The sequence below is a fragment of the Mirounga angustirostris genome, unplaced genomic scaffold (assembly GCF_029215605.1).
Source record: "Mirounga angustirostris isolate CCGP_5_RB_7025 unplaced genomic scaffold, mMirAng1.0.hap1 SCAF_5, whole genome shotgun sequence".
NCBI lineage: Eukaryota > Metazoa > Chordata > Mammalia > Carnivora > Phocidae > Mirounga > Mirounga angustirostris.
Genome location: NW_026991713.1, coordinates 134,674,670 through 134,904,770, shown reverse-complemented (window position 1 = coordinate 134,904,770; position 230,101 = coordinate 134,674,670). Strand labels below are relative to the sequence as shown.

Below are 230,101 nucleotides of genomic sequence, written 5' to 3'. Positions count from 1 at the left end.
TCCCCACTCCCCCACCCCACCCCACCCCTGGTGCTAATTTATACCTCAGATCAATTTCTGAGCCACTAAACATTTCACAGACTCACTTTCCCTTGGAAAGATCCTAGAAATAAAGTAAATGAAATAATCACTTCTCTATTGCTCACCAGAGGAAATATGCTTCACCTGGGGAAAATGAGGGACAGGCCATTAACATGTAAAAAAATACCTGAACACACAAAAATCTGTATAGAGGTTCGAAGTAAGAGGGTTCCTAAGCATGGGATCTCTCCACTCCACAAGTGAAGGCTGTCTGTGTGCTTTCCCTCTCCTTTTCTAAATAGCTATTGATGAGATTCAGTCAATCAAGAGAGTCCACCCAACTGTGGATACCACTACACTGAGCCGCCATACTTTCTCCTCTCCTCTTCCTCCCCCCAGGAGAGTTGGAGCAGAGGGGCAAGGACACTCATTAGCATGCAATGTCTGTATCAGGTCATTAAAAGAACCTTAAGAGCAAAGCAGTAGGAGAGCACAGTGGCCCGACCGCTGGGCCCTCGCGACCCCACAGAGAAGCACACTAAGGCCAACACGGGGGATGGACATGTCTTGGAGAAGCCCCGCAGGGACACCTATCCCGTGAGGCTCTGCGTGTTAATAGGGGAAGAGAGTGGGAATGTGTGGGAGACCATCTAGCGAGGCCTTACTCCCATGGGGTCTCCAGCTTCCAAAGACAGAAGAGAGCCTCCAGGGCCATCAGAGTGCATTTCTCCCCCAAGAACTACATTTAGTTTCACTCCCATGACTCTCCCCAATCTGGACAAGGCTGATGTTTTGGTTGGAGCTGCTGCCCCAGGATGGTACACACCCAGATGACATAGTCATCTTGACTCATCCCACTTCTTCACGGCCTTCACAACGTGACAACAATGACGAAAACTCCACCTCTATCTTTGGCTCTGGATGATGCTCACAGGATGGGAAGTGGGGGGGACACGGGAGCACCAAAATTTAGGCAATGCTCTCCCCAGGATTGGAGACCCGTGTCAGGGCTGGGCCTGGCTTATCGTCACTTTGGTGAGGATGGCCTTCTTCATCATTCCTCCCTCTCCCCTTTCTCTCTTGACCTTGCACCTCAATATGGTAGTAACCACCAGTGGGACTCATTGAAAGCTCACCATGCACCAGCTGAAACAGGATATTTTGACAAGTGCTATTGGAAGCAGACAAGTTCACGTGCAATCTATAAACATCTCCCAATTTATAAACATCTCGATGCCCTCTGTGTTGATGAGCCTCACCTGTCTCTGACACGCCCCTATCCATCAGGCTCACCTCATCTCTGGGACACATACTAGAGCACTTTCTTCATCTGGGGCTGGCAGACCACATGCAGACAGAGTTCAGGGTGTCCATAAACTTAAAAGGGAATAAACAACATCCTTGCATTCACTAAGCTTTAACTGCAGCTCACCTTTCTTTCAGTTATAACTATAGAAAACAAACCACAGTGATTTTCACAGGCCTTCTGACTCACGAACAGAGTCAACATTTCTCTACCCTCTCTCAGTTGTTACAGATATCCCCAATGTTGTCTATCTTCACCACTCCTTTGAAATCACAGTCCTTATTAAACCTGCCCCTAGCTCTTGCTATTGATGCATTGTTAAAGAGGCTCATGCATTACTACAGAATAAAAAAGTTGTGTTAACAGCATGGTAGGCAGAAAAATGCCCTCCCAAGGATGTCCACATCCTAATTCCAGAAACCTGGAATACATTTCCTTATATAGTAAAAAGAAGTCTGAAGATGTGAGTTAAGTTAAGGATCTTGAGCTGGGAAGAGTAGCCTGGGACCTTCAGGTGAGTCCAATATAATCACAAAGCTTTTTTATAAGAGGGAGGCAAGTGGTCAGAGCCGGAGTGATGCATCTGCTGGTCTTCCAGTGGGAGAAAGGGGTATGAGCCAAGGAACGCAGGAGTCCTCCGGAAAAAGGTGAGGAAACAGGTTCTTCCCCAAAGCTCCAGAGGAATGCAATCCTGCTGATCCAGTTTGGATCTCTGACCTCTAAAACTTGTAAGATAAGCTTGTGTTATTTCAAGCCACTAGGTTTGTGGTACTTTCTTATAGCATGATAAGAAACCAATGTCACTATATTTCACTACTATTTGTTTCTTTTGCAATCATATGCATTTACTTTATTTTCTGGGTTTTGAATCCTCACTATGATAACGAATGGCCCATGGCTTCACTCTTGCTCTAGAAAGTAAAGAATGGATGAGATTTGGGGAAGGGATGAAAGCCTGAGACGAAGTGGCAGTCAGAAATATAAGAATTTAAGTTGTATAATATTGTGGGTTTCTTTAAAATTCAAAGTGTCATAATATAAACAGCACTCAAATGTTAACTGTTGTTATTGCCTCTCTGAGACCTTCAAGTCCCAGAGTTACAATGAGTCTACCTGCAAAGAGCCTGGAATTGCTAACAGAAAAATAAAATTTTTGAAAGATCGAAATGCTCCTGACTGTGGACCAGCAAAAAAAGGTACATAAGCCGGGTAATGATTATTCTTTACTGGAGGGCACTGGTAGCCCTCAGGGGTTCCTCCAGAACGGGCGGGCCTAGGTTCTGTCCCTGGGACTGTCATGAGCTCACTGCAGAGTGGGTTCTTGAAGGACAAAAGCAGCCCTTCACAGTGGCTTTCAGGTCGAGGGAAGAAAGGCCAGGCCCAAAGGCCAGGGCGGATGCACCAGAGCCAGTGGACCTGAGCCAGGTGGTGAGGGCCTGATGTCAGCAGCGCTCGGGCAGGAAGGGGCTAGAGGATATAAGGGACAGCTCAGCCAAGAACAGCTCTGAACGACCCCGTGGTAACCAGAGCCAGGGTCTGGTTACCTGCTTCTGGATCTAGGATGGGACCCTATGGGAGAATGGGCAAAGACCTAAGAGCGTCAACAGCACTTCAGGTCCCTGGCCCGCTGGTGATTGGGTCCCGCCACCCAACTGTCAGATCTGAAGTCCTTTTGCTGTAAAGACAACAGCCACACCAGGCAATATGGTAAGAGTTGTATAATCTTAACAGTACGCTCCTCCAAGTCATCTTCGACTCCCTCAGTAATTGCCTTAAAATGAAGTCTTCATCTGTTCTTCCTGTTTGGCTTTGATACACTGGAGAAGTGTGAGAATGTGAAGCTTGACTGAAGAACAAAATGGAATTCCAAGCTTCTCCTTCTAAGCCACACCTCGTCTGCATTCACCGATTTAATGGGCGCTGCGTGAGTGCCCTGTGTCAGATCCCCCATGGAGAAGGTGGAGACATGGAAGCACATGCCCTCAGAGAACATCATGTTCCCAGGGAGACCAGGGAATAGGTATGTCTTCACATCTGGTTAGGGGTCTAGGAAAAGAGACCAGAGCCACATGCAAGTCTGGGGCGAACGTTCTGGGGAGATACACCTGTAAGAGATTGGGGAAGGCCAGGCTGGGCTGAGACAGAAGCTGACCCAAAAAGCAGTATTATGGAAACCCAGATTGGGCTGCCTGTACCTCGAAAGGCCAATACTCGAGACCAGTTTTGACTGGAAAGGAATATGAGCCTTATTCAGGAGGCCAGCAATCCGGGAAGAAGATTGTCCAAAGGCCGACTCAGAGGTTTCCGCCTGGTTCAGATTTTTATTTTTTAAAGATTTATTAGAGCGAGCGCATGGAGAGGGAGAAGCAGGCTCCCCAGTGACCAGGGAGCCTGATGTGGGGCTCGATCCCAGGACCCTGGGATCATGACCTGAGCTGAAGGCAGACGCTTAATCAACTGAGCCACCCAGGCACCCTGGGTTCGGATTTTTATTTATTTTATTTAAAGACTTTATTTATTTATTTGCCAGAGAGAGATAGCAAGAGCAGGAACACAAGCAGGGGGAGTGGGAGAGGGAGAAGCAGGCTCCCCGCCAAGCAGGGAGCCCGATGCGGGGCTCGATCCTAGGACCCCGGGATCATGACCTGAGCCGAAGGCAGACGCTTAACGACTAAGCCACCCAGGTGCCCCTGGGTTCGGATTTTTAAAGGCGCTTAGTCAGTTAAGGGAGTAAGGTGGTCTGTGACCTTTCTTGCTTACATGCAGACTCCATGTCAGCTACAGAGTTATCTGTGTCCAGAGGTGTGCGAGAGAAGTTATAGTTCCTTGGGCCCTGGAGGGAGGGGTGGGGGTTAATACAAGAAGTTCTGGTTCCTTGGTACCCAGAGGTGGTATAAAGGGAGATCAGTAAAGTCTTTTTCTTAAAGAAAAACAATTTTGCTAAAAACTGCTGGGCTAATCAAAGCCAAGGTCGCTTCAAACAGATTTGCTGGCCTCTGTGGACTGAGAAGGAAGAACCAGAATTTTCCAAGGCCAGCGATCTGCAAATCTCAAATTAGTTCTGTTACAGATCAATGGCCTTAGATCTGCAAGCAAAGAGTGTGTTACCTTGAAGGAAGTTAACCTTTAAGACCGGCCGAGTGCTATTACAGTTGCAGCTAACCCCGTGGAGTGCTCTAGGTTGGGCATGGTCTTTGGGAGTTATCCCACATGGAAGCAAGGAGGCTGGGCCTTGGTCTTCCTGCATCAGCAATCGCTGACTTTGAGTCACACACCCCCGCAGGGTGGGCAACTTGGGTGAGGTGGTTTCTTGTTTCCCAAGGCAATTTCAAAGGAGCACAGCTGTGAACCATCCTGCCATACCAAGAGTTTCTAGAGCTAGAGACAAAATCAAGATAAACTGTCCCTACCCTTTCCCCCATCTCCTTTTCTTTCTCCCCCTCCCTCCCCTTCCTTCCCTCCCTCTCTCCCTCATTTGAGAGAGCACCCGACACGGGGACTCGATCCCACACCCCTGGATTGTGACCCAAGCAGAAGGCAGACACCCAAATGAGCCACCCAGGCACCCCCACACCCTTCACCTTTAAACCTGGTGAAGTGTATATATTGCTTTGAAAGCTCTCTCAAGCCTTTAGAAAATTCAAATGAGCAGGGTTGCCCACTAGCCTATCCCTCCAGGCAGATGAGAACTCGGGTAACCTGATCTAATGCTTCACCTGAGTGTAATTACCCAGAAGATCTTCTGTTGCCTCATTAACTCTGTGACCATTAACAGAAAAACAAATAGGCAGCTGGGCAAGGCAAATACACTCTAGCTATTTGCAAGGTTGAAGATGGAGCCCTTGTTGCCAACAGGTGGTAGGCACTTGGGCAGCAGGTTGTCTGCTAATCCTACCCAATGAGCATGGTGGACAGACCCTCTGTGTCCTCAAACAGGACTCTGTGAAAGGGGAGCCAGAAGATTAACCTGTTTAAATAGCTAAACCTCTCAGTGGCAGCCACTTAATGCACCCTTTCTTTGTTCTGCAGAGGAGAAGTCTAAAAATATGGAGTCCAAGCATATTTGCCACATCCAGTCATCACGTGCCTGAATGGGGGGATGGGAAGAAAGGATTGTTCTAGGACATACACATTGATGAGGAGAGCTAATCATATGGATGAATGAGCTGTTGTGTGAAAGTGTTAGAAGAGCAGAAGTTAGAAGGGAAGTCAGGGTTCGTCTCCTCCACTCCCTCATTTTATGAGGGGGAGAAAACTCAGGGGAGAGGTGACTTGCCCAAGGTCACACAGCAAGCTCATGCTCACGGGCACGCATTCAAACATAGCTTTCCTGATTTCCATTCAGGGTTTCTACCCACCTCCGTGAAGGAAACAGAGGAAAAGGAGAAAAGTAGGTGATAAAGAAAGCTAAAACTAGGGGAAGGGTGTCAGATTAAACTGGGAAATGAGATAGAAACAGAGGATGAACAATCCTCAGAACAGATGGGGATTCTAAAATACGTGTGGGTAAGAAGAGCCAGGAAAGTTCAGAGACAACATGTGGCACTAGCTCTAGGATTTCAAATGCTCTAGACCTATCGTGATTAAGACCGTGTGCTATTAGAACAGTAATCAACAAATAGATCAACGGGACAGAATAGAGTATAGGAGGGATTTAGTACCTATGGAAGATGCCATTTTAGTCAGTGGCAGAGGATGTGGGGAGGGTGGAGCTCTAGTCCATACCTGCCATGAGCCTATGGGCTCGACATCTGAGGGAGGAATTAAGTTAAATCCCTACCTCACAAGATCAATAAGAAGATGGACAACCTCAATATAAAGGGCAATAGTTTTAAAGTATGACGAGAAAACGTAGGGAATACCTGTAGGAGGATGGAGGCTCTCCTAACTGAGGCACAAAAAAAGTAAACAAAGACTGGTAAATTTGACCACATCAGAATTTAAAATTCTTATTTTATAGTAGCAAGTTAAAATGGGACAAACCAGGAGAAATATCACAAATATCTAGCAAAGGGCTTAAAGCCATAAAAGATAAAGAATTCCAAAAATCAATACAAAAAGACTATAAAAAATAGGGGGAAATGGGCAAAGGATATGTGTCAGCAATTTGGAGAAGTGGAAACAAAAATGTTCAAATCAACATAGGGAAAGTTGATCAACTTTGCTCGTGATTGAGGAAGTGCCAATTAATCCAAAATAAAATCTTGCTTCACACGCAGCAGCCTGGCAAAAATGTTACTACTTGATACTGAGTGTGGAACTTGTACATTTATACCCAAGTGGCAGAAGTAAAACTGAGGGGCCAGTTGGTAAAATCTACTGAAGCTAAATTTCCAAATTTTCACTTTCACATTTAAGCCAATGAATACATGTCCTCTTCTAGAAAAGAGGATCACTTTGACCAAAAATGTTGGCCTGGGGTCCTGGGAGGGAAAGCTGTTTGCATCAGTTCCTTTCTCAGCCCACAGGTGGGGACAGTCCCAGAGCTGGGGAGGGGGAGGAAGCCAACCCAAGGGTTGATATCCCCCTTCTCCATGATATCCAATGCCATTGACGCCTCGGGCTGTCCCAGGCAGGGAAGATGGCTTCAGGTCGTCTCATTTTCCAAACATCAGTGATGAATCTATTTTAGGTTGGCAAGCCAAGCAATTAAATTCCTTAGTGGTGGAGTCACCTAGTGCTCAACGAAAGATTTTACTCTGCCAGGCAAGAGAGACATGTCATTAGTCATGGCAAGATGCCCACTCTTGAGTTCCTTGTGACCTTTCCTTGAGCAGACTCCTCCCTCACCTCATCTCTCTGTGCAGAGCTACCAGAAATGGTGCATTGGGGCCCAGATAGGAAAGTCATTTAAGTGCTGGAAATTGAAAATCTGCCATGGTACTAACAGTGAGTTGATATCCTATAATGTCTGGATCCTGAAGTTTCTGGGGAAATAATATCAGAACCCAGTGGGGAACTATTAAGACTGTGTGAGCAAGGCAGGAGAGGGGGCTGGCATTGGGTAGACTCCAGTGTTCAAGGACCTTGGTCATTTGCATCCTTTGTGAACCTATCCCTACCTTTCTGGATTGTTCCAACCTTACAAATCTGAAGTCCAGGGTCTCCGCTGGCATCCCTGACTCCGACTCTTGCTGTCCTTGCCTTGATGGTCTGATCCCACGCATTCCTGCCCTACTTCATGTCTGTGTCCTAGGAGTACCCTCCTGGCTCCTGATCTACTACCAGTAATGTTATTCAGTTAGCACTAGATACGATGCTAAGCACTTTGCATGAGTTCTTTAATAAACTCTAGATCTCTGACATCAGTAGTAAATGACCATAGACCCTAAGGCCTGCCTCCTCTGGGCAGTTGTGGCTGGTGTACCATCTTACCCAAGAAGTATGCCTCAATCACCAGGGGAGCTTTGTCAAAATATACATACCAGGACTCTCAGACTTTCCTGTAGAGGTGGAGCCTAGGAGATCCCCAGATGGTCAGAAGGATGACTCCTGGTGAAAAGCTACTGATCTGGGCTCTGGAGTGCATCCTGGTTTGACCGATCCCACCGTACCAGAAAGAACTCCTGCCACTGAGCCCCTGTGGCAGCCCCCAGCTGGGTGCCTGATGTACATAGCTCCTGCTTCAGACCTTCTCCCATGGGCTCCATTCCAATCTTCAAAAAGCGATTTAAGGGTTAAGTACTGGTTCAGCTAATCCACATCTCTTCTCTCTTTCTTAGACTATGCTCAAAAACTCCTTTGGCAGGGACCACTGAATCCCTAAGAGAAGTTTTGAGTATGCCACACTCATCACTCAAAAGGTCTTCAAAAGAGAAATGCTAATGGCAACCAGAAATAGGATTGTTCTGCCCCCAGATTTCATGGTAATAAGGAGACAGCATGTGAATCAGCTAACAAAGGACAAGGGGCAGGGAAGGTTGAGCAAAAGGAAGCACAGAATCCATCACCTGGTAACACCACTCAACCCACCAGTCTCTTTAATTAATCATTAAATGGGAAAGTAATTAAAAATAATAATAATAGCTGGGCTATTATGTTGGAAAGAATGTATAGAAGATGAAGAGGTGGTACCCTTGACCTTCTATGCTGAAAGAATATGAAGGATTTTCTTTTAAAGATTTATTTATTAGAGGGAGAGAGAGCGTGCATGCACACAGGGAGAGGGAGAAGCAGGGTCCCTGCTGAGCAGGGAGCCTGATGTGGGGCTTGATCCTAGGACTGGATCATGACCTGAGCTGAAGGCAGACGCTTTACCAACTGAGCCACCCAGGTGCCCCTGAAGGATTTTTCTAAATGAGGAAGTCACCCATTGAGCTCTTGAGGGGCAGCAGAGAAACCACTTCCATTCTTGTCCAAGCCAAATGCAGTCAAGGATTTCAAAGACAGGCCTGAATTCAAATCCCAATTTCACCACTTCCTGCCTATGCGATCTCAGGGAGAGAGACAGCTTCTTCATGTAGAAGTGGGGAGAATCATTGCACCTATGTCACACGGCAAATGTGTTAGTAACCAGAAAACCTAGCATCACGAGAAATTTTGATATGTGTAAAATATTTATCTCCGTGCCCAGCACTGGGTGAGAGTTCAACAGATGGTTGGTGATCACCATAAACAATATAGATGTCCCTCTGGATTTCTGCCTCTGGTCTCTTGAGGAATGCTAGGCAGGGAGCTTCATTACTCGTTCATTACTCAAACCTATTATGAGGGAGTAACAGGTACCACATCTACCCTCCTGCCTTAAGCAACTAGAAGACCAGACAAATGCATAACGCGTGTTTCAGACATCGGATGACAGTACAGGACTGCCAGTTTCATCTGAGATTGTCCTTGATAAGGTTCTAGATGAAGTCTCAACCCTTTCAACCCCAACCCTCCTTCTCCCCACCTCCCCCCTACCTGTCCCCCACCCCCACCGCTGCTCATGCATCTTTTTAGTATTCTGTGTGACAAAATGGAAAGCACTCTGTGCTGTGTACCACAGCACACTGGTTATTTCCAGGAAAAGCACTTGTACAGCTGTTTGAATTGTGGGCTGAACAAGTCACCTTTCCACTGATCATTATTTTTACTTGAAAGAACAACTGACAAACTATGGTTCTGACAAACTATGGTTGGTTATTCCAACATCGGCATATGGCAGGCATTTTCTCATTGAAGGGGAAAACAACTAACAACGTTTGTTGCCAAGGATAAAAATGGAGCTTTCAAGAGAAAATTATATTTTGGGAAAACTTGTATCAGCCACAAGAAACAGATAATGTAACCAGTCCTATATTTATCAATGAAATGAAATTTGTAGTTAAAATGTTCATTTTATGAGCCAATTATTACCCTGATAACAAAGCCAGACAAAGATATCACAAGAAAACAACACTTTTCAGGGACACCTGGATGGCTTGAACATCCAACTTTTGATTTAGGCTCAGGTCATGATCTCAGGGTCATGAGATTGAGCCCTGCACTGGGCTCCATGCTCAGGGCAGAGTCTGCTTCTCTCTTTCCTCCTCTGCCCCAACCCCTGCTCATGTGTTCTCTCTCTTTCTAAAATAAATCTTAAAAAAAAAAAACTTTTCAGAATAATATCCCTTGTGAACATGAATACAAAATCCTCAACAAAATATTAGCTAATCAAATCCAGCAATATGTATAAACAAGTATACATCATGATCAAATGGTATTATACCCCAGAGATAGAGGGGGAAAAAAAAAATTTTAAAACACCGTGGATTCTCATTATTTTTGGTATTTATGTTTGATAAAGTTGCTGTGGACCCTGAATCAACAAATACTGAACCATTGCTCCTGAGGGAAATATGGGGTTAGTTTCCTGCCAGCTTTTGGTCACACCATTCTCAACTGATCCGTATATAACCCTGTTTTGTGTGTGTTTCTGTTTGAGGAAATGTCATTTTATATATAGTGTTGAGTCCCTAACATTGGACTCATGACCAACAGCACTATAGGTCATGCCCGAACGAAACTTTAACACAGATATTTTCTCCTTAAGGCTGATCACAGTAATCTTGCACTTAAGAATGCTAGACAGAACTTTGGCATTATGCTTGGGGACCATTTTAAACAGAAATCACCAACACAAAGCACAAAAAAAAAGCCAAAAGGCCATGAAAAGTACATGTGTTTACAGGGTGAGAGCTGAAACAAGAAGGCAGAGTGTAGCCTTGTCCGACCTCAGCTGGAAACATGCACATCAGGTAACATTTTTGGGCCACTATGCACATGTCTGTGAATGACCACAAAAGCTCCACAAGCATGGATTCTGGGGTTAGATGTAAATTGTAGCGGTTTGGAAAATTCACAAATACAGAATCTGTAAATAGTTGAGTATTCACTGCAATAGTAGAAGAAAAATGTCTGAGTCAAACATTTGAATCTATGATTTAAAGGGCTCACTGAATCCTAGTTTAGATTGATGACACAGAATACACATTTGTAAGCATATCCTAACAAAGTTCCTGAATTATAATCAAGAGGGAAATTTGCAAACTTCCTGGAAAAAAACAAGTTACCCATAAAGAGGGGAATCTGACTTGCCTCTGACTCCTCACCTGCTACACAGTAAGCTGGACCGTTGCTACGGAGATTATAGTCTGCCGACTGGCAGCAATTATATCAACTGGGAGCTTTGTAGAAATGCAGAATCTCAGGCCCCACTCCAGTTCTTCTGCATTAGAATCTGCATCTTAACAAGATCTCCAGTGATGATTAGGCACATTGAGGTGGAAGGCAGTAAGAGCATCTACAGACTTTTGAGAAAGAGGCTGCCACCCTAGTACCCTCTAAGATACTGCTTTCTATCAGGATAAAAGAAAGCTATTTAGTGAGACGCTCAAACTAAGAAAGTATACCACCTCTGGATCCCATCTAAGAAAAATACATGAGAAAACAAGCCAAACGATACGTGAACTAAAGAGAAAGACTTCAAGATGGGGGAAGATGACGAGAAGAGAAAACAGTGGATGTAAAGAACCTTGTGGTATATAAATATTAATGGGTAAGAACAGATTCTCTGAGAATGTATAAATAAGGACATTTGTATCAGAAGAGACCTATTATAAGGGACATTCTGATAACATGAAATGATCTCACAGAACCTAGATGGCAGAGAAAGAGTGGTAAAAGTATTGCAGGGACTCGTTAGCTCCTTGCAAGGGGAAGGGGGAGGAGAGTAAGAATTTTAAACTAAAGGTCTAAAGTGAAGCTTTGAAAGGGTCATACTCTGTACCTCGATGCATGGAGGCCTTGTAAGCTTGCCCCATACCCTATGGATGGATGGCTCTAGAAGGGTAACACCTCTTTTCCCCATCAAGGTGAGGGGTTGAGCACCAGAGGAAAACTGGGGAAGTCCCGTGCCTCTTGGTTATTAGGAGGAGAGAAGGGAGGGAGCATCAAGAATAGTTTCCATTTATTGGATATCTACTATGTGTGGGTCATTTGCATATGCAACCTTATTTAATCTTCACAGAAATCCTGCAAAATAGACATTTTCTCCACTATACAGACAAACCAGAAGCTTAGAGAAGGTAACTTGCCATAGGCAAGCTAGTAAAATAAGAGAACTGGAATTGGAGCTCAGATCTGTTTGCTTCCAAAGTCCTTGCTAATTGGGAGAGAAAGTGAGCTTCAGAGTCTACAACAAACAACTTCCTGATAGTGTCCACCACTGCTCTTCCCTGCCCTCCCCCCCCCCCCCCCCCGCCTTACAGAGAAGTTCATTAGTCCTTACTACCCACTGATTCCTCCCCTTAGATACTACTATAATCTACAGGAGCATGAGCTGAAAGCAAAGCACAAGGAATAAATTAAAGTCAAAGTGAGCCAACAGCCTCTCCACTTAGAGATGTGGATTTTCCCAGTTGACAATTTTAGGAGAAGAAAATCTTCAGGACAAATGAAATCAAAGAATAACTAAATCGATGGAGATGTATTCCATGTTCATGGATAAGAAGACATAATATTGTCAAGGTATCAGTTATTTCCAGCTTGAGCTATAGATTCAATGCAACCCCAATCAAAGTACAAGCAACTTATTTTGTGAATAGTACAAATTGACTCAATTTATATAGGGAGGCAAAAGACCCAGGAGAGCCAATGTGATATTTAAAAAGAACAAAGTGGGAAGACTGATACTACCTGACTTCAAGTAAAGCTACAGTAATCAAGGCAGTGTGGTATTGATGAAAACATAGACACATAAGCCAGTGGAACAACAGATGGATGAATAGCCCAGAAATAGACCCATAAAAATATATCAGCCAATTTTTGACAAAGAATAGAGGCAACATTAAAATTTATAACTTCTGCTCTGCAAAAGACAATGTCAAGAGCATGAAAAGTCAAGACACAGACTGGGAGGAAATATTTGCAAAAAGCATATCTGATAAAAGGACAGTTACCAAAATATACCCTTAAAACTCAACAATAAGAAAACAAATCAATTAAAAAAATGGGCAAAAGACCTGAACAGCCACCTCACAAAAGAAGAAATACAGATGGCAAATAAGCATATGAAAAGATGTTTGACATTCTGTTATTTGGAAACTGCAAATTAAAATAACAGTGAGGTACCATTATACATCTATTAGAGCAAGGGAAATCCAAAATACTGACATCAGCAAATGCTGGCAACCACGTGGAACCACAGGAACTCTCACTCACTGCTGGTGGGAATGCAAAATGGTGCAGCCACTTGGGAAGACAGTTTGGCAGTTTCTTAGAAAACTAAACATTCTTATATAGTCCATCAGTCATGCTCCTTGATATTTACCTAAATGAATTGAAAACTTATGTCCACACAAAATCCTGCCCACAGATATTTATAGCAGCTTTATTCATAATTGCCCAAACTTGGAAGCAGCCATGATGTCCTTCAGAGGGTGAATGTATAAATAACAAGTTATGGTCCATCCAGACAATGGAATGTACTTGATTACTAAAAATAAATGAGCTACCAAGCCTGAAAAGACATGGAGGAATCTTAAATGTATATTACTAAGTGGAAGAAGTCCATCTGAAAAGGCTGCATCTGCATAACTCCAATTATATGACATCCTGGAAAAGGCAAAACTATGAAGACAATGAGAAGATCAAAGGGTGCCATAGAAGAGAGAGGAAGGGATGAATAGGTGGGGCACAGAGGATTTTTGGAACAATGAGATGATTATGTAGGATGTTGTAATGGCAGATACACGTCATTACACATTTGTCCAAACCCACAGAACGTACAACACCAACAGTTACCCTGATATACACTGTGGGCTCTGGGTGATGATAATGAGTCAGTGTAGCTCCATCAGTTGTAACAAATATCCCACTCTTGTTGGGGTGTTGCTAGTAGAGGAGACTGTGCATGTATCAGGGATGGGCATATATGGGAAATCTCTGCACTTTCTGCTCAACTTTGCTGTGAACCTAAAACTGCTCTAAAAAACAAGTGTATTTTTTTAAGTTTTCAGGAGTGGAAAAAAGTGATTTAAAAAAATATTCAATTTCTACCCATTCCAGAAACTTAGCCATGTCAAGTTAAATAAGCAATCAGGTAAAACAACTATGAATCCTATCTTTTCATGTCTTTTTTTTTTTTTTTAACTGGGAGTTTGACGCTAAATGAAAAAGCTTTTGAAAAGAAGTAAACTGAATTCAGGTCACTTCAGAGTCCTTTACCTCTCTCCTAAATAGAGATCAAATATTGCTTAAAAATTGGGCTTAGATTAAAAAAAGAAGCACTTCCTAACAGAGATGAGTGTAAAATTCTAAAATGGGTGAAAGAAGGAGAATGTGCACCCTGTACTCTAGGCACTCACAGGTGTTTGTGAACTAGACATCATACGGACAGTGCTGGAGTTGGGAGGTCCAGGGGATTCTCTTACCTTCTAAACTGCCTTATGGAGTAAAGAAAGAGGAGGTCTGGCTCATTATGGACGCAGGCAGCCTGGTTTATATATGTTTTACATATTATGGTTCTAAGTAAACTTGTGTTTAATAAAATAGTTTCTCTGCTTTGAACAAACCAAACAGGAAAGGGAGATATTGAAAACCACTTACGATCTGATCACCTATCTTTCTGAACCTAAAATACGGATTTCTTTTTTAAGAACAAAGCAAAGGAAGTGCTACTTTACATGGCAGGTAGCCAATTGGTAGAACTTGTTTCCCTTGGAGGTGTTATAGATTAAAAATCACCCCAGTTCATATACCTTGCTCACATATTTACTGTCTACTCTGTGCCAGGATTGCAGTGTCAAAAAAATATGCATGATTCTTACTGCATGGAGTTTATATTTTTAAATAGAGATGAAAGAAAATCATGCATAAAGTCCACAATTAGCAAAGAAAAGAAGGGATATCTTCCCACAAAACATCTAAGTCTAGAGCATGAGCTTCAATCTACTAGAACTTGTAACAACCTAGCTTGCTGTTCGTATTGTCCAGAGCACCCAAAACTTTAGAAGAAAAGAATTCTGGCAGTATTTGAATTGGACAAGATTAAGCTGCTCTGGTTCATCTTGAGTTGACTCAGCTCCTCTTCCTCCTCCCAGATAGGCTTTGTCCCATTACCTCCTGATTTGGCTATTCATACCCCCCCTGCTGGTGATGGCTGATGGGATTTTACTGTCCAAGGCATCTGCATCTCAGTCTGGGTTTCCAAAAGACTGACAGGCTTCAAGCCTCAGAGCAGAAAATCTCTAATGGTTTGATTCCAGACACCAGGATCGTCCAACGGGATCATCCAATTCTGAGCTATGCTCCCAAATTTACACCACATTGTGCACTGCCTTCTCTCAAGTCTCTTATGATGGGAACAACCACCCCAGGTCCTCATGGGTACTGAACACATTAATATTGCTTGTGAACCTCGTGTGGGGTGGGAAGAAGTCATCCCAGGATTCCATCCTTGCTTTAAGTTCTTTTATAAATCCTTCATGCAAAGCCTTGTCCCCCCTCCAGTCTCACTGATTACCACCTCCTCTCCCTATTAAAACTGATGGAAATGCCCGGCAAAGTTCAGGACCTAAATTGAGTTCCTCTGTTCCCCAGTGATCAGATTTGACTCTGATTTGATTTCCAAAGGCAGAGAACACAGATCAGTCATCACGCTGTGCTTAATACAATTGAAGTCCTTGTCTCCGGTCCACGTTCAGATAGGAGGGAAGCTGGGGGCGGGGGGGATGGGGAGGTAGAGAAAACTTTAAGTCTGTCCAGTCATCCCAGAAGGGGGAACAAGGTGTAAAAGGACCTACCTGCCTTTCTGCTTTCACTCGAAACCACAGCCACAGCAGGAGATCAACACCTGCCTTCCCCAGGGACTAAGATGCTGAGCACTCCCAGCTCCCTGTGTGCACCTGTCCCCTCCCTGACAGCTCTCTTCAGTTCCAGCACATCAGCCTGCTCCCCTGGTCAAGGTTGTAGCCACCTGAATAAGTCCTCTCCCTGCTGTTGATACCTTTCCAGTTTGTTGACCCCAGTTTCTCCTGCTTCTCAATTCCTTCCACACCAAGAGTAGCTGGCCCTACAAGATTCTGAACTAGTACCTGTCCTGACCTGCCTCAGTGGGCTTCCTTATACCTCAGGTGCTGTCCCTACCTCCTCCACATTTTGGTCAAACTCCACAGCTCAGATAGGTCCTCACATGGACAGTGCTGAGGCACTGGCTTGCTTTCTTGCTCTTCTTAAAAAAATTTTTAAAGTTTTCTTTACATTTTATTTTTAGTAATCTCTACACCCAATGTGGGGCTTGAACTCACAACCCTGAGATCAAGAGTCACATGCTCCCCTAAGCCAGCCAGGCACCCTACTCTTGCTGCTTTTCTATAATGTGAGAATCTACTGGAGAGGCCCCAGGGAATGGGGAGGATGAACTTGCCCTGGCCAACAGCCAGCGGACACCCAGACTTATAACTGAGCCCAGGCAGGACCTGTAAACCACCAGCCTAAATCACTGACCCACAGAGCTAAATGTATGATTAGGATTTTAAACAAACTGGGGTTTTGGCTGTTACATAACACTATTCGTGCAATCAGTAATTGCTAATATTCCCCAACATTAGGTTCAATGTTTGAATTAAATTTCCTCTATTTATAGGCTCCTTGACATTTTTCTGTTTTTATCATTGACTTCTGTGCATTTCATCTCCTTCAGAGCAAGTAAGCCCCACCCACCCCCGAAATTTTGCTCCTTCCCCACCATCCACCATCATTTAAAAAAGGTGGGTGGGGTGCCTGGGTGGTTCAGTGGGTTGAGTGTGACTCTTGATTTCCACTGAGGTTGAGGGACTGAGCCCCAGGTCTGGGAGTCTGCTTCAGGATTCTCTCTCCCTCTACAGGACCCCCCCCCCACTGTCCCTAAAATGAATAAATAAATCTAGAAAAAACTAAAAAATTTAAAAAAACCCAAAAATTCTAATACAAAGTTTTGAAAGAATAGCTCGAAGGACTATTGGAAGAAATAGCTTAGAAGTAAAAACTACTTACAGAGGATGAAGTATTTGAGTTTCAAAAGTGGGTCTGACCCTGCTGATAGGAACAGGGGATGGAAATGTATAATCTACAGCCCTAAGTAGCTAAAAATCTTAAAACTGAGGAGAATAAAACCAGTTCACATGAAATGATTAGAATGCAACGCCATGCTGATTTGCACGATAAAGACTAGATGTACGACGTGAGTTTGAGGAGGAGAACAGCAGTAGAACAAGGAGGACGGCTGTTTTCTCAGCAGTGACAAGGAAGGAGGACGGGGTTCGGAAAGTGTGGGTAGGAACGGTGAGATCAAAGACATCGAAGCAGGAGTAAGTTTCAGGACCTTGAACATGGAGAGATCAAAGACATCGAATCAGGAGTAAGTTTCAGGACCTTGAACATGGCGTGAAAGACTAGAATCATTCAGGGAGACGGTCCCGCTAATGCACAAAGCGCATGTGGGTGAAGAGTGAGGAGAGACACTGAGTTTGGGGGTCAGATTTTCTCGAGGAGTTTACAGTATACTCAGGAGCCAGCGAGAGCTCTCATGGAGCTATGCCTTTGAGTAACAAAATCCCATCTTGGGAACTTATTCCCAAGCCAATAATTCAAAAGTGGAAAAAAACTATATGCATAAAGATACTTTGTGCTAAGGCAGTCACAGGAGGGAAAAAAGACTTTCAATACAAATTGTCCACCTGACATTCAATACAAAATGTCCAAACGACAAATGACAAAGTCTAGCAAAGTCAGGGAATATCCACAACAATTTTAAAAAGACACATGAAGAGTATAGACACAACAATGTGCTTATAATGTGATATTAAATAGAAACAAACTATATATGCTTTATAATTATAGTACAAGTATTCATATGGGAGTATAATAAAAGGATATTTAAATAAATGAAACAGCTGTATGTGAGACAAATATTTAAACTTTTAAAGGGTTCTATAATTTAGAGGTGATAATAGCCATTTTTTGAATTTAAAACAATGAGTTATACAGAAGAGGTGACATAATGAAGGTGGAAAAATCTGGCCAAACTGGCCTGGACAGCTCTGTGTTCGTGTTTTTGAGTGGTACATAATCCTACTAGCTTGTGATTTGACCTTCCCACCTCTGGCTTTCCTTTTAATTTTTTTTTTTTTTTTTGAGAGAGAGAGAGAGAAACAGCATGAGAGGGGGTAGGGTCAGAGGGAGAAGCAGGCTCCCCGCTGAGCTGGGAGCCCGACGTGGGACTCGATCCTAGGACCCTGGGATCATGACCTGAGCCGAAGGCAGTCGCTTAACCAACTGAGTCACCCAGGCACCCCTGGCTTTCCTTTTAATTACTTGTTGTCTTTAATGACTCCCTTAAACACCCCTAAGCTATGCTGATAGCTCAGGACACCCCAGAACTGTACCCCTGAGCTGCTATTCCTGGTGATGAGTTCAGAGGCACTGGTCCCACCTTTCTTGTTCGTTTATGGGATTTAATTTAGAACCATTCCTTAATTTAGACTGTTAGGATTCTCCTTGCCATTAAATGGACTTTAATTTTGTGTCAACAATACAGACCCATAAATGTAATGGCTAACAATAACAAATTTCCCTAACAATATATATGAAATAACATACACCAGGATCTAGACTATAGCCCTATACTTCTCTCTTAACAAGGCTTTGATTTTTTTTTAAGATTTATTTATTTGAGAGAGCGTGTGCACATGCATGTGAGCAGGGGGAGGGACAGAGGGAGAGGGAGAGAATCTCAGGCAGATTCCCCAAACTCACTAAGCTTCTATCCGTTCACCTAAAATAACTTTGACTACATCTTCTCTTTGTTACTCTCTTTCCTTGTTAATTCATTTGTTCACATGGTAACCAATTATTTTTTGGAGAGACCTACTGTTTATGCAATTGCCCAGGGGCTAGATTCTGGAGATACCACACAATTCCACTGCCCTGATGGAGAAGCAAGTCAAGAAGAAAGTATGATAAATGGGTAGGCTACTATTCCTGCCTGCCCTCATTCCACGCCCACACTCAGCTCCTCTGCACCTTGCTCTGTAGCCCCATAGGTTAACCTGATGGACTCCATCAACAGGCTCCTCGGCCCTGTCTTCCAGTTGGATTTGGCCAAGTTAGGGCACAGACTGTAAAATTCAGCAAGTCATTTAGCTCTCTCAGTTTCATTTGTCCCCACTGCCTTATGAGATGTTGAGATGATCAAGTGAGATCATTTATTTCTTCAGCAATTAGTTTTGAGTGCCTGGTGTGTCATTTCTATGTAGGGCTGGCTTCATAGGCCCTGAGGGTACTATGCTGAGGGTACTATGCTCAGAAGGGCCCCATCTTGGTTTAACGCTCAACTGTCACTATCTTGAAAATCTTAAGAATTTTTTTTTTTTAAAGATTTTATTTATTTGAGACAGAGAGAATGAGAAACAGAGAGCATGAGAGGGAGGAGGGTCAGAGGGAGAAGCAGACTCCCTGCTGAGCAGGGAGCCCGATGCGGGACTCGATCCCGGGACTCCAGGATCATGACCTGAGCCGAAGGCAGTCACTTAACCAACTGAGCCACCCAGGCACCCAATCTTAAGAATTTTTTTAACAGGGAGCCCCATGATTTCATTTTGTAGTTATGTAGCTGGGTCTGCTCCTATATATGCTCTTCTAAGAGCTAGGGAGACAGCAGTGAACAAAACAGACAAAAACTCTGCATGCTTGGAGCTTACATTCTTCATCTGTTAATTCATTTAACAAATATTTATTGATCACATCCTATAGAAGAACAACACTTCAGGAGAAGAGAATTGCATAAGCAAACAGCTTAGGTGGGAAGACGTCTGCATGTTAAAAGAAAGGGAAAAGGGTATGCTGGTATTCTTTTCTTTCTTTTTTTTTTGTTTTTTTTGGTCTTATGGCACTGTCTAGGACCCCCAGTATAATGTTGAATAGAAGTGGTAATAATAGTCACTCTTGTTTAGTTACTGATTTTAAAGGGAATGCTTCTACTATTTCTCAGTTTAGGTTTATGGTTTTTATACCCTTTATTTGGTTAAAGAAAGTCCTTTTTATTCTTAATTTAACCAGAGTTTTTAAAGTCAAAATTTATGGTATTATTAAATGCATTTCCTATAGCTATTGAGATAATCATATCATTTTATTCTTTAATCTGTACGTTTATAGACTTTTTTTAGAGATTCCAAATATATTTTGAAGATCAAGTCTACAGGATTTGCTGACAGATCAGATGTGAGACAGGAGAGAAAGAGAAGTCAAGTATGATGCCAAAAGTTTTGGCCTAAGCAAGTGAGCAAATAAAATTGCTATTAATCCAAACAGGGAAGGCTACAGAGAAAGTCTGATATTTTTTGGCAGGGGCAGGAGGGTTCCAAACCAGAGGCTCAGTTTTGTATTGTGAAATGTGACATGCCTGGAAGACCATAAACTGAGAGGCAAAGCAGGTGGATATACACCGTAGAGTTAGAAGACGGGCTCGGGCCACAGATAGGAACTTACACATTTGGGAATCATCAGCATTTGAGGAAACAGAGGAAGAAAGGAAATGCAAGGAAACATTCCGAAGAATGTACATATCCAAGAGTAAATAGGTTTCAGGGTTCCTTGCAACACACTCTTCCTTCTCTTGTTTAGGAGAATGTACACACACACACACACACACACACAAGGCATCTATCGTATGTTATTTATTATCCAGCACATCCTGTCGTTCTGGGCTTCAGTGACGTTCCTCACCATACATGTGAAGTTTTTTTCTCTAGTAGTTATTTTTCTGGTAGGTTGCCTTCAGGAGTCTACTGATCTGCAGGATGATATGGAAATTCTGCAATCTGGCAAGCAAACCTGAAGCAGACCACACACACACCCCAGTTACGCTATATGTAAACTTAAAAATATGTCTTAAAAAATGCTTTAGCCTCGTAAGTTTTGCCTTTGAGGTTCTCCAAAGCCACCAATCAGCCTAAAGAGAAGAAATGATCTCTTCAGGTAAAATGAAAGGTGCTGGTGTTTATAAAGGGGGTGGTCTAGGACTATGAGCTTCCCTTTATTAAACCACGTGGAGTCTGAGCCAGAGACAAAGTCCTCTCATTCCATTCTTGGAATGAGATCCAGTTCTTGGATCAAACTGAACCTGGAAGTGGCCTTCAAAGATTGCACAGTTACCTAGAAGCCCATTCATTGTCCTGCACCCCCAAGGGACACAGTAAGCCACCCTATACTGAAATGCCGTAAACATCTCCTAGGATTATTGCAAGAATCAAATAAGATGGGCAACGTAAGGAACACTTAAGAGGATTTGCTGACAGATCAGATGTGAGACAGGAGAGAGAGAGAAGTCAAGTATGATGCCAAAAGTTTTGGTGAGTGGAAAGCAATCTTCGCACCTTTCTCTCTGAATCGGGCTCACCGTTCCTATCCTACAAATAAGGAACCCGCGGTCATATAGAAGTTATCAGGAATGAATCTACTTCCTTAACAGTTAGCAGGATTCCTTCAACATATGCACAGTTGCCCTGCCGTCCTGGCTTCAACACCACTTTGCTTTCTCTCCAAAACCTGGCAAATTTATTGGATTCCTGATGAGATTACTCTTTGACTCCTACATCCTTCCTCTGCACATCCCATCCTTGCTTGACTGACATGTGCCCTTTTTGGACTGAATTATTAAATCTGGTAATGGTTTGACTGCTTCTGATTGCCGACACGTGCCAATGGCGCTGTGGCATTTATCAAGTTCTCGTTCACCCAGATGAGGATACTTCCGGCATTGCTTTATGCTCCACAAACTCATTTTCCTTAACTAGCATCAGCTCAGCTCCAACAGTGCTGGCTAATAAGCCCCTAATGAGTTTGCCCTAGAGTATCTAACAAAAAGAAATACACAGAGTTAGTGAGTATTTAGCAAAGTTACAAGCTATTGAACTTTCAGGAAACGATGTCATAGGAGTCCAGAGCACTGTTGCACCCAGTACCCTCCTCCAGAAGGGGGTGGGGTGGCAGGAAGTTGCATTACACCTGGGGGGTCTCATATGCCCCTTCCCTTAACCCTAACCACCTATGTCTGTGTCTAAGATGATTTCTGATAAATCCAGAGCCCAAAAGAAGAAAGGCATCTACATCAATGTGAAATACTTGGGAAATTGAATTACACATCCCAGAGAAACCTCAGGCTGATCTTCTCACTTTATTGTTCAAGTAGCTTTAGAGAGTTTGAGAAAAGAGTCTTGCCTTAGAAGTCAGAAGGTGTAAGTTTTTACCCCCTGTTGGGCAAATCACATAACCCTTCGCCTTGGGTCCAGCTACATCTTCAGTAAAATAAGGATAATAAAACCTTACCTGCTCCCAAGAACGAGGTTTGGTCACATGAATTCTGCCCAATATCTTGTCCAAGATTAGAAGGTAGGGGCCCCAGAGACTACCTGGGTGCTGTCCTAAGTCAAGTACTCATGTCCTTCCTCATTTTCAGACTAGGAGGTCTAAAACTTCCTTCTGCCATGGCTGGAGGAGTTTGGCTGCATCATGGCAGAAAGCACAGTTTTCGTGCACAACCAGCCAAACTCCTCCAGTTCTGAAAGGGAAATGGCTCCGTGATAAAAACCAAAACTCAACCCTCCCCCTAGGTTTGAACAGAAAAATGGTAGCTAGGAGAAGCTGACAGGAAAGAGAATGGATTGAATGTGCAGGTGGGTGTTGGCTCTGCCTTCCTCCATAAGGCCCCTCTGACTCAGATCTTGTCACGCCATCAACGTTGGCCCCCAAAGATATTGTATTCCTCCCAACATCCACTCTGCCTCATTCAACGAGCACTTACTAAGAGCTTCTACCCTCTAAATCCTGGGCTTTGGGATAAAGGTTGGGCACAGTCCCTGCTCTCAGAAAACTCACAACTAGGGAGAAGAGTAAGCTGGGTAGAGATAATCACAGTAAAATGTGCTAAGTGATGTTGGGATAGTACACACCAGGTGATATGGGAAGGCCAAGATTGGAAAGAAGAATCCTGTAGAAAACTTTCATAGAGGAAGTAACTTTTCTACTGTGTCTCAAAGGATGAACCAGAAGGTGCTATGTACTCCCAGAGAACCTGTGCATGTCCCTGGTGTCACACTTACCACCCTCTGTGTGTGTGGTCATTAATTTACTGGTCTCCTTCACAAGACTGTGAGCTCCTTGAAGGTAAGGACTGTCTTGTTCATGGCCCCTGCACTTTGCCCAATTCCTGGGGTGGGGGGGGGGAGGCCCTCCACCAAAGGCTGATGGACGACTAAATGTGTAAAGAACAAATGCATACATTTCTCTCTTGAACGGCATGGCTATTAAAGAGAATGATAGAAAAGCAACTAAAGCAAGACCCAGGGTCCAGGGGGTTTTGATTGTTCCAGTAATTTGGAATCTTGCTTGTGACCATAGATTGAGGGGTAAGAGTTAGAGGTGAAGAACATGCAGGTGCAGAGGTAAAGAATGAAGGGAAGGAGATCCTTGGGGAGGTGAAGGGTTCAGCACATGGGAGAAGTGAACCTTTGGAACAGAAGCTGAATACCACTGACTCAGCATAAGAACAAAGGGGGTAGGAAAAGGGAAACACGTTGATAAATGTAGAAGACTAGTCTAACAGGATGGCATGCAAGGAAATAGGAATGGAGGAGACTCACTCTTGTTCTCCGTGAAGGAGAAGCACTAAAGGTGGTGGTCGGATTAGATATGCCAACTCAAATCTGGTTCTCAGAGTCAGCCCTTATCCTCTGGACAGCTTGAGAAATGTGCCTGTTTGAGGACTCAAGTTGACAGAATGATTTCCATCAAGTCCTTCCCAAGGTGGCATCTGAAAGGGTTTAAGTGTTCAAAACATGACAGTGCTCCCAATCTCGGTGTCTTGAAAAGCTGGTCTTTGCACCTGCAGATCCGAAAATAAGCTTAGCTGGAAAGAAGCTCTCATTTCCCTTATAGATGAAGTCCTTTCAGATTTCTCTGTAGGTTGCCACCAAATGTATTCAGTCTACAGTCAATCGGAACAGTTCTTTGATAATATAACATATTATGTGTGTGTGTGTGTGTGTGTAATGCTCTCTCATGACCTCATGCCAGGTCAATTCTGAACACAGGCCATGTGGCAAAGCCCTCAGACCGGGCACTTGGTGGCAAAAAGGCTTTCCTTCAGTCTCCACTGACCCTTTTTCTGATCCACTTCAGCTTTCGAGAATGACCATCTTTTTCTGCTTGAGTCATTCTGTGTAGGACATAGATGAACTTCTGACAGAGCTGATTATCAAAGGCCCCTGAGGATTAGGGACTCAGCCTAGAGAGAAAGGGGAGCAGAGCCAGGGACTGCAGGGTTCTGGAAGAGGAGCAAACAATTACTAGTCTGCTGCACGATCTGATATTCCCTTCCTCATCTCTGCTGAGTCCCATAGGAGCCCCAAGCAGGGCATCTCATAAAGGCATCTGGAAATATTGAAGCCCTAAGAAGGAATTACAAGTTTCAGGTCACTCCCAAGGTGGGAAAACATTCAGTCTACATGAGCCCAAGTAAAGTATGTTTACTTTTAGGCTGAGAAGGGTACAGGATCTCTTTCCTTGCTCTCCAATCCCACAGATATATATATTTTTTTACCTCTGTTGATAACCAGCCAGAGGTTTTTTTGCAAAATTCTATAAGTTTTGTAAACTTCCCTTCTAGGTTCTTCATCAGTAAGCTCCCCTTCTGCATAAGGGAGCTAGAGTTCCTTTCCTTCTCTCCTTTGATTTAAATGTATTTTGTGTCTACTATGGGCCAGGAACCTTGCCACATTCTCCAGACCACTTCTCTCCACCCCTCTGAAGGTAAATCATCATTCATTCACCGCACACATATTGACCCCTTTGATACGCATGGTACTGTGCTATGTACCAGGAGTGTGTTCATCCTTCATCCCCTTCCAACAACCTCCCCTCAGCCACCGCTGTTCTCTTCATCTGGTAGTCCCTATCTCCAAGCACTTTCTAGACAGTCTGTGATCAGTGGTTCCAACCCCTATAATCATGGCTTCTTTCACTAGTGGACATTTGGTCCTGGGAAGTTTATATTCTGCCCCAAACTGCCAATCTCTGTGTTTTAAACGTCATCACCAAACACTATTTTTAGGGGCGCCTGGGTGGCTCAGTCGGTTAAGCGTCTGCCTTTGGCTCAGGTCATGATCCCAGGGTCCTGTGATCGAGCCCCGCATCAGGCTCCCTGCTCGGCGGGGAGCCTGCTTCTCCCTCTCCCACTCCCCCTGCTTGTGTTCCCTCTCGCGCTGTCTCTCTGTCAAATAAATAAAATCTTTAAAAAAAAAAACACTTTTTAAACTACAGTTTAATGAATGGGAAATATATTTAGCCTTTTATAAAGCTAGTTTACATAAACAGCTCTTACCCCTATTGGAGGTTTTGATGCTATCATCTTAATAATATTAAAATAACATTAATATATAATAATAACAAAATCAAACAATTATTAGACACTTCTATGTGTCTACCTTATCAGGTAGTTACGGGATTAAAAAAATGGGTCTTGGGCGCCTGGGTGGCTCAGTTGGTTAAGCGACTGCCTTCGGCTCAGGTCATGATCCCAGGGTCCTGGGATCGAGTCCCGCATCGGGCTCCCGGCTCAGCAGGAAGCCTGCTTCTCCCTCTCCCACTCCCCCTGCTTGTGTTCCTGCTCTCGCTGTCTCTGTCTCTGTCAAATAAATAAATAAAATCTTTAAAAAAAAAAAAAAAAAAGAAATGGGTCTTGTGGGAGAGATGGAAATTGAGTAGGCAATGTTATATTAAATAAATATTGAGGTGGTGGTATTATTAATCCCATTACAAGAGAGGAACCGAAGACTGATACCATCTTTCCACAGTCACACGGCCAGCCAGGACCAGGGCTAGCACCTGAACTCGTCTCTCTGGCTCCCCACATATGCACCTAACGTCTCTACCACACTACTCTCTGCTTAGGTTTGGGAGGCAATTTGACCCAACTTTGACTCTTGTCCCCTCTCTCATCCATCAGTTCTGCCCCCCCCTCCCAAAAGCATCATCATGCATTGCCCTAAGTGTCAGCATTTGGCTGCCAGAGCTGCCAGAAAAGATTACATATACAATTTTTAGATGCTTAGTGGGACCATATTTTCAATCCAAGTATTTATAGTATGTGTTTACTTGGTGACAATAGGCACAACTTCTTCCTTAGGAATCCTGAAACAAAATAACCCACATGATGCTCATCTTAAAAGATAAGTTATTTGCGGGCACCTGGGTGGCTCAGATGTTTAAGCGTCTGCCTTCGGCTCAGGTCATGATCCCAGGGTCCTGGGATCGAGTCCCGCATCGGGCTCCCTGCTCAGCAGGGAGCCTGCTTCTCCCTCTGCCTCTCTCTGTCTCTTGTGAATAAATAAAATCTTTAAAAAAAAAAAAAAGATAAGTTATTTGCTCTCAACACTGCTGCCCTAGTTAAGACTCTCATTACCTTTCCTGAAATTCGTGTGGCCCTAATGGGTCTCATTGCTTCCTGTGGTTCCGTTCTCTAATATTAATCCTGACAGAGTCATCTTCCTAAAAAACAGCTGTGAGCACACCACAAATCTTCCTCCTCTGCCATTAACTCTACATTACAGAAACTCCTCGGCTGTCACTCAAAAAAATGGCCTCCCCCAAAAGTCCTATCTTTCCAGTCTCATCCATCTATACAACCCAACACTCCTGCCCAAACACACTGTGCTATTTCGTGGACACCCTGAGCTTTTGCTCATATTCTTCTTTCTACCAAGAATCCTTCTCATACCCACAATCTTTGCCCTTCAAAATTCTGCCCAGATGTCAAGGTCTTGAAAAAGCACCCTCCACTATGAAGCTTTTGATACCTTCTTATTCAAATATGATATTTCCTCCTTTGAGCCCCCATATCACTTCGTTTTGAAATTCTCTTATGATCCTTTTCTTATTAGCTTTGTAACCCTCAGAAAGTCAATTAAGCATGAAGCAAGACTAACACCTACCTTACATGGTTATGGAAAGGATTAGATGAGGTTAAAAAGAATTTTGAGTAGTGCCTGGAGTATAGGAAGTACCCAGTCTATGCAGCTTTGTATTCTGCCCCAAGCTGCCAATCTCCACACACACACACACACACACACACACACACACACATACACACACACAACTGTAAGCCCTTGAGGACAAGTGCTGAGCTCTATTAATCTTTGTATCCCTAGTAGAAAATTTCACATGGTATGTCCTCAAAAAACATTGGTTGAACTGAAAATGCTAATGCCCCATACCGAGACAGCAACACTTAATGGCCAGATAGGAAGACACTCTGAGAAGATGCATAACTCACTTACCCTGTTGATACACCTAGCCTTTGTAAATACACTTATGTGTGGGGCGCCTGGGTGGCTCAGTTGTTAAGCGTCTGCCTTCGGCTCAGGTCATGATCCTGGGGTCCTGGGATCGAGCCCCGCATCAGGCTCCCTGCTCTGAGGGAAGCCTGCTTCTCCCTCTCCCACTCCCCCTGCTTGTGTTCCCTCTCTCACTATGTCTCTGTCTGTCAAATAAATAAATAAAATCTTTTAAAAAAAATACACTTATGTGTTTCCTTTGTGAGTAGTTTGTTGGTGACAGAATAGGTATTGTCTTTCCAAACAAAGGCTCTGGCATACATCCAAATGATATAATAATTGCTCAACTTTAATAGCATTTTAAAAATGTGGTGGTACTTCTCATGGACTGAATTACATTATTTCTATTTTCTCCATCTGCGTGCAGGTCATGGAAGACAGTGGAGAGGCCCTACCATAGCTGTTGCGGTATCCTCAGGCCCTAAAATAGAATCTGGCACAAAACTTTTGTTCCCGAAAATGCTTTCTGAATATTGTTGAACCATATTCTTGCTCTATTTCTTAGTGAAGCTACTAAGGAGGGAGAAGCAATAGATCAGTCCTGGCACATGGGGCTCAGCTAAGCCTTGGTAATTTCTCTCCCACTTCGATCATGTTATTACTTCATTATCCTCAGGAGAGTTGGCTCAGGTTTATTTCTGCACAGGCCAGTTAGGGGCAAGGGCTCTTGGATATCTTGAAGATGTCAGGACTGTATTAAGATTTGTAGTTAAGGCTTGACAGAGCATATTTAGAAGCAGTCCTGTTACTTTTGTTTCACAAAGTTCTTCTGCTTTGTTAATCAATGTATCAGAAGCTGATGCAAGAAGAGGATATTAAACAATCCATCAAAAATCTTTGCTTCTTTGCTTGAGGGTAACCCAATCATAATGACTATATATCTTTCTCCTGTCTTCTGACTCCTGAAATTCATGCCCCCAGGTTCTCATTTCTGTCTGAAACTTCAAAGTATTTTTCTAAACCAAGACAATTTCTGCTCTAAGAGGAATTCCAACATCTGCTACTGAGATTTTTTTTTCTCCGCCCACTAGCAAAAGTGGAATTTTTTTTCCCACCCACTAGAAAAGAATTTTAGGGCCAAAAAAATGACTTGCATTTCAGCAATAGTGCTTTGCCCTTGTGCAGAGGATTGAGGGGAGGAAGTCATATTGGAGAACAAGATGCAACTAGTAGGGACAAGAAGATTAAGGAGTAAGTTCATCCCATCTTGTAAATGCTTAGTTGAGAGCTGGGAATAAGAGGGTGGAATCAAGGATCTGTCCCAGCATCTGGCCAAGCAGTGGGGCCAGTAATAGAGCTTGGGAACACTGCAGAGGGAAGATAATGAGCTTAGCTTTGGAAATGTTGACTTGGATGTGCTTCTAGAACATTCAAGTGGAGATACCGAGTGGACAGTTGAATGTGAAGTCTGGGGGCCTGGATGGTGAAATGTCTGGGCTCTAAATACAGATTGAGGATCATCCTAAGGAGGAAGAAGCCACAGCTTCCAGAATTCTTCCAGGAAGAGGACACATGACAAGACAGGCCGGCTCTGAGTAAGAGAATTCTGTGAAAGGAGACTGAGAAACTGCAGGGAAGGTGGAGAACCAATACACATTAGTCCTGAAAGCCAAGAGGTCATTCTTAAGGGGGAAGTGACAAGTGAAAGAGACACTGAGTGAGAGATTTGGAGGAAGTTGGGGAAATTATTTAATATTCCATTTTTTTATCTTGAAAATGGGGCAATAATATCCACCCTGGAGGGTTGTCAGGAGAAGTAAATGCAAACACCCCACAGAAACACCCAGTCACAAGGCAGCCCATCACTCAGCCTGTCTCAAATATTTGTCAAGGGGCTGCAAGTTTTAAGATTTGATTTTATGTACATTTCTTTTCCCTTGTTCTCCACATCAAGTTGACAGAACATATTTACTCACAGAAATGAAGACAAGCAGTGACAGAAATTGCCATCAACTCAGATAATACCAAGTAATTTTTCATTATGCTCTTAGTAATAATGCAACCATATACTGAGTACTTACCCTGTGCCAGGTGCTCTGCTAAGAATTTATACACCTTACTGCATTTTGACCTTTACAGCAACCCCATGAGATAGAAACTATTATTCCCATTTAATGGATGAGGAATTGGAAAAGCAAATTCTTGATTATTATTCCTGATTCTAGAACCTATTCTTCATTCTAGTTCATGAGAGTCTGAGCTGGGATTTGAACCCATTTGTCTGCCTCCAAAGCTCCAGCTCTTTCCCATCCACTACCTGTGACTGTTTTATACACCATTTACTTACAAATTTGCCTTTAAAATTATCTTTCTCTTGGGAAAATTCTGAAAGAACAACTAGTCGAGTTGAAATGAAAAGATTTGCCTGGGATCCACTACAGTCTCAAAGGAGAGAGATGCACAGGGGGACACATTGGGAAAAGGCAGGGCTTACCATGACTAACCCAAGCATGAGCCCTAAACTCCTAAATGGAATTCCTCATCCTGCTAAGGCAGAAGGGCTCCTTTCCTGTCTTTGATTCAAGGCCCGAAGGCTAAGCCAGAAAGAATGGCCTCCTTGACCTTGAGCTGTCTGTGCCCCTCCCAAGTCTCAAACCTTAAAATTGGCCTTTGATGTTTTATTGCTGGAAGGACAAAAAGTTGGAGGACAGAGGAGACCAAAGCAGAGAGTGTGGTTGACCTAATCCATGATAATTTATATTTCTACTGTGAAATTTCAGCCCCGAACAATGAGGCCAGGAGTAGTCTTGACCCTAATTCACATTACCCTTTCTCCTTGGGAAGAATCCTCATTTCTCCCGAGCTGCCCTGTGAGTTGCTGCACAAACCTGAAACGTGCTCAGGGTCAAGGAGAAGATGCCCTGAATTCACAACTTGCCTGGGGGCAATAATAATAATTTGCAGTCAACTATACATATTTGCCATCAGACAGGCTAATGACCCATCATGCACAAGTACTGGGGCCATTCTATTTGTGCTTCTTTAAAGCAATTAAATGTTTTAGACACTACAGTCAAACTGGCAGAGAAATATATTAGTTGATAATTCCTCTTACAAAAACAGCTCCTAGGTGTTATCTCTCCTTTCATTCATAAATCCACTCAATTCAATTTTAATCTTTATTATTTATGTAATCAGATGTTTTGGTTGGGCCTTGGGATTGGTTAGTTCTGGTAAAGGAAGCTAGACAAAATATCTCTGTGTGTGTGTGTGTGTCACTCTCTGTGTCCCCTGGTTTACGGAAGGACCAAGAAGCCTCTGGGAAAGGTATTTGACCCTGGCCACTGTTGAGATTCAGATGTGTCTAATGATCTGGAGGGGTCTTGTGGAGATCAGATTGTAGGAGACGGGGTAGAAAGATCCTGCCACAGCAAGTAGGCCTGGCAACAGACATGGAGTTTCAGACAGGGTTTCATCCCCTTGAGTAAGGGACAGGCAGGACTAGGTAGGGAGAGATAGGTAGGGGGCCATGGAATCAGGCCCACAAAATTCCAAAAATGTGGAAACCATTACCACAAAAATGTAAGGAAACCAGAGATAAGGAAACAAACCAGACCATCCTGTCTTAGGTGTCAGAGGTGGGGTCTTGTTATAACAGCTACTTATGACCAACAAAGAATTTAGAAAAGAAGGAAGCCATTGAAGGTGTTATCACTAGTCCTTACTCAGTGGTGATATCAATAGAGATGTTAAAAGGATATAAGTTCCCTGCTTAGCCTTCAATAAAAGACCAACCCTAAAAGTCCTCAGTGGCAACCCTGTCTGGACCCCTCTCACTCCTGAGAGCTTTCTCTGTATCCTCACTTAATAAAACTCTCTTCACTCACTCTCCTTTGTCGGCAAGATTCATTCTTCGACTCCATGAATTCCACTTCACCCTGAAGCCAATCATGATGAAGCCCTTGGTGCTCTCCCACAACAAAAAGACAGTGTTTGTGCACTGAAAGAGGTTTCACAGTCATGCCTTACAGTACATGACCTCGCTCTCTGACCCCTAGCAGAGTATAAACACAGTAAGAATGCTTCACTTGTGGGGAGAGACTTGGCGGACCATGGAGCTTCTCCTTCTGAGACTTGGGGGGCGATGTCTCACTTTCCCATAAACTCAACATATAGACTTCCAGGCAGAAGGGACTTCCATCCTCAGAGCAGCAAAGCCCCCTGTGAATTATATGGACCAGGGACTTCAGAAACTTATCTGGACCAGCCATGTGGTGAACAACGGTCAGGAATGATTTGTTACCACATGTACCACCCCCAAGGAAGCCCAGAAATATTTAGGGAGGAGGTTTATAAAAGACTGACTTTTTACAGTCAGCTGGGGCTGATGGCCAGTGAGAATTTCATATTATTAATGGGAATAATTCTAAACTCCTGCAGTGAATAAACCTGAGACCTTTGGTATAATAAGGAAAAACAACTTTATTATAAAACTCACATTGTATTTGTTCTTTGCTCTCTGGGTCTTATGATGACATTTGTTGGTGCTCTAGTGCAAGTTTTGTGGCTGGCTAGAGCAGCCGTATTAAACCTGTCCCAGCAGATGCGTCTCAGGTCCGATCACGTGGGAACAGTCCACCCCCACGGTGTCACACTTATCAGGAAGCCAAGGGCTTGCTACTGTTGTGTAATCATGCCCTCCAATTCCTATCCCCAAAGTTGTACTCAGGGGGCCTTAGGCTGCGTTCTCATATATTCCTATTGAGAGTGTAAACTGATATAAACTCTATGGGGGCAAATCTGGCAATTTTTTCCAAAATGATAAAGTATAGATTCTTTGATCCAGTAATTCCACTCCTAGGAAATTATCTTATAGATACACACATATGGAAGCATGTTGTTAATAGCAAAAGATCGACCATCAATAGGGGACTTGTTTAGTCAATTATGGTACATCTTAAATTGGAATATGAAAGAATGAGGAAGTGCTATAGCTCTTTAACATTTGTGGGAAAGAGGAAGGAAAAATTGTATATACACAATATAAAAATTATATATAAATTATACTATATATTTATATACAGCACTATATATATATATATATATACACATATATATATATACACACACAACACACACACATATAATTTACTTGTTTTCTGCATGAAATATCTCTGGAAGGAAGCACAAGAAATGTGTAGGTTTTGGTTTCTTCCAGAGGAAAAGCTCAGTGACTCAGGGACAGGGTGAAAGGGACAGTTTTCACTGTGTGCCCTTGTGTACCTCTTGTATTTTGGGTCACGTGAATGAGTTACATCTATAAACAAATAGTTTACAAATTGCATATTATCCTAGCTTGTGATGCAAACAAGCAACAGCATCACAAGCAACACACCTCTAAGTTTGCCAAGAACCTTCCCAGGACTTCTCGCTGCTTCTCTTCTGATGGGCAGCATCAGAAAAGCCTCTTGTATAGAAAGGAACATTAGATCCTAAGCAAGACCACACCAGCTCTCAGAGTGAACCACAACCTCGTTTCCTGTTGGGAATGAACAATTCCTATTCATCCTTCAACTGCCCTACTAAGCGTGAGCTTCGATGCCTGGGAATCATTGGGTGGCACCCGAGACTGGACAAGGGGCCCCTGGAGATGTCCCTACGGCACCATGGCCCCCCCTCCCGTGGCAGCAGGTGATCTCATTGTCCTGCCACTGTCCATCTACCCATCTTCAGCCCAGCCCAGCTCACCTGGCCAGTTCCGTGGACCTTAACTTCCCTTCTCCTGTAATCCTATTAAGAGTACAAATTGGTACAATCACTATAGAGGATAATTGGCAATATTTTTCTGGTATTATAATATCTTTTAAAATCATAAAAGTACAGCTCCTCTGATCCAGCGGTTCTTAGACACCTAACCTAACACTTAATCTGAGAATTGAAGAATGAATAGGAATTATCCATTCCTCACAGGAAATGAGCTTGTTCCGAGAGACGCTGCTTTGAGAGATGAGCTCTGAGAGCAAGAATCATGACTGTCCCACTCCATTTTTAATCTCCAGAAGTCAAGACCGTCCCTCACACCCACAGGCATTCAATGAAAATTAAGTGGATAAATGACTGTACCCAAAGCGCAGACTTTTTCATTATGTAAAATTTATTTTTAAAAGCCCGCGTGTTCTTCTTCCAAATGGGACAATTAACCAGTCCTATAATTTTGAAATGGCAAAGCAGAGCATCTCTGAAGCACTTCCTTTGTTGAAAACTGAAATGTATTTATTACTGACATTTAACTTTTTCTCCCACCTACTCCCCCCTTACAAATATTTCTGAAGAAAATCCATTTCTGGATAGATTTATCCTCATTTACATCGAATGCTCTTTAGACTACACTCAGTGGAGGAGTGTTAGAAAAGGTTAGGACAGTGGGAAAAGGTGACAACCAAAGAATCAAGTAAATGAAGAGCTTTAATCAGCAATTAGTCAGAATGAAGGAAGAGACAAAGGAACCAGACGCCTATTCTAACACACAGCAAAGAACTATCCACTGTGATTGATAGTTGCAAAAAACACATGGAAGGGATTTCTTGTCCTTTTAGACTTGTCTTTCTTAAACTGCAGATCCATGACACTTACCAAGCCAGAAAAAGTCTCAAGGTAGCACCTGAACAGGTGAGCACAACAGGAACACACCAATATGGCCAGAACCAGAGCATTCCTGGCATTCCTGACTCATCTGGGAGGATGCATCTTCCTCTTAGCATCATTCTAGAATGAGGTGCTTCTAAAGCACCTGCTAGATAAGTGGTGCTACCTATGAATCTAATAAATAACAGGAGTGACAAATTTGCATTTAAGGGCCATCTGAGAGCTAGCGCCAACCAGGCATATAATGAAAACTGAACTGATCTTAAAGCAAAGAGCCTTTCCCCACAGAACACTTGGCTGAAACAATTATAGCAAATGCTGCCCCTGAACTCCCATAATATCTACTGTCTATAATAGCAAATCTCAACCTTCTTGGTCTCAGGACACATTCACACTCTAAAAGGAATGCCAAAGAGCTTTTGTTTATGTAAGATACATATATCAATATTTATCATAATAAACCTTAAAAGATTTTTAAAAAATTTTTTTAAAAATATGTATTAACCCATTTAAAATAAAAAATAACAATAGTAAACCCACTACCTGTTAACATAAATAACCATACTTATGAAAAATAACTATATAACCTAAAACAAAAAGTAAATTTAGTGAAAAGTGGCATTGTTTTATAGTGTTGCAAATCTCGTTAATATTTGAGAGATTTCTTTTATAAATACCAAATCCAAGTTCTTTTTTGGAAATGTGATTTGCAAGTATTTTTCTCCTAGTCTGTGTCTTGTCTTTTCATTCCCTTTTTAGTGATCTTGAAGATTAGAAGGTTTTAATCTTACTAAAGTTCAACTTAGCATTTTTTTTTTTTTGAGTGAATCATGATTTTGGCATTGTATCTTAGGAATCTTTGCCTAACTTTGCCAAACTCATAAGAAATTCCTTCCTACATTTTCTTCTGGAGTTTTATAGTTTTAGGTTTTACATTTAGATCTATGATGAATTTTGAGCTAATTTTTATATGTGGTGTAATGTAGAAGTCCTTTTGTTGCATATGGATGGATATCCAGTTTTTTCAGCAGCATTTGTTGAAAAGGTGGTCGATTCTCCATTGAACTGCATTTGCTCCTTTACTGAAAATCCATTGATCACATATGTATGGGTCAATTTCTGGACTCGGTTCTCTTTCATTAACCTATATGTCTATCTTTTCTCTAATGTCATATTCCTTTGATTACCATGGCTTTCTGACTAACGCTTGAAATCAAGTACAGTGAGTCTTCTAACTTTGTTCTTCATTTTCAAATTTGGTTTGGCAATTCTAACTTCTTAACATTCCATATACATTAGAAATGGCTCATTGATCTCTTAAAAAAAAAGTCCTGCTGGGATTTTAATTGGAATTTTGTTGATTCTACTAGTGAGTATGGGAAAAATTGACATCTTTACTATCTGTAGTCTTCCAATCCATGAACATGGTATATCTGTACATTTATTTAGGCATTATTTGAGTTCTTTCATCAATGTTTTATAGTTATCAGCATATGCATTTCACACATAATTATTTTTATGTCTAAGTAGCTTTTTAAAAATTTTTGTTACTATTGTAAATGGTACTCTTTATTTTGATTTCTAAGTGTTCATTTGCTAATATATAGAAATACAATTGACTTTGCATGTTGACCTTGTATCTTTTACTAAACTAACTTGTTTTCATGTAGATTCTTTGGGATTTTTAGTATAGAAATCATGTCAGTTGTGAATATTAAACTAACTTGTTTACTAAATTGTTTTCATGTAGATTCTTTGGGATTTTTAGTATAGAAATCATGTCAGTTGTGAATATTGTTTTATTTCTTCCTTTACATTCTGTACGTTTTAATTTCTTTTTCTTGAATTATTGCATTTGAATTATTCTAGGACAATGTTGAATAAGAGTGACAGCAGACATTCTTTGTTCACCATCTTAAAGGAAAGCATTCAGTTTTTCACCATGAAATATAATGTTGATGTAGATGGCATTTATTAGGTTGAAGTTCCCTTCTATTACTAGTTGGCTAAGAGTTTTTTTATTATGAAGAAATGCTGAAATTTGTCAAAGGGTTTTTCTGAATCTATTGAGATGATCTGATGGTTTTTCTTCTTTAGTCTGTTGATAGGGTAAATTAAATTGATGGATTTTCATATGTTGAGCTGGCCTTGCATTCCTACGGTAAATTCTAATTGGTCATGATGTAATACCCTTTTTATATATATCGTTAGATTTGATTTGCTAGTATTTGAAGATTTTTGTATCTATATTCCTGAGGGATATTAGTTTGTAGTTGTCTTTTCTTGTAGGATTTATAGAATGAGTTGGGATGTATGTTCTATATAGGGCTGGGACCAGGGTGAGACACCAAGGTACAAAATTTATGGGGGCAGTCACTCACAGGCAATGACCCTGCACTTGCATTAATGCCTCTCTTACCTCACTCTAGTCCCAGGCCTGCTTCTATATTGGAATTGTTTGTGTAGGAATCATATTATTTCTTTTTTAAGTGTTTGGCAGCGTTTGCCTGTGAAGTCATCTAGGCCTGGAGTTTTCTTTGTTGGTAGTGTTTTAACTGCAAGTTCAATTTCTTTAATAAATATAGTTACTATTGGTTATCTCTCCTTGAGTGAGCTTTAGGATTTTGTGTTTTTCAAAACCTTTTTATCGTTCATCTAAGTTATTTTATGGGTATAGGGTTGTTTGTAATATTCATTATTATCCTGAAGGGTCAGTAATGATGCCCCTTTTTAATTTCTGATATTGGTAATTTGTGTCTTCTCTTTTTTCATGGTCAATCTAGCTGGAGGTTTATCAATTGTGTTGATCTTTTAAAAATACCGTCTTCCATTTTTATTGATTCTCTCTTTTTCTATTCTCAATTTCACTGATGAAAGCTCTTACATTTACTATTGAATTCCTTTTACTTGCTTTGAGTTTAATTTGCTTTTCTTTTTCTGGTTTTGTTAGGTGAAAGCTTAGATCATTGATTTGAGAACTTTTTTCTTTTCTAATATCAGTACTTAAAGCTATAAATTTCTTCTACCCACTGCTTTAAATACAAATCACAATTTTTAATACATTGCTTCTTTGTTTTTAATTATAAATATTTTCTAGTTTTCCTTGTGGCTTCCTCTTTGATCCATGGATTATTTTTTTCTTTTTCTTTTTTTTATTAGTTTCAGAGGTAGAATTTAGTGATCCATCAGCTGCATATAACACTGAGGGCTCATTATATCAAGTGCCCTCCTTAATGCTCATCACCCAATTATCCTTCCCCCCACACACACACTTGCCCTCCAGCAACCCTCAGTTTATTTCCTAGAGTTCAGCATCTCTTATGGTTTGCCTCCCTCTCAATTTTCATCTTATTTCTCCCCTCCCCCTATGTTCAACTGTTTTGTTTCTTAAATTCCACCTGAGTGAAATAATATAGTATTTGTCTTTCTCTGACTTATTTCAGTTAGCATAATACCCTCTAGTTCCATCCATGTCATTGCAAATGACAAGATTCCATTCTTTTGGATGGCTGAGTAATATTCCATTGTGTTGATCCATGGACTATTTAGAAGTGTTTTGTTTAATTTTCAAAGATGTGGGGATTTTCCAGATATCTTTGTGTTATTAACTTCCAGTTTAATTCTTTTACAGTCCAAGATCATACTTTGTATTGTTTCATTTTCTAAAATTTATTAAGGTTTATTTTATGGCCCAAAATATGGTATATCTGGTCACATGTTCCATGTACACTTTTTATTTTAATTCCCATGTAGTTAACATACAGTGTTATATTAGTTTCAGGTGTACAATATAGTGATTCAACAATTCCATATATTACTCACATGTATACTTTAAATATATATGTATTTTGCTGTTATTAAGTGGCAGGTTCTTGAAATCTCAATTAGGTCAAATGGATTGAGATAATTTTTCTAATTCTTACTGAGTTTTCTTTTTAATTGTTCTGATTGCTGACCAAAGTTTTAAAGTCTCCAACTACAATTGTAGATTTATGTATTTTTGCCTTTCAGTTCTATCAGTTTTGCTACATGTATTTTGAATCTCTGTTGCAGGACACACATATACATTTAGGTTTATTACAGCTTCTTGGTGAGTTGACTCCTTTATCATTAATGTAATATTCATCTTGATCTGTGGTAATATTTATTCTTCTAAGTCTGCTTTCTCTGATGTTAATATAGCTACTCCAACTTCCTCTTTATTAACATGTACATAATAGGTCCCTGTCATCCTTTTACTATCCTTGAATCTATCCATGCCTTTATGGTTAAGTTAGGCTTTTTAGACAATCCAGTTGACTTTTGGGTTTTTTCTTTTATCTAATCTGACAAACTCTTTATATGTTTATATTGATCATATGTAATGTAATTATTGATTTGTTGGATTAAAGTAATTTTTCTAGCCATTTTCTATTTGTTCCATGTTCTTTATTTTTTTAACTATTTTTCTTCCTTCTTCTGAATTATTTTTATGACTCTATTTTATCTCCACTATTAGCTTGTCATTTATACTTTAAAAAATGCTTTTGGTGGTTACTCTAGAGTTTAATTGTAGTCTACCTTCAAATAGTATTATGCCACTTCATGTGCAGTCTAAGACAAAGTATACTCCACTTTTCTATTCTTTGTCCTATTGTATTCACATTTTACTTTTACATGTTATAAAAATAAAATACATTGCTACCATTTTTCTTTATTCATTCACATTTTAGAGCAATTAAAAATGAGAAAAATATTCACTTTACATTTACCTACACTTGCACCATTTCCAGTGTTCTTCATTCCTTTGTATAGATCCAAGTTTCGGTCTGGCAACATATTCCTTTGCCTGAAGTACTTTGTTTAACATTTCTTGCTGTGTAGTAAGTATTCCCAGTTTTTGTTAGTATGAAAAATCTTTATTATTCCTTCACTTTTGAAAGACAATTTTCTTAGTTTAGAGTTCTGTATTGATACTATTTTCTCCCAGCACTTTTTATAACTTTTTATAACTGCCACTGCTTCTGAAGACACCTTTGGTAAATCTTTGTTCCTCTGAATCGTATCTTTTTTTCTCTGTATCTGGATGGGGCTTTATGAGGGGCAGAGCATTTATCCCTCTTGGTGTTCTCTGGACTTCTGGGATTTCTGGGGGTTTTTCAGTAATTTTGAAAAATTCCTGGCCATGATCTCTTCAGAGATTTCTTCTCCTTTTTGTCTCCCTTCTCCTTCTGAAATTGCAGTTAGTCATATTAGACCAATTTCTTTTACCCCACAGACCAAGAGTAATCTGTTTCATTTTGTTTTCATTCATTGCTCTGCATTTTTGTTTGAATAATTTGTATTGACCTATCTTTAAGTACACTGACTCTCTCCTTGGCTGTGTTCAACTCTATGGAAAGTATTGTTCATCACTGTTACCATGCTTTTCTATTTCTTACATTTCCATTTTGTTTGTTCTTATAGCTTCTATCTTGCTGCTAAATTTCCCCATCTGATCATGTATGTCTCCTGTCTTTTCCCTCAGAGACTTTAACATATTATTCATTTACTTTAAATTCTAATAGTTCCAACATCCATGTTATATGCAGGTCTAGCTCCAATGATTGCTTTCACTCTTGACAAAGTGTTGATTTTTTTTTTCTTGTTCCTTTATAGGTCTCCTAATTTTTTGTAGAAAAAGTATTTTTCCTGCAATTTTGAAAAATAATTTTCCCAGTTGTAGAATTCTGCTTTGACAGTTTTCTCCCCCAGCACTTTAAAGATGTCTCCCTGTTGTCTTCTGATTTGCATACTTTGTATAGGACAGTAGAGATCCAGGTAAATGATATCTATATCTGAAAACACACAGGCCTCTGTGCTAATCCTTTACTGTTGGGGTGAAGGGGATGAGGGCTTGAGTAATTTGAGGTAGGGTTTGGAATTTGTTGTTTGCTGTGGTTACCCTCAGTGCACACAAGCTTCTAATTCCTCCAGCATCATCTGTGTCAGAGCAGAAGCTAGATTGTCAGAGGGTTTACCAGTGTCTGCTCCACCCTCAGTTTCACTTCTTTCTTTGCATTTGCACCTTGGAGAAGAACTCTCTCCACATTCATGACCCTCCCCAGCAGTAGACATGTTGTTTATTACTTATTGCTTTCTAGCTTGGTAGTGATGGGCACAGGAAAGGGTTCTCTGTTGTTCTGGTACAGCTTTGGTCTTAGATGGGCCTCAGGGATGAGGTTTACTCAATGACTCTGCCTCTCCCTTAGTGATAGGAGACTTCTGAAGATGTGGACCCAGCACATATGCCTGCCCTCTCCTATCAATATAGAGCTTTTTTCTGTAGGTACAGTAAACCAAAGGATTTGTGTCTTTCCCATAGTGGCTTCTCCAAGCCTACACCATGAAATAGGCTTTCTCCATATCTCACTCTGCCTTGTCTTTCTCATGATCATCCAGTAAAGCTTAAGGAAGAGTCTGTAATCATCTCTCCTTGGAGGTTGCTATGGTCTGAGTTTTTGTGGCACCCCCAAATTCTTATGTTGAAATCCTAACTCCCATGGTTAGGTACTGGTAAGTAGGGCTTTGGGGAGGTGCTTAAGTCATGAGAGTGGGGCCCTCATTAATGGGATTAGTGTCTTGATAAGAGAAAGAGAGACCCCAGAGAGCTCCCTCATTCCTTCTACCATGTGAGGACAAAAATATCAGCTATGAGCCAGAAAAAGGGCTCTTACAAGAATGTGACCATACTGGCACCTTGATCTTGAACTTTCCAGACTCCAGTACTGTGAGAAATAAATGTTTGTTGTTTATAAGCCACTAAGTCTGGGGTATCCTGTTAAAGCAGCCAAATCTAAGACAGAGGTACTTGTTTTTTGTTAGATTAGATCTCTATATTCTAAGCAGAAGCTGGAAGTCTCTTACTTTGGTTTTAATTTGCATTTTCTGATGATTAATACTGATGACAACTTTGCCAACCTCATATTACCACTTTTATATGTTGTTTTATGAAATGTCTGTTGAAGCCTTTTGCCAATTTTTATTGGATTTTGTCTTTCCTATAGAGTTGTAGGCATTGTTTATGATTCTAGATCTATATCCTTTGTCAAATATATATTTTGCAAATATTTTTTTCCAGTCTATGACTTACCTTTTCATTTTCTTAACAATATCTTTTGGTAAGCAGACTTTTTTTCAACTTTAATTCAATGTACCAATTTTTCTATTATGCTTTATGCCTTTTGGTTCCTGTCTAAGAAATCTTTGGCCAATATAAGTTCATAAAGATAGTCTCCCATATTTATTTACAGAAGCATCATATTACAAGCTTTTATATAGGTTTATGGTCCATATAAAAATCTTTTTGTGTCTTATGGGAGGTAAGAGTTGAAGTTAATTTTTCTCCATTTATCTAGTTGCCCCAGCATCATGTGTTGAGGAGATTTACCCTTCCATGGAACTGACTTTGTGTGTTTGTCAAAAATCAATTGGCCCTATATGTGCGGGTTTATTTCTAAACTCTCTCTACTGTGCCATTGATCTATTTGTTGATTTATAGCATCCAGTATTATAGCTTTATAGTAAGTCTTGAACCTAGTAGTATAAGTCCTTAAACTTTGTTCTTCTTTTCAAGATTGTTTTAAGTACTGTAGGCCCTTTGCCTTTTCAGAGAAAATCCTTGCTGGGTTTTTTTAATTGGGATTGCACTGAATCTATAAATCAACTTGAGAAGGACTTGTTATTCCTTAAAGTCTATTTCCTAGCTCACTCTATAGAAAGGGCCTAAAAACAGTGATACCCTAGCAAGGAGCACATCTGGAGTTCTCCACTACATATCATTTCATTTTTTAAGATTTATTTATTTATTTATTTGAGAGAAAGAAAATGAGACCATGCATGCAAGCAGGAGGACGGACAGAGGGAAGGAATATCCAACCAGACTCCTGCTGAGCACGGAGTCCAAAGCAGGGCAGCTCGATCTCACGACCTTGAGATCATGACCTGAGCCAAAACCAAGAGTTGGACTCTCAGCTGCTGAGCCACCATGTACGCCCACTAAATATCATTTCTAAACACCATTCCCCACTGAAAATAACCAGGGCTTCTTGGAACAATGTTTGATCCCAGTCCTTCGATAATAAAATTATAAGCCTATAATATCTTGTCTTACCAGAAAGTAAGGATGTATTTAAAAAATAAAAAGAAACTAATAGGGACATGTCAAAAGACCCAGGAGCTAGCCTGAAGGGCCACTACTGAACACATTTTGCATAATTTGAGAATAAAAAAAAATATGGTAATAGATAATAATGCCTGGAATTTAAAAAAGAATCTCTAAGTGTGCTGATATGCAGAAATGAGAGAGAGGGAGGGAGAGAAAGGTAGAAAGGTGGGGGTGGGGAGTTCTTCTCTACAGATAAATGCCAGCCAATAAAAGTGGAAGGAATTGTAGATTTAGAAAGTTACCATTTGCATCCTCTATGTTAAGATTTATCCAATGTTGTCAGTAAATGCTGAAACCACTGAGTGAAACGTTACCAGGAAACAAGATATTCACATGCTCTCAAAATATCAACACAGATTACTTATTGACTAGAAAGGGGGAAAGGTGCCTTACAATCAAGAACACCAGCAAAATCACGTTAACTAAGTGATCAAAGTAATATAACCAGTGACGGAACAAATTGTTATCACACACTTCTTAATGTGATGCAATAGGAGGTACATAATGTCATTGATGTGTGATTCTTGTCAGAAGCGTTTAACCTGAATCTAAACACGAGGAAACAGATAAATCTAGAATGTGAGGCATTTTACAAGATACGTGGCTTGGATTGTGCACACACACACACACACACACAATGTTAACAATTGGTTAATTTAGGTAAATTGTACACCAGTGTTCATTATGCTCTTATTTCTACTTTTCTGGAGATTTAGAAAATTTTCAAAATAAAAGGTTCAGGTTTAAAAAGAACACATAGGGAGTCATTTGGGCAACCCCTTATTTAAAATAAGGGGTGGTGGTGTTATCCTTGTGGCAGAGCACTGACACGTGGGCCATCTCTTCAGGAACAAGCTTGGATGTTTGAAAATAAGCCTAGGAGAGAAGGATGAGCAGTTGTGAATGCATGATGAATTATTGTCAGGGGAAATCTCATTTTCACCTCTGAGCTGGGGCAGGAAGACTTGAGAGAAAAGTGATGTTCTCATTAGCAGCCCAGGCTCAGCTCAGATTTCCACGTGTTCTACACAGTATGGCATCAGCAGTCTCCCCTGCAGACACCGGTCCCTGAGTGAGTGCCTGCTGCTTACCAAGATGATGTTCCAACCTCCCTCTCCTGCGGGTGCGGCGGCGGGGGGGGCGCGCTGGAGGAGTGTGTGCAGCTCAGCGAGTCATCCACCTGATACCCAGAGTGTGAAATGAGAAGAGCAATGTTGTTATCCCCATAACAGAGTGGGAAAGTAAGTCTCGGATGAGCAAAAAGGGAAGTAGACTTGAAAATATTCGAAAGTGCGGTGGGTAGTGGGAAAAATGGCAAAATATAAAGCATTATCTATACTATGGTCACAAATCCATGTAACCCGGTTTCTCAGGCTACAAATCCAGGTGCTCATGCCCTTGTCTGAAGAACAAGGGGACCCACGGTGCCACACTAGCCCCAAGAGCCTAGGAGCTATTTCTGGGGATGTCTTATGAGAACTCCTGAAGATGACTTTTTCTTCTTCCATTTCCAGCCCCCCCACCATGATCACACAGATGTCCTTCCCAAAGCTACAGACCCTAATGGGACCAAAGTGATGTCATTCCTCTCAGCTTTCACTGGGCCAAAGGTAAGGTGTGTTCTACAAAGAATGAAAAAAGCTGGTCATTTCTAATCTTCTTGGAGGCTCACCGCCCATTCAACCACCTGATTCCTCAAACTTATCTACAAAAATATTCCTATAATAAGGCCATTTATTGGCTGCACCCATGCTGCTCTTCTTACCTGAGACTTTGTTAAAATGCAGGTTCTGGTTTGTTAGGTCTTGGGTGAAAGCTGAGATTCTACACTTGTCTAGAAAGCTTCCAGGGATGCTGAGGTTGCTGGTCCACGGACCACACTTTGAGCAGCAGGCTCCCACAGTACTTAGTACTAAGTCCTATTTACTTAGCACCTGTGTTCCTCATACTTAGTATCCAATAAACATGCTCTGGTGGGCTGATTGCATCTATGGAATGTTTCTACAATAGTAGAATAAAGTAGAAAAGCTTTATCAAGACATCTGCCTTTCCTCCCACTCATGCACCTCTTTTTTCTTGGAGTAAGGAAGCTGGAGCATTGTTAGGCAGAAGCGAACTGGCAAAGGGGGGTTTGTAAGAAAGCGAATCACTAGTTGGGGGGCACGCTCCATTCTGCCTGATGATCCAGCGTCGTAGGCTGAGCCTGAAGTTCCTGCTTGTAGCAGCTTCCATCCCTACCTGCACAACCATTATTGGTCAAAGTCGTAGATTTATCCACTGTTGACTCTCCCCTACTACTCCCTATCTTGAATACATAGGTACAAGCATACTCCTTTTAATTTAAATGGCTCCTTCTGCCTCTCTAATGAAAATGAGTTGTTTGATTTTACACTACCCAAAGCAAACTATTAGTGGTATTACCGCTTTCTAACCTAGCCTTAGACCTACATAAAACAAGACACACATTCTTCATCCTTCTTTTATTATTAGAGATAAAGTGTAATCTCAATGTGATCTGACTCACTGCACTTGTCTTTTTGAATATATATCTAATAATCTCTCATTTTTATTTTATTTCAATAATATGACCTTCAGTAATAGGCTCATCTAAAACAATCACTCACTCTCAAGGCAAAGTTCTGTTCCCTCCTCATGGTCGGAAATGCAGCATCGTCTGGCTTTGCTACAGAGATGACCCTCACAAATATTTGTGGCAGGAGGCCTGAACAATCACAATAACCTGTGTGCGACTCTAAGTGACTGGATTATGAAGTTTCTTAGGCCAAACAGTCTATGATTCTAGAAAAGTTCACAGAAGCAAAAGCACTTAAAATACCTAAAGAATAGAGTATCTGTTGGGTGCCTGGGTGGCTCAGATGGTTAAGCGTCTGCCTTCGGCTCAGGTCATGATCCCAGGGTCCTGGGATCGAGTCCCACATCGGACTCCCTGCTCCTTGGGAGCCTGCTTCTCCCTCTCTCTCTCTGTCTCTCATGAATAAACAAATAAAATTTAAAGGAATAGAGCATCTGTTCGGGTATATGTGATTGACTGCAATAGTGTGTGTATGTGTGTGTATATGTGTATATACACTCAATGTTCAGCCTCATTTATACATATATATAAAATATATACATATACATAATATGTATATATATTATATACATATATATAAATTATAAACATATATAAGTTACATACATATAAACTTTGCAACACATATAAATATTAATTTTTGCTATATATATACACATATATACATATGTATATGTAAAATTTTGCTAATTCTACTTTGTTCTAGATTTCACAGATTAAACAGATTAAAATATATACCACACAGGTCTAGGAGTCAAATGGCTTGCATTCTTTCCTCACTCTGCCATGGATTTCCAGTGTAATCTCCAGTAAAAGTTACACACACACACACACACACACACACACCAGCACCATCACCAAACACCACCAGAACCACCACCAACAGCACAATCAAGCGCCACCACCAGCACCCACTAGTGTTCCTTCCACTGACCCAATCCTGCCTTCAGCAGCAGCATTTTCAGACTTGTGGTTTAGAAGCGTTGTTTGATTTGGAGCTTCCTTAATTTTATTTGTTATAATAATAAGAGCTTTGTTTTAAACAAAATTCTGTACAGAACCGCAGTATATAAAACAAAAGTAGACACTGTGGTTAAAGCATGGAAAGCAATCTGAAACTCTACCTTCACAGTTACCCTTCACTCCCATGCCCCCCCTCCCCATTAAGAAACAGTCCACACGGGGCGCCTGGGTGGCTCAGTCGTTAAGCGTCTGCCTTTGGCTCAGGTCATGATCCCGGGGTCCTGGGATCGAGCCCCACATTGGCTCCCTGCTCAGCGGGAAGCCTGCTTCTCCCTCTCCCACTCCTCCCCCTGCTTGTGTTCCCTCTCTCGCTGTATCTCTCTCTGTCAAATAAATAAATAAAATCTTAAAAAAAAAAAAAAAAAGAAACAGTCCACAGAATCCCAACATTTCAGCACTCTAGCTGATGCATTCCATCATTTTGTCAGTGCTCACTTCCACTCACAGGAGACTTTTTTTTTTTGGTGGGGTGAGGGGAAGTCTAAGAGCTTCAAAACTAAGAAAATTCTGACCCTCAGTAATTCCTATTCATGAAACCTATTTCTATCAGCTGGAATCACATTAACAAAAGAAATCTACTCCTTCTTCCATATGAAGCCCTTTCAATAGGAGTTAACATTTCTCTCTTCTGTCTTCTTCACATGAAATTTCCCCCATTGATTCGGCTCTTGTGTTATATTTTCAGGTCTCTCATCACCTCACGCAGCCTCTTCATTCAAATTCCAGTTTATCACATCACTTTAAATATATGACACACAAAAGCCAGGGATGTTCTCAATAGATATGGGTCTTCAGTAACATTCTGAAATAAAATGAATTTTGTGGTTATCAGTATCCTGCTCCCTAGAGCCTTCCTCTCTCAAAGTGGACACCAGAATTTGAAATATTTGTAAGAGTAAAACTTTGCCAGGAAAAATATCCTACCCATCGAGGATCTATGGGGGGTACCTTTGCAAATATCCATTTACATATTCGTCATGCAATTCTGGAAACTGAGCTCTATTTTGTTTCTTTGCTCATTGTGGAAGCAGGTTGATGATGCTTAGATTTTGGTTTTCAATCTGTGGTAAGCACACAATCCTGAGTCCTGCTCCACTAGTCCCACCCTCCGTGCTCTTTGTAGAAGATAAGGATTAGGATATTCTATTAAAAGATCTTCCCTCTATGACAGAGAATTTCCTCCATATTATTTCCACTCTGCTGTCCAAACAATCAATATTTGTTGTGTAGAGTACAGTACATAGTCTTTACCACAGCACGGTAAGGAAATTAATTACTCTGCAGCCAAAGGGGATTTCTTTTTTTTTTTTTACAACAGATAATTCCTACCATCATACATCTGAACCCCCAGTACAGATGGGTTCTGCTGTCTGTTGGACTCAGGAGAAGCAGCAAGATAATACTGATGTAAGGAAAAATGGTATCTTCACTTTAAGGAGCACAGACCACTACCAGTAAAATAATATTTAGGCATAACTACTAATACATGTATAATTATATATTAACTACCTATCTGAATCATTTAATTAACAAACCGCACATTATCGTAAGCCATATGTGAGAAAAAATAATTAGATAAAATAATATACAGCCAAATGGGATTTCTTAGGAAGTGACGGAGAGTTTACCAAGCAAAGTCTTGCTCCCACACATCTACGTAATATGTGTAGTGCAATAATCTTTTGATATATTATTTTTTCCCTCACAACTGCATATTTTTCTTTCCCCACCTTCTATTTAATTGGTTAGACTGGCCTGCTGTCAGTTACTCAGGGGAGCAATGGGACAGGCAGATAAGTGAGAAGTCTTCTTGGCTTTGACTTCCAAAGACCCAAGCATAAAAGAGAACAGAGGGGACTCCTGGCATAAAACAAATGTTTGGGAGAATAGCAAATAGTCACAGTAAGGGTCTCCCTTACAAAAATGTCACTAGGTTAAGAGTAGGTCATGGGTGGGAGGCAGAGGGGGAATAGAGGGGAAGGGAGTGAGAATAGAAAGGTTAGCGGGATGTAAACAAAAAGGAGGGACATCAAGGCAAAGAGCCACCAGCAACCCAGCCTCAGTGCAGGTGGGGACCAGGCAACCCCCCCCCAGTTCCAGGGTCACACAGCTCCTCTCTACCAGCTGGTAGAAACAACATTCCAATCTAACTGAGACTCAACCCTAAAAAAAAAAAAAAAAAAAAAAAAAAAAAGATTTATTTATCTTAGAGAGAGGGTAGGGTAGGGGCAGAGGGGGAAAGAGAGAGAGAGAGAGAATCTCAAGCAGGCTTCCCACTGAGTGCAGAGCCCAACCTGGGGCTCAATCCCAGGACCCTGAGATCATGACCTGAGCCGAAACCAAGAGTTGGACACTGAACCGACTGCATCACCCAGGTACCGACTGCATCACCCAGGTACCCAGGTTAAGTTAATGACTTAACCATTTTAACCTGATCTTAAAAAGTGAAGATTCCTAGACATACCCCAGATTCTTAAACATGAATCTCAGTCTTTATCTCTATTATATTAGAGAAATATTTGAAGAAAAGAAATTGAATAAAAGTATAAATAAACTTTTTAAAGATTCTTGATAAGATCATTTCAGAAAACTTTTACACTACCCCCAGCAGTGTTGAGAAAATGTTCAGCCTCATTAATACGAAGAAACGCAAATTAAAACAAACAGGATAAACATCTTTATAATATTCAAAGCTGACAAGGGTAATGAAGAGATGTGTTCCCTCATGCATGGTGACATTATTGGCTGAAGTTAATAGACTTTTTATTTCGGTTGCCAAGAAGAAATGGAGGAAATTTACATCTTGTAAGCACCTTTCTTAGGCTAGGTACTATGCAGGTGATAACATGTGTGACCTCATGTAATTGTCATTATACCCACCATGGTGGGTTGGATCAGTAAACACATTTTTTTTTAAAGATTTTATTTATTTATTTGAGAGAGAGAGAGTGAGAGAGAGAGCACAAGCAGGGGGAACGGGAGAGGGAGAAGCAGGCTCCCCACAGAGCAGGGAGCCTGATGCGGGGCTCGATCCCAGGACCCTGAGATCATGACCTGAGCCGAAGGCAGACGTTTTACCGACTGAGCCACCCAGGCGCCCCAGTAACCACATTTTTAAAGAGGAAAACAACTAAGTGAAATTAGTTTGATTAATATATTTTATCTAATACAATATATCCAAAATGTTATTTCAACACATAAGGATATAAAAAATTGTTAATGAGATCTTTACACCTTTCCATACTAAGTCTTTGAAATATAGTGTGTTTCACACTCAGAGCCATCTCGATGGAGATTAATCACATTTCAAGTGCTCGATAGCCCCAGGCGGCTAGTACCTCCCACACAGGACAGCGTAGAGCTGGAGAGGGCAAATTTTCTCAGACCCCTTTTTAGCACAGCCTTCCAAATCAAGGGGCGGGAGATATTCTACAATTGTAACCAAATATCTTAATTTCACCAAGCCATTCACTTCTCACAAGGAGCCAATTTTGCTCTTGAGACATTTTAAAGTTCTTTCCATTTCCACATTGATTTTTTTTATTTTTTAAATTTTATTTTATTATGTTATGTTAGTCACCATACATTACATCACTAGTTTTTAATGTAGTGTTCCATGATTCATTGTTCTCATATAACACCCAGTGCTCCATGCAGTACTTGCCCCCTTTAATACCCATCATCGGGCTAACCCATCCCCTACCCCCCTCCCCTCTAAAACCCTCAGTTTGTTTCTCAGAGTCCAGAGTCTCTCATGGTTCATCTCCCCCTCCGATTCCACCCCCCTTCAGTTTTCCCTTCTTTCTCCTAATGTCCTCCATGCTATTCCTTATGTTCCACAAGTAAGTGGAACCATATGATAATTGATGTTCTCTGCTTGACTTATTTCACGTAGCATAATCCCCTCCAGCTCCATCCAGGTCAGTGCAAATGGTGGGTATTCATCCTTTCTGATGGCTGAGTAATATTCCATTGTATATACGGACCACATCTTCTTTATCCATTCATCTGTTGAAGGGCATCTCGGCTCTTTCCACAGTTTGGCTATTGTGGACATTGCTGCAATGAACATTGATTTATCTTTGGCTCCCATAGAAAGTTTTTGCGGGCGTCTCAGTTCTAAAACTAACCTTGAGTCCCTCGTAGATGTTAAAGCCAATGTCCCTGACTCCTAGGCCCAGCGGTCTCCCCCCGGGGCAAACGTGACATCCATTTATGTGTTCGTAACTTTGATTTTTAGTCCCCTGTGTTCTGGTGCCAGAGGACCCTCCCCAACTCCCCTTCCTCCTTGTGAGCTCAGAAATGCATTTTTAAATGATGTATTTTTATCCAGAATTTCTATATAGTCAGAGTTGGAGGTTTAGGCTTATTGCAGTCTGCCATCCTTACCTGAGTCACAAGTTATACCACAAGAGAGGCAAAAGGGTAAAGGGAACTTGTTACAAAGGAAAAACTCGTCACCCTGCTTCCGGCTTCCTGTTTTCATTCATTCAGCACATGGAGCTGGTCCTTGTGATCACGGATTCTGTACCACAGTCTGCTCACTGTATTGTATATGTTGTATACACATAAAAAAATACATGTATGATTTTCTGTATATTATGATGTTTTGTCATCCTGAAGAAACTTTCCAGCTGGGAGACACTGCCTTCCTGGGGCTAGGCAATCCTTCGAGATAACACACCTGTGACCTGCAAACTACCCAGTCCTGAACCAGACCTCTCCGTGGGGTCTGTGCACCCCAGGAGGCAAGGTTCCTCTGCTTTCATCATCCCAGGACCAGGGGCCAGGTAATCAGGGACACGCCTACAGCCCCGAGCCTGCCAAGTTGTTCACTATCTTGTCTTTCCTTTCCTGCAAAAACCCCAAAAAAGGCCACGGCTAAGCACTCTCCTTGTTCCTGTTTTCTGCCTCCTGACCTCCCTGGTGTTTCCCCATGTGGCCCTGCATGGCGGCCGTGCCTCCTGCCTGCAGGACCTTTGAGTATAATAAACTTTGCTTTCCCGAGTCCTCCTTGCATCTCCTCTTACAGCCGCACCTGACTGACCAGGTCATAAAAGAATACAAAACACTTACTTGAGGTGCCTGGGTGGCTCAGTCGGTTAGGTGTCTGCTTTCAGCTCAGGTCGTCATCCCAGAGTCCTGAGATCAAGTCCCGAGTTGGGCTCCCTGCTCAGCGAGTAGTCTGCTTCTCTCTCTCCCTCTGCCCCTCTCCTTGCTTGTGTGCTCTCTCTTTCTCTCAGATAAATAAAACGTTAAAAAAGAGACCACTTACTTATTACAACTTACTTGTAACTCCAAAATTAATACTCATGGCCCTTTCAGGGTCGTTCAGGTACAGGTACCTGTGCAGAGGGGTGAAAGTTTGAGACCCCAGTGCACACGTTCCTGTCTCAGCTTGAGCAAGGTAACGCTGCCGTCTGCTTTCAGCGCCCCTAATACAAAGGCGTGCCCTTTTTGCAATACACTACTGCTGCACTTTAGCATTTGTGTGTTTTTTGGTGGTGATTTTGCTGCTTTAAATGGCCCCCAGGTGGAGAGCTGAAATACTGTCAGGCGGTCCTCAGAGCAGGAGCTCTGTGATGTGCCTTACAGAGAAGATACCCGTTAGACGGAGCTGCGCCCAAGCGGGAGGTACAGCACCGTCAGCTGCGAGCTCAGTGGTAATGGCAGCTGGCTCCAAAGCCGACGCTTGCCAAGGGAAACAGATTAAAATTCCTAGCAGATAGGAATATGCTGGGTTCTCTTTCTCATTATTGATGAGATAACTGACGGAGCATCGTACCTGATTAACCTGCAGGCATGTAGACAGGGGTTCCGAGCCGCATCGAGTCAGTGCAGGGGCTGGAAGGGAAGAAGGGGCACAGGTGCATTTACTGCTCTTGGAGGAATGGCGTCTGTTTGGCCACCATCACTGCTGACCATCTTCCATGCAGACGTGGGGGAGCATGCTGCCCACTCTACTGTTTTTGTGCAGATGTTTCAGAGAGTTCCCATTTCCTTTGTCACTAGAGAAAACGTCTGTCCTCTACATGGATCTGGTGCTATTGCTTACTTGGTCTGCCCACCACGTAAATAGCCCCCCGAGTTTGGGAAGATAGCTGTAGAACAGGCATACAAGGCTCTCCAAGAAGGCGCATGTCCGCCCCTTCCTTGGAGAAGCAGAAAGCTTTTGAGTCTTTGTTCCACATAGCCCTGGCCCCCAGGAGCTTTGCTCCATGAACCCATCAGCTACCCAAAGTCCATTAGAGAGAACCATAAAATGTCTGACACATCACCTCTGCGCCTGGATCTGGAGACAAGCCAGAACTTTCCCCACCTGTTCCCACCACCACTGGGTGCAAGATGAATACAAAGTCCAGTGAAAACAATCTGCCACAGATCCACGGGGGAGGTGTTGGGTGACTGCTCCCAGTTAGGACTGGATGTGACCTCGGCGTAATGGGCCTGCTATTATTGCAGAATCACTATTAACAATGAAATCCATCCTGCTTGTTGCAGGAAACAGGAGTCAAAGCACGGGTCTCCCCTCCCCAACAGATAGAACAATTTTACCAGGTTAAGAGTGGGCTGTTCATTTTTTGTGGGATGCAGGGAAAGCAGGGCTTCAAGGAAACACTGTGGCTTTGAATGTTTATATTATAAACGAATAGGCGGGAAAATGAAAATGAAGAATTAATCCAGCAGAACACAGACGAGGAAAACCCCAGGGCAAATAGAAAGCACAATGTGACACAGCAGAAAATAATCCAAATACATCTGTAATCACTTAGTACAAGTGTGTTAAATGTCTTGTTAAAATACAGGTTATTTTAAAATTTAAATATGTACCATTGACAAAAAAATGTTGATGCGGAAAAGACCGGAAAAGTGCACCAAGGGAACGTTACCCAACAGAAAACTGGAATAGCTATTTGGATACCAAGCAAAGCACACTTCAAGACAATCAGCATTATTTGGCATGAAGGGGTAGACAGTCATATGATGAAACAGACACTTGTATGTACCCAACACTCCAAAAAGATAGAAGGATCCACAGTAAGAAACCCACAAACAGAGTGGGACATTAACACACTGGCCAGACACGGAGGAGTCAAGTAAACTGAGAATCAGGGAAAGTGAGGGGAAGACAGGACGGTAAGCCTGACAATAATATTCTGCATTCATGTAAGCCTTCATCAAGTTCCTACAAATGCTATCTTGATACCAACCTTGTTAGAAAAACAGGGAGGGCTCACTAACCCAAGTTTCATAAAGCAGGATACAAAGGAGCAGAGAATGCGCTAGTCCCAAGCAAATCGCCATGCGAGCCACTACGGCAGAAAGGAAAATGCTCTTTCCCGAAACCAAGGTAAATCCTCTCCCCTGTAAATCAAGCGCTCTTGCAATTCCCTAACTCCTTTCCCTGCCTTTTTCTTTTGCTGCCTCACTCAGCAGTTGAGAAACTAATTGTTATTACGTGTAACGGCTCTGAGTGCTTCAGAGACATGAGCGTTGTAAATATAAGCCGGTTCTATTCTCATGTGAAGCTGGTCAGAGTGTTCCACGTACCCTCTACATCCCTAACCAACATTCTAGTACAGAATCCACGGAAGGTACCGACGGCTTGCCAGGGCCAGAGAACAGCACAAGCAGAGCTCAGCAGCAGAGGAACAGAACGGAGACCACGGTTTACCCGGAAGGGAAGGACACTCCAGGGGCTTTTGCTCACCAGTGGGCTTCCTTCTGTCCACAGTTCTCTCCAAGCCTCCATCAGATGCAGCCAGAAGTGGCTGTGTGGTTGTAAAGCAAACAGACTGCTCTTGAGGTTTTAATCTCTAAGAAAAGCACCTTTAGGACTGCACGCTCAGCCACCACCCAGGGTTATGCGACCACACGTGGGACCCTCCTCCTCCCAGGCTGAGAGCTCCTGGGAGCCATCGGCAACCCCAAGGCCAACGCGGATGGGCCGATGGGGACTGATGAGCCTGCCTCTGTCTGGAGAGGGGATGGTGTGCTCAAGGACAGCCACTAGCCCCTGACAAGAGAGGCTCCACAATCCTGTGGCGCTTTGGACTCAGGTAGAGAGATTTTGTAGGAAGTTGAGAGGAGACAGGGCAGATCAGCAAAAAGAGAAGCCAGTGTTTATGGTCTCTCTTTCTAAATCCCATCTTCTAGGGCAGTGGTTCTCAACTAGGTCAGTTTGGTCCCCGGGAGACCTAGCTGGAGACAGTTTGGGTTGTCACACATGGGCAAGGCTAGGGTGTGCTCTGGAATGTCATAAGGAAAGGGATGATGCTGCTAACATCCTACGATTCTAGGACAGCCCCCCACAACATCACCCGGCTCAAAATGTCAGGAGTGCCAAGGCTGAGATCTCCACTCTAGGGGTAGCAATGTTGGGTATCTTCCCAAAACCACCTCCCTCGAATCCCAGAGCTCAGAAAGGCAGAGAAGGGGTTAAACCGGGTTTTTAACTATCTACCCCTCAACCTACACAAATTCCATTACTGCCTAATTATCTGCAATGGGAGAAAGAGAATTTCTCCCAAAGACGGATATATGAATGAGTGAACAAGGGAACGAATGAGTTTGGATCAGATCTCTAGTTTCACGGGGCCACTCATCCCAGGAGAACCTCAGCCAGGCACCTTCAGAAGAAGGCACAGTGAGGTCCAATCCTGCGCGTCCACAATGAAGGCTGAGACTCTGGGGGGCCTCGCATCCTTCCCCACAAGGCTTTCCACTTGTTCCCCAAAATACCTGTGAGCATGAAGATGTTGGGATAGTTCCAGAAGTCCACTTAGCTCCTCATCTAGAGGAATTTCAGGAGGTGAGAACGCCCATCAAGGCTGGGGAGCTGTGGTCTTGCCTAGAGTCCTGGACACAGTGTGGGTCTTGCATGGCCCTTCCAAATGGTTCGGCCAGAGGTTCCAAGAGCTCTGGGCCCACAGGAGACCCGGATTCTCACCCTGACTCTGTCCTTGGTGTCCCGATCTGTGAAAAAAGGGGGTTGGTTGCCTGCCTCAATGTCCCTATATCTTCACCATTGTATTTGGAATGAAATCGAAACCCCCTCGCCTGGGTGTTGGGGCCTCCCAGTGGGAAGCCAGCCTCCTGACCCAGCTTTGCCCACCTGCCTCCCACGTCCTCAGTCCTCCTTGCTGGTTCTCTCCCTCCCAAACCTCCATTCTGTCTGAACCTCCACTCTCCTCTCCTGATGCACATGACTTATCTTGAGTCTCCAGGACGGGGATGCTCCCTTCTGTACGCTGGCATTCGCCATGCTGAAACTAGGCTGTTTTTACGTATCTTTCTAAACTGTGGTGTCTAGAAGATAAACTTCTTTGAATTCCTCAGGGCCCTGCCAACACTGGGCACACAGCAGGGGCTCCAAAAAATATTGGATGAATGGATGAAAAAAAATGGGTAAAATTCAAATGATTTTCCATCAGAAGCTCTAGGTACACTATGCCTGTCCTCTCGTGTGCTCTTTTTTTTTTTTTTTTTTGTTTTTTAAAGATTTTATTTATTTATTTGAGAGAGAGAGAATGAGAGAGAGAGAGCACATGAGAGGGGGGAGGGTCAGAGGGAGAAGCAGACTCCCCGCCGAGCAGGGAGCCCGATGCGGGACTCGATCCCGGGACTCCGGGATCATGACCTGAGCCGAAGGCAGTCGCTTAACCAACTGAGCCACCCAGGCACCCTCGTGTGCTCTTTGATGAACACGAACTTACAGAGCTCTGTAAGCAACCAGAGGTAACACTGCACATCAGGACCCACAAGGACTAAAGACAACAGATGAACTTCAAGTCACCTTCTCCACTTTCAAAGCAGGTCCTGCGTCCAGATTCCCAAAAGGAGGGGTCGAGTGACGAGGATGTAGGAAGACGGAAATCAGTAAGAGCTGAGATCAGTAATAAAACCCTTCAAAGGAGCTGCTTCTCAATTTAACAGCGCATTTTCTTCTTTTTATCAATGAGCAAGTTGCTAGGGCAGGAGGGGAAGTGGGAGGCAAAGGGAGGGCCGGGTGGGGAGGTGCGTAGGAGGGGTCAGGGACACAGAGTGACGCGCACAGCTGGTTCGGTTGTATTTTAAACGGAATCACATCCCAGTGTAGACACTGCGTCTGGGATTACAATCCACCCTGTAATCTGTCACTTTTATATATACACACGAGGGAGTGGAGTGGTTTCCATAGAGAGGAAATATCACGGCCCACTTAGGAACAATACAAGAAAAGAAGGAGCCGTGACCCCAGCAGAGACAGAAGTTCAAGGGGATGTTTCTGGGGCAGACCTCCTGGTCCTGAAGCTGCCGCTCGCCTCACTGAGCATTTCTACCCCGGAGCGAAGGACACTCACAGGTAAGGTTTGGGCTGGGGACCTGTCCATGAAAGATGACTTATTTGCCCTGGGTTAGGCAGGACGTACTGGGGACTGGACAGGGGTGAGAGACAAAGGCTGCAAGCGCCCTCCTGGGCACCAGCCCCAGGGAGCAGAGTGCAGAACACCACAGTCTGCATTTTAGGTAAGGAATAATCCATCCTCCCTTTGTTGGTACAGAGAGACCTGCTTTGCAAAGGTAATAGACTGGAGGCAGTGTGGGTTCTTGCAAATGTTATTTTTCCGAAGAAATGGGGAGGTGGGTGTGAGTAGACACTACAAACTACAGGCTGTTATTCCCCACACTCCTGCCCAGGAACAGGAGGGTGCTTGCACGTATCGCTTCCTCTCTGTACACCTGTGGGGCATGGAACGTCTCCTTCTCAGGCTGTCGCTGCAGAGAGGCTAAGTGATTCACCCCGGGGCAGGTGAGGGGGTGAGCCCCCAGTTTCGAACCCAGGTCCTATGCCTCCTTTCTCCCTTGGCAAGCTGGGGACACCAGAGGAAGGAGACAGACATCTGTAATGACTTGGTACCACCTGTGAAGGGGAGGGAACATAAAGATGGATTTTGATGTCTCTGTTTGATGTCCAAGTTCTCTGAGAAATCCTATTTGCAATTTTCTCCTCAAATGTGACAATCTAGTGAACACACACACACACACACACACGCACCAGTTCTGAGAATGGGTTAAGTAAGAAGACTATGAGCACTGCCAGGGACACGTTCTCTATAACATGTCAACGTTTCTCCTCGTCCTCCCTCTTCGGGGGGAAAAGCCTTTCACGTACAGACTCTCCTAGCTCACTTGGAGGGTGAGCCGCTTAGCCATCTGTGGGAACACGTGTGACACACATATACGCTTCCAGGAGTCCACCGTAAGAGAACAGCTCCTTACTCTAACACCTGTTGAAATGTGTAAAGGTACCCTAGATTGTGCAGCCACAGTTTTATAAAATGGTTTTTAAATTCAGCTTCTTGCCTGTGTTGGCAGACCAACGGGGTAATATGGGGACTAGCCCTGCCCTCCTCGCTGCAGGAAAACGGGCCGGCACGGAGCAAAGCTGTTTGCTTCTGGCTTCACCGCCTGAACCTTTCCCCTTGGTGCACCCTCTCCCTGGGGGTGTTCTGGCTTGCGGGCTGGTGCAGGTCCCTCGCCGCCTCACGTCCTCGGGTGGGACCCTGGGACAACTCTGAGAAGCACCTTGAGAAGTCCTTGCTAGAACCCAGAAGAAGGGCGGAGTTTCAGGTACCCAAACCCGAAAAGCACAGATGGAGAGCTTTGCCCCCCTTCCATCTAACTAGATGGGGGGGGGGGCTCATTTTCACAGCAGGTAGCAGGGACCTCTTAAACCTTTGTGTACGCTCACTAGGGTGATGGCAAAAGAATCCAAAGAATGTAGGAGGGGAATCAGACTTGACTGAGGAGCAAAGAGCTTCTTCCCTTCTGCCCCGAAAAGCCTAAACTGAGCTCTATCCACAACTTCCCTGCCTGCATTAACCCTTTCTCCGTGAACTGGTGTTTTGAGTCTTTAACTTTCCTTTTGATCTTACAAGCCCTTGGAAACTCCAAAGCTTCAAGATGCCTCCAAGCTGTAAGGCAGCTAAAGCCATGATTCGTACTCTTTTTACACAAAACAACCAACAACCAACTGGGTCCTCAGTAAATGATAGAGCCAAATGTTTGGTTATTGAACACGATATTAAAAGACCGAGTCCATTTTCCCACAGAGATAGTCGATACGCCCCTGCCAAATGTTCTCCGGGAATCTGGCGTGCAATTCTAAGGAGCTCACGGGAGAACGGGGACACCCAGAGAAGTGGTTCTCATGGTGTGGTCCACGGACCCGCAGCATCAGCATCCTCCAGGGGGTTGTTAGAGACGTAGATGCTTGGGCCTCCTCCCAAACCTACTGATCCACAAGCCCCCTGGGATGGTACCCTGCAGCCCGTGTTTGAACAATCCCCTCATGTGATTCTAAACTACTCTTAAAGCTGACAGCAACTGACTGATACTGAGTTCAGGGCAAGAGGAGCCTGCCAGGGTGAGCACGGAGAAAGTGGTAAACGACCAAAAACTAAAAACCAGAAATACAACACAATAAAGATAGCAGTCTGCAGGATCAAATGAGTGGATCAAAATTACCTGGCATCTAAGATGTAGATGTAGAGAGATATAGATAAAAATACGTAGATGCAGGTATCGCTTCCTAAATGGTTATGCGTGAACTGAATCTTATCCTAATAGGGCCTGGAAATGATTTATGTGGAAACAGACAGGAAGCGGCCTTCTTTATTAAGTATCTGGCTGGAGCGAGAGCGTTTTCCACCTCGATTTCATCTTCCACGCAAGCTTTATGAGGTAGTTACTGCCGTCCCCATCTATCGAACGAGGAAATTGAAATGCACAGAGGTCAAGCAATCTGCCCACAGTGCTCAGGCAAAGAGGGATGGGGCAGATTTGAACCTGGGTCTCTGTGACCCCAGAGTCTGTGTTGATTTCTCTGCACGATGCCACACGCCCAGACACAGCAAGGCTATGCATTCGGATCATATAAAGCAAGGATTGCCTATTTTTTTTATAACTGCCTGATAAAATAAACCAGAAATTTTTATGATGTAAAAACAAATAACAAACACACAAATCAGCCTGGTTTCTTCAGCGCAAGAAAAAGGAAGGCAGTAGGCACAATGAGGAGTGTCCAGGGAAACACCAGGCTTCTACCCAACACCTGCCGGGTCAGTGTGTGTGTGTGTGTGTGAGGGCTCCCAGGATTCTCCTTCAGAGAGAGATAACAAGGCTCGGGTGGTTAAGGGTCAGTTCTAGCCCCGTCCATGCCCAGCCTAAGGAAGTTGGGAAGGCAGCGTATGTTCATTCTCACTGTGTTTCTGGGAAATGACCTGCTCCAGGTCATGTTGACAACGCTTTGCAGAGCTGAGGCTAGCCCTCAGCCTCGGACAGCCAGCCCCCCCTCACCTCTGCCTGTCACCACAGAAAACAGAACGATCCTGTGCTAGTCTAGCCCTCTTAATGCCCAGAAGGACCCCCGTGTTCATTTATTTATCCAGTTTGTTTTGCTTCCTCAAAAACTACCTTATAGAAGCAGTCCCCCAAGTTCCATAGCTAACCACACTTCTCTTGCTTTCTTTTGTGGGAGCCAAGGATGTCTCAGGCAGAAAATAAACTCCAAGTTCAGGTAAAACAGCCCAAGTGCAGCCCTTCACTCTTTGTGCCTCCTGGGATCGTCGGGCATCCTGAGAACAGGAGGAGGTTGGGGGGGCAGCATGTCAGGGCGCGCACAATGGCCAGCAGTCGTTTCTCTGGGGAGGGGGCTTGATGAAATCCCACACCTTGGACCTCACTTTTTTTTCTCACACCTGATGAAGGATGACAGTGAAGTCAATGAATCTCATGTGCTTAGTTCAGAGCTGGAGACAGTGCAGACAAGACAGACCAAGGGGGCTGGGGTGCGGGGTGGGTTTGGTCCTAGGACCCAGGAGGTGAATCCTGCCCACTTCACCATTTTCCTAAGGCACAGTGACCACACACAACCCAAATTCTGATGGTCTTCTGACACAGCTGTGAGCTGTTACTACAAAGGAGGCTGGGCAGAGGGTGGGAATGATCCAGCTCGAGCCTTTCTCCCCTGCTCGGTGGCCTGACAACCATGATGGCTTCGAACCCAAACAGTCCAGGGTACAGGAGGGACACTGAGCTGGATGTTGTCATGGCCACACATGCTTCCTAAACTAAATTTAGGGTTTTTTCCTTTTCTTTCTTTCTTCTTTTTTTTTTTTTTAATAAAAGACTAGATTCAAATGGTTGCTATAGACTATAATCTTTTCATGCCTCTGAGCATCTCCTAGCCCTGGACAATTGCATGACCTGCCCTGCACTTGAAGGCACTGACCTACTCCTGGTACAGCATGTCCTTGAACATGGGTGTCCCCGGATTAGTTCTCAGATGATTTCTCGCTCATTCAGTCAGATGGATAACCAAGAACATACATATAATAGAGACAACTGATAGTTTTAAGACTGAGGTCGCATCAATCTTAAACACTAGAGAATACAGGTGGTTTTTGTGAAATACTTAACGTCTCTACACAGAGACCAAACTGACTTTCTTTCTTTTTTTTTTTTTTAAAGATTTTATTTATTCATTTGAGACACAGAGATACAGAGAGAGAGAGAGAGAGCATGAGCAGGGAGAGAGGCAAAGGGAGAGGGAGAAGCAGGCTTCCTGCTGAGCCAGGAGCCCGATGTGGGGCTCGATCCCAGGACCCTGGGATCATGACCTGAGCCGAAGGCAGATGCTTAACCATCTGAGCCACCCAGGTGCCCCAAGACCAAACTGACTTTCACTTCATAAATTCTGTAGTAAAGCCAACCAAATTCACAACATGTTTGCTCCTGAGGAATGCTGATAGCCCATCAGGGGACAGGTCTTGAGGATCCACCTCAGACACACTGACTGGACCACCCACCATGATCTTCAAGCAATAGGGATGCACTGAGTCAGCAGCACTAAGGATAAGAGAACTAAAAGTCACTCGGCCACTAAAATCAACCCAAGTAAGCTATGAAATGCTCACCTTGCATATTTGCCATTCATCTTGCAGGGCCAGTGGTGACCAGCAAAACTGAATGAAATAGAAACCATCAATACCAGCCGATTAATGGCACTCAAACTTCACTGACCATCAGAATCACCTGAAGGCTTGATTAAAACCCAGATCGCTGGCCCCAGACTTTTTGATCTAGTCATTCTGGGCACGAGACCTGAGAACTTTTTGCATTTGTAACAAACTTCCCGGTGCTGCGGCTGGTCCCGAGGCCACACTTGGGAGAACCGTTGTAGAATATGACCAAAGCCCTATTGAATGCTAACCCATGTCCTTCCGAGCGCTGAGCCCTTCTCACACCCCTGTTCTCGCCTACAGGGAGAGATGCTGAAGCCAGCCCACCTCCTGCTGTTGCTGCTGCTGGTCCCAGGGGCCCCCCGGCCAGGCCTCTCCCAGAAGTCCTACGGGGCCAAGTCCTTCTTCAGCTGTATTAGCACAGCCCTGTCGGAGGCCAGGAGGAGCCGGCTGGGGGATGCACCGCCGCTGAGCAAGAGAGGCTTCCCCTACCTGCCCAGCCAAGACCCCTCCTCAGGAGAGGACGAGAAGAAGGAGGAGGAAGAGGACAAGAAGAAGAGGACCTTCCCAGGTTCAGGGGGCGGTGGCGGAGCAGGAAGCGCCCGGTACAAATTCCTGCCCCCAGCTCAGCCCAAGGGGAGGCTGTACCCGGACAAGGCCAAGAGTGACCGGCGCACCAAGTTCACGCTGTCCCTCGATGTCCCCACGAATATCATGAACATCCTCTTCAACATCGCCAAGGCCAAGAACCTGCAGGCCAAGGCAGCCGCCAACGCGCTCCTGATGGCCCAGATTGGGCGTAAGAAGTAGAAACAGAGGCCTGCCTGCAGGAGGGCGGGCGGCACGTCAAGGACAGGGCCGGGGCCCGGGGTGGAGGGCCAGGGGCTGCCAGTTCGGCCGGTCTGTATCTTGAGGGATGGGTGGGGTTCTCCAGGCTGCTTCACTGCTCGGCCCCTCTGCTCCCTTCCCACCTGCAGCCCAGCCCCCTCCTCTGCGCACATGCACACAAGTGCAGGACTGTCCCACCTGCGCAGACGTGAGGCCGTGACTGTCCCACCTGCGCAGACGTGAGGCCGTTCATGTCTCCCCCTAGATTCCGCCTCTCTTTTCTCCTTGCCTGCCATAGAGGCGAAGGTCCCCCCGTCCTGCTCTTCCTCCACAACCCGTGCCTGGAAAGAGGGCGCAAAGCACTCCTTCCTGCCCACACACCACCCCATCCACGCTTCACCATCCTGACTTCAGACCCCTTCCCTTCCCTCTTGCCCCCATTAAAACCGATGGCTTCCGCAACCCCGGGCTGGTTTTGGTTCCTCTTCCTTCAGCCAGCAGCCTTCACATCTCTGAGCGTGGAAAGGGGGAGGTGGACGAGGGAGGCAGCAAAGGAGTCCGTTCCTGATCTCTCCCGGGACAGAGAGGTTCTTGGAGGTTCTAGCAGGGGTAAAGAAAGGCTTGGAAAGGCCAAGCATTGCTCGGAAAGGCTGTCAGGCATTGCTCAAGCTAGAGCCATGTGCATGGCCTGGTCCGGCCCAGGAGGCCCAGCCTAGGGTCTGCTGTAGAATGGGCACCAGGTTAGGTGGGGAGGGGGCTTTCAGTTATTCGCCTGTGCCGCCCCGAACTCCACCATGCCTGGGCATGGGGCCACTAGGCCGGCGAGAGGCGTTTATTGGCCCCGCAGTAACTGCCCAGCTGATGCCAGGCCTGGTGGGAAAGGCTAGTGGGGGAGGCAAGGCCTCTGCTCTCCTGAGTCAGCACGCTATGTAAGGATGGGAACCCAGGCTTGAAAAGTAGCAAATACCACCAGGGACTGCATGAGCGACAAACCGCCAAGTGATAGCAACTGGCGTAAAAAATTATAGGAGGGATTCGGAGATGAGAAGTTCTAATACGAGTAAAAGTCCACTAAAAAGGGACATCGGCAAGAACTCTGATGGTCTCTGGCTGCAAAACCCAAGGGCCAGATTCCCAAAGAGGGATTGTGGTTCTACTGCCTCCCATGTGGTGAGATGTTATAAGTAACAGGACAGGAACTTCTGCATGTTGCCAATTACTTTGCAATAAACGACATTCACACACACCCACAGTGCATGCTACCACTGCCCCCCGAGGCCAAGTCAAAACACAGATGCAAGACAGATTAGAAAAATGCTTGCCGGTCATATAAAAGACCAAGGGTTTACTGATCAAATGATAGAGCTGCTAAAAATTGAGAAGAAAAGAACAACCCCTCCCCCCAAATAAGCAAGGCCATGAATAGATCTCTCTCTCTCTCACACACACACACACACATTCAAATGATCTTTACGTATGAGAAAATGCTAAACTTCATTCCAAGAGAACTGCACTCATAGACAATTTCTCACCTATCAGATTGGAAAAAGTCCCCAAGTATGACAATTAACCTAGACTCCACGGATGAGGTCAATAGCCACCCTCCTCCATTGCTGGCTGGTGGGAATATAAACTCTAGAGAGACCATTTGGAAGTACTTATCAAAATTACAAATTCATTTTTTTCCAAGATTTTATTTTTAAGTAACCTCTCCACCAACGTGGGGCTCGAATTTACAACCTCGAGATCAAGAGTCGCATGCTCCACTGAGCCAGCCAGATGCCCCAATCCTAATTGGTTTAAAAGAAAGGAAACCCCCAGCCCCTCTGCCTTCTCCTCAGTAGGGAAGAATATGTACATAGAAAAGGAACAACCTCGCTGGCAAGAGTTGAAGAGTATTTTAGGAGAATATGGCAAGCCCACGGTAATCCCTGGGTGACACAGCAGGCTCCTGGTACACGGGGGTTTAACACTGTGATGAGGCTCTGTGAGTCTCGGTGCAAAACACCTGTCACCTGCCTGAGATACACCTGTGGGTAACTCTGCGGGGCAGACGTGCACGAACAGATTGCTTTGTGGCCATGAGCCCAGGCAGTTACTGAGTGACCGGTCTCGGGGCAGAGGCCGGTGGCAGATGGCGTTGACCTCTCCTCATTATCAAGGATGCTCCATATCATTAAAGACTAAAAGAGAGCTGCTTACGTTTCCACAGGTGTTACTGCATTTTGCAAAGGAGATTACTGATGAACATGGCAATGCTCAAAGGTCTTCAGCAAAGTCTCACTGCATAAGCTCTATCTGATTCTGTTTTAGGAATATATCAGGGAGCCCCCAGATCCACTGCCCTAGAACTGAGTGTGCCACATGCTAGAAAGTCTAGGAGGAAGCCCCAAAGACAAAGGCTGATAGAATTGAGTTCAGTTGACATATTGTGTAATAAACACATTTTTAAAAATTAAAAAATAGTAGATTCTTAACAATCATTAGAGTTTATGAGAAACTATGCTATGTTAGCCCTGAGGACCCTCCTCTGAAGTGGATTTAAATTAAAATAATAATTATTATAATAATGCTTTGGCTGAAGAGACCATGGGATGAGTGATACCAAAGGGAATCACGATCCTTCCTTGTCAAGGATCAGTAAAATTCATGGGCCAACAAAAACACTAGTGTCAGTTCATTATGGCCAGGAAAGGAAATCACACCATGGAAAAGATAAAAAAAAAAAAAGATGTGATGAACACAAAGGCATTTGAGGTTCACAGGAAAGTTTCAGAAGCGGTTTTTGGGGTGATAATAATGAGATCATGTCAGTGAAAATTCTCAACACAATTTCTGTCGGATAATTTGTGTTGATTTGAGCTCCCTTGAAAAAATCGTCAAAACTCTCTTAAAAATAAAACAAGGCTCAAAAGCCAAGTGAAGCTCCTCAAAAGAGACAAGACCAGAGCATGGATGATGTGACCTCTAAATGTCCTACCTCGGAAGAAATCTGAAAAAAAACACCAACCACAAGCAAAGGGGCCTGCTTGTGACATGACTTTGGAGCTGTAACCAAATAATCAGGGAAAGCTGAGTGACACCCAGAATTCAGTCAGGTATTTTATATAATTCCAAAAACATGGGAGATCCACAAGTTCACAAGAATGTAGAATTAAACTAAAAAGACAGTTGCCAGGGCGCCTGGGTGGCTCAGATGGTTAAGCGTCTGCTTTCGGCTCAGGTCATGATCCCAGGGTCCTGGGATCGAGTCCCACATCAGGCTCCCGGCTCAGCGGGGAGCCTGCTTCTCCCTCTGACCCTCACCCCTCTCATGCTGTTTCTCTCTCGCTCGCTCTCTAAAAAATAAATAAAATCTTTAAAAATAAATAAATAAATAAATAAATAAATAAATAAAAAGACAGTTGCCATATATTAAGAGCCAAAGAAATACAAACTCTTGCCAAATGGTGTAGCTAGCTACCTACCTTAGAAAGAATTACAGATGAATTTCAATCTGACTTGAAAATTAAGTAATCACGTTAATCTAAGCATGGGCTGTGGGACAATTTGTTTTTTTAAAAACAAATGTATTAAAAAATAATAATAATTAAAAATAAATAAATAAATAAAAACAAATGTATTGAGGTATAATTGACATATGCCATTATGTCAGTTTCAAGGGTACAACATAATGACTCCACCTTGTTCTTTCATTAATGAAGTTCCCATCATAGATTATTCCTAGGGTTGAGCACATTCCATTAGAACCTGTCACAGCCCAGTGGGTATCACTGAGAAGCCTCCGTAAGTGGAGAAGGCAAAAGACACACAAAAAATTATCTTGGGAAGGAAACCCCAAACCTATAGGATGACACAGTATTTTCTCAAAGGTAAGCATGTTTCGTCCCAGCAGAGAATTCTCCCCCTTCCTCCCTAAGCCATTGTTCCCCACCTGAACCTCACGTCATCAAATGCTACCATTCACCAACAGCTGGGTCAGTGCGCCTTGTTTGCCCATCATTTTAGCTCTTAGCTCATCAATCTCTCTGACACCATTCCTGCCTTCACGATTTCAACACACGTATGGATGACCCATCCAACATCCTGGTCTCATTTCTACTCCCTGACCCTGTCCCTCCAACTCACTCGTGTGGCCACACTCCAGACTTTGTCATTAAATCATAAGCTGTCCGGCCACCCTTCCTATCTTCCCAGCTTGCTCTTTCCAGGAAGCCAACCCCAACCATCTTCTAGCCCCACTGAGACCAATAATCCATTGATCCTCAAAACTGCCCTTCACTCTTGGCCAGAGCAAATGCTGTGATCAATCATTATCACTGTAGCTGTGTAGACACCTGTAATTCCCTGTTCTGCTTTTGCTTTGCCTTATTGATGAAACCCTGATGAATTCACTCTACCACTCTGCCCCTGCACTCTGACGCTGAACACAACTTAAAACACATGCACACATGCGCACACACTCATGCACGCGCACACACTCATGCACGCCCACACATCCACGCACACACGCACGCTATCACCGATTCCACTTTATGATCCTGACAAGCCCTTCATGCAGTTCAGCAATGACATCGCATGCCTTCCACTCCCACTCGGACTACCCGGGACATTCACTCATCTTCTTCTCTCCGCAAACCTCACATAGTTCCTCAGCATGTCCCATCTTAGCTGGTGACCTTGCTTTTCACTTCACTAAATCGGATGCTTCTAAAGCAAAATTTCACAAAGTCCCATCAGCACATTTGCCCACCCCAGGCGTCACCATCCACACACTCAGCCTTCTTCTCTAAGCTGGATGCACCATCCATGTGCCCTGTGTCATGTCCAAAGTTCCCATCCCCTTTGGCCGCCCTGAGACACTGATCCAACAACTTTTCCTCCTTTCTCCCACGTCATCAGCATTACCCCACCCGCCGCTTCAGTCACATCGGCATACAAACCCACTTTACTTGTCCTGTATCAACAACAAACCCCCAAATCCTTGATTGCCACTCTTTCCAGATCGTAGCCCACCACTCTACTCCTCTTACGGCCATCCACTGTGGGCAGTTCTCTCTTGGGACTGAATGTCTCTCATTCCCCGTTAAACCCACACTTCTCAGGCTCCATCCCTACCGTTCCACTGAAACCGCTCGTCAGGGTCAGTCAAGACCTCCACGTTGCTAAATTCAATGGTCAAGGGACAGCCTTCATCCTTCTTGACCTGTGGACCACTAACTACCTCCTCCTTCATGCACCTTTTTCCAACCTGATTTTGAAGACACCATACTCTATTTCCCTTCTTCCCCACTGGCCACTCCTCTAGATCTCCTCTGCTGGTGTCTTTTTCCCGGGGCTGCTCTTCCTCCAGATAACCTGCATTCTCCCTGTGTCACTTCCTCCACGTCTTAGTCAAATACCTCTTCCTCCCTGGCCATCCCTCTCTCCCCCTTACCATGGTCTAGTTTTCCCAATCACACCTATCACCTTCTAACACCTAACATAATTTAATTGCAGTGTTTATTGTCTTTCATACGCCCCCCTTTACTACCATGTAAACGCCATGAGGACTGGGATTATTTTTGTTCAACATTGTATCCCCAGTGGTCAGAAAAGTGAGTAGCACATGATAGGTGGTGGGTAAATAACTAGTGAATAAGACAATTCAATAATGTAGTAAAGTTCTTGCGACAAGGAATCTGTGCCTATTTAGCATTTAAAAGTACAGCTTTTGTAATAGTTAAGAGTATGTGGCCTAATAGAAACATTTGGGCTTACAATTCCAATTTTAAAATATGTGAACTGAGTGAATAATTTGCATTTGTGATCTTAAATAAAAATCTTACTAGTTTAGGGACACCTAGGTGGCTCAGTTACTTAAGGGTCTGCCTTCAGCTTGGGGTCAGGATCCCAGGGTTCTGGGATCAAGTCCCGCATGGGGCTCCTTGCTCAGTGGGGCGCCTGCTTCTCCCTCTGCCTGCCGCTCCCCCCTGCTTGTGCGCTCTTCTCTCTCTCTCTCTGACAAATAAATAAAATCTTTAAAATAAAAAATCTTACTAGTTTATAGACGGTTTGGAACACTTGAGCATACTTAATCAGCATGTTTATAGTTTCACTTATTAGATTTTAAAAGAATTACTTAAAGTACTTAAAAGAAAACAGAACATATTAAATTTATAAATGCAATCTGAAATGTTTAAGAGCAATTATCTAAGATTGCAAAGAAGATGAAAAAGTCATTGTATTCCCTTTAAAAGTGATTATTTAAATTTGCTAAACTTAGAAATCATAAGATTCTCAGGCTGACCTTAAAAGTTTAAGAAATAATTAGGTTTTGTTTTGTGTTTAAGAGAGGGGGAGGGAATCTAAAGCAGGCTGCATGCCCAGCACATAGCCCAATGCGGGGCTCGATCTCACAACCTTGAGATCATGACCTGAGCTGAAAATCAAGAGTCAGAGGCTCAACCGACTGAGCCACCCAAGCACCCCAAAATAATTAGGTTTTTAATCTTAATGTTAGCAGATTATTAATTTTTAAAAAACAAAAGAAAACCTCTAAATGGTCTTTTCTGTGTGAGTACACCTACACACACGCACGCTCACACACACAAACGTCCTTCAGAATAGCAAAACAATTGTGAGAACTGAGGGGTTATTTAAGCGTTCACTAGTGCCCTCTGGTGTCTGAAGAGAGAAACAACACATGCATTTAAAACTAGCGAAAGTCTAATACAAGTCCAAAGTTCTATGTAGGATATGCAGATGAAAAAAACATATATATATATAATTCATTAATGAGTATTTACTACAATATTTCCACTGTAGTGAGAGATTTCATAGTGCATCCCAACTGCCTCTAATCCTGGGGTGGGAGTAAATGGATGCCCAAGAAACTCCAGGGGACAGGTGAACTGGGTTTGAAGTAAGTATAACACCCGGCCACAGAAGGAAAGAAGAAGGAAAGGAGCAAGAAGGAGCAAAGGCAGAGGAGAGAGAAGAACAGGTGCTAGAAGTAGTGAGTGCTCCAGTTGGGATGGAATGCAGGAGAGCACAGTGAAGGACAGGACTGGAAATTCAAGGTGGAACTAGTGGGGACAGGCTCAGCACACCATGAGCAGGGATTTAGACTTCATACTTAAGAAGATGGGAATCACTAAAGCTTTGAGCAAGGGGGCAAAATCATCCAAGCTGTGCTTCGGAATGTCGTCACAAGTGTGCCGAACGCATCAGGAAGACAAAGGGAAAGGCAGAAAAGCCTCCGGGCACTAGTGTTCTAGCTACGGGAGAGGGTGTGGAGGCCTGAGCCCGGATGGCTTCGATGGGAAGACGAGGAAGGGAATGGATCCTGGAATCATCACAAAAGTAGGATGGCTAGGATTCAGGCTCTGTAGAAAGCAAGAAGGCAGTCAAAAATGATGGTGTTGTTTAGAATCTGGGAAGATGACATAAATAGACAAGACAGAACACTCAGGGGAGAGCAGGTTTCTTTTGAGGAAAATGGTAAGTTTTTCTCGGAAGAAGTTAAATTTAAGTACAGGCAATATGTCTGAGAAGATAGCAGGTAGGCGGAAGTTTTGGTTAGAACTCGAGAGAGAAGGAAAACTTAAAGTCTTCAGTCACTCACGTGGAGCGAATGTGGTTGTGTAAAGGTAACTGAGAGCCAGAGAAAGGCACCAAGAGCATCTCCATCAGGGGGCAGACAGGGCAGAAGAGGAGCCTGCAAAATGGTACATCATACGCAGGGAACTCTTGACGGCCACATCCCAGGGCACTGATACTAGTACGTAAGAGCATCTACCAGGAAACCATTAAAAGTGGAGTGGCCAGTCTGGGTCCACGCAATAAGAAGGTGATTGCACTGCAGTTTGGTAAATCTCTCAATATGACCCTCAACCTTATGCCTTCAGCCAAGGCTTTAGTGGCTATTACCCTCAGATATCTACCAGGTGTAGTGGGAGAACCAACTAGGTTCCCAGGAGCTACAGGAAAAGTTTCAAGGAAAAGGAATAACCACTTAGAGTAAAGAAAGCTGAAGGCTGAGAAAGTCTTTTGTTTTGAGGTATGATCAGTGATCTTCAAGATAAAGTCTTCAGTAGAATGGTGGGGAAGACAGATTACAAACGAGGAGTGAGCAGAAGATGAGGAGCAGGCATCAGACGTATATTCCTTTGAGCAGTTTGACAGAGTGGAAAGATCTGAGAGTATGTTATGGGGGTCACAGCATTTAGGAAAAGGGGTTGATTTTTTGAACAAGAAGGCCTGGACATGCGAGTTAGGAAAACAACAACAGCAGCAGCAGCAAAATCAATGGAGAAAGAGAGAATATACAAAGGAGATCGAAGGAGTGAGATCTCCTAGAAGGTCAGAGTCAAGAGGAGAAGGTGCAAAAATTATAAATGGCCTCAGAATGGACAGCGCTATTCCTCTGGGATGGAAGAGAACATGTGTAGATTCAAAATAAGTTTAAGGGGAAGACTGAAGAGGAACACAAGAAGTTAAAAATCAGATGGATATGATTCAGTAAAGTAAGAAATAAGGTCCTCTCCTGGCGCTTTTCAATTTAATAAACATATGAGTACATACTCTATGCCTGGAGCCATAGATAGACAGATGAACAAGAGACTCCCTGCCTCAAGTTCATATTTTCATTATCTCAGGTGACCTCACTCTTTGAGGAAGAAAAGGCAAATATCATTCCCTGTCAACCCCAGATCCACATCAACAGAATACCTAAGGGAGGTATTTTGCCAGAAGGAAAATGATCCCACATGGAAGTCTGGCAACCAAGGAGGAACGAAGAGCACCAGAGGATAACCAGGAAGGTAAATCAAAGCAAAACACCTTGTTTCAAACACCAGCAATAATAGTCAATGCCTTGTAAGGTTTAAAATAAATGGCACTAAAAGATAAGGTCACAATACACGAAGGGCAAGAAGGTAGTAAACGAGTTCTATGATTTTTTTCCATCGTCCAGAAGTAGTGAAAACACTAATGTACAGTAGATGCTAACAAGTCAGGTTTGAATGCTGTCATTTCTATGGTATCCACTGAAAGAAAAAAACAGTTTAATGAATGTTTAATAAATTGAGAGAGGAAACATAAATAATACAGAAAAATACTTGGTAACTCTAATATCATATATGGCATGTAGAGGCTTGATGACTACTCCTTAGACCTAATCCTAAAACTCACAAGTATGTGAAATGTCCATTATATTTAGGTCATCAAATATCTTTATTTATTACCGAATAAGACAGAGGTTTTTAAAAGGCAAACATAAGACACATATGTTAGTTGAAAAAGAGAACTCCATAAATTTGGATATAGGCTCCTTCAAGCATTGAAGGTTTTCTTTCGCGCTTAAAGGGCCACACAATGCACTGTTGGTCTATGTTGTATTCGGGGAAAATGACAGAGGGCACCGATCACTCCTTTCTTTGCAGAAAAAAAAAAATTTATTTATTATTTATTTATTTTTTTACTTTCCTCCAAATATTTGATCACAGCAGGTCAGAGATATAGGAATGACAATCATCCCTTTCCTTATTGTTACCCTGGAAGTCTTGGCACATCTCAGGATTAACAGGCCTCAGGTTCCAAAGGGAACTCTGGTATGAAGTTGTTTTAGTGTCAACATAGATTGAGCCCTTGGCAGAGGACCTTGGACGTAGAGTTCAAAGGGGATCCAGCCAAAAGCATTGAGACTTGAGGACCGAGCAAAAACTCACTGATGGGTGGCCTGGAAAACCACCTCTTGACAGGCATGTCTTGAAGTGTCTAGACATCATTTCTACCAAAGTGTGCTCATTGGCCTCCATGGGTGACAACATATGAGTGGAAAACAGATGGTACATCATGTGAATGGAGCTCTTGGAGGCCACATCCCAGGGCAGTGATATTAGTACATAAAAGCATCTATCTACCAAGGAAACCATTAAAGGTGAAGTGGCCAGTCTGGGTGCATGCAGTAAGAAGGTGGTTGCACTGCGGTTTGGTAAATCTCTCAATATGACCCTCAACCTTATGCCTTCAGCCAAGGTTTTAGTGGCTGTTACCCTCAGATATCTACCTAAACCAAAATCTCTGACCACGCTGAGGCCAAGAGGGTACAAATGGAGGACTAAGGCTGCAAGGTAAACACCACAGCTGAATGAGGTACCTGGAAACCATCTAACATCAGCCCAAGAGCAACACCTAAGTCCGAGTGAGCACCTTTGTAGTGTCTAGTCCACCTTAACTCCAATGATTAGTCAGACTAAACATCATGGATAATAAAAATGTGGCTGATGGTTTTAATGCATTTATAACTATTTTTGCCCATTTTAAGTTATAACTTGTTTAAAAGTGGGATAGTTTAATACCAAAAATGAATTCCTTCAAGTGTGTTTTTTAAACTTCAAATTCTTAGGCCATGCCCCCTCCAATCTCCAGAGAATCTGCATATTTTAAATTTTTTTATTTTTTTAAATTTTTAAGTAATCTCTACACCCAACGTGGGGCTTGAACTTACAACCCCAAGATTAAGCGTCACACACTCCACCCACTGAGCCAGCCAGGTGCCCCAAGAATCTGCATTTTTTTTTTCTAAACCTCTCCACTGGTTCTGATGCAGGGCTCTGCTGGCCACACTTCGAGAACATCTCCTCAAGGACGGGGAGCTGAGAGAGACCCCTTTCACCTCCTGACCCACAGGAACACAGATGCAAATTTTTGAAAGACCCAAGAATATTCTTGCTATTTGTTTGTATAAAAAGCAAACCAAGACCTTAAAGCCTATCTTTGGAAGAAAGAAAAGAATGATACTGAAATATTCATTATTTAATCAATGTACAAAATACAGACATGGGGGAAATAACATTAATAATTAACATGTGCTGTCTTACACCTCAGGAAAGGGAAAGCAAAAAGCACTGACTTTAGGGTTTCATCATCTTTTGTTGAAGAAGCAAAGAATAAAGCTAGGTTTCCATTCTAAGAAAAAAACAAAAACAAAACAAAAGAAAAGAAACATGGACATGATCCAGACGCTCAAAGGACCCCAAACCAAGGGAGTTCACAGGTAGCCGTGCTGAACCACCAGACAGGGACCTGTGAGTTCATTGTTGATACTGACCCATTTGATTTAGTGCACAGCTTAGGGTCTTGCTTGATTTGGTTTCCAGTTTCCTCCAGTCAAGGGAAATCTACCCATCAAGAGTACATAAGTCTTGAAAAGAAAGCATGACCCTTCAACTCAACACTCATTCTCCCCAGCCACATTTCCATCAGAAACTTTGCCCCATTTCTTCGTAATCCTTCTCTAGAGCGGCCAAGTCTTCCCTGGCCTCTGAGAACTCGCCTTCCTCCATGCCTTCCCTGAGGTACCAGTGCAGAAATGCCCTCTTGGCGTACATGAGGTCAAACTTGTGGTCCAGGCGGGCCCAGGCCTCCACGACGGCCGTGGTGTTGCTCAGCATGCACACGGCCCGCTGGACCCTGGCCAGGTCCCCTCCCGGCATCACCGTGGGTGGCTGGTTGTTGATGCCCACCTTGAAACCAGTCGGACACCAATCCACAAACTGCACAGAGTTCCTTGACTTCATGGCTGCAATGGCTGCATTCACATCTTTGGGGACCACGTCTCCTCTGTAGAGTAGGCAGCAGGCCATGTACTTCCCCAGCCGAGGGTCGCACTTGACCAGCTGATTGGAGAAGTCAAAGCAAGCAGCTGTGATGTCGGACACAGAGAGCTCCTCACGGTAGGCATGGTCAGCAGAGATGATGGGGGCAAATGTTGTCATGGGGAAATGTATTCTTGGATAAGGTACTAGGTTGGTCTGGAATTCAATGAGGTCCACATTCAAGGGCCCTTCAAACCGGAGGGAAGCAGTAATGCAAGATACCGCCTGACCTATTAGCCTATTAATGCTGGCGTAAGAGGGGCGCTCGACACCGAGTTTATGGTGGCAGATGTCATAGATGGCCTCATTGTCCACCATGAAGGTGCAGTCCGAGTGCTCCAGGGTGGAGTGTGTGGTAAGAATGGAGTTGTAAGGCTCCACTACAGCAGTGGAGATCCTGGGGGCTGGATAGACAGAGAACTCCAATTTCGTCCTCCTGCTATATTCTATCGAGAGCTGCTCCATTAAGAGAGATGTAAATCCTGATCCGGTGCCTCCTCCAAAGCTTCGGAAAATCAAAAATCCCTGAAGTCCACTGCACTGCTCTGCCTGGGGAAGCAAAGGACAGGTGAGACCTGGGCTACATGAACCCAGAAGCAGTGGTAGTGGGAAGACAAGAAGTTCCCCTAAACAAAGAAAACTTTCAGAAAGGACGGGTGTACCCTTATTAATGCCCCAGTAACACACACGAGTGGTTACCTCTGGGGTAGGGGAAGTGCTTTAGAATTTCACTATAAGCAAAGCATAAATATTCAACTGTCTCCAGCTGTCCTCCATGAATTTATCTGCATGTGACCTAAAGCAAGGTCTTTCTTAGTAACAAACAAAATGGCCAAATATTGAAGCAACCTACTCCCCGCCCCCCAGAAGATGAAGTACCTATCACGTCTACATCCAATCTACTAGCCGGTGTAAAAGGCATTGTATTGCTTAAGGATTATGCCAGACACCAAAATATGTACTAGACAAAGGATTCCCCAGATGCAGGTCCTTAAAGGAGAGTTCACTGACAGTAACTAGAGTAACTAATCTCCTGGTAGGATGTGCCTCCTCTTAACTTCACGAATAATGGATATTACTGGAAAAGGACAAGTGTTAGGATGCTTTGGAAGTCTGTGATAACAAGGTGAGCCATGATGAGCGGGCAGAAGCAAGAATAGAGGGGGGTTAGCCATTAAAAAGAAGGACATCCTGCCATCTGTCACAGCATGGATGGACCTTAAGGGCATTATGCCAAGTGAGATAAGTCAGACACAGAAAGACAAATACCATATCATCCCGTTCATATACGTGGAATCGGAAAATGTCAAACTCATAGAAACAGAAATTATGCTGAGTGAAATAAGTCAATCAGAGAAAGACAAGTATCATATGATCTCACTGATATGAGGAATTTGAGATTCCTCAAATGAAACAAGATGAAGCCGGAGGGGAGATAAACCATAAGAGACTCTTAATCTCAGGAAACAAACTGAGGGTTGCTGGAGTGGAGGGGGTGGGAGGGATGGGGTGGCTGGGTGATGGACATTGGGGAGGGTATATGCTATGGTGAGTGCTAGGAATTGTAAGACTGATGAATCACAGACCTGTACCCCTGAAACAAGTAATACATTATATGTCAATTAAAAAAAAAGAGAAACGGAAAGTAGCACAGTATCTGCTGTGTAACGGGGAGATGTTGGTCGGAGGACACAGACTTCCAGTTAGAAGATGAGTCAGTTCTGGGGAACTAATGGACAGCATGGTGACTTTGGTTAACAATACTGTGCTGTACGCTTGAAAGTTGCTAAGAGAGTGGATTTAAACGTTGTCACCCCCCACATACACACACAGCAACTGTCCTGTGGCCATCACTGTGCAAATATGTGTATATCAAATCATCATGTGGTACACCTTAAATTGACACGATGTTGTATCTCAATAGAGCAGTGGAATAAACCAAAATATTTCCTTCTTCACCCTTCCTATAAAACAAAGCGTCATCAAAGCCAACAGCAAGGCGCTTCCCGGCTGTGAGCTTCCGTGGGAGAGGCCGGTGGCAGTGACCCGGGGGGTAGGAACCACGGTGTTGTCTGGAAGGCAGATCCCAGGCACTCAGGTATGGCCCCCGACTAAGGAGAAAGGGGCCACTTGCCAGCTTTCGGATCCTCTCTAGCACAAGGTCGATGATCTCAGACCCCACAGAGTAGCGACCGCGGGCGTAGTTGTTCGCAGCATCTTCCTTCCCGCTGACGAGCTGCTCTGGGTGGAAGAGTGAGCGGTGCTGGCCAGCTCGAATCCCATCTGCAGAGGGGACATGAGGTCAGCACATGCCACTCCAACTGCTAGCCGTTTGCCGATTCAACTGCCAGCCCAATGCCAATTTCCCCAGTGTTGCGGTAAAGAAAGGGCCCTCAGCCGCTGAGCCGGCCTTCCTGAGTCTAGGAACAGTATCATTATTTCCAGACAAATTGAAAGTACGTTTTCCCATTGTAGACCCTTTGTTAGTTTCTTACAGCTGCTGTAACAAATTACAACACACTTGGTGGCTGGAAACAAGAGAAATGTTTGCTCTCACCAGTGGTTCAGGAGGCCGGAAGTCCAAAGTCAAGGTGTTGGCAGGGTTGGTTCCTGCCCGAGGTCTCAGGAAGAAGCTGTTCCTCGGCTTAGGGCTGCACCACTCGTGCCTGCCACCATCACGCATGCCCACCCCCCCACACACTGGGTCCCCTCTTCCTCTCATAAGGACACAGACCCCTGGAGTTAGGGCTGACCCCAATCCCGTAGGATCTAACTTAGTACACTGGCAAAGACCGTCTTTCCAAATAAAGGCATATTCTGAGGTTCTAGGTGGACACCGATTTTTAAGAGACACTCTTCAAACCCTGTGACACTCTGGTATCCTAAGGCAAGTATTTCTACCTACAAATAGCCAACTGAGTGCCGGAAAAGCAGGGAAAAGCGGACCGATCTAAATTATTACTAGTCTGCTTTAAAAAAGAGGCTTTAACAAAGAAGGTGTGAAGAGCTCGAATGCCCACCCAACTCGAATGCAATTGATACAAACGCAAGAAGCAGGGAAATTGGGGTTAAGATGCTGGTAGTCTTCAACCCAGCCAAGGGCAACTCCTGCCTGGTTTTCCTCCTTTTAAAAACCTGCTCAGCATGAGAAAATACCCAAACACAGGCGTCTCGGGCCCATGTTCTGCTCCCCAAGCCTAGAATTACCCAGATAGCACGACTCCTACAGAATCACGCATCGGTGTTTGAAGGCTAAGCAGGCTCTGGGAACGTTGCCCAGGTTACAGGCGGACACGGTGCCGCACAGTATTCAAGAGCATGTGTCCGAGAATCCATTTCCCAGGTTCACGGTTTCCTTTGTCACTTGGCTATCCAGCAGTTCCTTAGCATCCCTAAATATCAATGACCTCACCTCACATATAAGGATAACAAGACCTACCCCGCTGAGCTACTAGGAGGATTACATGAGATCATAGGGCACAATGCAGAGCCCATATGGCAACGATTATAAATAATAATGACACAATTGCCTTCAAGACATGTACCTATGCTAATACCGCATCGGCCTCATCACCAGATACCTATAGATAGTCCTAGAAGCTCACTGCCTAAGGGGAAACACTCAATTTCTAAGAAAGAGACGAGATGGCAATCTCAATTCACCTTGCTCTCCTGTCCATGACCATGAATTTCTAACCACAATTTTGTACACCTCCAAACGCTTAAATTTACTAGAATTGATTTAAAGGACTCTTAAGTAACATACACACAACAAAAAAAGTAAACAAAAAGACAAACCAAAAAAACCAAGAAAGTGGAAAGTTTTAAAAGGTGTATTTATAAACACAATGTAAGTGGGCATATAACTCTGGGTGGACTCTTTGCTTCTCACCTGCAGCTAATAAGGCTGAGTTCAAGCTAAGAAGGGAATTTCTGGAATTCTGGAAGCCTGCTTCTTCGTGGTAATGTCCAGTGGAGATCTTGAGGGTCATCCATAAATTCTTTCGGTAAAAACCACTTTCTTGGAGATCAGTGATTATAGCACTGCCATTTATGAGCACACCCAAGCTGTCCACTCTCACTTCCTGGCACTTTTTCCACTTGGCTCAGAGACGTGAGCATCTGGCCCAGCGTCCTTAACCAGCATCCTCAGGGAGTTCAATGGTATTTAAACATGATTATTTGACAGTTCCTTGCTCCCTTACTTTCAATGCTATTAGCCCCAGTCCACTGGAAATCACTCACAACTGTCCCCCCGCCAAAATCTTAAAGATGCAAAATCCTTTCTCCAACCAAACTTCCTTACTTCCCCCTTCTCGCCCATGACCCAGCTCAACAATCTTTCCAGCTTCCTGTCCCCATCGCTCTCCTACTCACACCCTGTTCCTGTTCAAGGTGCGCATTCTTCCACGCCTCTGGGAAGCCGGCAACGCTGCTCCCTGGGTCGAAGACGTTTGACGGCTCACCAGCTATTCATCCCTTCCTCGGGGATACCTCTGCACCTCACAGACATTTCAATTGTTATTAGGTTGATTTGGAGGACGCTGACATTTTTTACGTAAAAAATAATCGACCGTGGGCAATTTTATATGGCTCAACTGAACACGTGTGTTAGTGTTGCTACGACCATTTACATTTTCTTCTCCACTAGCTTATGCTACTTTTTTGTTAAAAGAGAATGGCTTTTTATTAGTTCGCAAACCTGGGGTCAAACCCAGTTCTACCTTCGATAGCTCAGCAATCTAAGGCCAGTTCCATGACCTGCCCAAGACTCAGCTTCTTCATCTGTTAACGGAGTATAGCAATAAGGTTTCCTGACACAATTGTTGAAAGGATTATAGGAAAATATCTGTGTGGTTCCTCACTAATAAACAGTAGCTTCTGTGGACTGAATGTTTGTGTCTCCTCAGGATCCATACTTTGAAGCCCTCCCTACAGTGTGGTGATGTTAGGAGGTGGGGCCTTAGAGAGGTGACTGGGCCATGAGGGTGGGGCCCTCGTGAAAGGGGTCAGTGCCCTTGCAAGAGACCAGCTGTGAGGACACGGTGAGAAGGCAGCCGTCTGCAAATTGGGAAGAAAGCGCTCATCAGACACCAACCACGCTGCCACCCTAGTCTTGGACTTCCCGCCTCCACAACAGTGAGAAGTAAATTTCTGTGGTTTAAGCCCCCAGTCGACGGTATTTTGTTAAAATGGCCTGAACTCACTAGGACAGTAGGAGAGAAGGGTTGGAAGGTACGGACATTTGTTCATCCCTATGCTCCTCTCCATTACCTAGCTGGAATAAATGTTCATTGAATTCACTGAATGATGTTAAATTCTTTCTCATCACGACCTGGAGCTCCCACCATTTTCATCTTCCACCCCTCCTCCCTTCACGTTAGCTTCACTGGTCTGCTCACACGGCCTGGCCCTGTGATCAGAGCCATGCACTTGCCACCAGCCCCACATCCCTGCCCACCCTGCCTCGCATATCATGGGCACCATCCACCCCAGCTGTGCTCTCCACCCCTTCGGGTCCACACTCAGCACACCCTTCACACTTCCCTTGACCCTCTGTCCTCTTCTCCAAATGTGCATTAAACCTCTTCTTTCTCTGAGTTCTCACACAGCATCACCCCATTATTCTAATCACAGAACTCTCAATGAACACCTTCCTCCTTACCACAAAATCCTCAGTCTCTACCTAGAGAAGGAGATGCACAACCCACCCTCTCCGTGCTTCAGGTCCCCTCACTCACTCTGAACCCTCCTCCCTCCCTCCCCTCCCTCTCTCCTTTGTTCTGCCTATAAATATCTTCAGTAGAATTCTACTCCACAATTACAACTAAAAGTCACCTTTCTTTCCTTCTAAAACCATTCGGGCTGGCTTTGAACAAGATCACCTACTTTCACAGCCTTTTAATATCATCTCTATAGGATAACTTCTCACTGAACACCTCTGGTTCCCCATCTTCTACCAGGACCAACCTGTGGACACTTCAAATTCCTCATGCCCAAATGGAACTTATCTACTCCCACAAACCTAGGTCCCCCTCTGGAATTCCTATGTCATTTATCAATCCCATTATTGAAACAGTGAAATCTGAGTGGCACCTCTGAATTCTCTCTAGAACATTCATTGACACGTAATCCGCTCCTCTGTTTTAGATGAGTGTCTCTCAAATCTATGTTCTCTTTTCCATACTCGGTCCATACATCACAAAACCTTGTAACTTTCTCCAATCCACTCTTTCTAGATCAGTACCTGGCACTTTAGCAGGTGCTAAAGAAATGTTGAATAAATTAATGAATAAATCTCTGTGATTAATGTTATTGAAGTATAGTTCTCAATCTGTCTTTTCCCTGCTCTAAAATCTTTACTGGCCCCCTATTTCCTATCAGGTTCACACCACACAAATTATTCAAGGAAATTCCATAGTCGGCCTCCACTCCAGTTTATGTCTTCTGTGACTCTGATATATCAACATCCTCCCCCTTTTCAAGCTGAAACAACATTCACAGGTATCTGAATGTGTCTTTGCTTGTGCTTTCCAGCCTCTCTCACCTGTGAACTGTTAAAATCCTCTTACCCGGTCTTCAGGACTCAGACAGAGTATCACTTTGTCCATAAAGTCTTCTCTGATCTCTTCCAGAGAGGTAAGGCTCATGCCCTCACTTCCTTCAGATCCCTACGTGTCACCTTCTCTACAAGGCCTTCCTCGGCATTCCTTAAGAAAAAGCACCTCCCACCACTCACACAACATTCCCTATCCCTGTGGCCCTGCTTTATTCTTCTCCATGCCACTGATCACAACATCAGGCACATGATTTGGTTTTTACAGGTCTGCACCCCACTCGAATGTAGGTTCCATGAAGACTCAAGAGTATATACACCTCCAATATCAAGAATAGTGCTTTGCACGTCTGAGGCTCTCTAACGTGCTGAGAAGAACAAGGAAAATCAGTGCCTTCTCCTAAAACCTGGAGCTTATGCCTTTTTGTTTGGACCAGCTCCAGATCCTCAAAACTGCCCTCTCTCTACGCTGTATTCTAGAGGATTGGGGAATTTCTTCTGGTCTCTTCCTGCCATGTATCTCTGCCCTGACTTGCTTATTAGCTTCTGATTCCAGATCCTAAGCGTCCTATTTGCTTAGCATCTCCGGATTGGTGCAAGTTAAAATATCTGCTACAAAAAAAAAAAAAAAAAAAATCTGCTACAATATTCGTAATACTGAGATGTGGCCTCTCATGCTGCTTCTTTTTTTTTTTTTTTAAGATTTTTTTTTTTTAATTTATTTATCTGAGAGAGAGAATGGGAGACAGAGAGCATGAGACGGGGAGGATCAGAGGGAGAAGCAGACTCCCCACCGAGCAGGGAGCCCGATGCGGGACTCCATCCTGGGACTCCAGGATCATGACCTGAGCCGAAGGCAGTCGCTTAACCAACTGAGCCACCCAGGCGCCCAAATAAATAAAATCTTATTTTTTTTTAATTTTTTTTTTTAAGATTTTATTTATTTGAGAGAGAGAGTGAGATAGAGAGAGAGAGCATGAGAGGGGGGAGGGTCAGAGGGAGAAGCAGACTCCCCGCCGAGCAGGGAGCCCGATGCAGGACTCGATCCCGGGACTCCAGGATCATGACCTGAGCCGAAGGCAGTCGCTTAACCAACTGAGCCACCCAGGCGCCCTATTTTTTTTTTATTTTTTAAAGATTTTTTATTTATTTATCTGAGAGAGAGAATGGGAGACCGAGAGCATGAGAGGGGGAGGGTCAGAGGGAGAAGCAGGCTCCCCACCGAGCAGGGAGCCCGATGCGGGACTCGATCCAGGGACTCCAGGATCATGACCTGAGCCGAAGGCAGTTGCCCAACCGACTGAGCCACCCAGGCGCCCCTCATGCTGCTTCTTTAGCTACATTTACCAAAATCCTCTGGGGACATATTCCACTCTGCCCAGGTTTCTGGGATACCAGATTCCAGCTAAAGTGCACAGTTGCAAACCCCCGTTTGTCTGAAACAAAAATTGAGATATCCTCTTCAGGCACTTAGAACTCAAGTCAGAAGACAACGTAACCGCCTCTCTTAGCCTCCATACGAATCTCACCTCTTCCTGAAGCCACCAATATTTCCTTATTTTTAATCCTTTTGCACCCAGCAAACACGGAAACTGCATTTAGGAGTCCTGGCCTAACCAGTTCTTACCCTCCCCCCCACCCCGTACGAACATTTTCCATCGTTTCCTTCCCATGGACATCGATCTACTTTCACCATCAGTTACTTGACCCGACCTGGTTCTGATAAGGAAATGAACTCCAATCCAGTGTGTACAGACTGCTTTTTCCAAAGATGGCCACAAGAACGTTTTCCATCTCTCATATGCTCCTAGAACCTCGCTCTTTCTACATCAAGAGGTGAGTCTCTAGTCTCTCCCTGGTTGGATCTCTGTAATGGTCTCAAGCCATCAAACAATGGCAATGAAACACTGGGACTTCCAAGCCTAGATTAGAAAAATGCCATGGACTTCTGCCTTGTGCTCATGGGATGCTTGCTCTTGGAACCGAGCTGCCATGCCATGTTTCTGGACAAGATACTACAAAGTCTGCCATTAATAACCATAAAGCTGTACTGATTTCCCCACAGTTAGATTTGTCTGGTTCCTTGCCTCTTTGGAATCATGTTCAGGTAATGCCAAATTTCAGATTCTTTGTTGGAACCTTCTAGCAACTGGCTTTCAAATCCAAGAAAAAATCTAATCTTCTGTGACAACAGATGTGTGTAGAGAAGTTAACAAGGTTTGAATTTGTTTCATCACACAGAAAAAGAAGGCTAAGCAAGTACTCCCTTTGGGTATGTTTCATGCCGATCACCTTAAGTGGTCACAAGTGAACTTCTAGATTTAAAAAATGTCCCCATGATCCTATTCAAACAGATCCATATAATCTAAGGATTCCATCCACTGGTACTGGATTTGTTAGCTTTGAGTGTGGACCTGGCTGAATGCATGCCTTACATTACCTATAACAGCGGGCTCCAGATCCATGAAGAGTGCTCTGGGCACGTGCTTCCCAGCTCTCGTCTCACAAAAGAAGGTATTGAAAGATGCATCCATATGCTCCATGTTCTCACTTTCCAGTTGATCCTTTCTACTGTTGAGAACAACGCCATCTGGCTGGATTCCATGTTCCAGGCAATAGAGTTCCCAGCAAGCATCCCCAATCTGGATACCAGCTTGGCCAATGTGGATGGAAAGGCACTCCCTCTGAAATAAGCCGGAGGAAGTTAGAACTAATAGCCTTTCTAGATAACGGGAGCTTGGTCACTCAGTAATGCTGCTCACAGTCAATAGAAACCAAGCTCGCATATGCCAACAAGAGAAATGTATGATAAGGCTAATTGAAAGTGTCTCATGGAAACCAAAACCCAGGGCACAGGTACGCAAAGGACTCCCATTTTACTGAAAGATTTCTTTCAACAACATAATTTAAGGATATTTTTTGTGTAACGGGTTAAGTGTGAGTTAAAAATATATATACATAATATACTATATATGTATAAAATCAAGCTGCCTCACCCAGAAAAATATTAGCTAGTTACCAGAAAGGAATAAAATCAAAAATCAATGTATAACCTTGACATATATTAAAACCATTGCAATTAAAGATGTTATTTTCATATCTTGAGATTTTATATTTACTATTCATATGTGCTCTAAAGAAGGAAGGATGTTCTAAGCATAAAAGTAATGGAAAATTTACCAAGGGAACATGTAATAGATTTCACAACCCAAAAATGTAAAAACTCAATATTGTAATAAAGAAGAATAATGATGTATACAAAAAATGACTTATATATAGTCCTTCATAGTAAGGGCTATCAATAAGGCAATTTTATATACATTTTAATTAAAAAAAAAAAAACTTGAGGGGCGCCAGGCTGGCTCAGTCAGCAGAGCATGTGATGCTTGATCTCAGGGTTGTAAGTTCAAGCCCCACGTTGGGTGAAGAAATTATTTAAAAATAAAATCTTTAAAAACCCAACCAAACACTTGAGATAACTAGTATATAAGTAGGCAGATGACATACACAGATGGATTATTTTTAAAAATCTAAAAATGCAAAGATTTAGGCACAAGGGCATTCACAGTATTATTATTTATAAGAGTGAGGATCAAGAACCAATCTACATTTGCTTTTGTTGGGCATTTGAAGAAAGAGTTATGCAACCCTTAAAAGTTTACCCCCAAAATTTTATGACATGGGAAAAGCTTATGATAAAAATGAAGTAAAAGTTATGCAAGTCGCATAATTGTATATAAAGTATGATATCAAATACATTAAAAAATAAGCAGAGAAAAAGATCTATAAATGCATCAAATATGGGGGCGCCTGGGTGTCTGCCTTCGGCTCAGGTCATGATCCCAGGGTCCTGGGATCGAGCCCCATGTTGGACTCCCTGTTCAGCGGGGAGTCTGCTTCTCCCTCTCCCACTCCCCCTGCTTGTATTCCCTCTCTCGCTGTCTCTCTCTCTCTCTGTCAAATAATAAATAAATAAAATCTTTAAAATAAAATAAAATAAAATGCATCAAATATTAACTGTCATTATATCTGGGCAGTGGTTTTTTTCCTTGTTTAAACTCTACTGTTTTCCATCACCCTCATCAGCCTCCACTCTCCCATCCCACGTTTAAATCACCATTCACATCTTTCTTTTTAAAGGCCAACAACCATTTTGGTCTTTTAAACAGACATGAATATGTACTCATCTAAGAGAAGGAAAGAAAAAGTTAGATCCTAAAAAACCACAAGGGCAGCAATCGTGCATCTGAATGTTGTTGGGTTCTGGTTGCCAGTGGGCATGGGACGGGTCTGGGTGGGGGGCTCGTGGGGTGAGCAGCCTGTTCTCCACATCATCGGGGCCCCGCCAGCTGTTCACCTACTGAGCTGATCGGCAGCCCTGTCCTTGTCCAGGCTGTTCTTCCCCTAGACAAGGTCTGAGATTCAACCACGAAAAGACCACTAGTCCAGGGAGGGAGGGAGCTCTGGGCGGTCACAGCCCTGCAATCCGACTTGGACTCTGTTCCAGCTCCGCCGCATCAAGCCCTCATACTTTGTCTCCTTGATTCACAAGGCTTAACACAGCCCTCTCTGCTTTATGAGGAATTCAAGCTCACTACTTGAGTAGAACTTGCCCCTTGTTTCTTCTCCATGCATTTCCGGGTCTCTCATGACAAAGGCTGTGAGCTCAATTCAGAAAGCACCTCACTCAGCACCAACCCGGATTCCAACCTCTGACCGGCACATAAAAAAAATCAAACAGCATGCACCATCATGAACAAGCTTCTAACATGCTTGTCTGCAAAGCTCGGCTTCATTCCTCCCACATCTGCTGGACTGCAAATGATCTCAGTGCGTTAGCTACTGTAATCAGATCCAAACTCCCTAGATTTAGGTAAAAATGCTGGACGGGAGGTGCATTTCATGGTTTCCCCATCATTGGACCCACTTACATGTCGATTTCTCTCACAGCACCCCCCAACTTACCGCCCAGGCCACGGGGGGTGCACATGCATTTGCTCCAAGTACTCACAGAAAAAATAATCACCAATGTGGAAAAGCAATTGCTGCTCTTCACGAGGTCTATTACCCAAGGGGCACAGATGTTCAGACATGGTCATGATACTACCCTTGTGAACCTGGCAGGAATACCTGGCCCAAGAAGGACCAATCATACCTTTCCTGGTTTGAGAAGCAGCTGAGTTTATGACGTAACTGTGTTCCAGGGCACAGAAGGCTATCTTCACCTTCTTCTCTTAGCCATTCCCTCCTTTCCAAACTGTCTGTTAAACATTAGTCACGCTGTCAGATTGTAAACTGCCCATTCAATATCAATATTATCAATCACATCACGTTAGCTGCTACAATGCCTATCTGAATTACTAGGAAGGCACAATTTTCTAATTAACTTTTTATTTTGAGATAAAGATAAGTAATAGATTGATAGGCAGTTGTAAGAAAGAATAAAGATCTCATGTGCCCCGTACCCATTTTCCCCAGCGTTAGTATCTTGCAAGATGATACAGAACAATATCACCCCCAAAATACCAAAATTTAGTCAAGCTACAGAACGTTTCCGTGACCACAAGAATCCCTCATGCAGGAAGGCATAATGTTTAAGAGCAAAACAACTTCAACATCCTTAAAATGTTGGAGAGAGAGAGAGTCCAAGGGGGTGAGAACATCGAAGATGAGAAATCAGAATGAAAAGCTGCTTCCATTAAGAATTTAAAATTCTAAGATACCAAAAACTACTGGGACTAGCACATAAGACATTAAAGGGAAAGTGGATCTTAAGAGATGATCCCCCAACAGGAATTACTGTAAGTAACTATGTTCATTGTTGTCCCCCAAGAACGAAACTCGAGAGAGGACGAGAAGATGTCCGTGAACTTTACCCTGCCATGCATTTATGAGCTTAGCAATGATGACCTGGGTCTGAAGTCCCCAGAAACTCTAAAAGCATAACTAAAAGTGAAACAACTGATTTCTACAAAAAAATCAGCACAGCAGGTTTAAAACAAACATAGAACTAAAGGAAGGAGGGGTTCTCGTTTCAACACTTCAGTTAAAAGCAGTATTTAACATGCACATCCACTAAGCTTTTCCTAAAAGCAGCAAAACCACAGATGAACAGACGAGAGCTTATCCAAATCTGCCTCAAACACAGTTACTGGAAGAAGCAAATGCCTCCTTAAAAATTTCTTCTCTTGTATTACGAATGTATTAAGGATAGTTTGGCAGGGAAGAGGGCCAAGTATGACGAGTAAGATTTGCTACAACACCGCGGCAACACTGATAAGCGCGTACGAGGACCCTAGCCACTTACCATGCTGATCTGGAGGTACCCCCGCTGGGCTGCAGCAATGACGAGCCCACGCCCAGGCAGACTTTATCACAGGGCAGGAAATGACTCCACCTGAGGGCTGCGACACCTGCTTCACTTAAAGCAGTACAGCCCCTTCTTGGTTTTTCTGTTCTCTTCCCCAGAGCGGCCGTGCGGGACCTGAACAGCCCGAGATACTCTGTGCACAACTACAGGTGGTATCCTTAGAGCTTACCCAAATCTACTTCCAACTTAAACCTGTTTTGGTTAAAAATGACAGTTGTCTTCTTAAAAAGATCCTCCTCCTGGATTAAGAATGTATTAAGCATGAATGGGGAAAGAGTAGGAGTAAAATTTGCTGCAACAGCAAACAGCTTTTTCTAGCACATAAGTACTACAAACAGCTTTTTCTAGTACATAAGTATCTTTAAGTAAGATTCAAACAATCCCTGGGGACATAGAGCAAACCAACAAAGTATCCTTTTTACCTCCCATCTCCTACTCATGCGCTTTGACCGTGACCACCACGACTTCCAAATGTATGAGGATTTTCTACATTTCGGTTATTACTAATTTTATTATTTGTTCTATTCTAAATTGTGATATTATTATTTATAACATACACCTATACCGTTATTTTTAATTATTTGAGTTAAGATCAGAGAACATACTCTAAATGATTTCTCTCTTTATATATGTGTCAAGACAACCCTGATGTTCTGCTATATGGCCAATTTTTTAAAATGTTCTGTGAATGCTTGAAAAGAATGTATTCTGTAGTTTGTTGGATGCAATGTTTTATATACACATTTCAAACTGATTGTGTAGTCTAAATGTTCAGTACTGATTCCTTTTAAAGATGTGTTAAATTTTTTCCATTATGATTGTTGATTGTTTCTCTTTCTGACAATTTTTGCTTTATATATTTTGAGGCTATGTTATTAAGAACATGTAAATTTTAAATTGTTAGATTTTCTATGGAATTGAAACATTCTATCACTTTATTTTTTTTTAAAGATTTTATTTATTTGAGAGAGAGAGGGAGAACATGAGGAGGGGGACGGTCAGAGAGAGGGGGAGAAGCAGGCTCCCCACTGAGTAGGAAGCCTGACATGGGACTCGATCATGATCATGAGCCAAAGGCAGTAGCAAGCCTGACATGGGACATCAGATCATGACCTGAGCCAAAGGCAGATGCTTAACCAACTGAGCCACTCAGGTGCCCCCACATTCTATCATTTTAAAATGACTATACCTACGAATGATTTTGCTTTAAACTCTTTATTATTGAATAGTAATATTATTACTTTAATATAGTTTTCTTGGTTAGTGTCTGAATGATGTCTTCTCTGTCATTTTACATTCTTAGAATTTAAAAACCTTTCAGTATTCTCATATTCTTGATGTGTCCTTTGTAAGCATAATGTACCTGAATTTTTTCCTTTTTATCTTTTAATTGAAGAATTTAGTCCATTACATTTAATGCAATAACTAATAGAGCTGGGTTTAGATATCTTACTTTGTGCTTTTATCTTATTTCTGTTTGTCCCCATGTTCTAGGTTATCTTTTGGCATCCTTTCTTTTGCACCAGTGAAATGTATTTAAGCCTACAGGGCATTATTGTTGTTGTTTCATAAAAATCAATGTTTTACCACTTTCTTTGCTTTTCATTCCTTCTCCCACTTTTTTTTTCTTTTACTTCTGTCTGAAGTAAATCCTTCAGAATTTCCTTGAGTGAGGTCTTTCAATTATTATTATTATTATTATTATTATTATTATTGTTTTGTGTTTGAAATGCCTTTATTTCACCCACCTTCCTGAGAGGTATCTCACTGGGTATGAAATTCTATGCCAGCATTTCTCCGAGTCCACTGGCCTCTGGCCCAGCTCCTGCCTACGAGAAGCCGTTGGTATAAAAGTTGCTCCTTTTAAAAGGTCTTTCTGGCTGCTTTAGGATTTATCTTTGTCTTTGGTTTCTTTAGTTTTACCATAATGTGTCTTTATGTGGATTTCTTTATTTGTCTGACTTTGGATTTGTTGGGACTAATGATCTGTAGATTCATGTCTTTCTTAATTTTTAGAGAGTTCTCAGCCATTATCTTTTTGAATATTGCTTTCCTCCCATTTTCTCTTTCCTCTTCTTTTTGTTAGACATTTTTACTGTAGCTTATACATCTCTGAACATCTCATATTCGCAATCTCTTTATACCTCTGTGCCACATCCTGCTTAATTTCTCCAGCTATCTTCCCCTTTATCCATTGTTTTTTGGCTTTACCTAATCTTTTTTTAAAGTCACGCACTGAGTTGTCAATTGTAATGACTATATTTTTTCGTTTTTAGAAGTTTTTTTTTTTGAAATCTGCTACATCCAGCTTTTTTTTTTGTAATTGACTATTTCCCGAAGATATCGTCCATCTTGTCTTCTATTTGTTTAGACATAGTAACTGTAGATATTTCCTAATCTAACTGATTATTCCAAAAAACAAACATCTTTGCAGATCTGTTTCCTCTGTCCGTTATTTTTTCTGATTCGTACCAACACTGGCTTTTTTTTTTTTTTTCCTTATGTACTTGTTTTTGACTGTGAGCTTCTGGTTTGCTTTGAAAACTTATTTGAAGGGAGTCTTTGAGGTCTGGGATGAACATGTTTCTCCAGAGACAATTTGCGTTTACTTCTGCAAGGCATGTAGGGGGCATTATCTGTTTAAATTGATTCACTGAAGGTTTATTTTTCAGACTATCCAAGTGAAGTGATTTTAGGTTACCTTTTCGTCTAGGGTCAGCTTGTAGTTATAACTTCTGAGAGGCAATCCCTCCCTATGTCCTGCTCTGCTCAACGCCAGGGAAAAACCTTGTCATCTCTTGGGTGTGGAGTGGACTTGCCCTTATCCTAAAAGTATTTTGGGAGTTGAACTTTATGGAGAAGGATCACCTATGAAACTGTCTTGGGTTGGGCCCTGGGCATTGAGTCGTCTCCCTTGTGCTCACTGAGTCCATGAAAACTGATTGTTCCCTGTTTGGCAAGCACCTTTAACACAAGAGGGCGCTTCTGGCCTCCACGTATCTCTCATATTTCCTCAGCAATTGGCCTCGTAATGCTTTACTATCTTACTCATCAATGCTTTCGATATGTTCGTGTGTCAGTAGGTATTTTTAGTTTCACTTAGTGGTCAAAGGGGTCCAACTAACTTATCCCATTATATTACTGGAGCTGGAAGTCCAATTGTTTATTTTTAAACTTGTTGTGGATGTGTCTCTTGTGAGGATGGTTGAGAGTCTTTGTCTTTCGGTGGGAAAATGTACTGGGTTCACATTGCTTGTGATTACCAATATGCCTGAGTATATTCTTGCCTTACTTTATGTTTTCCACTGACTATGCTTTTTTCCTTTTCTTACTTTCCTCCAGTTTGATAGATTGAATTTTCTTTGCATACCACAATTTTTTTTCTAGTGGTTTGTAAGTTGTAGCCCATTTTCCAGTACTTCTGTTACTCTCAAATTTTTCATATGCAAATTTGATTATATTTGTCAATTTATATATTATTTTAATCTTATATATTTTAGTCTTTTAGAAATCTATTACCCACCAAAACATGTTCATGCATGTGCGTGCATGCACGCACACACATATTTTCAATCTTCCCTACTTTTTAAAAAATTTTTTTAAGATTTTATGTTTAAGTAATCTCTACGCCCAATGTGGGGCTTAAACTTACAACCCTGAGATCAAGAGTAGTATACTCCACTGACAGAACCAGCCAGGCACCTCTCGATCTTCCCCTTTTAATGCAATCCTCACTTCCATTGCTTCCAAAATTGATAATATCTGGAATTTTGGTGACCAAGTGTCATTACAATAAATTTTTTGCACTAGCCATTAAAAATTATTTAGGCATAAATATAAATTGTACTGGCTTCTTTATATACTGCTGCTTCCTGTAACCTACTTATTCTCTCTCATTGGATTTGTTAGTCATGTTGCTGGATTATACATGCAAGTAATTCTTTCAATTATGTGGATGGTACATTTGATATGTTCTTGCACATCCAAAAATGTGTTCACTTTTTCTTCACCCTTACATAATAACAATTTGTTTGAATATGGGATTTTAGGTTCCAAACCATATGTCCTCAAACCTTTGAAGATATTGACCATTATTCCTCTTTTCTGATGAAAAATATTATACTGCTCTGCTTCTTTGTTCCTTGTACATAGCCTATTTTTCTCTGAAAACTTTTATGATTTTTCTCTTTATTTCTTCTAACATGAAAATTTCCATGATGTGGCTACATGTAATCTTTTTTAAATCACCTCGTTCCATGCTTGGAGGACACTTCTAATATTCAGGTCTTATTTTCTTGGGCCTGGGCTTTTTATTTGATTATTTTCTTCTCTCCGTACTGCCTGTTCTCTCTCCTGGAACTCTTGTTAGATAGAAGTTGAAACTTTTAGTTCTGCCCTTTTGACTCTATATTCTTCTTTCATACTTCCCTTTTTCTTGCTCTTTGCGTTGTATTCTCGGAAAATTCCTCAGCTAGAACTTTTGTTTAGTTAATTTGCTTTTCATCTGTGTTGGTTCTGCTATTGATGTGTCTTTTGGTTTATTTTTATTTTATTCTATTTTATGTTTTTTAAAGATTTTATTTATTTGTTTGAGAGAGAGTGAGCACAAGCAGGTGGAAGGGCAGAGAGGGAAAGGGAGAAGCAGACTCCCTGCCAAGCTGGGAGCCCGATGCAGGGCTTGATCCCAGGACCCTGAGATCATGACCTGAGCCGAAAGCAGATGCTCAACTGACTGGGCCACCCAGGTGCCCTGTTTATTTTTATTTTAAATGACCAGAGTTTTAGTGTATTTTTTTTCATGGCTGAACTGGCATCTCACGTCTCCCTTTGAAGTTCTTCTGTTTGCATTATTTACTCTCTTTCCTTGTGTTCTAATTCTTCCGCCTTTAGGATTTTGATGTCTTTCATTGTGAAGGTTTTCCTTAAATCTTTTAACAGTTGTGGTTTTGTCTTTTATCCAGTTTGTCTTAGACCTCTCTGTTTGCCAGCCTGTATGTGCTATTTTCTACAGCCTGTTTCTAGTGATAAAGGAGGAGGGTTGGAATGTACGGCCAGAGTGGCTTCTATCTGTCTTCTGCTTTAGTGTTCCCCATCTTCCCTGGAATATTCAGCTTCCTGAGGCACTGCTCCATGTTTCCAGCTCTGGGTCCCCACTCACTGCTTGAGCCTATGGGCAAGTATACTTCATAAGCAGAGGAGGGGGAAGAGGCGAATTGACTCACCAGCTCCAAATGCACCTTCCAATTTAATGGCTCCAACAAATCATTTAAACATCTTGTATCTGTTGATTTTGCACGGGGAGCTCCTTTAATCGTGTGTTCTCCAGGAGTTTTCTCCTGAATTTGTGAGTTCTACTTGCCACAGAATTTGATCTTCATAAAGTCAATCCTATCTGTCTCTATCTGCCAATAATCCCCTGAACTTTTAGGGTTCTGGTGGTTCCATATAATAAAGACAAAGAGTAAGCCAGTTCTGTTTTATAAAATCATAATCATGTTTATTTTGTTGCTATGTCAAATTTCTCCCATTGGCCCCTGATTATTTTTAGTTTGAAACAAGATAAGGGGAAATCAGATGATTTGAGTATCTCATTTCTGGTCCACCGACACATTCAGTATGTTTCATTATTTTTTTTTTTTTTAATTCTCAACCTCACTTAGAGCTATGATTAACGTAGATTTGCAAAGGAATTAGAACAAAATTAGAAAAATCTCTTCTGCAATATAACTTAAGAAATGCATCTTAGTATTAATAATTTTTTTTAGTAATTCCTTTCTTCCTTGAAAGACTAAATCCTAAAGGAATAAAGTTCCCTAAACTAATAATAATTGGAATTTCAAGTCTGCAGAAGTCTTCTGTTGTGATGGTTAGTTTCATGTATCAACTTGGCTAGCCCATGGTGTTCAGTTATTCCCCCAACCAAACGCTAATTTAGGTGTTGCTGAGAAGGCGTTTTGTAGATACAGTTAACACTGACCATCAGTTGACTTTAAGTAAACATTACCCTTGATAATGTGGGTGGGCCTCATCTAATCAGTTGAAAGGCCTTAGGAGCAAAGCAGCAGCAGAGCCTTCAGCTCCTACCCGAGTCGCCAGCCTTCCAGTCTGCCCTACTGACATCAGATTTTAGAGTGCCCACAATCACATAAACCATTCCATGAAATACATCTCCATGTAAATATGCAATATACTACTTCATTACCTCATATACATATAAAAATATAAATAAATCTCTCCTCTATATAATTCTCCATTTTTATATAAATATAGACATAAATAAAAATTTATTTATTACGAGCTCTATTTCTCTGGTAGAACCCTCACTGACACATGGGGTGGCGGTCCTTAGGTCTTGAAAGAGAGTGAAAAAAAACTTGCAAGTATAAAAGTGTGGTGTGTATGGTTAGGATTCCCTATCTTTACAAAGTTCCTCTCTTAAGTATTTTTTTAATACAGGCCAGTTAACTCACTGGCTAAGTGATTGAGAAAAAAGAAACCTTCTAAGCAAGAAATTCCTGTTCAACAAAAATTCTTCAGCTCTGAGAAATAATTCTGACTGATATTCTGACATTTCTGAGGGTATCTTTGCTAATTCTCTGTTGGCAGCCCTGGCGGCCACAGCCAGAATCACTTTCCATTGTCATTCCCACCCCCACGGTGCCCACATCCCTACCTTCCTCCCTCTCCTCCCTCCTCCCCCACGACTAACATAATTCGGTACTTTGAAACTTCAATGGCCTCCTCCCAAGATGGTCTAAGCATAAAAGCAATTTGCCTCAAACTACTTCCAATTAATTGTGCTCCTGGCCACACATTTTTCTTCCCAAGTTCCATTCTTTTTAAACCCCCCAGCTGACATTCCAGTTTCCAGTTTTACTGTTTTTCTCCTTGAAATATTTAAAAGCAAACCAAGATCATAAATAGATGATAGATAGAGGCAAAAAAAAAAAAAAAAAAAATGAACAACATTCCCTTCCCCTACACACAAACACACATGATAGATTTTAAGAAACAACAAACCTGATTTCAAATAGTCTGCCCTGTTGTGCATATAAATACTCTTCTGCTGGTCAGATAGATGATTGGACGTTTTCTTCATCAAATATGTTTACCATCAGAGTAACCTTCCCATTGGCAGTTTAAGAAAGCACAGCTTTGGTATCTTTAAGACATTCTTCTCATTCTGATTTTTCTGCAAAACATGCGTCTGAGGGCTTGGGGAAAGAACTGAAGTATCCGGCGTGCAGAGGGGTCAGGCAGACTGTTGGAATTGGCAGAATAAAAGAAACTGCATTCCCAGCATTTTCCCTCTATAACCCCACTTACATACAGCACATACTGTATGACCTTACTGGTTGCTGAAACAAGCATGATATATACTACTTGGTGAGTAGTTTTACAAAAAGAGAGTTTGATCTATGTAGAGAATGTAAGAGAATGGGTTTTAGAATTATTGATTTGTGTACTAATTTGTATCAGTCTACTAGTTGTTGAAATAATCTTTGAGAGAGACCCCCCCCAAGATAATATTTGTAAATCTGTGTTTGGGTGGAAACCAGCTCCTTAGGGGTTCCTGGCTGGCTCAGTGGGAGAGTATGTGACTCTTGATCTCAGGGTCAAGTTCAAGCCCCCCCGTTGGGTATAGAGATTACTTAAATAAATAAACTTAAAAAAAAAAAAAGCTCCTTAGACAGCATTTCTGTACCGTTTTACTCTAACTGCTGCAAAGCAATACTTTCTTCTTTAATTTTTGGTGGAGGATAGGATAAGGTAGAATATCTCAACATGATTCTTATAACACAAGAATTTTTCCTGTGTTATAAATGTAATTCAAGTTCAGCATCTCATGATGTAAAAAATTATGAACTACAAGAAAGTAAAAAAGAATTCAGTACTCATAGTCTGACTACTTAGAGATATTTTAATATTGATTGCATCTTCTTCCTCTGTTCAATCTCTTACAATTCATAACTCAGAATATACTGAATATACCTCTATATTCCATGTTTTTATTTCAAAATTACAGTACTTATCCTAGTATACACTTCATAGTTAATTTTTATTAGCTGAAAATATTCTTTCCAGTGGATCAACTATAATTAACCATTTCCCTACCATTTTTTATTTAGACTGTCTTTACTTCTGATATTATAACATCAGTGCCATTAATATCTTGATGTTGTAGGGAAAACAAAATTTCACTTCTACCCTCTCAGGGTGTCCGGGTGGGGATGAGAGTTAAAATGACAGAATAGAGATTAACAGGGGAAAAGCAAATACATTTTCACATGTACACAGGAGCCCCAATAGGAAAATGAAGACCCAAAGAATTGGCAAAACCTTACTTAGTGCTTTTATCCTAGGTCAGATGAAAAGAGGCAATTGGGGAAAAAGTAGCTGAAATATACGAGGAGACCAAAGGAAGGTAAAAGTTACCTTAACAAGTGCTGTTTCTACAGAATTCTCTCTCCTTGGGCTTCCTCCTAACCCCCCAATCTCTGTTGATAAGAATGTTTCTTTCTTCATGGTACAGGGAGGGCAGCTTTCAACATGGAAGTTTTATCCCCAGCTTTCAAGAAAAGGGGAGATCAGAATGCCCTTTTTGCGACTGGTGTTTTTCAAGTGCCTAGAGCGCAAAATAACCCTCGTGCCATATTCCGGGGTGGCACATTCCGCCAGCCCTCGGGGCATATACAATTCTATTCCTTAGGATAGATCTCTCCGGAAATGGAATTGTAGTGTCAAAGGGAGAAGCTATTTGTTAAGCCTTTGACACATGAAAGACAATACTAAAAATCAAAGAATGTGCTATTTAACGATCGTCTTTTTTGTTTGAGAAGGTCCTTTACTTGATGATGTGCTTTTCGCCGCTTTCATAAACTTAGAGGATGAAGGCACCTTCGCTCCGTTTTGCTAATGAGGGGCTCTGTCTCCCTAGGACGACTCACGATCAGATTTTAGTGGTTTCCTAGAGATGGCCCGAGAACACATTTCCATTACCTGTGGTAACTGGGGACTTATCTCACATGAAGAATTTAGCGTGTATGTGGCCAACCACCAAATCTTAGCTTAGGTCATCACTTTCAATCCCTCTTCTCCCCCAGTACTAAGAAAGACCTCATGTTTCCCATTCGCCCTGGCCTGTGGCGAAAGTCCTAATGAACGGTGAAGTAGGAATCAGGCCTTGGGGATTTAGAAATGGAGTCTGAACTAAATCCAAGGCCGTCCACTAATGTGCAGGGCTGTCACCCTCCACCACCCTGCCTTTCCAGCCTCGACTTCAGCGCCAAAGGGGCGGGACTTCACGTTTCCGAGCAACCGCCTGCTGTCTCCCGATTGGCTGGCCGCCGCACGGCCGCCATTTTCAAACCCCGGAAGATGGCGGCGTTGGTGGCGGCGCCCTCCTGACAGGAACTGCTCTCCGGGCAGAAGCGGTCGGGCGCGGTGCCCGTCCCAGCGGGTCTCCCGGGCACCCGGCCACCGCCCCACCCCCACCCCCCTCCGCGCCATGGAGCCCGAGCTGGCGGCCCAGAAGCAGCCCCGGCCGCGGAGGCGAAGCCGCCGGGCCTCCGGGCTCAACGCGGACGGCGCCGGGGGACCTTCGGCCGACACCCCCAGGCCTGAGCTGGACGGCGGGTAAGCGCGGGGGGCGGCAGCGACGTGGGGACCCGGGCGTCGGGTCCGAGGCCGGACGGGGAAGGGGGGAGAGAGGGGAGGGACGCGGGGAGGTGCGAGCTGCTCACCCCCCTCCTCGTCCTCCAGACCTTCCTCAGGCAGGGGCGCGCGCTCTTTACTCACCTCTCCATCCTCCTCCTCCTCCTGTTCTTCAGGTGGGGGCGCGGGCTGCCTACCCTCTTCCTCCTCCACGTCCTCCTCCTCCTCCTGGCCTTAGCCGAGGGCGCGGACTGCTGACCCTCCTCCTCCGGGCCCTTCTCAGGCGGGGCGCGGGTTGCTCCCCCTCCTCCTGCTCCTCTCTTCCTGCACTTCTTCCTCTTCCTCCTCTGGCGGGGGCGCAGGCTGCTCCCGCCCCTCCTGCTCCCGCCTCCCCCAGGCGGCAGGGGTGGGGGGCGGCGCAGGCGGTCGGAGGTGGTGGGTGGGTTCTTCACCCGCTGCCGGGCCACGGCTGCCGCGGGAGCGGGTCCTAAATGCGAACCGGGAGCCTGGAACTGGCCTGTAGCCTGCGGGCGCCGGGAAGAGCCTTCGTCGCTGGAGCCGGACGACTTGTAACAGGCACGAAACTTTTAGCCTGAAAGCGAGCGTTCACGTGAACTGTCTTGCGGGACGCCAGCATTCTTGTTTTCGAGAACTGGGCACGTTGGGGAACCGAGCACAGCTCCCGGTTCCAGCCTCCCGGGTGAAGAGATGGCGGAGGATGGCCGCTGACTTTTTCACTGTTAACACATTTCACCTTCTGTCTCGTGTGTCTGGAAAGGGTGGGCACTGGAGGGTTTCAGAAGGCTGTGTCTGGAAGAGGAGCGCTGTAAGGAAGTACTGAGAACTTCGCTTTCGCATCACACTGTTGGAGGTGGCAGGGTCCAATGACTGCGTGTCGGACCTTTCATCTCTAAGGCTATGTTCTCATCTGTACCATGGGGACTATAACAGTACCCCTTCCATGTGGTATATATATACAATGGAATATTATGCAGCCATCAAAAGGAATGAGATCTTGCCATTTGCAACGACGTGGTTGGAACTGGAGGGTATTATGTTGAGTGAAATAAGTCAAACAGAGAAAGACATGTATCATATGATCTCACTGATATGAGGAAGTCTTAATCGCAGGAATCAAACTGAGGGTTGCTGGAGTGGGGGGTGGGGTGGGAGGGATGGGGTGACTGGGTGATAGACACTGGGGAGGGTATGTGCTCTGGTAAGCGCTGTGAATTGTGCAAGACTGTTGAATCTCAGATCTGTACCTCTGAAACAAATAATGCAATATATGTTAAGAAAAAAAAAAGAAGAAGAAGAAGGTAGCGGGAGGGGAAGAATGAAGCGGGGGAAATCGGAGGAGCAGACGAACCATGAGAGACGATGGACTCTGAAAAACAAACAGGGTTCCAGAGGGGAGAGGGGTGGGAGGATGGGTTAGCCTGGTGGTGGGTATTGAGGAGGGCACGTTCTGCATGGAGCACTGGGTGTTGTGCGCAAACAATGAATCATGGAACACTTCATCTAAAACTAATGTTGTAATGTAAGGGGATTAACATAAGAATAAAAAAATTAAAAAAAAAAAAAAAAAAAACAACAGTACCCCCTTCCTAGAAATGGTGAAATTTAGCAAGATGATGCATGTACCGGGTGTACATGGTACCTACACAGAGAGCTCTCGACATAAGTTAACTGTTATTTGTTGGTTTCTACCTGTTAGAATTCCACATCTCATCATTTCAGAAGTCCCTGTGGTCCATTTCACGTATTGCTTTGGGCAAACTACAGTCCCTTACATATTCCAGTTATACCTGGATGTGCTGATCCCTTTTGAGAGCCAGGACACCTTACTTACCAGGAAGGCATTTATAAACCCGTTGTTAAGTTACTCTGCAGAAATCTAGGGTTTTTTTCATTAGAAACTGATTTTTATTATTTTGAAGTTTAGGGTACTCCTTGTCTTAATATACCTTTGTAAAATCTTTGTACTGATTCCAGCTTCTATTTAAGAGGTAGTGAGAGAGCAGAGAGAAAAAAGTCAACTCAGACTGAGAGATGGAAAGACTGGCTAAGGAAAATAGAATTTCAGAAATATCAAACAGAGGCAGTGTTAAATTCATTCTACATTCATTCTGTAATACTGTTGAGCACCTTCCAGACATTGTTGTAGATACTGGGAATTCTGGTGAATAAATAGATGAAGTCCCTGTTCTCATGAATCTTAAATTCTGATGGGGGAGAAAGACAATAATCAAATATATATAATATCAGGTGGCCATCCTGTGAAGAGAATTAAGGCATGGATAGTCATAAGGAAAGGGTAGTGTTGCTGGGTTTTTTTTTTGTTTTGTTTTTTAAGATTTTTTTATTAGAGAGAGAGAGAGAGAGACAGCAAGAGAGGGAACACGAGCAGGAGGAGTGGGAGGAGGAGAAGCAGGTTTCCCGCTAAGCAGGGAGCCCAATGCGGGGCTCCATCCCAGGACCCTGGGACCATGACCTGAGCCGAACGCAGACGCCCAGTGTTGCTGTTTTTAAAAGAGCAGAAGGAAAAGCCTCTCCGATGATGACATTTGAGATCTGAAGAAATTAAGGAACTAAGCCATGTGAATATTTGGAGAGAGGGGCAGCAAGTGCAAAGGCCTTAAAGTAGAATCTCATTTGGTGTGTTTAAGGAACTGCCAAGAAGCCAAGCCGAGTGGAGTGAAACAAAGGGAAGAAGCGCAGAGGATGAGGTCAGAGAGATGGCTGGGGCAGATGATGCAGTACCTGAGAGACCATTGAAATGACTTTAAATTTAAATTAGTTGGGAAGCAAGAGGAAATGATGTGACCTATATTTACAAGGACCACTGTGACTGTTATAAGCAGAGACCAATTAGGGAGGGTTTTGCAGTGGAGACATCATATCAGAGTGGGAGATGTGGAAAATATTCATATTTGGGATGTGTTTGAAAATAGAGCTGACAGAATTTGCAGATAGATTAACTGGAGTTAAGAGAAAAAGTGGAAGGATCACTGAGGTTTTTGGCCTGAGCACCAGAAGGATGGGTTATACTCTTCTCAGAAGGAAGACTATGGGAAAAGTTTGCTTTGGGGTAGGTTATGAGACTCTTATTAAAGAGTTCATCACAATTTTTTTTCTTTTTCTTTTTTTTTTCAATTGAAGTATACAACATAGAATGTTTTATTCGTTTCAGGTGTACAGTATGGTGATTCAGCAATTCTATACATTATTCTAGTCATTACCCTCTTTTTTGCTTTTTTTTCTCTTTTTTTAACCTCTTATTGAACTATAAAACTTGAATGAAAGAGTGCACAAATCATAAAAGTTTAGGTCAGTTAAATTTCAGAAAGCAAACCCACCTGTGTAACCAGATATAAATTTGAGAGTTGTGAGCATATAGACTTGAAATCATGGAACTGGGAAGTCATCTAGATAGTGAGTATAAATAAAGAAGAGTTTGAAGACTAACTCCTGAGGCACTCCCAACATTTTAAGGTCAGGGTAAAGAGGATACTCAGAGGGAGCAGCTGGTGAGGTAAGAAAATCAAATAAGAACAGCATCTAGGAGGGCAAATGAGAGGATTTCAAGAAAGAGGATATAGTAGACTATATCAAATGTTACTGATAAGGAAGGACTAGAAAGTTTAAGTTAAATAAGAAATAAAAAGACCATTAAATCTGGCAATCATAGACTAGTTAAAATACTGAATTTAGAATGTTTGCAGGGTTTGTGAAGAGAATGAGGTATGATTTATTAGGAAACATGTAAGACACTAGAAATAGGAGATGGAAAATACTATCCTTACTCTAAAAGAATTTATAATTTTATAGGGAAGAAAGATAAATTAATAATTATAATTGTGATAAAATTTACTGTAGAAATATACACAGGATGCCATAGATGCAAATAAAAGGAACACTTATAAAAAGAACAGAAAATGATTTCCTATTGAAATCCCTGAGTCTTGGAGGACCAGTTTAGAGAGGTGTAAATGGGTGATTTTATATGGGGGAGAAGCATGCTAAAAGGCCCTGAGGCAAATGAGCATGAGTTCTAGGTATCATACCTGGTTGGCAGTGACTGGATGCTAATTGTGTAGGGGGGAGGACTTGGGGATACTGATGAAAGATTATGCTAAAGAGGTAAGAGCCACATCTTGAAGGAGCCCTTGTATGCCATGAGAGTTTGGGTGTTTTGGGGTTTTTTTTTTAAGTTTTTTAAATTTATTTATTAGAGAGAGAGAGCACAAGCAGGGGGAGTGGCAGGCAGAGGGAGAGGGAGAAGCAGGCTCCTCGAAGAGTAGGGAGCCCAATGCGGGGCTCCATCCCAGGACCCCAGGATCATGACCTGAGCTGAAGGCAGTCTCTTAACCAACAGAGCCACCCAGGCACCCAGAGAGTTTGGGTTTTATCTTCAAGGTGATGGGGAGATACTGAAAGACAAGCCAATAACATGATCATATTTGCATTTTAAAAGGTCATTCTGGGGCGCCTGGGTGGCTCAGTCCTTAAGTGTCTGCCTTCAGCTCAGGTCATGATCCCAGGGTCCTGGGATCGAGCCCCACATGGGGCTCCCCGCTCCGCGGGAAGCCTGCTTCTCCCTCTCCCACACCCCCGCTTGTGTTCCTGCTCTTGCTAACTCTCTCTGTCAAATAAATAAATAAAATCTTAAAAAAATAAAATAAAATAAAAGGTCATTCTGCCTTCATTGAAAAAAATAGGTAAGGGGCGCCTGGGTGGCTCAGTTGGTTAAGCGACTGCCTTCGGCTCAGGTCGTGATCCCGGAGTCCCAGGATGAACTCCCACATCCGGCTCCCTGCTCGGCGGGGGGTCTGCTTCTCCCTCTGACTCTACCCCCTCTTGTGCTCTCTCTCTCGCTTTCTCTCTCAAATAAATAAAATCTTAAAAAAAATAAAGTAACATTTGGGATCATAACACTCCTTAAGTCTTAGAAAAACTATTCCCAAAAAAGTGCTGATATACGTAAAATTTCAAATTTGTGGTCCCTTGCAGTCCAACTATGGATACCAAATTTAAAATCCCAAATATATACAATGACTTGGTGGGAAGTCAGTCTGAAGTATCTTGGATGAAAAATGATGAGTGTTTAAATCTGAGAGCTGGCAATGAGATTGGAAAACAAGAAATATTGAGTGTGAATTGTACTTTGAAGAAGTTTCACTGCAACAGGAAGGCAAGAAATAATGGAGGGAGGCAACACAATTTTGTGGGGCAGATGGGATAAACTTGATATGCTTGGGAGATAGGTAGAGGGAGAAGTTGAAGAGACAGGAGAGAAGGGATGATTAAGCAAGCAGCCAAGAAGGCAGAAAAGGATGGAATTCAAATTAAGTGTAGAGAATTTAGCCTGGCTAAGAGCTATGGATGGTATACCTTTAGGTAAGTTTTGGGGAATGGGGTAGGTTGTGAGAAGGAATTTGAGGCTTCCATTTTTTTGTGTTTGAAGGTGGAAATGAGGTCTGCTGAGGAAAGGGTAGTAACACAGGCAGCATGAGGATAGAAATGAAGTTAGAAGAACCTTGGAGGCAAACCAGGGAGTGAAGTAACTAATCTATATTCCATTTTCCAGAAAGGATGTAAGACATCTACAAAAATACATAAAATATGATGGGGTAATATCAATTAATAGTGGAGCAAGAAATAACTAAGCTGACATCAAATCCAGAAATCATAAGGAGAAAGACTGTTGTATAAATCTATGTAAATATAAAACTTTCTGTAGATAAACTCACTATACACGAATTTGAAAAACAACAAAGTATGATTGACTTTTTTAAAACAGGGTTCACATACCATACAATTTTACCCATTTAAAGTGTACAGTGTTTTTCTATGTAGTCAGGTATATGCAACCATCACCACAGTTAATTTTAGAACATTTTCTTTTAATCTTGAAAAGAAACCCCATGCCTTTCAGTTATCATCCCCCCTCCTTAACCCCCCCCCCCTTTATCCCCAGCTCTAATTTACTTTCTGTCTTTATGTATTTCCCTTGTTATGGACATTTCATATGAATGGAATCGTGGCCATTTTTGGTGGACCATCCTTTGCCCATTTTTTAAATTGGGTTATTTGTCCTTTTTTCATTATTGAGTTATAAGAGTTCTTTATTCTAGACTCAAATCCTTTATCAGATATATGATTTGCAAATATTTTCTCTTATGTGGGTTGTCTTTTCAGTTAACTGATGTCCCTTGAAGAACAAAAGTTTTTAATTTCGATGAAGTCCAATTTATCTATTATACTTGTTGCTTTTTCTTTTGGTGTCACATCTAAGAATCCTTTGCCAAATTCAAGGTTGTAAAGGCTAATCCCTAAGTTTTCCAGTTTAAGCTCTTTTATATAGGTCTTTGATCCATGTGAGCTAATTTTTAGATACGATGTGAAATACGGGTACTGTTTCTTTTTCCTGTGGCTAGCCAGTTGTCCCAGCACCATTTGTTGAAAAATCTGTTCTTTCCCCATCAAATGGGCTTGGCACCTTGTCAAAAACCAGTTGACCATAGGTATCTTAGTTTATTTTTGGACTTTTAATTTTATTCCCTTGATCTGTATGTATATCCTTATGCCAGCACCACACCTTATTGATTGTCATTACTTTATAGTAAGTTTTGAAATCAAGACATACAAGTCCTACTCTGTTCTTCCTTTTTCATGACTGTTTTGGCTATTCTGGGTCTCTTGCAACTCCATGTGAAGTTTAATATCAGCTTGTCAGTTTTTACAAAGAAGTCAGCTGGGATTCTGATTGGGATTACACTGAATCTGTAGATCAGTTGTTGGGGGTATTGCCATTTTAGCAATGTTAAGTGTTCCAATCTATGAACAGGGAGTGTTAGAATTTCTAACTATTTAGATCTTTAATTCTTTCAGCAGTATTTTGTAGTTTTGTAGTTTTCAGAGTATAACTTTTGTACTATTTGCTTAATTTATTCCTAAATGTTTTTTTTTCTTTTGGATGCTAATGCAAATGGAATTTATTTCTTAACTTCATTTATAATTTTGTAATTTCAAGTGTATAAAAATACAGTTGATTTTTGTATCCAGCACTGTTGCTGAACTCGTTTATTCTAATAAGTGATAGGGTTTTTTTGGTGAATTCTTTCGGATTTTCTACATACAACGTTATGTCATCAATGAGTAAAAATAATTATATTTCTTCTTTTCCAACCTGGAAATTCTTTATCTTAATTAATTCTTAATCTTCCCTAATTGCCCTCACTAGAGCCTCCAGTTCACTGTTGAATAAAATCCTCAAGACTGGAAATCCTTATCTAGTTCCTGATCTTAGGGCAAAAACATCCAGTCTTTCACTTTTACTATGCTGTTAGCTGTGGGGTTTTGTAGATTCCCTTTATCAGACTGAGAAGTTCCCTTCTAGTCCTAGTTTTTTGAGTGATTTTTATCTTGAGAGGATGTTGGAGTTTGTCAAATGCTTCTCTCCCCCCCAACCCCAATTTTGGTCTTTTTAAAATTTTATTGATAAAATTAATTTATTACATTAATTTTTAGGTGTTGTAACAACTTTGCCTTCCTGGTATAAACCTTATCTGGTCATGGTGTATAACTTTTATACTGTTGGATTCAGTTTGTTCATATTTTATTGAGGATTTTTTCCATCTACATTCACAAGAGATTGGTCTGTAGTATTCTTCCAGTGTCTTTGTCTGGTATTGATTATCAGGGTAATACCGGTCTCATGAGTTGGATGGTGTTCCGTACTCTTCCGTTTTTTTTGGAAGAGTTAGTGAAGAATTGGTATTTGTTCTTTAAATGTTTGTTAGGTTTCAGGGGTAAGGCCATCTGTACCTGGGCTTTTCTTTGTGGATAGTTTTTTGATTGCTAATTTAGTCTCTTCCCTTGTTAAACATCTACTTCTTAAGTCAGTTTCAGTAGTTTGTGTCTTTTAGGAATTTGCTCATTTCATCTAAATTAATTTGGCGGCATATAATTATTCATAGTATTCTTTTATAATCCTTTTTATTTTTATAAGGTAAGTAGTAATGCCCTCTCTTTTATTTCTGTTTCTAGAAATTTGAGTCTTTCTTTTTATTTGATTTATCTGCCTAGAGATTTGTCCATTTTGTTGATCTTTCCAAAGGACCAGCTTTTGTTTTCATTGATTTTTCTCTACTATTTCTTTATTCTCTGTTTCATTAATTTCTACTTTAACCTTTATTATTTCTGTCCTTTTGCTTGCGTTAGGTTTAGTTTGCCCTTCTTTATCCGTTGTCTTGAGATGGAAAATTATTTATTTGAAATCTTTTTCTTAATATAGTTATTTATAGTTATAAATTTCCCCTCAAGCACTACTTTAGTTGCATCCTACAAGTTTTGATATTTTGTGTCTTCATTATCACTAATCTCAAATTATTTTGTGATTTCCCTTTGCTTTCTTCTTTGACCCATTGATTATTTAGGAGTGCATTGTTTAATTTCCACATACTTGTTACTTTCCCAATTTTTTTCTTGTTGTTGAGTTCCAATTTCATTCGACTGTGGTTGAGAACGTATTTTGTATTTATATCGTTTTAGATATATTAAATGTATATCCTTTTAAATATATTAAATTTTCTTCTATGCCCTAGAATATAGTCTCTCAAGGAGAATGCTTCATGTGGATTTGAAAAGAATGTATATTCTTTGGGGTGTAGTGTCTATAGATGGCTGCTAGATCTAGTTGGTTTATAGGGTTGTTCAAGTCTTGTATTTGATTGTTGATCTTCTAGTTATTCTACCATTATTGAAGATGAGGTATTGAAGCTGTTGTTGAATGGTCTGTTTTTCCCTTCATTTCTGTCAGTTTTTGCTTCCTGTATTTTATTTTGTTATTAGATACACATATTTTTGTTATGCTTCTGTGGTGGGTTGAGCCTTTTATCATTATAAAATGCCCCCCTTATCTCTGGTCATTCTTTTTTGTTTCAAAGTCTATTTTGTCTGATACTAATATAGCAAGTCTAGCTTTCTTGTGGTTTGCTGTTTGCGTGATATCTTTTTCTGCCTTTTTATTTTCAAGCTATTTGTATCTTTGAAGCTGAAGTATGTCTCCTGTAGATGGCACAGTTGACCCTTGAACAATGTGGGTTTGAGCTGCATGGGTCCACTTAATACATGAATTTTTTACAGTACTGTGAATATATTTTCTTTTCCTTATGATTTTCTTTTTTTTTTAAGATTTTATTTATTCATTTGAGACACAGGGATACAGAGAGAGAGAGCATGAGCAGGGAGAGAGCAGAGGGAGAAGGAGAAGCAGGCTCCCTGCTGAGCCGGGAGCCCGATGTGGGGCTCCATCCCAGGACCCTGGGATCATGACCTGAGCCGAAGGCAGATGCTTAACCATCTGAGCCACCCAGGTGCCCCTTCCTTATGATTTTCTTAATAACATTTTCTTTTCTCTAGCTTGCTTTATAGTAAGAATGCAGTATATAATACATGTAACATACATAATATGTGCTAATCTACTATTTATGTTATAGTTAAGGCTTCTGGTCAACAGAAGGCTATTAGTAATTAAGTTTTGCAGGAATCAAAAGTTAAACATGGATTTTTGACCTCATGGATGAGGGGTCATGACGTCCTCCTAACCCCACATTGTTCAAGGGTCAATGATACATAGTTGGATTATGTTTCTTTTTTTTAAAATCCAAGTTAACAATCTATTTTTTGATTGTGTGATTTACTCCACTCAACATTTAATGTTAACTATTGATATAGTTTGATTTATGCCTGCTATTTTACTTTTTGTTTTATATGTGACCTTAGTTTCTCTGTCCTTTATTTTCTTTTGCATTAAGTGAATGTTTTCTAATTTATGGCATTTTAATTTCTTTATGGATTTTTTTTTCTCATTTAAACTGATCTTATTGGTGCTCTTTGTCTTTTTGGGTAGATTCAAATTACCATGTAGACTCCCTTGTTTTAGCCTGAATATTTCCTTTAGTATGTGAGACAGGTCTACAAACAGCAAATTTTCTCAGTTTTTGTTTATCTGATAATGTCTTTAGTTCACCTTCATATTTGAAAGATAGTTTTGCTTTATATAGAATTCTTTATTGATAGTCTTTTTCTTTGAGCACTTTGAATATGACATCCCACTGCTTTCTGGTTTCTGTTGTTTCTGCTGATAGGTCAGCCATTAATCTTGTTGGGATTACCTTGTAAGTAGCAAATCATTTTTCTCTTGCTCCTTTTAAGATTTTATCCTGTGTTTGACCATTTTTATTATGATATGTCTGTGGATCTCTTTGAACTTATCTTCCTTGTAGTTCACTGGGCTTTCTGGACATGTAGGCTATTGTTTTTCAGTAAATTTGAGAAGTTTTCAGGCATTATTTCTTCAAATATTTTTTCTGTTCCTTGCTGTCCTCTGGTACTCCCATTACGTGGATGTTGTAGAAGAAATTTGGCAGATAAAACAAAATTTTAATAGTGCATGTATTTAAACTGAGCACTATAAGTATAGGAATTTATATCTTAAGAAAGTAATCATAGAAGTATATTTGGGTGTATGTGCAAGAAAATATGTTGCAACACTTTTATATAGTAAAAAGGTTAGGAAAAAAACTGGAAGGAAATTAAATACGTTATGATACTTTTATACAGTGAAATATTATTTTTTTTTAAAGATTTTATTTATTTATTTGAGAGAGAGAGAATGAGAGACAGAGAGCACGAGAGGGAAGAGGGTCAGAGGGAGAAGCAGACCCCCCGCTGAGCAGGGAGCCCGATGTGGGACTCGATCCCGGGACTCCAGGATCATGACCTGAGCAGAAGGCAGTCGCTTAACCAACTGAGCCACCCAGGCGCCCTATACAGTGAAATATTATTAACGATAATAGTTTTAAGTCTTTTTCCATAATTCACATGGAGTTTATTTGGTATATCGTATAAGGTTATTTTGGTGTACCTTTTCTTTCCGCACCTGTACAGGCTTTTTCTAGGGCAGCAATTCTCGTTTTTGTGGTGTCACAACTTCTGTACACTCTTTAAAATTATTGAGGACACCAAAGAGCTTTTGTTGATGTGGATTATGTTTATTAAAAATTATTAATTTGTTAAATTTTTTTTAGCAGTCAGACCCATTACATTTGCATAAACAACATATTTTTTAAAACAAAGATTTTTAAAAACAAACCGGTGAGAAGTCTGGAGTTTTTATAAATTTTGTAGATTTCTAATAATCTAGCTTAACAAAAGAGAGCAGGATTCTTTTTTTTATTATTATTATTGTTATGTTAATCCCCATACATTACATCATTAGTTTTAGATGTAGTATTCCATGATTCATTGTTTGTGCATAACACCCAGTGCTCCATGCAGAATGTGCCCTCCTCAATACCCATCACCAGGCTAACCCATCCTCCCACCCCCCTCCCCTCTAGAACCCTCAGTTTGTTTTTCAGAGTACATTGTCTCTCATGGTTTGTCTACCCCTCCGATTTCCCCCGCTTCATTCTTCCCCTCCTGCTACCTTCTTCTTTTTTTTTTTTCTTAACATATATTGCATTATTTGTTTCAGAGGTACAGATCTGAGATTCAACAGTCTTGCACAATTCACAGTGCTTACCAGAGCACATACCCTCCCCAGTGTCTCTCACCCAGTCACCCCATCCCTCCCACCCCACCCCCCACTCCAGCAACCCTCAGTTTGTTTCCTGAGATTAAGAATTCCTCATATCAGTGAGGTCATATGATACATGTCTTTCTCTGTTTGACTTATTTCGCTCAGCATAATACCCTCCAGTTCCATCCACGTCATTGCAAATGGCAAGATCTCATTCCTTTTGATGGCTGCATAATATTCCATTGTATATATATACCACATCTTCTTTATCCATTCATCTGTCGATGGACATCTTGGCTCTTTCCACAGTTTGTCTATTGTGGACATTGCTGCTATAAACATCGGGGTGCACGTACCCTTTTGGATCCCTACTTTTGTATCTTTGGGGTAAATACCCAGTAGAAGAGAGCAGGATTCTTATATCTGCTTCTTGCAATATATAAAGATGAAGTCTATAGGGAATGAAGTATATGAGTATATAAAGAAAATCTGCCCTGACACAGATTTTTAGTTCAAAGTGCATGAGCCCTTTAATGGTCTTTTCAGACAATTATGGATATTCTTCCTTGATAATACACCAGAACTTGACAAGTCGTAGTTTCTTAAAGTTTGGCTGCAGTTTGGAATCTGAAATGTATAAATGAACTTTTCATTCTCTGTTACATTAAAATCCACTGTCTTTTAAATTTTTGAGTAGCTCTGTTTTACTTATCCATGACTTTGTGACATTATGTATTTGTCATTTAGAAAATATTAGTGTACTGAGTTATGCAGATCTTTCAAAGGTTGATACATACTGTTAAACGCTATCAAAAAATCACAGTCATTTATAAATCACCAGTCTCACATGAAAAGCTTTTAAGTGTTGAGATGTCATGCTCACAGTGATGGATACAGTTTTCAAATTCTAATTTTCATTTGAAAGCACAAATTTTTATCACTGGCAGCAATACTTCATTGTAGAGTAAATGCCTGCAAAATACCCAAGTCCAAATAATGATAGTTTGTCTGTTAATGGTTCCCTCAAGTAAAGATATTGTTCTCTGAAAATGAACAGCTAATTCAGTTCACAAATCCACTGATCACACAGTTACTTTTCCTCAAGACCTTATTACACTGACTGTGTGCCCTTATTCAGAAAGAATCTTCCTCTAGCAATTTTTAATCTTTAAATTGTTGGATTTTATCTATTTACATTTCGTATCTAATTTTTTTGAAGTTAATGTGTTTTGTCTCTGGCTTCTTTTAAGAGTAGAGAAGAGAAGATATAACCCAATGTATAAATGGAAGGTTTGGTCTTAGACAGCTTATACATTATAACAAAAAGAGAAGAAAAAGTTTAGGGTATGTTGGTAGATTGAACAATGTAAATGTGGGGGATATAATGTTATAAGTTGCAAAGTCACAAGCTGAAAGTGAGGTGGGGTTGGGGAGGGAGTATTGGAAGAGTAAAGAGAGAAAGGAGAGGAAGTGACAAGGGAAATGTAACAGCATTGCTGGGCCAAAGTGAAGACCTACCTGAAATTTGTAGTCAGGAGTTTAAAGTGAAACTAGTCAGTACATGTGTGTGCTCACGCACGCATATATACACATGCATGCCCACCCTTTAGTCAACCTGACCCACAGGTCTGGAGCTCATTTCCACCCGCACCCATTGCTAATAATTAATCCTGGCCTCCCAAGCAAGAAATGGGCTAGATCAAAGGATGAAGTAGGCAATAGAAACCGCTAGGATGTACAGATCCTAGGATGACTTACTGTTTTTAAGTCTGTACCAAGTTAAATAAAGGATTATGAAGCTGGTTTGCTTCTGCTAAATATTGATTTTGGGGGGAACATGTCATATGTATGGTGACTGCTATAGGCTATGGCAGGGGAGAGGTAATTAGGGGGAAGAAATAGTAGAAATAGCTAGAATCCAGTAGTGTAAGCTTCTGTGTAGGTTCTAGGGCAGCCTCTCAAATCCTTTCTCCCCTTACATCCCTCCCTTTTTGTTCTGGGTAGCAAGAAAGGGTCTTGTCTACTGACACCCTGGGTCCCTGGGTGGGCCCTACCATATGATTCAGAGCTCAGAAGAAGGCCTGCTTTCCCGGCTGCATTTCCCTGATGCTGAGTCTGTCCTGGCCCCAGCTTTGATTCACCTAATTATTTTCTCTGGTAATGTACATTCTTCTAGACTGAGACCCACAACCCAATAAAATATTAGTATTTAAAGAGCTTAGGCTTTACAGTTAGGCTTCCTGGTTTCAAACTCTGGCTCTTGAGACTTAATCTCTCTAAATCTTACTTCACAGTATCTATCTCATAAGGTTGTGAAAATTATTTGACATAATTCATATAAAACATTAGAACAGTATGTAGACATAGCAAATGCTCCATGAATATTAGGTATCATTATTTGTATTTTTTGAGGAAACACTAGAACTATCACTTAGTTACTGTCTATCAAAGAATATTAGCAGTTCTATTGTCAGCTCTTGTAGAGATGGTGTAGTGTAATTTCTCACAGCATAGTGCTAGACCAGACTGATTGGATATAAATCCTGATACTGCCACTGACTACTTTGAGGCCTGACCAGTTTCACTGGTGCGTGCTGCCAGTCTCTTCATTTATACCTCATTTGTGCGTACCTGCCTTATATAGTTGCTCTAAGGGTTATGAGTCAATGCGTAGAACTCATATAAACATCTAAATGCTTAGAATAGTGCCTGGAACATAACAGGCATTCCATAAATTTCTTGCTACTGTTATTAACTCTAAGAAACATTGACTCATCCAGTTTAGTACCGAGAGGGCCTTAGAATTTAGCACAACTTCTTTTATAGATGAGAATGTGAAGCTCTGAAATTTCACAGCTAGATATCGGAAAATGTTTGTCCTGTATTTCCTAACTCCTGATTTAATGTTCTGTTTGCCATGCTTCCTCCACAAAATGTCTCTATAAAGGGATGTATTAGTAGCATTAACCAGCAAAACAATTACCGTCACTTACGTAACCACATTTAAGGAGCTTTTCTATGCAAATACTACAATTACTAGATTTAAATAACATTTAAATAATTATATTTCTGCCCTTTGGGGCCTTAGGAGAATCCACTGAATATTACACATTACTTGTATAGAAGGAGTATAAATCCATAATGATCCTTCTAAGGATTTTATAACCTACTCCTTTTAATAGATTTGAAATAATGCTCTCCATTGGTAGAAAGGTAATACTATGGGGCATCTGGGTGGCTCAGTCAGTTAAGCCACCGACCCTTGATTTCTGCTCAGGTTATGATCTCAGGATCCTGAGATCAAGCCGCCACCACCACCACCCCCTCAGTCTCTGTGCTCAGTGGGGAGCCTGCGTGTCCCTCTTCTCTCCCGCCCCACTATCATGTGCGTGCACCCACGCGCACTCTCTCTCTCAAGTAAATACAATTTAAAAATTAAAAAAAAAGACAATACCATGCCTATGATCTACCAGTAGTGAACTCTATAATTTTTTGTTTTTCCAGTAAAACTGATGAATTTGTAGAATGATAGCCAGGGTTAAAGGCACAGTCTTAAGCCAGGCTAGCTGTAGTATAAACTCAATCTAAGGATTCCTGTTCCCTTTAAGGGGATGTAACTTTTTGGATAGGCTATTTTTCAAAAGGTATTCTAAACCAAATTAGGGCATATAAACAAATAATTGAGCCAGTTCTTGATAACTCAAGATTGTCATTATTATTACTGTTTATATAGTTGCTAAAAATAAAAGGATACCCACATTAGTTCCTAAGGCTGTTTGTTCCCACATCAAATAACTACTTTTTAACAGTTTTATTGAGATGCAATGTGCATATGATAATATTTACCTATTTTAAGTGTGCAATTCAGTGAATATTAGTAAATTTATACAGTTGTGCAACTATTACCACAATCCACTGATAGAACATTTCATCACCACAAATGTTACAAGTTTTTATGCAGTCAGTCCCCACTTCTACCCCCAAGCCTAGGCAGCCACTTAACCTGCTTTCCATCTGTATAAATTTATATTTCTGGACATCTCATATAAATGGGATCATGTAGTATATAATCTTGCAGTTCATCCATATTATGGCTTGCATGAATATTTCATTCCTTTTTACTGCTAAATAGTATTCCATGATATGAAATGAATATTCCACATTTTGTGTGTATGTGTGTGTGCTGGCTTCTAGGTGCTCAGCTGTGTTCTAGACTTAGAGATGTTCCAAGATGTATCTATTATTTGGGACTCACAGATAACAAAGTTAAGAAACCCTAATAGGGTAAGGGATAAGAGTGTACATGAGTTTTGGCTCCTGCAGAACCTTTACAAAGTGGGAGAAGAGACAATTTCTTAATAGCAAAGATGCTAAGCAGTAAAACAGTCCACTACATCAGATGTTTGACCCAAATAAATGAATTGCTTCAATAATATTTGTCATTGTTTTTTGCCTAATTTGCTAAGAAACTGAGAACCTGAGTAGTTCAGCACCCCGAATATCAACAAATGTTCACTACAGAGAATAGTTTACATCATTCTTTCTACATTCATGGTACCCTTGGCATTTACAGATTAAAATTTTAAATTTTAGCTGTTTGTGAGTTATGCACAGTAGTTTGTCATTAGGCCCAGATGTTTATTTGAGTTGCACTGCTGGTGTGTGGGACCAGCTTCCTTAGCCTAGCAGCTAGATTTCAGGGCTACTGTATTCTTTTCTTGTTTTACCACATAGGAACTAATTCTTATAGATCTGGAGGCATCACACACAGTTTTCAATTATACCTTGTCATATTTTAGGTGCCCTATGCCTCAAGTCTTCTTGCTGATGTCAGTGACCTAGTCTGCTATATTCCTATCTTTAGTCCTTCTATTTTGCTTGCTTTTTATTTTATTTATTTATTTTTTTTGAGATTTCATTTATTTGAGAGAGAGATAGCAAGAGAGCACAAGGGGGGTGAGAGGGGTTGGGAAGAGGGAGAAGCAGGCTCTCTGCTGAGCAGGGAGCCCAATACAGGGCTCCATCCCAGGACCCTGGGATCGTGACCTGAGCCAAAGGCAGACACTTAACTGACTGAGCCACCCAGGTGCCCCTTTCACTTGCTTTTTAAAAACATTACTTTGCTAACTCATTTTGGTTGTTCTTCATTGTAAACTCCTAAATATCTACCTTATTATAAGGCAATATCTTTACATTTTCTTCCTTTTTAACTGGAAGAATTATCCTATGTTGTCCAGTACATTTTATGAAAATGTTCATTGAGCTACCTTTCTGCTATTTATAATTCTAATTCAGCTCTTAATTATTTGCATGATAGAGGAGGGCAGTGACATAAATCATAATCTTTGAAAACATGATTCGGCTTAAGAATGAATTAACAGAATCTTTCTCTTTTTGAACATCATCTTTACCATTGTAATTATGCTTTGTTTAGACTAAAACTAGTTTATTGTAAAAATAATTTACATTGTTTAAAAACACACGAGGGGCGCCTGGGTGGCTCAGTTGGTTAAGCGACTGCCTTCGGCTCAGGTCATGATCCCGGGGTCCTGGGATCGAGTCCCACGTCGGGCTCCTGGCTCAGCGGGAGGCCTGCTTCTCCCTCTCCCACTCCCCCTGCTTGTGTTCCTGCTCTCACTGTCTCTGTCTCTGTCAAATAAATAAATAAAATCTTTAAAAAAAAAAAAAACACACACGAAAGGATAGGAAAGGAAGTATGGATGTTAGGCTAAGGAATAATCACAGTGGGGTTAAGAGGAAACACAATTTAATACACCAAGCTAGTTTCTACATGTATTAGTTTATCTTATGCCTGAAATGTTGTGATTGTTTGAATATATGAGAAAAGGGGATTGGACAAAAATTATTGAAAAGATGAAGGACTGTCATTTCTTATTTCAGCCTTTAATAACCTCTTTAAATGAACTCTTAGTATCGTCTAGAAAGGCTACTTAACAATCTTAACGTTTTATGAAATCCAAAATTTTTTTCCCACAAGGATTTAAAATAGCTATTACATTTGGAGTCTGAGCCCTGTGAAAGATGACTGTATGTCTTTCCAAGATTTTTAAAAGTTGGCACTGTCTTACATGATTCCTGGGCACAGTTTGTTTATTGGATTCTTTTTTCCATGGGTATTCAAAATAAATAGGTACTTGTTATTGAATTGGGAAAAAATAGCATAACTATAAAACCGATTACAGCTTGTACTGGAAAGAATCTTGCCATCTGATTGGAAATATTTTTCCAGTTTGTTGACCTATTTGAAATTCCTAAGAGCTATTTTTCTTTCCAGCTTTCAAACATCAAATTCATTCTGAGGTCAGTTTGGTTGATTCTAGGGACTAAAGAAATGAGTAACTTTGGTTTTGTGTCTCCTTAAAACTTGTCTTAAGGACATATTTATTGAATATTTTAAATGCCACTATGATTACTACTTTGTAATGACTATTTGCACTGGATTAAAAATAATCTTATGAGAAATCATAATTGATGCTTCTCAATCCTGCCCCCACTGTTGCTCTTATTAACCATGTAGTATATGATAGCACTTACCTAGAGTAGTGTTTTTAAAAAGCGTGATCCATGGATACATATGGTATGAAGGTCCTGTTTCTCCTATAATCTTTTAGCATTGTTTATAATATTGTATCTTTGTATTGTTTAGACGTATGAATTCTGATGCATTTCAGATGTCATGTTGGTTTAACCAAAATACCTTATTCCAGTGTTTTTTCAAAACTCATACTGTTTTCTTCATTGTTACTTTTTCTGCAATGGCAAGAAAAATCAGTTCCTTAAGTTATCTTGCTCCACTAAAGAAGCCCTGGGGAGACAAAAAATATGAGCTTTAAGAGTAATAAAAGGCTTAGTGTGTTTTAATCTTTCACAAATAATTATTTAGGAAATGTTTGCTTAAATATCTTAAGATCTTTCTGCATCTATTTCTAATTACTATTAATGGAACCGTATTTCCGTATGCCAGGAACCTTGGTGGAAACTGAGCTGGCATAGGGAGGAAAAGGGGAAAATCTGCCAGTTTTGTCACTGAGCCCTCTTTCTAATGTGCTTCTCCTAACTTTGTTGCTATTGCTTCAGCCTTTCACTGTCTATTGTAAGCAATATGGGAGCTGCCTCCTGACGGGTCTTCCCAACCAGTCCCTCTGCCTTCCAGTTCATCCTTCTTGTTACTTAGAATCCTATAGCTGATTGCTGCCACCATACATATTCAAGATCAATTCCATACTCTTTAAGAGTTGTTATGTAAGGCCTTTTATCTAGCCCTTTCTTATTTCTTTTGATACCCAAACATAAGGAACTACTTTCAGTTTCCTGAATATAATTCATTTCACTCCCCCTTAACTTGTACTGTTCCCTTTGCCCAAAAAGCCTTCCTGGCTCTCATATGCTTTGCTAATTGCTATTTCTCTTTGATTTACCTTTAGTATTGCTTAAATATTAATTCTTCTGTGAAGTCTTTTGACATCCTCTTTCTCCTTGTAGCCATCTTCCCTTGTGTTCTTTATCAGAATATAAGCAAACTTCTGTTTTATATTTAGCTTAGAAACTACCTTGTATTTGATTTAAGCTTGTAAATTCTTGTAGGTGTAATAGCCATCTGTGGTATTTCTGTAACTTAGAGTGAACAAAGACCCGGAGGATCAAGGGTGAGAAATGGAGTGAATATACAAATGGAGAACAACCTTACAACCCAGAAAGCTGAACAATAACTTTAACAATCGACCCACAGTGGCCAGGACTTGATCAGTAACTGCCAGGTTCCCTAATTTTTATCCTTGCTTCCAACTTTGAACCAATCAGAGCAAGCCAAATATGTACCCCCCCAACCCCCCGATCAGCCACATAAGATGTCACACTCCTGCTTAGCTCACCTTCAGCTTGCCATGCCAACATCCTCCAATCAGGGCACACTTGAAACCTTCCCTTTTTTCCACTATGAAGCTTTCCCATTCTTTAGCCTGCACTTGAGTCTGCCTGAACACAAGTGATGGTGGCTTACTCCCTTGCCTCTAGCAAGCTGAAATAATAGCCTTTGCTTCTCTCATTTATTTCTATACAAGGGGCAAAGCTATTTATTTTATATTTATTTACATCCAAAGAGATTAATGGTAAGTGTAGTTTATAAACCGTATTTCTTGTGCTAGCTGTATTTTGTGATTTTTCTGCATGTTTTATAAACATAGAGGTTTATATTTTAAAAAGGTGAAGACAGGTTTTTGTTAAAAGGATTCTCTTGAATGGAAAGATAAACAGAAGAAAAATCTGTCACTTAATAGTAACAAACAAAATCCTAGTCAAATTTTAATCTTACTTGAGATTTTTGTCTCAGATATAGTTTTTAAAATTCTTTATTTGGTTAATTAAACCATAACTTTTTTAAAAAAAAAATCAATACATGGAAGAGATTTAAACATTAAATGCATTTGGGTTTTATTTATTATGTTGAGCATACTTTTATTCTTGTTTTTAAAATATTAGGTATGCATGTTTAATTTCATTAAGTAATTTTTGCATCATTTACTGCTTTTTATTTAACCTATTAGTATAATATACTATATAAATAGATTTCTTACTATTGAACCATGTATATGTTCCTAAAATAACCATGCTTGGTTTGGTGAATTATTTTCAATATGTCCACTCATTTTATAAAGCCCCTTTCATTTTTGTAAAGATTCTAAAAATGACCAAAACCTATACCCTGATTTTTTTTTTTTGCACACCCTCATTTATATTTCTACAATTGAATGACTAATAAGGCTACTTTAAATAATTTTGAACCTATGAAAAAGATAGCTTTTTATCTGTCTAGTGCTTTATTTTACTAAAGTTACTCTCAGTTTATTTATTGCTTGAATTTTCTCTTAACAGATATTCCCTTCGGAGAGGTAGCTCCTTCACATTTTTAACACCTGGCCCCCATTGGGACTTCACTTTGGTAAGTAGCTACCTGGGTATTTTATGTCAAGAGATTGACAGAATTAATTCCTAGGTTGTCTTTCAGTCTGGTGTACAACTCAGTTGTCTGTACTTCTCTGAATATCTTGAGGTACAGTGTTTCTGTCACCCTCTTTGGCAGCCTAATTTAATTCTTTTCTGCTAACAAGCTAAAAACAACTTTTACTTCAATTAAATATAAAACATTTTAAAAAGTATCAGATCTATTTATTTTTAACCTTATGCAGTCCTTTCTCTTATTCCTACCAGTTTTAAAATTAAGAGAATATATTATGAAACATGAAGTTGTTTTTATGTACATACTCTAACAACTTTTTCCTTGGCTGAAAAATATAAAAGTGATTGCAGATGATATGTATGTTGAATGAATTATTTTCTTATTAATCATCCTAGAATCCTAGTCTCATTATTTTTAGAATGAGGCTTTACAGAATGAGACTTTACAGAGGCATCTAACTGTGCAAAATGACACCAGTTGATTCTTTTTGTAATTAAAAACTCATTACCTTATAATACTCATATAAATAATGTATGTACAAATAGAACATGATTCTTATGTTTTCTTATTTGGAGGAAATAGCAAAAATCATTCTGTTTCTAGTTTGCCAAGCTTTACCTGATCGTGTGCTGATGGGTTCAGAGATACATATTTAATTCGCACTCTGTTCTTTTGTATTTAATTTATATTTCTACTGGGGACTTCTGTTTGAGATTTCTGTACTCTTATACAAGTTACTTATATTAATTGGTCAGTAAAGCATTCATAGCAAGAGTCTCCTGATTTTAATATAGTTCTCTATTCTCCTTGAGACTTTTTTCATCTTGTTTTTTTCCCTTAGTAGTTGACAAGCCTAAACTCAAACAGAAAAACTTTAGTAAAGAAGGGTCTCCAAACTTGATTTTGCGACCTATCAGCAAAAATATTTTGAACACGTACACCTGATATATTTATTTAGGATTTTTATGTATGTACCACCATTATTAACTAAAAATGCAAAGCACAGTACTCAACCTATGGTGAAGTTCATGATAGTGGATATAAGTTTATATTTCAAATAGCCATGACATTTTCACAGTGTGCAGTCAATTTCTGGGAACTGATTAGATCACCATTGTCTAACCTTATAATGTGGGTGATGATGAGTTCATCTGTGTATTAAATATTAGTAAAGCTTATTTTTAAGGATTAATAAATACATAAAACCAGAAGTTCTAACATTTTCCTCCTGCACTCCAGGGAAGATATCTTGCATGTCCTTTGGGATGGGTACATCCCACTTGGGAAAAACACTTTTGTAGAGTTCTCTCATTACAAAAGAAATAGCTCAGTTAATGTATTAAAACGTTTGGAATGTGATTAAGGAGTACTAAGAGGGAGATTTATAAACTTTCACATACATAGTTTAAGAAAAGAAAAGAACAAAAGTAAGCATCTAACTCAAGTAATTAGAGAAAGAAAAGTAGAATGAACCAAAGAAAATAGAAGGAAAAATGAGAATGGATAAAAATAAAGTCAGCACCCAGTCATGATAAAATTCTTGGCAAACGGGGGAATAGAACTTTCTTAGCCTGAGACCTGCCACAAACAACATGTTTTGTAATGATAATATGTTAGAAACATTCCCTTAAAATTTTGAAAAAAAGCCTGCTGTCAACATGTCTATCCAGCATTGTACTGGTGCTTCTAGACAGCACAGTAAGACAGGAAAACAAGTGGTATTCAAATTCAAAAGGAAGAGACAGTAGGATTTCATTACTTAGGGACAATATGACTATCTACATAGAATATCCCAGAGAATATTAATAGCAGCTATTAGAATAATAAGAGTTCAAGCAAGATTACTGGCTATAAAATTTATAAAAAGGAGTCAATAAAATGTGTATATATACTGGCAATAAACAAATATAATTTGTAAAGATGCTTTTACTGAAATAAAAATTTTTTAAACTATGAATAAATCTATGAAAAGATCTGTGAGATTTTTATGGGAAAAATTGGAAAGCATTAATAAAGAATATAGACACCAAAGTAAATGGAAAGATAGGCATGTAAGGAAAGGCTCAATAACCTAAAAATGTTAGTACTCCCCCTATTAATTTATAAATTCAGTGCAGTGCAGTTCTGATAGAAATCCCATTAGAATGTAAGAGATCTCATTCTACAATTCAGGAAGAAAAGTAGAAAGCCCAGAGCAGCAAAGGTATTGTACAAGTCAGGGAACGTATGACTTAACTGGATTAGCTGTTAAGGCTTACTCCACAGGTACAGTAATTATGGAACCACAATGTGGATGAAGGTCTAGGTAGATAGGCCAACGTCATAAGATCAAGAACCCAGAAACTGACATATGTATGAGAACTTACTGCATTGTAGACATTAGAAGGAAAGGTGCCTGCAACAATGGTGTTAGCAGTGCGGACAGTTAGATATGCCATCTTATACCATATACAAACAAATAAATTCTGGATGGATTGAATATGTAAATCAGAAAAGCAAAACTTTAAAATATTTGAAAATATAGTAGAATGTTTTAAAATCTGTTAAATGTCTTTATACATATGCAAATACGTGTACATGATTTTATATAAATGCATAAGTACAATCATGAATGAGCTTTTCCCTCAGTACACTTCTTTTTGTTTGGCAGTTTCCTCCTTCCTTCCTCTCTTCTCCCCTGTCAATCCTTCCATCCCCAACCTCCACTCTAACCCGTGTCAGCAATACCATACCTATCCTTCTGTGTTTTGCTCAGAAGTGTGTATTTACACACACACACACACACAGCCTTACAAATAAGATAAACACATGCAGGATCTTTGCTTTGTTTTTCAAAATTAGGATCATATTACTCATATTTTTCTAGATCTTCTGGATATGACCTTAGGATCAATAAAGATTTTTTGTCAACTCATTTTTAGTTTTTTTCCAATCCTGATTTATATTGTTCTTTCAAGTCTTCTATCATTTTTTTTAAATTTTTTTTAAGATTTTATTATTTATCTGAGAGAGAGAGGGATAGAGCACAAGCAGGGGGAGCAGCAGAGAGGGAGAAGCAGGCTCCCCGCTGAGCAGGGAGCCCGATGCGGGGCTCGATCCCAGGACCCCGGGATCATGACCTGAGCCGAAGGCAGACGCTTAACCGACTGAGCCACCCAGGCGCCCCTTCTATCATTTTCTTAATGTCTTTTAGCTAACTTTGGAATAGTATGTCATAGTTTTGCTCTTCTTCTTTGAGTATTTCGTTCTCAAGTGCTTTCATTCCCTGTAGGGATGTTATTCTTCCCCTTTTCCCATTTTTCTTAGAGTTATTTCGTGTAAGATTTGACTTGGAGAATTTTCTGTTCATTTTAATGTGAATTTAGTTTTTCTGAACTTTACAAAGAGGTTTGGTTCAGATAACTTTTCTAACTTCAGAGAGAGAAGCTCCCTCTCTACTTTTTATGGCGCCTTGCTTCTGTGATTTCCAGGCTCCATCTATTTTCCCCACTTCCATCTGGACTCTATCTTTCCTTTTCTCTGTTGTCCCTGTCCTGCTCCATTTTGATTCCACTACCACCAGTTTCTCCTTGGGGTGGAGTCAGGTCCTGGAAGGGCACCCTGGCTGGTCAGTTTTGAGAGTTCACAAGAGCTAGACTGTGTCACAGGTAATCTGAAAAGTTATTTTGAGGTGTGAGTGGGTGATGTGTTACTTAAGGATTCTTCTTCAATAGTGATGAAGGACAGAAATGAGATTGTACACAGTTTCGCCACTATAGGCACCAGCAGGACTGAGTGAGGATGATGAATGATAACTACAAGTGTGTTGTCTCCCAGCAGATAAATCCTGCTTCAGGCAACAAGTCTTAATTACTTTGGGCCATGAGAAAAGGGTATTTTTTTTCGAGTGAAGACCCTCCCCCCTCCATAGGATAAATTTGTTCGTTTTTAAAAAAAATTGTTGCCTTTATGTTTAAAACATATTTTACTTTTTCTCATAACAAGTAGTCAGTCCTTGACTTACATAAGAGTTCTGAAAAAACTTTATATAAGGTTTTTGAATAGGGTGGAACTTCGCAGCATGAGATGATTCAGGCTGGGGAGACTATTTAAACAGTATGCTAGAGATAATTTATGAGCATCCCTCAAAAATAATTTTTTTTTTCAAAAATAATTTTCTTATGAGTACAGCTCCACTTTTTTAAAGTGATTTCTCTGGTTTTATGAGGTCTTTGTTTAATGAAGTAACATGCATTCCTTCTATATAAGAATGAAATCTTTTTTTTCATATAGAAAAGAAAGCGGAGAGCAAAAGACGATGATGTCGTAAGCCTTAACAGCCTTGATCTGAAGGTAAGCCTTCCTGCTCTGTCAAAGCCTTTAAAAATATGCAGATAGTGTTTTATTTTTGTGCTATAAGGATAATGAATGCTAATTTTTAAAAAAATTATAAGTGCAAAACTGAATAATATGGGCTCTTACAGGTATCTTCCTTTTTTCTGTTGTACTTTTTGTTAAGAATGAGGTAAAAGCCTCCCTAAGAACAATGTTAGGCTTTAGCTAGTGATCTCACACTCAAATGCCTAAAGAGGCCAGGCGTACGGTGTATGCAAGGAGGAAGGAAGGGAGGGACTGTGGTGGAAAAGAGAAATGTGCCCTCCTGCAAGAGGCAGCTGCTATTGTGCTCTAGCCCAAGGCTCCTTGTAGCACTGTCAAAATCTGGATTTTTATGTGAAATCTCCCAGTCTTTATATGTTGGACCATGCAAACCAAACAGCTCGTCTGCAGGTCCGAAGTGGCCGTGCATTTCCAATGTGTGACATGTGACTAACTAAAATCCAGTGCACACTTAAGAAATAATTATGTATCCTTTTATGTAAAACTGTAGTTAAGTCCCCAAACCTGGTATCTATGGAATTACTTAGTCCATTTTTATCAGTTGGCAAACTTTACAGAACCATCTTGGTTTTAAGGAACCTTTTTAAAGATTGTTACATAAAAGTTACACACATTTTAAGCGGGATTTTAAAAATGTTTGACATCATCTGTAACGATGGCAAATTTTTATAGGTCTGCCCATCAACGTTTTACCAAATCCAGCAAGCCAGATTTGGGGAGATGGGGTTGGCATGTGTACATACATAATATGTTTATGGAAGAACTCTGTGTTTTAAGTGTTAGGCTTTTTGCAAAACAGTTTTAGTTAACATTTAAAAATCCTATATTCGAAGAAAGAAAAAAAAGGATGAAATGGCAACCCTGAGTATTTTTAGGTATGCTTCAAATCAGATCACACACAGAAATAGTATTTATAGTTTGCCACAATAAAATCCATGGTCAAATCTACTTAAGTATAATCCTCCTTTTGTTTATCCCAACTTCAGCACTTCCCATCATGCAATCAGATTCTTCTCATTTTATCTATCTACTTGCCTCCTCTCCTCTGGATTATTTTGAAGAAAATCCTTTTGTATCATGTTATCTATGTCATCAGATTGAGTGTTCACACTTCCCTTGATTTGTCTTACACCTTTTTTGTTTTGGTTTTGCTCATTTTGTCTGTTTGAATTGGAATTCATATAAGGTCCATATATTCTGATTCTCTCTTCAGTGTCTTTTAATCTGTAGGTTCCCTCTCTAGCTTTTTTTTTTTTTGGGATTTTTTGTTCTTGCATGTGTAGAGCCCTTCACATCCTGCATGTTCATGATTGCATCTCCATGGTATCATTTCTTCTGTTCCTCTCTTCCCTTTATTCCTAATAAACTGATAGATCTAGAGATTGTTTTGGTCTCTGTACTTCCCTCTGAAGGTACATCATGTCTTTTTGTGATGTTGTCCAAATTAATTGTCATTGCCTGGATTTATTTACTCATTGAGTACGGCAAAGTGGTGACATTGTGCCTTTATCAGTCATCTTTATTAACTAGAATACTTCTGTAAAAAGAAAACTCCCTTTGGGGTGCCTGGGTGGCTCAGTTGGCTAAGCATCTGCCTTTGGCTCGGGTCATGATTCCAAGGTGCTGAGATCGAGCCCCACATTGAGCTCCATGTTAGGCTCCCTGCTCAGTGGGGAGCCTGCTTCTCTCTCTTCACACACACACACAGCCCCACTCATGTACGCTTTCTTTCAAATAGTAAATAAAATCTTCAAAAAAAGAGAGAAAACTCCCCTCACCATCCTTTTATCAGTTTTCAAGTGATGACTTTTATTCATTAAAATTCTCTAAAAGTAATTAATGATTTTTTTAATATGATTATGAACTTACAGATATTAGCACATTTGTAGTGTTTTGATCCATTTCAGTTATTACTCTTACAATGCTCAAATTACCCTATCTTTGGCTTCAGGATGGCTCCAATGTCCTTATTTCCCCCAGTTTTCAGATATAATTGACATTTAACATAATGTAAATTTAAGGAATGCAATATATTGATTTCCTGTATCCTTTGACATGACCCTCACTTTATATCTAGAGACTAAGTGGCCCCCTTTCTTCCAGGATGACAAGTTCTTCCAGGCCCACTTGTACATTTTGTTGTTGTTTCTGCTCCATACCTGGAAACAGTCATTTCTAAAAACCCTGGTTTCCTTAGGAAATGGTAGAGGCTTAAACCTGAACATTATGAACACTCCTTGCTGCTATATTGATTCTTGTTTCTGTGCCTTTTTCATGGACAAAGCTAGGAAATGTGTATCACTTTTTCAGATAAAATAAATTTTGAGTTTATACTGATATTTCAGATCTGAGGCTACAGTGTTTTTTATTCAATTGTGTTAATCTTACTATCTAGATCTCTCAGCCACACCAAAAATTTAGGTCTTGGGGACGCTGACATAATTTCTCACTTGATTTACTCACAGTTCAAAGACAACAGTCTACATTACTGCAAATTGCTACTGCATTACTGTAAATGAAACAATTACTAAAAACATTGTATGTTTTATTTTTCAGATTTTTTGTTTTTTACATATAAATTATATGTACAACTTACTGTGTTTTTAAATTATTGCACTAGTACTTTTTTTTAAAAGAGAGTGTGAGCAGGGAGGGGCAGAGGGAGAGGGAGCGAGAGAATCCTCAAGCAGACTCCCCATTGAGTGTGGAGCCCAATGTGGGGCTCAATCCCAGGACCCTGAGATCACGACCTGAGCCAAAACCAAGAGTTGGATGCTTAACTAACTGCACCACCAAGGTGCCCCTGAACTAGTACTTTTCTATGTGTAACTATGACAACAACTCACTTGTTCCTTTTTATTTTCAATTTTTAAGAACTACTTTTTAAACTTAATTTTTCTTATAATCACGTAACAAAATTGTATGGAATTTCAAAGTAGTTCCACAGGATTCTTGTTTCTATTCCTAGATCTTCTACCCTACTTCTTTCTTCTGTACAAAATCCCTTTATTCCTTTTTTAAATTTTATGGTTTATTCTTTCACTTTTTAAAAATAGAAGCAATTGCATGTATATTTGTGTATCCCACTCTCTTGGCTAAACAGTAGCATGCTGTCTTTCATTATATGCTCTATTTTATTCTTTCCTTATTTGTTTTACTTGTGTGTTTTTGCTTTGGTATGTCTTCCTATGTTTAGGAAGGTTCATGTTTTTGTTCTCTTGGATATTTTTGCCTTCAGTTTCCTCTCTTTTTAGCTATTGTAAATTGGTTCATTCCTATAAGCATTATTATAATCAACTAACACCTCTTCTCCCTCCTCTCCTTCTCCCCTGTTAATAAACTAAAGTAATATCTCTTTATTCTAAATCAATGCATTTAAAGTATTTAGTACTTACTTTGTTTTTCATGTACAGTCATCATTTTCCATGTTTTGAACATAGTTTTACTGTATCTACAAGATCAGAGCATATAGCCATTGCAGATTGTGCTGTGTACCCTGGTAACCATTTTTAGGCTTTAGTTCTACAGGTAAATGTATATTGAATGCTGAGCACCAGTTCTAGGTTTTTGGTTCCCTGAAACTCATTTTCTAGCAAAGGGGTCAGCAAACTGTAGCCCACAAACCATATCTGACCTGCTCGTTGACTTACATATATTGTTAATGGCTGCTTTTAAAAACACTACAGTGTCAGAGATTGAGTAGCAGTGACAGGGACCATCTGACGTACAGAGAGTGAAGTATTTACTATTTGGCCTTTTACAGAGAGTTTGTCGACCCCTGCTGTAGACTTGAGTAAATTCAGATGACTTGTTCTCATAGTTTTTGTCATTTTTTTTCCATTCCATTGTTTTCTGTCCCCTCCCTGATTTTTACTTAGATTTTTTTAATCTTTTATATTTATCACTTTCTCTCAAAATATTTTCTATCTCTTTATATCTTCTTAAAATTATTTTATTATCTTTTTTTTAGTAGGCTCCATGCCCAGTATGGAGCCCAGTGCAGGGCTTGAACTCATGACCCTGAGATCAAGACCTGAGCTGAGATCAAGAGTCAGATGAGCCACCCGGGCTTGTCTTCAAACTTGTCTTCCCTTTTGTCTTTTTTTTTCCTCTTAATGCAGTAGACAGATTTTTTTTATTCTGAAATAATTTTTCTTCTATTTTTAATTCTTTTTTTAGTTCTATCACCTCATTGCAAATCTTCCTTTCTCCACCCATCTAATTTCTGATTTTTAAGTTCTTTCATAGCTTCTATAATTTTCTTAATTTATTTTATGCTATAGAGACATTATTCTACTTCACATTTTCTGTATTCTTAAAATAGTTTTAAAGGGATTCATTATTTAAAGGGATTCTTTGCTCATTTTTTAAGTCCAGTAAATTTTCCTGTCTTAAAGGTGAGAGGAGTGAGCCCTGGTAGCCTGTCTTCACCTTCATAGCTCCAGAGCTCCCTCTTCTGTTGTCTTCACAAAGTGGTTTTTAACAATACAGCCTCACGCTTTCTGAGATCTTTTTTGCTCCCTCGTTTTTATCTGAGCTTTTTCTTGTGTTAGCTTCAAGAGTTTAAATGGCCCAGACTGCTAACCTCATTGCATGGAAGGGTCCTTGCTCTCTGCTCAAGAATTTGATCATGGGGTCCTTCCCAGGTTAGACTACTGTCCTCAGACTAGCATGCTAGTGAGGGGCTCCCTGTTCTCAAGGCCATCAGAGGAGCCCAGTTGCCTTCCCTTTGGTTCCATGTGTGGGTCTCATAGTGGTCCTGTTTGTAACTATCTGACAAACAAAAGGTTTTGGGGGGAAACACTGTCTCTTCATTTTGTTGTAGATTGAGTTTTCTGTTTTGTTGTGTTGCTGTAGCTGCCTTTTTTTTTTTTTTTTTAACTTTAAAGAGTGAAAACCTGTCAAAGATTTAATTAATATATTAATGAGTGAGCCAGCAGAAACGCTGAAGGATTCTAATTACTGGAAGAAAGAATGGTGAAGGGGCATCTGGGTGGCTCAGTCGGTTAGGCATCTGACTTCAGTTGGCATGAGTCATGATCTCAGGATCCTGGGATTGAGCCCCATGTGGGGCTCTGCGCCCAGTGGGGAGTCTGCTTGTCCCTCTCCCTCTGCCCCTTCGCCCGCTCATGCTCTCTCTCTCTCAACTAAACAAATAAAATATTTTTTAAAAAAAGAATGCTGGAATAAGATTACTAAATTAGATGCAAAACAGATTAATATCCTCATCTACATATCTACCTACAAAATGTATTTGCACTGCTCTCAGTTTTCTACAGTTAACATCTGCCCTTACAGAGTCGCAAAACCTGATTAGTAACAAATGGTGAATCAGACAAGATGCACGGCCCTAGAAGATGAGATCATCCACTGAGAGGACATGCAGGCACCCTTTATATCTGATTTCAAGTTTTGGATATTTTCTTTTATTGCTAATCCGTTCCTTAATTTTACCACCTTTCTAATTCTAATTTATGCTCTTTTATAGCTAGTCTTGGAATATTATAGTTTTTTTTGTGAGCACATTTTTCTACCATGCCTTTATTTTTTTGTAGGGATATTATTTTTTCCTTTATACCTTTTTTCCTTATGAAAACTTAATATGGGATTTGACTGTGATTCTTTTCTATTGGTCATTACCACATGAAAATGGCTTTAGAAAGGAGGAGTGAGTCAGGAGAGCTTTTCTAGCCTCATGACCCTAAACTTCCTCTTCCGTTGTCTTTAACAAATGATAAATGTAGATATACTTTGAGTTCTCCAGGATCTGTTTTCCTCCTCAACTTTTATCAGAACTTTCTCTTTTCTTGTGTGTCACCTCTATTCCACTTGACTTGAATCTGTTCCCAGAACTTGCACCACAGTGTAGGGCTTTGTCCTGGAAGGGAGCTTTGAAAGTCCTAAGCTCATGTGTTCCAGCCATGAACCCCCCTTACTGCCACCCTTGAGTAGATAAAACCCTTCCCAGTTTCAATTGCCGTGCTCACAATGACCCGCCTAACTCTGCAGCTGTAGCAAGTAGCTGTCGATAGTTTCGGGGTTCTTCTCTACTCAGATCTGGCAAATGTTTTGTTTTTATCTGCTTTCTCTTCTGATGCTATATAAGTCTTACAGTTAGTTGTTGGTAGTTTATGCACATTAACTTATATTTTTGGGTTCATGGGGATGTGTACCTTGTTACATGGTGCTATACATATTGACCTTGGGGTTTTGATTTTGCTGTCCTTGTTCTGTGTGTTTTTATGGAAGAATTTGGAAAAATTGTAAAACTATGTCACTGCCATCACCTTAGTCCCAGAATTATGACTCCTGTATTTTATTCCCAATGTGAAAGGCAAATTTAGCTTTCTTCTGAACCCACTATAATTTTAGCAGATTTTATTGACATTGAATTGACTGGAATTATTTGAATTGCTATAATTTTTAGAATAGATTGTATATTATGCACTGATACTAATACTCATCAACTAGCCAAAAGATAAGCTTTTTATTTTCCTTCAAAATTTATCAAGTTTGGGGCAATGGTTATACATTCGCATATACTGTTGCTATGTTCTTCAAACTATGGAGTTATATTCAAGAAAGAAATCCTTATAAAAGTTTGATTACATTAACCAGGCCTACCTACATGCCATGATAGAGTCTCCATTTCTTCCAAACCTAAGGAATCATGTACAACTATGATAAGAATGAATTTGAAATAATAATTTATTGAATATCTTTGTATACTCAAAACTTTGCTAGGGTCTGGTCTAAATTCTTTTATTCTTTTTTGATTGCACAACCATTTTATGGAGCACCCACAATGTTCCAGGTCCTATACTTAACCTTAGAGATAAGATTATATCCAAGCAGGAAACGAGAACCTCTGACAAAATCATGCCTGCATAGATTATAGAAGTATGACAGTGTTAGAGGAATGGGAGGGAGAAATAGAAGATTTGGGGAGGTTTTGATTTGGAGTTGGGTTTTTATGAAAGTGAACATGAACTGGGAAAACCAACCCCAGATGGAGAAGGGGTGTCTAAAAATGCCAAGAATTAAAATGAGTTATGTATGTGTAAGGAATGATAAATTCTTTGGAAAGAGTCAAATATATGAGGAAGAACTAAGAAATGAAGTAGTACAGAGGGTTAATTGGCCAGTCAATTTGAAAGCTGAAAATGATTGGCTGAAGAGTTTATTGATCTATGAAAATCAACAGAAAGGACATTCTGGATTCTTGAACTGATTTTCTGCGGTTATAGTCCTTCCATCTCTGCAGAAAGTACTCGTTAGTGAAGACCTGGTACAGAGTCTGGAGGCCTGGAATGGGAGTGATGACTGTGGAAATGAAAAGAGCATTCCTAAGGTTTCATCTTCATCAGTTTTTTCTTCTTACTTAATGATCTTTCTTTAGAGAGCTCATTCACTCACCAGATTCAGCTGTCTGTAACTGATGACTCCCTAGTCTGAATCTTTAAGCCAGATCACAGTCCTGATTTTCACATCCCTTTATCCAGTTGCTTCAAGAGATACAGCCTTGTAACTGGCCTCCCTGCCTGTAGCCTCTTTATGATGCCATATTGATTTTCTTTGGTCTTTTTTTTTTTTTAAGGGGGGGCACATGCCCGTGCGTGCAGGTGTGGGAGGGGCAGAGGGAAGGAGAGAGAATCTCAAGCAGACTCCATGCCCAGGGTGGAACCCAACATGGGCTCGATCTCATGATCCTGAGATCATGACCTGAGCCGAAGTCAGGAGTCCTGATGCTTAACCGACTGAGCCACCCAATCGCTCCTCCTTGGTCTTTCCGTACCTTGCTTAAATTCTTTAAGTAGCTACTCATTGCTTTAAAGATAAAACCCAAATGTTACTTAACATCTGATCCCCATTATGATGAGCTCCATACTCCATCTCTCCAAAATATCTCTCTTATCATATTCTCTGTTTCCTTTCCCTTGTACATCCTTATTCCTTTTCTTTGTCTGGAGATTGCCTGCCTATCCCCACTCAGGCATTATATCCAGGAACCCTTCCCAGAGTCTTAACCCCTCTCCCTGTATCCCACCCCTACCAATCTAGCCTGGTTACCCCTCCCATAAGCCCTCTAGGTAGGGAAAATTGAATAGAAGGAGCAAATTAGGATTTCATGAGGAGGAAAGAAGTCAGCAATGAAATTCTGATGATCACAGTAGCATTAAGCTATATTTATACCTTGAAAATAATTACTCAACTCTGGCTGTAGGTCAGAGTTACCCAGAGAGTTTTTAGGGGAGGAAATGTGCTGCTAGGCCCTATCCCAGACTATGTGAATGTGAGGAGATGGGGGAATGAGGATGGGTACCATTGGGACCTAAGAACATCTGGGTTTTGTTTTTGTTGTATAAGTTGTCCCAGCCATTCTTAGGTATAGCCAGAACTTAACCACTAAGTTAGAATGTGACATTCTTAAAGTTGTCCCTCTCCCCAAAAACGTGCCCTGAAATGGATACTCTGCCAACTCTCCCAGCCCTGTGTTTTGCATGGCCTTTCATCTAAATATAATAGTTATTATGTAATATGCTAAATATGATCAGTTTGTATTGTCTTTTGAGGCCTGTTGCTGGGAGCCATTACTTTATTTACCTCTGTACTTCAGTCACCTTGCCACATGGCCTGACACATAATAGGTGCTCAGTAAATATTTAATGAACAGATAAAGTAATATAGATCATATGAATCAAGACTTTGGACTTAGGTAAACATATAACATGAGCATTGTGTTCCATATTTTGATTTTGGATATTTTACATTAAGAATTTAATACTGATGTTAAGGATTTGTCATGTAGGGGATCATTGGCTATTTTGTTGTGAAGTTGTGGTTGCTTATTAAATTTGTCTCTAAGTAAAATTTTAGCACTATCTTTTATCAGGTTGCCTTACTACTATATTATGTATAAAATTATTCATTTTAAAAGGAACACGGTATTTGTTTTCCAAAGGTGTTTCTCAGCTCTGTTTGTTAGCAACCATAACCTTGCCCTTTTCTTCTGATAGTGAAGAGTCCAAAGTGACTTTTTACTTTGTTAATGTAAAATAATCTGGGATGAGTTAAGACTGAGTCATATTTTTATGACCAAAGTGTTCTTTAACTCTGTTAGTGATCAAAACACAAACCAGAACACTTCATATATATATACCACAACACTTCAAAAGAAATGTGTATGTTTATGTATATAACATAAATATATATATATATGGTTCGTTCTTTTTCAGAATGTTCAGATTTAGGGATTTCATTTTCTTATAAGTTAAATAGTATATTGAAGGGTTATACTTTGAGTATTGGTGTACTATGTAAATTTTAGATTAAACATAATAAGTTATGTATATTATTCCTAATAAATTATATTAAAAACATTTGTGGTTGGGATTACAATAGTCTTGTCAGTTCCTGGATTAATAAAATCTCACTTTTGACAAACCCACCTCTTAGACCATGACAGGTAATTGGTAATTTTTCTGAGGCACAGATTTGAATAATTTGAAGCTGGCTGGCATGCTAAAGCTAGTGGCTTAACTTAGTATTTTTTTTAAAGATTTATTTATTTGAGAGAGAGAGGGAGAAGAGGCAGAGGGAGAGAGTCTTCAAGCAGACTCTACACTGAGTATGGAGCCTGACTTGGGGAGGAGCTTGACTCAGGGATCCATCTCACAACCCTGAGATCATGACCCGAGCAGAAACCAAGTGTTGGAGGCTTAACCCACTCTGCCAGCCAGGCGCCCCTAGTGGCTTAATTTATGAATAAGGCTAGCTTACTGCCCCCCATCTTGCATTTTGATATAACTTATGATCTCTACTGGTTGCCCTATAACATAATATAATAAAACATTGTTTCTCTGTGACATAGGTCCAAAACATGAAGCCAACTGCTGGTACAGGTGATGAAAGTTAAGAGGAACAGAGAATAGATATAAGAAAATGGTTCTTCTTAGCCAAAAACATAAAAGTTAAACATAAAACAATTACTCCTGATAATGCTCTGAGAAGTTATTGAAGTATCCAGTGCTATTTATCCTGAAGGTTAATCATTCCTAAACCTTCTGTGAATCATTCCTGGATGCTGTGTGCATGTAAATGCTTGTGTCTGCTTTTTAATTATAAAAGTAATACAAGAATGCATTGTCTTTGTTCAAAATTAAACTTTTTTTGTAAGTTTCCTTGTATCGCCTAGTCCTCTGAAGTAACTAGTTACTATTTGATGTGTTCTAGGTTCCTTTCTGTTTGTTTACATACTTTCAAACAATGTGTTTAGTAATGGTGACCTATATATGCTCATACTGTACATGTGCTACAGCTCACTTTTTTTCTCTTTATCTCTTATCAATACCATATAAGGCTACCTCATTCTTTTTTGGTTGCCATATCATATTCCATAGTATAAAGTACCATAATCTACTTAACCAGTCCTTGAAGAATGGCCCTTTAATATATTTTCCATTTTTTCACATTAAGAATAATGCTGCAGTGTGTCTTCTCCTTCCATACAGAGGAACCATTGTTATGTCTCTAATACTGATATCAAGGAGTGGAAATGCTGGGTTGCAAGTTTCAGTTTTGATAATATTGTTCACTTACCTTCCAGTAGTTTGACAAATTTATATTTCTTCATCAGTTTATGATAACATATCTCTACATTCTTCTCAACCCTGAATTTTTTTAATCTTTTAAATTTTTGCCAACTGTGATAGACAATCAGAAAGAAAATTAATAAGGGAATAGAGGACTTGAACACCACCATAAACCAATTGGACCTAACAGACATCTACAGAAAACTCTATCCAGTAAGAGCAGAATATACATTTTCCTCAGGTGCACATAGAACATTCTCCAGAATAGATCATATAAAGCTTTAATCAGTTTGAAAATATTGAAATTATATAAAGTATTTTTGCAGTCACAGTGGAATGAAACTAGAAATAATAGAAGGAAAACTGAAAAATTTACAACTCTGTAGAAAATAACACAGTATTGAACAACCAGTGGGTCAAAGAAGAAATCACAAAGAAAATTAGAAAATACTTTGAGGAAAATGAAAACATAACATACCAAACTAGTGGGATGCAGCAAAAAACTAAAAGGGAAATTTATAGCTATAAACTCTTACATTAAAAAGGAGAAAGATCTTGGGGCAACCTGGGTGGCTCAGTTGGTTAAGCATCCAACTCTAGATTTCGGCTCAGGTCATGATCTCAGAGTTGTGAGATCAAGCTCCGCATCAGACTCTCTACTGGGCTTGGAGCCTGCTTAAGATTCTCTCTCTCTCCCTCTCCCCCAAACTCCTGCTTATGTGCTCGCTCACTCTCTCTCAAAAAAAAATAAAAAAGGAGATCTCAAATCAGCAACCTAACTTCACACTTTAAGGAACTAGAAAAAGATGAACAAGCTACATTCAAAGCTAGCAGAAGGAAGGAAATAATAAAGATTAGAGTGGGTTTTAATTAAAAAGGGAATAGAACAACAGAGGAAAATCATTGAAACTAAAATATGGTTCTTTGTAAAGGTAAAACCAACAAATCTTTAGGTAAATTGACTAAGGAAAAAAAAGAGAAGACTCAGATTACTGAAGTCAGAAATGAAAGTGGAGACATTGCTACCAATTTACAGAAATAAAAAGGATTGTAAGAGAGAACTGTGAACAATTTTACGCTATCAGATTGTATAACCTAGATGAAGAGGACAGGTTCCTAGAAACCTACCAAGACTGAATCATAGAGATAATCTGAATAGACCTATAACTATTAAAGAGATTGAGTGAGTAATCAAAACACCTCCCATGAAAGAAAAGCCATGGACCAGATGGCTTCATTGGGGAAATCTACCAAACATTTAAAGGAGAATTAATACCAGTCCTTCTCAAATTCTTACAAAACATTAAAGAGGAGGGAACAATTCTTAACTCCCTCTGTGAGGCCAGCAATACCCTGATACCAAAGCCAAAGATACTACAAGAAAAGAACTCTACGGACCAATATCCTTTATAAGAATTGATGTACAAATCTTCAAGAAGATACCAGCAAAGTGGATTCAACATATTAATAGGATTGTATACTAAGACCAAGTGAGATTGATTCCTGGCATGCAAGGATGGTTCAACAAATGAAAACCAACCAGTGTAATAACTCCACATTAACAAAATTGAGGAGAAAACCTCATGATCATTTCAATTGATGCAGAAAAAGCATTAGACAAAATCCAACACCCTTTCATGATTAAAAACAACAACAACAAACTAGGAATAGAAAGAATTACTTCCTCATGAATAAACAAGATGTGATACATACATACAATGGGATATTCAACTTTAAAAAATTGAATTCTGATACATGCTACAACATGGATGAACCCTGAAAACATTATGCTAAACAAAATAAGCCAGACACAAAAGGACAAATGTTGTATAAGTTTGTTTATATGAAGTACCTAGAACAGTCAAATTCAGAGAGGTAGAACATAGAATAGTGGTTACCAGGGGCTTGGGAGAGGGGAAATGGGGAATTACAGTCTAATGTGCACAGGGTTTCTATTTAGGAAGAAAGAGAATAAAAGGAGACGATGGTGGTGATGGTTGCACAACAATGTGAGTGTACTTATGCTTCTGAGCCCTGCCTACTGTATGGTGCCCTTAAAAATGGTTAAAATTGGTGGCACTTGGGTGGCTCAGTCGGTTAAACGTCTGCCTTCAGCTCAGGTCATGATCCCAGGGTCCTGGGATCCAGCCCCTTGTCCAACTCCTCCTCCCTCTGCCCCTCCCCCCACGCATATTCTCTCCCGCCCACTCTCTCTCAACTAAATAAAATATTTTTTTAAAATGGTTAAAATGGTAAACTTTATGTGTATTTCATCACAATTTTTTAAATGTGAGAAAAAAGGGAAAAATAACTTGACTTCTTTATGTTGTATGGATATTAGCCTCTGATTTATCATGTATGTTGCAGGGTTTGGGTTTTTTTTTTTTTAGTCTCTTGTTTTTTGTTTTTTGATGGGATCGTTTATTTAATATTTTTATAGTTTGAGAGTTTTCGTTAAATTTTCTGTTCATCGTGTTTGGCATTTTTTTTTGAACCCTCTAATTCTAAAGAATTATATATATTTTAGAAATGCCTTGGAAATCTCAGTTTTAGATTATTTTCATCCTCTTATTCTCTAGTTGTTACTTCTAGAACTCAGGAAGATTTCACAAAGTCTGGAATTATTTTATATGTTTATGAACTCTTTTTTATTCTTTCCATCTCTTTAATCTTGTATGCTATTCTTTGGGAGAATTCCTCAACTTCATTTTCTAGCTTGTTAATTCCTTATTAGTGACTATTTTGCTAGTTAGCCTATTTACATTTCTATTTAGGCAATAAATAAAATTTTGACAATTTTTTTTATTTCCAAGATCTCTCATTTTTTGTTTTGTTTTCCCATAATAGTCTTTATTTTCATTAATGTATTTTCCTCTATTACCCTTCTGGGGATATTACTTCTATTTCTTTTTTTTAAGATTTTATTTATTTATGTATTAGAGAGCGAGAGAGAAAGAAACAGCATGAGAGGGGAGAAGGTCAGAGGGAGAAGCAGTCTCACCGCTGAGCTGGGAGCCCGATGTGGGACTCGATCCCAGGACTCCAGGGTCATGACCTGAGCCGAAGGCAGTCACTTAACCAACTGAGCCACCCAGGCGCCCTACTTCTATTTCTTTTAACATATCCTTCTGTTTGCTCTGTAAACTAATATAAAATAAACCATAAATCAAATGAAATTATGCTAGGGCCAGTAAAGTTTGTTCAGAAGTTGCAGACTTTTGGACTTAACCAGTTGTGTGTTACTACTTGTGTTACTTTGTGTAAATTATACAACCATTCTAAGCCTCTGTTTTCTGTATTTAATGATAAAATGTTAATCTCAGATTTGATTCATAGCCTTTTTTCTCCACTCAGCATATTCAGTCTTCATTCATTCATTCATTCTTACATTATTGAGCTCCTTCTAGACACTCAGAGAACAAAACATAGTCTTTGCCCTCATGAAGCTTACATTCTAGTGGAGGCATTCTGTCTGCAGGTAATATGTCTGTAACCCTAGAAATTTGTAGAAGAGACATGTATTCGGTTTATTGCATGCATCTCCTTCCCACCTTTTTGAGACCCAGACTCCTCGAAGGGAGAAAGGAGAAATAGGATCGAGTCTCTTTACCTTACTGGATGAGATTACAGTCCTTTTCATTTTGGTTTGTAACTTCTGTTCTATTTCATCCTCTATGGGATCAGTGAGAATGAGTAATGGCTCCATCAAATTCTGCTAATTTGGGATTCATTCCTGTGAAACTCCCCAAGGTATTGATAGCCCATTGCAAGATTAGCCACATCTTTTGGATGCCCTCTAGGAGGTAGCATACCATGCGCCCTTCCAATACATGCTGTTCTTTGCCCACCTGGATGCAACCATCCCAGCAAGACCATGCCCTCAATCTCACCTCGATTCTTTGTACTAGAGGAGCCAGAAATTCATGTGGGGTCAGTGCCATGTTGGCCCTATCTCCTCTTGAAAGTCCCCAAGGGAAAGAAAGCTTGGAGAGAGGAGAGAATAGTCTATTTCCAGGAAATAGGGCTGCTATAGCTATAGTAGGGTTCCTTCCAGAAATCAGCAGGCTGTTTCCTGCCATGGAAAGCATAGCCTAGCTTCAGAACCCTAGGGACCTGCATTGCAATTCTTTTCCTGGCTTTGCCAGAGACATCACACGGCCTCTTTGTCTACCATAGAGACCTCTAGCTTTAGCAAATATGCTAGGTCACATAGTCTGAGCAGTATGACAGCTTGCACCACAGCCTAGACCTGCTACAGAGACTTCTGCTCTGGATTCCACTCAAAACTGTGCATTTGAGATGACTCCATTAATGGGTCAGAGCAGAATTTCCAAATACAGGTAAAGTCCTACCTAGTGCTGTGCCCCTTCTAGTGCTAGGGAATGCAGGTACAACAACTGTTCTTTACCTTGGAGGAGAGATCTCAGAAAGCATCAGGCCATTGGACCTATTAAAACTTTTCTGATGTGGCAGCCCCAGAATTGTCATGGCATACATTTGATTTCCTAGGGTGTCCAGAATACTTGCCATTTCCTGCTCACCAAGTCCTGTTTGACTGATGTCATCAGTTTACTGGACTAACATGATGTTCTGTGGATCGCAACGTCCTTTAGGACTCTTGACAGAACAGAAAAGTTAACAGCCTCAGGATATGAGATAGAAAGTGCTGTCCTTCCCACAGTAAAAGCTAACTACTTTTGATCTTCTTCACTAATGGGAATTGAAAAGAACACACAGACCAGATCAATAGCCATATACCAAATGCTAGAGGATGTCTTGATCTATTCCAATAAAGGATCTACATCTTGCCCAATAGCTGAGATTAAGCCTACCACTTGAGTTAAGTTTACAGTAGTCCACTGTTAGCCATCACAGTCCATCTCATTGTAGGAGGCCTATAGATTAATTGAATGGAAATGGGGTGGAGACTATCACTCCTGCCTGCTGTAATTTTGATGACTATCTCTGTATTTTCCCTTGGTGTGCAATATTGCTTCTATTTATTATCCTGGCTCCAGTGTAGGGGCTAGAATTTCAGGGGCTCCCACTCGGCCCTTGCTGCCATAATGACTCTGAGAACATTATGAAAGTTACCAGCTGCTTTTTCAAAGCTTTTAAAGCAATTAACAGAAGCCAGCCAACTCTACAACCTTTGCAGTTGCTATCAACCCCCTATGTTGTTCATGTGCCACAACCGCTGTATGAGCCATTGTTTCACTCCATCCGTACCAATCAGTAACTATAGACCTTACACCATTTTTCCAATGAGGGACCCAGTTCCAGAATCTCATTCTGTGTGTCTATAGTCTCCAGGGCCAAGCTCAGTTTCAGTGTCCTAGCCAGGTGCCTTCCAGAAATCAGCCTGAGACGTGAGCTCATTGACAGTCTGTTTTGAGGTATGGTCCCAGGGAATGGGGAATTGAAACAGAAGGAGGCAGCTAATACCAAGTGTCTGCATTTAAGCTGGTCACCACTGGGCAACTGAGGCTTATTTTTGCTGGAACCTTCTGAAGAGCCATGTAAGATATACTGCAGAATTGTCTTGTGAAGGGACTGAAGAGGGAGCTTTTATCCACCAGCGCCTGTGCTCCATTAGTCAATGGCTACCCCATGGAGTGTTTATTTCTCACACTACCAGGTACCTGTGTAAATGCCACATTCCAGTATTCAAGAAGCCCAGAGTGGAAAGCAAGAGCGACCTAGTACAGCTGGTTGCTGGAGCAATGACTGAAGTAAAAATGGGCTGAGGAAACAGGAAGCTGGGCACAGGACACAGGACCATTTGTCTTCAGGTTTGGGCCTTGCTGAGTTTCAGGGGCAAACGAGGAAAATCCCACTCAACATCCTGTTATACAAGCCTAAGCGATCTTATATTATACTGGAAGTTACTTGCTATCCTATGTACTTGAGATAAAAGTCACCACTAATAGTACCAATACCCCATTTTATTTGCTGTTTGTATTATTATTGCAAAAAGAACCGTAGTTTTGTTAATACCAGACTTCTTAGCCTGTCAGGTATTCTGTTTATAGTCTTGCTAATATAAAGATCCGAATTGATCTTTTTCCAAACCAAGCTCTTAGTAAAGCTTGGAGATAGTCAAATGTTTAATCCAGAAGATTTTTAAAAATTCAGATCTACACATAACTTCATTACCAACTTCTTTCATATTCATTTAGTCCAAATGTAACTGCCTTTTTGTTGTTTTAAAGATTTATTTATTTATGGTGGGGAAGGGGGTGAAGACTCCCCACTGAGCCCCGCTGAGCACAGAGCCAGCGGGGCTCCATCTCCCAACCAGGAGATCATGACCTGAGCCGGAACCAAGAATCGGACACTTAACCCACTGAACCACCCAGGTGCCCCACCTTTTTGTTGTTTTTAACTAGTTACTAAATAAATTTGAACTCTGATGTTTTAGAAGTTTCATTTTGTTCATATTTGAATCAGTACTTTTTTAGTAAGATTTAAAATTCTCTTTTAAACTGAGCTATTTTTAGTGAGATACATAGTAGTTATTTGTAATCTTAAATTCTAGAGGTTTGGTTTTTTTTTAAGATTTATTCATTTATTTGAGAACACAGGCAGGGAGGAGGGGCAGAGGGAGAGGGTGAGGGAGAAGCAGACCCCCACTGAGCAGGGAGCCAAGCTGAAGGCAGACAGATAATGGACTGAGCCACCCAGGCACCCCAAATTCTAGAGTCTTAAAGTAGAACATAGTTTTCTTGTATATAGAAAAAGCCCTTAAAATACTTCTTGTGAACTGTGGCAACTTTTCATACACTTACATGATTTTTAAACATGTTTAATTTAGTAATAGAAAACATGAGAGCTACACAAGGGCTGAAGAAACAGATTGTACTATTATCCATATTTCTCTGTAGATTAAGATTGTTTATGTAGTCATCTACATAAGGTCCTTATAAACAAAATCACAAAGCTGAGAAAAAGCAGGTTGGCAATTGCATTTCACAATATTACCTGCAGAGGGCAGCAGAGAGCTTAGATTTTGTTCTCTCCCATAATAGGGCTTTCCTCACCTAATTTCCAGTTGCTTATGATCTCAGACAAAAGTAAATAAAAACAAATAATATCCAGACCAGAAAAAGTAATGATTATTCTTTAGCTCTAGTTTGTCTAAATTCCAGAATTCTGATTTCACCTTAAAAGGAGGAAAAAAGGTTGGTAGCCTTCCTCTATAGAAGGGAAGCAATGTTCTCTTTATCATCTTTGTATTTTAGGAAAGAAAGCATTGAAGACTCCATACAAGCAGAAGAACAGAGGTTATAACTATAACTGGTCTTTGGAAACCCATATTTTCCCCAAATCTGGTATCTTTTACAGAGCTTTATTATTATTCCTAGAAAACTCAGTTTTTAAGTTTATAAATCCTAGATTTTCTACACAAAGAAAAGATACTTAACCAATCTGTGCTTCAGTTATACGATTTGTAATATTTATAAGTCATGCTCTAATAAGCTGTGAATAACATTAAGCAATTGAATTAGAATCTCCTCTAAAACTGAAGCAGCAGGAACTGTTTTATTATCTTTTTATTTAACTGCCTTGTTACAAAAAGGCTATAAGGCAAATAATCTCTCAACTTTTTTATGATTTCCTCTCTGTAAAGTGTTCCCATTTATTTCACGAACACTAGCTGGGACCAGGAGACCCAACTCACAGAAGGCCGGCCTGCACCAGCTGTGCACCAAGTGTGCACTGAACATGCTAACAGCGGTGCATTTCCCGTCTCACCGGGGGGCTGTGCTGTAACAGGAGTTGGTAGACCAGACTCAAGCCTGCCCAGCCACTGATTAACTCTGCAGCTTTGGACTTGTTTCTTACACTGTCTGAGTCCCAGCTTTCTCCATCTGTAAGATGGGCCTAATAACACATACTTCATAAAGCTGGCTAAGTAACACGCATGAGGCTCCTAGCACAGGGTAAGGACACAAATTTTCCTTTTCTTTTTTCACTGATGTTCTTCAGTTTCCTCCTAAGAAAACAGAGGAGGATGAGTTAAGGACCTCAAAGGACCTGTTCAGCCCTCTGATTTTATGGAGCATTGTTGGTGTCAAGATCCTTTCAGGCTCATCACTCAGGGTGCTCATTGAACATCCCTTGTTCATTGTTGCTTTTTTAGATGCTATCTACAGTTGTCTAAATTATATTTGGACCACAACCCTGAACGTTCAAAATGAAACGAAGATTTTAGGGTTGGTGAGTTGGGATTTTTGTGCTGTGACTAACACCATTAAACCCTATGTGGCTCCTGTAGGCTTTCAGCTTTTACATTTATAAGACTTGTCTCTCTACCTCTTGGGCCCTCAGCTAAAGGAGAGAAATGAGAGAAATCCCTTCTCCTTGGCCTTACCTCTTTCAGAACTAAATAGAAAAACAGTGGAAAGAGATAGAGATGTCAGGTAACAGACCCATGAGATCACCCTAGCAGCTTCTTCCCTACTCTCCCTGAGTGTAAGGCCTGTATTCCCTTATGAAGCTCAGTGGCCATCAAGTATTGGCCTCACTTGCACCATTTTGAACCAGTGAAACTAAACCAGTCTCCTGGGTTCTAGCCTCGCCTCTTTTTGAGGGCTTAGCAGGTCAGTGTTCTTATCTGTAAATTAAGGAACTGGCTCCGATGATCTCTAAGGTACTTCCACTTTACTGCTGTATATTCTGCACATAGTCAGCCATCCTTAAGGCCAAACATATCCACATATGTGTGATCAGGTGTGGTCAGGTAATAAAGGATAGATGATGAGATATAACCAATCACCATTATTTTTTTTTTTAAAGTCTCAGAGCAGTTGGGGTGCCTGAGTGGCTCAGTCGGTTAAGTGTCTGCCTTCAGCTCAGGTCATGATCCCAGAGTCCTGGGATCGAGCCCTGCATCAGGCTCCAGGGGAGTTTGCTTCTCCCTCTCCATCCCTCCCCGCTTGTGCGCGTGCTCTCTCGCTCGCTCTCTCACTCTCTGTCTCTCAAATAAATAAATAAAATCCTTAAAAAAAAAAAAACAAGTCTCAGAGCAAAAAGATTAATTATCATCATCTTGAATACAAAATACATTGGTATTTATAGAGAAGCAGCATTGACGCTTCCTGTAAGAAGTTACACTGTCCTGCAAACCTTAGTAAATTGTTTTGTAGATTGTCATTTTAAATAGTCTGTGCTATTTATTCTGCTCTATTCACTCTTCAGCCTCCTTAGTTTATCTTCTGTCTTTATTCCACTGAACTAGCACACTCCAGGTCCTCATTAAACTTGTAATCACTAAGTCCCTGCATCTTTTCTTACCCTTCTTAATCTTTTTGCTGTAATTAACACCTTTTCTTCCCTGGCATCTTGCTATGTTTCTTTTCTGCTGACTATTCCTTTTGCAAAAATCTTTCTCCCTTGGCCTCTCTCCAAAGTTAGATCCTTGGACCCTTGTTCTTTTTGTCCAGATTTTCTCTCCCAAGCATCTCATTCACTCCTAGTTTCCACTCTGATCCCCGTGTATATGACTCCCCAGTCTAAATCTGCCCTCTGGCTTCTTTCAAGTCCTTGTCCAGCATCTCCAAGTTCTAGCTCAGTATTTTCATGTTCTTCCACCACCTCAGTAGATCTAAAAATGAAACTCAGAAGTCTCTTTCAAAGCTCATTCTTCCTTATTTCTTTATATGTATTAACAGTTACCTCTCGTAACTTTAAAATTGTAGGCATCTTTGACTTCTCAGTGTGTTGCCCCTTGCATATATCCTTTTCCTTTCCCACTGACCCTACCTTAGGCCAACTTCTTGATAACTGATTGTGATTTTTGCATTATATTCCCAGTCATCTTTCAAACCATCTGATAGATCAGCTTACAACATAACTTCTGTTATCTCTCATGGGCTCAATAAAATCCTCTGCTCATCTGTCTACCCACAGCCCATGACCACAATCTGTGAGCTTACTCCTTCATGCTCTTCTGGGAAATCCTTGCAGTTTTCCCTTACTTGGGCCTATGAAGAACATAACATGGCCTTCCAGGCACCACTCAAATAACATCTTACAGTGTCTTCTCTAGCATCTTTTCCAGCCCCATCTCTGCTCAGAAGACTTCTAGAAGCTGCTTCTCCTCCTGAACTCCTGTGGCACTTACTAGCTAGCTGTACAACTTGGGAATTTTCAAAAGCTGTCTTTTATGAGTTATCTCTTTGTGTAGCCTCCTTTTACATAATGGTCTATTAGCACTTTAGGAGCAAATATGAAATCTATTTTTTATATCATCCACAGTATCTAGAATAGTGCCTCCTACATAGATTTTTCAGATTTCTCTGATCCTAATAAATCCTGAGAATAGAAATTTTTTTGCAAATTACTGGCATCATATCATTCATAGTAGTATATAGTGAAGATAAATCCTACCTTTCAAAATAGAATATAGTACATTCTGTTGAGGAAGAAAGTCTGCTTCTTAGCAGGCCTATCAAACCAACATGAGTGGTGCTTTTCCAAAGAAAGAATTTAGAGACTGTCCCTAATGCGTAACTTGGGGCAAATTACTTTACCTCTGTGGACCTCATTTCTCTACCTGTCAAGTGCAAGTTACCTTTTATTTTTTATTTATTTATTTTTTTTTTAAGATTTTATTTATTTGACAGAGCACAAGCAGAGGGAGAGAGAGGGAGAAGCAGGTTCCCTGCTGAGCAGGGAGCCCGATGCGGGACTCGATCCCAGGACCCTGGGATCATGACCTGGGCCGAAGGCAGACGCTTAACCGACTGAGCCACCCAGGCGTCCCGCAAGTTACCTTTTAAATAAGGCCTTTTGACTCTTTTCGGACTCTATCAAGATGAGTCATTTCAGAATAGAGCAGGATCCCATTATTCGAAATCACCTTTTTTGTATTTATGGTGTCAGATAGCAAGTTTTTAAAGCATACAGGAAAGATATGTGCCTCTCAGTCTGAGCAGTGCTGACGTTGAAATCTGAGGTAGCGCAGTTCTTGCCCCACAGCTCTGTGGGAGAGCCACCTGACCAACGGGGGACCTGAAGTGTGCCCGCGGTGCCCGCTCTGCCGGTCGGTCCCAAGGGCGGAGTAAGGGCCTAGATGCTCTCACGGTGGTGAATATGCTCGCACTAAAAGGTTCCTGAGTAATCAGGCTTTTCTTTGGTTATCTGACTTAGAGCTTTCTTACTTGAAGTTGTCAAGTTTCCGCCACTGAATTCCTTTCTAGGTGATAGGGTTTTAGAGAAAAAGTATCCCTGTCGGTGGCGGAGGACCAGAGTAGGGAACCTAGATAAGCAATTGGTTTCCCTTCCGGAATGCTTCTTAAGCCAGGAAACGCCTTACATTAACCTACGGTTTCCTTGAGCCTTGAGTTGCTGTAGAAATTCCAAACCTCTTGGAAAGAGCTTTCTCCTGCAGGAGGCGAGGGAGAAGCCGCGAGGCGCGGGTGTCAGTTAAGCACGGTCACGTGTCCGCGGGCCCCGCCCCCGGAGCCCCGCGGTCTGGGTGGATCGCGCCGCTGCCGCAGAGCAGTCGGCCGGCGCGAGCGAGAGGCAGGGGCCCATGGCTGCCCGGGGGGCCGGGCGCTGGAGGGGAAGCCTGCCTGCCGGTAGTGCCTCGCTGTAGGGCGTGCTCGGCGCCCAGCGACTGTGGGGTTTGCGGGGGCGCTGGGGGAAGCATGGTGGCTCATGACGAGATTGGCGGTCTCCTGCCCGTCAAGAGGACTATACGAGTCCTGGACGTGAATAATCAGTCCTTCAGAGAACAAGAGGTAAGACCGAAGGAAGGTTTTCTGATTCCACGGAACTGTGAAGATTTTTCAGTTTATTAACAGGATGATTTTAAACGTACTTTTTATCTCACTGCGTGTTAAAATGTAGGACTTTTGATTTCTATGCGGGTTTGAAAGGTGTCTGCCTCTATTGTAGAGGTTTGGGAACTACTGTATGGATAGGTTTATACGTAGCATAGCTTGAGTGTACACAGATTTTAAATGTGTATGTTGCTAAATTTGGTTAAATTGGTCACATTTCTGATGCTTAATACATTGTTCTTTTTAACTTGCACTTACATTACCTAGTCTGAGGAACTGCCTTACGGGGTAAAAGGAAAATAAGAATCCCTTCCTTCCAAGTTCACACTAGTGAACAAATGGCAACTAAAATGCTATCAGACCTAGTGCTTGTTTTTATTTTTCTTTCCACATCTAATAAGTTTATTTTGTGCAACTTTTTTTTTTTGTAAAGGAAAATATGTTAAAATATTTAAACCACCAAACCATTATTTAGATTACTTCTCCCCTCTTTGCTTTAACTTTCTAAAGTCATTATGGTTTTTAAAAGTCTTTATGAATACTTATCAAAATAAGTCAAGTGATTTTTGTGCCATTTTATTTAATTTTGACAGTTGATTTAATACTATATGGATATTCTATTTGTACTGCTTACCCTAGGGTACATACTACATTATCACCTAGGGGACAGAAATAGTGTTCCTGTGTTCAATTAACTATATACTTCTTATCTTGATTGTGGTGATAGTTCTGTGACTATATACTTGTATCAAAACTTACCTAATTATACATTTTCAATATGTGCAGCCTGTTGTATACCTCAGTAAAGCCCTGTATCGTACATACACACACCTTCTGGTTGTTAAAATAGCTGCCATCTTTAGGAGTTATGCTTTCATTTGGTATAGTTTAACTTTGGTTTTTGTTTTTCTGTTTGGTTTTGGCTTTTGCTTTTATGTTTCAGTTTTCTCAAAATGTGTAAGCATTTCCTTTGAGTAGGGCAAGTCATACATGATCATCAGTGTAAATATTGAAACTGATCATCTTTTGGACCATCAGGAACTAGTCTTTTTTGGTTGGTATCAGGCATTGGCCATGTTTCTGGCACACCTTTATTCCAAAGATTTAAAACACTGGGAATGTTGTCAGGTTCTTAGTAGTAGCAATAACAGCCTTAAATAAATGACTAAATTTGACTATTTCTATTACTAAGTAGAAAGGGAAGAAATCCTATGTAATCATAACTCTTTTATCTTTTTATAAATGTTTTTTCTTTTTTCTTATTTTAAAGTTCTTGCTAAAGAAAGAAGATTATGTATCCAGTAACCCAAACAAATAAGCCCAAATATATACTGGGGTTTTTTTTTTTCTTTTTAACTACTATTTATTTATTTATTTAACTAACTAACTAACTAACTAACTAACTAACTAACTAACTAACTCTGTACCCAGTGTGGGGCTCAAACTCACAACCCCAGGATCAAGAGTCGCATGTTCTACTGACTCAGGCAGCGAGGCGCCCCTATACTGGTCGGTCTTTCTTTCTCTTTTTCCTTTTCTTTCTTTCTTTCTTTCTTTCTTTCTTTCTTTCTTTCTTTCTTTCTTTCTTTCTTTCTTTCTTTCTTTCCTTCTTTTCTTTCTTTCTTTCTTTCTTTCTTTCCTTCTTTCCTTCTTTCTTTCTTTTCTTTCTTTCTCTCTTTCCTTCCTTCCTTCCTTCCTTCCTTCCTTCCTTCCTTCCTTCCTTCCTTCCTTTCTTTCTTTTCTTTCTTTTTTTCTTTTTTTTTAAGTGTCTTGATTTGGTTGACTATAGAAGAGACCCTCCTAGCCTACCCTCTTTCGTGACATCATTAGTAGCAAAAAAGTTCTTACCAAAAAAAAACCTGCGTTCACAACAGTTTTTCCGTGCTTTTGTTTTTATGTGCAAGATACATCCCAGTAAAAGACTTAAAATCCATCTTAACAATTTTCTGTTTACAACTGGATTAGTAAAATAAATTGATTAAAAAGTTGGTCTAAAAGCAGATACCCTAAAATAATGCATGTGATTGCCTGGCTAAACTAGGTAGTCTGGTTAAAACCTAACCTAAACAAACAACATAAATTTATGTTAGAGGTATTGGGGTATTTTTCCATCTCTGTGAACTTTGGCCCTGGTGAAAGATTGGCTACAGGAGAAAGTTCTGGTGTATGGAAAACTTGTTGGTATTCCTTATTTATTCTCATAGATGTCCAGAGTATCTTTTGAGGAGAGTATATAGTTTCACCATCTGCACTGCTCTCTAAGCTTTTTGTATTCACCATGACACTGTTAACAGGACTCCAGAACAGAAACAACAGCGGCAACAAAACCATTTTGTAAGCCTTATTTTAAGTGGTAAGAGAGGTAGATTTCTACCCCTCTCTCCCTTCCTCACCTCCAAACACTGTACCTGCATCCTGTGTGTGCAAAGTGGCAGGTGTGGGTGTAACACCAGTTCTCGAAAAACTTTGTCTTTGAAATAGTTTTGTGACAGTGCAAGTTTTAGGTTCTTAATAACCAAACCAAGATCATCCAGATGATTCATCTGGATCTCTAAAGAAAAACTCCTTTTGGTTATAGCTTACATAGGCGGAATCCTAACCTGTGTTTTAAAAGAAATTTTTGTCCCAACCTTTAAGGTGACCCTATAATATAATAGATGACTGCCTAATCCATATCACTTTGCCACAGAAGTTTCCTCTGTGTGATATTTTTTCTCAAATACTGTATGTGTATCCTAAGGTTAGAAGTGAACCATCTTCAGCTTTACATTTCAGTCACTTTTTAAGTTATTAAAATTTTTCATACTCTTGAAATACATATGCTGAAAGTTTGTGTTCTGTCTCCTAAACATTCATCACATACATCCTTTTAGTAAGGCAGTAAGTAGGGCCTTTACTTTTGGATCCCCAAAAACATGTGTGAAAAGTACAGAGGTATCCACCCCCCAACCCCCCCTTTTCCTGATTTAGTACTGCACTTACTTACAGGGCATTTGAAGAGTCTCGTGCTCTAGTGACTGAGCTAGCCGGGAGCTCTTACCAAGACCGTTTAGATTAGATAAACTCCTAAGACTGCCATATCCTTTGTGAAGATGGGAGATAGATGGCTTTCTAAAAGACTGTAGAACATACTTAACCACCAAATACTGCTCAGTGTAAATATCCTGCCACCCTAAATGGACTGCAGAAACAAAATCCATATTAATTTCAGAAAGATGTTTTAGATATATTTAACATTTAACTATCTAAATCTAAATTCTGTAGTTTTAACTTTAAACATCACATAATTTTGAGTTACCAGGAAATCAGTAGTTGAACAGTAACTGATGCTATAAAGATAAGAATTTTTTATCATTAACCTGATTTAATATAATAAAATAGATCCAAAAATCTTTTCCTCCCATCCAAACTAACTTTTCAAGTTCACTGGGAAGAGCACATTTCCAAAGACGTTTTAAGTTGAAATGACTCATCTTGTGACTTATTAGGAAGTCAACTTTGTTATGTTTTAAACAGGGAAGAGGAATTAACCTCTGTTTCCAAAAAGTAGAACAGAACTTTCTGACAACTGCTTTGTTTCTAGTTAGCGTTGGCATATCTTACTTTGTGAGGAGGTAATTCTATCTCCACTCAAACAGAAGACTCTTTGTACTGTCTTTACTAAATAGAAAGGAATGCCTTCTGCCAGACCTTCTGCCCATGCATGTGTCACTTCAGTCTTGCACAGATGTATGTTGTAAAGGCATCTGCACATGTCCTTGGCCACACAGTGTGTCATTTTACTACATATCTTGAAGGTTTCTTTTTTAGTTCATTTAACATTTGCATATTAGTGGTTTTATATTCAAAGTTTTACTTCGGGGTTAATTATTTTGGTGGGAGAGAGTTGATCTACAACTCTACCTCTTAAGGCCTTCAAAGACCTGAGCTGGTTATCTGCCCAGTCTCTTTACTTAGTAAGTCACGTTCCCTCCTGATAGGAATGTGTACCTTTAGGAGCTGTAATAGGCCTTGCGTCATTGAAGATTCAAATCATGGAAGGTTCTTTCCAGAGAATTGTAACTCTTTCACCCATTTTATTCTTAAATTATACTAAGGGGACGATTTTTACTCCATTTTCTCACACCTTACTTTTTTATATGACATTAGTCATATCAAAGAATTTTTAGAAAAAGTGTTTCATCTGTCATTTTTAAATGGTAATTTTATTTTTACGTGTTATCTTTATTTTATTTTTAAGGTGATTTTTAATTATATATCCTTCTGAATTATCAGAATTATTTTGTCAAGTATGCCACAATTGTCAAAAGCACCAAATACAAATAAATATATTCCTTAGACATGTAAAAGACAGACCTGATATTCTTTATTTCAGTAGTGTAGGAGTCACCTAATGCTATACCTCCATTTCCCTAGCAGTAAAATTAGAATAATGTGATGTGTAAAGTTTTGAGATCCTTGAATGTTTAAGTGATGTGTTTACTAACCTATTATTTTTGAGACAATATGTGTAGAATAACTATTTCTTCTCAACTTGTGTACATTTTTCCTTTAAGTTAACAAATTAAATGTTTGAGAGAGAACCTAATTATTCATAAATCCCAGTGTTTATGTAGTAAGTGGAAATATTTCTAAGAATGTTAGTAATAGCAGAAACCTAGTGTGTTGCAGGCATTGTTCAAGCCACTTAAAAGTATCTTATTTAATCTTCATAACAACTTTATAAGAGAAGGTCTAATATTAACCGCATTTTACAGATGAGAAGACTGAGGCCCAGGATATTCTCTAGCAAGTGCTAGAACCAGGATTTGGGCCCAGTCAGTCTGATCCCAGAGCCCGAGTTCTCGCCTAACCCTGTCCTGCCTGTGCTTAAATACCTCCCGTGACAGGGATGCTCTGCCTTCAGAGTTGGCCCGTTCCAGTGGCAGATATGTTCATTTAAAAGCTATTCTCTAATTGAAGTACTTAAGAATGAAATGATACGATGTCTGGGATTTGCTTTAAAATAGATGAAACATTCTCACACCAAAAACTACTGAAGCTGAGTGATAAGTCCATGGGATCCATTATGCTATTTTTCATTTTTGTGTATGTTTGAAATTTTTCATAATAATCAGGTACTTTTTAAAAGTGACTCTATATTAAACTAAAAAGTTATATAGGATTCTGGAATCTAATGTCTTTGTTTTCATTTTAGTTTCTCTTCTGTGTAGTGATAATATTTGTTCTGTTCTCAAAGTGATATTCAGCTGGTCTTTCTCATACCATTAATTTTTTTAATAATTTACTGTTACTCAATAGGGTTCTTAGTATTTTAACAAGAAAGGACAACATTCATTTTCAGAGTGTCATGTTTCTCTATTTTATAATGTACCAATATTGGTTTTTGAGAGTGTTCAACTTTGTCCAAACTTGTTTGAAACCACTATACCTAAACACACATTTAGTGTAACCTGTTTTTGTTCTCATAGGAGCCAAGCAATAAAAGAGTTCGACCTCTCGCTCGGGTCACATCCTTGGCAAATTTGATCTCTCCTGTAAGAAATGGAGCAGTCCGACGCTTTGGTCAAACAATTCAGGTAAGCAAGGGATGGGGCTGGAAGGTGAGTAACATAGTAAGGGGGCTTTTTACAGAAGCCTAAATTTGTATTTTCCTTTGAGCTGTACAAACAGTTTTACACTATTATATTTAAACATAAAGGTTTTTTTAACATGCTAGTAAGGAATATTTTTACTAGAACAGTATTTATATTTATATAAATACATTATATTAAGTTACATCTTCTATCAAAGCAGAGTTTTAGATAGTTTTTATTCCCCAAAACATAATTTTGGCTGATAAATATTTTAGAATGTTAGATTGAAGCTTGGACAAATGATTGTCTTATGTGTTGAGAAATTCTCAGAACTTCGTTTTTAATTTGTCTATTTTTTTAAGAAAAAGGAATAATTACTATATCCTTTGAATCTCTCTTTTGTTCACCTCTTTTTTCTTTCTTTTTCTTTCTTTTTTTTTTATTTTTTTATTTTATTTTAAGTCATTTACCCTTCGTGGTGACAGCAGATCCCCGGCTTCTGCCCAGAAGTCATCAAGCAGATCCACAGTTCCAACACCTGCCAAAAGGAGAAGCAGTGTCCTGTGGTCAGAGATGTTAGATGTCAGTATGAAAGAGTCTTTAACTACCAAAGAAATCAAACGTCAGGAGGTAAGCTGGCATTCAGTAGCAAGGCCATATGTATTGGCTTATACTAAAAAAAAAAAATTGTCCCTGTTTTTTAAAACATGTTTTGTCAGAAGAATAGCAGACTAATGCCTGAGGCAAAAATCAGCAGCATTTTAATATCTCAGTGGTAATCCACAGCACATTGTAATGAATTGTGGTCATCAGAGTTAACTCTAATGGAGTAAAGTTGTAAAACATGGCAACCTCTTATTTGAGACTCCATTTTGAATTACAGTTTTCAGACGGAATCACTTTAAAAAACACTCTTCAAAATGTCAGTTAAATAATTAATGATAAATATCAATTGCATATAATTTTCCTTTCTCAAAGGAAGGAATGACCTATAATGTTTGCTGGATCTTTTTTTTCTTTTTAGGCAATATATGAAATGTCCCGAGGTGAACAGGATTTAATTGAGGATCTCAAGCTTGCAAGAAAGGTCAGTAAATAACTTTTTATCACATGCCCTAGTTTTAAAAAATTATATTTTACAAGTTATAAACTTCTATATGGCTTTAAATCCCTTCATATATGAGTATCAGTAAGAGAATCTGTTTGGGTATTAACATATACTTTAGTTTCTTTTATGTATAACAAATAGAATCCACGCTTAGCTTTTATATAGTTAGTCATGTTTGCGTTCAAGGAAGGTCTCTCATCATGTTTTATTTGCTTGATCTTTTTGGGTGACATACTTCTCCCCTTCTGATAGGCCTACCATGACCCTATGTTAAAGCTGTCTATTATGTCAGAAGAGGAACTCACCCATATATTTGGTGATTTGGACGCTTACATACCTCTCCATGAAGGTAAGATATGCTATTTAATTTTCATTAGCATCTGAACAGCATTAACACAAATTAGTGTTGTTGTTGTTGTTGTTGTTGTTTAAGAGAGGGCAAGCCGGGGGGGTGGGAAGGGGCAGAGGGAGAGGGAGAGAGAATCTCAAGCAGGCTCCATGCCCGGGGCAGAGCCCGACATGGGGCTTGATCTCACGACCCTGCCATCATGATCTGAGCTGAAATCAAGAGTCAGATGCTTAACCGAGTGAGCCACCCAGGTGCCCCAACACAAGTTTTTTTGAATCTAAACTTCTAATTTAGTGCTGAATTATTTTTTTAAATAAATTTGTTATTGGTATTCCTGCCTTTTTGCATTTCAGATTTGTTGACAAGAATAGGAGAAGCGACCAAACCTGGTGGAACAGTGGAGCAAATTGGTCACATTCTTGTGAACTGGGTATGTAGTGAGTTGCTTACACCAGATAGTTTTATACATATATGCCATACTCGTCATTTGTGTTGAATAGCAGATCTATTTGATCTAGTAACTAAATTCTAAAAACAGATAAACAAGGCATTAAAACTGAACAAAATTATATAGCTGTAAGAAGTTGCAGTGTTTAAAAAAATACTTCATGAATGATAGGGATTTATTTGTTTTAAAAATATATTCCTCTTTAGACAGAATGCCCACATTATGTGTTTTGTTCCCTTAGTTAACATTTGAGTGCCTGCTAGATGCTCGGTGCTTTTCTAGGAGGGACCACGGGGGATTCAGTGGTGAAAGACGTCTCCACATTGATAATCTAGTGAGAGGATAATCAAGTACATAAGCAGTCTCAAGGTTGGTGATGACCGTGGTAGAGGAACTCCAGTGCCCTGAGAATATAGAAGACTAACATCTAACTGAGGCTGGGAGAAAGTAGAAGTCATGGGTCTTTAGTTGGATTTAGTCAAATTATAGGGAAATTAGAAAAGGACATTCTGATGTTGGCTCAGAACACTACCCTACCCCTGTTATCATCTGCAAGGAAATTTTCACAGCTTGTTTAAACTTTCAGAATTAGCTGTAAGTTTTGTGTTTGTTTTCACAAAAACACATATCATACCATGTTTTCTCTTATTATTCTTCAGTTGCCAGGCTTGAATGCTTACAAAGGCTACTGTAGTAACCAGCTGGCAGCCAAAGCTCTTCTTGATCAAAAGAAACAGGATCCACGAGTCCAAGACTTCCTCCAGCGATGTCTTGAGTCTCCCTTCAGTCGAAAACTAGATCTTTGGAGCTTCCTAGATATTCCTCGAAGTCGCCTGGTCAAATACCCTTTACTGTTAAAAGAAATTCTTAGACACACTCCAAAAGACCACCCTGATGTTCAGCCTCTGGAGGAAGCTGTAAGTCCAGTAAATTATTCGTACATTTTTCAAGTTTGTATATTAGCTTGCCTTAGAAAGGTATACGTGATACTCTCAAATCTTACGCATAGTGCAGCATGGTGAAACGTTCTGTTGTGTGAAGTACCCAATACGCTAGTGCACTAAGCAATAGAGACGTAACGCATTTTATATTTATATTGTAATCAAAAGACTAGATTCTAATATCTGATCTCTTCCACTAGCTAGCTGTGTGACTTCAGGCAAGTCACCCAATTTGGCTGAGGCTGTTTCTTCATCTGTAAAATGAAGGGACTGACTGAATTATCTGATTTCTAGAGTCCCTTCAAACTTTTATTTATTTGACAGAGAGAGATAGCGAGAGAGGGAACACAAGCAGGGGCGGGGAGTGGGAGAGGGAGAAGCAGGCTTCCCAGTGCACAGGGAGCCCAATGCGGGGTTCGATCCCAGGACCCTGGGATCATGACCTGAGTCAAAAGCAGACGCTTAACGACCGAGCCACCCACACGCCCCAGTCCCTTCAAGCTTTTAAAATCCTGTAATTTTAATATCATGTTTTAGCCCTACAGGGAAACAGCCCTGCTGAAAATGCCTCATTGATTTCTTGATAATTTTTAGATACTGATAATACAAGGAGTTCTCTCTGATATCAACTTGAAGAAAGGTGAATCAGAATGCCAGTATTACATTGACAAACTGGAGTATCTAGATGAAAAGCAAAAGGATCCTAGAATTGAAGCAAGCAAAGTATTGCTCTGCCATGGGGAGCTGAAAAATAAAAATGGACATGTGAGTGTATTTTCACACTAACTAATATGAAGTGAGCTATTACTTTCATCTTCCTACCTTGTTTAATTTTTTCTGCATAAGTCATGAAGCAGGTTTTAAAATAAATTCATCACACAGTGAAAGGTTATTGGTTTTTATTTTATGTTAACAGCTTTGATAAAGCAAACTTTGGTTTCTTTTGTGACAGAATGACTTAAATGTCTTGGTAGAAAATGGTTTATACTTTATTTTTTAGTTTTGAAGCATAAATCAACTTGTTTGGCTAGGGGTTCCTTTCTAAATAAATTATTAGTTTCATAATTAAAAAGCGTGTCCTCCAAAAAATTTTTCGAAGTTTATAGTAATGGAAGTAGCTTTTAGCACTACTAACCAATTTTTACAGTAGATTGAATGAAAGCAAACTTATTTTTTAAATATTAATTATAAAAGTATCTGCTAGAACTAAATGTAAGCATGGAATTTTTTTTTTTTTTTAAGATTTATTTATTTATTTGAGACAGAGAGCACGTGAGCTGGGGGAGAGGCAGAGAGAGAGGGAGAGAGAGAGAGAATCCCAAGCAGGCTCCAGGCCCAGTTTGGAGCCAGATGTAGGGCTCGATCTCATGACCCTGAAATCATGACCTGAGCCACCCAGGCACCCCATGGAATGGTATTTTTGTTTCATTGGGTGCTTTTCAGAAAGAAGCCCAATTTTTTTTTAAGTTTTTCTTTTAATTCCAGTTTGTTAACATACAGTGTGATATTAGTTTTAGGTGTACGATATAGTGATTCAACAATTCCATACATCACTGGTGCTTATCACAAGTGCTGTCTTTCACCCCCATCACCTATTTCCCCCTCCCCGCCCCAGAAGCTCTATTTATAAGTTGAGGTTCTTTTTGGGAAACGTTGAAACCTGACATCTCTGATTTCTATCTTGAAGCCTGATTGTCCTATAAAGGCTTACATTTGTATGGGACAAAATAGAACCATTAACATTTTTAGCAGCTTGCATTTTTTAATCCTTATTTTGTTAGGAAGCTATGGTATACAATACTGGTGTTCCCAGACATGTTACTACTGGTAGGTCTTTGTGGTGCCTAGCGTTTACTCAGCTGCTGCTTAATCTAATGTTACACACTGATAAAAACAGGTTTTATATAGTCTGAGATTAGAAAAGCTCTCCAGGTAGAACACGCATAGCCTTGAAATCATGGTCTTTATGAGGTCATTTGTAAGGATGACTTCAATCACTTAAAATCACAAAGTTTCACATTTAGGACGTATTTGTTTCTTGTTTCTCCAGAAACTTTACATATTCCTGTTTCAAGACATTTTGGTTTTGACTCGGCCTGTCACACGAAATGAGCGTCACTCCTACCAGGTTTATCGGCAGCCAATCCCTGTCCAAGAACTGGTCTTGGAAGACCTGCAGGATGGAGATGTGAGGATGGGAGGGTCCTTTCGAGGGGCTTTCAGCAACTCAGATAAAGGTAAAAATATAAGCTTTAAAGTAGTTTACGTAAACAGAAACTCAGAACCTAAGTGAATTTAGTTTTAATCTTTAAGAATTCTGTCCCTACACAAAAAACTGTAAATGAAATGGGTTCCGTTGTCCTGTACCTGTTCCACTCCCTGAAACAGTTGTCAGGCGCTTTGGTGCTCTGACACGAGCAGGTGCATCTAACACGTAATGAGTAGGCCTTATTGAATGTATCTGCCTGATAGATGGGCCTGGGATAAAAACACCCCCGCCCACATTAGGATAGTATGCTGACTTTATTTTACAATACACTCTATAAAAAGCCTTTTTTACATTTTTTATTCTTCTAGCTAAAAATATCTTTAGAGTTCGCTTCCAAGACCCCTCTCCGGGCCAGTCCCACACTCTGCAGGCCAATGACGTGTTCCACAAACAGCAGTGGTTCAACTGCATCCGCACCGCCATTGCTCCCTTCCAGCAGGCCGCCAGCCCGGCCGAGCTGCAGGGTTTGCCAGAGCTCCACGAGGAGTGCGAGGAGAACGACCCCTCTGCCGGGAACGTCCGAGCCCTGAGAAGGTCGTCCACGGCGTCTGGTGGGACTCAGGTCCAAGTTGCTGGAGACTCCTCAGAATGCGGCTCCCCAGTGCACATGGCAGGTGACACGAAGAGTGTGAAATTTCACCAAACACAGTCTAGCTTCCGAAAAGCAAGAGACAAAGCCCAGTGCAGTGGCAAACGGAAAGAGACTCTGGTATAAAGGAAGTTCTGTGTATTAACTGGTGGAGAGACTGTTTATTTATAAATGTGTACAGTTTGTTTTTTCTTGTAATGTGAGCGTGGGAGCATTGCAGGGCTACTTAATACCAGTCTTAACATTTTCTATGTTTTTGGTTGGTTTTGGTGGTGGTTCCTTTTTTTTTTTTTTTTTTAAATGGCAGCTAAAGATACATGCAGATTACTGTTATACTGTAGCCTTTTTTTTTTAAGATGTTTTCCCCAGATTATTTAGAACATGCAAGCCTGGTATTTTTAATCAGATGAAATATTGATGAAATGGATGTTCTCTTTTTTCTGCATTCATTATGACTTTCTAATACCAACCAATTGTGATATTTAAAATATTTGCCAAAAACTAAAGTTTTGCAAATACTGGGATTTTACCAGTGTTTTTCTGATAAACTTTGTGTGCAGAATTTGAAATTATAGTATTGGCACCTAAAATCATCATGCAATATATGCTTATGATTTCAGAACTTAACACTGAAACATAAAGTCCTTGGAGAACAAAGCATAAAACTTAGTAAGTTTTCCATTTTATCAACTGGAATGCCTTATATTTGTTTTTCACTGCACATTCCTCGTTTTTCATCCATTTAACCTGCCAATTATTTAATTTTTTTAATTTGTAAAGTAGTTTTTAGTATCTGCTTTTATTTTTTTACTTCGATGCCTTTGCCTTTTCAAATTGGCATGTCTTTAAAGTATTTTTCTTCTTTGATTAAAAATGTGTATGTATGTGTGTGTGTGTATATATATATATATATATATCTCTTTTTTTTTAAATCATATTAACTTTACCAAGTGAAACCAAGCCATACTGTTTTTGAGCCAATTAAGAAAATTGCAGTTTTTAAAGTGTAGCATGTCAGAGTGGTGAATACACATGAAATGACTCTGTGTATTCTGGACTACTGAAAGAAAAATGCCGTAAGGTTTTTGTTGAAAGTTTTAGTGTTGTCTGAAAAACAAGAGGGAAGGCAATTGACTGGTAATAAGTATAGAAAAAAACACACACAAAAAAAAGAGGGCCTAAGAGAGTAGTTTTGTCTTAAAGTAAAAATGTCTGGTTGCACCAGAACGTGAAAGGAGATAGTAAAAGCTAAACTTGAGGGTGTGTAGTAAGTCGTAGAAGGCTTGGGGGAAGTGACTTTTATTTGCCTTGGTTTATGGGTTTGAAAGGAAACAATGAAATGTGTTGAAAATTTGACCATATTAGATCAGTTTTGGTGGATTTATTCACAAGAGGGAAAGAAGACTGATGAATCTTACTGTAAAATGTTTCTGTTCAAATGAGGACATAGTATTTAAGGAGGGAAGACTAAAGCCCTGTGTCATGGCAGATCTATATTGGTGATCAGCTCAAGTAAATGTTGACTATTATGTGAACTATATCTGGCCAGTGGAAATGAAAATTGAAAAAGACTGTAAATAGATAATCCAAATGATTTCTCTGTATAAATGAATTATACAATTAAAAAAAAAAGCACACACATAATCACCCTTAAAGGTTTCTTGGCTGGTGGATGTTGGGGGACATTTGCCAGGATGTGCTAGTTCAGCAGAGGAGGTAATGGCAAGCCTCACAAAAGTTTTTAAAAATCATAAATAAACCCTTGAAATTCATTGATGAGTAAGGGAAAGACTGAATTATAAGGACAAGTTTTGTGAATCTTCTTACACCATTTAGAATACAGTATAATCAGCTATTGGATTAAAGACAGCTGAACATGTGGCAACTTTCTGGATATAATAGTAAAGCTCGTAGCAAAGCATCCTGATTCATTTCAGATTTTAATTTAAGTATCTCAGATTTCTAAGTTTGGAAATGCAAAGTCAAAAGTGTAGGTTACACCAACAGTTGTGATCTGAAAAGTCAGAAAGCATGATTTCTGATCATTTCTAGAGATATTATATAGAATATTCCTTCCAGAATTACCTTGATCAGCTTCTGAAGTTACAGAAACAAGTTCAGATGCTATTAATGGAATGATTTTTTTATCAAATTCTGTATCTTCCTTTGGTTTACACAAGGGAGAAAATAAGACCCAGAAACTGAATAATTACATGGAATGAACACTTCATAAATTGCATCTATATTTGAGAGCATTTGATGATCTAGCCAGTAGTTCTCAAACCAGTTCAGGCATCAGAATCACCAGCGATGCTTTTAAAAAAGAAAAAAAAAAGGGGGCGCCTGGGTGGCTCAGTCATTAAGTGTCTGCCTTTGGCTCAGGTCATGATCCCAGAGTCCTGGGATCAAGCCCCGCATCAGGCTCCCTGCTCAGCGGGAAGCCTGCTTCTCCCTCTCCCACTCCCCCTGCTTGTGTTCCTGCTCTTGCTGTGTTTCTCTCTGTCAAATAAATAAATAAAATCTTTAAAAAAATAAAAAATTTTAAAAAAAAGGTAAGTGGGCCTGCCCCCTAACTCCTCCCCATACAAATACCCATTTCACTGATTCAGGATCTTGGGGAGAAGGGGTGGTTAAGAGTGCGGGCTGATCATTTGTATTTGTAAATGCTCCCTCCTAGTCTGATACAGTGAACTCCTTGGGTCAGCACATCGTGATCATGGATCCAGCCGATAGCCATTATGTAAATGATATGCAGTAATTATCGGCTTCTATCTATTAACTTCTCAGTTTGCCTTAAACTACTCAGGCTCTGTTGAAGTAAGTCTGATTTTTCTTTTCTTTTCTTTTTTTTTTTTTTTCTTTTCTAACTTCTTTCAGTGAGTGTACTTATATATTTTGAGCAAAGTTAGTCTCTGTTTGGGAAGGTCTTTTTAAACTCAGAATGTGTGCATACAAGGTGGTATGGGGAAACCAAGGCACCCACCCAAATTAACTCTAGCAGTCAGCGGGAATCCAGTGTCATTCAGTCACCCTCGAATCTGTTGAGACTGACATTTCCTCAACTGACTCAGGTGACCAGTTACTTTTGTGCAGCTGGGTCTACTCTCTGTTTAATGCTTCTCTCAATATGCAGATCTAGCCCAGTACTTGGTTATTCAATATGTATATAACTAACTGTAATATTAGTAAATTAATTTTGCAAACATCAGCAAATGCCTAGTTGAGGAAGGCTTAAGCCCATCTGTCAATCTTGGTAACTGAGATGCAGATAAAGTAGATGTCTTACAGTTTGTCTTCATCATACTCATCAGTTAAAATTCCTGCCTGTCCCTAGAGATGAAATTGGTCTTCATTGTGTTTAGAAGTCCAAGGGATTCAAAGTACATGATATCTCAACCTCCTTGGGCTTTTCTTAACCAGCATTCAAGAATACCTATGAAAGAATAAGTATCTTTGTCCATTGAACCTATTTCCCCTGAGGGGAGTGTCCTATCAAAGAAAATCTCCCTCACTTCAGAGGACTCCAGAATTTCCTAGATCCAAAGGAATTTTGATTTTTGCCTGCATATTTGAACAACTCCAGAACCAACCGCAAGTCTGAGGATGTCTCAGATGTAAGTGGTTCCTCAGGTCCAGGGGTATGTGATCTTAGTTAGATCATGAGTACTTTGAGACTCCAATACAAGCTATGGGCCCTCCCCCCCCCCCCCCCCAGAGAATGTATGTATGTATATACACATCCACACAAATTAGGGGGGTCAGGGATATTCCCCAAACCTATCTATGGATCCCAAGTTAAATCTGCTCAACTCTGTCCTGACCAGGACTTTATTTAGGGACACATGGTATGGATTCTCAATTTGGAAAATCAAGAAAATAAAAAAAAAAAAAAAAAAAATTGCCTCAAGGGAATGAGAAGACTCTAAATTTAGACTAGGAGAAAATATTTATGAAAGTCACATCTGATAAAGGACTATTAGCCAAAATATACCAAAAACAAACAACAACAACAAAACTTAAAACTTTACAATAAGAAAATGAACAAACTAGTTAAACAGACACCTCACCTGAGAAGTTAACAGATAACAAGCACAGGAAAAGATACTCCACATCATGCAGCCTTAGGGGAGTAAACGTTCAAACAGCAAGATTCCACTACAGCCTGTTGGAATGGTGAGATCCATACCACCGGCAACCCCAGACGCACATTCATTGCTGCTGGAACGCAAAGTGGTGTGGCCATTTTGGAAGACCATTTGGCAGTCTCTTACCAGACTACAAACTACAAAACCCACCATACGGTCCAGCAATCATGCTCTGGTATTTACCCAAAGATTTATGCCCACACAGTAATGCACATGGATGCTTACAGCAGGTTTACTCATAATTGCCAAAAGTTTGAAACAACCAAGACGCTCTTCTTGGTGATGAATAAGTAGACTATGGTGCATTTAGACCTAAATAAGATATTCTAGCTTAAAAATAAATGAGCTATCAAGCCCCGAAAAAACATGGAAGGATCTTAAATGCATATTACTAAGAGAAAGAAGCCAATCTGAAAAGGCTCCATACTGTAGGATTCCAACCTTATGACATTCTGGAAAAGGCAGAACTAAGGAGACAGTAGGGATCTGGTTGCCAGAGGGTGGGGGTGGGGGACAGGATTTTTAGGGCAGCATATGTGGGATACTTTAAGGGTAGAAACATGTCATTGTACGTTCGTCCAAACCCATAGAATGTGCAACACCAAGAGTGAGCTCGAATGTCAGCTGTGGACTGTGGGTGATGTGACAGTGTAGGTTCACTGTTGTCCCACTCTGGTGGGGGATGTTGATGGTAGGGGAGGCTGTGGGTGTAAGGAAGCAGAGAGTAATGAGAAATCCACACTTTCCACCTAATTTAGTTGTGGACCTAAAGCTGCACTTAAAGTCTATTTTGGGGGGGGGGGGAAATTACCCAGGCCCAGGAAAAAGATGTGCAATTAGGAATATATATCTTTCAAGTCCTATCTACAGAGACCAAAATTGGAATACTGCTGTAGATATTCTAAGACATCGGATGTAAATGCTCCACAAAGAGAAAAGGGACCTGTGTGTCTGGGTGTCTGGGCCACAAGCCGTCGCTCTCAAACCACACCTGTTTAGGGAAATTCTGTGTCTGGAGGCCAGGATCTCAGGTTCTACCACCAGGCGCAGCCGCCCAGAGCAGCGCACCTCCAAGTCCAGAAGCATCAGAAGCTAGGGCGTGAAGGTGACTGAGGCCAGTCCTCCACTCACAGGGGAAAAAGCTAGCCGGGGCGGAAGGTAGCAGAGTCAGCAGCAACACCCCACCTGGGTGGGGAGGGGAGCTCCGAACTTGGTTTGTCCTACCCCAGTTGAGTCTGGGATTGGAGCTGGACTCTGTTTCCAGCTAACCTGGGGTCCACCAACGTGGGGCAGAGGCCTCTACACCCTTCCCCTCCCTCCTCTGCACCCCTCCGTTCCCTCCTCTGCCTCTGGTGGGCAAAGGAAGCAGGCCTGTCCTCCATCTACCACGACCCCACCCAAGGCTTTGTGCAGCCCTGGCGCTCACACCAGTAGGGTTGAGGGTGAGCTCATGGGGGGCCAGGCTGCATGCACCCCTCCGCTGGCCGGTTGGATGTACTCTGTCCCTCCAGGCCCCACTCCCAGCAGTTCAAACTGCTACTGTCAGTTGAACGTGAGGTTGGCGCAAGGCCTCCCTCCACTCCTGGAAACCGCTCCAGGGCTGGAAAAGAGTGTTGTCTGACATCACCTCCCTTTGCCAACCATCAAGCATTGACCTTGTCTGTCTTCTCCCTGGCAGACTCCTCCCCAGCCCCCCAGCACACCCAGCCCTTGCCGGCCTGCATGTGTTCTCTTTAACTTGGGCGATTTCCAGGTGTGAGCTCAGCCCTCAGCTCCCCACCCAACTGCCCAAGAAACATGTGGAATCTGTGATGACTGGGGGAGGGGCGGAGCATGCTGTGGGGGACTGTGGGCAGGTGATACCCCCATCAACTCTGAAGATACGGGGGGAGCAAAGCATAGGGTGGGGCTGGAGCCCCCCACTGCCTCCCCTGTCCTCTGTCTCAGATGCTCCCATGCAGTCCCTCTCCAGGGACAGGACACGAGGGAGGGGCTTAGCACAAAGTCTCTGCCCCAAAGGAATACGTAATCCGAGGCAGATGGCAATGAAGCCGACCACAGGGCAAACCTCACAAACCACACGTATAAATAAATAGCTAGCGTATTACTTTTCCATACCATCAAAGGCATGATGCATTTTATGGGGTAGCAGATGTGGGTGGAAACTGAGCACAGGCTTTAAACTCTCGGGATATGGGCAGGCCTGTCATCACGTGTGTCCCTTCAGACCCCTGCATGCATGCTCATCCCAGGGGGTAGCGCCCTTTTCCAAAACAGAGGAAATGGCAGATACACACCCCCGCACACCGTATCTGAGCAACTGGGGAGGGGCCCCTGAAACCCCGAAATCATGTTTGCCTCCAGGCAAGGAGCATGAAGCAGTCTTTTCCACCGATGGAAACTATTTCTGTCATTCTCTGCTGTTCTAACTCATAGCCACCTCCTCCAGGCTTAATCTCCCAGAACTTTCCAACAAGGTTCTTTGTTGCAGTAACAGACAAGTGCAACCTGGGCATCTGCCTACCTTGAAAACAGCCCATTCAAAGGATGCGGAACTTTCCATTGGTTCTGGGAGGTTCCGAAATCAGAGCACGTGGGAGAAGTGACATCCTTACTGGGCAGAGCTGAGCCCCCCCAGGCAGCTCGGGGTCTGTACTTGTCACACACACGGTCTGCCCACCTGGAACGCTAGCCCTCTCTCCTCTCTCCCTGCCTCTGCCTGGAGACCTCCTCCTCATCCCTCAGGACCTAGCTGGCCTTCCCTATGCTAGACAGCCTTCTCTGACTACCCCAATGTGTCCCCACCCGCCCGCTCAGGTAAGCGTCACCGCCCTGTGACACACAACACTTTCCAGCTTGAGCATCGCCTTCCCCACCAGTCTGTGAGTTTGTTGGCTCTTGGTGTCCCTGGGAACTACCACTTCTCCTGACACACAGAATGTGCATTGAACGGGTTTGCTGAATGGACCAGAATGGCGAAGTTATTTCAGCTCTGTGTTAGCAAGTCAAGGAGACTCCCAGACTCTCAGACCTGGGTGGGCCCTCCAGAGGGCCCCTGATGAGCCCCGCCTCCTGGAATTCACACCGTCCCAGGTCACTTCCCACAACGCAGCACTGCTGGTCCGCACCACCAACAGAGTAAGATGGATGTGACCGCGTGTGACTTCCGAGCCCCTTCTGGCTTGCTGCGTCTCGGGTCACTCACTCTGGAGGAAGCCAGGCACCCTGCCGTCCAGACGCTCGAGCAGAACTGTGGAGAGGCCCCGGGAAGCAGAGCCTCTTGCCCACGGCCTGCACCTGTTTGCCCAGCTTCTGGGGGTCTCCTGGGGGCAGACCCTCCAACATGCAAACAAGCCTCACCCACTGGCTTCCTGACTTCAGCCTCATGAACGGTGCTGAGTCAGAACCACTAGCTAGGTTGCTCCCAGAGAAAACTGAGATAATTCGTGTTTATGATTGTTTTGAGCCACGAGGATTTCATACCATTTGTTAGGCAGCAACAGGTAACTCACACAAGCCCTAAAAGCTCAGCTGGGTTGTAGCTATGGCAGGGAGAATCATGGGGGGTCAGGCCTGCGGGAGCTCATTGGCGCCCTGGGATTTGGACCCAGCCAGATGGAACAAGTAAGAAGTAAATATCAGGAAGAGAAACCAAGGCCCATCTCCTGGGGCCCATAACAGAGGCGTAGGTCACACAAACACTGAGCAGGCGTGGCTGTGGTCTGAGCCCTGGGGCCTGCTGCCCTCTCTCCCTGAATCCTGCATCCCAGGGGACAGAGCGAATAGGCTGACCCTGACTGCCCCGGTCTTACCCAATCACACTTGGTCTTACAGCCGGGGACTGACTGGTCGACCCCGTTCCGCTGGAGAGCCTCCGCCGCGCTGAAAGCTGGGCCTGGGGTCTCTGACCCCAGCTCGCTCAGCTTCTGGCGGCACTCCCCCAGCAGGTGGAGGAGCCCGCTCTCTCGCTCTCTCTCTCTCTCATCTTCTCCTCCCTCTCTGCCTACCTTCCCCCACCTCTCTCTCCCACGTGGATGCCATTCCTAGACGCAGAACAACAGCACCAGACTTGTCAGACTCACGAGCAGCCTGGTTCAGTAACACAACCATGGAGAACAACCGTTTATTTCTTGGGTGCCCAGCACGTGTGTAGAACCCACCCCACTGTTCCTGCCAGCCTCCAGCCTGCAGTCTGTCCCCTTTGCTTCCTGCGCAGCCCCATCCTGCGCCGAGAGGGCCCTCACACTCACCCAGCCCACACCCACACCCCCTCTCCCCACAAACCACCGCTCCTTGGACCAAGGGGTGTGAACGGCAGCGATCCAGTCCCCAGGCCAGAAGCAGACAGGCCCTGAATGTGGGTGCAGGGTCATCTGGGAGGGAACTCCATGTTTCACCAGGAATGTGATCTAGAAGCGGGCGGGCCTCCGGCTGGCATGGCCACTTGGCCCAGAAGAGTCCTGACCTCCTGGGCGGCGAGCGGGGGAGACGCCCCAGTGGCCTCCAAAGTAAGGAGCCCAGAGCAGTGGCCCTGATTTCCCAGGCCTGAGGACAATGCCTTTCCAGCACCTGAAACATGACTTGTCCTTTTCTTTATTCCTCGTGACTGACAGCGTCTGAAGGTTTGCTCAAGTGTGTCCAAAGGCAGAGCCAAGGCGTGAGCCTCGTCTGCTCACGCAGGAAACCTCAGCGCCACCAGCTCCCAGACCAGATTCTGAGCCTCCCGGGAGCTGACGCTGTGGTGGTGGGCTGGTCAGGACACCTGGGTGGCAACGAGAGGGGAAGCCCAGTGCCTGACATGGAGTCACCAGTGCACCAAGCCCGAGGCCGGAGTCCCAGAGAAAGTCAGGAGCAAGGGTCCTGAGGCAGGTCCTGGGCCAGGCAGGGGAGCCCGGGAGGGATCAGACAGCGCCTGGCCCAGCTCCCCCACCACGCCTTGCTACGCGTCCAGGGCCCTGTAGACTCCAGCTCGGGGTCCAGGGAGCAGCTGGGCCTGGTCTGTGGACAGACCGTAAGGTGGCCTCCCCGTGGAGAGGGAGGCCTTCCTCGGGCCCCTCTTCAGCCCCAGATCACCAGTCTCCCCGTGTGCTTGCTGGGGTTAGAGGGAGCTCCCTAACGGTGGTAGAAGGGCATCATTGTGGGCTGTCCTGAGTCCTGCCTGCCGCCGGCCTTGGCTTGGAAGGCCCAGAGACCATCGCTGTGTGTGGTCACCAAGCTGGGGAGACTGAGTCACACAACTGGAGCCCTCGATTCTGCAGGGGCTCCTGCATGGCAGCCTCCATCAGCCAAGAAATGTGGAACCAGGTGACACTTAGCACAATGGCCGTGACGTGGGTGCCACCAGGCCCAGGCTCTGGTTCAGACGTCAGGGACGTGGTGGTGGCTGCTAGGAGCCTGCAATCGCTGTGTGTTCATCCCAGCTGTAGTTCTGTGAGCCCCACATGCCTCAGTGCCTCACTCCTGCTTATAAACTTTGTTTTCGTAATGTAACCAAGCTTCTATCTGCTACAGCATCCGAGGAAACGGCCAGAGTGGTTGATTGTCGGGGTAGGGGCTGGAGTGGCCTGATCTAAACTCATGGGCTAGGTATTCTGGAAATTCGCTTTAGGGAGCCTGGCAGACCTCTCAGAGAGACTGGCGGTGACCCTCAGCAGCTGAGCATCCCCCCAAAGGGACTGTAACGGGGACACACGTGTTGGACGTGTCAAGATGCCACGGACGGAGATAACAAATGGGGACTTGAAATATTCGCCGCCAATCGAAGTCACGGTCCCGGACGAGCTCGGAGTGGCAGGCACAGGGCTGTCATCGAGCCTGGAGGCCCGGGCAGCGCGTCTGCCGGGCGCCGCTATAAGATTATCTGGGACAAGGCCGGGTGGCCGTTCCTCCACAGCACAGCTTATAGAGCTGAGCCGATGGGATAAGTGCATACTAACCAGTAGCCACTCGCCTCTGTGGACCTCTGCACGGGATTTTATTTTTAAATGGTTTCCCTGCTGAAGTGCGTGGGGGCCACGGAAATGGCAGGGAGCTTCCGTGAACTTCACTTAAGGCACGTCCCCCAGCAGCTTTGCTAAAACAGCGTGGGAAAGGAAAGCCTTCAGGCCTGGAACGGCCTCAGTCAGGGCCCCTTTCCTGCACCGTAACCACCTTGATTGGCTTCAAGGCTGGCCGTGCCCCGCACCCCCACTTCACACTGACCCCCTGGCCCCCACCTCCCGCACCCCTCCAGGCCAGAGCTTGCTGTGTTCAGAAATGTTCCTTCATCAGCTGAGTGCAGGCCTGGGGGATGCTGGGCCAGGGGTAGGCTCCCGTCATCTGGCGATCCTGAGTCTCAGAGGGAGTTGTCCCCCCCGCCCCAAGCCGCAGGCCCCCATGGCTTGTCCTTCCCACATTCTGTAAGCTCTTGCATTTCACTGAGGAGCCAGCTCAATGTCCAGGCTGGGTGGAGTCGGCCTCCCAGCAATTGTCGCCACGTTTTACCTGGGGGGACCTGGGGGACCCCCAGACTCCACCATGCACCTTCCCACCTCACCCCCAGCCTGGGCAGGATGGCCACCACCTGGGATGATAGGAAAGAGAGGTCCTTGTACTGCTCCAGGCTCCAGAGGAGGGCTGCTCTGGTCCGGTGTGGACGGCCAGCCTCGGAAAGCCGAGCTTGTGTGTGTGCTGGGAGGCCCGCAGGAGGACAAGACGCAGACAGGGCCGCCCTGGAGGGCGATCGTGGGCACAGCGCGCCCCCCTGGCACCTGTCTGCACTGCCCTGTATGCCGGAAGCTTCCAGAAGTGATTGGCCGGAAGCCCTGACTGCAGAGCCCGAGCGTGTCTGCCACAGGTCCGTCCGTCCTGGGAGCCCGGGCTGGACGTGCATCCGTCCTGACCTCACTGGAGCACATGTTCGTTCTCTGGTGCTCCTGGGCTGGACGCACACGAGTGTTCTCGGCTTCCCGGGGCTCTGCCTGCCGGGCACCGGGCACGAGGACAGCCACCGGTCCCGAGACCAAAAGTGGCTCTGGGGCTTTTCTTGATGAGCAAAAACAAAAGTGTTGAGGCCTCCAGGAATTTTTCAAAACCTCTGATGAAACGAATCAGATTTTTTTGAAGCTGTGTCTTTACAAGGTCCCCTCCGTGGCGGTGGCCAGATTTTGGCCTCCGGCTTGGGTCCTGAGCCCTCGCTTCTCCCTGGGCATCTTTGCAGGTGATATCCTCTCCCCGTCTCCCCTGCTCTTTCTACTTCATGTCCCCCACCCACACCTGTGCCCGTATCCTCGGGGACCCCAGTCAGGCCCAGCGCTCTGTGGCCTGGGTCCCATCCTCCATGTACGAGGGCGGGGGGCCTGTATTTCCAGAGGGTCTCTGCTCTGAGAGTCACCAACATGAGCTGGCGTTGTTTGCATGCTTCTCTGCTGGATATGTTTCCATCGGCAGGTTCTGTATTTATTCTAAAAGATCCCTTTATTCTAAAAGATCTGTATTTATTCTAAAAGATCCTGATTATTAAATAGAAAACCAGCTTCCTTTGCTACAAATAGGAGGAAACAGTAACAATCAGCGTTCTGAAAACAAAATTATATTAACAAATCCTGCCTAGATACTAAAGGGAGGTCTGCTCTCACCTTTGTGATATTTGTCATTTTATGTCCTAAAGTCATCTCAGGAACCATCAGAGGTCAGGACCCAAACTTTGACCATCAGTGAGTTCAGAGATCTTTGGGGTCTCTTTCAGAGCGACCAGTTGAATTATTTATTTTTCTGCTTCTCCCCCCCCCACCCCCCACTTTCCTTCCTAGCAGTTTGCTGTAAGCCCCTGTGATAATCATAACATACGCACAAATACAATCCTCTGGCCTAAAAGTGCACGCCTGAAAAGACTTTTTTTTCCCTTTTTTTTTTTTTGCCAGCGCACAGAACAAGGGACCAGCATTGTTTGGGGAGAGATAACGGGCTCTGCTTCCAACATTTCTCCCCACTGGCCCTGAGAGATACCATGGTGGTTCCTGACAGGAAATCCCCTTCGGCCTCATGGAAAACCCAGAGAAGGAAGCAGAGCAGCCCCGTGGACGGTTCAAGCTCCACCCAAAGCTGTAGAAGTAAAGAGAAGTCACCGTGGCAGGCCCGGGTCCCACAGCCCGTGGGCTCTGACCAGCCCTGCAGGGACCCCCAAGCCTGAGGAAGACGCATACGCGCCCTGGTCTCTTAAAACTGCCCCTGCTCCGAAGGTTAGCAGGTCCAAAGTGGTGTCCATGCTCACAACAACTTGACCGAATCTGCAGAGAAAGAGGCATCACTACCCCCTGATTTGCAAACAGAAAACCCAGGGCCAAGAGACCGTGCCCAAGATCAAACCCAAGGTCAGTGCCAAGGTCAGCATCCCTCCCTTCCCCACTGCTGCCCACCCCACGCACGGTTGGTGTCAAGGCTCGCTACGTGGACTGCCTGTTCCTTCTAGAACTCAAAAGCTGAGCTCTCCAGGGCCACCAGTGAAGGTGGCCGGAGCACCTGGTGTGGGAAAAAGGAGAGAGCACAGGGAGGTGAAGGAAAGTCTGGTCTGTTAAAGGCCGGTCTCCTCCGCCTTGAGGCTCCCAGCCCGTCCCTCCCCTGCACAAACACGTCCCTCCCAGGCCTCCTGTCCTGGCGGTGGGTGGCAGGCACTCTCCTGCCTTCTCTGCCCTCAAGGACCACGGCTCCAGTCCTCATCTTTGCTGGAGCCCCAGAGGGCAACTGAGTCCCAGTTACAGAGCACAGTGCTCGTGCGGAGCACCACCTCACCCGTCCTGCCCCATCCCAGCCTGGCCTGGGGAGAGTGCCTGGGGAGAGCGGGGCCGGCCCCTGCTGACTGCTGACTTGAGCAGCCATCTGCTGCTCCAGTCCTTCCTGAAACCAGCCAGCTCTACCCCAAGGCTCGCCCAGTCTGCCGGGAAAGCAGCAGGTGAGGCTGGGCTCCAGATGGGCCCCTATGGGGGGCCCACGTCCCCACCCTTCTCCCAGGTCCTCCCTGCTGGCCGCCCCCGAGGCCTGGGGAGCCCTGTGTGCCCTCCGAGCTGCCTCACAGGCCGAGGGCTTTTAGGAGCCTCCAGCCAAACCCTTTTCTACCCAGGAGCCCTTATTCCCAAATTGTGTTTTTTAGCACACGAACTGAGATTGCTGACCAGCGCTTCTTTTGTTTTCCCAGTTGGTGCTGATCATGATGTGGGGAGCCCATCAGACCCCGCGTAGCCACAGAACCGGCACCACACTCTGCACTGAAGATGCCCACAAGAGCCCCTGCACCCCCTTCTCTACGCCTCTGTGAGTAGCTGACAGCTTTGACCCACCCGCTTGCCCTCCCTAGGACGGCTGTGACAAATCACCTCAAACTGGGTGGCCTGAGACACCAGGACTCCCTCCAGTCTTTGCCCCATTTCACGTGCGCCCCCCACCCCCGTCTGCTGCAGGGTCTATTTCCCTGAGGAAAAGGCAGGGGTTGTTAAGTTTCGGGGCGGGGGCGGGGGCGGGGATGGCGGGGAGGACACCGACCTGCCGTCCATCTCATTACTTCCAATAAAACAAGGATCTCTAGACCCGTCTTGGGAAGTTAGGGAACCACTGAACCGCAGAACCATCCACGCAGCCAAGCCCTCGGGAGGATGGAGGAATCCCCTCCACAGCCCCTTCCCAAAGTCTTCCCAGCATCTGCCCAAATGCTTCCACCCACCACCTCGCGAGCAACAGCGTAGCCTGGGGAAGCCCCACTTGGAGGAGCACTGTCCAGCTGAGCCACAGGCCAGCCCCTGCAACCCCCACTCCCAGCCCTGAGTTTAGCCCTGGGGCCACTTGGAGCAGGTCTGAGTCCCTGGCCTGGGGGAGATGCTCCTCAGGGATTCAGCAGGGGCTACTCCAGGTCCAGCAGCCCCCTGCAGCCTCCGCGGCAAACATGCCCGCGCGCGGGGTCTTCTAGGTCATTCTTCTCTGGACGAGTCCCAGCCTGTCTCCACCCCTTCGTTTAAAAGGGAGGTGCCCAGAGCTGAAAAGGATGGCCATCTGCATGCTCCTCCTTCCTACAAAATTGAATCCAGGGCTGGGAGACCAACAATGAGCAAGACAGACAGAGTCCAGCCGTTGTGAAGCTCATGATCTGGTTGAGCGGGATGGAGAGAGTATCAGATGGTGGTGCTCTTCAGAGTCGAAGCCGGTCCCACGATGAGGCATGACCAGTGGCCAGGTGGCCTCTCCAAGGGGCTGACGTTTATGCTGAGACCCCAGTGACAAGAAGAACAGCTGAAGCCAAGTCCCTAAGGCCGCAGCAGACTGCCTTCCTCGTAGCCTGTCCCTGATGCCCCCCAGTGCCCCGCTGTCTTGGCCCCCACCCACCACGCTGCCCCGGCTCCTTTCTCGGGGCCAGCAACGGAAGGGGGGTGGCACCCAAGGTAATGTCACAGGGAAGGAGGTTCATCCTTACAGAGAAAAATTCCAGAATTCCAATGGCACAGAGAAGAGAGGATTATGTGGCCATTCCGGCAGCCCATCCTTCTCCCTGCAGGCAAGCAGTCTGGCCGCGGAGGGCCCTTCTCAAAGGCGTGGATCTGCCTCCAAGCAGAAAGACAGGCAGAGAAGGTGACTGAAGCGGGGTACTCTGCAGCCATCCCCAGCGAACCCAGAGCTCTGCCCTGAGCCCCGAGTACCCACCCCCCAGGGGTCTACAAGGCCACCCAGGGGCCAGCAGCAAGGCCCAGCTGAGATGTCCTGTCTGGCGGCCTCTATCCCCGTGTGGCAGGGTCAGTCCCAAGACCCATGTCGTGACAAGTCCCCCAGTGGGCACTCCTGCCTGTGTCCCTGTCCCCAATGGAGAGTGCTGTCAAGGTGGGCATTTTCTTGATCACCAACACCTACCATTGTGCCTGGAATAATCATGCGCTACACAAGTTTGTTGAAAGAAGAGCCAAGAGGAGGGAGACAGAGGAGGAAGGAATCACAGAGCCTCTTACACAGCCGTCCCCACGAGAGCGGGCTCCGGGAGTGGCCCCAGTTCCACGTGCATGCCTCCTTTCCCTCCCCTCCTGCTCCCCTCCTCCCCCTGCTCCTGGGACAGGTGCCTGAAGTAGCCCAGAAGTCCCCCTCCCCACAACTGAGCATTTTGGGGTTGGGGTTGTTACAGAACCTGGACTGGATCGCCCAACGGAAGAACCAAGCGGCACCCGGAGATCTTGGAGGACAGGTTTATTTAACACCGGCGGGCTCAGAGGAGAGTGGTCTCCAAAGGTCTGAGCCCCGAGCACAAACAAAGGGGGGCAATTTATACACATCTACTTCCGCATACTGGGCACTCTTGGCGCGTGCGCGAAGCGGGGCAGGGAGAGGAACCCGGAAGAGCCCCATGGCGAGGACTGGGGCTCTCCCGCCGGCTCGGTCGGCCATCTTAGGACACAGACTTTCCTTATCAGGGTAAGGCCCTCTCCTGCAGGGAGGTGTGTGGACAGAAAGCCCTGGGGACACTTCCACCTCTTGGCCCCCACAGAACTGGCTGGAGGGGGTCCTGAGCTTTTGTCCCCTCCATTTCTGGAGGCTGGGCAGGCCCCAGGACTTTGATAAGCAGTGCACTCTGCCCTGTTCCTACCAGAGCCTGAGGCTCTCAGGCTCCCTGTGGCTCCAGGATTCTGAGAACTGAATGTGTTTTCGCCATTTGGCATGGCAAGAGGCCTCACGCGTCCAACGGTACTTGGTCCTCCGACAGCAGCAAGAACAGGGGTAGCTCCTGAGCCGGCGTGGTCCAGGCACGGTCCCGCCCTGGTGTGGCTGAGCGCACAGCCTTCTCCCTGCCGGCCCCCTCCTCCCTGCCCCAGACTTCCCTAAGGCTCAGGTGGACACAGAGTCAGCCCCACCCGAAGCCCTGCCCTTGCTCTGCAGTTCACCAGCAGCCGGGGCTCCCCTCTGCCCTCCTGCCCCCTTCCCTTATCAGCTCAGGCTCAGCGTGTCAAATTAGCCTCCTCGGGGACCCTGGCACCCCCGCTCTGGTTTATCCTGCATGCCACTGAGAAATAACCTTCCAAGAGCACCGATGTGACCGTATACCTCCTCTGATTAAAAACCTTCAGCAAGTCTCCATTTGATCTTCTGGAAAAAAACCAATGCACTAATAATGCGTGGATTATGCTACTTATCTAAAACAAGCTGTTCTGGACTCCGCTGCTGGCCCTCTCTCCACATGACTCACTTAGGCCTCACAGCAACCTCGACAGAGATATTATTTCCCCCCATTTTACAAGGAAACTGAGGCAGAGGCTATAACTGACTTGTCCAAGGTCACAGAGCTGGGAAATGCCTCCACTGGGATACTTGAAAGGAATTCCAAACTCCTAACAGTCGAGGCCATCCGTCACGGTGCTCCAGGGTCTCCCCTGGCTCCCAGGCAGTGGGATGCCCCCAAAGGGCATGGCACGTCCCCACTGTCCCCACTTCTTTTTTTTTTTTTAAAGATTTTATTTATTTATTTGAGAGAGAGAATGAGAGAGAGAGAGCCCATGAGAGGGGGGAGGGTCAGAGGGAGAAGCAGACCCCCCACTGAGCAGGGAGCCCGATGCGGGACTCGATCCCGGGACTCCAGGATCACGACCCAAGCCGAAGGCAGTCGCTTAACCAACTGAGCCACCCAGGCGCCCTGTCCCCACTTCTAGTCTCACAGTTCCTCTGCCAAGAACGTTCTCCCACCTGTTGGACGCTTCCCCCACCTCCCAGGCCCAGCCCGACACCACCTCTGAGTCTCTACCCTTCGCTGCGCACGCTCATGACACTGGAATCCATTGATGAGGCACCTGCCACCCACTGTCTTTGCATGTGGTTGTTCACACCTACATCTCACCTCCCTTAGAGGGCAGAGGCCGGTGTGACATTTCCCTCCATGTCCTCACAGACCCATAATAAGGTGGGTGGCTCAAGAGGACACTGCAGAATGAATGAATGGACGGAGGGATGGACATCACTGCCGCCGCCAGCATGCTGTCACGACCAGAACGCTCTGGGTGCAGGGAAACACGGCTCCTCCAGGAGACTGGTGAAGTTCCTGGCACCCTGCGCCTCTGGGTGGCAGGGTGGGTATTGGGGCTGGCAGGTCACCAAGCAGAGCACCATCTGTTCCCAAACAGAATGACTCAGACTTGACTTGTGCAACCAGCAGCGTCCCACCGTGGAGACCTGTAGAGACGAGTGCCTACTCCCCCAGATTCCTCTCCACAGGCCGTGCCCATCTGCCCGGTGGAGCAAAGGAAGAGTTGGGGGTGTGGGCACCTGGTAGAGTCATGGTTTCCAGGGACAGGCTGGAGCAGTTACTCTTGGCTTCTCAATCTCCGCCACATAAGCACTTGGGAGCGTAAAATAGTTGGTCAAGCCTGAGGTCCTGCACCAACAGGGGGGTCAGAACATCAGGGTCTGCCAGACCAGTTGGGGAGGTCAGAACATTGGGGAGCCCCTACGCCAACTGGAGGGTCAGATCATCAGGGTCTCCCCCGACCAACTGGGGGTCAAAACATCAGGGTCTCCCCAGGCCAACTGTGGGGTCAAAACATCAGGTCCCCTCAGACCAACTGGAGGGTCAGAACACCAGGGTCCCCCAGACCAACTGAGGGGTCAGAACACTGGGGGGGCCCCTGAGGGTCAGAACATCAGGGTGTCCCCAGACCAACTGCAGGGTCAGAACACTGGAGGACCCCTGGACCAATTGGGGGTCAGATCATCAGGGCCCCCCAGACCAACTGAGGGGTCTGAACATCAGGGTCTCCTCAGACCATCTGGAGGTCAGAACACTGGGGGATCCATGCATGGCCTTTTTCAGCAGCTCTCGGGTACATCAATCGTTTGGTTGAGGGAGGAATTGCTGGGTTTCAGCAAAGGGCAGGTGCAGGGGCGCCTGGGTGGCTCAGTTGGTTAAGCGTCTACCTTCAGCTCAGGTCATGATTTCGGGCTCCTTGCTCAGCAGGGAGCCTGCTTCTCCCTCTCCCTCTGCCTACCGCTCCCCCTCCTTGTGTTCTCTCTCTGTGTGTCAAATAAATAAATACAATTAAAAAAAAAAAAAAAGGGCAGGCACAGGCTGGACCAGTAGAGGTGAGATGCAAAGCGGGTGCCAGTGCCTTGGGCATGAGGGCCATCTGCAGTAGATGAGAGCACCCTAAGATGGTAAACAAGTGTAGATGAGCAAGAAGGAGCTTGCAGAATGGAACGTCTGGGTGCTTTCCCAGATAGAGTAAAACCAGAGAGAAGGGCAGGAGGAGCAGGGGAGCTCCTGTGTGGGTGGGTGGTGGCTGGGAGAGGCCGGCTCTGCTCCCTCAGAGGGTAACCGAGCAGTCCCAGTGAATGAGGGGTATGGCAGCCTCACTGTGGACCCTCAAACTCAAACCTGGACTAGTTTACAGAGAAAAATGGGATGAGGTGTCCTATCTAGATTTTTTTCCTGAGAATCGGGACCATACAAGCCCTGTACCCTGGGTGGCAGAGGGGATGGTGCCCTGTGAAGAGCATTGATCTGAAATCCTAAAAACTGGTACAATGGCCTGACATCTACATCTCTGTCCTATGACATACATGGCCTGGACCCTCCCTGTTTCCATACCGGGAGCGAGTGAGCTTGTGACGGTTTGTTTTTGGTAACTTGGCTGGACCGAGGGACACCCAGATGGCTGGTAAAATGTTGTTTCTGGGTGTGTATGAGGGGAGTTGGTGAAAGCAGGTGGCCCTCCCCAGTGTGGGGGGCACCAACCAGCCCATCCAGGGCTCGGATAGAACAAAAACGTGGAAGAAGGGTGAATTTGCTCCCTGCTCTTGAGCTGGGACATGGGCCCCCCTGGATCTTGGGCTTCTGGACTCAGGCTGAATGACCCCGTGGATTGTGGGACTTCTGGGCCACCATAATCACGTGAGCCAATTCCTATAATAAAGCTCCTCTTACAACCCTCTACACGTCCCATCGGTGCTGTGTCTCTGGGTCACCCTGGCTAATCCAGGACTGCTGGAATTTTATATCCTGTGCATAGAGGATGGGGCAGCAGAGAGGTGCCCTCTCGCTCAGTCACTCCGGGTCTTCTCTCTTCCTGTTGAGTAGACATTGCAGAGACCCCCCCTCAATCCAGTGGGCACCATGGAAGCCATCGCTTGGGGGTAGAGGTGAGGCCTCGTGGGGGAAGGACCCCGCCCGGTCACCCAGCATCCAGAGCGATGCGGGGAGGGTTTGCGATCGATCAGCCACACTCCTGGGGTCCACACATCTTGCGCTCAAGGAGTTCACGATCCATTGTGAATGTGGATGAGTTTATATTATTATTTGGGGTTCTGAGGAAGAAGACTAGCCCTTATTCACAAGGAGCTATAATATAAGATGCACTTGGATGAGAATGGCACAAAGAGAAAGTCAGTCATTCCAATGTGTGTGTGGAGGATCCACCACCCTGTTCTGGAAGGCTTCCTGAAGGAGCAGGCTTTTGATATGGACCTTAAAAGAAATGCCTGCCAGAAATAGATATAAATTAGGATTTTTAAAAATCCAGGGGCAATTCAATGAAGAAAATGTATTACTTAGTACATGGAATTTGAAATATCTGTTTTGACTGGAAGTAGAGTAATTCATCTAAAATCAATGTCCTGATTAATATCTTGAAGGATTTGGCGAGAATTTTGCTTCAGTTCAGATTAGTTTTGCTTTCACCAAAGCTGGTTTCCCCCAGTAGACTTATCAGTTTAGTTCTGCTCAGCTAAATGTCAGTTTCGTGGGTGATTCCTATTTCAGACACCGAGCCTTTACCAAATACACCTAGAACACATGCAAAATCTGTCTCACTGAGCCAGTTTATACATCTGTGAATTAAAGCAACAGGCTCTACTGAAAATCTGTTAGAAGAGAGAGACCTGCCTGATCTATAGTCCACAAGATCCTTGACACTGGAGTCTTGCTCTACTCCATCTCTAAGTGACTCCGTTCTCCTTCCTCCAAATCATAGACTCAATGGACGAAAACAAACACAAGAGCAAACCAAGAACAGAACGCAGAGAACGTTCATCTTAGTCGGGTGGTGGGGTGAGAGGTTCAGGTGAACTGACTAAGATAAATGACCAAGCCAGAACAACACAACAAAGCTAAAACTTTCAACCGGGTGAGGAAAACTCCAGAGAAATACTCAAAAAGGTCTTAAACCGTCTCTTCCAATATGAATCTCTGTAATCCTCATAAAGTGTTTTTACAATTTTTTTTTTTTTTTTTTTTTTGTAAATTGGGAAATAACCAGCAAATCGGCCATTGGCAGAATCAGTCTTGGCAAACTGATTTTCAGAGAACTGACTTTCCCTGAAGTCACCTCGAGCTGTGTTGGCTCTGGGGACGCTTCTCGCGCTCCTTCCAGTCCTCCCCAGAGCTCTAGATTGGGGCAGGGTAGCTTCCCGAACTTGGACCCCACCCTCCAAAGTCCTCCAGGAGATTTGGAGTCACTGCTGAGGCTGTTTCTGTTTATCTCCCAGGTGCCAGGTGCAGCGAGAAGGTCACTAGGATTGTTGCCTTCCAGAAGATTCTCCACCCTGTGGCTCCTGACCAACTCTCTCCACCAGACCCCCCATGCCCAAGGGGTCCTTCCTCCTTGGGGCAGGGCCACCAGGGTCTCAGGGTGGAAGACTGCGGGGGCGTGGGGGATGAGGCACTGCTGGAGGGGGCAGCCTCTGAAGCCTCAAAGTCCACACACATCTGTCTCTCATTGGAGACCTGAAGTGAGTCACTTCCTTTCCCAGACCCTCAGATTCCCCGTTTGTCCTCCTGGGGCAACAGATAAAGAGAGGTTTCTGCTGCTCTGTTCCTGCCCTGTGGCCCAGCACACCCTTTTCAGGAACAGCTCCTGAGTGAACAGCCTCAGATGCCCCATCTCCTAGCCCCCCGGGGCTGCCAGGGCCTCATTTCTCCCCTTCCCTCTGCTAGTTCCAATCTTTCTAGTGCCGCGTACATGATGTTGAGCAGAGCACGCCATAGACATACGAAAACACGGAGATCAGAACGGCCCCGTAGCTTGTAGCCAGCTTGCGGAGTGCCACAGGAAGGCGTCAATGGACGGCCTCCTGGCCCCTTGGCCCCTGCTCCCATGCAAACACCAGTCCTGAACGTGCGCTCACTGTTGACGGTGGGAGTTTACTATTCCCATGCATGAGCCACATATTTCTTCAAAGTCAGGGAAGAAAAGGTGTTTTTTTGTTTTGTTTTTTTTTAAAGAAAGAAAATCGACTTTACACTCCATCCACTCCAGCAGCAGTTCTCAGATGTCTGGGGCTGTGGGACAGTGAAATACCCACATTCATTTGGGGCACTTTGTAAGGACTCTTCATTTTTCCGAGTAAGAACATGAAAAAAAAATCCCACAAAAATATCCCCTGCCATCACGGTGGCTTCATGGAAGAAAGGACATTTAACATGGAAAATACAGACAGAGCGTGTTCTCAGAATTTTAAACACGGCATACATTTAGGCTAGTCGAAAAATTCTTTATTTTTCCTGTTTCCACACAGAGCCTGGAAACCTTCACCTTGGGCCAGCTTGGCATTTAGGACTCACTCATTTAGAAACTCAGACCTCTGTGACTACGTCTGGAAGGGGACAGGGACTTTCTGGAGAGAACCACCCCCCGTCCTGGACCCAGAGAGTATTTCTGCCACTCCTTCCCTCACCACACCAGGTCTGTTTGCTGCCTTTGTCCCATCTCTTTATTGCCACATCCGAACCTCCCCCAGATCCCACACTTCTGTCATCTTGCTCCCTGGCCCATCCCCTGCCTCCCTCAGAACCTCAGGGGATATGAGACTCCTTCCCTGCCTCAGAGCCCGCCCCCCGCCCAGCCCACCGGGCCTCCCAGCCCTCAACCCCGGGCAGGAGCTGCCAGGCTGTGTCTGACACCTGCTAGGCTTTGGAGGGGGCCTGGCCGTACTTGGGGACTCAGTCTGAGGACAGGGCTGGGAAGAAGGAGACAGCAGCGTGTGAGGGTCATGGGAGACTGGAATGACCCACCGACGATGTCAAATGGGAGAGAAGAAAACAGAAAGACCTCATCTGAGCCACAGCCCCCCCTTGGTGACCTGGCCCTGCCCCCCACACTGGGGTTTGGCTGGACAGGCTCTGCCACTCACCTCCACCCGTGCCGGAATGAGGGGCAGGCGGGAAAGGGCGGGTGCTGGTATTTTGCAATAACCCCCCAGGGAAGCTGGCTCTGTCTCCCCACCCTTAGCTGAGAACCACTGACTTGGCACAACTAGGAAAAGATAAAGTCAGTCACTGCCAAAAGCAAAAGAAAAACTCATTTCACGAAGGCGGAAGCAGAAGCCCACCATCACAGGACACCCAGGGCCGCACAGCTGGTTGAAGACTATGCTGGAAAACCATGTGTGTTTTCCGAATCCTGAGGCCCCAGGCTTGTTCTGCCTCCCCTACAGCCCTGGGATTTCAATCCGACACCATCCTTGGCCTCGGTTTCCTCCCGTGCAGGGTGACCTTGGATTAAGCCATCTCTGAGAACCAGGACAAGGAAGGGAGCCTTGAAAACTGTGACGAGCAGCCTCCAGTGGGTCTGATTTTGGGGAACCACACTGCAATGCCACAAACCCCAGTTTGAATGGGGTTGGGGGCAGCAGAGGACGAGGATGGTGCAAAGGATGGTAACTTTGTTTGTGGTGTAGAGAGTGTCTCAGTCCCAGGCTCTGGCCTCCAGCCTCCGGTCTGGACCCAGGAGCTCAGGCAGAACCTCGAGCCAAAGAAACGTGCCTCTTGTGTCCTCTCCCAGCCCGACACACCCGTCCCGCACCTGTTCTCCTCAGGCATCCGGGAGACGCTGGAGGAGAACCGTCTGGCCTACCCAGGTCGGTTCTCCCACTCGGGCACAGGGAAAGGGGCAGAGGTGCAAAAGAAACCCAAATACCACCGTCTGGAGCCTTTGATTTTCCACTTTCCAACCAAACATTCAAGCACCAGCACACACCAACCTTGGAGTTCACATTCCTTTTATTTCAACCACCACATTGTTTTGGGTTTCCTCACGACCGCCCAGTGAGGCAGGGGGCTCCCCATCTCTCTGCAGGAGCAGCTCTAAGGCCTCGCTGGGCACAGAGAGCACAGAACCCAGGCCCAGGAGAGGCCAGGCTTTCCCACCAACAGGTAATCTCCCATCCACCACCCAGACTTCCCCTTGATGTCCCCACCACAAAAGCAGGGGCCCCGAGAAGGCATGAGGACCAGAGTCAGGCAGGAGACAGGCCAGGGCCAGGCCTCACTTCTGGGAGAGGATGCGCAGGAACTCCTTGTAGTCCACCTGCCCATCCTTGTCTGTGTCGGCCTCCTGGATCATGGCATCTAGTTCCTCCTGGGACAGCGTCTGGCCCAGCTTGGCCATGGCCTGCTTGAGCTCGTCCACACTGATGCGGCCGTTGCCATCCAGGTCGAAGGTGCGGAAGACCTCCTGCATGTCCTGCTCACTGCCCCAGGACTTCATCCTCTTGACCACCTCTGCCAGGAACTCCTGGAAGCTGATGACACCGTCACCATCCGTGTCCACCTGGGCGATGAACTCCTTCAGCTCGGCCTCCGACAGATCCTTGCCCAGGGCCTGCATCACGGCACCCAGCTCCTGGGTGTTGATGGTGCCATCGCCGTTCTTGTCAAATCTGGAGAAAGCCGCCTTGAACTCGGCCACCTGCTCTTCAGACAGCTGCTTGGCCATGTCACTCACACCCGTCACGGAGCTGCCGACCAGCTCAAAGGGCTCACGTCAGAGCTGGGGACCAGTGACTGGGACAGGCAGCCAAGTCTGTGTGAGGGCAGAGCTCCCGTGGCAGCCTTGCCCTGGGATGGGAACCCCCTCCTTTTCTACAATTGGAGCAGAGGGAGGGGAAAGGCTCTCCACCCTCCGCATGTCCTTGGGCAAAATCCTCCTCCCAGGGAGGGACAGACAAGCGGCAGACCAGAAATGCCGGAATTGGAGTGGCAGGGCCTGCCCAGGAGAAGCTGGGGGGAGCCAGCGTGGGGGCCGTCAGAGGCCTGTCAGCTACCCCAGGACCCCATGGCAGATACAAGCCACCTTGGAAGCTTCTCACACAGACCATGGCGGGAAGGGAAAGGGAGCCTCCCTCGGTGGCCACGGCAGGTCCTGGAGGAGAGGGGGACTGTCCGGCCCTCCTGTCTGTGCTCCTTTCAGTCTACTGCCCAGCTCTCATCCCACAGGGCAGACCGGTGGGGATGGATGTGGTAGAACTGCATGGAATTCTACCAGGGTGGACCCATGGGCATCATTAAATCCCCAGCCCAGGGCGGTCGACAGATCTATAGGTGGAAGATGTGGCCCACTGCCTGCAGCCTCGAGCAAGCAAGGGGCCTGGGCGCACACAGAACCTGGCCCCCCCCCGGTGGTGCTGTTTATGACACGAATATTCCAAGTGTGATTTCGGGGGGTGAGGAAAAGGCTTCCTGTCCCCTCAGAATACCTCTCCTCGAGCTCCGTGATTCCTCTGATCCCATTCCATTGTCAGGTTCAAGCTTCTGCATGGGGACACAGAGGAGGAGTGTGAGGTCGTGCCTGAGAGCTGTGGGGATGCTGGGGAGTGCGTGGGCCCCAGGCTCCTGCGTTCTCTCGAAGGAAATCATCTCTGCCCACTGCTCTGAGTAGCAGAGTTTAGACCAAGAGCTCAACCCCTTGGGGACTATTCCCAAGTCCTTAGCAAGTGAGACCCAAGCCTCTGAAGGGACGTTTGCACCGGAGTCTCTATGGTGTCTTTCTCAAGCAGATCTCCTCTTGGTCCCTACACATTCCCAGGATTTCCACCCACCTGTGCCTCTGTGTATGGAATGAACTCCTTCACTCTCCCAAGGAATTGTATAAATTCCAGGTCTCTCTGGTTCAGCCCCTCAGACAGACTGAGGAGTCTCACCTTCCCTAGAGTGCAGCCGGGCAAACACCTGCCCCCCAGCCCACCCCGAGTCAGGGGACCCAGATGGAGAGAGAGACACAAAGGGAAATGTTCCAGTTGTCTAACCTCTTTTGCAAAGATGTCTTGACCAAGGATTGCTGTTTCATCTTGGCACTGGAATAGTACAGAGACCTCAATAAGCCTTGAGTCATCAGTGAAACCGACAGCTGGTATCATGTGCAGAACGTGGTCTACCTGGAATGCTCCTGCTTCCTCATGTGACCCGGGATGGTTGGGGCTCCTGACAATGAAGACCTGCTCTTAAGGATATTTGAAGATATAAATCTGTATTTTACATTTTCTTCTTACCTTATTAGCAGGACTTGTGATTAAAAATCCAAGATGCTTAACATTTTCTTAGTTTCCCTTGGTATTAGATGATGCATCATAAACAATGAAGAACTTTTCGGATGCTATCGGGAGACTAAACCTCTTGGTTCTAGCTCCGTTGCGGATTTGGAAGCTTAACTTGGGTCTCAATATCATCATCTATAAAATGGGATAATACGTCTGCCATATATGATCAGGGCACTTGAGATCAAAGATCAAAGCATCTTTGGTCAACGGGAGGCATCATTATTCTAGATAAACCTCATCTCTGGTAGCAAGCTGGTTTGTGTTTGATGTGAACCAACACTCAAGAAAAGGAGGACCTCAGTCTCAATTTTGTTATTATACCTTTCTTGATTGGACTGATAAACTAAACTCGTCTGCCTGGAGATTCTAGTCACATCAAACAGTCCAAGGCTCTGACACATTAGTCAGCTCTTGGACATCAGCCTCAACAACGCAGTTCCGCACAGGGCAGAGGCTTGTATGTAGAAAGAGCATCTAGCGAGTATCCTCAGGGGACCGGAAGGTGAGAAAGATTGTCGCTCACTCTCCCCATGGACAGATGGAGTCTCGGGAGGGACAGACCTATGCCCAGGGGCACCCAGTAACTGCGGAAGGAGCCACATTTCTGGTGAGTACATCCCCACCCTCGGCCTGCCATTTTGGACCCCGCTTCCTCTCTAATACGGCGTGTTCTCTTCTCAGAGCATGAATCCATATGGAAATGCCTCCCTCACCCTCCCCACCCGGCCTCCTGCTGCAACAGGTAAGCGGCCAGTCAGCTGCACAGGGCCAGCGTCAGGGATCGCTGCTCCCGAGTGACCAACAAACACCACGGGGTGTCTGAGAGTTGAACTCAGGGCTGGGAAGGGGGGAGCAACACGGCATGCATCGCCAAAACCTAATCCAGCTTGATGAAGCCCCCTTCTTCCTCTGCAGCCCTGGTGTAGAGCCCCGGCCCATCTCTTTGGAAGGAGCAGGAGGGAGCTGGGGTCACCTCACATCCACAGGTGTGTCCTCATGGGGCCGCACCTCTCGCCGGGCTCCCTGTGTGTTGGGACAAGGGTGTCCATCAGAGATGAGTCTGAGGCTGGGAGATGGTCACTTGCTCGGCGCCCCACCGCTGAGCCCTGTGGCCGAGTAAGAAGCGTGCACAGGAAGACAAGTGAGAAGAATGCCCCACATCAGCCTGTGGGGTGTCTGTCTCCCCCCAGCTGAGTGTGAGGGAGACCAGGAAAGGCTGCCTACCGAGGGGCACAGAAGAACCACAGCTGAGTGGCGGGCGGACCCAGGTTGGCTGAGAAAGGAGCCCCTTGAGCCAACAAGAACAGAGAGGATGTGGCCAGGCAGAGCAGAGACCAGCAGTGTGGCTGGAGAAAGCCGGGGGCCTTCCTGGGGTCACCTGTCGGAGGTCAGCTCTCCTGCCCAGGACCCCCTCCCTCTCCGGCCCCTCTCAGTTTATCTCCCTGACCCTGCTGCCAGGGATACTCGGACTTCTCCCAGTGAGAGCAGCTGCAGTCCTGGAGGCAAAGAGGGTGCCCTGGGTTGAGGAGGCAACAGGGAGGAAGCAGCCTCCCCCCGCACCCCTGGCAGGAGGGGTCCCAGAGGCCGTCCCCACAGGCAGCAGGCCCCGCTGCCCCAGGGAGTCCTTACTCCCCACTGCTCCTGCAGTAGCCCTGAGTGTTCGTGCGTGCATGTGTGTGCATGAGTGTGCGTGAGTGTGCGTGAGTGTGTGTGTGCTGGGCACCGGCGTGCAAGGTGGCTGGCCTCCTGCTCAGGCCTTCAGAACGGAGGGCGAAGCCAGCCCAGGGCTTCCCCAGGAACAGGAACACACTCAGCCCTCCCTTCTCTGTTGGCTTTGTGGGCCAAGTACTGGTGAGAAACCAGTAAGACAGGTTTGGGGGCCTCCTCTGGCTCCTGAGACTTGCGGGAACCTGCTAGTCTCTCCCACCTGAGCCAGTCTTTGGGGTTGGCGCCTCCCCCCAGCTTGCCTGGAGCTGCTGTAGGGGGACCCCTGTGTGTCCGCGTGAGGCTGTCTGCACACGGAGCTTCCAGAGCCAGCTCCCAGAACCCGCCCTTGCTCCGGCCTTCTGTGAGTCGTGAGCAGGAGAAATGGTGAGCCACTGTGCTGCCGGCAGGGGGGCCCCCCCCGAGTCCCTGCTGTGCCCAGAACCCGAAACACAAGTCACACTCCGTGGAGCAATGCGGCCTTGGAACCGGGCAGCTGTGGGGCGTTGCCCTGGCCTCCCAAGTCACAGGCCGTGTAGCCTGAGGCAGGTGACTTCACCATAGAGAGAACACCATCCCTGCCTTACGAGGGTGGGGACCGACGTGGCTGCAGGAAAGGCGCTAGCTCCAGACGGCTCAGGCACAGGGTCAACAGGAGCTCGGCTGCCATCCTCCCCTCACCCAGCCGCCAGCTCTCTGCGGGGCACCTCCTCAGGCTTCGGGTTCCTGCAGGCATCTGCTTGCAGGTCAAAGGACAGACAGCCTGGAAGCAGAGCCAGGGTGGCTGTTCCCAGTTCTCAGGAAGTCCCAGGCCGAGCGAACACCTGGTCTCACCGATGCTAGAGACAGTGTCCGTCTTGCTCAGCGTTCCCGCTCCTAGTGCCTGCCATGGAGCAGGTGCTCCCGGGTGTTGAGTGAGTTTGGGAGGTGACCATCATTCCACAGGAAACATGTTGAAGGCTCAGAAGTCGGGGATCACCTTTCCATTTTATTCTTACTTTTTAAAAAAGATTTATATATTTATTTTAGAGAAAGAGAAAGAGAGAGAGCGCGTGTGCAGGAAGGAGGGGCACAGAGAGAGGAGAGAGAATTTCAAGCAGAGCGTGGAGCCCGACACGGGGCTCGACCCCACAACCCTGAGATCATGACCTGAGCTGAAATCAAGAGTCAGACATTTAACCCACTGAGCCACCCGGGTGCTCCTCGTCTTTCCATTTTAGATCCTTGTCCAAGCAAAGGCGTGATTCTTGGGCTCCCAGCGGGTCACCTGGAAAAGGGCAGAGGCCCTGCCGTCGTGGGCCTTGTGTTCACGGGAGCGGGGTTGGAGTCCGATCGCTTTGCACTCAGCACTGCTTGTTGGAGGGGGCTGCTGTGTCGTCAGTGCCCACAGTTTGCCCAGACTTGCCAGGAGGTTGGCAAGAGCCGTCCTTCCCGCTCTTTTTTTTCAGTGACACACCTGGGAGCTTGGCAGGACGCACATTGCTCCCCACGCGCCGTCCACCCACATAGGCAGCCTCAGTGACAGTGACGTTCTTGCTATCTGGGACTTTGCGCGAGAAATACTTTGAGTAGGGTATTTTTCCAGAGAACGGAACTGTATCCCTTCAAACACCAAGCATTTTAACTTTAACCATCTGTGCTGGAAATCTTTCTAAGACGCATCATCTGTTCTGTTCCCCTCCGTTCCGGACAAAGTGAGGTGGACCGTAGCTCCAGTGGTGAGAGGTGAGAAATGGGACCGTTGGTCTTGTCGTGGCGTAGCCCTGCCCGTGGGGATGGGAGCAGGTGTGTGTGCCATGCCCTGGACGGTCCGAGTTTGCTGCAGTTCCTGCAGCTGATGCTCCCCACCCCCGTCTGCAGTCGGCGTTACACTCCATGGTCCCAGGCTTCATTTCACGGCTCGTACTGACGTAACAAGGTAGAACCAAAGTTGTCAGGGAAAAAAAGAGTTGGCCAAATTGTAAATCAGCAACTTTAATGTAAAAACAGTCATAAATCAGGGCATCTGGGTGGCTCAGTCGGTTAAGCGTCCGACTCTTGGTTTCGGCTCAGGTCACAATCTCAGGGTTGTGAGATTGAGCCCAGAGTCAGGCTCTACGCTCAGCGTGGAGTCTGCTTCAGATTCTCTCTCTCCCTCTCCCTCTGTTCCTCCCTTGCTGGCGCGCATGCTCTCTCTCTCTCTCTCTAAAAAAAAAAAAAAAATGAGCACCTGGGTGGCTCAGTCATTGAGCATCTGGCTTCGGCTCAGGTCATGATCCCAGGGTCCTGGGATCGAGCCCCGCATTGGGCTCCCTGCTCAGCGGGAAGCCTGCTTCTCCCTCTCCCACTCCCCCTGCTTGTGTTCCCTTTCTCTCTCTCTCTCTTTCTGACAAATAAATAAAAATAAAATCTTAAAAAAAAATTTAAAAAGCAGTAATAAATGAGTTGCTCTGATGGCGGTGCCTGATGCTTCTACTAGATCTCTAGGTTCGGGACGAGGTCCTAAAGCCTCAGGGTTGCTGTTGCCTGAACACTGGCTCAGAGCAGGTATTCATTCCCGCAGATGCACCTGCCTCAGCACCGTCCCCCATCTCTGCTCCAGGCGCTGCTGGGTCCATCCATCTGGCAAGAAATGAGGGAGGGGCAGCCCCAAGACATGGCTGCAGACCAGAGGAGTGACTGGGGTGCACCCATGCATCCGATGCACTGCTCAGAGGGAGTGAATTAGGTCACAGCACTCCCAAAGTGCTGGCCGCGGGATCCCCCTCCCTGCCCACTGGGGTTCCCTGGGAGAGCTCACAACAGTTTTGCACCGTCCCTCCACTCCTCCACCTTTCCGTTTGCCCTGAGGAGAGCCAGGCAAGAGGGTAATAGGGTCTCTGTACAAACATGCCCTCCCCACTGTGGAAATGCCCACACGAAGTGGGTCATAAGGTCCTGTGTTGCCGAGCAGAACATTCCAGAGTGTTTGTGACAACCTCCTGCCCCACAGAACCTGATAATATTGGATGTACCTTGCTTGCTCTCCTTTGCTGGCTTGAACACACACACATCCACACTCACAACTGAAACTACATGACTGCCCACATTTTATCTTGCCCGGGTAAGGGCATTTTTAAAAATGACCTTTTCCTTTACCCACCACCCACTGAAGAATTAAGAATGGACCTTCTAGAGAAAAAACAGTTGGCAAGTTTATATGAACTCCTCTCTCGGTGGGTAGGTGAACGCTCCATCACGGTCAGGCACCAGACCAGGGACTGGCTTTTGGGATCTCTGGGGGCAGGTGCAGAACCAGGGTGTGGTAGGAAGGGGGCGCACAGCTGCTAGGGCTTGGGGGGGAGTCTGGGGGGACAGTGGGGTGCCAGGATATGAGGTGGGAAGAGCAGGGTCTCTAGGTCCCTGGAGAGACAGGTGGTAACAAGAGAGGGAAGAAGGGACCCCCAAAACGGAGAGGTTGCCAGAAGCTAATTATGGCTTCTTCACCATTTTGTCAGAAGCACCAGGACACAGAGAAATAATCCACCTATCACAGGAGAACATAAACAGCGTGCTATTGCCCTCATGTTAACGGCCGTGAACACAGGCAGCCTTCAGGGAGTTTAGATCTAGCTGACGAAATGCCAGCAGACAGGGAGGGGTGCGGTGGGCCCAAGTCAGAGGCGGGATGGCAGAAATACATTTAAATAATTCTGGAAACGCCGAAGTTATGAAAGACGATGTTAAAAATAATACTGACGACGTCAAAAACGCGCTGTTCTGTGAGTGACAAAAAGTGACTGTCAAGGAAGAAGAGTTGGCGTCTCTTCTGTTAATATATTTTTAGTGTCAGAACTTAGAAGAAGAGATTAAATATCTCACTTGAAGCCTCAGTCGTGCTGAGAACGCAAACCGCTTCTTTGGGATTTCGTGGCAAAGACAAAGCTGTTCACACTGACAGCTGTTCTTCCCTAAAAGTAATACGAACACCATGAAACTCACATTTCTCCCAGGAAACGTGGCCATCTGGAGACGTCCAAGAATAAATGTCCAACTTCCCTTGCTCTAGTATAATTATGTGAATAGTTTCTGGCCAAAACGATGTAAGCAAACGAATTGTGGGCAGCCTCTGGGAAGAGAGGAGATTGACTTTCTCCACTGTTTTCCAGAATTCTGCTGGGCAGAATTCGAGTTTGAAGCGAGGCCTTTGCCCCGCCGCCTTGGGTCAGGAGGTGGTAAAGAAGTACAGACAGAGCTAGAGAGCCCTGGGTCCCGAATGTTCTGAAGATGCCTTGTCACATCAGACTGCTCTCCTGTGGACTTCCTTCATATTTATGAAATAAAATTCTATATTGTAAAAAAAAAAAAAATTCTATATTGTTTAAGCTAAAAAAAAAAAAAGAGACAGACCTGGGAGGAAATGATCGGTAGACCAATGATTTTATGTATGAATGAAGTCAGCTCTTAATTTAAAGAAAACACACATAATAAAATAGAAACAGGCTAGCTGTGTGTGAAGCCAGCTCACAGAAAAGCAAACCCAAATGGCCAACACTGAGAAACTCTACAATTGGGCAGGAGACGGAGACATACGATTTAAATTGATGATGAGGTATCATTTTATCCTCAATCTGGCTGGCAAATGTTCACTGGACGCTCTATTACCAGAGAGGACACGAAGAGATGTGTATCGGCCCAGGCTGCTTGTGAAGAGGGCGAGTGTGGCCGCCTTGGTTCGTCTGAGAAATCTGGCAACATGTCGCGTAGGCAAAGCCGTCCTGGGATTATAGGAGCACGATCACAGGTCTGGGCCATTAACGGTGGGGAGGTGCCGAGATGCAGGAAAGCGGGCAACTAGCAAGAGAAGGAACAGATGAAAGAGGTGGTCAGTGTGTGTGCGTGTGTGTGTGTGTAAGAGATCAGCCATCGCTTGAAAGGACGTTTATTCCGCTCCTGTTTCTGGAATGACTCATTTATTTTCTTCACAATCCAAGACCTCACAAAGGTTTCATTTCTAAGAAGGGAATTAAGAAAGTCACACTTGGCGGAATCAAATTTAAAATCCTGGGTTTCCGCCCCGGAGGAGGCCTGGGCACCCCCACCTGCATCCTCGGGGCGTGTGTGGGCCCCTCTGTGGGGTTCTCTCTCCCCTTCCTCTTAGACCCAGGGACTGTCTGAGGGACTGTCTTGGCAGCTTCTCAAATTTGCCCAGGACTTGATCAGGTGTTGAATTTTTTTTTTTCCAAGTTGCAAATTTGGTGTCACTGAGTGTCACCTGGGAAGCCTTTAGCAAGTCGGGGAAGTCGGCTCTGTGTTAAATAATCACAGTTAGGGAGACTCTTGGCCCCTTCAAGGAGCAAAGTGTAGAATATTGGGTCCTGAGCAGGCATGGGGGAAGATATTTGACCCCCCCAAGCCGTAATAGTGTAGTCGAAGGCAACGTCATGTGTCACATTCCCTAAGACCAGGGATCCCCACGCTTGGCTTCAGGAAATACAAACGTCTGTCTGTCCGACCTCTGCAGACGGCGGCATGGGCGGACATCCTAGATGTGCTCTGTTGGCCTGTTTGGCAGCTGACATGATGTATCCGAGGCGTGGTTGGGGACCAGGCCATGGGGTGCGGGCCATGGACTGAGTTCTGGGAGAGAGTAGGCCTCAGAGATAAGTCAGTTTTCCAGCAAGCACAGACTGGGAACAGCCAGGAAGATGGGCACAAGCAGGTTTATTTTGCTCCCACACACAGTTCCTTCCCGCAGGACTGAGGCCTGTGGCCGGCCTGCCCCCATGCCCCCCTCGCCCCTGTTTGCAGGCCAACCCTGGCACGAGGACCTTTCATATTTTCAGGGCGGGACGCAGGGTGCTGCCTGTGGCCGCGGGACCCTGAGCCTCACGAAACTGAGGACGGGGACTCGGTCCCCTTCGTGCCTGTCCTGGGAGCTCTGGCGGGGCACAGACGGAGGGCAGCGGCTTAAACCAGGTCAGAGCTTGGAACCGGGTGAGCAGGACCCGCCCCACCCCCACCCGGCAAGCTCGTTGCCCAACCCGGGCAGGGCCACGGTGACACACCCCTGGGGGAGGGGGTGGCTCCCCGTGACCCCTGCCCGGAAAGGCTCCGTCATCCCCTAGGGGACGGTCCCTGATGGGCCAGTTTCAGCAGGGAGAGGTGGGCCTCTCATCCCCCGGGCCCCCGGTATTCCCACCGCCCTTGGTGACGGGGTATCTCGCAGGGCTCCATCACACCAGGTGGCCACCGCCCCGTCTGACCGTGCCACACTGGCTCACCTGCCAAGGGCTCCGATGTGTGACCCCTGTAGTCGCCCAGGGGATGGTTCCTCTCTTACAGATGAAGCGAGTGAGGCTCAGACACGGCGCACAACTCATTCGCGGCAGAGCCGGGACCTGGAACGCAGGTTCCCTTCCTCGGGGGTGCCTGTCCCCGTGTCTCAGGCCTTCAGCTGCCCTCCTACTCCACTGAGGGCAGCCACACGGGCTCGAGCAACCGTCGTGGCCCGGCAGAGCCGGCAGTCAGGGCTCCCCCAGGCAGCCGCGCCCCGGGTGCACAGGGCAGGAAGGTGGGGAAGGCCGCAGGATGTTCCAGAAGGAGGTAGCGGCTCAGTGGGTGCCCTGCCTCCCACCAGCTGCCTGGCTTCGGCAGCCCCCTTACCTGATGGCAGTCAGCTTTGCATATATATATATATATATATATATATATATATATATATAATTATATTATTATATTATTATATTATTATATCATATTATATATTATATATTATATATGTGTGTATATATATATATCTATATCTCTGGGGGGTTTTGTTGTTGTTGTTGTTGTTTGGGGGTTTTTTTTGAGAGTGAGAAGGAGAGAGAATCTCAAGCAGACTCCACACCCGGAGCAGAGCCTGATGCGGGACTCCATCCCACGACCCTGAGATCGATGACCTGAACGGAAATCAAGAGTTGGACACTTAACCGACCGAGTCACCCAGGTGCCCCAGTTTTGCATTTTAAATAGGATAACCCAGCTAATGTGCTTGGTACGTAGCAGATCCTCTGTGCACTTTTGTGAAATCCTTGGAAACGATTTCTCGAGAAGTCCTCATTTGCAGTCAGCCTTCAGCATCACCTCCGCTAAACTGTATTTACCCAAGTCCACCATTATCCTCCTGTTCTCTGGAATGTTCTGGGACAAGCTGCCCTGGTTCTTGCTTGACTTTCTCTATCCCTCGGTAACCTCATCTGTGGCTATGCCCGTCTCTTTATTGGGGCTTTAATATTTCCCCCTACTTTTATTCCAGGTTCTTCATCTGTGTGTTTTAATGTCTGTGCTCCCCATTAACACGTGGAACAATGATTTGTGTGGGGTTTTTTTAAGATTTTATTTATTTATTTGTCAGAGAGAAGGAGACAACACGAGCAGGGGGAGGAGCCGAGGGAGAAGCAGGCTCCCCACTGAGCAAGGAGCCAGACGCAGGGCTCCATCCTAGGACCCTGGGATCATGACCTGAGCCGAAGGCAGACGCTCAGGCATCCCCAACAATGATTTGTTTTTTAAAGATCTCTAGACTTTAACTCTTCCCTTAAGAGCTTTCTTCACATTTTTTTTAGGATATCTGACTACTTTCTCGCATCTTTTTTTTTAATTTTTATTGTTATGTTAATCACCATACATTGCATCATTAGTTTTTGATGTAGTGTTCCATGATTCATTGTTTATGCATAACACCCAGTGCTCCATGCAGAACATGCCCTCTTTAATACCCATTACCGGGCCAACCCATCCTCCTACCCCGCTCCCCTCTAGAACCCTCAGTTTGTTTTTCAGAGTCCATCGTTTCTCATGGTTCATCTCCCCCTCCGATTTCCCCCCCTTCATTCTTCCCTTCCTGCTATCTCCTTCTTCTTCTTTTTTTTCTTAACATATATTGCATTATTTGTTTCAGAGGTACAGATCTGAGATTCAACAGTCTTGCACAATTCACAGCACTCACCATAGCACATACCCTCCCCAGTGTCTATCACCCAGCCACCCCATCTTGAATCTTGAAAAAAGAGCAGAGCTTCCTCTCCACCCCACCCCCTCTAACTGCAGTGTTAGTAACCTTCTACTTTCCTGCAGGAGCTCTGCTCCCTCTCCCCCTGCCCCTCCCAGCACATGGGCTGCACTCTCCGGCCTGACTCTATTCCATGCACGATCAGAGAGCAGATGTCTGGCTTTTTTACACATTACTCTCTTTTTTTTCTTGCACATACATGCTGCCTTTATACTGGCCCATGTCCCTTTCTTGAGTGTATTCCAAGCTGTCATCATTTACCATTAAACACCTTTGAGAACTAAAGTGTCGTGAACCAGTTCTCAGTATTTGCGTTCATGGTCATTTTGTGTGTTTGTTTCCCCAAGCTACATAGCATTTTCCCTATGATACATTTGAAATTCCTTCCTCCAGGTATACTAGACAGACAGACAGACAGATACACAGATAATAGAAAGATAATAGATGATAGATGATTGATAGATAATAGATAGATGATAGATACATAGATGGGAGACAGAGGCCATAGTTTTGCAACTCCCTGTTTGATTCTGGAAAGGAGTTGGGGCGGTGGACCGAGCAGCACGGGGCCCACATGAAGGGCCCCACCCAGCCCTCCCCACGTCATGCATCTGCCATCTCCATCCCAGTATGGAAACAGCGCCCGCGCAGTGCCCTCCTTCACAGGGTCCTCTGCCCTGTCAGGTCTGGGGGTCAGGTGCTGCTGAGACCCCGACTTCTCAGGGAGCCAAAGCCACTGCTCCCCAGAGCTGCCCATAGAGACGCGCCAGGCTCCGGCAGGCAGAGGGACAGCTTTCTGGTGCCACCCGGTGCACATGGACAGTGCAGATGCTGATCTCTGTGGGCGTCTTCGCAACGGCTTCTACCCCTTCTTTGCCAAGAACTCAGAGTAAGCTCGATGCAAAGGAAGTGTAGGGCTCAGGGGAAGTTAAGGGGTGGGATGTCAGGCCCCCGGGGCAGACCCTATGCTGGGCTCATGCCCCACCTCGTGTGAGCTCTCCCATGGCCCACCCTCGAGCACCCCACGGGGGGAAATCTCAGAACTGAGCACTCCCCAATCCCTCCTTCCTTTGCTCTTAGACTTCCCATGGGGTTCCCTTGGGCCACACCACACCCACTCCCTCTGCCCTTTCCTCGTCCTGATCAAGGCTCCTTTCCTCGTCCTGATCAAGGCTCCTTTCCTAGGGCTGTCCCTTCCCTTCTCCAAGTCACCAGATTTGGCCTCCTCCGGGCATGCAACGCTTGGTCCTGGGTGAGGTGCTTTGGGTCACCTCCATATTCCTTCAGAGATGAGGTCAGGAGCTGTCCGTTCTCTTCCTCATACAAATGTAGAAATGCATACACAGAAACGCCACCGGGTTCGACGTCGGTGACGCTCTGAGTCGGGACCTTGAGAGTCCTTGTTCGCTCTGAGATGCTGGACCCCTGTGGTCGATGGCAGTCGTGTTATGAGCCCTCCTGCCCCATCCCCCCACCACACATGAGGCACTACTCCTGGGACCAAGACTTCCACCACCTTCTGCTTCCCAGAAAACCTACGTTCTACCCCACCCAGCTGGCCTTGGTCAAAGCCTTCATCGTCCCTTCAGCAGATGTTTCTCGAATGCCTGTTACATGCTGGGGCTGTGCGGGATTCGGAGTCTCCAATGAACAGAACACTCTCCCTGCCTTCCAGGGGCTTGAGGCTGATGAGAGATGGCCTTAGTAAGTGGCGAGGCCCTGTTCCTCGCAGCTCAAAGAGCCAGGAGACCCTCCTGCTAGGCCCATTTTGGCGGCTTACTAAATAGTTGCCCAGTCCTGGGTAAAGACTTTAAGTTTGATGGGTTATGATGTCCTTGAAGTCATTTTTCAAATGAAATCTTCCTGGGACGGTAAGTGATTGTTAATCTTTATTGAGCTCTGACTGTTCCAGCCACCATTCTGAACCCCCGCATGTATTAATCCGTGGTGCCCTATGCTCCTGTTGTACCCATTTTACAGATGAGGACCCTGAGCCATGAGAGTTGCAACTTGCCCAACACATATGAAGCAGTTAAAAGCAGAGCTTTCCCGGTCGGCAGTGGGGGGAGGAAGGAGGCCAGGCACCCCGGGCCCTCCGTGTCACCTTCTCTCGCTCACCATGCATCTCTGGAAGGACTTTGCAGACTCCAAGGGATTCAACGAGCTAGTCTAAAGCCACTGGGTGAATGACCTCCAAAGGGAGTTCTGCCCTTTGGTGAACTTCTTTGCCCCTTTCAAATCGCTTACCCAGGCGCGGAGCCCATACTCCAAATGCTCCTGCTTTCTCCACACCTCACATGCTCCGCAACAGGCTCACATGTCCTCACGTGGACTCCTGAGCCCTGTGCAAACACAAGCTCGCACACAGCTGGCTTTCTGCATCGAATGAAAAGGTTTTCATCACAACCATAAGCTTCAAAGGCTTGGAACTTAGAACAAACGCTCTTCCTGCCTCTTAGGGAGCTCTGTACCCCTCAGGGGAAGAGCAGTTTGTCCTCTGGAAGGTAATTACCACACCCCTGTGGTTGCAGGGGCTTAAAGTAACCCGCTTAGCCAGTGATCAAATGGAGCTGGGTACCAAAAGATTCATTCAATGTAGTTCTAGCCCCTCAGCACATCACCTCATTTAATATTTTCTGTTGATCAATTTTTTTCAAAACATTAAATATAAAAAAATTTTTTTTAAATAAAAATTTAAAAATTTAGAAAACACATCAAATATCAAATTTGAAAGGCCGGCGGGTCACACAAAGGAGCCCTTCCAGAACCCCGCACAGCCCTCCTCCACCCTGCCTTCCCCAAGGCCAGTGCAGGACCCCTTCACCTGCCCAGAAGTTCAGGGGAGGCACCAGTGAGCACGGTGAGTGACCTGAGCTAAGTCACCAATCCCAGCAGGTGTCATAAAAAAAATTTTTTTGCCCTTTTCCCAGGAAAACAGGAAGTCTGGGAAGAGATTTTTAATGTGTTTGGCTATCTTTATTGTGGGACTTTGTACTACTTTGCTTTTTTGGGGGGTGATCATTTCATCCTGATTTAGTCAAAGTGGCTGTCAGTAATTAAATACAAGTCACTTTGTGTCCCTGCTGTTGCGTCTTGCGTACATGTGCTGAGCAAGGTGCTCAAAGTCCCCGGAGGCACTGGCCTCAGCAGTCGAGCTGCTAAGGAGCTTGAAGATACCCAGCAGGGGGGCTTGGCAAGGGGTGGACCGGGGGCTTCCCTGGAGGCTGCTCTCATAAGCCTGCTGCTGGGTAAAAGCAGTGGGCGCTGACTTGAGGACACACTGACCCAAGAAGATCCAAGAAACTCTCCAAACAGTCTCTTGTTTGCTTCCCCTGGACTCAGTGACCTTCATTCTGCAGGTGAGGCCTCCAATCATAAACTTGAACCACTCCTTCCCTTTATGACCCAGCGGGAGGTAACACACGGTGCCCTGCAAACGCAGGAAAGGGTGTTCACGTCCCGCACCAGCCTCCTAAACCATGATGTCACTCGGTTACTTATCAGATTTCAATCAAACAGCTCACAGCTGGGATCCAGAGCAACAGTCTCCTCCCTGAGCTCAAACTCCACTCCCGCCCAGTGCCCAGCCCAGGACAGCCCTGGAGGAATCTGGATGATTCACACAAGACTGATCAAAAGTCACTCCGAGAGCTGGGTCATGCACCAAGTCTGGAAGTCACCCAAGTTTGTTGCGTTTGGTTGTAGCGGCCTGAACACACTAAGACAAGGTGTTTCTATTCTTACTGGGGGCTGGTCGAGGAGCAACTGTTAGGGCTGGTGAATGGCTTAATCCAGAATAAGAGAGTTCTCAGGGCCACTCTCAGCCATAGGCATTCTCACAGGGCACAGGCATGGGAGGAGTGACAAGAGTGGGGAATCCTGATGTGTATCTTCAGAGCCCCGGGTAGCAGAGGCAGATCCCCGAGGGTGCTTCGTGAACTCTTTTTAACAAAAACTACCATGGGGCGCCTGGGTGGCTCAGTCGTTAAGCGTCTGCCTTCGGCTCGGGTCGTGATCCCAGGGTCCTGGGATCGAGCCCCGCATCGGGCTCCCTGTTCCGCGGGAAGCCTGCTTCTCCCTCTCCCACTCCCCCTGCTTGTGTTCCCTCTCTCGCTGTGTCTCTCTCTGTCAAATAAATAAATAAAATCTTTAAAAAAAAAAAACTACCATGACACCAATTCAGATAGAAGAATGTACCTCGGGTCCTCTACTCTTCAAAGGAAGCAGCTGTAGCAGGCAGTCCCGTTGATGGGTGTCTTCATGAATGATTGGGGTGGATTGGGGTCTTCATTAATACTGTATTCTGTAGGGCCAACACTGTCCCTGCCAAGATTCCAGTGTCCTCGGTACCTCTCACCTCCAGCCCGGGGAGTACTATACTCGGTTCAGACTTGGTTCTCAATACTCCACCAGTGTGGTCTTCCAAGAGTGTTCCAAGGATCCATGTAGGGGAAGGGTGCCCCCAGTACCCTTTCAGGGGGCCTGGGAGGTCAAAACGATTCTCCTAATAATACCAAAACATTATTTGCCTTTTTCACTGTGTTGACATCTTGCACCAAGACCAAAGCAATGGTGCATAAAATCACCAGGCATCGAGGCTCCTGTACTAACAATCATTATATTCTTCGCTGCCACAGAGTCTCAGTTGAAAAAAAAAAAAAAGCCAGTTTCACTTAAGAATGTTTCTGGAGTAGTGAAATTATTTTATTATATCTCCACCCTTGCATGCGTATCTTTAATATGCTGCTGAACATGGAGAAACAGTGGTTGCCATAGGAAAAGCACCATGTGAGTCCGTGAGTAATGGGGTGAGCCTTGTTTATGGACTGCCTTTTTTTTTTTTGGAAAGAATAGCTGATATGACAAGTGTTGTTGCTCAGCCTGGGTATTTGGCAGACACTTTCTCAAAAATGGATGAAGTGAGCCTGTCACTTCAAGAAAAACAACCGATAATATTTGCTATCAGTGATAATAGTTGCGCTTTCAAATGAAAATCAGAATTTTGGAAATTTCGTATGTGCCCCTGTGAGCTTGAGACTTTTTGCTACTTTTCTAATAGGATATGAATGAATGTGACTTTTTAAATTATATTTGCAATGGTTCAGCATGCGGAAGATCTGCAGAACTCGGTGAACCAATATTGCCCAAATGACCAATGCATCGCGTGACAAAATCACCAAGCACGCGAGTGACCAGTGGATTTTAATGGGACATACAAAAAGGTTCACTGACATGGTTTCAGATTCCACACTACAGCTAACCTTTGAGAAACCACCACTTGCCCAGTTTTGATACAGTTATCAAAGAAGAACATCCACCAGTCTCTGAGAGAGTCATTTGCATGTTCTCTCCTTTTCCACCTGCATGTCTGTGTGAAGCTGGGTTATCCCACACTTCAAATCAAAGCATCTGCCCCCAAATCTGCCCCCCATCTGCAGACCTGCTCCTACAAAACAGGACAGAGGGAGAGACGTGCAAAATTATTTTTATTACGTGCCGCTCATCTCCTATTTTTGTCTGTTTTAGAACTATAATTATTTTTATAAAACGATATTATTTATGTTAATATGAGTTTTTTATTTCTTTTTTTTAAGTTGCAAATAAATATAGAAAAATACATTTCAATATGTAACGTTTTTCCAGCTGTAATTTCAAATCCAGTAAATATTGATAGATGTAGCCCACACAAACGAAGGCTCTTTGGGGTCCTCAATCACTTTAAATGTTTAGATGGGTCCTAAGATCAAGACTGTATGCCTGGGGAAGGCTGCGGAAGCCCGTGAACTAAGTGCTGGTTTCCTAACTAGCGAGGCGCCACATTGTAGCCCATCCCAGCACTCTCCTTTGTGAGTCATGAGTAGCTCTGTTTAAAATCCTTTAGTGAGCTCTCTTTCAATGTGCCTTTTTGAAGAACACGCTTAGGGCGAGGGCTGGATGTTGGGGCCACGACGCCATAATCCAGAAACCTGCAGACACCTGCTGGCCACGTACCCCCTTGCGGGTGAAGTAGGCAGGAAGCAAGACCAGACCGCACGGGTCCATCAGGGGGACCGTCCCAGGCACACACTCTCCCGTGCTGCTAGTCCCTGGTTCTCCGGGACGCCGTGCCACTTCCACGCCTTTGTCTGGTGTCTCATCTTCTGTTTCCTGCTACTGCGCTTGTATGATCTCATGTATACATCCCTTTGGGGGTGAGATTTTGGCTTATGAAATTTGGGGGGACACATTCAGACCATAACATCCAGTTTATCAATTCTTTCTCTTATGGATTATGCCTTGGATGTCCTATCTAAACCCAACCCAGACCCAAACTGGATGAGCTGGTATCATTGCCAAGCCCAAGGTCGTTCAGACTTTCTATGTCATCATCTGCGAGTTTTACAGTTTTGCATTTTACATTTTGTCTGTGATCCATTTGAGTCACTTTTTGGGAAGGGTGTAAGGTCTGTGTCTAGATTCACTGTTTGCCCATGGATGTCCCATTGTTCCAGCATCATTTGTTGAGAAGACTATTTTTTCTCCCTCTTATTGTTCCTCTGTCCAAGATCAGTCGACTGTATTGTGTGGGTCTCTTTCTGGCCCTCTATGCTTCTGTTCCATTGATCCCAAGAATAGATCTTGGGCAACGGCGCCATCTTGATTACTGTGGGCTTACAGCGAGTCTCAAAGTCCAGCTTTGTCCTTCTCCTGCAGTATTGTGGTGGTTCTCCAGGGTCTCTCCCAGTTTGAATTTTCATGGATTCCCACAGGCAAAGCCACCTTTTCTCACTCAGGGGGTGGTCATTTTCCCAGGCTTCCCTGGAGTTGGGAGCAGGAGTCTGTGCTCAGTGAGTATCATACTTTGCCTTCTTAAGAATATCTCCTCTTAAAAACACCCCTTTCTTCTGCTCTGCTACCCCAAAATGAGGGGTCCAGACTTCCAGACCTGCCTTTGCATATCTTGCTGTCAATCAGAGAGTAAAACGTGAATCCCCCACCGTCTCTTCCCAAGCCTGCGCCTTCCTCATGTCCTCATCTCCCCCTATCCATCAGGCTGCAGCCACGCCGGCCACCTCTCTGTCCCTTGACCATGCCAAGCCCTCTGCTACCTGTAGGCTTGAGCCTACTCAGCCTCCCTGCCTGGACAGCACCTTCTCCCCTCAGGTCACCCTCACTTGCCGCCCCAAGGAAGCCTTCCCTGACCATCTACTGTGGAAGCGATTTCAATCTCCTTCATGGTTTTTGTCACAATATCCAAGTATCTCACCTGTTAGTTTACTCGCTAGCTAGCCATCTCGCAGAGGGAAGAGAAGCTTCTGGAGGACTGGGAGTTGCCTGTCTGATTTGTGGCTCTAGTCCCAGCTTCTAGAACAGTCCCTGAACAGAGTAGGCCCTCAATACACATGTAGGAATGCATGAGTAGGAGGAAATCTGTCTCCATTCATGTTTCTTCTGAAGATAAGAAGACAGTGCTTCCCCCTGAAGAAGAAAACCTTGTTCCTTCTCTGTAAACCCTCTTGGGAACCCGGAGGCTTTCAGGCTTTGGAAAGCAAAGACACGGGGAGGAAGTTCCCTTCAGGCAAAGGCAACTTCTGCTTTTCATCCTGCTCTGAACCTCCACTGAAGGGAAGCTGGCTGTCCTCGGGAGCGTGGGGTCTGAAGACAGGACAGAGACAATTCCAGAAGGAATGGCCCGGACCAGTCTCTGGCGGACTGGGCACGCCGCCCTCCCTGTGTGTGTCCTCACGGGGGTTCCTGCCGGCTCCCAGTGCAGTGGGCGGGGAGCCGTACACACACACACACGCACACACACACCCCGGCGCTGGCGTCAGCTCAACCCTCGGCCGGCCTCATTCCTGGTGCCGGACTCCTGTTCCAACAGCGCCCGGCCTGGGGCAAACGCAGGGCGGGGAGTCTGCATGTGAGCGAGAGCCCTGTTCCTTCTTAAGCGCCCGCCAGTCAAGCCCGGGCCAGACGGCCAGCCAGCGGGTGCCCCACACACCGCCACCTGTCCTGCAGCCCCGCCGGCCGCCACCACCGCCGCCACCAGAGCCGGCCGCCGCCCGCCCTCCATGGCCGACCAGCTGAGCGAGGAACAGGTGGCCGAGTTCAAGGAGGCCTTCTGCCTGTTTGACAAGGACGGGGACGGTGTCATCACCACCCAGGAGCTGGGCACCGTCATGCGCTCCCTGGGCCAGAACCCCACGGAGGCCGAGCTGCGGGACATGGTGGGCGAGATCGACCGCGACGGCAACGGCTCCGTGGACTTCCCCGAGTTCCTGGGCATGATGGCCAGGCAGCTGAGGGGCAGGGACAGCGAGGAGCAGATCCGAGAGGCCTTCCGCGTCTTTGACAAGGACGGCAACGGCCTGGTGAGTGCGGCCGAGCTGCGGCACGTGATGACCAGGCTAGGGGAGAAGCTGAGTGACAAGGAGGTGGACGAGATGATCCGGGTCGCCGACGTGGACGGGGACGGGCAAGTGAACTATGAGGAGTTCGTCCACATGCTGGTGTCCAAGTGAGGGGCCGGGCCTGGCGCTGTGGGAACCTGGGGCCGGCCTTGCTCCCTGCGTCCCTCGGGCCGCTTCTCCGTTCCAGGTGACTCTGCCCACCTTTGTGCGCCTCCCTTTGTCCCCTTTTCCCTCTTCCCAGCCAGGTGACACGGGCCACCCCCAGCCCAGCAAACGCCAGGTGCTTCTGCCTATCAGTAGCAGCAGTGACATTGCTCTGCATGGACAGTGGGCAGAGGACCAGCGAGTCCCACTGGCCACTGGGGAGGGTGACATCATAGAGCCCTTGGCCGGACCCCTGGAAGGCGCTCAGCACTGGGGCGGGGCCGCGGGAGCCCCCAGCGCCAGGGAGCGGTTCCGGAGCCTCCCTGGCTCCATCTGCCACTCACTGGGGCGGGTGGGAGGGAACCGGCCTAGGTGAGGGGCTGCTGGAGATGTTGACACTTGCGATCGGGCTTCCCCGAGAAACGTCACCCCCTTTCCACGGGGCGCTCTCTTGTCTGTGATTCGTCCTTTGCAGCTGGGAGTAAAACTGGGGTTAGTTGTAACACGTGTGTGTTCAGCTTCACGGAGGGAAATCTGAGCGGGAGGGAGAAGGAAGCACAGGGGAATAATAAAATGCTTGCATCCCTGTCACGTCTCCTTTTGTTCTGCTTCCCGCTGAAATGATCCTCGTTGCGTCTGGGGTTTAGATGAGGCGGGATCTCCATTTTCATGCTTTTTGCAAAGGCCACGAAACCTTGCGTTGGAGAGCAGAGTGAAAAGAGAGAAGCCTACAGAAGGTAAATCTTCAACGTTTATTTCAAATAAAATGGGGAAGTCAGTCGAGCCCCCGGAGCGCCGAGCGGATTACAGGTGGGAAGGCACCTGGTCGCCCGTTTCCATCACTCTGGGGTGACAGGAATAGGGGCGGCGACAGGAGGGTGCGAACTGCCCGTCCAGCACGTGTGACGTCAAAGCCACTGACATGGTTATTCCTGCATTTGCCGGCATTCCCCCGAGGTCAAAGGGACCCCGCAGAGGTTACCTCAGTGCCAAAGGGAGGCAGTGTTTTGTGCGGTGGGCGCTCTCCTGGGGCTGGTGACAGATGGCTGCCAGCCCGGTGATGGTCACACACCCACTGGCTGATCTTGGCTAGGTCCTTGGTCCCCACACCCGCCTCCCCCGCACGCGTGCATCCTGACGTGTAAGACGAGGAACACGGGCACTGGGGCTGGACAGACTGGGATTTCCGGCCTTGGGACTGTTGCTGGCTGCCGAGCCCCAGGAGCGCTTCATGAAGGGAACAGCCCCCCCCCCACCCCCCCACCTGGCGTGAGGCACCATGGTGCACACTCTGCATGCACACTAGCTCACTACCACCCTGTGCCGTGGTTGCTGTGGGAAGCTTCCCCATCTCACAAATGAGGAAGCTGAGACAGGCGGAGCTCACGAAATCAGCGCGATGCCCCCCAGCTGGAAAGGGACAGGGCTGGGATTGCACACGGGTCTGCGCCCTTGACTGCCCCGAGCGGCCTCTCCACAGCCCCTTGGCCTCCACGGTGACTGATGACTGTATCAGTGCCTCTCTCGAGCATTTGCGAGACGATCAGAGATCATCGTAACGTGCCCGGCATGCAGTAGGTGCTTAGTAAGTAACACCTACTCTTGCATTCACCTTTAGGAACCCCCTTCAGCTCTAACACTCTGTGAGGCCTGGCCACGTACTTCCACCCCTCAGTCCAAGAGGGCGGGGGCTGAGGGGACGCCGAGGCAGGGTCTCGGACAGAACCCCCCCCACATGCGGTGCAGCTGTGGAGCCCTCCCCCCGCCCCCGGCTGTGGAATCGGACAGCGGTGCTCTGACCGCAGGCCCTTGCATGCTGAGCCTGTTTGAGCTAAGCTAAACACCTACAGGTGGAGAGTTAGCAAGCAGCCCCTCTGCATGCGCAGGGACGGAGCGTCCAGATGTCATGGACGCAGCTCCCTCGGGGGCCTTGTGCAGAAGAGCCGAGCGAGTTGTCACCTCAAAGGTTCAGACATGCATGACGGTCCCACCTGCCAAAGGAAACACTGACGTCACCCCCAGGGACAAAAGGATTCCGGCTCAGTGTTTTTCATGGGACCAGGAAGCAAAGAACCAGGTGAGGAGGGGCTGGGTTCTGAGGTCCCCTCCTCCCCGGCTGGAGAGTGGGCGTTTAACCCCTGCTTTTCTGGTGTCGGCCTCGGAAGCCCCTGCAAGTGCGGGGCCCTATTTGCCTGCTGACACTCAGAAAGGGATGAGATGTCTTCTTGCGCCTTCCACCCAGCCTCCCCGTGATTTAGTCGATGCAGATCTTATAATTACTGTAGGCATCCTGCCAGACCCACCCAGCCTGCAGTTTAATAGGCTTTAGCGTCTTTCATGGAAAGTCCTTGGGCCAGGGCAGCTGCTAGGGAGCTAGGGTGCTGTTGAAAGGCCTCCTGACAAGCCTCTCCTTTCGGTGTTCCCAGAGCTGGGCTGTGGATGAGGGGGCCAGCAGGCTGGAAAGAGGGTGCCAAGCTCCCCACCGCCCCAAGAGTCAGGACAGCTCCTCAGACCACTGCCTGCCATCTCCACCACTTCTGTCGGGAGCTGAGCAGGTAGGAAACAGGCCTCTGGGAGCCCTCGGACGTAGGTCCCTAAGAAACGGGGTTCTCCTCACAGGTGGGAAACCTGAGGCACTAAGGGCAAGGTGGGCCCACAGGGTTGAATATGTGCCCTCCCCTCCCTTCCCCTTGGTTTTACTTTCCTGAACTCAGTTTTTAAAAAGCATTTGCCGTTGTCCTTCTCATCCAAGCAAGGTCATCGGCCAGCTTGGCCACGTGGCTCAGCCCCTCTGCCCCCCTGCAGGGTTAAGAACAGGGAGCCAGGCCTGAGGCGGACGCTGCTGGGCAGGTGCTCTGGGATTCGGTGGAATCCCCTGCCTTGGCTGGTGGGTCCAAAACTCACAGTGGGTGTGCGAGCCTTTCATCGTGCCTGGCATGCACGCAGGCCCCTCACGGCGGCGACCTCCGTGCTGGGCGTGGCTCTGACTGTGAGTGTCCGGTCACATGTCAGTCTCGGGACTCAGGCCCCTCCCAGGACACCTGTGTCTGTCTTCAGCGCCCTCCATCTGCTTTCCCGTTCTTCTTCCACGCAGCCAGAACCTGTCTTGTCCCCTGACACCGAGGTAAATGTTGGTGAAATGTGGTCACCACAGTCAGCAGGGGTAGGTCCCTGGCCTTGCGGAGTAGGGTAGGTCCCTGGCCTTGAGGAGTAGGACAGGGGGAAGCCTGGGGGCTGGAGCACCAGGGAGGAGCCCCCGAAAGTTCCTTGACTGGAGTGGGTCCCTGAGGGTGTAAGGAGGCCTGTGGATCAGCTTCCTTCCCCGAGTCTCTGGGGAGCAGACATCTCGGCAGCGGCTCCTCACCCACATTCCCTGTCATTGAATAATTGGACTTAACCTCCCTTCATCCCCCAAAAAGGTGCTATCTCACTGCAGCTCAGAAGAACATTCCATCCAGCCCCGGGGAAGGAATTTATAAATATTACCATAGGATTTCGCCAAGCCGCTCATAAATTAGTGCTCGGGGCTCCTGGACCTCCCAGAGGATATAAAGCTCCTCCTCTGCCTCCTGTGTTTCCAATTTTAAGTCAAACACAGCCCAGCCCTGTTGGCTCCTGTTGATCCTCACGGATTCCAGGGGCCTGTTCAAAGGCTCCCCGAACCAGCCAGCTAAAAATGACTCTGTTGTTCTCGTTGGAGAAATTTAAAATGAAAACTCATGCATGAGGTAGACTGCCCCAGGATGAATGGAAGCCATGGGGATCCAGGGTGTGTTTCTCCACCAAAAAACAAAGCACAAGCAAACACGCAAATGATCTCTAAGAAAGCTCTGGGTGCAGCCCACCTGCAGACCTCCCACAATCCTGCTGTTCTGGTGGGTGTCAGGCAGGAGGCTGGCCCCACCCAGAGGTGGCAAGGTAGAGCCCTTCCTGGGCCCTCCTGCCAGGAGCTGGCTGCTTGGCGGCAGGGAGACTGAAGGCTAAATGTTGGGAGGGCCCAGGCTGTCTCAGCTCAGCACATGGTGCTGCCCCGCAGGGCTGGGGAAACTGAGCATTGCCGTGGAAAAAGTCCATGCAAGCCCACCAGCCATGTGCGAAGCTTACCCCTCCTTCGTCCCCACCGAGCTGGTCTCATCTCCTGGCCGTTGTGTGCCCTGCAGACTCTAGTTTGGAGGGCTTTCCCATGATAGAAGGACAGCTCTCCCTGAGGGCATGCTTCCACACCTCCCCTGGGACCAGGACCCTGTGAGACGCCCACCCTGTGCTGCACTAGCTCATTTCATCCTCAGAACGGGTGGGTGTGGCAGCTACATCTATTAGCCCATTTTAGAGAAGGGAAGATTGAGACCTCAATAGTTTAAATAGGGGCTCCTAAGTGGCTCAGTCGTTAAGCGTCTGCCTTCGGCTCAGGTCGTGATCCCAGGGTCCTGGGATCGAGGCCCGCATCCGGCTCCCTGCTCCACGGGAAGCCTGCTTTTCCCTCTCCCACTCTCCCTGCTTGTGTTCCCTCTCTCGCTGTGTCTGTCTCTGTCAAATAAATAAATAAAATCTTTAAAAAAAAAAAAAGTTTAAATAACTTCCCCAAAAGTCACACAGTCTAGTAAATTAGAGTTTGAACCTGGGTCTGACTGGCTCTGAAGCTCCATCCTTCCTACCACTGATGAGAAACTTCTCGGAGCAAGCGGGGCAGAATTTGGGCAGACGGGACCCAGAGAAAAGAAAGACCTTAAATGGTACTGAGAAGCACGGGAGCCATGAGATCCCCTGGGTCAGAGGTTAGGGGACTGCAGAGGGGGATTGTCAAAATTCCCCACCACCCAGAGCCCCTCTTGCCCTGGTGCTGGCTGTGAGTACAGGCACAGGGTGCTGCGGTCCCTAGCAAGTGGAGGTGGCCACCATCAGCAGGAGAGAACTCTGCCCTGGCCACATGTTTGGGACAGTAGACCATCCCGTGCAGGTGTCTCTCCGGCCAAAGCTGGGCCTAAGCCTTGTCATCGATATAGAGCGGCTGGGCCATGTCTGGGCCTCTCAGCCTCTTTGTGGAAGGAGGGCTCTATCTCCCACCCAAACTCATATCGTGGGGTGCAGGCGATGGGCAATCAGAAAAGACACAAGTCCTCCCTTAGAGGTTGAGTTATGTCCCCCCAAAATTCGTATGGTGGAGTCTTGACCTCCCCCAGAACCTCAGAATGTAAGCTTATTTGGAGATAGGGTCTCTATTGAGGCGATCGAGTTAAAACAAGGCCATTAGTGTGGGCCCCAATCCAGTATTACTGATGTCCTTATAAGAAGGGGATATTTGCGGACACAGGGACAACCATGTGCACACACAGGGAGAAGACAGGTTCTGTTCACCAAGGAGACCAGCCTTGGGAGAAGCCAGGGCTGTCCACAGCTGGACCTCCGACTTCTGGCCTCCAGATGAGATTTATAATTGTCTACTGCTTAAAGCATCCAGCCTGTGGTAGTCCACGACAACAGTCCTGGCAAATATGCCCCCAAAGGGAGGTCGGAGGGACCCACAGACTGTTTTCTTACCCTGAGTCCCAGGAGGGCTGAGGGGACCCGGCCAGAGCTGGCTTTCTCCTGGGCCCTTTGAGTAGTGCGCTGAGTCATATGCCCTGGGTTCTGGAGAAGACCCAAACAAGGAAGGCGAGGGGGAGAGGCAATCCCTCAGCGTAGGGAAAGGCGGTCCACAGACTTGGGACTCGCCGTTGGTGTCGGAAGCCTGGCTCGTCACTCCCAACCTCGACACTCCCAAGGACCAGAGTCGGCATGATGAGGCCCAGTGAAGTCTGGGGTGCATCCTCTCTGTCTCCAGGCTTGGACGCAACGTGGCTTTCCTACCACCGGGCCCGAGGTGGAGACGAACTCTTACATGGGTGGGGTCTTAGAACCGCACACCATCTTAGAAGCTCTCTGGCCTAATCTCCCATCCAGGACCCAAGGCCTAAAGGTGACGACATCCTGGGGAGGTGACTCCTTTGCATCTCCTTGGGATGTGCCCATTGTGGGGAGTTCAAGGCCAATTGTCCAATGGTTGGATAATTTTTATCCTTAGACAGTGTTTCCTTATTGGGTCTGAAATGTGCCTCCATGCAACTTTGCACACTGGCCCCTTTCTTCCTCCCGTCTACGTTCTAGAGAGATTCCAGAGCACCAGAAAATTAGAGGCCCCGGCTTCTCCATACTCAGTACTTCAAAGAGCTGGCAACCTCTCCTGTCCGGGACAAGCAGCACTAACCCTTTCAAGAGTGTGTTTAGATGACGCACGTCTGGCCCCCTCGCTCTTGACACATTTCAGATTTCATCAATCCCTTGCGGTGACACGTCCCTGGACCCCAGCCAAGTTTGACCAATGCCGGTGGTGATGGGGGCCACCTCTCCCTGTTCCGGACATAGCACTTCTAAAGAATGAAGTTCAGGGTCAAACCAGACTCGTGCCCAGGCAATGCGCCACTCCTTCGGCCAACACTGTCGAACATATGTGCGTGCGTGCATGCATGCATGCTGGGCTTTAGGGGACACAAAGGTGAAGATCAGAACACAAATGGTGGCATGAGGGATGGATGGAGACATGCTCTGGAAACGTGGAGGAGGAGCCTTGCGTACGGAGCGGCCTCCAGGCAGACGCGATGGGTGGGGAGGAGGCGGGCAGGCCTGGGTTTGCTGTTCCCGGGCTGAAGGGACAGCACGGGAGAAGGCACAGGGGCACAGAGGGGCACTTTGTGCGACCACTTCCCACCCAGCCCTATAAACTCAGTTCTAACCCTCAAGGAAGGCTGACTCGCATTCGCTATCCTCCTTGTCAGATCAGCTACCTTCTCTCCATCCTCCAGAACCCTCGCAGCATCTCCATGGCCTCTGCACATACCTGATGATATCGCCTGACCCGTTTGTCCCCCACCTCCCCACCGAGTGCAGCCACCTCGCAGCTGAATGCCGAGCACAGAGTCCGGCCAGAGTCGGCATTCACAGCAAGGGTGCTGCCTGAGCCGTCAAGTGCCTCCCAGCTAGAGACGTCCTCGCCATCGGAGGAAGGTCGGCGGCCAAGTAAGGTGATGAAAAGCCCCCTCCGCCATTCTGGGGGTGTCTGGGCTTGATGCTGCTCGGTGCAGTCCTCTGCTGTCACTACCCTGAAATTCTGAATGGTTTCTGAATTATGAAGGACGGGCCCCATAAATCATGTCGCTGCTTCTGTGCTCTGTGATATCCTTAGCTACGGGGGCAGGGGCCTGCCCCGTGGGGGACAGTTCAGCAGGTGGGCGGAGGGTCGGGTGCCCACAGAGGAGGAGGAAGAGTCATCAGAGGGAAGAATCCCTGTGGAGGGCTCCAGAGGGGAGGGCTCCTGTGCTTCACGCACTCGTGGGGAGGGTGTCTGAGCGTTGGCCTCGGAGGCACGGGGTCCTGCCGGCTGAGGCCTCGAGCCTCTGAGTGCCCGCTCTTCTCAGCCTGTCTCTGTCCCGCTCAGTCCCCTCCAGACTCTGACACGCAAGAGCAAAGCAGGATGTCTGCACAGGGGCTGGTGTTTGGGTCCACCCAGCCTGCTGGCACATCTGGCTGGTTCTTCTGGAGGCTTCTTTCTCCAGAAAGCACTGCTGGGATGTCAGATGACCCCCAGAATGGGGAGATGACTACTCCAGTGGGAACCACCCCCTGTGGACTGCAGAGAGCCCACACATCTAACGATGCCTTACCTCCCAGCCCCGCGGCGCCCTGGGCCAGGCCAGCCAGCTTGGGCCCTTCCACCGGCCCTGGAACTTTCTCTGGGCTGACTCAGCCAAGATAGCAGATCTGGGTGGGGAAGAGGCCCTGGTAACTCCAAAGGTGTGGCCAGCCTGGCCTGAGATGGCAAATTCTTCCCCGACAGACCCTGTCGCCCATTGCCGTCACCACCACCGAAGGAGGGAAAGAAAATACTCCCCAGTGAGTGAATGAAGGCCTTTCAGTTCAGACAGGGAGATTAGGCAGAAGCCAGGAAAGCATTGTCTTTCTTGCCTTGTAAGAGCTGAACCCCAAGACATGGTCTGAAACAACCACAAGCACAATTCTGATGAGCTGTGAAGAAAAATTTCACAGTAGCACAGATTTTGAGAAGTCTTCGGGGGAGACCACACGGGAGACAGCTTAACCTGCATGACAGCGCTGCTCATGGTCTGTGTGGTGTGTGTGTGTGTGTGTGTGTGTGTGTGTGTGTGTGTGGTGTGTGGGGTGGGGGGTCTTCGTACCCCATGAAGCCCCGTCCGGTGCTTGGCCCGGGCTGTTCGCAAGTGCCTGAGGTTAGACATCAAAGTGTTTTTAGCCTATCCCAAGAAAGACGAGCAGCATTTCCAAGAAGCAGGCTATCCAAATAAAACTCCCGTCCAAAGCCCTCTACCTCATTTCAAAAGTCAGGTTTTAGTTCTTGCATCCAGAGTCTTTGTGGCCCTTCCATAGCCTAAGAAATGCAACAGCGTTCCCAAAGGAGAGGCTCCGAGGGTGGAGCAAGACCTCGTCTGTAACACAAAACCTGTCAAGAAACGGGTTCTGTTACCAAATAGAGGTTTCCACCAAAAAGGGAACGAAAACAGCCAGAGAAGTTTTGCAACCAGCAAGCCCTCTGTTTAACAAACTGCGGGGATGCCGGGGAAACTCCAAAGGACAGCTGAAAAGGGATTTTTTTTCCACCTAGAACGCAGGGGCCTCCCCCTGCGAGTGAGCCTGCACGTGGGAACCTGGGCCTGTCCACCTCCTCCTCGCCCAGCGTTTGTCACTGTGCAGGGGGGAGGGTGGGAGAACACAAGGGCGGGTCCCTCGTGTGGGATTATGTCCTTACAGTGATGGTTTTTTTGGCTGTGGTGAAAAAGTTACACTGATGGCATCTGGAGAATGAACAAGCAGCTATGGATTTGCATGAGTGTTTCACGCCTTCATTCGTTCGTGAGTCTTACAGAGTTATGTGTCGGACATCGGCCAGGGGCCCGGCACCATGCTGGGGACGCTCCCATGCTCAGCGAGCTGGGGCTGCATGAGCCGCTCACACAGGGGCGCGGCACGCATCTGGGGACTCCGTGGCTCCAGGGCTGGAGTGCCACCGAGGGGAGGGCGAGAGACGCGTGGTGGCCTCACGACCACAACGCAAGTGGCCCGATAGCCTATTCCCAGTACAGGAGAGCCTCGGGTTTGATGAGGCCTTGGCTGGACGTAAATCCTGCGCTTCCTAGTTTACATCTGATGATGGCAGGAGTTTTCCCCGGCCCGGCTTCTGGCTCTAGAAATCTCAAACCTCATTTCTCTTTGCTGCCCCGTCCCGCTGGGGTCCTGCCGTCAAGTGACAGGAGGACCACAGGCTCTGTACCTCCATGCCATCATGCCAGTGGTGGTAAGTACGCCTGAAAACGTGTCCCGACCAGGACATCTGTGTTCACGGGGGCTGGAAACGCCCTGGGTTAGAGAGAGAGGGGACCGCAGTCTCCACTGCGCTTAAACGGCTGACCTTTGTGAATCGTGCAAAAACAGATGACCATGTGAACAATGGTAGGGCCCCTCCCGGGGCAGTGGAAGGGGTCCCAGGAGAGAGGGCCCCCAAGCAGAAGCTCGAGCTTGCTTTCATCAAGGTAAACACATCTCGGGTGAGGGACTGAACACTGGGCGTGTCTATCTATGCAGAGCCTTGAATGTTCTTGACTCACCTTGACTCATCCTGCCCAGTGTGAAGGCGAGTCATGATGATGGCCTGGATCCTCAGCCCTAGAGTTTTCCTCAGGTCCACGTTCAAGAGGCACACACACATTTCAGTCAGAATGCCAATAAAATGTTGCGACGCTAAACCCTTGCCTCCACTTTTAGATCTGACCTCCTCTCTACCTCTCCGTGGTCCTCCCCAGTTTTCCCGACGCGCAGACCGCTCTCAACCAGACCACTCTTTCCAAGGCTCGCTGTCTTCAGTTCTCTCAGTAAATCTACTTAGGGCTTTCTTTCCATTCTCCACTCCTATAGACCTCTGTTGTTCTGTCTCCTTCCACCCTGCCCTCCCCCTTCCCCCCTCCTCCTCTCCTCCCATCCCCCCTTTCCTCTCCCCCCTCCCCTCCCAGTCCCTCCCCTCCCATCCTCTCCCTTCCCTCTATACCCCCTTCCCCCTCCTCATCTTCTCCCTTCCCCTGCTGTCCTCCTCCTTCCCTCCCCCCTCCCCCTCTTCTGCCCTCCCATCCCATCCTCTCCTCTCCTCCTCTTCTTCCACCCCTTCTCCTCCCCCTTCTCCTCTCTCCCCCCACCCCCCTCCCCCCATCTCTCTTTCAGGGTCATCTGTCTGTTCTGAGATCTCTGCCCCTCTGTCTCTTTTTCCCTCTTGGCTTTACTCTCACCTCACTCTCCCTTACTCCTGCCCTGCACCTTCAGTTCTCTAACTCTTGGCTCTCCCCCGCACCCTTCCCTGGTGCCTGCCACTTATTTCTAAACACAACCCAACCTCTACTGCCTCCTAACATATTTTTTTTCCTATTTATTCATTAGTTGTTTAAGAACCTGATCTCAGGACGGAGCCTTGCTGCAGATTGCTTTTCCTTCCTGAGGCATGAGAGCCTTTGAGCAGCCCTTCCCTTCTGGCTGCGGCACAGGGAGCGAGGCCAGAAACAGTAGGAGCTGGTCCAGGGCCCCCGGCTGTTGTTTTTGCAGGCATGCCATAGAGGGGAAGGTCTCTTGGTACGTCCTGTATCTCAGACACAGTGGGGAAGCCAAGAAGAGAAGCCCATGACAGTTGTTTGAGAATCCCTCTTAGTGCTTTCTTTTTTCTCTATCTCTTGTTGTCTGACTTTCTACAGAAACATACACCTGTATGTGTATCACTCAGGTATGTTCTGCTGGAAAGCCTTCTATGAGCTATGAAGAGCAAAACAAAGTCCTTGTCCTCAACAAGCTTATTCTCCAGTGTCCATGGACATAAAACTCTCACTTGTAAACAGAGGACATGTAAGTAGTAAAATGTATGCTGCTGACGATAAATGCACTAGGTCAGAGAGGGAGAGCCCAGTGCAAATCTGAAGGATCCAAAAAGATGGTAGGAGGGTTAGGACTAACCCTAACTAACCCCTGTAGGACTGCAGGGGGAGTGGGCTTGGGGTCTGCAGAGTGGGAAGGAGGGTGTCTTATAGAATGAACAACAGTCTGAGCAAGGCCAGAACCTCAGACACTCAGGCCAGGGTCCAAGGAGAGCAGGAGTCAGCCTGGCAGAACAGTGATGGCAGATGCAAGGGTGGGTAGTGTGGAGCTTCCACAGGGAGGAGGCAAGGCACTAGGGACTCTTAGTCTGCTTGTGTGTCTAAAACAATATATCAAGGCTGCAGGACATAAGATCAATGTATAAAAATCAATTTTATTTCTATATATGCTAGTGGTGACCATCTGGACACTGAAATTAAAAATAAAATACCATTCACAATTGCTCAAAAAAATACCTACGTGTAAAACTAACAACATACATGTGGGATTTGTACACTAAAAACTACAAAATGCTGGGAAAAAAATCAGATAATACCTAAACAAATGTAAAGACATACCATTTTCATGGATTGGAAGACTCAGCATCTTAAAGATGTCAATTCTCCCCACACTGACAAACAGGTTTAAAGCAGTTCCTATCAAAATCCCAGCAAGGGGCACTTGGGTGGCTCAGAGCGCTAGGCATCTGCCTTTAGCTCAGGTCATGATCCTGGGGTCCTGGGATCGAGCCCCACATCAGGCTCCCTGCTCAGTGGGGAATCTGCTTCTCCCTCTCCCCTTGCTTCTCCCCCCTGCATGTGCTCTCTCTCTCTCTCTCTCTCTCTGTGTCAAATAAATAAATAAAGTGTTTTTTTAAATCCCAGCAAGACCTCTGTAGATATGACAAGATTATTCCAAAATTGATATAGAAATGCAAAGGAACGAAAATAGCTAAAAATTTTTGGAAAAGAATCATACAGTGGAGAATCGAAACAAACAAATAAAAAAAGAGACAAATCAAGAAACAGAGTCTTAGCTATAGAGAGCAAACTGATCATTACCAGAGGGGAATGGGGTAGAGAGAGGAAATGGAGGGGTGGAGGAAATAAGTGAAGAGGGTAAAGGAGTGCACTTATTGTAATGAGCACTGACTAATGTACAGAGATGTTGAATCACTATACTGTACCCTGGAAACTAATACAACACTGTTAACTACACTGGAATTAAATTTTTTTTTTAATTTTTAAAAAATAAGAACCATAAAGTGGGAGGCCACAGGGCACCCAACGTCAATAGTTACTATATAGATAGAGGAATCAAGACAGCATGGTATTATTGACAGGGGGATGAACACATAGATCAATGGAACTGAATAGAGAATCCAGAAATAAACCCACATAAATATATCCAACTGACATTTGACAAATCATTGGAAGAAAAATAGCCTTTTTAAATAAATGGTGCTGGAGCAATTGGGTCAGAAAAAAAATTACTTCACCCTAACCTAAGACACACCTTATACAAAAATGAACTCAAAATGGATCACAGAGACCTAAATATAAAGCTATAAAACTTTCTGAGAAAAACATAGGAAAAAATCTGTGGGACCTAACGCTAGGCAAAGACACCAACAACATGATCAGAAAAAAAAAAAAAAAGGAAAAAGTTTCCGAGATCAGACGAGATCAGGCGCGTTCAAGGTGGTATGGCCTTGGACAAAAAAAAAGGAAAAAGTAACAAACCAGATTTCATTAGATGTAAAAACTTACACTCCACAAAAACCCCTGTTTAGAGAATGAAAATACAACCTACAGACTGGGAGAATATATTTGCTAATCACATACTTACTGTCTAGAATATATAAAGAAGTCTCAAAACTCAACAGTAAAAAAAAAAGAATCCCAATGAGAAAATGATGGGGGGGAAAAAAAACACACACACACAAGACATTTCACTGAAGAGGATCTATAAGCAGCCAATAAACTCAGGAAAAGATGCTCAACATCACAATTCATTAGCGAAATGCAGAGTAGAAGCACAGTGAGAGATCACAATCTCCAGAATGATTGAAATGAAAAACACCAACCAAATCAGATGCTGGCAATGGGGTGGGGAAACTGGATCACTCATACGTTGCTGATGGGGATATAAAATGATACACCCACTCTGGAAAACAGTTTGGCATTTTCTTAAACAAGCAAACAAAAACTAAATATGTAATGATCCAGTAATGACACTTCTAGGCATTTAACCCAGAAAAAGAAAATGTATAGTCGCATTTTTTTAAATGGTATACAAATGTTTTATAGTCGCTTTGTTTGTTTGTTCTAAAAGAGAGAGAGAGCACAAGCACGGGGAGTGAGGCAGGCAGAGGGAGAAGCAGACTCCTCGCTGAGCAGGGAGCCCGATGTAGGACTCGATCCCAGAACCCCAAGATCATGACCTGAGCCGAAGGCAGACGCTTCACCAGCTGAGCCACCCAGGCGTCCCTAGTTGCTTTATTTGTAATGCCCGCAAACTGGAAATAATCCAGACGTCCTTTATCGAGTGAATATGGCTAAACAAACGGTGGTCCATCCACACATGGAATGTGGTTCAGCACTACAGAGAAAGGAACCACTGATGTGCACAACAACCTAGATGAATCTCCAGAGAATTATGCTGAGTGAAAATAATCTAATCCCCAAATATTGCATACTATATGATTCCATTTATACAACATCCTTGAGATGACAAAACTATAGAGATGGAGAGGAGATTATAGCTGGCAGGAGTTAAGGTGGGAATGGGGACAGAAGTGGGTGTGGCTAGAGAAATCCTGGCATCAGGAGGGATCCGGGCAGCAGGAGGGATCTGGGCAGCAGGGGAAACATTCTGTACCTTATGTATCAATGTCAGTATCCCGGTTGTGATACCGTACCCGCAGTTTTGCAAAATATAACTATGGGGAAATTGGTGAAAGGTACACTGAATCTCTCTGTATTATTTTCTAAAACTACCTGTGCGTACTCTGCCGCAAACTTGCAGTAAGACTTTCTGGAAAGTCAACAAGAAAATTTTACATTCAGGGTGCCGAGAAATTTCTCCCCTAAGGAGAAGGCATTCTTGGGCTGGTTACTTGCTGCCACATACAAACACACAAATTCTATCATTTTACAGATGTGCCAGAATGTGAAAAATGTTGAAAAGCCTTGACTGAAGGCAATGAGAAAATCCTCACCCCGAAAACAAAACTTCTTAAGCTCATCATTAAAATAATGAAATAGGATCACTTCTTTGAGATTAAAGATCAGAATGCAGTACAGTATTTCAGGGTGACACGGGATTTCTTTTTTTAAATATTGGGTTGTTGTTTTTTGTGTTTTTTTTAAGTAAGCTTTAACATGGGGCTTGAACTCACAACCCTGAGATCAACAGTCTTGTTCTCTACCAACTGACCCATCCAGGCGCCCCTGAAATTGGATTTCTAAGCCTCAACAGATGGTCAGCATTTAATGTTAATTTTATGGAGAACTCTGTAAATGTTTCTTACATATTTGTTTTACTTTACTGGAATCTAGCTAGGGAAAGATATTAATAAAGTACTATAAATTTTTTGAAAATCACATGTGAATATGCAATTACCTCAAATAAAACATTTGACTTTTTTAAAATTAAGAATAAAATTATGAGTATACATACTTTACATTTTATATTTAATAATATATCATGAGCATTTTTTCATTGTCTAAAATATGCCTATATATTTATTGACTATAAATGTTTCACTTATAGATATGCCATATTATTTAACTATTTCCCCCCCAGGGATTTGGATTATTTCAAGTAGTTTGTTTATTATTTTTAAAAATGCTGAGAATAGGGACTCCTGGGCGGCACAGTGGTTTGAGTGTCTGACTCTTGGTTTCGGCTCAGGTCATGATCTCAGGGTGGTGAGATCGAGCCCTGTGTCAGGCTCCGTGGTTGGTGTGGAGTCTGCTTGAGTCTCTTTCTCTCTCTCCCTCTGCCCCTCCCTCCAGGCTCTCGCTCTCCCTCAAATAAATAGGTAAATCTTTTTTTAAAATGCTGAGAATAACATCCTGGTGTTCTTTCTTTCTTTCTTTTTTTTTTTTTTGGAACACCTTTATTGAGATACAAACAACATAATAATAAATATGCACCCACTTAAAGTGTAACAGTTTAGGGGCATGTGGTGGCTCAGTCAGTTAAGCATCTGACTCTTGATCTCTGCTCAGGTCTTGATCTCAGGGTCTGGAGTTAAAAAAAAGTTTTTTTAAAGTGTACAGTTTAATGTTTGTAAGTGTATTCACAGAGTTGTGCAACCATCACCACAATCTGATTTTAGAATGTTCTTGTCCCCCGTTAGCAGTCAATCTCCATCCCTGCCCTCCCCCACCCACTCGCCCACCCCAGCCCTAAGCAACCACTCATCTACTTTCTGTTCCTATCAGTTTGCCTCTAGAGACAAATTCTGGACATTTCCTAGCAATGGAATTGTAAATGTGTGGTCTTTTACGACTGCTTTCTTTCACTTAGCAAAATGTTTGCCAGGGTCATCTCTGTGATAGTGCCCTACTAGAACTTCATTCCTTTTTATGCTGGATAATATTCCATTGGGTGGATAGATCACATTTCACTTATCCACTCAACAACCGGTAAACATTGGGTTGTTTTCACTTTGAGGCTATTGTAAATAGTGCTGCTTATAAACAGTCGTGTAATTTTTGTGTGTGGATGATGCTTTCATTTTCTTGGGTGTACATCTCGGAGCGGAATTGCTGAATCATATGGCAACTCTATGACTAACTTCTTAACCAAGTGCCCTTTTCTGACTACTTCTTTTTTTGTTTTTTTTTAAGATTTTATTTATTTGACAGAGATAGACACAGCGAGAGAGGGAACACAAGCAGGGGGAGTGGGAGAGGGAGAAGCAGGCTTCCCGCAGAGCAGGGAGCCCGATGTGGGGCTCGATCGCAGGACCCGGAGATCATGACCTGAGCTGAAGGCAGACGCTTAACGACTGAGCCACCCAGGCGCCCCTCTGACTACTTCTTTACGATACATTCCTAACAGTGAAAATAAGTGGTCAAAGCATATAGGTAACTTTCAGGATTTTGATGCATATTGACAAATTATACTTCTAAAAATTATGCCAGTTTCTGCTCCCACAGTAGCAGGAGAATGCTTTAACATGCAAATTTGGGATCCAGAAGCTCTTCAACGATCAGACCCACAGTTATCCAATCTCTGGACCTGCAGGGACTCACGAAGCAGCCCACCAGACAAAGCTTAGTGGAAGGAGCCAGAAGATCTGGGTTCTTCTCCCAGGCCTGCTGCTTGCTGTTGGCCATGCAACCTTTGCCAAGTTGTTTTCTCCTTTGTAAAAGGAATTTAATACCAGGCCTGCCCAGGCCACTCAGCCATTGGAGGATCAAAGCAGGAAGGCATGTAGGAACACTGTTGTGACGTGGACACACCCAGGCAGGAGTGAGTCTTATCAAGGTGTCACTTTTTGAGAAGCCCTGCTTCACCAGCTTGTCCTTGAGGGTTGAGATTTGGGGCCGAACCTGGTACCTGAGGGGCCAGTGGCTGGTTAGTCCAGATATATCCACTTTAACAGAACCTGGGGACACACAAATCTTCCTTTTTCTCCTATGAATGTGGTTGTGCAGCATGGTTTGGATGGTCATTAGGCTAAACCTCTCCCACTGCCACCTGTTAGGGAGCGGCTATTAGGGAGGGGCAGCGAGGGTTAGAGATGCCAGGGAATCCGTACCTGGACCGTGACGTGTTGTTATTACTAACGGAAAGTTCTGCCCTCCACCGGAATGAAAGGTGCCCCTGCAGAGATTCTAACCAGTAGTGTCCCCTTTGTCCTCAGCTCTACGGCCATGACCAGTGGATTTTCTCTCCTGAGTCTTCCCACATGGCCGGTGCCTTCCTCGAGGACAGTCGGGCCCACAGCTCTGCCCCGCCGGCCGGTGGTCCCTGCGCTAAGGGCCCGAGGGGAGCCCGTGCCTCCACCCTGGTCCGCCGTGCTGGTGCCTGGACAGTGACCACGCCAGGCCCCACAGAGCATTCGTCCCAGGGTTTGTGGGAGACTGCACCTGCCTTCGGGGGTGTGAGGAAGGTGGCAGAGGCTGGGGGCCCGGTGCTCAGATTCCACCAGAACAAGCCACATGTGGGCAAACCCCAGCTGTGGGGGCCACGGGCAGACCAGGTTCTGCAGACATGCCCTCTGCCCGGCGTAGCTGCATGCTTCCACCGGAGAAGTCCTGGGTGCTAACTCCGTTTCTTTTCGCTAGACCCAGAGGGCTTATTTGAGAGGCGAAGATATTTAATTCAGTAAGATTTGCTGTGAAGTCATAAGCATCCCTCACGTTTTAGGCACTTTGCCAACGTCATTTTTAATCCTCACGGCAATCTTGAAGGTAGGCACTATGCCTATTTTACAGATGAAGAAACTGAGGCTGAGAGAGACTAACTCGCCTGGGGCCATAAGGCCAGTGAGCAGCAAAGCCAGGTCTTGCCGACTCCAACCTTCGTGATGCTCTTCTCATGTCGTGATGACATCAGGATGTGACCGGGAGCCCACCTGCAGGTCCAGTCCAGTCCAGCCAGCAATGCAAGGGTTTGTCAGCTGTGGATCTCACCCTGGGCCAGGAAAGACCTGCCAGGGGCCTGCCTGTGAATCGTGGGGGAGGGAGCGGGTGACCAGTGCTCGGTTCTCTGTCCCGCCAGAGTCCGCTTCGGCTGACCCAGGCCCTGCTGGGCTTGGCTCACCGAGTATTCATTCTAGCGCCTTCTTCCCTCCCCCCCTGCAAAGCCCTTTGTGTAATGGGTTTTCCCTTCCAGTGCAATTTCAAAACGTGTTGAGCCAAGGAGAGCCCTCAGGCCTCCTCTGGATGTTTGCTGTTGTTGACAGGAAACATTAGTGATGAGTCACTCCAAAAGCAGTGTATCAAAGAGCAGGGCAGACTCGGGTGGGTCTGGAGAGCGCCTGGTGTCAGCTCGGGGAGGCCTTTGTGAGCGCAGCTGTGGGCATTACTCTCTCAGTGCGGGACACAGAGGACAGTGCCCCAGGGAAGGAGCCTCAGGTCAGAGCACAGGCTGAGCAGAAGTCAGCAATGGAGAGCTGATGAAATCCATGTCCATCCGGGTCTGGGAGCCAGGGTGTCATAGCCAAAGGGAGCTCCTGCTGCGGGACCAGGCCCGGCCTGAGCCCCGGGTGGGAGAGGGCTACGGGAGTTGGGGGCCACCTGCAAGTATGGGCGTCCCTGGGGGACATGCCAAAACCTACCCAGCCTTTAGGGAGATGAGCAGTGTGCACGTGACCAACGTCAGCATGTCACCACGCACGGACTGCAGTGGACTGAGTGTGTCCACCCAAAATCCTTATGTTGAGACCTAACCCCCACTGTGATGGTGTTAGGGGCGGGCCTTTGGGAGGGCATGAGGTCAAGAGGGATTAATGCCCCTATAAAAGAGACCCCAGAGCCCCCACGTCTCCTACCGTATGAGGACACAGCAAGCAGACGCCGTCTGTGACCCAGGAAGTGGGGTCTCACCAGACACCGGATCTGCTGGTATCTTGGTCCCGAATGTCCAGCCTCCAGAGCTGTGAAGAATGAATGAATGTCTGTTGTCCCTAAACCCCGAGTCTGGTGTTTGTTGTGGCAACCAGAGCTTACTAGATACATCCTCGTACTTACCTCTTGTTGCTCAAAATCCTCTGTATGTTGATGACCACAGGGCTGATTCTGGTACTTCCTACAGTGTCTATAGCTAAATCAATTCTCACGTATTTGATGAACTCCTGTCCTTATTTAAGTGTCCTAAGGATGTGGCCGAAGGCACAAGGGAGCACGAGACAAAATGCCTAAACTTCAAGAAATGTGTATTCAAAATAGGATCAAAATAGAGATTCCCAGAGCACGGTGCAGAACACTACACTCTGAACTGTAAGATTGTGTGGTTACAACCCAAATAGCATTAGGGGTTTAGAGAGGACAGAAAACCTCAGCATTTAGAGTCATACTTAGAGTAATCAGGGGAGGCTTCCTGGAGGTGGTGAGGCCTGAGTGAGTCTTTGAATGATGGGTTCAGAATGGAGAGAGGAAATTCTAGCATGAACAGTCAGAACTGAATTCAGAGTTAGCTCGAGGCGTGTAGGTCATTCACTTCTTGGCCTCACTACCATAGTCCAGTCAAATAGCAGATGGTAGATGATACCACTGATATGGGAAACAGCATGCAGCCCACTGACAGAGCCCCGAAACATGCAGAGTGGGAACTTCCTCAAGTACTCGTTACTGCCTTAGTGCCTTCATGTGTGAAAGGAACTTTATCCAGATGCCTGGGTGGCTCAGTTGTTAAGCATCTTGGCTCAGGTCATGATCCCCGGGTCCTGGGATCGAGCCCCATGTCAGGCTCCCTGCTCAGAGGGGAGTCTGCTTCTCCCTCTGCCTCTGCCCGCTTTTGTGCTCTCTCTCTCTGACAAATAAATAAATAAAATCTTAAAAAAATAAAATAAAATAAAATAAAATAAAAGGAACCTTATCTTGGCAGCAGCTGGCCCCCGAGGTCCTGAAAGCCTCGCTTCCAGATTCCTCAGAGACTTACGCTATCCCTCACCCCCACGAATTAGAAAGTATACAATCAGTCACTCCTCCCAATCCCAGGACGTCTTTTTCTGCCCACAGTTCCTGTCCCGGGAGTCGGGAAGGGGTGACGGTACGGGCAGGAGAGATAGGAGGCTCCTGATCCCCCTGACTGGGTTCCAGAACGATTCCTGGCAGGTGGAGACGCTGAGACAGAGCGGAGCAAGAGATAAGGGGACAAACCAAGACTGCACAAGAATCTCAAGGCCACGAACTCCCCAGTCAGTTCTCAGCAAAAAAAATCTGCCACTAGCAGCCTCAGGGGCACCCCACTGGGGACCCCTCGCACGCTAGAGAGTTTTTCCTTCCTTCACTTACTAAACTTTCACTTCACTTCACCCATTCACTTAATTCACCCATGTGTCCGCAAGATTCATACTTCATCTCCGTGAATGAGAATCCTGCAAGCCTGCGACCCCATCTCTTGAGTGCCTACTGTGTACGAGGCACCTGACATAAAGTCGTGTATGTAATTTTCGCAACAAACCTTATCATGACCCCCAGTTCCCAACCAGGAAAATGGGGGCTGACAGAGGTTAGGGAACTTGCCTAAGATCACACAGGCTGGCAGAGAGGACTCCAGCCTGGGCCTGCCGAGGAGGTGGGGGACACCGGGTGGTAGCCAGCTCACCTTTGCACTCTGCCTGATGTCACTTGGGGTAAATGTTTTTCCCCTCCCCCAACCACCGCTCCCTGAAATGCTGCTTCCACCAGGAAGCCTCTCCTGACCACCCCTCAGCCGCAATTGCTCACTCCTCCTCTGGATGTAAAGCTCCCTGAGGTCGCAAAGCGTCTTGTGATCAAAGGTGTCTTTAAATTAACATTGGCAGTGGTTGGGGCGCCTGGGTGGCTCAGTCGTTAAGCGTCTGCCTTCAGCTCAGGTCATGATCCCAGGGTCCTGGGATGGAGCCCCGTATCGGGCTCCGTGCTCAGCGGGAAGCCTGCTTCTCCCTCTCCCACTCCCCCTGCTTGTGTTCCTGCTGTTGTTATCTCTGTCAAATAAATAAATAAAATCTTTAAAAAAAAAAAAAAAAAAAAAAACATTGGCAGTGGTTGGCCCCGGGGGGCAGGGGTTAGGAGAAGCACAAGGCAAATTTGGAGGTGATGGTTATGTTCATTATTTTGTTTGGGGTGATGGTTTCACATGTGTATTCCATGGGTCATAGTGTCCACTTTGTGCAGTTTCTTGTATGTCAATTACAGCTCAACAAGGCTGCTCAAAAAAAAAAAAAAATTCTAACTCAGGGCTATCTTACTCCAAAAAAAAAAAAAAAAGAAAGAAAAACTGATGACAGGCAGGAGAGCTCCTTAGTGGCACAGAAGACCGGCGTGCTCTCTACAGGGTGCCCAGCGTGGCGTTGGGCACACGGTGCTGCTCCCGAGGTCAGTGCTGGGGGAGGCTTCTCCCGGGGCTGGCGCCACCTTCCCCACAGACACAGCAGGGCACTGGGCCACCGCAGGTACTGCGGGACCCGGCTATGCCCCGGCGACATTTCACAAACCCAGCCCGGTCCTGCTGTCCGTCTTTCAGAGCAGGTGTGGGCCAGGCACTGAGCTGCCCATTTTTTAACAGATTAGGAAATGGAGCCAGAAGCAGAAAAGCTCATAAACTTTCTCACCTCTGAGTCAAGACGGAAGCAGCTAACTTCTTCCTTTTCTAGCTGCCCCAGGACAAAACCTGGCCTGAGGTCTCCACCCCATTGGAGCCCCCAGCAACAAGCTCCTGTCTGCTCAGGCACCCACAGCTGCCCAGCCCAGCCTGCTCAGAGCACCTGGGCCTCCTCCTGCAGCCAGGAGGCCCAACAGTGGGAGGCCCTCCCCGTTTGGTCTACTCACTGGTTGCTTTCAACACAGCTGGGGACTGAGTTATACTGGGTTATGCACATTAGGACCACCAGTCTTAGGAGCAAAGGCATAATTTCCCCCCTAGGGCATTGTGCCTTATGCTGGAGGGATGAATTAATACTATTTTTGGATTAACCCTGGATGCAGGGCTGCCATGTTCAGTCTCACAGGTTGCCCACTGCACAAACTGCAATTACACAGTGACATACCAGGAGGGATTTATGATTTAATGGGAACAAACATGTCATAATATAGATCTCTCTTTACTGTAGACAAAGGGTTAGGAACAAGCAGACTTGTCCACTCCAGTGACTAGTGACAAATGGTATAGGACATTAGGCTAAGGCCAGGCTGAGTTCATAGTTGGTGGTAGCCCCAGCTTACCCAGGAACTCGCTGTGTGACCTTAAGCAGAAGGCTCAGTTGCACCACTCCCAACAATACAGAACATGTGGAAGTACTGCGGAAAGTATATAATTTCAGTATTATGCATCATTATTTTAAAGACTAAAATCCAGATGACCAAAATACCACAGAAGCGTCACTACAGTTCTCTGCTCTAAGAGATAGGATTACGGCTAATGGAGGATTGCATGCCCCGGGCACTGGGAGGAAAAGCCAGGTGGGGCTAGTCTTACCCAAATGCTGCAGGAAAGAGAGAGAAGCACACGTGCTCTCTTACTGGTTCCGTGTTATCGGTCTCAGGCTGCAACAAAGAGCCTTTCTGCGAGCTTAATGGGGCCTGACTTAGCAAACTTCTCTGTCTCCTTCTTCTGTAGGAGAACAAAAACAAACCTTTCTCTCTGTGTTAGCTAGGTTCCTTTGGAGCGCTTGGGCTTGGGCAAACAGGGAGCTGGCAGGCCCGGCCCTCCTACAGGAGGAGACCGGGTCAGAGACGAGGAGTGGGCGGCGGGGAGGGGCCCCAGAACCCAGCAGGGGACAGAGGAGCCCTGGGCCAGCCGTTTGCCGAGTGCCTGACGCAGGGGCTGCCGCTGGGTGGGTATCATGCTCACCGATTGGAGCCTACCTAGTTAGCTCACTTAACTCTCTCCAGCACCCAAGGAGGGGGGCCGCCACTCCACTTTCTTGAGACTCACGGAGGCCACGGGGCGGGGGGGGCAGGTGAGTCCCACCCCAAGGCCTGTGCTCCTTCCAATGGCCCTGGCTGCCCCCCCGGGAGCCCCAGCCTCCGCCCCTCATTCCCAATCCCCCAGAAGCCGGGGTCCCGCAAGCAGGAAATGCCACACCGGCCTGAAATCTCGTCCCAGCCACTGCATAGTTCCCCAGCCTGGAGGAGAAGGAGCACGATCAGATCCCCACTTACACACCTGCAGACGTGGGCACCCCTGCGCTCCAGCCCCCCACGGAGACGCTGTGTCTGCTGCAGAGTGAGCCCCTCCCGGCCGGCCCCGCTCCACACTCACCCGTGTGTCCCCACACTCACCCCTGTGTGCCCCCGCACTCACAAGTCCTCACCCTCACACACACGGTCACACTCACCCCCATGTGTCCCCACATTCACACACCATCACCCTCACACAGTCACACTCAGACACAGTAACACACGTGTATGCCCCCACCCTCACACGCATGTGCCCCCAGCACCTTCCAGAGAGAAGGGAGTTTGTCTCTGGCTCAGAGGGGCGTCTGGCCCTGCCAACAGCTCACTCAGGGTGACTGGTGTTGGCCGACTCTCCTCTGAGCTCCCACAGCTCAGTGACAGGAGAGCCACCCCTACCCAGCTGGCTCTAACCCTCCCTCTCGGGCACCGTAAGAAGTTCTACGGTTAGGGCCACCTGCGCTCAGGGGACACGGCTCCTGGCCCGTCCCTGCATCCGGCTCAGCCTGCAGGTGCCGCAGCGGGCGGAGCTCCGCGCAGGGCCTTGTCCTCTATCCGGCTTCTCACAGGGCCACACCGTGGAAGCCAGGTTGGGGTGAGAGCAGGGGCCAGGGTGCAAAGCCAGAGACCCCCGTATCTTTTGTTTCCTGGCTGACTGCTGAGGCTAAGCAAGGTGGTGCGCCGTCGGGGGCCAGCACGGCGAGGCCCCTGTGGTCGGCTGAACACCATCACCCCCTGAAGATGTCGTCCTCCTCTTCCCCGGAACCTGCAGATAGCTTACCTTACATGGCAAAGGGGATTCTGCAGATGGGATTAAGTTTAAAGTCTTGAGATGTGGGGAAGGCCCTGAGTCACGGGGTCATTGGACATGGGATTTTCTTCTCTCTCCCTTGGACATCAGCCTCCTGGTGCTCAGGCCTCCAGGTGGGACTGGAACAGCATCCCCATCTCCTCCTCCTGCTGGCGGGAGGATCAGAGCCAGCAGTGGGGCTCAAGGAAGGCAGAGGAATTTGAGAGAGGGGCTGTGAGCCAAGGAATGTGGGCGGCCTGCAGCGAAAGGCAAGGGGAGAATTCTCCCCTGAAGCCTCCAGAAGGAATCAGGCAGGAATACATTTGTGTTGTTCTTAGCCATAAGTCTGCGGTAACTTGTTACAGCCTCCATAGGAAACTAATACAGAGGGGAATCGGGACGGCAGAGGGTTCAAACCTGCTGCAGAAGAGCCTGCGGACTGTTTTGGCCACCTCAGGCTGCCTCGGCAAAAACCACACAGGGGGCTTCAGCAACAGACATTCACTTCCCGCAGTCTGGAGGCTGGACGTCCAAGGTCAAGGCGCCCGCAGGGTTGGCGTCCCCTGAGGACTCTCCTTGACTGGCAGACGGACGACGCTCTGTGCACACGCACAGTCCTGGCGTCTCTGTCCTAATCTCCTCTTATAGGGGCGCCAGCCACCCTGCATTAGGGGCGTCACCTCAGTCTCCTCCATAGAGACCCGTCTCCAAGCACAGTCAGGTTCTGAGGGGCTGGGGCTTAGGGCTTCAACGTGTGAATTTGGGAGGAACGACCCATGACAGGGAGCCTCCATGCTTGCCTCACTCCCATGGGGATCTCCCTCTTCCAGCAGCTTCTGGGCCTGCGGACCGCCCATCGTGAGCGGAGGCCGACACTGGTGGGATGCAGCCCGCCTGAAGAACCGGCTGGGGCAGGCCCAGGAGACCTGTGTCCCCCCAAGGGCCTGAGGCTCCCTGAGGAGGGACTCACGGTAAGGACCGCCGGACACAGGTACTGGGGATCCCAGGTTGGGTGTGGAGTCCTCAGGGGGGCCCCCCCGGTAGACACCAGCGAGCAGGCAGCCCTGCTCCCAAGAGCAATGGCAGGCCACTGTGCTCTGTGCAGGGGCCCGGATTTAACCCTATGCGGGGCTGGGGGCTCTTTGTGGGGCATTGGCCAGAGCCAGGAGAGGTAGCAGAGCATGAAAGCTGCCTCCATATCAGCAGTCCCCACCTGCACACCCAGGACTCCCGGTCCCTGAGGGAAGAGCCTGTTCCTGGTCGCCCTGCTCCCACCACCACCACCAATTCCGGTCTCTGACTCACGCCTGGTCCCTGGCAAGACTCAGTGGCAGAAGTGACTCAGAGCTGCCTCCAGAGCTCCCCCCCCACCCCCCGCCCCCACAGCCTCCTCCAGGCCAGGGTGAAACCCCTCACTCCTCCCCATGGCAAAGACACAGGTCTGAGTTCAGACCGATTCAGCCAAGCTAATTATTCCAATAGAGAGGATTGAATACAAATGCTCGCCTAGTTCGTAGAACATTGCTAACTTGGTGAGTGAAAGGTAAAAAGAGGAATCTGTAGCCTCCTTCCTGAGGCTAAGGGAGCGAAGGGAAGAAGCTGGGCTGTAGAGAGAGGCCAGGGGGGCCTGGTACCCCACCCTTGGAGGATGGGGCTCTAGCTGGTGCTGGCATGTCTGAAGTGGGGAGAAGCCCCTCACCCCAACCCTCTGCCTCTTAAATCCTGAGCAATTCTGTAATGTCTTCCTAAGCACATAACTCGCATTCACAGTGAAAGAAACACGTTGGTTTTAGGTTCCTTCACCCTGCCTTTCCAGCAGCCCAGCAAACCCTGCCACGGGTGAGAAATCTGGGCGCCTACTCAGATGGCTCTAGAACTCCCGTCTGACTTTTCCTCTCTCCTGTGACTTCACTGTATGTGATGATTAAGGTGTTTCTGGAAGAGATGAGCACAGACTGAATACAGGAGGACCATCTCCTCCCAGTGGGTGGACCTCAGCCAGTCCTTTGAGGGCCTGGGTAGGACAAAAGTTGGAGGAAGGAGAAATGCACTCTCTCTGCCTGGGCAGGGACGTCTATCGGCTCCTGCTCTTGGCTACCAGTGCTCCTGGTTCTCGGGCCTTCAGGCTCTCCTGGGCTTCCAGCAGGCACATGGCAGATCCTGAGACTTCTCAGCCTCCGTAACTTTGCAAGCCAATCCTCATAATACATTTCTTTCTAGTTATCCATAGATCCTATTGGTTCTGTTTTTCTGGAGAAACCTGGTTAATATACCAGCAGGGTCTCTCTTTGGTCTGGCATCCCCTACCTGTGGCCAGGAGGCTAGGTCCACACAAGACCATGGGGGCTTTTAAATATAATTCTCAGGGCTGCATCCCTGAAGCACAGGATTTCCATTCAGTTGCCAGCATTTGATGAGGGATCCCAGGAGACAATGGGTATTCCCGTTCTTATCCTCGTCTCTGCGAATGGGTGGAGGCCACCTCACCCTGAGATTCAGCCACAGCTGTAAGATCACTCTGGTGGTTACACAAGACTGGGGGATGTGAGCCATAAAACCACATAATCCTGCAGCTGTCCAGCACAGGCTTTGAGGAGCTTTGTTTTCAGAGAATGAGACTGTCAAAACTCACTTTATAGAAAAGATGGTTTTCCTGCTTTGTTGATCAGAGACCCGGTAGGAAACAGTGCAAACTTCAGTTAGGGCAACCTAGGAAGGCGTGATGAAGGGACTGGTTCTGCAGGCACACTCAGAGTGTGGAGAAACCATGGGGTCACGTTGCACTCCGAGTGCACCCCTGCACCCGGCAGCCTCAGAAACCCGAGGAGCTGGGGGAGTCGTCAAGTGGAGGAAGAGAAAGAAGGCTGAGAGGTCCTCTGCCCAGGTTCTAACTGGATTATTTGTTTATTTGGTGTTAATTATATAAGTTCTTCATGTATTTTGGATACTAATCCTTTATCAGAGATGTCATTTGCAAATATCTTCTCCCACTCCATAGGTTGTCTTTCGGTTTGTTGATTATTTCCTTGGCTGTGCAGAAGCTTTTTATTTTCATGTAGTCCCAATAGTTCATTTTTGCTTTTGTTTCCCTTGCCTCAGGAGACATATCTAGAAAAATATTTCTAAGGCAGATGTCAAAGAAATGACTGCCTATGTACTCTTCTAGGATTTTTATGTTTTCAGGTCTCACATTTAGGTCTTTAATCCATTTTGAATTCATTTTTGCTTATGGTGTAAGAATTGTGTGTGGTTTCATTCTTTTGCATGTAGCTGTCCAGTTTTCCCAGCACCATTTGTTGAAGAGACTTTTTCCAGTGCATATTCTTTCCTCGTTTGTCATAGATTAATTGACCTAATTCATATAAACATGGGTTTATTTCTGGGCTCTCTGTTCTGTTCCACTGATCTATGTGTCTGTTTTTGTGCGAGTATCATGCTGTTTTGATTTGTAGTATATCTTAAAATCTGGAATGGTGATACTTCTAGCTTTATTCTTCTTTCTCGATTGCTGTAGCTACTTGAGGTCTTTTGTGGCCAACAGACACATGAAAAGATGCTCAAAATCACTACTCACTAAGGAAATGCAGATCAAAACCACAACAAGATGTCACCTCACACCTGTCAGAATGGCTAGAATCAAAAAGACAAGAAACAACAGGTGTTGGCAAGGATGTGGAGAAAGGGGAACCCTCGTGCCCTGTTGGTGGGAATCCAGACTGGTGCAGCCACTGTGGGAGACGGTATGGAGGTTCCTCAACAAATGAAAAATAGAAATACTATATGATCCAATAATTTTACTACTAGGTATCTACCCAAAGAAAATGAAAACACTGGGCGCCTGGGTGGCTCAGTTGGTTAAGCAACTGCCTTCGGCTCAGGTCATGATCCTGGAGTCCCTGGATCGAGTCCCGCATCGGGCTCCCTGCTCAGCGGGGAGTCTGCTTCTCCCTCTGACCCTCTTCCCTCTCATGCTCTCTCTCATTCTCTCTCTCAAATAAATAAATAAAATCTTTAAAAAAAAAAAGAAAATGAAGACACTAATTTGAACACTAATGTGTACCCCTGTGTTTACTACAACATTATTTACAATAACCAAGATATGGAAGCAGTCCAAGTGTCCATTGATTGACGAATGGATAAAGAAGATATGGTATATATATATATATACACAATGGACTACTACTCAGCCATAAAAACGAATGAAATCTTGCCATTTGCAACAACATGGTTGAAGCTAGAGACTATAATGCTAAGTGAAGTGAATCAATCAGAGAAAGACAAATAGCTTATGATTTCACTCATGTGGAATTTAAGAGACAAAAGAAACAAACAGAAAAAAAGAGACAAACAGAAAAACAGACTCCTAGATACGGAGAACACACTGGTGGTTGTCAGAGGGGAAGGTGGGGGAAACAGGGGTTACGAGCACACTTATTATTAGGAGCACTGATGAATGCACGGAACTGTAGCATTATTACGCTGTACATCTGAAACTCACAGAACGCTATGTTAATGATACTTGAATAAAAAGGAATAAAAATAAGGTTGAGAGGACGTGTGACTTCCAGGGAAGAGCCCAGCAGGGCGGGAGATGGCAGGAATACCTACACCTCACACCCCTCCCTGTGAGCTCCCGCTGAGGCTCCTGAACCAGAAGGCAGGGAGCAAGGGGTCCCCCGACACAGCCCACGCAGTCCGTGTTGGGTGAAGGAGCAGGGTGAACCTAGAGGGGAGATGGAAGGCACCAGGACCCCCGAGAGACACCTAGTTCCCCTGGAGAAAACCCACCTTCCTGGAAAAGATACCGCGTGGGAAATGGTCGTTCTACCTCCAGGCTGAACCTAAGAGCTCTCACTCATGGAGGCCTGACGGACACCTGCACAGCCCCCAGAGTCCTCGAAGGGATTCTAGAGTGATGAGGATGGTTTCAGGGCGTGAGAACGATCTGGGCCATTCTGTAGAGATGCACGTATCCTCAGAGACCCAAACTTCGGGGTTGAGAGGTGTGGGCTTATCCCCTCCCTCTCCAGCAGATTCTCTGAGGAAACTCTCGCCCTTTGATTTAGACGACTTTGATTTAAAGCCAAATCTGAGGTGATTCACTGAGACCAGCCTCTTGCCTCGCTCTGTGTAGCGTCGCCGAATTTCTTTCTAAGGACCCCAAGGCTCCCCTCTGCGGCTCCTTTTCTGTGCCACATCCAAAGCTAGAAGTGATGTGGGCCCCATAATTTATGGGGTTCAGCTCCTCCCACCCGGGTCATTTTCCTCTGAAACCTCTTTCCTCTCCAGCTAGCATTCCACACTTGTGGAGCAGTAAGACTTGCCCAAGAAGGAGCGAGGTGGAGAGCCTGGTCTGGGAGGTGCCCCCAGGCCACCCCACGCTTCCCTCAAGACTCCAGCAAGCGCGCTTGGCACTTCCCAGCAGGGGAAAGCAGGGTCTGAACAGACCCGGGGTCAGCCTCCCCTGGGCCAGCAGTCAGGTCGGAGCCGACCGAACACCAATTACTCCGTTCAAAATCAGAAACAGTCCTGCAGGAAAATTCATCAGGCTCAGCTCCAGGCCAGCCAGTTAAAAGTGGATTCGGATCCCTTGGAGGCTCACACTGATCACTTCTGCTAATTAAACAAATATTTTTCCAGATTTTTCTGCATTTGCTCTGTGGCTGCCGGTGGAGGTGGCAGGCCCGCCGTCGGATAAGCGGCACGGAGCGGGAGAGAACAAACGGAGATTCGGAGCAACGGACAAGATGTGTCTTCGGAGCAGAGGGGTTCTGAGTCCAGACAGAGAGAAGGAAAAGCAGAGGAACGGGGGCGCCTCTGAGTCACGCGGCTCATAAGTGACTGCTCACCGGTGCACGCACGCACACACGCACACACGCACACACACACACACAGGCCGCCTAGCCGCAGAATAACAATTCCAAATTCAGAAGCCGGCAAGAAGTTTTAGTTCCTACTCAAGTACAGGGGCAGCGGACCCAGTTCCGCGGAAGAAAGAACTTGACAAGACAGGCTCAAGGTCTCCACATGGCAAAAGTCAGCAGGCTTCGCCCCTTCGAGAGTGCTGTTATCACAGACCGTCCCCCCCGCTCCCCGCCTCCCAGACGACCTTCATCCCGCACACGGCGTTTGCGTGCAAGGTCGGGAAGGTCAGGACTTTGCACAGCTGGTCCAGAGCAGCCCGCCAACTGCAGGTCTAGAAGGCCAGGGCTGGACCGCCAGCCCCGGGGGGGAAGCAGAATATTCGAGGTCGTCCTCCTGCAGCACCCCCAAGGACCCCTTGACTGGAGCCACCCAGCACGACGCAGCCTCCCCCTGCTGACCTCGGGGCTGCTGGCCTTTCTCAGGAAAGGCTTACCAGCTCGCGCGCTCCCCTCCCGCCCCAGCATCATGGAGCACGGCCGGCTGGATGCTCCAGCATGCCCAAGGAAGCAATGAACCGGCACCCCGGGCTCTTGTCTACAACGGGAGAGGCACGGGCGGCGGCAGCTTCGTGCTCTTTTCAGCCGAGAGCCCTCGTGATGCCAGCTGGTAAAGCCCAGCAAAGCAGAGGCACGTCCGCTGAAGACAGGGCAGGAGAAGCCCCCCACAGACCCCTAGGTCTCTGGGAAGCACAATTAGAAAATGCTGGGCTCACAGATCCCAACAATGCCCTCCCGTCCTAGAACGTTTCGATCCTGGGCTTCCTTGGGGACCCCAGATCTCCAACGTCCCCCTCCCCACATCCCGCCACCCACCACACATGAAACAACACTCTGTTCGCTCCTTACGCATTCCTTCTTTCCAGATCATTCTGTTTTAGATAATCTGAAGGACTATTGCTTCAGAGTTCCGACGGCCTTACTGGGTGAACGAGCCAGTTCTACGCCCAAGGGAGCTGCACTGTAATGGGAATCACCCTCCGCCAACGGAGAAATGTTAAAACAGCGTGTTTTAAATTTCAGAAGTAATGTGTGAATTTAACAGGCCACTGCTATCTATAGAAATACATCGCACAGGAGGGGAAAGCGTCCCCCCTTCTTTCCCCGCCAGAGCCAAGGCCTTGAGATAAAGCAGCACTTGAATGACAGACCATGGCAGGCTTGGGGGCCTGGTGACCCCCAAGTGTCACCAGGGGGTGACAATGTTCCAGACAAAGCTGACATCTGCCACAACATCCTTTCCCTGGGGCTCAAGAAACACAGGGGTGCGAGAGTTCAAACCCTTGCTCCTCTCAGCTCCTGCTACCTTCCTGAAATAAAGGGTTAACCCCCCCACTGACCTCATGAGGCTGGGAACAAAACCATAAAAGATTCAGACACGGCTCAGTGAAATGATGACAGAGTTCCCCTTGGTAGGCCAGATAATCAGGGTCGGGTCACAATCATCGGAGCTTCCAAACCACAGGGGGTCTGAGGTCTCTTCAAGGAGCTTTCAGTCGAGCATGCCTGGCAAGAAGCATCAAGTCTGGTGTCATGTGGTTGTACAGACTGCTTGAATACCTCTGGTGATGGGGAGCTCTCTACCTAGATTTGGGAGTAGGTCCTGATAATTAGGAAGTCCTCCCTCACAGGGAGCCCAGACCCTCCTCCACTGCTCCACACACCCCTCGGGGCCTCCACTGGGCTCCTCACATGTGGAGGCATCCAGTGGACTCAGGGATTCCCTGCTGCCCATGCTGAACCCAGACATTTCACCAAGTGAAAAACTCCCATCTCACATTAAAGAAACCTCCCAGCGTTATGAGGACCTCGGTGTCTTTCAGGCTGGCCGTTTGCTCCTCGACCAGCCAGACCTTCCCTTGGGCTGCGCTCGGCTGAGTGTTTCATCCCCTCCCATGTCCTGTTTGTGGACCAGGGGAAGCAGCGGTCTGCAGCCAGACAATACATCAAAGGCAGCTCCTTTTCAAAGTAGAGACTGTCTTGTTACTATTCCGGAACAAATTCAACCTAGCCTTCCAGAAGGAAATCCCAGCCCTAAGGGCCCTCTTGCTCCCTGAGAGCTTGTCCCTGACCTCGAGGCTGTGCCGTGCACCATGCCTTTATCATAGGCTCTTTCGGGGAAATCTGGGTACACAGAGCATTTCTCCTCCTTTCCCGGGAGGAGAGGGAGGGGCAGGGGTCCCTCCCCAGCCCCGCATTCTGACGGCAAGCATTCACTGAGCTGTCTGGCTGAGCCCCCCCACCCCCGCAGACCCTCCCAGGGCCGCCCCTGCAGCGAAGCGTGGGGGGTACATGCCTGGGGAGTCTCCTGGTGGGAGCAGGGGGCTGGCTAGCATCAGTCCAACAGCGTCTCTGCCTTTTTCACTCTTCCCACGAGCCAGGCGGATGCCGCAGAAGCGCAGGCTCATCGAGACAGGAGGCAGGTCCTCAGGTGCAGGGGTGTGCAGCCAAAGCAGAGCCAAGGGGAGGAGACAAGAAACTGGCTGGAGAGGGGGTCACGCACATCAGGGCTGCTGCTGTGCTAGGACCCCGTGTGTGTGTTGGGGGCTCCTCCAGAAAACAAACGCACCCCCTGGAGAAGGCCAGCAATGGTACCTGGGGCGAGGAGGCCACTCCGGAACCCACAGCGCCT

The 230,101-nt window shown here is 44.8% G+C and overlaps 5 protein-coding genes across 7 annotated transcripts; 3 read left to right on the top strand and 2 right to left on the bottom strand.

The window, feature by feature from the left end:
- Positions 1-60,916: 60,916 nt before the first annotated feature.
- UCN3 (urocortin 3) lies at positions 60,917-61,417 on the top strand. The gene has a single exon (XM_045871443.1). The coding sequence runs from the start codon at positions 60,917-60,919 to the stop codon at positions 61,415-61,417; it is 501 nt and encodes a 166-aa protein (XP_045727399.1).
- A 9,201-nt stretch (positions 61,418-70,618) lies between these two features.
- Positions 70,619-96,309, bottom strand: TUBAL3 (tubulin alpha like 3). 2 transcript variants are annotated; one of them, XM_064592118.1, is made up of 5 exons: positions 95,802-96,309; positions 93,024-93,195; positions 82,074-82,317; positions 75,208-75,360; positions 70,619-73,622 (listed from the first exon to the last, which is right to left on the bottom strand). In XM_064592118.1, exons 3-5 carry the CDS (start codon positions 82,174-82,176, stop codon positions 72,682-72,684), a joined length of 1,197 nt encoding a protein of 398 aa, XP_064448188.1. In that variant the 5' UTR covers positions 82,177-82,317; positions 93,024-93,195; positions 95,802-96,309; the 3' UTR covers positions 70,619-72,681. The 2 variants fall into 2 exon arrangements, with proteins under 2 accessions (XP_064448188.1, XP_045730442.2); XM_045874486.3 differs by lacking the exon at positions 93,024-93,195 and having other exon boundaries at positions 70,620-73,622.
- On the top strand, positions 95,384-156,034 carry NET1 (neuroepithelial cell transforming 1). Of its 2 annotated transcripts, XM_054507383.2 has the most exons (12): positions 95,384-95,639; positions 116,140-116,206; positions 120,497-120,556; positions 148,454-148,561; positions 149,021-149,188; positions 149,583-149,645; positions 149,919-150,015; positions 150,369-150,445; positions 151,123-151,380; positions 151,999-152,169; positions 153,455-153,641; positions 153,982-156,034. In XM_054507383.2, exons 1-12 carry the CDS (start codon positions 95,512-95,514, stop codon positions 154,386-154,388), a joined length of 1,791 nt encoding a protein of 596 aa, XP_054363358.1. In that variant the 5' UTR covers positions 95,384-95,511; the 3' UTR covers positions 154,389-156,034. The 2 variants fall into 2 exon arrangements, with proteins under 2 accessions (XP_054363358.1, XP_045730441.1); XM_045874485.3 differs by lacking the exons at positions 95,384-95,639; positions 116,140-116,206; positions 120,497-120,556 and adding an exon at positions 142,688-142,940.
- A 19,918-nt stretch (positions 156,035-175,952) lies between these two features.
- On the bottom strand, positions 175,953-178,627 carry LOC123841981 (calmodulin-like). The gene has a single exon (XM_064592117.1). It carries the CDS (start codon positions 178,105-178,107, stop codon positions 177,658-177,660), a length of 450 nt encoding a protein of 149 aa, XP_064448187.1. The 5' UTR covers positions 178,108-178,627; the 3' UTR covers positions 175,953-177,657.
- An 18,138-nt stretch (positions 178,628-196,765) lies between these two features.
- Positions 196,766-198,539, top strand: LOC123844260 (calmodulin-like protein 3). Its single transcript, XM_045874484.3, has one exon. The coding sequence runs from the start codon at positions 197,477-197,479 to the stop codon at positions 197,924-197,926; it is 450 nt and encodes a 149-aa protein (XP_045730440.1). The 5' UTR covers positions 196,766-197,476; the 3' UTR covers positions 197,927-198,539.
- Positions 198,540-230,101: the final 31,562 nt, after the last annotated feature.

Coding starts and splice junctions, on each gene's coding strand:
- UCN3 (XM_045871443.1), top strand. CDS start 60,917: ATGCTGAAGCCAGCCCACCTCCTGCTGTTGCTGCTGCTGGTCCCAGGG.
- TUBAL3 (XM_064592118.1), bottom strand. CDS start 82,176: ATGGAGCATATGGATGCATCTTTCAATACCTTCTTTTGTGAGACGAGA. Junction 75,361..82,073: donor TCTGGAGCCCGCTGTTATAG/GTAATGTAAGGC, acceptor TCCCCTCTGCAG/ATGGGATTCGAGCTGGCCAG. Junction 73,623..75,207: donor GAGGATCCGAAAGCTGGCAA/GTGGCCCCTTTC, acceptor TTCCCCAGGCAG/AGCAGTGCAGTGGACTTCAG.
- NET1 (XM_054507383.2), top strand. CDS start 95,512: ATGGAGCCCGAGCTGGCGGCCCAGAAGCAGCCCCGGCCGCGGAGGCGA. Junction 95,640..116,139: donor AGGCCTGAGCTGGACGGCGG/GTAAGCGCGGGG, acceptor TTCTCTTAACAG/ATATTCCCTTCGGAGAGGTA. Junction 149,189..149,582: donor AAGAAATCAAACGTCAGGAG/GTAAGCTGGCAT, acceptor TTTTCTTTTTAG/GCAATATATGAAATGTCCCG.
- LOC123841981 (XM_064592117.1), bottom strand. CDS start 178,107: ATGGCCAAGCAGCTGTCTGAAGAGCAGGTGGCCGAGTTCAAGGCGGCT.
- LOC123844260 (XM_045874484.3), top strand. CDS start 197,477: ATGGCCGACCAGCTGAGCGAGGAACAGGTGGCCGAGTTCAAGGAGGCC.